At 53.2% G+C, this 272735-nt stretch overlaps 15 protein-coding genes, 1 long non-coding RNA gene and 1 other non-coding gene across 32 annotated transcripts in view; 6 read left to right on the top strand and 11 right to left on the bottom strand.

Moving 5' to 3' along the window:
* The window catches only part of UBXN10 (UBX domain protein 10), a 3463-nt gene extending 2314 nt beyond the window's left edge, over window positions 1–1149 (top strand). The window contains exon 3 of the mRNA XM_088147665.1: window positions 1–1149. This exon is cut by the window's left edge and continues 875 nt beyond it. Within this exon, the coding sequence (XP_088003791.1) occupies window positions 1–52 (52 nt within the window). The 3' untranslated portion in view covers window positions 53–1149.
* A 1100-nt stretch (window positions 1150–2249) lies between these two features.
* Window positions 2250–16679, bottom strand: LOC103058442 (ATP-dependent RNA helicase DDX19B). Its single transcript, XM_088147654.1, has 12 exons — window positions 16519–16679; window positions 12209–12257; window positions 11446–11499; window positions 10212–10347; window positions 9302–9394; window positions 8891–8993; window positions 8478–8592; window positions 8051–8228; window positions 6574–6811; window positions 5815–5977; window positions 5030–5221; window positions 2250–4344 (listed from the first exon to the last, which is right to left on the bottom strand). The coding sequence occupies exons 1-12, from the start codon at window positions 16576–16578 to the stop codon at window positions 4283–4285; spliced, it is 1443 nt and encodes a 480-aa protein (XP_088003780.1). The 5' UTR covers window positions 16579–16679; the 3' UTR covers window positions 2250–4282.
* LOC112540070 (small nucleolar RNA SNORA57) lies at window positions 10657–10796 on the bottom strand. The gene has a single exon (XR_003084132.1). It is a non-coding gene; the product is annotated as a small nucleolar RNA SNORA57 (small nucleolar RNA).
* Window positions 16680–29911: 13232 nt separating the features above from the next.
* VWA5B1 (von Willebrand factor A domain containing 5B1) lies at window positions 29912–65738 on the top strand. Of its 2 annotated transcripts, XM_088147649.1 has the most exons (21): window positions 29912–30582; window positions 30912–31058; window positions 31393–31615; window positions 32259–32404; window positions 34852–34983; window positions 35352–35476; window positions 37659–37835; window positions 40096–40206; window positions 40638–40840; window positions 42333–42447; window positions 46007–46192; window positions 46791–46977; window positions 48113–48306; window positions 52183–52405; window positions 52901–53227; window positions 53790–53927; window positions 54925–55044; window positions 55785–55859; window positions 56371–56431; window positions 57385–57508; window positions 58288–65738. In XM_088147649.1, the coding sequence occupies exons 1-21, from the start codon at window positions 30444–30446 to the stop codon at window positions 58972–58974; spliced, it is 3840 nt and encodes a 1279-aa protein (XP_088003775.1). In that variant the 5' UTR covers window positions 29912–30443; the 3' UTR covers window positions 58975–65738. The 2 variants fall into 2 exon arrangements, with proteins under 2 accessions (XP_088003775.1, XP_088003774.1); XM_088147648.1 differs by having other exon boundaries at window positions 30478–31058.
* Window positions 65739–76103: 10365 nt separating this feature from the next.
* Window positions 76104–78706, bottom strand: CAMK2N1 (calcium/calmodulin dependent protein kinase II inhibitor 1). The gene is made up of 2 exons (XM_088147674.1): window positions 78379–78706; window positions 76104–76511 (listed from the first exon to the last, which is right to left on the bottom strand). The coding sequence occupies exons 1-2, from the start codon at window positions 78563–78565 to the stop codon at window positions 76441–76443; spliced, it is 258 nt and encodes an 85-aa protein (XP_088003800.1). The 5' UTR covers window positions 78566–78706; the 3' UTR covers window positions 76104–76440.
* Window positions 78707–83955: 5249 nt separating this feature from the next.
* On the bottom strand, window positions 83956–89814 carry MUL1 (mitochondrial E3 ubiquitin protein ligase 1). 3 transcript variants are annotated; one of them, XM_025163330.2, is made up of 5 exons: window positions 89747–89814; window positions 88514–88657; window positions 87812–87899; window positions 87337–87457; window positions 83956–86150 (listed from the first exon to the last, which is right to left on the bottom strand). In XM_025163330.2, exons 2-5 carry the CDS (start codon window positions 88631–88633, stop codon window positions 85454–85456), a joined length of 1026 nt encoding a protein of 341 aa, XP_025019098.1. In that variant the 5' UTR covers window positions 88634–88657; window positions 89747–89814; the 3' UTR covers window positions 83956–85453. The 3 variants fall into 3 exon arrangements, with proteins under 3 accessions (XP_025019098.1, XP_088003790.1, XP_088003789.1); XM_088147664.1 differs by lacking the exon at window positions 89747–89814 and adding an exon at window positions 89535–89740; XM_088147663.1 differs by lacking the exon at window positions 89747–89814 and adding an exon at window positions 89431–89540.
* Window positions 89815–91056: 1242 nt separating this feature from the next.
* LOC103062442 (basic phospholipase A2 PLA-B-like) lies at window positions 91057–93611 on the bottom strand. Of its 2 annotated transcripts, XM_007423130.4 has the most exons (4): window positions 93012–93611; window positions 92370–92514; window positions 91499–91605; window positions 91057–91366 (listed from the first exon to the last, which is right to left on the bottom strand). In XM_007423130.4, exons 1-4 carry the CDS (start codon window positions 93049–93051, stop codon window positions 91200–91202), a joined length of 459 nt encoding a protein of 152 aa, XP_007423192.2. In that variant the 5' UTR covers window positions 93052–93611; the 3' UTR covers window positions 91057–91199. The 2 variants fall into 2 exon arrangements, with proteins under 2 accessions (XP_007423192.2, XP_088003799.1); XM_088147673.1 differs by having other exon boundaries at window positions 91057–91605.
* Window positions 93612–96355: 2744 nt separating this feature from the next.
* On the top strand, window positions 96356–106345 carry LOC103057257 (uncharacterized). The gene is made up of 6 exons (XM_025163329.2): window positions 96356–96470; window positions 96787–96893; window positions 97619–97745; window positions 104189–104449; window positions 105095–105201; window positions 106170–106345. Exons 1-6 carry the CDS (start codon window positions 96367–96369, stop codon window positions 106343–106345), a joined length of 882 nt encoding a protein of 293 aa, XP_025019097.2. The 5' UTR covers window positions 96356–96366.
* On the bottom strand, window positions 106000–115366 carry OTUD3 (OTU deubiquitinase 3). The gene is made up of 8 exons (XM_007423107.4): window positions 115120–115366; window positions 113318–113466; window positions 112390–112502; window positions 111303–111425; window positions 110935–111066; window positions 110322–110418; window positions 109246–109415; window positions 106000–108504 (listed from the first exon to the last, which is right to left on the bottom strand). The coding sequence occupies exons 1-8, from the start codon at window positions 115314–115316 to the stop codon at window positions 108328–108330; spliced, it is 1158 nt and encodes a 385-aa protein (XP_007423169.2). The 5' UTR covers window positions 115317–115366; the 3' UTR covers window positions 106000–108327.
* Window positions 115358–117106, top strand: LOC148214831 (uncharacterized). Its single transcript, XR_015797391.1, has 3 exons — window positions 115358–115426; window positions 116318–116527; window positions 116662–117106. It is a non-coding gene; the product is annotated as an uncharacterized LOC148214831 (long non-coding RNA).
* Window positions 117107–125347: 8241 nt separating this feature from the next.
* Window positions 125348–132313, bottom strand: YBX1 (Y-box binding protein 1). 2 transcript variants are annotated; one of them, XM_088147661.1, is made up of 8 exons: window positions 131915–132313; window positions 130525–130588; window positions 129125–129158; window positions 127639–127728; window positions 127190–127492; window positions 126872–126954; window positions 126506–126789; window positions 125348–125722 (listed from the first exon to the last, which is right to left on the bottom strand). In XM_088147661.1, the coding sequence occupies exons 1-7, from the start codon at window positions 132153–132155 to the stop codon at window positions 126537–126539; spliced, it is 1068 nt and encodes a 355-aa protein (XP_088003787.1). In that variant the 5' UTR covers window positions 132156–132313; the 3' UTR covers window positions 125348–125722; window positions 126506–126536. The 2 variants fall into 2 exon arrangements, with proteins under 2 accessions (XP_088003787.1, XP_088003788.1); XM_088147662.1 differs by having other exon boundaries at window positions 126506–126771; window positions 131915–132310.
* A 1243-nt stretch (window positions 132314–133556) lies between these two features.
* PPIH (peptidylprolyl isomerase H) lies at window positions 133557–142134 on the bottom strand. Of its 2 annotated transcripts, XM_088147671.1 has the most exons (10): window positions 141900–142134; window positions 141742–141806; window positions 140967–140990; window positions 140606–140650; window positions 139383–139425; window positions 137593–137685; window positions 136284–136371; window positions 135065–135105; window positions 134122–134204; window positions 133557–133655 (listed from the first exon to the last, which is right to left on the bottom strand). In XM_088147671.1, exons 1-9 carry the CDS (start codon window positions 141963–141965, stop codon window positions 134136–134138), a joined length of 534 nt encoding a protein of 177 aa, XP_088003797.1. In that variant the 5' UTR covers window positions 141966–142134; the 3' UTR covers window positions 133557–133655; window positions 134122–134135. The 2 variants fall into 2 exon arrangements, with proteins under 2 accessions (XP_088003797.1, XP_088003796.1); XM_088147670.1 differs by lacking the exons at window positions 141742–141806; window positions 141900–142134 and adding an exon at window positions 141256–141658.
* A 1193-nt stretch (window positions 142135–143327) lies between these two features.
* CCDC30 (coiled-coil domain containing 30) lies at window positions 143328–169086 on the bottom strand. Of its 5 annotated transcripts, XM_088147641.1 has the most exons (24): window positions 168406–169086; window positions 167154–167312; window positions 162081–162201; window positions 160539–160729; window positions 159916–160005; window positions 158645–158789; window positions 157649–157780; window positions 156995–157155; window positions 156183–156271; window positions 155476–155626; window positions 153868–154005; window positions 152830–152999; window positions 151400–151607; window positions 151144–151317; window positions 149957–150166; window positions 149360–149517; window positions 148736–148901; window positions 147728–147849; window positions 146791–146932; window positions 146305–146441; window positions 145904–146018; window positions 145381–145448; window positions 143838–143956; window positions 143559–143702 (listed from the first exon to the last, which is right to left on the bottom strand). In XM_088147641.1, the coding sequence occupies exons 1-24, from the start codon at window positions 168511–168513 to the stop codon at window positions 143692–143694; spliced, it is 3285 nt and encodes a 1094-aa protein (XP_088003767.1). In that variant the 5' UTR covers window positions 168514–169086; the 3' UTR covers window positions 143559–143691. The 5 variants fall into 5 exon arrangements, 4 of the variants coding, with proteins under 4 accessions (XP_088003765.1, XP_088003766.1, XP_088003769.1 ...); XM_088147639.1 differs by lacking the exon at window positions 143838–143956 and having other exon boundaries at window positions 143328–143702; XM_088147640.1 differs by lacking the exon at window positions 143838–143956 and having other exon boundaries at window positions 143328–143702; window positions 167154–167309.
* A 1055-nt stretch (window positions 169087–170141) lies between these two features.
* Window positions 170142–173016, bottom strand: PPCS (phosphopantothenoylcysteine synthetase). 3 transcript variants are annotated; one of them, XM_088147645.1, is made up of 3 exons: window positions 172477–173016; window positions 171667–171770; window positions 170142–170817 (listed from the first exon to the last, which is right to left on the bottom strand). In XM_088147645.1, exons 1-3 carry the CDS (start codon window positions 172949–172951, stop codon window positions 170500–170502), a joined length of 897 nt encoding a protein of 298 aa, XP_088003771.1. In that variant the 5' UTR covers window positions 172952–173016; the 3' UTR covers window positions 170142–170499. The 3 variants fall into 3 exon arrangements, with proteins under 3 accessions (XP_088003771.1, XP_088003772.1, XP_088003773.1); XM_088147646.1 differs by having other exon boundaries at window positions 172835–173012; XM_088147647.1 differs by having other exon boundaries at window positions 172047–172619.
* A 32-nt stretch (window positions 173017–173048) lies between these two features.
* Window positions 173049–182167, top strand: ZMYND12 (zinc finger MYND-type containing 12). The gene is made up of 8 exons (XM_007440972.4): window positions 173049–173320; window positions 174064–174205; window positions 175784–175955; window positions 176300–176469; window positions 177181–177306; window positions 177971–178091; window positions 178776–178921; window positions 179942–182167. The coding sequence occupies exons 1-8, from the start codon at window positions 173205–173207 to the stop codon at window positions 180059–180061; spliced, it is 1113 nt and encodes a 370-aa protein (XP_007441034.2). The 5' UTR covers window positions 173049–173204; the 3' UTR covers window positions 180062–182167.
* On the bottom strand, window positions 181926–206840 carry SLC2A1 (solute carrier family 2 member 1). Its single transcript, XM_088147644.1, has 10 exons — window positions 206616–206840; window positions 192611–192703; window positions 189803–189963; window positions 189143–189383; window positions 188324–188486; window positions 186883–187070; window positions 186564–186668; window positions 185882–185983; window positions 185231–185434; window positions 181926–184349 (listed from the first exon to the last, which is right to left on the bottom strand). Exons 1-10 carry the CDS (start codon window positions 206631–206633, stop codon window positions 184152–184154), a joined length of 1473 nt encoding a protein of 490 aa, XP_088003770.1. The 5' UTR covers window positions 206634–206840; the 3' UTR covers window positions 181926–184151.
* A 28007-nt stretch (window positions 206841–234847) lies between these two features.
* Window positions 234848–271750, top strand: PHC2 (polyhomeotic homolog 2). Of its 4 annotated transcripts, none has more exons than XM_088147636.1 (15): window positions 234848–234969; window positions 243623–243821; window positions 249301–249459; window positions 250575–250652; window positions 250764–250934; window positions 251723–251806; window positions 252531–252846; window positions 253276–253655; window positions 254862–254994; window positions 267169–267371; window positions 267670–267793; window positions 268252–268366; window positions 268668–268809; window positions 269588–269879; window positions 270467–271750. In XM_088147636.1, the coding sequence occupies exons 2-15, from the start codon at window positions 243672–243674 to the stop codon at window positions 270619–270621; spliced, it is 2502 nt and encodes an 833-aa protein (XP_088003762.1). In that variant the 5' UTR covers window positions 234848–234969; window positions 243623–243671; the 3' UTR covers window positions 270622–271750. The 4 variants fall into 4 exon arrangements, with proteins under 4 accessions (XP_088003762.1, XP_088003763.1, XP_088003761.1 ...); XM_088147637.1 differs by having other exon boundaries at window positions 251657–251806; window positions 252531–252726; XM_088147635.1 differs by having other exon boundaries at window positions 251657–251806.
* The last annotated feature ends 985 nt before the right edge of the window (window positions 271751–272735 follow it).

Raw genomic sequence — 272735 nt, 5'->3', positions numbered from 1 at the left:
CCACAAGTCGGTGCTGTGCATCCTGCTGGAAGAGCAGGAGGGGGAGCTGTAAGCAGCTGGCGCGCTTGTGCCTTGCATTAAACCCCACTGGAAGAAAACGCACCCCCAGCGTCCGCTCCTTTAGACCCAGCCGCTCGCTCGCCCAGGTCGCCGGGCACGTCCCAAAGGGATGCCCAGTGCTGCTTCACTCTCGAGCACTGCACTTCCCTTTCATGGGCTCCCCCATCTCCGTTCCAACTGGTCCACAGGCAGGGGTTTCATTTTCAAGAGTTTGCTTTGCACTGCATTTTTTTTTCTTTTTGATTTCTTTTTGGCCTGATCCAATTCGGTTTGAATCTAGAAGAGCGGTAAGGAAGCCAAGTCAGAATAAGCATAGGGCTACCAGGAACTCTCCGCGCTGTGCCTTTTGTTCTGAATTCTCTCACTTACACGGCTTTGGTTCAACAAGGAACGTGCAGATATTCCATGATGATTTTTTTCGGGGGCGGGGGAGCAAAAGCTTCCGCACAGGATACAAAGACCGTTTTTGGCTTTGATGGAAGGCCGGGGCCCCGATGCTTTATTTCAAGGCTTCTGCTCCATTCTGTGGTGGCGGTGGTGGTAAAGACCTTTGGACTCGCTCAGCCTCCCAAGGTCTGTTCCTGCATTTTTAATCAAATGTTTCTTTTACAAGATTATGGCACAAATTAAGTCTGGAAGGATCCTCCCCAAATGGGTTTTCCCTCCAGTGTACATTTGAAATTCAGTGTTGTTTTTGGCAATAGGTTCAGAGCCCTTCGACCTTTGGATTGCAGAAACGCATTCACGGCAAGGGTGTGTTGGCATTTGGCATCCTGGTCTCGCTTGAGTTCTGCCTGGACAGGTGGCTTTTCCTGAAGGGTTGCTGGCGTGCTTTCAAGAACAAATCAACCTGTTTCGATTAAGAGTGGCCTGTTTGTGTTATCAAAATGCCATGTGTTTTTTTTCCCTTAAACTGTATTTGAATGTTAAAAAAAAATCTTTCTCTGTCCACAGGCAGAGTTTGAAGTCTCAGTATTCTGCACAAAGAGATATGCTAAAAGAGTGGACAGCTTGCCAAAACAGTCTGTCTTCTGAGTCTTGATTTCTTTACTTAGTGCAAACAGGCGAAAGGAAGAGAATTTCCCAGGGTGTGGAAGCTTCAGCTGTTGCCGCGTCCGGCTATCTATCCAGCTGAGCCAGTCCCTCCAGGGGCTCAATTCAGCGGGGTGCTTCCTTGCTCCCGCTGCAGTGACCACCCTTTGGGCTCTCTTCAGACCACCAGTGTGCTGCAGCCAAGAGCTGCCCCAGGCCTGTCGACCGCAGGGCCTGCTTTCTCCGCCTAGGCCCACGGAGGGGGTGGGGCACCTAAGCTGAGAAGATCCATGCCGAGAAGGGGGAAGCTTGTCTTGGCCTTCAGGCTGTTGGGGGAATGAGACTTGGTGAGGCCTGCCCAATTGGCATGGTGTATTATCGGACCATAGAATGCTCAGTCCACGTGACCTGGGGGGCACTGAGTTGGGGAAGGCCCCATTCATTCCTTTTATGGGGGAAAAAAGAGGCGGGGGGAGATGGTGTTCTCACGTGACCAGATGCTGGATTTGTATGTCTTCAATGCTCTGGCACAGGCTGTAAGAAGCAATTTTAAAATCCAAGGCCTGCGTCCACATGGATTTATTAGGGAAAAGGGGTGGGTGGATGTGTGGACTGATTACTGTGGGGGTGGGGGAATAATGGCTTTTTTGCACTTAGCTAGAGGACTTGTTCATTGTAATACCCAATAAAGATATGCATAGATACATATGCACACTAAAAACACCAGCAGACACACTTAACCCTAAATATTTGGGCCACAGCTTGGCTGTGTGGTTTCAGTCACCCTCCCGGCTGGTGGAACGCGAGCTGCCTTGCAGGCCCTGGGGGGGGGGGGGGTCCCTCAGCAGCTCAGCTCACCATGCCCAGCTAGAGCCCCCAGGGACCACCAAGACTCCTCCCCAAACTGGCAGAAAGGGCAAATGAACCCGTTGGGGGATAGTATCGGCTATATTTATTTTAATGCAATGAACGTGCAAACGCCATGAAAACCAACTTAGTTTAGTCTTAGGGCAGGCTGGCCCCTCACCTGAAAATGCTGGGTGCCCTCCTCAATTTAAAAATCCCTTCTCGCTTGGCAGTGAGGCAGGACGCAGCGGCCACCAGGAAGAGCTAGCGGTGGTGGTGGTGGTGGGGAATCGCACGGAAATCAGCCGAGGTCAGTGTTGTGTGGTCTTTATTCTAACTGCAGAGTTACATCAGAAAGCAGCCTGGCTGCTTGTGCAATCGCTCAGTGCATCTGGCTCACGTGGTCACGCAGCGTGGCCAGAGCTGATTGAAAACTCCCTGCCATGCACAGCTCACCTCTGCCTGTCATTTCCTGTGGAATAAAAATAGGTATGCCCCAGCATACAAAATCTGTGGATAGCTATTTTTTTTAAACCTGCCCAACCCACCCCCCACAAACCCCTAAAGCTGTTTGCAGAAACCAAGAAGAGGCTGTGCACAAACATCCTAAAAATTTAGGTACACTTCTAAAACGAGCAGGGTGCGTATAATATTTTTCATTTCACTGTGAAAAGAATCCCCATTTCAGTCACTGAAAGGAACAGTTAACAGCCCGCGTTTCCTTTAAAAAGCAGGGATAAAAACTCAGGATTCACAATCGATCGGTTTAGAAAAGATTCCTGTATCGAGGAGGAGGCCAGGAGCTAATCCTGCCTCCCTGAAGCGTGAATAAAAATACTTTAATTCTACCGTGCCACAGAGAGAGAGAGAGAAGAACCAGGTCAGACCCTTGCTGCATGTCCAACCACGCTACGGCAGAATTGGAGAAGCCAAACTGAACCAAGAGAAGACCCGGCTGCTTCCAGCACCAGCTGAGCCTCCTCAGCCGGAGAGGCGCACACACACCCCTCCCATCTCCAACTGAACGTTATTTGGGCACGCCGCAACAGCAGGCGTGATCTCTCCACCCCCGCAAAGCCAAGTCCAAGCACTACACATTTCGTAGTGGCCAGCAGCACCCCCCCCAATCCAAAAACAAACCCGCAGCCTGATGCACCACCAGCGGAGGCCATGCAAATACTAGCGCTCGGGGAGGGGGGATGTGCAATTCCCAGCGTTGCTCCGTTAAAACTTGGCACTCTCGTTATGACACAAGGCCGATGCTCCACAGCCCTCCGAGACACACCTGCTCAGAGGTGAACATAAAAGTCCACCCTCCCGTCCGGTGCAACCCACAGGACCTCCTCTTACAGGCCCAAAGATGAGGCCGGTTTTACGCAAAGCCTGTGGAGATTCAGCTCAGCGAGGGAAGGGATATCTGCCCGCCCCAAAGCTCTCTCAGCTAAAAATATTTCTCACACCGGGCCATTCCCACCAGCTTCCATCTCCTTCCACTAATTGTGGACTTCCATTTTGTTGGCCCTCCATCTTTTTTTTGACCTGAGCTGAGAGGGGTCCCCCAACCTTTGTATTCACATCCACTCTCTTCTTCACCTAGCAGTATCTGCTCTGCGGGGGCAAGTAAGGCCCTGTGAACCTGCCAAGGCTTTGGCTTCCCTCCCCCCGCCCCAAAGCAGCGACGGTCTCAGGACCCCCACGTAGGACTGCAGTTCCCCAAAGTTCCTTGGGGAGGAGAAAAAGGATAAGAATGAGAAGACAGTAGATCATGCCATCAACCGGGGAAAAAAAATAGCATCACCAACCTAGAGAAAAGCGGGGCAATTTTTCTCGAGAAAATGGAGATCTTAGCCCACTTCACACAACCCAGCATGGAGCTAGCCTGAACGCCTGCCCTCTTCAAAGTTCAAAACGAAAATCATAAGCTATAGATATTTGTTCCATTTTCCATATATACTGCTTGGGTACATTTTAGTACTTTCTCCACAAAACAGGCATTACGAATCCTTCCTAATTATTGGCTATGTTTTTTTGGCATCATTTTCAGAATTTAAGAGGTTCCCCACTATTAAGGCTAAACTAAAAGAAAAAGTTAAAAGTTACTGTAAACATTTCTTCTTAAACGTGTCTTCTTTCTCCAGTTTGCACTACTATTTAAAATCAAGTCCAGCCACATTGTTGTTGGTTTAAGATGATGAGGTAATTTCCACAGCGTTTGTGATCTCGGAGGACACACCCCTTTGCACATGGCTGGCGAGGAGAGGTGCCCGATTGGGATGGCAAATTGATTGTGGTAGGGAGAGCCACAGGGAGAAAGGCGGGCACACCCACCCCCTCGGCTGCCCCTTCAGTTAGCAATCTTCTCAATTTCGTCCAAATCGTCTGTATCCAGTTTATGAATCTTCTTGTCTGCACAGACAAAAGAAGCAAAAAAGCAGCATTATCAGAAAAGATTTAGCAGTCTGTTCAAACAGGAAACAGCTGTTCTCCAGCAACACATGGCCCAAATAACACATTTAAGTTTCTGAAAACTCAAAAGCACAGCTGAAAGGCCCTGAGTTGCTTATGACCCTTAAAAGCCCCTGAATCTCTCTTAAAGCTAAATTACAAATTCTAACATGTAACCAGAGGGGAAGTTTTTTAAACAAACAGAGTAGTAATATTAACTGGTGTTTTTTGGGGGGTGGGGTGCCTTTGAATCAGTTCTGGTGCCCGGCCATTGTCTTGGCCACTTGGCCACGCAGGGTTTGTCCTGGCTTCCTCCTTCCTGGGGGTGAGAGAGGGGGACTGGCCCAAGGTCACCCAGCTGGCTTTGTGCCCAGGGCAGGATTAGAACACACCATCGTCTGGGACTTTTAACCACCACACCAAACTGGCTCTCAATATTAACTATAGTGAACTTCAATTAACTTTCAACTGAAATCAAAGTAGGGTGTTGGCCCCTCCCCCCACATCCCACTGGAAGGCCAAGCACAGTCCTACACTAAAAAACACCCCAAAAGAGCAACCAGACTTCCACATCCTTGTTTACATGAGTGGCACAACCTCCAAGCCAAAGATGGGACCGGGCACCAAAGCAGCTGCGGGCACTTACTGAAATGTTCCTGGATCCGGTTGAGGATGTTCATGCTGTGCTTGCTGTCCACCATGTTAATGGCGAGCCCCCGCTTGCCAAAACGCCCCGTACGGCCAATGCGGTGGAGGTATGTCTCGTTGTCGGGGTTCCCATCTTTATCCACAGGAAGATCAAAGTTTATGACCACAGAGACTTGCTCCACGTCTATCCCTGGGGAGGAAATTATCCATGATCGAAACCAGTCACATCATCATCGTCATCATCTGTTAAACTTGTATGCCACCGACTCTGGGTGGCTCACAACAATGGAAGAAATTACAAAAAAATCAATAAAACACAAACAGTTACTTTCTGGCCCAGCTTCTCCTAACGCATCTGTTGCAAGAACTGCACAGGGCCTGTTTCCCATTCCCAAAATCCAGAAGTCAGGGACTAAAAGGGGAGCCACGCTGCTCACAAAGGTCTGCACTGAAATGTTTTTGGCATCACGGGGCAGGCCACGCACATCCTCTGCGTAAAGGGAAACGTGTAGATGTGGGCTGAGAGAGAGAAGGAAACGTCCAGCGAGGAAAATACTGTTTTCCACATAGACTGAATTTCAAGGGACGCCTACCAGCCTTCCCCCACAATGGGAAGATGCGTGGACTTCAACTCCCAGAGTTCCCCAGCCAGCAGAGCCCCTGCAGAGAATTCTGCGAGTTGATGTCCACCCACCTGGAGGGCGCCCACCCTCCCCCTTTTCCAAGAAAGTGGGAGGAGCACAAGGACAGGGCGGAGCATCGCAGCTGGCCTCCTGGGCTCACCTCGGGCACAAACGTTGGTTGTCACCAAGACCTTCTCCTTGCCCTCCCGGAAGCGCTCGATCACAGCCGCCCGCTGCTCCACCATCATCTCCCCGCTCAGGAGCGCCACCTGGTGGCCTTCTTTGGAAAGTTCCCCCGCCAGCCAGCCAGCCGTCTTGCGGGTCTGCGGAACAGAAGGGTCAGAAACGAAGGGCTCGGAATAGAGACCAGCAAAAACAGGGGGCTATGCAAACTGACAGACCCCAGAAGGGGGAGATGGAAAACCATTTCCACAGCGCTGAGCAGAAAACTGCAAGCACACAGGGGTAATTGAAGGACACAGCAGGTATTTCACCTTTACTGAATTCCCCTCTACGCTAAAAACAGGGGTCCTCAAGCTAGACGCAAAACCATTTGAGACACGGTTTATGAGATGCGCTAAACACGGCTCATCGTGCTGCAATGCTTGTATCACACTTGGTGCCCCTGGGAAGCCAAGGGTGAGGGCGCAACCCCATACTATTCCCAGTAACCAGCACGGAGAAGCATAAAGCCGCAAGATTTTGCGATTTTGCTGATAAAGAATTGTGAAAATTCACGGAGAAGGGTAGCCGATTCTCTCTCCCCCACCACCACGCCCCAAATCCTTTCAGCTATGAAGTGGTGCTGCTTCATTCAGCGAAGAGGGTGCAGGGGGTGGGGGGAGACAGAGGCGACAGGAATGGTGGAACCGAGCTGAACGCCCCCCACATCAGGCGTCCAAGGCCCCCCAGCACTCACGTGGCAGAAGATCATGGCCTGGGCGATGGTGATGGCGCCGTAGATGTTGCAGAGGGCGTGGAACTTCTCCTCTCGGCTGCTGCAGAGGACGTAGTACTGCTTGATGGTGTCCAGCGTCTCTTCCTCCCGCTTCAGCTTGATGATGTTGGGGTCAGGAACGACTTTCTGGGCAAACTTCCACACCGAGTCCTCAAAGGTGGCCGAGAAGAGCAACATCTGGCAGTCGCGGGGAAGCATCCTGAACATTGGGGGAAGAAACAGCCAGACTTGAATCCGCAGCCCTACGGCTCGCGTGCAAATCTTAAAGGCGGCAGTTTTCTGCCCCCGCACGCCTTGCTCCAGCTCGGTAGCATCAAGTATACGGACATACTTGCCCCCAACACGGAGGATCTGTAACCTTGCCCCGCACAAGGCAGCCTGGCCCTCAGCAATCATCCCATTGTTGGAGTCTCCAGATCTTTCCCCTCCCTGCCCCAGTCACCTGTCCCAAAACAGGTTGGACTCCTCACTTTTAGAAATTAAACAGGAAGCAGGCATGCAGTAAACGAACCTGGCAGCTTCTAGCATCACCTGCCTTTACCTCCAGGTCTCATTTGGACCTTTAACAGCAGCATTTGCAGGAGGCAGAATTAGGCCACCTGCGTGACAAAGCCAAGCTAAGCTGGCATGGCAATGGCCTCCCTGCAGCGTCCCAGGGCACCACCTTGTGAACCCATCTTCTGGCGAGCCTGATTTGGCCACGCCCAACAAGGCAGCCATTTTGTGGCAGAGCCCACCACTCCTTCTCAAAGCTCCAAGCACACCCATGGGCCCCAAACTTTTCTCGGTCACTTCTGCGTTTGCTGCCAACCGGGTAACTCTGACCTTGACCACAGACGAGGACCTGTCTTCCCTTCTGTCACTTCATCGACTCCACAAACCGAGGACACCCCACGGGCTCCATGGAAAAGCCTCTATCATGCCACCCCTCCTGAGACGCCCGCTCAGCTCCCACCACACTTCCAGAGCCTCCTCTGATGGCCCCAGAGCAGGACTAGCATCTGAAGGGGAGTGCAACGGCTGCTCCACTCGAGAATTTTGCTGGGCTTGTTCCTGGCCAACTGACTTCCTTTCTGTGAAGGGCCAGTGTTATCCTGGTCCTGCTTTGTTCCGCAGGCCCAAATCACCTAACATAATTTCTCGGCTTCAAAAAACAAAATGTTCAAACTGGAAAAAAGAAGATCAAAGACCAACATGTGACATGTGGGTCTGAAAAAAGACATTAACACAATGAAAGCTTATTTTAAAGGAGATGGTGAAGGAATCGGACAGAAAGGACTTAGAAACTTGCACGCGTTCATCCACCTTTCTGCTGGGGAAAAACCAAGTCAGAAAATGTTTTCTTTCTGTTGAAAACTGTGACCACTGAACGGGCAGCTCCAAGCCATGCTGGGAAATCTGGCCTGCCCCCACCGCAGCCACCAGGGCTCGCCCTCACCTCTGGATGCGGATGCTCTGGTCCTGGTGCCCCTGGGTGGCGATCATGACGTCGGCCTCATCCAAAACAAAGACCCGGATCTTCTTGGGGTCGATGAACTTCAGCTTCGAACACCAGTCCAGAACGGTGCCTGGCGTGCCGATGACGATCTGTTCGGCGATCTTCTGGCCACGCTCCACTGTTGAGGAGCAGGGAAAGAGACCGGCTGGGAGCTTGCAAAGGGGCCCGCCGGTCCCCCAGCCACAGACGCCTCCTGACTCCCGCCCAGGTTTCAGACCAGGCTGCCTTTAAAACACTCCGGACTTTTGCGCCTGAAGAACCCAACTCCTCACAGAACTTTGAGAGGCTGCCCAGCGCAGCTCTGCCCCATTCTCGTGAGATGTCAGGGGAGGGGTCCTCAAGGGACAGAATCAGGGGCGAGACTCACGTTTGTTGCCTCGAACGGCATAGGCCAGCTTCAGCGCTGGGTAGAACCGGCCCATCTGCTCTATGACCTTCCCGGTCTGGAGGGCCAACTCGTACGTGGGGGAAAGGCAGAGGCACTGGAGGAGGAAAGGGCAGAAGAGTCAGGGCGCAGGGCCCAGAAAGTCTTCCCGATGCCTCTCTTTTAGGTTGGCAGCTGGCACGTTCCCACTCCCCTTCTTCCCCAAACCCCCTCCTCTTCCCAGCAGTCTGAACCAGGCCAGGTTCCGAGCCTCCGGGAGGAAGGCCAAGGGCTGCCAATCCCTGCCCCGCCTGGGATGGAGCAAACGAGCCCCGGCAATCCTCCGACCACATCGCCCCTCGCAGTACGGGCTCCTCCGCCCCCTTCCCCTAACCAGGACTTGCACCTGCAGCTACCTGGGGATGCCTGTGGTCAGGCTGCACTCGGCTGAGCATGGCTAGGACGAAAGCTGCCGTCTTCCCGGTGCCGGACTGGGACTGCGCGATCAGATTCTGCGGACTGGAGACCCGTTGCCGTAAGTGGGGGGGAGGGCCCCACGAGGCTCAGAGGGAACGGCCGCCCCTCGGGGGGACCGCCTCCGAGTCTCCCGCCAGCAGACAATTCGAGGGTAACAGCTGGGACGCTCTGGCCCAGCACAACCCGCGCTTCCAGCAAGGGGTTGCTGGGACACCCCCTCAGGCTGCTTGGAGGACTCCACCATCAAACCTTCAGCCCTCCCCAAGCCCGAACTGTTTACAATTGCAAAAGAGCTCGCTCGCTTGCCCTCTCCATCCAGACCCTGCGAGGGCCTGCTGGCCAATACGTACGGCTCTGCGAGCATCATGGGCAGGGCGTTCTCCTGGATCTTGGAGGGCCTGTTGAAGCCCATGGCGTACACCCCCTGGAGCAGCTGGGGCTTCCTGGCGGGGGGGAACAAAGCGGAGTTACTGAAGAAAGTCGTGGGTTCAGAACAGTTGATATTAAAACAAAGAGGGCTTTTAGAAGGCTTACTATTTCCAGCTACTTGTTCTTGTGGGTTTATGTTGCATTTAGGGCCACTAGTTTGGCTGTGCCTGACCTTCGGTGTCCCTGCCCTATTTTCGATATTGCGTTTACATTATAATGCTTGGAAACCGATTTGCCTCCTGTTCAGATTTCCCAAGCAGTCCAGGAAGAGATGAATTCCGCAGATCGGAAAAGCGCTGAGGCTGGATCAGGCCGAGGGCCTCACCTGGTTCGGGGTGACCAGTCAGATGCACCCAGGAAGCAAACCAAGACGGGAGGACGACCATCTTCTCCCACGGCTACTCCCTAGTCGCTGCCCTCTGGTTGCAGCCAGCTTTTTGAACCAACAGCAACACATCTTTCCTCCAAAGCACATAGAAATGGGGACCCCCTTTGAGCTTCACAACAGCCCTTGGAGGTCAGCCGGGTTGAGATTGTGCCTGAAGCAGAAGCCAGCGGAAGTTGCTGAATTTCTACAGCCAATCCGGGGGTTATGCCCAGCCAGCATGGCACAGTTGGTGAAGGTGTTGGACCGGGACCCAGGAAACCCAAGGTCATGTCCGCACACCACCAGGAAGACTTTGGGCCAGCCCCTCTCTCCCAGGATCGTTTGGGAGGGGTAAAACGGAGACCCACTCCAGGCAGGGCATGCATGCCACAAAAGGTCACCCCTTCGAGATATCCCCCCCTCGCAGAGCGCTCTGCCCCCGAAAGCCAAGCCGGGGCACTTACAGGCGCAGCTCTTCAAAAGACTTCACCGAGTAGAGCGGCGACGTCGGGTCCCTCTGCAGAACCTCCACCTGGTTTGTGTTGTCCACCAAATTGCTGCGGATCAGCTTGTTCAGCAGTGACTGGGCGGCGCGATCCTCTGCGGCCAAATTGGAGAAGGGAAGAGGAGGACAACAAAGAATAAACACCCCTTGTTTTTTTTTAAGCCTCGATCCCCTGCCAGAACACACCTGCCAATCTGGACGGGAGGGGCATTCTCTAAGGGCCGTGGCTGCTTTTGCCAAGGGGCCCTCTGAGTGTTAAAAGCAGGCCGCAAAGCCGCCCACAAGGAGGGGGACTCTTCCCCAGTCCGAAAATGACCACCTCTCTGCCATCCCTGCACCACATATGACCCCCCCTCCCATTTCCTAGAGAGCCTTTGGCTGAGGAGAGGAGGTGGGGGTCCTCCTCATGTCCCAGCGCTTGAGGATAGAACCAGCAGATGGCAAACAGCTGGCACCGAAGACAGAACGCTGAGCGGGCTTTGCTTTACCTCCGGACATTACAGAGCTGTGCACTTCGCCGCCCAGGCCTGCCAAGAAAAGGAGGGTCCCAGGCCAGCCTGCACCCCTGAAGGAGCGTTTCATTCCCAGCAGAAACTCCTCTTCTGGTTCCAATTATGCCACGCATAATGACGGTGTGTTCCACCACCTCAGATCAATGCCCCCAAACCTCCCAGGGCTGAATCCCGCAACTAGCATGGCCTTGGCTGGGTGGGAATTATGGGAGCTTAAATCCAACACATTTGTGGAGCTTCAGATTGAAGAGGGCTGGCCTAACTAGATAAGAAGCCAAGGTTCCGTGGCTAGGCTTTCAGTGACCAGACCACGAGTAACTTTGGCCAGACCACGAGTAAAGTTTAATTGGTTTGCTGATCTTTCGCCAATTGTTTATAATATATTGCTGTCTGAAGTCTCTGACTTGTTTTAAAAGGCTTCCATTATTCACTGCACCGTGTGGGTGGACCGTCTGCTTCCCCAACCTCTCTTCCCACCCCAGCTGACTTCTGCCTTCTTCCAGAGCAGCCCTGTGCTGCAGCGGCCTGCGCAGTGCTTGTCTTCTGAACACGCCCAGAAGCTTAGTTGCAGCCCAGAGCCATTCTTAGAGATGAAGAAGAGGCTGGAGGCCAGAGCCTGGGGCCTCCCTGCGCAGCAAAGCCAGTTTCTCGATTTCCCCAACAAATTAAAATTGGGTGTACCTTTTTCGTCCTCTTCCGCCTTCTCTGCATTGTCCCCTGCCTTGACAACGGCACCTGGGTTAGGAACAAACCATCACTGTAGCACTGTTGCGACGGGCGGGCCAAGAAAGCTATTCTGTTCTGTTACAGCAGCAGCAGCAGCAGCCGGGAGTGGAGGGTGGGGGGAACACTCTTGTGGGAAATTTCAGAGGGAGATGGAGGCCACTTAGCCAAATTCAGGCCAAGGGAGCAGCTTTTCCAGACACACATCCCACTTCAGCAAGCAGAGGAATCCCACTTCTATAGCAGAGGGGCAGTTACAGCTGCCACTGGGGATGAACTCGCATGCCTTCCCTTCAATGCTTGAGCACCAAGGAGAAACTGCGCTGAGTGGAAGAGCCTCCCCATGGAGGCCGCAAGTTCTCCAACTAAAGAATAGGCTGGACAATCACCTCTCATGGAGGGCTTGAGGGATTCCCCACCGCCAGCAGGACCACGATTCTTATCTACATTTGCCGGTGAAGCTTGTAGATCTATTACTGCCAAGTGAGGCTCTGACTGACCCGACCTTACACCTAAAATATATTCTTAGTGCTTTGAAGCCACCACAGCCTTTGGCTCCGTTTCAGCAGGCTGGTCTCCTCGATATGAGGATGTAAATTTAGTTGTAAAAGCAGGGAGAATAAGATTGTCTTTGTGTGTGGGCAAGAACAAAGAGCGGGAAAAAGGTATCTGTGACAGCTGCGGGAAACGGATCAGCCTCAGAAACCGTGGCTACACCCACCGTTGGTGTCTGGCTTGAGGTTCTCCTCTTTCAGGTGCAGGTTGCTCAGCTAAAAGGAAAAAAGGGAGAAATGAACACATGAGAACTACAGCTTCTTCCTCAGCATCCATGCTCCCTAAAGGAAAGGATCAGGCACCTGTAACGGACATCATGAAATACTTCAAGGTTACCACTCTTTCCCCTCACTTTTCTGGACCCACAAGACGCCTTTGAAAGGTTGTTTCCAAGAAACCTTGCCGGGGGTCGCTCCAAGAGACCCTAGCCCGGTGTTCAAAGGGCAGGAGGGGACAGGTGGCCCTATGCAGCCTCTGCCCCATGGTGTGAGAAATAAAGAGGGACTCTGCCAAGGACCCAGGCGGGCAGGTACGCTTTTACACACTCTTGTGGCAGACCATAAAAAGGGACTGGAATGCAGTTGGTCTCCTGCCTGCACAGGTCTTAGGAAGGAAGTTTTAAAAAGTTTTAACCCAGCCAAGAAACAGGAGCCACCCAAAAGAATGGAATGTTATATGTTCCTTGGGGGAAAAAATGAAAGAGAAAAAACACGAAGCTTGGGGAAGTGAAGGCAGGTTATCTATTCATTTATTTATGCATTTTCTATAGCCGCCCATCTCAGTCCAAGTGACTCTGGGTGGCACTCAATTTCAATAATTAAAACCATTAAAACCATTACAAATTATGCTCCTTATACCTGCCTGCTGCCAAGTTTTATTATTAGTTCCACTTGATTTCTCGGGGTTTTAATTGCTGGTCAGTGACCAAAATGCCAAGGTTTTAAAAATGCCCTTTTTGAAAAAAGCAAAAACACTTTAATATGCTAATTATGCAGTGGCTGAAAATGCCCATCCTGGGCTGGAGGCGGGGAGGAGGCTGTGGAAGATACCTGCGCCCTTCAAAGGATGTTTTTGTTTCTGGAATTCTCAGCCAAGGTGATCTTTCAGCAGGAGCCACAGAATAAGATTCTGAGCACAAACTGAGGCTTTTGAGTTGGCTCAGACATGGCACTGAGTCAGAAGCCAGACAATTCCCTCTCCCTGGCTGAAGAGTCTGGCCTCCACGGACCTTCAGGGGCTTCTGCAGAAATCCAGCAAGACGATCACCAAAGACAGAGAGGATTTCACCCTCAGCACATAGTTTAGGATACAAAATCCAAATTCTCAAGCCTCTGGCATTGTTGTAGTTCTTCAAAGGATTTTAACCCCCTGTGAGCAACTGAAGGGTAACCGATCAGCTGATCACCAGTCACTTCTGCTGGTCATGACGGCCATTTGGGACTCCCAGATCAGAGGCACAACTGTACCTCTGCAGCTGGGGAACACATGCAGGAGGGGCAGCTGCTTGGCTGCTGTGAAAACAAGTTTATGGCCCCGGAAGCTCTTTGGTCTCGTTCAGGAGGTTACTTAAATATTAATACTAATTGCAGAGAGTAAGGAAGATGACCCTGATGGAGAAAATGACGAGGAGAAAAGCATAGCTTAAGTCCAAAACCCACAGAAAGTATGAGGAAGTGGTTCAGACAGACACCTCCCTGATTTACTGGAATATAAGACGGCAGCAAGCACAGCACAACCAGACTTGCAAGATTTGGTTATTCAAGCCACTCTCAATAAAAGTAGTCCTAGACTTTCTCAAGCTTTCAGACGTTCAAGAACCAACAAACTTTGCAACTCTTTTATCAATGCCATAAATAAGTCAGCATTATTCCCCTTTGCAGGCAGAGGGACCGAGGCTGGGAAAGAATACCATTTTACCATTCAGAAGATGTCTATTGATGTAGCCCAATTCTTCCTGCCAGAAACCCCTTAAACTCAACCCCAGCAGCAGCTGGAGTCTTACTTATCCAGGCAGGCAAGTAAGATTACCAGAACCCAAAATCTAGCATGTACCCCAAACGAGGATCCATACATGCTGCCCTTCTAACAAACTGGAACTGAAACCAGAGTTTCTCCTTGGCTTATCAACCCTGACTTGGTCAGGAGCAACAAGGCACACAGCCCAGCTCGGACAGTGCGAAATTGTGCGTTACTTCACCTGTTCCTACCAGTGTGGACCGCGTGCAGTTGCACCCGAGTTGAGCCTTGTAGGTCAAAATCGTAACTGGGGACTGATTTTCAGCTCTTTTCGGGGCCCTCTTCCTCCACCCTTTTGCTTGCTGCCAGAGAAAGTCACCTGGATGCCACGAACCCCAAACCCGGCAACCCACCTGGGAGGCGGGCTTCCTCCGTCTTAAAGGAGTCCCCGTTGCTGCTTTCCAGGACACCCCAACTGAGGGCAGCACAGACGGTTCCCTACAAAACCATAAAGCCTGCAAACATGCCAGCAGCGCACCTGCTGGATTGTTCAACCAAAGCGTTTGGGCCACAGTCCACTTTGCGGTTAGCAAGCAACGGTGCGAACTTCACATTGCACTAAGCCACAACAACATCTGATTTTGGCCCAGTGTGCCACGTGAACCTGGTTAACGGCCTGCAGTCAACAAGACTGCGACTCAGTGCCAGACGCAAAGGCTTCAGAGAAACCTCCTTCTTCCCATTATTAGACTCATCCATTTGGGGGATGATGGGAACTGTAGTCCCACATACTTGGACCTTCCCAGATCAAGGGAGGTGAGCCAGGCTAGCTGAGGACCATGAGAGTTGAAATCTTGCATCCAGAGAGTACTGCTGAGATTCCTGTTGACGGAGCTGGGGACCCAGAGCCCAAGCTGTGACTCAGCCATGGTCTTCCTTGGGCGACCTCAAACACGCTGCTCCCTCGGTCAGGCCCACTCTGTTGGGCTGTGGTGCAGATAAATGGGAGCACAAGTTCAGGAAGAAGACAGCAGGTGCCCCTTAACTCCTTTGGCTCAGAGGGGAGTTATATATTAATATAGTCCAGCTCCTCAACTGCTACCCCATGCCATACCCCACGTATATGCCCCACACTATACCCCACATATAAAGGGCTGGCCTAGAAGTAGGAAGACCTTGGTTCTCATCCTGCCTTAGTCCCAGAAGCTGGCTGGGAGACTCTGGGCCAATGCCCCTCTACCATAGCTGGGAAGTCCAAAAACCATCCATTTACCAAGCCACACCAAACTGGCGTGGTTGATTACACCCATAACCCTGAATGAAAAAGCCTTCATCTCACAGGATGAGAAGAAACAGGAGGAGGAGGAGCAGCAGCAGCAGCAGCAAACATGACATTTATAGACACAAGCACATAGATACAACCACCTCTCTTTCAACCCACCACATCCATCCATCCACATGCCTAATTATACGCAATAGAAATTGCCTCCAGAAACCCCACATTGCACATACAGACAGAGGAAAGGAGGACATCCATCACCTTAATTGTACAGCTGAAAAAAACCATCACGGATACAGAAACAACCTCCCCACGTAAGCGTAAGACACAGCCACACACATAACCTTGAACATAATTTATATATTGTAGTGTGTATTATTACATTCTCTGTGTCTCTCTCTCTACATATATATATATATATGTAAATTTTATTTATATATATATATATATATAGAGAGAGAGAGAGAGAGAGAGAGTGAGTGTTTATAGAGTGCACTCTATATGTGTATAAACAGGGTTTATATTGAGCAGTGTTACTGAGCAGTGTTTCTCAACCATGGGAACTTTAAGAGGTGTGGACTTCAACTCCCAGAATTCTGGCTCGCTGGGGAATTCTGGGAGTTGAAGTCCACACCTCTTAAAGTTTCCAAGGTTGAGAAACACTGATATACAGATTATGTATTCTCTCTCTATATACACGCACATATACATACATACATACATATGCGTGCATATGTATCAACAAGAGTTTTATAAAGAGATTCTCTCTCTCTCTATATATGTATAAGTTTATATATAGATATTACATTTTCTCTCTATATATGGGTATAAACAGAGTTTATATAGAATATATATATATATATATATATATACACATACATACATACATACACACACACACACACACACACAGACGCTCTATATTAATATAAACCACAGAACAGAGCTATACCCACACAACATAAAACCACGCAGATAAAGCCACCTGCCTAAGTCGTGCCCAGAGACAAGGAACACGCCGCCCACAAACTCAGGGCTCCAGGCCACAAGTTCACACAGCCACACGGGTGTGCTCGCGTGTTTTCACGGCTGTTTTCAGCCCGGGCTGCCTTCGCTTTCCAGGCTTCCCCGGTTTCGAGGCAGCGCGCTATTTCGCAAGCCGCCCAGAGTCCGCGGGCGTGGGTGGCCCCCCGGGCCCTTCCCACGCGCGAACCCGCCCGCCCGCCCGCCGCGCCCCTTACCGACGCCGTGGCGGCCGCCTCCTGCTCGTCCACCGCCAGCGCCCACGAGTCGGTCGCCATCTTCGCCCCGGCGAAGGCGGCGGCGGCGGCGTCGAGGAGACTGAGGGCCCGCTCGCCTCACGCTACAGCCCTCAGGAGGCCGCCGGCTCTGCGCAGGCGCGGGAGGAAGGGGCGGGGCGGGGCGCGCCGCGTGCGCCTCGGAAAGGCTTCCGGGCGGGGCGCGGCGGCGGCGCGGCGGCCGTTCCGGAGACGCCTAGCCCCGTCCCCTTTTCTTTTCGAACGTTCCGCGGGCGGGGGAGCGCGCGCGGCCTTTGCGAAGTTACATGCGATGCAACCGGGGCTCTGCGCTGTTGCATTTTTTTCCCGTGCTGCCCCGGGAGGGAGGGTGGCCGGCCTCGAAGGGCGCCCCTCTTTTCCCTGTGGTGCCGCCCGCCCCCCGTTGCGATGCCCAGCCTGGAGGTCTGCAGCTCCGTCCGCCTGCAATGCAACCTTGCTGGCTGCAACTCCCCCCCCCATATTGGCTGAGCACCCCGGGGGGCATCTGTTGGGGCCAAGACGAGGTGGTCTGGCACACAGGGCCCCCCGTGGGAACGCCCGAGCGGCGGGAAGGCTGGCATTGCTCGGCGTCGTTGCCGTGGGGGCTCCGGGGCCTGCTTCGGCGCGGGGGCGCCTTGCGCCAGACCCTGCGTGGAAAATCGCGGCTCGGGCCTCGGCATCAGGGAGACCCCCGCCTCTTTCCCCGGGGCCGTCAGCTGCAGGGACGGCCCTGCGGTGACGTGCTGAGCCATGGCTTGCTGAGGGAGGGGCTACTGAGGTGGGCGGGGTCCTAAAATAGGCCCCTTGGGTCCTGCCCCCTTCCCTGGGTGCCACCGGGCCGGAGGCCTCTCCTAGGCAGGATCTCGCCTTTCCTACTGTGGCTCCTGCTCGCTGGCCAGCTCCTTCTGGCATTCGTGTCTCCCTGGCACCTCCCTTGGCACTCGCCCAGCCACCAGCCCCCATCGCCCTCGCCCACCCCCCTTCTCGCAGGCCGACCCCTTGTGCCAAGATGAACTTTGGGGTCCTGCCGTCTCGTCGCTTTCCCAGGGTGGCATCCCGTCGTGGCCTTTGCCATGGCAACGGGCCACCTGCCGAGCCGGTGTGGGTGACGAGCCATGCACGGGCACCCGAGAAGTGGCTTCACAGGAAAGGGAAAGATGGAGAACCGCCGAGATGCACCTCCTGGAGGGTGTGTGATTTTAGCTCCATTGTGGGGAAATGCGCTGCCTTTCCCACAACCACCGTCCATTCACACAGTTTCCTGCGTTGGTTCGATTCCTCCAGCCATAAGTCAGCCGCTTGGATTGTGTTCACACGGCCCACTAAGCGGGTCAAACGGTTCGAGGGCTTTATGGGCCGATATCTTGCCCAAACCCAGCCCGGGGCTTGGAGTGAGGGGTGAAGCAGGCACCATAATATGGGCACTGGACGTCACACGGGCTGTGTCCTGTTAACCAGGATTTGGGCTTCAGAGTCACGCCAACCCAGCCGCTGAGAAACCCACCCAAACTCTGCGTCTGCCTCACCAGGAGCTAGGCTGTGGCCTGATAAGTGGAATAAGCCACAATGAGGTGGGGTGTGCATAAACCGTGGCTTATAACCAAAAAGAGGGTGGTGATGGGGGTTCATATGGCACCAGCAAGCATTGGGGCGTTCTGTGCTCACAAGGCCCTAGAGAAAGACCGAGCAGTGGGGCAGTGAGGGCAGAGGGGCTGGAGAAACTTTATCACCTCCTTCCCTTCTGTCTTTCACTCAAGCTGCACTCCCAAAAGTCTGGATTTACACAAACCTTTGGGGTTTCTCTTCAGGGTAAAATGCCAATCCTTGCTTGGCGGGCACTGCAACTCCTTCCTGCTGGGTGTGGTTATTCCCCAGAGCTCACCCTTCTCCTTTTTTCCTAGTGTTTAAATATCGGAGGGGTCTTCCTCTTGGGCATTCAGCTGCCACGTTCCTTCTGCCTGGAGGAAGACGGACGGACGGTTGGAAAAATAGATCGGGTGATAAGAATTCCTTGCTATATTTCCAATCAAGGAACAAGCACGTCGACAGTCTTCACGGAACACCCTTAGCCTGATTTATAATGTTGTTTACGCTTTGGTCTTAACGCATTGTGGCAGGCTTATCCGTCAAAATCCAGAGGCCTCGGCTTACAGCTCAGTGTGTTATGTGAAGGCAGCCAACTCTGGTTTATCTGACAAGCCATCGTTAAGTCAACTATGTCTTCGTGAACAGGGGGGACCCAGCCAGTGGCTAGTTTAAGCAGCTTTAGTTAAGCTGGGTTACCTATGTACCTAACACCTGAACTACAGATATTTAATCAAGTTTGGTCATTAGTGAACTTGGATGAGCTAAACTTTGATTTCCTCAGTTATCAGAAGAGAGAATTGCTGAAGTTATCCCACCTTGTTGGCCTCCAGGAATCGAGATGAGAGGCTAGAGAGGCCTCAAAATGGGTCTCTTCCAGTCACACCATCTCGTTTGCCTTCCCTTCCGGAGCCTACAGGGTCTCTGTCCCTTATTGGACTACTAGAGCTTTATTTAAAAAAAATTTTTTTAATGTAGTTTTGGTAAATTGCAAACATGGATAAAATGACCACTCCCCACTGGACCCTAGATTAGTGTTCCTCAACCTTGGCAACTTTAAGATGTGTGGACTTCAACTCCCAGAATTCCCCAGCTCCCCAGAATTCTGGGAGTTGAAGTCCATACATCTTAAAGTTGCCAAGGTTGAGAAGCACGACCCTAGAGAAAAGAATAAGAAACTAAAATATGATTTACAAAGTATAGTCATTAACAGAAATACATGGAAGGGGGAAGCCATGTTCAGAGTTTGGTATAAACCCATTGTTTCTATGCTGCTTGAAGAATTAAATGAATGTTTATATTCTATTAAATGAATGTTGTCCAAGGGATATCAAACGGTATCCGATACGGCCAACGCACAGTTCACCCTCCTCCTCCTCCTAATAGGTGAGACCCCAGGCTCCAGCCTCCCCAGCCCCCATGGCAAATTGTCAGCAGGAACTAGAATCTACGGTGGGTTGGGGATGATGGGAACGCGAATCCAGCCTCAGGAGGGAGGTGGAATGAGAACGTGGGAAGAAGCCAGACACCGAAGTCGGAGCTCATTTTTCCTTGGAAGTGTCTTCTTGGGGTGGGGGGAAACAAATCAACGTACAAGCATGATCTCATTGAATGAGAACCTGGGCTGCGCGCCAAGGACATCTCTGTTCTGTCCAATTTGATGTCTCTGTTCTCCTCTTGTCGTCCTTCAGGCGCAAGGATGACCCTTCTTGTCTCAGGAACCCTTCCAGCCGGCGGCGACGGGAAGCAGGGAGGGCTCCAGCCAGAGACGACTCCAAGGGGGGGAACTTGCCCCTCTTGAACGGGGTGGCGGCGCATCTGCTGAAAGGTTGGACGTTAAAGTGGAGGGAAGAGGAGGGTGCCTTAAATGAGCGGAAAGCTACTTTTTAAAAACGGCGAACGTTACCAGTGCAGATGAAATGAGAGCATGGTCTGTTGGGAACAGGGAGAACCGAGCGCTGGAGGCAGCCGAAGCCCACATATCTTAAAGTTGCCAAGGGTGAGAAACGCTGCTCTAACGCACGCTCTGCGATGCCTGTTTCTCGACCTGGCCCACCTCAAAGGGCTGACAGGTACACTTGAAAAGTCTCAGTGGCTTCTGCAAGAAAAGGGCCCAAGGAGAGGAATGGGAATCGAGCAGAGCTTGCTTCACTCGTCACGGGAAGGCAGGGCGGTTAAACCTCAGTTTACCGAATGACCCAAACTGCACAATATACCGAATCAGATTAGCTGCCAACTGGGTACGGCTGTATTTCTGCAACGGACAAACTTGGGTTCGTTTTAACCTTTTAAATGGTTAAATGGGAGGTGCGATGGAATGGAATTATGAAGGCCAAGCTCAAGGAGATAAGCATTTTCTTAGCTCACCAGAACTGCTTGGGAGGAACAAGAGGATGAGACTGGCACCTCCCTGAGGAAGTCACACTGTTGTGGCTGGATGACTTTGGGAGCTGGGGTTTTAGTCTGGGAAGATTCTTGCTAGAGGTTGTAACTAATAAACATAGCTGGACTGAATTTGCATGGTCTCTTGGAGTTCCTTGGGCTAGGCCTGACAGGAGGTGATGAATTTGAAATATAAATTAAATAAATAAATAGCTGTTTATTATTTACTCCTTGATCTATTGACTGATCACGTAGAATCCAATGGGGCAATTTTTGTGGAAGTGTGGTCAACTTCCATCCACTCTTTGTATGCGGAGGGGGAGGCTGGGAGCAGCCTGGGCTGTCAAGGGCAGTCCGGTGATGAACGCCTTCCCCAAATGCCCATTTCCCAGAAGGCAAAGCAGAGGGACCTTTGTGGGATTCGAAGGCAGAGCTGCAAAGGAATGCCAGCTGACCCATTCTCCTGGGCTTCGCGGCACGCTGGCTTCCTACCAAACGCATATTTATTGAAATAATTTTTTGGAAATGAGGTGGGCGGGGGAGCCTGGTGGACCCCCTAAGAAGGTGGTGCCAAAGCTGGGAGTGTGCCATGTCCTTGAATGCCAACCTCTGCTCCCTGGCAAAACAGCCGTTCCCCAGCAGGGCACCACTCCCCAAATACACTGAAATACAATTCCCATCATCCATGGCCGGTGTCATCTGACATGCCTGCAGAGCATCAGGTGGGACTCCACCATCCTGAATGCCCCCGGCCAGCCAGGAGGCGTACAGGTTTGAAAGCTGGCACCAGAAGACTCAGGGAACCGGCGCGCAGGGGAGGGCCAGTTGCTCCCGGGCCAGGGGAAAAAAGGCACTCTCGCTCTTGCGCTGAAGGGCCAGCTTTGGCCACAAGTGCAGGGTGGGGTGAGGGAGATGCTCTTCATAGCCGTCACTGAATAGGAACGTCGCCTGCCAACCCCAGAGCATCCGCTCCCTGCTAAAAGCGCAGTTCCTACGCCTGGCTGAACCTGCTCCAAACCCTGCGAGGCGCCCTCTCCCAGTAGCCCGGCTTCCCTGCGCTTCCGAAGCTCTTCCAGGAGGTTGTTAAAAGCTGCTAAAAACGGTCCAAGGAACCGCCCGAGATCAGAAAGGCAGGAGGGCCCCCTCGCGTCTCTCGGGTGGACCCCTGCAGTCCCTGCACGGGCCCTTCTCCCCAGGCAGAATTTGGAAGCCCTTAAAAAGGCGCTCGGCCCGTCCCCGAGATTCTCCTCCTGGCTCCTGTCGGGTCCTTCTCAGCTGGGGCCCCGCCGAGGGGGGGTGCGCCTCTCGGGGGGGGCACCTGTTCTCCCCTTCGCCTGCCTTCCGCTCCGGCGGCCTGCTTCTCCCGCTCTTCCGGGGGGGCGTTTTGCTCCTCAGAACCGGTTTCCATCCTACCGAGGTTGTTCTGAACGGCCCCGCTCCTGCCGCCCAAGCATTCTTCGCGGAGCCCCGCCACAGTCCGGCCTGCGCCCCCCAAGGAAATTCCGGGACCTGCCGGGGAAGTGTGCCCAGAGTGCGCGCCCAAAGCGGCTTCCTTCCACCTGTTGGCCCTCAAGATGGAGGAGGGGAGGGGGAGGAGGAGGAGGCGGGCGCGCCTGTCCCTCCTGGTCGCGAATTGCGGAGACGGGGGGGGGGGAGTTCGCTGGAGCAGGAGGGGGGCGGGGGCCGGGGCTCTCTCCTGGCCACGGTCCGGCTTGCCCTCGCCTGTCGCGTCTGGCTGCGCGTGTGCGCGTCTTTCCTGACGGCTGCCCAGCGCCGCTCCAGAGAGCCGGCGGAGGCTCTGCAGGCAGGTGAAGGCGCGCCGCCCCCCTGCCCGGCCAGACCCGCCGCCTGCCAGGTCGCCCGCAGCTGGAGCAGCCGACGGGGCCGCGGGCGCCTCTCCGGGCGAGCCCCCGCGACCGAGCCAGGGCCAGCGGAGTGGGCGGCGAGGCCGCCACCTGTTGCCTCCGCTCTCCCCCCGCCAGGTGCCCTCCTGGAGCCGGCGGGGGCGGCCATTCTTCCGGCGGGCAGCCTTTCTGGACGGCCGCGCCGAGCCGCCGACCGGCCCCTCCAGCCTCGCGCCGCGAGCAGCTCCCTCCTGGCCAGGTAAGAGGAGCCCCGAGGCGGCTGAGCCGTCGCGACTTTGGCTCTCGATCTGCTTTTTCTGCCCTGCCTGCCCCCCGTCTCCGTGCCTGGACTTTCCCCTGCCAAACAAAAGTGCCGGATTTGTTTTTACGCCTCGCGCGGAGTCTGGGACGAGTCAGTGAGTCGGGGGGGGGGGGGGGGGGGCGGTATCCTGATGCTGTGAAACGCCGCCAAGTAATGCACGCTCGGCCTCGATTTAAAAGGCAGAGAGAGATCGACCTCCCCCCCCCCCCCCGTTTAGCTCCAGGTCTGCTGCTGCTTTCAGACACAACACCCCCTGCCCCCCCCCCCCAGCTCTGCATGGGTAGGGGAGACGGGTTGCGTTTGCAAGCAATAGCGGCAGACTTGGAGCAAAGAGACCGGTTCGAATTCAGCTTTCAAATTCGGTCAGATTCAGCTTTTTTCGGACGGCTGGCGGGGTGGGGGGGAGACAAGGGCTGCAGCAGGGAGGCTGTGAGGGACCTAAGGTGGTGCCCCCTTCCTCACCCCTGCCGAGAAACATCGGGGGCTTGGGCTGAACCTGGCCGCGGGCCCCCTTTTTGTCGAGCCAAAGATCCCGTGAACCCGGGGGAGCCGTCAGCTGGGCGGGCGAGGCAGGGCCGAGATCTCCCCCAACCCCGCCGCCAAGAGGGCTGCTCCCGCCATCAGCCCTTTCGTCGCTTGCGCTTATTTTCCCGGCCAGCTAAAATCACCCGAAGCCCGCAAGCTCAAAGTTGCGCGGGAGCCGAGGGGCGCTGCCTTCACACGTTTCCACCGGCGTTGCCTGCCCCGACCTGTTCAAGATTCCTTGGGCCGCCTCCGGGGTCCCTTGGCTGGGGGCTTCTGCGGCCAGATGGACGCTGCAGGCTTGCAAGCAGCCAGGACGGCGCCAGCAGCTTCTTCTGAAAGCAACTCTCTGCACCTTTCCATCGGGCTCGGGGCTCCTGCCATAAGCCCACCCTGCCGAGGCACAAAAGCTGACCCCCCTCGGTTCGGATTGGGGCTTGAAGCTGCAGAAGTGAGCCAATTCGCCCTTGCCACAGAGAAAGCAACGCCTGTGTAGAGCCTTCGGTGCGCCTGGCACAAGGGCCAGATCCCCCTCTTTCCTCCTCTTGCGGGGATCTCAGTTGCGCAGCTCTCATCTCGCTAGGCAGGGCACACTCACACCACTTCAGACACCATTAGTGCATGGCAGTCACCAGCATCTTCTGGAAAGCCCCAGTGCCATTGAATGGCAATGGCAACCTTGCATTTCCCTGTATCTTTGTGTTAGCCTGATGTGAGACGGGCTCCGAGTCTGTCCCTCTTGGCACAGGGGACAGAGAACTTTTGAAGACCCTCTGTATTTGCTGCTCCTCTGAAGGCGTGAACTGCTTTTGGGGAGCAGGAGAGAGGGGAAGGCAGGCTGTGATATAATCAGTATATTCTCTGCAGGGGAGTCTGGAAGAGGCAGGATAAAAAAAATTTGTGATACTGCAGCCAACCTTCCAGTTTGGAGCCCCAGGTTTGAAGGAAGCCCAGGGCTGGGTCACCATTCTCCCTTTCCAAGTCTCTTTTTAAAGCCCTGTGGGATTCGTTGATCAGAAAGGCCCCAAATCCCCACTGACACTCTTGACCCTGGCTGGGGATGCTGGAGGCTGTAGTCCATGGCAGCAGGTTGAACAAGGCAGCCCCAGAGAGGTTCTGTCCGGGTTCCAGGTGACCAAGGTTGGGCGAGGGTTAGGTTTGGTGGCAACCTGTCCTTTTCCAGAAATGATAATAGATTTGCAGAGCTTTCCAGGGGAATTACGCCCTGGTCCTCTTTACTACTTCTGAGAGCCAAAAGGTCTAACGTCCCAAAATAGGGGATGGGGCCAGAGCGAAAAGCTAGATTTGATTTGTTTCCATTTGGATTTACGTTTAATTAATGCAGAGGGTTGGACAAGATGGTTTTTGTGATTCTTCTCAAGCCCGCAATTCGAGGATACCATGAGATATCTTGAGGTGATTCAGTTTCCACTGTGTGCTTAATAGTTTCCTCTTGTCACATTCAACACTGCAAGTTCATAGCAACTTTTAGAAGGCCGTAGCAACTTCCACACTGCCACAGCCACGTGACCTTGGGGCTCCCGCGGTGACCCTGTTTTCGGGTATAGCCCTCGGTGTGCTTTCAGGAAGCCAAGTGCATCCTTTGGGCTGGAAAACACACCCCGCCTTTGGCAGTGTATACAGTATTTAAAAAGGTTTCACCCCCTTTTCAGCCCGGGAAGAGTGGTTTAGAAGTAATAGTAAAAAAGAGAGTCTTTGTTCACAAGTTTGCAATCTCAAAGAGATAACACCAAAGGAAAGGGGGTCAGGGAGGGAAGAAGAAAAAAACAAGCTCAGATACTTGTTTTTTATGTTAAATATACTGTAGTGGGATTCATGGAGGGGGCTGATGAAGGTGCTTTTTATGGGTGCAGCCTGGAGCAGCCTGGGGAGCAGGGGGGGACAGTTGGTGGAGTCTGATGCTTTGAAAATGTGCCATGTTGTGCATGTTGTTCTTCAGTTTCATTTGTTAACTGTATTTTATCCCTGTGAGTTTTACCGACCTATCTACTTAAATACATACACTTTACGTTTGCAGTATGGTGGGCATCACCTCCAAACACAGCTCATGAAAAATTAATTGCTCAGAAGCCCCGTCTGTTGCTGGGCAGGCCCTCGTGGATGGGGAAACCACCCCAAAACAAGTCCTCGTGGCTGACCCCTGGGCACCTCCAGGACCCCCGTCGGCAGTCAAAGGGGGTCTGTGTGCATGTCCCAAATTCAGCAGGGCTACCAACCATGGCTTGAGAGGAGCCACAGGGCGCACACCTTCTTCTCCCCCAGTCGCAAGTCATAAATGCATGAATGCTGGATCCACAAATCCCCCCAGGCCTCAGGCACCCCTTCTCCCCCAGGGACTTGGCAGATAATATTCTCCACTTAGATAAAGACCTCGTTCTTTATGTGCAATTATACACTTTCATAGCCAGACTCTATTGTCTGTATAAACTGAATTGTGCCTTTGCTCCTGGAAAGATCAGTGGGATATATTTTTTTTTAATGTTGCAAGGGTTGTAGATACTCTTGATTGCCCCATCTTGCCAAGATGACAGATCGTGGCTGTGTTGCACGAAGGCATAAAGGGTGTGTGTGTGTGTGTGGGGGGGAAAGGTGATGCTGGGGGGGGAGGTTCTAGCTTTACATGTTGTGTAAACAAAACCATCGTGATTTAGGGCTGGGTTCAAGGCATGAATCCAAATGCAAGCATCCTCAGATTGCCTGGCCTCATGAAAGGAAGCCCAAGGACTTTTGGGGTCCTTGGCTGGGAAGTTTTTCCAAACTGCCCTCGCGCATCATTCTGCAACCCGCACCCTGAGACAATAGCAAACGGGCTGCAACGCTCTTCTCCTGGCCATATCTGCTCAAGACTCCAAGTGAACGAGTTTTAAGCTATAGAGAACAACTGTAAAAAAGTAGGACGAATAAAGGCAACAGTCCTGTCAGTGCCTCTCCCTGTTTGCCCAGCCAAGAAGCAAAACCCAGACAGAGGCGTGATGTTGGCGTGATGGGGGTCTCATTGCCCCAGCATCTGCTGGAGCCAAATTCTGCTCAGTGTGGTCTTGAGTCACAGGTGATGGCTTCTGCTATATTCTCTAGCCCGTTTTTCTCTCTCCAAACATGCACACCTTCATTCTTCACCTTGTTTTTTTAAAAATAAACACCACCAAGGGGACCAGAAGGGGAAGATGCAGAGTCCTCCTTTGCCCAGATGCTTTGTGCTTTCTTTAGTCAGTTTCACAACCCACCCAGCTAGTCAGTTTCCTAACTTCTCTAGTCAGTTTCACCACGCAGATTGCAAACTCTCTGGCTTGAAAGAGGGTGATCCTTCCCCATGCATGGTTCCAGTAAAAGTTCTGGACTTTAAACCATTTTATCTTTGGCAGAGCACAAAGACCCATCGGAAAACAGGACAGGGAGAACAACAGTTTTGGAAAGAAAGCCGCGCCAGCAGTTCTGGATGAAGCACTAAGTGACTTTTTCTACAAGCGGAGCATTGTTGACGGAACATAGCATCTTCATAGATAGTTCTCTCAAACTTGAATATGACAACTTTGGCCCTTGCATTCGTTATGGAAATAACATTTTAGGGCCTTATGGAAATGCTTTATTTGCTAAGTCCTGCCCACCTTATTTTATTTACTAATTTGTCTCATATACTCCCATCTTGCCTCATGTTCCCATATATTCTCTCTCTCTCTCTCTTCATTCTCATATACTCCCCCCTTGCCTCATTCAAAGTTTTCTTCATTCCAGTCTTCAGCCAAAAGGATCTTCCAGGCTAATTTACTAATATTGGGGATGACATGACTTCCTTTTAACATGTTTGGGTACTTGTCACTGAAAGAAAACATAATTTTGAGCTCAACCACATGCTCTTTCCAGAATGCAAAACAGTGTTGTCTGAATCAAACTTCGTTGTTTCAAAATGGAGCGTGAGGATTCCTGCTAAGGCTGGGGAGACTCGACTCGGCTTCTCATTCTGAGATAAATCGTGCCGGTAAACGATCCGTTAAGACCCACCAAAAGAAAACACAGGATGTTTTTTTCCAGAATAGCCCCTTCCTGGATATTTTTCTTCCTCACCAGCTTTCAGTCAAACTCACTGTTGTTGCCGCGTAAAATCCTGACCCTGTAATTCTGTAGTTAATCAAATCTTGCAGCTTCCTTTGAGCAGAATTAATGAGTCAAATTATATGCACTCAGCAAGCGTGATTAGGCCGGCTGATTATTGTGTGATGGGCATCAGCTCCTTCCAGCGTTAACCAACAAGGTAAGGACTTATCTGCGAAGACGGGTGGTCATCTGTGAGTGCCTGCTGCGAAGAACGGATACCAAGAGACCAGCCGTCTCCGACCAAAGACATCTCCGCTGCGGACATCCAGTTGCCTCCAGCAAGCTATGTTTGGAATTGCTCTTCAATTTATTAAATTCAAGCCAACCTTTCTGGAGGTAGACAATCCCTGAAAGGGGAGGCTCTTTTAGCCACACTTTCAACCAGTGGACACAGTTGGCAGATCCTCCCTCGGTCTTAAACTGTTCCAAATTAAATGATCACTGCTCCACTTCCCCATTTTGCAGAGAGGGAAGAAAGAAAAAGAAAGAAAGAAAGAAAGAAAGAAAGAAAGAAAGAAAGAAAGAAAGAAAGAAAGAAAGAAAAGAAAGAGGGAGGGAGGGAGGGAGGGAGGGAGGAAGGAAGGAAGGAAGGAAGGAAGGAAGGAAGGAAGGAAGGAAGGAAGGAAGGAAGGAAGGAGCACAACCCTCACCTGTTTCTCTACCCCAAACATTGAGGGCAGCCCCAAGGGTCACCCCAAGAGAGAGGGGTGCAGAAAAAGCCCAATTTGAAGTGCCCCCAGCTTGCAGCTGGTGCTCCAGGGCGTTTCAAGCTCGGAAGGGTTTGAATTCAAGACTTTGCACACCTGGAGAAGCTCATCAGGGAGGAATCCTTTTTTTCCACATCATTTAATTTGGTTTAAACTTGAGCAGGATGTAATTCATTAAATACAGTTGATATTTCCTCTGGTGAGGAGCTAAGCAGGGCCAGGCCTGGGTAGCATTTGGAGAGGAGACCACAAGGTAATCCCAGGGTTGTGGACTGGACTGGGAAGCTGAGGAGGCAGGCTGGGGGACGTCAACACCTCCCCATGGCTGCCGAAGGAAGTGGCACAGTTGCGTCCAGGTTAACCTGAAGACAAGCTTTTTTTAAGGCGGCGATTCCCCATTTTCCTGCTCTGTCTGCTGAACATTAAGGTGACGTCTCTGAGCCTTTGTCTTTGAGGGGGGCGCCAGGCTTGGCACCTCTGCCTTCAGATGGCGAGAGGGCAGCCCAGAGGGGAACATTCAGAGATCAGGCCCTAGAAAACAAGAGGAGAGGACTAAGACCGGTTCACTGGGAGGAGGATTCTGCTTGGCATACCACGGAAGGGTGTGCGAAGCTCCCACCGCCTTCGCATCATCTCTCCCTTCCTTCGTGCTGACGCAGTACCTGTCTACGACCCCCCCCCAGACTAAACCCTTGATTGATTATCCTGCGAGAGACACGCTGCTCTGCAATGAATCACTTCTCCTCGCCAAGAGGAAATCGAACCACGAAGAGAGTTGGACGAGCCCCTCGGCGCATCCGTCGAGAGCTGCCCTCGACCGACAACAGGGCCGACAGTTACCCATCGGGAGCTTCATGCGTTCCCTCTTCGGTTTAGTTCTCAGGAGCATAAATGCAGCTTGTTCCCGAGAGTTCAAGGCAGGTAATGTAAGAATCTGCCTTCTGCCGGCCAGCCCCACCACATCGGTGGCTGGATCTAGCGCAGCCTCCCTTTTGCGGCCCCCAAGAGTCACGTTGCGAAGCTGCAGCAGCAAATGACCCCCAAACCGTGGCCTAAGTTCCCATCATCTGGGGGCTGGGGAGGACGAACGGAACACCCATAATAACCCAGACAAGGTTGGGATCTGGGGTGCGCTGCCTAGGAGGGTAGGGCTCTCGGCCCCGCCTGAGGAGTCGTAGCTATCCGATGTTTTCGATGGGGGTCTTTTGCACCACAGCCCCCAGGTGCCGTTCAAGAATCTGGGTCTTTGCATGCCAAACAAATGTGCTGTTATGCTCCAAAGAGCCTTTGAAATTAGCATCAGTGGTGAAAGCATCGGGGGGGTTTTTCCGGCCAGTTCTCATTTACTTTGATGAAAGAGATATTGCTTTTGCAATTAATTGATTCCAGAGGAGGAGAGAATCCCAGAGGAAGCCCTCTGTGGCGTGGGGCAGGTGTGCACTTCCTCACAATAAAGTTAACCAGTTCTGTTAGAGGCTGACCAGGTACCTTCGTACAACATGGCTGGTTTGGTTCGTTTTAACCGTGGGCAGCTGTGGGCGGTGTGTTTTGCCATGTTGTTCAAACCCATTCTGTTGGCTTAGCTGAAGATTCCGTGCATTGTGTGCATAATCCAGAAGAGGAAATATTTGCGACACAAAGCCAGCCTTTTACATGCATGTTCATCCGTGACAGATTATTGAATCGGCCTTATGTATACAGTCGTGCCATACTGTACGTTTCCTTATGTTGAGAAGTGTTTGCTTAATCTCAGAAGAGAAAACATGGAGATTTAAACAGATGGTGCGGTAGAAGCAGACCACATTTCTAAACGGTCCTTCAAAGGACAGAATTTTGCTCAAATACTGGGAAAGGTAAATTCTTCAGAGCAATGCACAACAGCATCTTTCCGTCCTCATGCGGACGAAGGCGCTGGGAGAGGTGCGAATGCCCTCCCTTTCGCCAGACGGTTGGTTCTCCCTCCTGGGGTCTGTAGCCCCTTGGCCTCCCCTGCTGTCATCTGCTCCCTAGAGAAAAGCAGGGGATGGAAAGAGATGCCCAACCTATCGGTAAAAGGCCCTCTTTCCCAGTGACAAAGCCAGATCGAAAACACCCCTGGGGAGATCTCCCAAACAAATTCTCAAACTCTTGAGAGAAACAGAAGCCCTTTCTGGTGGGGGAGGACATTTTAAGAGAAATTGCACGGGGGGCTTAACTGCTGGGAATCGCCTGGACCTCAAATGTGAAGCAGCCTCGGGTCTTCGACCACCGACTTCTCCTGTTGCCACGAACCAACCCTAAGGGGGCCTGCTGTACCAACGCTAGCGGCCATCTTAGGGCAGACGTGATGCTTCTGTTTCAGAGGAGAGCAGCTGAGCCCCGGGACAAGCCTTCCGCCTCCATTCCTGGGGAACCTTTTCTGAGACGACCCCCAAAATGCCTGGGCTGATCAACCGGACCACCAGCGCCATCCTCCCTCTGGCTGCCTCCGAAGTCACCTCGTGCGTCAGTGGCTACGCCTTTGGCATGACCGCCTGCCTCTCCTACAGCAACACCGAGACCTATCCTTTTGAAGGTGCGTGCGGTCGCCTCTCTCTGAGTTTCGTTCCTCCTTTTTTCCAGAACTACAAGGGGATGAGAAGGGGAGGCAAAGTATCCCTAGTTCAGAAGAGTTATCTGGAGGGTTCCAACGCGGTACCCCCTGTGCCTCCATTTTTTACCTGGGGTTGCCGCAGCAGGTGGGCAGAGAGCCCCTGGGAATGGGAATGGGTCAAGGGATCAGGCTGGGTTTCTTCGTTCCGGGCTTGGAACTGTTGTTTTTCTCTCCCTTTGGGAGATTTTATTCCAGCCACAGGCAGGTTTCATCCTTGCTGACCACACTGAAATGTTGTGTTCCTTTCCCAGGCCTCTTTGTCTACCCGTTGGATGAATACACAACTGTGGTGGGCTTTGAAGCCGTGATTTCCGAGCGGGTGGTAACGGTGCAAATCAAAGACAAGGCGAGAATCGAGGACTGCAGCTCCGGCAACGGAAGGCCTCTGGATGAAGACGGTGAGGGAGATCTGGGCAGGGGTGTGTGCGCAAAATGGCAATAATGCCCACTGCTCTGGTTGGGTGGAGAAGATTAAATAAGTAGGTGTAATCCTCCTTAACTTCCTGCTCTGTTGGATTTCAATTCCCGTAGTTCTCAGATACTGTCTGTACAAGCTCTGATGTGCAACGTGTCTTGAAGCTGCAAGGGTGGGGAAGATGGGAGGTAGTAAAATAAAAAGGTTCCCTTAGAAAGGAAGATCTCTGCTCCTCCTTAAAAGCCTTCAGCAAAGTGCTGACAAGCTGATCGGGGCTCGCTAAGTAGACATGAGTAATCTGAGCTTCCTTTTAACAGGACAAGTTGTTCTGGATGAAGACCTGGAGCGGATTGTCTTTGTGGCCAACGTGGGCATTGTTCCTCCTCAAGTAAACGTGTCCATCTGCATCAGCACTTCTTCTGAGCTGCAGACCCTCCCTAGCGGTGCTGTCAGGGTCCTCCTTCCGGCTGTCTGTGTCCCCAGAGTTCCCCAGAAAGCAACCGATGGGACCACCAGCTTCTCTGGACACCACCTTCCATTGTAAGAAGCCAATGGGAGGAATATCTTCTACTAGAGTTTGCTTTCCTGTTGCAAAAAGGATAGGCATGAGTCACTGATTTTAGTCTCTTGGGTTAAAGGATGAAAAGACATTGACAAAATCCAAGACAAAAGTAATTTTTAGGCCAGGTATACGATCGCAATTGCAGATGCCCTTTTCCTAGAAGAATCTAATAATGCACGAAGTAAGACACTGCAGGAAAATAATCTTTGATCGGCATCAACTCATCGAAACCACTTTGGGGGAGGTGTTTCATAATGGGGAAGGCGCACATTAAATAAAAAAGACGGTGAAACCCAAAATCCCTGGCTTTTGTTAGTAGAAATAAAGCAGACCAGGGAAGTTCTTAATGCGTCAGTAGCAGAGTAGAAAACAATGCCAAGTAATTCAGGACGCCAACATTTAAGGAAGAGCATCTTGGGAGTGTGCTAATGGTGGAAAGGTTGGGTTCAGAGCTTTAGCTAGGTTCATCCTTGCTCAAAAGCATGCTTGATCGTGGCTCATTGAATGAACCAGAGCTAGTCGGCTTCACATGCTGCATGAACGGCTTAGTGGGATAGTACAAGGTCTACCCAACCTTCGCCAAGCTAAGTGGCATCTTCTGACCAACGGTCTTCTCCTTAGCAGGGACAGGCACTACTGTGGCCCGGTTTCTCCAGAACAAGCAGGGAAATTTTGCCTGGCTCATCTTCTGGAAACGGAGACAACCAACCCTGTGGAGTACGAATTCAGCTTCTCCTTGGAGATCAGAGGGCCGTGCTTACTGGCAGGTGAGCTGGGATGTCAAAGGGACGACGTTAGCCAAGGAGGTGGTGATACGAGGCAGCCCTTGGAGGGAAAACATCTACTGGGGACCCAGATTTTGACCCATCCCAATACCACTTTCCCCACCCCATCACATTACTGTGTGGAGCAGATCCAATCCTAGGCACAGGATTATCTCAAAAGCTTTCTCTATTTCAGCAGACTTTTTAAGGGGGTGGGGGTTCTATATGTAGCTGCTACTACAAAGAGTGAAATTTGCCCATCAATCACAAACTATCCAGAAGTCTATTGGGGATTCAGATCTGCAGAAACTGAGATACCCAAAAGCTCAGGATAAGCCTGCAGCCCCACAGCTGTGCCTTAGTCCTGTGGGATTCTGAGGTTCTGAGCAGGTCTTGGTGTTATCAGCAAGCAAAAACACGGCTCTGGGTCAGTTATTCATGCTGGCCAGCTGACCACCGAAAGGCCTCCCTTAAGAACATGAGAGCATAAGCCATGCCCTGCCGGATTGGACCCCTGGCCCATCTCGCCCAGCAGTCTGTTCTCCCTGTGGTCAACCAACTGCCTGAGGAAGCCCACTAGCATCCCAGCAGATGGCCTTCCGAGGCAGCTGCACGGCCATCAAGGCAAAGATCTACAGATCCCCAACAGGTGCTGAAGGGCTCCTGGGAGCTCTCCAAGGTGCTGATGTTGCCAGACCCCATAGAGGTGCGAGTGGGTCTGTTTTCCTCTCTCTGCAAGTCACTCAGTTGAGTTGGCTTCCTCACAGCCAGGCTAGGAGTCCAATAGATCATGGCTCTGGCTTCTTTTGGGCAGTGATTGATTGCCAACCAATCCTAAACCAAAATACACTTTCTAATTTCTTCTAAGCCTTCTTTCCTGGCAAAAGAGGCTTCTGTTTTCCAACTTATTCTCAGCTAAGTGGCAGAGGGGTGACTTCTGGGTGGGGCTCTCTTCCATTGCCCATCCCTCTGTGGCAGTGTTTCTCAACCTTGGCCACGTGAAGATTGCTGGCTGGGGAATTGCTGGCTTCCCCATTGCTGGCTGGGGAATTCTGGGAGTTGAAGTCCACACATCTTCACGTGGCCAAGGTTGAGAAACATTACTCTGTGCCCAAGTTCCCCATCTGAAGACACCCCAAGGGGGCAATGCCCCTCTGCCCATGCTCCCTGAGCATTGAATGGAAGGGCGGGAAGCCAGAAGGCTGAAGATCCCAGGAAAGAGGAAGGTACAATAAAAATGCCCTAAAGAGCTGAGAAAGGATTGTAATCCAGGAAATCTGAGTGAACAGTGAGGCAAAATGAGGTGTGAAGATGTGTCCTACTCTTGGCAGCTGAGTCACAATGGTTCAGACCCAGGAAGAGGCAGAACTGGATCAGAATTTAATTTGAAAACTTCCCCTCCCATCTCAAAGGTTGAGCAAGGAAACGAGGGCATGCGCATGCTTAAAAACCATGCAACCCCACGAATCGAAATAATCAGAACAAATGTAATTAAACGTACTGCTGAAGCATCGTGAAGAGATGCTGTGTGATATTCACTGCTAATCCTCCAGAGAAGTTTTCAGACTTCTCCCTCAAGGGCAAAAAGGAGACGCTTCCATTAATTTGCAAAATATAGGCAGGAGTTGCCTCATCGGATGTCCCCACGTGTGGACAGAAGCATTTTCACTAAATATACTCAGCGAAGACTGATTAATCAAGGGAAAATCATATAAAGTGCTTGTCATTCACAAAAAATAGAGTGTTTTTTTTAACATTATAATTTCACCAGGGAATAAAAAAATAAGCCTATTTTTGAATATGAAATTGGGAGGGTGGAAGGGACCACATCAAATCAAATCTTTATGATGGTCATAGACCAGCAAATGGGACCTCAAAGATCATCTAGCCCAACTCTCTCAGCGTGCAGGAAAGCTAATTCAACCATCCTTAAGACTGAACGTTTTGCCTTATCTTAAAAAAACCCTCCAGATATGGAGAACTCACCACCTTCATAGAGAGCCTGTTTCGCGGTTGGATAGATCTTATTCCAGGAAGTTTTTCTTTATATTTCTAATTTCTAACATACACTCATTTCTAACATCACTGTTGCCCTTAGCAAATAGATTTCACCAAAAAAAACCCCAAACCCTCGATATTTTAACAGCTGGATCATCATGATGCTAGCAAAGAGGATAAGTTAGCTCAGGACCATTTCTCTCCCGGGTGAGTATCAGGACGGAATACAAAAATGGGTGGGAATGACGAGAAGATGGCCCTCATGGTGCAGCCCCTTCAGGAAAGGAGTCAGTTGCCTCAGAAACTGGACTCCAGTTAGGAGGTTTTGAAATGGAGGCCGGGTGGTCACCTGGAGGGATTGGACAGCGACAAAGCTACTTCCCCAGCAGTGGGCCAATCTAGATGACCTTTGAGGTCCTCCCGCCCTATTTTCCCCCGGCTTCCCAAAACAGGAGTGGAAAGCCCGACGCACGAGATCCGAGCGGACGCTGACCCTTCGGCCAGGTCGGCCAAGAGCATCACCATCACGCTGGCCAACAAACACACCTTTGACCGTCCGGTGGAGATCTTGATCCACCCGAGTGGTAGGTGGGGAAATGTCTTCTGTCCTTAGCTTGGCGGTGGGGGGATTTTCCCTTGTTGGGGAAGGGCAGAAACGTGGCGTGTTTCAACTCTGGACCAGCAGCTCTTTCCATCTCCTGAATGCCATCTCTGGCAAATCCCTGTTCCCGTTTCTGGTGTGTGTGTGTGTGTGTGTGTGTTACTGGGTTTGTTGCAAATTGCAACACTCAAAACTAGAGCTGAAATCGCTGGGAGTCTCTCCTCCTTCCCCTCGCTCATTCTAAAATGGATGAAGCTTTCTCCTTCAACTGGCGGGTCCAACGTGTCGTCTTCCAGGATGGTCTGTATGCAATTACTCTGGACCATGTTGTCATTTTCCCCTGTTTTCCAGAACCTCACATGCCACACGTCCTGGTGGAAGAAGGAGACATGTCTCCCGTGGAGTATCAGCAGCACCTGAAGGGTCGAAACGACTTCATCAAAGGGACGAAGAAGGATCCCAGTGCAGAGAAAAAGGTGGGCGGGGGGTGCACTGAAGATTGGAGCATCGGGGCTGGAGATGCAAAGCCCCCCATTCTTTTTCCTTCGCGGCCCACCTCTGATGCTGCCAGAAATCCCCAGCTCCGGAACTCCTGTTTAAAAGGGGATTCTCAAACTGGTGCCCATTCAGACATGCATCTTGAACACCAAGGCCTGTGCCTGTAGCTTTGTTCCTTTCTCCTCCCGTCCTGCCAGTGGAAGCAGCCAACCCCTGCCCCCCCGTCCCCGCAGAACGCACTGCTTAAAATCAGGATTGTCCCAACATCCATATCAGGCAGACCAACAACGTCCCGCAACATCACGGAAATGGGCGGGTGGCGTGATTTCCAGCACCGAATTCGGGTCCACGAGCGCCGTAGAGGCTGATTTTCATTTTTATCTTTGCTTTAGATCTATTCAGTCTGGGAATGTCAGTAGGAGATGGTAATTAATTCCTTCTCTTTGGCGTGTTGTGCAAACGCTCATTTAATGCGGAGGATTGCGTGGGTCAGACATCCGCAGGAACTGGTGGGCAGCTAATCAGTTTTTATTAGTTTTATCCGATAATTGGGTAACAGGCGGGGAAGAGGAAAAAATGAAGACCCTGCGAAGGTTTGTCTCGGTAGAAGTCACATGGGGCCTCTCCAGACAATTAAACAAAAACCCACATTAGTCTTTGCCAAACAATTCAGCTGGGATTAGATGTAGCAATTTGGGGACGCAAGGAAGGTGTTCTTCCCCCGAGCAAAGACTTCTGGCACCAGACTGACCTCCCTTCCAGATGGGTGGAGAGGCTAAAGCACCGGAAAAAAATCTTTCGTGCATCATCTGGGGATGAGTAAATAAGTATTTGTAAGACATCTTCTGAAAGGCAACGTCTCATCAACATTTCTCCGCCCCGAAGTGTAACAATAAAAAAGCCCAACTGTTTTTGTCAGAGTGTCCAAGCGAGGACAAAGAGGAGAAGAAGCCACAGCAGAATAAACAAGCCAATGCTTAGGGAAAATGTCCTAGGAGGCAGAACCTCCCTCCAGCCGAAACTGGTTTGGGGGAGTGACGTGGGCACAGCCGGGCAGCGTTCTTGGCCCACCCAGGGAATCCGGTTCCACGGGCTAAAAAGGCCTTCAAAAATAACCGGGTCTCTACCACTTCTGGCAAGGCGAAGATCCTGCAGAAAGGCATTCCTGGGGTCCGAGGCCACAGGTAGAAAGTCTGCGGGGAATCTGTAGCCCATCAACCACATGGAGAGTTCTCCAGACTCCTTCTGGGCTGTACCCGATTCCCCAGACCCTCCCCACTGGGCTCAAGGTTTCTTAAACTTCTCAAGGTCAGGGTGAAACCCCAAATAATAATAATAATAATAATAATAATAATAATAATAATTATTATTATTATTATTATTATTATTATTATTTTAAGAAAATCAGATATGCCCATTAGACTGGAGCCCACTGGAGTTGGGCGGCCAATACATTTAAATAAACAAGCAAACACTGTTGCTTTAAAAGAGAGTGGAAAAAATAAAAGGAATATTGAAATGAAGCATGTTTAAGTAACACTCTTGTTTACATCTTTCCCCTTGCTTTTAATATATCAATTATAAATCTTAATGGGACGCATGAACTTGCATCTGTGGGTGGATTTCATCCCTGTCTGCGGTGAAATTTGCCCGAGAAACTCTTACGGTCACAGTAACGTTTGGCTTATAATGACATTTGGTTTGCAAATCCTGGCTATGCTTAGAGGAGGGTGCTGCTCTGCCAGTTGTGCGTAAGTCTTCTGCCAGGATTTATTTAGGCAGGTTCACATGGAGGGAGTGGGAAAGATCTATTCTGCTACTCCTTTCCTCTTTGTCATGAGACTCTCCTCTTCCCCCCAAATCCACGGTTTTGGTTTCCTTATCTCAGTCTACGTGCTTGATTTCTAGTTTGGAAATGTTACTTTCCTGTTGGTCTTTGTATCCAATCTGTCTGCAGTTCTTCAACTCTGCACAGCCCTTCCGTTTCACTCCCCTCCCGTTCTCTTGTCCGCCTGTCTGTCTTTGTCCAACCTTCTGCCAGAAAGTCATAGCCTTCCAGGGAAACTTCCCCCATTAGTTTCTCAGCTCCAGATGTGTAGGTTGCCAGGGAAGGCGAAGAAGGCTGCAAAGATGCATTTTAATTCTCCTTGGTCATTTCAGACAGAAATAATCAGGAAGAGGCTTCACAAGGATATTCCTCACCACCCGGTGATCATGCTAAACTTCTGCCCAGATCTGAAAAGGGTTCAGCCCAACCTCAGGAAGACCCACGGAGAATTCATATTTCTTGTGGACCGCAGCGGAAGTATGAGTGGCATAAACATCACTCGGGTCAAGGTAGGATGGCTGAGGTCTTGGTTCAAGGGGAGGGTTGCAAAGAATTGGGTTGGGGCCAGAGGAAGAGAGAGGGCTCTGGGTTCCCATCCCTGATCCAGGGTTCCAGTGGATGACGGAGCACGTCTACAACACGTCTTCCTAAGAACGTCCAGGGGTGTCATGCAAACACGATACCCTTTAGATGCAGGATTATTCCCTAGATCCGTGTTTCTCAACCTTGGGAACTTTTACGATGTGTGGACTTCAGCTCCCAGCATTCCCCAGCCAGCACGAGAGTTGAAGCCCACATATCGTCAAGGTGCCAAGTTTGAAAAACACTGCTCTGCACTGTTGACGGGTAGCGATGGACAGTTAAGATGGATCTACTTGGCTGAATGAGGAAGCGTGGGAAACTTAAGCCACCCCTAAGCTCTATCTATCTATCTATCTATCTATCTATCTATCTATCTATCTATCTATCTATCTATCTATCTATCTATCTATCTAAGCCAAATCTATGCTGTTGAAAAAAAAGGTAAACGAGCAACAACTGCAGCTGAAAGACTGGGGGGGGAGTAACAGTTAAGGAAGCCTGTTTGGCCCAGCGGAGTGATGCATGACATCTGCGTGTGCTGCTGAACGGAGAGTCAGACGCACACACTGTTTGGGGTATGCTGATTGCACCATGGGGATAGGAGACAAGAAAGGCAGAAACTGCAAACCATCGAAATGTGCATGATTTCATTTCGTGCCTGGAGCGCACAGCACCCGACGGTGCCCAGCATAAGTATTGTCAGGGAGAAACAGAAAGATTTGGCGTCTCTTCCCTGGCAGGTCTGCCTTCCACGCGCTTGGAAGCAGCCTGCGCCAAAGCCTTGCGGCATTTTGCTAATTTCTCAAGAGGTGACTCACCGTTCATTAATCCCGCTCTTGCAACGCAGGGAGGTAGCCTGGGTGCCAAAGGCCTCCTGCGCTTTCCCCCAAGAGATGCTCTCCGTCACCCCGACAAGGGGGCAACGTGCCACTTGGCACGCTCCCCCGGCTGCGAATTTTCCTTGAGAGCACTTCCACCATGGACGGAAGGGCTCAAGCCAAGGGTTGGCAGAGTTCTGGCTGAGCCCCCTGGGGGTTTCCCCGATGGAGGCCGCGCCAAAGCAGGTGGAAAACCGCCCTGCAATTTCTGGGAAGAGCGTAAAAGCACTGAAGCTTTGCACGCCAAGTATTTTTGGACTCCAGGCGGGTGCTAGAAGCCTAAAGTGGGGGGGGGGGTTCATTTATCTCCTGGACGTTTGGCTTTCCCGTGAAATCAAACTTCTTCCAGCCAGCCGCCTCTAGTTCTGCCTGCCCTACTAATACAGACTTGAAAAGCAAAGAAACGTCGCCTGAAACCCCCAGAGAGCGGGCGGGAATAAAGACTTCCCATCTCGTAAATCTCAGCAGTTGTCCCACTCCTGGGGGCCTCTCCTCCTTCCCTGGCCCCAAAGGGGGTCCCCAAATGAAGCCTTCTTCATCTGGCCCCATGGTGCACAGTCCCGAGAGCCTTCCCTGAGCCACAAGCTGGTTCATGTGTCCCTCTCTCTTCCCAAGTAGAATCAAGCAGCCGGAAGGGCTAATTATTTTCACATAAACAAGTTTAGACCTGAGCGAGCCAAATCATGCTGGGGCCCACGAGGCAGTTCTTCCTTCTCTGCTGTCAGCAGCAATTCTCTGAAGGAAATCAGAAAAGGTGACGTTTCTCACATCTTGAAGGGAGAAAAAAGACATGAATGCGTCTGCGCCGGGGAAAAGATGCCTTTGTAGCTGTGCAAATTGGGGGCGACGAATCACCTTGTCTGGGTTTAATTTTCAGTCTGCCAATCTCTCCGCATTTCCTGGAGGAGCTGGAAGCGGCATAAAATTGACCTTTTGGGGGGAGAGAGAAATAACTGGGGAGATGGAGTAAGGAGGAGTAAGTCTTCTGGCTTCCATTTGGCCCAGAAAACGCGTCTTTGCAACGTGGTCCAAGTTGGTTAATGGCCCTTTTCTCTCTGGGGACAGTTCTGGACTGGGGGGGCAGAACTTGGCAATTCTTTAGCAAGTCTGGGAGGATGGAAAGAGAGTTAGCAGATGGGTTTCTGAGCGTACACAGAGGGCATTTCCACTCTCTTCTTCGCAAATGTTCCCTGCTGGAACTGGACACGTCTGGGGCTCTATTCCCCACTCGAGGAATGGGAGCATGAAAGCCTCGGGTCCCCCATGTGCTGGTTAGGACGCCTGAATTGTGTCCCTCCTGCTTCTACAGGAAGCGCTGCTGGTCATTCTCAAGAGTCTCGGGCCGGTTTGTCTCTTCAACATCGTTGGCTTTGGGTCCACGTTCAAGGCCATATTTCCTGCCAGCCAGACCTACTCAGAGGTAAGGAAAGGCGGTTTGGACTCCATCCAGGAAACGTGTCTCATGACACCTGTGCGGACGCCATGCACTGAAAACCGAGGGGCTGCAACCACACCGTTGTTAGCTGGCTGGTTAACTGAGGTGGGAAGGGAGGTCTCTGCGTTAGTTCCTGCTTCAGCGTCCTGGACCAACCTGAAAACGGGTTAATTCAGGGCCCAGACCGCGTGTGGACAGAGCCGCAGCCAATAGGCGAGAGCTAATTTCGGGGATGACCCCACTTCCCTTCTCCTGAGGAGGGACAAGACTCTAGTCTAGCCTCCCCTACCTATGGGTGTCTCGATCCTGTCCCCCCCTGCGTTCACGTCAGTCGGTGATTTTGCCCAGATTTAAAGCGGGTGGCAAAATGCGCCTTGGGCTGTGTGTCCAGAGCCCCTTCTCCACTTCTTCTCCAGGAGAATCTGGCCATGGCCTGCGAGAGCGTCAAGAAGATCCGGGCCGACATGGGGGGCACCAACCTCCTGTCGCCTCTGAAATGGATCATCCGGCAGCCGATTCACCGCGGGCATCCCCGCCTGCTTTTCCTGCTGACCGACGGGGCTGTCAGCAACACCGGCAAAGTCCTAGAGCTCCTACGAAACCACGCCTTCTCCACCAGGTAGGCGAGGGGGTGCCCAGGCCACACGGCTTGCAGACCTAGCAGTTGAGGGCAGCCCTGCCTTGGGCACGCAGCCATCTGGGGGACTCGGGCCAGCCCTTCTCCCGCAGCCCTTGGAAGGGGGCGGCCAGGGCAAACCCCTCCCGAAAATGCTGCCAAGGGAAGCGCAGGGATTCAGGGTTGACTGGGTAGACCGCAAAGGCCACACGGCGCCTGGGCCCTCGTGAAAATGAAAGCCACGCCAGAAAGAGTTCGTGGGCTAAACTGGGAAGCTGAAAAGTCCTCTCGGAGGAAGGCAAAATCTGCCCGGACCCGTCCACAAAATCACCAGCCGCCAAGCCAAACTTGAGGGAGATTTTGATCTTTATGGTTTTCTTAGCGGACCATTTTTCAGGGGAGTCGGTGGTCAAAAAAGTCAAGATGGCCTTTCTTTCTTTTTTTTACATGTTGCATGGCCAACTCAGGTGAATAAGGAGCAGAGCTTCAGTCACAGAGTCACAGCTGCCATCTAAATAATAATAATAAGGATTTATTAAATTTATATGCCACCCGACTCCCAGCAACCCTGGGCCTTCTTGATTTTTTTGACCCCAAGGCACCCCTGCCACTCTATTCTCAACTTATGTGATTTACGTAGTATGCTGCAGCTAATTAAACTACACAAACTATTAATTTATTTGAAATATTGATGTAAAATACTGCTTCAAAATGCTGTAAGGCTCACAGTTCAAGCTAGCCGTGTTTCTCCCCAAGAAACTCCATTCCATTCCTTCCCGACCCTAGTCTTTTTAAACCCATTTCCCCCCCCTTTTTTTAGTTATATTTCTCTAAACGTTCATATCTTCTGAATGCTGCGGAGAGCTCCCTTGAATGTGCGTTGAGGTGGTGGATTTTGGTGGAAGTGCAAAACACCCCGAAACCCATCAAAATTATTTAAAACCCCACCCCAGGCTTGCCAAACTAGCAAGAAACTCTGATCTATTGCCTTCCACATCCTGCCTTCCCTCCAGCAGCTCCAAGTAGCAAACACGTCGCATTTCCCCACCTGCACCACAACCCTTAGGAGGCTGGGCAAAGCTTCGTAGCCACTTGGCTTGGCCTCCCTTCTCTGGCTTTTGAAGGGGGGCTGGGAACAGCTTTGTTCAGGCTCCAGATTTTAGGCAGTTCTGCACTGGGCCCCTCCCTGGTCTCCTGGGGCGAGCCATCCCGGAGGCCAGGCTCCAGTGCCCTCGCCAAAGCCCAGAGAGCTGCCCGCTTGTAATTGGGCAGGAGAGAGGAAGAAGCACGAAGGCGAAGGGAACGAGCTTTGATTTAGAGTTGCCAGATAGCCAAGCCTCGCTTCTGGTGCGGACGCTCGGGTCCTCCTGTTCAGCCTGCGCGCAAAGCTTGCAGAAAGACGAGGCTGGGGCCCACCGCTGCCTCCGTTGACTCTTGGGGGGCGGTGGGGTTCTTCCTCCTTGCCCACCCGGTCCCTCTGCTCTTGCTGCTGCAGGTGCTTCACTTTCGGCATCGGTCAGAACGCCTGCCGGAGGCTGCTGAAGGGCCTGGCCGCCGTATCCAAAGGAAGTGCCGAGTTCCTGGCGGAGGGGGAGCGGGCACAGCCAAAGGTAGAGCCGCTCGGACTGCTGCAGCTGATGCCGTGCAGAAAAATCCCTCTGCCTTTTAAAAATCACTCCCCTTCCATCTACTTTCTTTTTAAAGGAATGGGTTTCTGTTTTCCCCCCAAAGAGGAAGATTAATCGGAGGCGGTTCTCATCAAAAGGGAACCGGGGTCTGGTGCAACCCTCGGTTACAAAGGGGCTGAGCGGGCCGGCAAGCGTTCTGTCTTTCAGTGGCACCGTCTCCTCTCCGGGAGCTGGTGGCTGCTCTGGCTTCTCCTCTTCCAATCGTGCCATCCAGTTTTGTTGCCCAATTTCACTGCATCTTCCTCTTTCCACTAAATCCCAAGAGAAAACTAGGAAGGAAGGAAGGAAGGAAGGAAGGAAGGAAGGAAGGAAGGAAGGAAGGAAGGAAGGAAGGAAGGGAGGAAGGGAGGGAGGGAGGGAGGGAGGGGAGGGGAGGGGAGGGGAGGGGAGGGGAAGGGAAGGGAAGGGAAGGGAAGGGAAGGGAAGGGAAGGGAAGGGAAGGGAAGGGAAGGGAAGGGAAGGGAAGGGAAGGGAAGGGAAGGGAAGGGAAGGGAAGGGAAGGATCTGTCTTTACCCTTCCCCAACCCACAATATTTTCTCCTACGTTTGTGGGAGACAGAAAACTTCCAAGAACCTGAAATTTTGGTTCTAGAGATTGGTCTGAAAGATCTGTGTCTAATCAGACATCTAGGGTTAGAGAAGGTCAAATCTGCTGGAGAGATCAGCCTGGGCGCTTCTCTCTTGAATTTATGCAACGGTCTCATTTCTGGCATGGAAGGATCTGAACGGAGGCAGGCCTGTGCTTAAAGGATGGCGGTCCATTCAGCCACAACGTTTGTGCGAGAAGAAACCTCCAATCTAGCCCAGGTCCCACTGCCACGTTCCCTGGAGTGAGACGCTGAGCCACGGAGAAAATAAACGCTCGTGGCTGTCGCAGTCTGAAATTAAGGCTGTCTTGGGGCTCCCCAATCTCTTGGACTGCAGGCAACTCACCGCTGCCCGTGACAGCACGAGAGGAACGGCGACTGCCCCTGACGGACCACCATCTGTGGTTTGGCAAGTCACGCTAATGCAGTGTTAGTGGGGGAACCCCAGAAGGAAAAAAAATATTCTAGGACATGAAAATGTTCCCTGATAAGAGGGGAGACTAGAATCTGCCTCTCCTTAGTCTACTTGCTGTTCAGCTCTGCCTCCCCAAGGTTATTTACAATTTCTCCCTGGCTCAGTTGCTTCCTGCGACCCCAGCAAGGAAAACAGAGCTCCTTCTCTTCCCCCACGAACATCTTTGGAGACACGGTGAGACTTCTGCCCGATGCAGTGTGGCTTTACCGTTTGTCTTCACTCCAAGCCATCTAATGGCCCCCCTCCCCAAATTTGCGAGCCCCCGTTCCTCCACGCCCACGCAGCGAGTGGGCTCAGTGTGGCGGAGGAAGAGCACGCGAGCAAAACACAGAGCAGAGCCACGCTCTTGATCCGCTGGGGGCAGATCGGTGGACGCGTCTCTGCGGGAAGCTGCGCCCTTGCCGAACTCAGCGATGTGCCGCGGGGTGTGAGGAAGCGTTCGGAGCAGCTGCAGGCCGATGCAAGCCGTCAACCCTTGGGTGCAGCAGCTCCTTCAGTTTCCCAAACAAAACGGGGAAGGGTTGTGGATGGGGCCCAGAAGCAAAGCCCACCGCCTTAGTTTGCCTCGCAAGGTCACAGCTTAGCAGCTTGAGATGCCAAATGTATGGAGGGCTCTTGGGGGGGAATTAGCATTTTTGGTTAACAACCTGTCAGCGCCCCCAAACAATTACAGACAAGGCTGAACTTGGAACATGAAAGCTTATTTTGTCGTGGGAACGCAGCCGCCAGGTCTCCCATTTTCATTTATTCCTTTACTTTGCTAGAGCTTGCCTTACCTAGATGGGTTCAAGGCAGCTAACCAAGAATTTTTCCTCCTATTTATCCTCACAACAAGAACCCTGTGAGGTAGGTTGGGCTAAGAAAGGAGAATGGGCTTAAACTCAAGTTCCTGTGGTTACCCTGCAGTAGATTACTTTGATCCATCAATGTTAGCTTAATAACCTTGTCTGAATAAAATGTACTTGTCTAACTATGGGAAGAACATCAAAGATGGAACCAGCTTAGCCTCCCAGGGTCTCTCTCTCGCTACACGCCCCGAGCGTCCGCATTTTCCATCTCCCCTTCCTTGAGCCCAGGCAGAAAAGACTCCAGTCTGCACCAAGGAGCCGTTCTTATCAGCAAAAGGAGGCGGTGGGAGAAAAAAGGACCCCCCCAATGATATATGATTCACGCTCAGCTCCTGAATCTGCGAGATAAAAGATTGCAGCCACGGAGTGGGAGGTGGCATCGACTGACCCCTTGGTACGACTGAAGGTCACAAAATGTCAGCTCCTTGCGCAGAACGTGTTTGGAAACACCGTTCGCTGTGGAGGGGTAAAAATTTACAGCTGAAAGGCTGCAGCCGCTCAGAACAGCAGCCTCAGAGCAGGAAGGAAAGGCGAGATTAGAAAATGTCTCTTTTTGAGCTGAGCCCGTGTTTGGGGACCTGCCACAAAGCTGTCAGACTTCAGAAACGTCTAAAGGCATTTCCTTGTCCCTCAGGTTTTGTGGGTCAGAACTAAAGATGAATAACTTCTGTCCCTTGCTCCCATTTTTAAAACCCTTCTCCTCCAGAATTTTGCAAATTGGGAAAATTTTCCAAGCAAGTCCTAAAATTAACACATTCCGAGCCTTGCATTCACTGGGTGTAGAGAGGATCTTGGAGAAAACAGGCCGGAAACGTTACTAAAACATGAGCTTAGCCCGGGAAAACAGGGAAGCGTGAGAAAGAAACTCAAGACTGCCCCACTTTGATTCTCTTTAAGAGGGAGGGAATGAGAAACACAGTCACGGTTTCAAGACTGTAGCCTCTATCAAGAAAGTAGAAGTCTAGTATTTTTTGTGGGGTCTGGCCTGGCCTATGTCATTGTAGTGGGAAGAAGGAACGACCCTGCGGGACAGGATGAAGAGCCGCTACCAACGCAAGGGTCAGATAAAAGAAACCAGAGCTGTGACCTGAGAAAACATCTCAGACAAGCCCCTCCTAGTTCTCATGAAGATAATAAAGCGGGGGGGGGGTGCATTCAGACTTGCAAAACTCTGTCACTATAGCTTTATAATAAAAGTAATATAGGCCTGCGTGACTTTGGTTTCCCAGGGTTGTCTGCCTTGAAGGGCTGACCTCATAGGGTTGGTACCACCACAGGAACTTTAGCTCAGTCCAGATCCTTTGGACCACCAGTATTTCTAGGCAGGTTCACACAACGCGTGTCCCTCTTCACATCCCTCAACTGTAATGCAGATTTCCCCGTGTATGACCTTCCAGAAGGGTGGCCCCCAGATGGGTTTCACTTTCCAAACAAGCCCTCAGCGCCCTCCCAGGCTTTGCAGGATTCCAGCCTGGATTGAGGGGTTACTGTCATCAAGACTCAGCATTTAGGGGCACCAATCTAGAGGGCCACTATCTGCTCTGAGCAATTCTTTTTCCTCCGGGTTTTAGATGATCAAGTCTCTGAAGAAGGCAATGGCGCCAGTGGTGAGCGATGTCTCTGTGGATTGGGTGTTTCCGGAAACCACGGAAGTCTTAATTTCGCCTGTCAACGCCAGCTGCCTTTTTCCAGGAGACCGTCTGGTGGCGTACAGCATTGTGTGCGATACGTCCCTGTATATTTCTAATCCCAGGCTGGTGAGTGGCCCCGACCAAGGACTTCTGCTTCTTCAGGTCCTTCGTTGACGTAGCTGAAGCTTGAGAGGATTAAGGTTCAGGTCCATGGGAGGGTCCTTTGATGTGCTACGCATGAACGAAGCTGCGCTGAGCATTAATTAACTCATTATTTGTTTACACAGATCCCATCCCCATTTTCTCTCTTCATCAACACCAGCTTGATATTTTCTCTGGGGTTCTTGGTGGGGGCTGTTTGAACTTTGATCTACTTGCACAAACCCTAATATTCAAGCCAACACATCTTTGATATAAGATCATTGACCAATAAAGAACCAGCGCAGGTCTTCAGACCAGATATCTGGAAGAGAAGACGTCAAATGCTTGGGTTTTCCCATGGGCAGCTATCCACCGCCAAGTGGTAGAGTAGACAATTCTGGTCTCGATTGGCTGAGGTTTATCAACAGTCCTTGACGTAGGAACGTCAAGAGTTGTCTTACCATGGTTTCCACTTAGTCAGCTGGTGGGCAAAACTTCCCAAAGTGTCAGAGAGCTGGCGCTCTACCACTGAACCACCGGCCTGGAAATCACGAATGCGTGCCAACTGACCCTCTCTCCCCAGGACAAGAGACGCCGCTACAGCATGCTGCATTCCCAAGAGTCGGGAAGTTCTGTTTTCTTCCATTCACAAGAAGAAGGAGGAGGTGGAGGAGGGCTGGAGAACTGGGAGGCTTCCAAGGATCCCGAAAGTGGATTTCCTTCAGAGAGGATCAGCGGAGAGATGGGAAGCGAATCTGACATGGATTCAGGTGGGTTTGGTCTAGTTCGGCTCTGATCTGCTAGGAATAAGGATTGCCGATATTGCTACCAATTTATTCCATTGCTTTGCCCTGAAATTTTCAGTAAACTTTGAATTTAATTGAAAGATAAGAACGTGGATAATTTGCCCCACCTTTCAAGTCCCTCAACTCTATTCCTACTCTACTTGCATCATTTACGAAACTCTTAAACTTTCTACATGTTCTTCAAACATTATGGAATAAGTCCATCTCTGTGCACACTTACATACATACATACATACATATATATATCCAAATATGTATATGTATAGAGAGACAGACAGACAGACAAGAGAGCAAAAAGAAATTGGGAGACAACCAGTTTCCCAGTTCATAGAAATATATCATCTGATCAAAAACATCTGCCTGGCAAGGTGGCCTTCTCACGTCATCAACACATATTCACCCAACTCTGCAGCTCCTCTAGCAGCCTAAAAAAAATTACGTATTTCCAAATTACTTCAGTGTGTACTAAAATACATATCCATATGTGAAGGAAGTGTTTCAACGCGAGCTATCTCTTGGAAGAGGTGTTTACCTGTATTCTTGCTCTCAAGAAAGCGTGGATCTGAATGGCCATGTTTCTTTGGGTACCTTTGGGTACCTCGAAATGTCTGGAGAACTGCATTGTGGCATTCGGAAATGTCCAGATATGGCGAAAGATGTCCTGTCCACGGCCAGATTGAGGTGGACTGAATACCCAAAATACAATTCTGCTTGGGGTTTTGAACAAGACGGCCCCATTTGTATCCATATTTGCTACAGGCAGGCTTCGTCAATGCCCCAGTTTGCTCTAAAATATTGAGAAATGGGCTGAGCGTGCTGAAGCACCAGGACGCTTGTCGTGTTCCGTACAGATAAAATCCTACACTAAAAAACAGGGCGGAGAAAGGAAAGGAAGAACGTTGGTATAAACATAAAGAATACAGATTTCATTCTCTTTGCATGATAGACCTCCTACTCTTCGAGGACTTCCCAAATCCAATGGGTTTTCCCGCCCAGGGTTAGCAGGCCTCTCCTAATGCTTAAACCGAACCCTGGTTTGGTCAGTTCCTTGATGTTTTGTAGTTTGGTCATGTAAACTGGGGCCTTGTGTTTTTCTCAGGCACAGACCCCGTAACTACATCTCAGCGAAGGGCCTACAGCACCAATCAGATTGCCGACCGCGAGTTGCCCCAGAAGCTTCCGACGGCCAGCGACTCCAGCTCCGCCTTGGTGCAGAATCCTCTCCGGAAGGTCCACCTGCAAGATCTCAGCCAGATTAACTCAGACACGCAGCCCTGGCAGGTTGAGCTTCAGGTCAGGATCCCTGTTGCTTCGGTTAAAGGCTTAGAAATGGTTGCCGAGGGCAATGTCGTCCCACTTGCAGGATGCTGCTATCCCCACAACCACCCTGTGAGAGAGCTGGGCCTGGCTTAAAGCCCCCCGAGCTTCCTAGTTTGTGAGAAATTTGATCTTGGTAAAAGATATTTCACGTCCCTGGACGTTTCTTCCCGTGGACAAGTGAATGTTGGTGCAGCTCTCCTGCAGGAGGGAGGCGTTCCCACACTGATTTAGTAACAAGGTGGCTGTAGGCTTTGCCTATGGATGCGGTCAGACATTCATCCCAGTCTCCTCGGCTTTCCTTTCCCACGTGGGAAAAGAGCCTCAGGGAATTTCTCAGGGGTGGCAGAACCTGGAAGGCTGCCGACAGACAGCAAGAGATGCAGCAGAAAACAGGAAGCCCCTCCGCGCCCCTTCCAGCAACTTGCTAAGTTCACAAGCACCCGCAAAGGGAAATGCAGGAGAACAGAGTTCTCCAGCAAAATTGGGCAGAAAAAGAGAAGCTCTCTTTTGCAAAGGAAGAAGGCTTCTGTTTCTGGGCGGCATTAGGTCTGCTGGCATGAGAGGGATCAATGTTATCTCTCAGGGTTGGCAGACAGTCCGCCCCCCCCCCCCGCCCCTTTGCAAATCCAGCTGCCTCCTGCTTGTTCGAGAGAGCAGGACCGGAGCAAAGAGAGGAAAAGGTTTCTATAGCAACCTGAGGTGGAGTTCACTTGGTTTTGTGCAAAAGCCTTTAAACAAATATATAAAGCCGTGGAGCTTCATCAGGGAGAGACTGGCAGGAGAAAGCAAAGATTCAATGGCTTCAGGTTAATGATGGTTAGATCCATCCTGGCCTCTCCAAAGGTTGGCTCCCTGGCCTCTGATTTGGGGTTATCATCTCACTAAATGACTACCCTTCCTATCCCTAGGCTTACGCTTGTTTGGGCTGCCAGTTACACGCACACACAGACACCCTCGAGGTATTTAGGGCAGCTGTAAATCCCTAACTATAGCAGCACAAAGCCCACTCCCAACGTACGGCTTCCCGCAAAGAAAACCCAGGCACAAGAGGTGACTTTTTTTGAACCGCCCAGAGAGCGGTTCGGAAGCGCCAGAAGAGCCCGTCTCCATCCGGGGTTCCCGGTAGCCCCACGGAGAGAAGAAAAGGGGGTGCGCATTGCTACCCCTGGCCCCTCGCTCGCAGCCCAACCAGACGCATTTGCAGAAGTGCAGCTCCCTTTGGGGCTCTTCCCGTCCTCGTTGCAGGCCGTGGCCTCCCCTCCGCCTGGTCCTCCTCAGCTGGGCTCCCTTCAGGGAACGCAGGCTGAGAATCCGCCAGGTCAAGCTCTTCGGCTTCTGCCCCTCAGGACTCAGAATGATCCCCGACAAGGTTTAGGCTTAGGTAGAAGTTTAGGGTTATTTCGCTTGTTCTTCAGTCAGAAACCCCTCCTCCTCAAGGGCAGCCTATAAGGTGGGTCACCAGGCATTTCCTCAGTCAATTCAATGGGTTTGCTCAAGGAGTTTGGAACGATGGAGTCTGCATAACGTTGCCAGCAAATTAAAAAAGGAAGATTGAAGGGGCAACCTAGGACATCGTACTGGTTAGGAGACGCTTCCATTAGCTGTTAAGATGGGTTTGCAGAATTCCCGATGGGATCTTCCTCACGGTTGAAACTCCCCAGATTTTTAGGGGCCTTTCAAGGCACGTCCCTTGCCATAAACCCACCAACTCCAAAAGAGCATAAAACGTTCTGCCAACTGAGGACATTCCCAGCCGGTCAGTGAAGGTCATTGTAGACGGAGAGCCGTGGCGTCTAAAACCAGTTTCTGTGCCCTTTGGCTCTTCACCAGTGTGAAGGACGTGTTGTGCTGTTTTGCGTTAATGTCAAGCTTTCCCTCCAGCGTTCAGGCAGTGCGCAACTGGTCCTTTGCCCCACCCTCTGCAAAACTCATCGCTTGGGACTGCAGCAAGGGAGGACCTATCTGGAGGGGAACTTACGTCCTCGGGAACCAACAGCCCTGAACAAACCTCAGTTTGCTTTCCAAAGCTGGCTTGTTTTTCCAGCCTTCCCCCTTGTGCTGATGCATACCTGCATGGCACTTCTTTAAAAAAATGGTTTGTTCTCTTAGCTGCTTCCCCAGAAGGTCCACACCTTGCAACCTGCTTGCCCCCCACCCCAGCACAGCCCTGCCTTGATAAAACCAACCTTCCTCCGGCTTGCAAGATGTTGCTCCCATGCTGCCCCCACCTAGGAACGAAACAGCCTCAAGTGCCCACCAAATGCCAGAGAAACTGTCTTGTCATGCCATCTTCCACCATGGCTTCAAGACAAGTCCAATCTGCCATGCTTTGCCACGCACGGTCTGCCGTTGGAAGACCGGAAAGACCAGGTTAGGGACGGATCATTAAGGAGAAAACCTGTCTGTGCGGTTGCTAAGAGCCGACACTGACTCAATGGCACATAGTCAATCAATCAATGCGCTGCCTGAGAAGTCATGCCCGCTGCTCTGCTGCAGGGCGAGCAGAGCTGTGCTTCGGGTGTCTGCGCCCCCGTGGTCACGATCCAGCCTCCCTGCCCAGCGGTTTCTCCCCTTCCCATCCGCACCTCCTTTCCTGAGCTCTTTTCAGACCCACCTCCTCCCCTCCTGGCTTCCCCCCAGGAGAGGCGAGCCAGACAGAGCTCCTCTATTTCATTTGCAGCAGAAGAGGGGACGTGCAATGGAGGGTCTTCTGGAGAGACCCCGAGGGCCCTCTTTCCCCACCAGGCTGCGCAAGCCTGTCCCTAAATGGAGAGCGATGGACGTGGGGATGAAGGCAAGCCGCATAACCTCGGTGACATCTCTTCTCCCATGTACGGGTGTTGGAAAACACATGTACGACAACGCCAAGGAGTGTCACCGGGTTCTGCTTCTGGTTACCAGGCAACTGGGTCCAGGAATCTCCCATTTCCCTTCGCTCTGTAATTAAAACAGCCGCCTGAGTGGAATTCTTGCTCCTTTGCTTTTGCGTCTGGCTTCCACAAAGGTGACGGGAGGCTTCCTCTCAGCCGCTTGCGTCAATCCGCTTTTCACGTTTCGCCTCCTGAGAAGCAGAGTCAGGGTCTGCAAAAGCTGGCTGTGAGTTCCCGGCCTGGGCAGAGGCGAGCAACGCCATCACAAATCCGTAGAGTTCGGAGGTGATGCAAAAGTAGTTCTTCCGATGTAAGACGATCGGCGACTGGCATTCCAGCCCATAGCAAACGTCAAGATGGTTTTTTTCTCTTTGCGGGGCCTGGACTAGTAACGGCAAGAAGCAAAACTTGGTTTGGTTCTATGCCCCCAGATTCTTCCGGTGCAGTTTTTAACCGATGCCCATCCTTCCTTGGGCGCATTAATGAAACGTCCCATCCCAACTGCAGCCTTGCGATGCTTGTACATATTATTGTGTCGGCATCTCTTTTCCACGTACATGACATTTGCACTTGAGTAAAGCGCTGCGCAAAGCTAAGCCTGGCATTGCATTTGTTGGGTGGGTTGGTATTAGTTTATCGATGCAGCCGTTTGCCTGAGTAGTAGGAAGAGAAATGAACGGGCAAGTGAAATAAGGAAACCTGAAGTCCCATCTCCAACTCTTTTTTCCGTCTTTTTGAAAAACGTCTTTGCATTCGGAAACATGGAAGACTGCTGTTTGCCAACAGTTCTAGGCTCTGGGGGGAAAAAGTCTGATTTTGCAAGGCCACTTTCTGTTGCACGTATTTTCACTGCGGTATCCCAGGAACACGTTTGCCAAGCCACTTTCTTATTTCCCTTGGCTGTGTGTGCACGTGTGTGTGTGAGGGGCAGTGCAGCCCTTTGCATCTTCTCCCCCACTGAATGTCTCCATCTGATCAGCCTTTCTCAGCCAGCCCCGTCGCTGCCAGGAAGATCCGAGGAGTCGGCGCGCGGCGACCATCCCTGCTCCAGGAGAGCCACCTCGCTCTGTACCCCAACCTGGATTCGCTGCAGCTGCACCGAGGCCCCATGCAAACGGCAACGGGGACAGGATCGGGGCCCCAAGAAATGAACTCCGTGCCGGGATACACGTTTTCGGACAGCCGAAGCCCTGGGGAACTGGGTAAGCTGCATGATGGCCAGCGAGGACTCTTCTGGAGTCCTTGGTGCTCTCTGAGCTTGGCTGTTTGCTTGCAGACGTTTCATTACCCGCCTAGGGAACGAGCTTAATGACTCTCCTGTTGGGTGGCTTGGGGAGTGTACACATTCACACACACACAAAAGTACAGAGAACCGAGCGCTTTGCAAAGCGAGCATCCAACACGTTGGGTTATTCTTGGCGTTGCACACAAAAACCCTGCAGGTTTCCTACGAGTTGTCATTCCACTTGGCAGAAGAAAAATGGCTCCCAAACTTCTTGCAGAGAGGAGAGGAGAACTGGGGGGAATTTGTGCAGGTGGCGCAGTGGAGTCGCCTGAGGCTGGTTTAGGGAATTTCTTCTCCTTGGAGGGTTCTCCAGGGTGGGGCAAGTTCCCCCTGGCCAGAAAGCACGGTAGATGGACCCACGTGGCTTATGGGCTCCCACCACGGATCATCGTCTATCTGACTTTTCTTGCAGAATCGGCCCAACATCCTTCCTTCAACTTTGAAACCGAGACCACGTCCGACTGGGAACTGCACGACCCAGAAACAGGCTCATCGGGCGGTGGCGACAGCTGGAGGGGGTCTCCAAGGTTGCTCTGCAAGGCTGTGGTGAAGGGGTTACAGAACAACGAACCGGTCAAGTGGGAGATAACCTTTGACCTCGGGCCTGTCTTCCGAAGCAGAGAAGACAAGGGCGAGGAGGAGGAAGATGTTTGGAACGAGACCTTCCATCACCTGGCTGCCAAGTCCATCATCCAGGACTTCGAGCAGCTCGCCGAAAAGGAGTTCGAAATTGAGCACGGTGATCAAATGCCCGCTGTCTTGGGCACCCTTGAATACGTTCTGGTCCTGTTTAGCTGGCCCCAACGCTCGATAGCTGGTTTTTAAGCTGTTTCTTTCTCTCGGGAAACCTTTTCTCAGAGCATCACCACCTGGGCTTTCCGAGCATTGAGTTGGAATTTCCCGAAATACATTTTTCCGACAGAATCATTTAGGGTTATTTTTCCCAGCAAAAGGCGGCTTGCTTTCTCTCCCGATAGTCTCCCATACGGAACAGGACTGACGGGGGCCTCCAAGGGCTGCAGGGTGAACTCCACGTGGCTCTAGATTTCAGGCGCGTAGGTTTAATGCAGGCGCAGCGGGGCAGGACGCCCCGGTCCGTAAGTGGCTCTGGGGGCCCCAAGTTCCCCAGCTGCGACTGAGCTCGCTGAAACGTCTGATCAAAACCCACGTTTCCCACAAGCTCCCTGTTGTCTCCGAAACCTTTCAGAGCAGCAGCAGTGGTGGGAGAGAGAAAGGCGTGCGGAGGCCCCGTAGCAACTCGCTCATTTGCAACTCACCTGCTGTTTCTGGTCCTCCGACAGGGTCCGGGCGGCGCTACCAAGCAAATGCCGTGCACACCAGCAAGTCTTGCAACGTGATCAGCAAATACACAGCGTTTCTGCCTGTGGACCTCAGCAGTAACAGCTACTTGCCAACCGTCGTGAAATATCCCAGTACAGGTGAGGCTCGTGGCTCTTGTGAAGATGTTGTGCTGGCGACAAATACCCAGAGCAGTGTTTGTCAGCCTTGGCCGCTTTAAGAGGGGCAGATGCTGGCTGGGGAATTCTGGGAGTTGAAGATGCTGGCTGGGGAATTCTGGGAGCCGAGGTCCAGCGGCCAAGGTTGAGAAACACTGACCTAGAGCATTTGAAGCACATGTGAACATCAGCCTTTAGATCTGGGCGGAGCCAGGAGTGGAGGTGTGGCCAAACCAGGAAGTGGGAGTGTCTAGTTGGGAAGGATATTCGTTGATTTCAGTTCCTTATTTTTGCAAATCTATCAATGTTGCTTTCTCATTTATTTATTGTTTCATTGAATTCATCTCAGCCCTGTGCTAACCCGAGATGGCTTTAAAAAAAGCTCCGCATTATAGTTCTTATGAATTTCTGCCTGTGTTTTACTTTCTTGGCAAACATACATGTTTGCATAAACATTTGCCTTTTGTGAGTATCTCGTATTACGATGTACTATTGAACTTTTTTTTTTAGGCATGTCTTTGTTGTGCAAGTTTCAGAGAAGTAGGGATTTTGGAAGTCAACCGAGTTACAAAACACAAAATTCAGCCAGCCTCCACCTTCTTCCCCATCTGTAATATCGAGGGCAAACACAGGAGTCCATCCTCAGCAATGGTCTCAACACGATTATATTTAACTTTCCCAAAATGTTTGTGCGTAGGCTTCAATCTTGTGTACAATGCTTTAAAAACCAACACATTTGGGAAGGAATGAACTTTTGCAGACTTTCAGACACAACAGGCATTTCCTGCAGCTGCTGAAAAGCACTTAGGTCTCTTGTGGCTCTTGATGGAGGCAGTCAAGACCCAATTCTTTTCTTGTGCTGGGCTGGTGCACCATGAAGCTTTCCCGCGTTTATTGGTTCAGACGCTTTCCTCTAAGTCCGCTGTGCCCTTGGTCCTTTGGGCCCTTCTAAGATGGAGTTTCCCCCTCTTTTGCTGAGGTCTGCTGACAAAATCGTCCAGCCAACGGAGTTCAGGGTCCGAGGGCAGACGGCATCGAGGACTGTCGGCCAGCCCGGGGCGGATTCAGAACGGAGCAGAGGGTGGGCCGCACGGCGCAAGTAAGATCGTATCCTGGGCTCTTTTTCGTGCCGCCCGTGAATCCTTCTGTCCTGTATTCTCCCCAGATGTTGGGGTTCAGGAGCACGTGGGAGGGTTCCAGTGGAAAGGGGCTAATTCTGCGTGGCTCTCAGGTTAACTTCAGAGGGAAGGACAAAGGGAAGGATGCATCAAGGAAGGAAGGAGGCTCGGTCCTGATTTATTCTGGATACGACTCCGTGGTCCTAAAAAAGCTGGGCACAAACAGCCTTTGGGTCACCTTGTCCTTAAACAGATGCAGAAACGCCACACGGGCCATGAAAATTCATCAGCGTTCCTATTTCTCCTTTATTATTTTGAAGGGGAATGGATTTAGTGCGGCAAAACTCTGCTTGGTGCCAAATCCAGTAATCGGTGCTTCGTTTTTCTCCTACTTTTCATCGAGTTCTCCAGAAAAACGAAACCCTGGTGAATCATCCACTCTTTACGTGCCTCAGTTTTCTTCCTGATATAAATCAGTTGAAGAAAGGGATTTGCAGGGAAGTTAGTTTAAGGGGCCCAAAATCAGGACGGGCCTGATGGCGCCGTTTCCAGCTGACCAATTTCATTCAGAGGTATCAGCTTCTGCTCACCAAAGTTTATGGCTTTTGACAAAACTCGCTGGTCAGAAACCACCAGCCCTCATCTGAGTTTGGGCCACTTAATGTCTGTGGAGGGGACAGTTGTTGCTAGAGACTTCATTTATTGCTTTCCCCCCCTCCAGATGCAGAAGAGAGTGCTTTGTCCCCAAGTAGCACACCTTCTTCCTCAGGGGGAGACCACTACAGTTTCCCAGACGGTAAGAGAAAAAGCATTTGCCTTATTCCATCGGCCTCTTCAGGGTTATCTTCTCGGATTGGCAGCTGCTCTGTGTGACGGGGTGGGAAACCTTTGGCCCTCCGGCCCTTGGCCCCATTTGAAAAGCCAACAAATGATGCAAAACTTTGACAAGAAATAGAAAAGGAGGAAAACCAAGGGGTGTCCTAGAATGAATTGTGTGCCATAAAGCTGGGAGCAACTCTAAGTGACCACATAGACGTTCTTCAGGATGATCAGTCCCCAACCAAACGTGGCTATGAAATTTGGTGGAGCTTTAGAGCAACTCGGTTAGAGTGTTCAAGGACTTCCCCCTCCCCTTTTTACAGGTAGGGAAACTGAGGGTGACAGAGAGGATACAGGCTTTACGGCTGCTAAGGAGTGTCAGAGAGGCGGTGACATTCAAACCAGGGACTTCACAATCTAGTGGGTCTAACTGATAACCTACATCAACCTTAAGTTCTGATGCCACTGTTCATTTCCTGTCTTTTCAGTGTCACTACGTAGCCCATCAATTTCCTCTCAAAAATCCATCGAGAACTTCTTCGGCGCAAGGTAACGTTTGCTTTCTGTCACCCACTCTCTGAATGTGGTTGCTCCTGACTCACCATTTGCAAACTGTATATAACAACGGAGGAAAACACACAAAGGAAGCTTTTGGAAATTGGTTGGAGATTCTTCTTAAAATTCGATATGACACATTAGTAGATTCCTAGTAATGAATAGCGTTCAACACCCTCTACAAATCTTCTAGAGATTACATTTCCCATGCTCTGATGAAATAAAACCTGAACTGTTCTGCATGTTCCGTGATAGCCAACCACAGGAACTTAAGCCAAGCTTTCTGCTCCCCCTTGTTTTTAATTTCAGGACCACTAAGTTGGGTGGGGAGTTCATTCATGCTGGATGCTACCAACCACCCAACCTACAGAAAATTTGCCCAGTGGAATGTTTTTGACATGATTAGCAATGTTCTATCATTTGCTGTGGGGTTTTTTTTAATTATGATTAAATTAAAAATTACTTATTTGGCCAATTTTTCTGCAGGTTGGGTGATCGGTAGCTTCTATCCCAAATATGTTAGCAGCCTGGGATGAAAAAAAAGGGAGCAAGGAGTCCTATCCTTCCTTAGGGCAGAACATTCAAAACTTGGTTTTGCTTTGTTAGAATGTGGGACGTTTTGACAGAATTCTCTGTTTTGTTTAGAGCTCGGCACAACTTCTTTTCATTTTATGCCTCTGCAAAATATTTTCTTGATATTTCATCACTCTAAACAGGCTGCCCAAGATACACTCTGGATGGTCAATATCCTTCTAGGTAGTTGGGTTAGATTTTGAACTGCTCCCAAACCTAACAAAACCAGAAGAGAACACTTGGGAAAAATAATTTCTCAGAAAGACATTTGCACGGGTTGGTCTTTGTGTGTATTTGGCAAAGGGAAATACATCAGGGGAATGGAGCTGGCCGTGTGATTGCTTCTCTTCTACTTTGGTTTCTTCTTGATCCAGGTTGACATTTAACAAAACAAGATTGCTCACCAAGGCTGCCCGAGGCTTCATGGGAAAATTTCCTGCCAAGAGCCATGAGCTCAGTTCGGAAAATGACAATGAAAATGTCGATTATCTGCCGCTCGTAAGCATCGCCTTTGCTACGCTCGGTGGGGCTCTCCGAGAAATTCAATTTTGGGGAGCTTGAAAGAGAAGATCCTTTCCCCAAACTCTCCCCATCTAAACAGGAAGGAGGGGAGAAATTTGCACGCAGACTTACTTCTGTTGCATTCCCAGGACCAATGTCTGAACCAAAATAGGCTAAAAATGAGGTTCGGATTTGACAGAGCGGTTCACACCTTAATGCATGCAAAAATGCCTTGCAGATGGACCACTTCACTGCTCAAGGTTATCCAAAGGCTCATGCCCGACGCGGGGCTGTCTGCTTTTAGTCCAAATCCAGTCTGAAGTGCGCAGGAGCCTAGCACTCTGTCAGGTCTCTGTTTGGGGGCTGGAGACGGGACGAAGAGCAACCTTGCCTTTGCCTTCCTGTTCCAGGTGTTGTGGGCTGGCCTTTGACCCTAGGACAGTCCTTTTGGAAGAGGGCCTCCAAAGATAGCTTATCCGTGTCCTAAGGGAAGGTCAGAAGATTCTGAGACTCCTGCTGGAAGTGGGGACAGCACTAGAGCAGCAGACAAATGCTTGGAGATCCTACCCAAGGTTCTTCTAGCTGGGCTTGCTTGCTGAGGAGAACTTGGCTACCAGTGTTGAGCTGGACATGAGGGTCCTCTTTCTCAGCTTTCTTCTGCCCTGTGCTTTGCAGCCAACTGGGGGGGGAAATCTGTTGAGAAGTTCTTAAAATCTAAGAGATGAAATAAGACGAAAAGTTTTCACTGTGGTCCTCCCCTCCACCTTTCTCCTCAGGTGTCTCTCCAGCTGGCCTGTGGCTCCTTCCCCTTAAACCAGGCCTTTTGCGAGGCCATCAACATCCCCCTGGAGAAGCTCAGGTGGACTTCACCGTTTGCTTGCCACCGCACAGACCTCAGCCCCTCAGCTGGCTCCAGGAAGCTGGAAGGCTCAGGACCAGCCAAGAGCACAGGGGGTGCCGGGCCACCAGGCGATGTCCCAGGGAGAAATCTCCACGAAGAGGCTGGCCCGCCTGCACGTTCTTCTGGGGGCACAGCAGAAAGCTCCTTCCAAGCCCCAAAGGCTGAGAGCAGCCTGTCCCCTCCCTCGATCACCATCCAGAGCTTCTCGACCCCAGAGAGCGCCCCATCACCACCGGACAGCGGCAGGGGCTCGGAGACCGAGACTTCTGAACTCCAGGCTTGGCTCTTCGACATGGAACTCCAGCAGCAAACTGAGCCGGAGGGCATGCTCTGGGCCACCGCTGTGGCCCTGGCTTGGCTGGAGCACAGCTCAGCCTCCTATTTCATTGAATGGGAGCTGGTGGCGGCCAAGGCCAGCCGGTGGCTCAGTGAGCAAGACATCCCGGAAGGGCGAAACCTGCCCGCGCTCAAGACGGCTGCTCAGCAGCTTTTTGTCCTGCTCCGGCACTGGAACGAAAACCTGCAGTTCAACTTGCTGTGTTACAACCCCAATGATGTCTAGGGACAGGGGAAGTGGGTGAACAGAGGTAGGAAGGCATTAGGCTGGTCTAGACCCCAGCTCCATCCAACTGAAGCCAGGTTTGTGGCCTTCCGGTGGATGCCAGGAGCGCCTCTGGACCACCGTGGACCGCAGCTCCCGTCTTCTTCCAGCCGCGTTGCATGGAGCTGGCGTCTGAGCCATCCAGAGGTCACTGGCCGTGGGGAGGTTGGGACAGCTTCCCTAAGAGGGATCCACGATGCCTTTGGTGGCCCGGCCTCATCCCCCCCCCCGCCCTTTCTCTTGTTCTGTTATTCAGGTATGAATATTATGCATCCTTTTCTATTGTGCTTCTGAGCATGTAAAGCATTTGGCCGTCGTCGTCCTCTAAATTAGCCCCGTGGCGGTGATTGTGGTTGTGCTTGCTCCATCGGGAAGGGAGATGGTCAGGAAAGTGTCCAGTCCACCACACTGGGCCTCCCCCCAGGCTGGATTTCAGAGTTTCAGGCAGGAGTTTTTCCAAAGGCAGCTGGAGATGCTGGTGGTGGCGGCCCTGTAGGAGCTGCTCCGTTGGTTGACTGACACAGACGGACCAAGACACCCCAGATTTCAGAGAGGGTTGTTCTCTAGCCCTTAAGGTGATGAGGGTTGAACCCACAAGGGCAAAAGGGACCCTCAGCCCCTGAGCTATGGCTGTACGGCTGTTTCCAGTGAAGATAGGAAGTTGTCCTCCTACTGTGAGTGTGTCCGTTGAGCCAGCTGGGGACCCTTGGGGAGAAGGGGAAAAAGCCTTTCCTGACTTCCTGGGAGTCAACTTCAGCTGTCCTCAGTGGCAAGAAGAGCTGACCCCCAACTATATCCCCCACCCAATACAGGAAGATGTCTCTGTTGAGTTGGGACTCTCTTCAGAAGAGAGAGCCCGTTCCGGGAATATCTGGGGCCATTGCTCCAATCCATGCCATAACGCTGGATGCTAGGAAGGAAGATGATCGGTGGGGTTGGCCAACAGAGGGCAGCTGAGTCGGGAGGCCCCAAAATGGCATGGAGAGGTGTGGAAACCCCAGGCGGATCGTGCAGAGCTCGGCGAAGCCCCTGCAGACTTTGGGCCAGCCCTCTGGGATGGTCTTGGCCAGGCGAAGAGAAGGCTTGAGTTGGGTGTAATCGGACCCCGGAAGCATCTCCAGAGCCTCAAGTGATCCATCTGGCCCCTCTCATACACAATCACACGGGGTGTCTGTGTGTCTGTGCCTGTGTGTGCCACGTTTGTCAGTGTCCAGTGCACGTCGGTAACATGCAGGAGGAGAGCTGCGAAGAGCAAAGGAAGGAATTACGTGCCCCCTGAGAAACGTTGCCAAGATTTCCAAGGCTCACGATCTCAAGCTACCTCCAAACCAAACCTGGACTGCCAACCACCCAGGGAGCTGCTCCGCTCAACCCAGTTGCCCGAGATGGCCCGGCGGCCATCAGTGGCTCGTCCACCTGCCTTGCCGCCGGAGGCGTGTTCGAGTCCCCCCGCCTTCCATGCACGGATCCCGCCATGAGCAGAGACTTGCTAATTGCTTCCCGGAGCATCTCGCTCACAGGGGTCCTCTCCCGTCCCTGCTGAGGGCGCAGGCATAACGACCCAGACCCTGAAGCGCCAACAGGGATGCGGAGCAATCTAGGCCTCCCTGCTGCTTCAGGCTGAGCTGAAAAGCATCCTCCTTGCACGTGGTTTCCAGCCACAACGCGCTTCGCTGGGTCAGTGGTCTAAGCTGTGTTGATTTGTGCGGCTTTCCCTTCGCTCACCATCGCGCCCCCCGACTTTCACCCAGAGCCAAGCTGGTTATTTCTCCATCAATGGGGACCTGCCCATCCCGGTTTCAAATTTAAGAAGTGGGAATTGGGTTTTAGATTTCCTAAGCGTTGGGACTGTTTGCTTCCCAACTGAAATGTTGCTTACAAGAAAAGGAATCTTAATTACTTAAGATTCTTCATTACTTCATTACTTAAGATCAGCTTGTCAAATTCAACATTATTACGGGGAACATCCAAGGCTCTTTTTCTCTCTCTCTCTCTTCCGCAAGAATTTAAAAAAAAAAAAACCCTAGAAAGTGCTGGAGAAATTTCTCCATCCATGGTTGGATCTCTAGCTTCAGTTGTGCACGGGTGGGCATTGGAGAAAAGGCAACATACGATGCGAAGAAGGGGCTTGTCCCTGGGTAGGTCTAACCAAAGTTAGCAGCCTGGATTCTCTTCAACTTCATTTTTTCATTTGCCAGTTTCTTACGTTAATATTTTTCATTTGTGACCGCTTCAGTGACTCAATAAACCAACAACTGTCGGGGAAAAAAAGTGTGTACAAGTGTGTGTGTGTGTTGATTTAAGCCCCCAAACACCCCCAAGAGAAATCTGAAAGACATTCTCAACTACTCCAAAGGAGAAAAACGGAGCCTCTTTTGCTGGGTGAGAACTATACTGGGTGTTCACCTCTATTGGTATATTGGGTAGATTGTGGGGGAACGGCTAAGAGGCCAGTGGGCGAGGGACGGGAAAGCGCGCCAGCCTTCGGTTTTCTTCCATTGATGGAGAAAAGGAGGGTTAGCAGCTCGGTCGAGCCCCCCCCCTGCAAGGTGCTCCTGCCATTGGACTGGCTGCTAAGCAAAAGGAGAGGGGGCTCCATGAAATAGCCCGAACCTTTGGAGGGCTGACACCCTTGAGAAATTCTCCCACTGCCCGTTTGTGCTGCAGTTCCTGCTTGTGAATAATTATCTCAGTCGCCTGGCAGGGTGTTGCAATTCTCCTTCCCTGTTTGCTCACGCCCATATCGGAGCCGTTTGTCTTTCTGCCCCCTCGGCAGGCCTTTGGGCCTTTTTTTTTCACCCCACAAGGCAAGAGGGTGAGAACGCATTGGCTGGGGCGCCCGAGCCCTGCCTGGGCTCTGCCGCCGGCGGGTCTCTCTGCATCGCGGGCGAAGCCGCCAGGAGGCACTCCTGGGCCCCGGCTGGTTCCCTGGGAATGGTGCCTACCCTTCGGTTGCTCAGGCAACAACCAGGATGGAACGGGGCAGCTCTGCGCTGAACCAATGATGCTCTACACTTACTGCCCCCCCCCTTGATCCACAACCAACCCGACGCGAATTGCAAAAGGAAAAAGAGAGAGAGAACATGCAGCTGTTTGGTGAAACGTGCGCTCTTTGCAGTGAATTTCTAGAGTGAACCTTAGAAATAACCTGGACTGGAACTTGAGTCGTTTGCAAAAAATGAGAAATCGAGAGAAAGGGAAATGGAGAGCTTTGCCAAAACGAGGAAGGGGGAGAAGTGGACACGTGGAGGGCTTTTCCAGACTGAGATGAAACAAAAGGGGCAGATTTGTCCTTCCCAAATGTAGAACGAGAATGGTGCCCCCCCCAAAACCTTCTGAAACTCTCACATCCCAGTAATCTGGGTGCAGCACAATCGCTTTTGGAGCTGTTTCTGAGCACGGATCGGACGGTATTAGGAAGTTGGCGTTGATCGGTCTCTTGAAACCCTCCGCCCTGTTTGTGGAGAGAGGGGAATCTTGCTGGCAAGATTCTTGTTTCTCCAGCAGCAGGAGAAATTCTCCCCACCGTTCCCTGGGGTGGGCTGACCCATCAGCTGCGGCTGTTAGCAGAGCTTTTTCTCCCCTTGATAAGGAATATTTCCCCCTCCTCCGGCAGCCCGACCACCATTGCGCACTTTCCCAAGCGGCTTCGGGAGGCTTCGCCACCTTCTAACCGCCCTTGGCGGGGTGTGTGTGTGTGGGGTGTGTAGGAATCTAATGAGAGCTGATTTCTCTCAGGTTTTGGGGGGGGAAGCGCTGGGATACTAATATAATTGCACGGAAGATTGCGAAGAGAGAATGGAAACGCAGCAGCTTCTGCAGGAGAGATGACGTTGAGTCTCCCCACTTCTCTCAGGGCTTAATTTTGCCTTGCCAAATTTGCACACCGCTGATATTTGCTCATTTGTCACACGTAGAGCGTCCTTTCCCGAGAGCTAAACAAACTCCACATCAAAACCCTTGCAGCAATCGGGGGCTCCCTCGGGAATGAGAGCCCAGCCCGCTGGCACGAAGCCAAAGCTTTGGGGTGCCCGGAGCAGGACCGGACCCTCGCCAGTTCAGAAGCCCCTTGCCCGCCGCCCGCTGGGAGAGGAGCAGGAGGAGGGGGCGGCTGTGGGGTGTCCTGAGGCTGCTCCGAAGGGGGCCAGAGGAGGCAGGAGGCAGCCGGACTGAGTCCCTGCACAGGCGAGGCGACGGGGCCGTCCGTCCCGACGGGGCCAATTAAAAAGGAAGTTTCTTGTTCCGAACATTGCTGTGTTTGTTTCCATGCCTTTCCCTGGTGCCCCATGCCAGCGCTGGAAGCCGAATCAGAGGCCTTGGGAAGAGGCCCAGGGGCTTTTGGGGCCAGGTGCAGACTCGAGGGCCACGGTGTTCTCGGGAAGCATCAGGGAGGTCTTGAAAGGGGAAGGCTAGCTGGGGGTCCAGTTCTTAGCGCTGAGGACTAGGAACATACAGAGCCGCTGGATACAAAGTCAGGCCACTGACCTTTTGAGCTCCGTCGGCCGCACTGATGGATTTGGGTGAGGTTTCTGTCCATGAACGCCATGGAGAAGAAGGCCCCTGGGTGCAAAATATTCCTGAACGGAGCAAGGGGTTGCACTAGGTGGTCTCCAGGACCATTCCCGACTTCGGGATTCTAATCCGGAACTTCCTGCAGAGGCTCCACCACTGAACGATGGCTCTTTCCATCGCAGACGTGAGCCGAAGTCTCTGAGTATCACAGATGAGGGACAGCATGGATCATTCCAGGTTCAGCACCAGGGTCTTCCCAAGATGGGGTGTGGGTGTGCAAGGGGGCCTTCTGAATGCCAAGCGGTGCCCCTGACTGAGCTGACGAGGAGAGGAACCGTCTTCTTTCGGCTCAGGGAGGGGGAACCGCTGGCCCCCAGACGTCCCTCTGCCCAGACGACAACAGGAAGTGGAAATGCGGAGCATCCATTCTGAGTCTCCATCCTATTACGTCCATTAACCAGCTGCAGCCAGCTGTTCTGGCCTGAGATGCATTAGCAGGAGATGCTGGGATGAGCAGAGAAGGACAGGACGTCCTGCTTATGTTAATTCCTTTTCTATCAAGCGCAGGCATCTTCCATCTGGCCCCAAGGATGCTCCAGGTCTTGGGCAGGGGCAGCTGGTGACAAAGCCAATCTTTCTTTGATTCTCCCAATTTTAGTTGGGTGAAACGGAGAAGGATACCAAGAGCTGCTGTATCAGCTGAGCGTTTTCCTGGGGAAAATACTCAGATCTGCTTGCCTAATTTTTATTTGTTTGCCTGGCAAAACAAAGACTCAGAGGGAGCAGAAGCCCTCTCTTTCCAGTCCTCAAAGCCAGCTGGAAAAACCAGCAATACGCTGGACAGAAGCTCCAAAATGCCAGGAAAGATTTAGGCAAACTCTCATCTACCACTTCCCTAGCAAAAACCCCCTTTCCCCAACCATGAGAGCTAGAAACTTGGGTAATTCTTGGATGAGCCTTTCTCGTATCTCAGCAATGGATTCGAGGAAACATCGCCCAAAGGCTCACCGAGCTAACGGTGTGCCTCGCGGCATCGGCCACCTTCGAGTCGGGCGCGAGTTGGCATTCCTTACCGATGTTAGAGAACATTCAGAGATGATGATCAGGATCCAGTTACCGAATGCAACTATTCTACGCCCCCCACTTCTGCTCCTGATCACCCGATCATGAAATCAGATGATGATCCGATCGTTAACGTTGCCATTTAGATGCACGAGCGCTTTGTCACAGGCATATGAACGGGGGAGGCGGGGGTTCAGCAACACCCAGCAGAAGCGGTGCCCAAATGCAGGGGTGGGGGAGGCTGCAGATGGTGAGTGGGCCGGGCAGTGGGTAACCGTGGCACGGGTGTGCGTTAAGGGAAAAAAAAGAGCGGAGGGAGAAACACTGAAGCTCAGAGAAAGAAAATAAGAAATCACAACATCAGAGCCAAGGGGGTAGAAGATCAGGACCCTGGTGTTGCTGGCCTCTGCACGGGAGCACAAACACACTCCTAACTGTGGGTCAAGAAACTTTCAACTTATTCTGTTGCCGAGAAAACCACAGGGCTGGGTCCCTCTCGTCAGGCAGAGCTCAGCTCAAATGGAAAGAAAGAACCTGAAAGGTTGGAGCCAAAGTTACTCTCAGCCTCAGATCAATTGCTAAGAAAAGCACAACGAAGCAAGGAGGGAGAGCGTAACGCTTCCCCTTTCATTTTGAAAATAAAACTCCCAGGCTAAAACTCCCGTCCTCCATTCGGGGAGAAGACGGCCATCCCAAACACGATTTCTGCCCGCGATGCTGGCTCCCGGCTCATGGGAAGCCCAAAGCCCCTCCTGCCGCAGCTGCTGGCGGGAGGGAAAATAAATTATGCAGCGAGTCACCAGCCGCCTTTGAGGCAAAATCAAGATTAATGCTGCCGGAGAGAAGCGAAGACCAGGTGGAGAGGTGGGATTAAATGACCATTAATAAACGGGGCTCGTCTGCGTGATTCTTGGACGAGCCTTTTTCGTATCTCGGCAATGGATTCGAGGAAGAATGCCAGAGGCTCACCGAGCTAATGGTGTGCATCGCGTCATCAGCCGCCTTTGAGTCAGGTCCGGCTTCCTTGGGGTCTGTCAGCCTTCCCTGGTGGACCAGACAGGAACCATGACCAGAGGAGCTAATTCTACATTATTGTAGGGCTACATTAACAGAATCTTGCAAGTCTGAAAGCACAAATCTCCCACCATCTCTTTTACAGCCCGAGAAGTTAGGGAGGGTCCTTTCTGAGTTTCTTTCTCTCCACTCCTTATGCAGCTGCGGGCTATGCCCCCTCTTATCTGACCATTCCCTAGGCAGCATCTCTTTGCCCCATCTCTCAGGTCTTTCTCACATACCATTACAGGGTCTTTGTGGATCTGCAACATCTGGAAGTGCTTGCCATCCTCTTCTTCTGGTTTCCAGCCACAGCCCTGGGATCTCCTGTTTGTCTCCCCTCCAGGACCCTGCTTATCTTCTGAAGATTGGCCAAGAGGGGTTGGGTGCTGCCAACTAGCTGGGCAAAAACACAAGGAAGGTTGATGCTTTTTCACTTCCCAAGTCCAGGCGGTCTTAATCTTAGCCAGACACTTCATCACTTCATAGCACAGTAACCATGGCTCAGCTAACCACAATTAAGCAGCCATTAGCTGGCTTCACACAGCCCACTTTTTTTCTTCCAGAAATGCCTGAAAAATACTGAGTGAAAAATAGCAGCTTCTTTCCTTAGTCCCTCCAAATGCCAGCAAACCTCCAACACAAGAGTTAGTGAGAGTGGAACTTGAATTAAAAGGGCTTAACATTGGGGGGAAAAATGGCATTTTTACTTCCAGCATCTAAAAACAACCACTTCCAGACACACAAAGCAGGATATTTCCCTCTGATCCAGCTGAACAGTCACCTAATCTTCTCCTTCCCTGTTCACTGCTGATCGAGATATTTATGCATAAACATAAATTTATTTATGCCTAAAACAGCACAAGAAGCTGTTTCTTGCAACTGTGGAGCAGCATCAACACAAAGACGGATCCCGAATAGGAAGCATCGGTGGCAAAAGGTTGGAGGCAAAAAACCCAAACTGCATAAATTCTAAACCAACCACAATTTCTGTTTGAACTTTTCTGAGCTCAACTGCAACACGATACAAACGAATCAAGGTCATTTAGGCAGATATATATATATTTTTTAATCCAAGCAAATGGGCCTTCCTGCATGTTGATACAACACCCCGCCACGAGTGATGCCAACAATGCCATCGAGATGTTTTGGCTCCAATGCTTCACCTTCATTTAATTATGGAGCTGGAAGGGGCCACGAGGATCATCTAGTTCAGCCCGCTGCAGCCCGCAGGAAACCAGTTAGACGTGGAGCAGAGAAATTACAGGGACTGGACAATGTAGAGGTCTTTCCAAAAAGGCAACCCGGGAGACTGGGAATGCTTTGGAGGAGGGAAATTTCAAAAAGTTACGTCGGCAGAGCAGAAATAATCTTATTGATCCACGGACCATTTATTTGTACAAGATGCTTTTTTTCCCCAACAGGTAGCCAAAAGGACGTTCATTCACGCATAAAAATTTACTTTCCTCCCTTAGCATTTCCTACCACAGTCTCTCCCCTCTGCAGGATGCCACTTGTACGTACTTCTTTCAATAATGTCTTTTTCACCCACGGCCCCTTTCTCTCAACTCCGCGCTTTGCCACGCTTCCAGATTTATGGAGGCTCTTCTGCGCGGTAATTATTGTCAGCGCTGTTAGAGTCCCTCGGTTAATCTTTTTTTAACTTTCCATCTGCCTTGGCCTTTCAATCAATTTAATGAAGGTGTACAAGCCACCATCCAACTTTGCCTAACAAGACTGTGACTTAAAACAAATGCGTCTTAGGAGGGAAGCTGTCTACCGAGGGCGATTCTAGGCGTTACGGAACGTAAAGTAGAAATGAAAAGAAATTTGGACGTGAAAGCGGGCGCAGACTGAACGTGTGCAAGTGATCTGCGAATGAGCCGAAGGGAGTTCAAGAAAAGCCGCCCTAACCTGTACGTAATTGGAAAGAAATTAACGTAGGCACAAGAACTCTTCTAAAAAAAACAATTTTACCAAATTAATTCAGTCTTCCTACCACCATTATCACCTTGGCATATTATTTAACCTGCCTGTTGGGGGGGTATTGTTTTCCAAATGTTCAGCTAGAACTGTGACAGCACATTAAGCCATAAGAAGCTTTATTCATCTGAACGTCACATGTTGTGTGAATGCAGGAGAGTTTGGTGAACCCCGATTTAGAACCACCCATGCCTTGTGAATCCAGCTTCGAGGTATATTCAGCATGCTAACGCCAAGCCAGCCAACGATGTGATCATGCAAAAGGTTGAGCGAACATGGTGGTGTGTGTAAACCAAGGTTTGCGGTTGAGCGTGTTGTGTGAACCCCTTCAGAGGCGGCTGAATTCAGGGAACGATGCTTAAGCGCGCCCCAGCTTAGAGTCCTCCTACAGCAGTGTTGTCCAAACTTGGCCACTTTAAGATGAGTGGACTTCAACTCCCAGAATTCCCCAGCCAGCTGGCTGGGGAATTCTGGGAGTTGAAGTCCACTCATCTTAAAGTGGCCAAGTTTGGACAACACTGTCCTACAGGGACACAACCCTCGATCTGGACTGCAGAGATTTTATGCTGGGGATGGATCTGGGTGATCGGGCCCGGATTTCCACTCTGTCTCTTTCTGAGGCTCTTTCAGGGCTTGTCCTTTCCCGCTTGGGAGCCGCTGTGACCCGCACAACTCGTACAGAGGAGAGGACTCCTCCTTGGGCCCCTTACGCAGGGGAGACCCTTCCCCAATTGTGCACTTTTCTTCTAAGAAGAGGAAGCCGGAGGCAAGACCAACCCGAGCATGGAGGGAAGACCAGCCTCTCCGAAGCCCTACAGCTCCTCCCTGGCGCCCAACACATCCCTCTTTCGGCAGGCTAGCTTGGTGTGAGAGTTGACACGCGGGTTGAGAACACGGCCCTTCAGCCACGTATGCCCCTGGACCTACCTTTATGTGTTCAGGCGTGTCCTTCGCCCCGCAGATTTGGCTGGATGAACATGGCCATCGGAGGTGCTCGGCTAACTTCTTTGGGCCCCTAATTCCCCCCTCCTCTTTTTTAAAGTCTGACTCTGAGGTGGGCGACGCTCCATGAAATGAAGAGGCTGCCATTGTGGGAACCGGCCTGCAAAGCTGCTTGTTTTACTCTTTGTAACCTCTCCACCGCCTCAGAGGGCGGTTGTAAAGCAGTGAGAATAGACACAGGACCATTTCCGACACTAGAAATGGGGTGGTATGCAATGGAATCCGGCCCGCAGCCCAGTTTGGGGTCTCTCCCTTTTTTAAAAACATTGAACGTGCAACAACTGTGGGAGAAGACGGATGTTGTCATCGCAGGATACGACCTGCCAAGCTGCAGGGGTGGCCGAAATTAAAGGAGCTTTGCCCCGAGGTCCCTTGTGGCAAGACTTTGCAAACAATACGTCCCTCTTCCCCCTCCCTCCATTCTTCCCCTTGATTTCACAACTCAACTATTCCACAGGAAAATGCTGACGTAGTTTAGCACGCTGGGCAGGCGAGGAGGGAACTGCATATGAAAATATATGAATATTTATGCATACATTTCAGGCTTCGCTACATTCGAGAGAGAAAGGCGCTTGGAGACAGGAGTTGTGAATAATTAACCTGTTTCTCTTTGTTCTGTGCATACACGTGCATGCGTAGAAGTTATGTAGAAGCCCAAACTGTTCGAGGAACATGCTTAAGAAACCCCTTTTTGCAAGACAACACACTGACCTGGTTCCTCCTCGTGTGGGTAACTCCCCGGCTCCTTACGGTAGCTGTCGCAAGCCATGCTCGTGCACTGGGTGGAACGCGTGAGGTCTGGCGTGGAGCAAGCTGTGGTCACGAGTGGTGGGCGCAGTGGCAGAGCGGGTCTCCCCGAGGGCCTTTCGATCTGGCCAAGAGAGATGGTGGGGAAAGAGAAGACGGAAACAGTCAACAGCTGGAAGGGGTCTGTGGCAGCTCATCTCTGAAACAGCTGCTCGGCCCAGGTGCGGAGAGGCCGGGGAGAAGCGTTTCATCCGCCTTAATGAACTCACTACACGCGAGGCTGAGAAACCCCCCGTCCAGTTGCCAAGAGGCTGCGTTTAAAGCCGACTAGCGTGAAAGGTACCTTACCACATCTGTGCCATTCTTGCTTCTTCCTGGCTCTTGCCCAGCTGCAGGGAGGTTGGCCGCTGACCCCCTTCCCTGTTCAGTGCAATTTCATCCCCCAGAGCGGGGAGAGGGAGATCTCCAGTCTCTGTTTAAAGTCCCTCTGCTAAGGGGCTGGTCCCGAGGGTCCAGCTGCTGAACTAATTGCAGCTGTTTTACACCAAGCTTCCTCGCCTGTGCTTGTTCCTGGAGCAGCTGGGAAGAATCAGGGCTGAGGCAAGGGGAGAGGAATTTTTGGGCTGAAAAGCACGCTCAGGCCCTAGTTTTAAAGTTATCATTCTTACCTAGCATAGAGGGGAAATGCGATCAGGGCTGTGTCGGCACCACACGTAAACCAGTTAAAATCCTAGCAGGTGCGCTTACACAGCGGCATACGACGCAAGGCTAATTTTAACCTTGTTGCTTCGGTGGCTTGCGATTTAGGACGTGAAGAATCCAATCTGTGGTTTTGTGCTGCTTTCCCCCCACGTGGGCGTCTCTTTCTCCTCACCAACCCTCACTCCAAAAAGGCAAAACAAAATCCCCGAGCACCCTAATTTTGACGAGGTTCTACACGGGGCTGCGTCAAGAGGCGTTCTGCGGAGGGTTTGGCTAACAGACAGGAGATGCCCACGCCACGTGGCGGTAAAACACTCCACAGGAAAAGTCTCAAGGCACTTAAAAAAACGAGGCATTAAGATGATGATGATGATGATGATGATGATGATGATGATTTTGCAGTGGCTTTTAAAAGTTGTTAAATATTGGCAAGGAAGAGGTGGGGGGAGAAAAGAGTTGTGGGCAGAATTTCAGTGAACTACTCAGAATTAAGACCCCATGAAATTGCCTTCAGACCTTTGAATGCTGGCCTGTGACCGTAATAAAGATGTGGTTTGATTTGATTCAGACCTTGGACCCATCTCACCAAGGGCCAGAAGCGCTTTTCCCACCCAACCTGGAAGGTGGCAAGGATGAAACCTTGAACCTTATTTATCTGGGGAACTTTGCAAAGCTTTCGGTAGCCATTCCATGCCCAGATCCTCTGCGGATTTTTGAATTGGCCCTCAAGGATGTACGGCCCTGGTTTGAAACGCTTCGCACCGGAGGATGCAGCAGTTGCGCCGAAGAGCTGGTCCGCGAGGAGCGACGGCGATCTAATTTCCTAAATTCTGCTTCTTTCCCCAAGTTCCCATCACACACAGAGATGCCCATGTTTCCATGGCAACCTGCAAGGGCCCTTGTGTCTAAGAAGTTAATCCAAGTTATTTCTGTGTTGCGGGCGGGAGGTGTTGAGCTGCGCAGAAAGTTCACCGCTTTTCTCAGACTCTTAAGAAGCCGCAACTCCAACATTGGCTCGGCGCTCGAAAAAGGCTTTGGTGGTGGGGCCTGTTGCAAATTTGGACCAGTTATGTTCTTTCCCTGCCTCTTCTCAATCCATGTTGTAGTCTCAAGGCAGGAATTGCTAAACCCATGGCAGCACGAGGTGCGTTGAGAAGAACCCCCAGCCCCAGAGGGGCAAAACAGGGGACACCAGGAGGACAGGACGAGGCACCCCTTCCTCCATTCTCAGAAATCTCAGGGGGTGGGTGCCAAAAGGATGGTAGCCAAAGGAGACCCTCTGAAACCAGAAGGAAAGATCAGCATGTTCAGAGTGTGCAAAATCCTGAGCAGGAACTTCCAAGAGAAGCATCCTTTTTAAAATATTTCATTCCAAATTCCACTTTTGGAATCCAGCGCTCATAGATGGATGGCCACCAAGCACGTGTCACTTTTGGGCCCATCACATTGCCCCTTGGAGACCACTTCTAGGAAGTTCTTCCTGGGAGACATTTCTAGGAAGTCTTCCTTGGAGACCACTTCTAGGAGCCAAAGAGGAAGTTCTTCCTCCCTTTGGGCCTTCCAACGTGGAGTGGGGAGATGGTAACACTGAGCACCCCTTTCTGTTTCTTTTCCCCACTTCCTGCCAGACAGGTGGCCTCCATTTCCTCCCAAATTGCGGATGGAGAAGTCAGATGGAGGATTGCTACAAATTTCTCTGGGGAAAGGAGAAGTCCTGTGGCTATTTCTTAAGGGCAAGATCCCGACCCCAGTGGGAACAGGAGCAGTGCTACTGAAACCCTCCCCAGGAGAAGAACCTGCAAGTTCTCCCTGCTGGGGTTAATGGAGACCAGCGAGGTTCCTTGGCCAGAGACCTGTACAATGAAAGGACATTCACACACGCTTGGCCACCCCACTGCTAAGGCAATTCAAGAGCCCCTCTTTTCAGCTTAGCAAAACTCTACGAAACACTCTTTGCCTCTGAAACATTTCCAGAGCACTTGCTTCTTCATCAAACAGCTTGAGAACTGTCAGGCAAAAACAGAGGATAATTTTTCGGTCTGGCACTTGCGTTAGAGACAGAAATCTTCTCTGCCTTTACAGGGGTCTTTACAGGGCTTACAGAGGTGGGGTGGCGTTAAGTTGACCCACTGGGTGAGCTAGGGGCCTCCAAATGGGTCTTCCCCACCAGGAACCGGGGGTCAAGCACCCAGCAATAGAGGTCCTCTTGGGGAGCTGAGCCCCAGCCTCACTGAGCGCACCTCAGGGGCTTTTCGTCTCTCAAACCCCATCTCTTACTGCTGCTGATGATGCTTCAAGGCTTGGGGCCGCTGGATGGAGCTGAGGCAACAATGGAAAACTGCCCCAAATCATGAATGGCTGCAAACTTGCAAAGGGAGGAAAGGGAAACGGAGCAAAACAGAACTTCGGCAGACCCGCACCGATATTCTGCACGAGAACCTTCCTTGCCTACCAGCCGCCCATCAGAACAGCCAAGCCCTGGGTTTGGGGGATGCGGTTGCTATAGAAACTGAACATCTTCTGAACAGCTTCGACTGAGGCTCCAGGACCACAGTGCAGCTTCTTTCTCTCTCTTCTCCCGGCGGGGAAATCTCCTGCGGTTTCAATAGTCTGCTTCTCTGCACGTTGTAAGGAGATCTTAGCTATCTTCTGTTCTTCCCAAGCAGAAGGTAATTTAGGAGACAAAAGGAGGTGTTGATAAAGAAACTGCCTTCCCAAAGCAGTGCTGACATTCATGAAGGGGTCCCCCGCAGCCGCCAGACCTTGAAAACTGATCAGGAGCCTTCGTGGAGAGGGTGGGGAAAGGGAGGGTCAGTGCAAAGGTGGTCCAGCTTGTTCTTACAACATTGAGCTTGAGAAGATCTGGGAATGACCCACAGAAATGGGCTGCAGGGCTCTGGGTCCGCTGACATCATGAAACTTATTCCTTTGCTCCTTGTGGGCGGTTGGTTTTGTTGCTCTCGTGTTGAGTCTAAGTTTCCAGACCAATCGAGAAGGAAATCAGCATTTGACGCTTTTGAATTTCATCAGCTACCGTTGGAGGAACGTTAAGGACAATCAGAGAAAAGGCTCTACAGGGATCAGAAGCACCAAACTCCCTGACAAACTGTATGTAAGGAGCAATACTAATCAGGTCTTTTGCCCAGCATCACAAAAGGCTTCCAGACAGGAAAGCCAGTCCAATCGGATCTAATAATCTTCCGACCAAGTCTCCAAAGAGAACCTTCTCACATCCCTCAGTCCAAGCTGCGGTGTTAAAATGTAAAACCATGTTTTAAAAAATGGTTTGTACTGCTGAAGATAAATTCCCCTTTGCTGTAGGCAGGTCAGGCCAATCTGGGAGCACTTGGAAGGTCAAGGCAGGGATGCTGAAAGTCCACGTCAGAGGACTGAGCCCGACAGATAAAAGAGACGGAGGAAGGTGGGCACGCATCCTTTGCCATGCCAGTCTGGAAATTCAGAAGGGGGGCTCCAAAGTGAAGGAGCCCCACATCTTTCAAATCATGGAGAAAGGTTGGGGGGGAGAGAAACTTTGATCACATCCCTAGTGCTGCGTCAAGGGAGACACCCAAACCTGCCATTAATTATGGCAAGGAAGCTGGCCTGGATGACTCCATCATTTATTCATTAAAAACTTTTCAGCGGCTCGTTCGTAAGACATGGATCACCAACCCTCTGACTGCTGCGCTGTTTCCTCCCCAGTTGCTTCCTTATTTCTCCACCGGCCTCTGAAGCGACCTAAAGCCTCCTTCTCATTTGCCTGGCTGATGGGTGGAGAAGACTTCTATTATTCATGCTGGGTCGAGCAATCTGAGACGCTGGGGACAAAAGGCCTCTCCAGTCTGGACAGAGACGTGCTCTGGCTTGCGAGTGGCACTCCGGGGCTGTGTGCAGGGAGGGCAGGGCGGGTCCAGGCCTTCGCCCAAAGACGCAGGAGGACGTCCTGCTGCGAGACGGGCTGGAAAAAGCCCTCTGGTCTCTTCCCGCCTGAGACAGCGAGGAGCGTGCATCGGAAAGCAAAGAAAGGGGGGAAAGGGGGTGCTGAGAGAGGAGGCTCCACCCTCTGCATCCATCGTGCCCACCGTGCAGCCTCCCCCCCCACAAAGACCACTCTGGATAAAATAAGCCAATTGTGCCTTTGATGGACACGTCCGTGAGAAGGATTCAGTGAAGACTGCACATTTGGGGCCCGATGCCCCCAAGCTGCAGAGTAGTTACCATCTCCATGTTGCACTGATACCCCAACCTTTCCTCAAGAGAGACAGACCCGGGGAGAGGGGCCTCTCTTAATTAAAATAATTAACCCCCTGTGAGGTAGGCTGGGCTCAAAGTCATACCACCCTCCGTGCCAGGGAGGTGGTCAAAGTGGTGATTTTCAGCAATGCCCTTTCCCCCTCCTTAAAGAAAGCAGAACACTAAAGGGGCAGTTTATTAACTTGTTTTCTGTAAATTTCACTCCCGGAACCCTTAAAAATATATTTTAAGGAACGGAGAATCCCACCTCCGTCCCTTTTGTGTGCAATCCTCAGGGGTCAGAAAAGCAGATGAACAGAAATGTGGCCAGTCTCAACAGTATCAGCCAACTCTCAATCAAAAGTTACTCACAGAGAAGTTTACATGCAATCAAAAGAGAAGCGTAGGTGCAATTCCGCTTCCAGGTGACCAGAAGTGGGTGTGTTTTGGGTGGGGGGAGCGTGCCTGGAAACCAGTTTGCAGCTATGAGCTCTTGGCTGCAAACTCAGAAGAAGATTATCCACAAGCCAGAACTGACCAGTGATGCTTCTGGCCTGTGGACCAGGTATGGCCCACAGGTTCCCCTCTGGCTAACCAGCTGTGCCCTGTCCCCTCCACAGCTGGCTGGGAGGAGAGTCCAAGGCTGTTGGTCCTAAGAAAGCACAGATGTTTTTTGGTGGACCAAGCCAGGGAGCGCTTGGCTTCCAGCAAAGGCAGACGATTTAGAAATACAGTGATTAACCTGGAAGGTGGGGAGCGCCACATTTTGGCCCAGGCATGAAAAGATCAGACAGAGACAGATGCTCTCTGTGGGCCAGAGCAACTCCTTGCTGCCCAGGTAAGGCTAAACAGAGGCTTGGTGTGAGAGAAACCACAGGTGAGAAACCACAGATTAAGTCATAATAATTTATTATCCATTGCAGAAACAGTCTTGTGCAACATACACAAAGTGTGTAGGAAAGGAAGCAAATAGCCTTTTAGGACATCATTCCAGAATGCAGGCAAAGAGAACGATATAACTAGATTGAAAGCAAGACAGCCCTTTTTGTCTTCTTCGTATGTCATGCAATTTTTTTTAAAAAGGATCAGTCAGTAAAAAGGAGAACTAACCCAGAGCAAACCAAAGGCGAGGGTCAGCCCCAAGAGAGAGTTCTTTATGTACAGATAAACCAGGCAGACAGAAGATCCTTAGAGAGGCAAGAGTTACTTAGGGACAAAAAAGGAACTTCACATAGACCCCAAACCACTACAGAGGAAACGGAAAAAGTAAAAACGCTTTTTGCATTTTCAAAAATATTTGGCACTCATCTTACAGGATTACATGTTCGGGGTGCGTGTGCGCGTTTGTTTATTTAATTACACAGTAACAAAGAGAATCAACTTTACAGTATGTTTAAAAAGCAGAGATTGGTCCGTTACAGGCTTTCGCTCGCTAGGGAACATTAAAAAAAAAAGCATTGCATTTACTTAAAAAAAAAGGTTTCTTCCCATTTCCCTTATAAAATTACACTTCTCTCTTTGCCCCTGAGTGACTGAGCATCGCTGCAAAAATTAAATACCGGCATTACGGTGCAGTTTTTGGGAAATAAGGATAACGATAAGAAATCCTTCCTCATTCAATCTTTCCTTTAAAAAAGTTCTTTAAGTTCCACTGAGATTTCAAAAGGTAACTGGAACCAAATACAATGTGTGTGTGTGTAATTACAAACCATCCTTTTGTCACTCTTTTCTCTTCCCCAAATCCAAGAATACAGGTATTTTTTAAAATAGAAAATGCAGACCACGTTACTCATGGAATATTTTTGGCTAGGTTTAATCAGGTAAACAATCATGATTAAAAGTTAATTGAGTCCCTCTCTGCCCCCCCCCCCAATTATTTCTGTTTTCAGGGGACTTTTTGAAAATTGTACTTTCTGGAGGGCGCAGGAATAAAAGACTTCAACTTCTGCTTCAGAGGCTCCGCCGTTACTCTGTGCCTTTTCCCCCCATAATTCTTCCTTTCTTCTTCTTCTTCTCCTTCTCCTTTTTTTTTTTTTTTAAATGAATGGTTTTGCCTCTTCCTGTGCGGAAAGGTAAATTATTTTGGTGCCTCCCTTTTTTTAACTCAGTGTCTCTGGGGGAAACTTTTCTCTTTTAGACCCCTGGAGGTGGCTTTTCTGAAATGCTTTTCAGTACATCGTCAATTCGGTCATCCTCGATGACAACTGGAAGCAGGAGAAAAAGAAAAGGAGAAAGGGGGATGAATAAACCCCCCAGTTAGTCCACACATCCTACAGTTGCCAAGGTCGAGAAACGCTGCCTGAGGCCACCTCAGGTTCTCGTGGGCCTCTGGCCTTTATGGCCACCAACACACCATTCCCCTGGCCCTTTTGGGATACTCCATCATCGCTACGATTGTTACCTTCACCCAGTTCACTGCTCAGACTAAGGAAACAGCCCGTAGCTCAACAGGACGGGTTGGTCCACACAAGGCTGAGACACAAATATCCGCCGCTGAGGCTGGCCTGACGTATTGTGGGAATCTAGCTAAAGAGGGTCTTCTCTATAAGTCAGAAACTCTTTGTAGCCCAGAAGGGGTGATGCTCTTTAAATGCATACCAGCGTTGCAGAAGGTTTACACACACACAGACACGCCTTGCACACAACACCATTCCTGTTTCTCAGGAAACATCGGTTTCGGTATAAAACCAGGTGAGTTTGGAGGTTTGGTGCTATTTCGAGAAGCTACGCGATGGCACTGCCGAGAATTCGATGCATCGCATCACATTCCTAAACTGGTGTTTTCAAGGTCACAAAAAATGAACACGCACACACACAAGCAGGATCACAAAACTGACCAAATGGCAGCAGAAGAGTTTTCTAACAAGAAGAAGGACGTCTTTTTTAGCCTTTAATTAAAGGCAGGATCTGTATAAAGGGATTAAAAAAAAAGGCCAGACGCGCACATACAGGTGGGCGCACACGCTTTGGTTGATGTTCCCTAAAACGAAATTCAATCCCAAAGGCTGCCATTGCTTTCAAAGCTGGCCTCGGCCCTTCTGATCCAGACACCTCCGAACGGCTTTCTCTGCAGCTTTCTCTGCAGACACCCGATGGCCGTGAACAGGGAGCGCGACCGGCAGAGGAGCAGCCAACGCACCCTGGCGTGCATTCCCACGTCCCCCCCACACGCTGGCCTCCAAAGTTTGGGATCTCGCCTGCCACAGCTGGTGGAGAGATGGGTGCCACCCTATGGCCTTGGCTGAGAAGGACCATAGCGGGCATCCTGGCTCCTTCTACCCCCTGCCCGCCTTTGGAGATTGCCTTCCCCGGGAGGAACGGAGGGGGGGCTCTTCCCCAGCAGCCATCAGACTCCTCCAGGGGCTCCAAGTTGAACTCCCCCCATGACCGACTCTGCTCACGCAGCAAAACAAAGCCGACTGCAGCTTGCAAAGGGGCAGAACCCGCCCTTTAGGCACGGGGGGGGGGGGGTGCCCAGCAACCCTCTCCTTCAAGGGCTTGTGCACCCTACAGGGGCTGCAGGTGGCATTGCTCTAGGGTGGACAAGGGAGGGCAGAAGGCCTCCCCGTGCGTGGGCACCCAGACCTGCATGCACACCTGGAGGGGCAGCCGAGGCCCTCTTCTCCCCTCGGGTACCTCTGGCCCCCTTCTCACACCCCCGTCAAGAGGGCTGTCTTGTCCCCAAGACTCCGGCACGCCGCCTGGAGGCCAAGAGAGGAGACTGCGTGTGCGCAGACTACAACTCCGCTCATCCCCACCCCGGAGAAGGCCGGGGATGATGACCTTTGCGCTTGCTGGACGCCGTGGGGTGGGAAGGCGCCGGGGCGGCGACAGGCTGCCTCAGTGCAGGGCGCTTCCAATTTGGAGCGGGGGGGGGGCAATTCGGGTCAGCAGCCCGCGCAAGCGGGACCCGCACCCAGCTCCGGAGAAAGCCAACTTCAGGACCGCAGTCCGGGCCAGGGCGACTTTCTTCTCCCTTAACGTCCCGGCCCTTCCAACAAAGTTGCAGCCGGGCGGGGGGGGGGGCGGGGGCTCGGCGATTTCTCCCCGCGGCCCGCCCGCCCCGCTTACCGCACTTGCTCCGGCCAATCTGGGCCAGCTTGGGGGCGCGCTTGCCGGGCCCCCCGCCGGCGGCGCCGAAGTGGCTGGTGTCCTGCAGGCGGCAGGTGAAGGCGAGCTGCGCGCCCTCGGCCGCGTCCCCCCCGACGCCGTAGGGGCCCCGCTGCAGCTCCTCGCCGCGGGGCAGCACCGCCGACATCGTCGCGCGCCGGCCGGGCAGCCGCCGGGCTGGGCGGGGAGCGGGGTCGGGCGCCGGCAGCCGGCTCCGGGGACGCGCCGGGCGAGGGCACCGGGCGGCAGAGCGGAGCCGGGAGCCGAGCGGGAGGAGCCGAGCGCGGGCGGGCGGGCGGGCGAGCCAGGGGCGCTCCCAGCTGAGCGACGTCCGCTCGCCTCGCCTCGCCTCGCCTCGCCTCGCCTCCCCGCCCGCCCCAGCAGGCGGGCGGGCGGGCGGGCGGGTCTGGGGGGAAGGCGAGGCGGGCCGGGCCGGGCCGGGCCGGGCCCCCGGGAGCCTCGCCGCGTCAGCCGAAGCGCGGCCCCCGCAGGGACCTCTTCTCCCACCCGTCGGGTTGGGCGAAAGCCCCCGCAAGCAACGCGACGGTCGGCTTCGCGTTAACCGCAGCAGCGACGCGCTTCCTTCTGGGGCTCCCTCCGAAAGCGCCGATCAAGCAGCTTTCACGGCGCGAAGACCGGGCTTGGCTGCCCGCGCCGGGGACCCGCCCGCCCGCCCCCCCCCCGCGGCCCTCCTGGCGTCCAGAAAACTACTGTACTTTCTCCCCCCCTTAAAAAAAAACTTTAATTTCCAGGTTGCCACACACTCCCGCCCTTTCGGCCCCACTTTCCGGGGCGGCTTGCAATAAAGGAAGCAAAAGGCAGAGAGACGGGAGGGGGTTGGAACGCCTTCCCTGAGCTTTCTGTGATCTGCACGGGGGCTGCAGAGCAACACAAGTACTTAAACCCCCCAAACCGACAGCCGGATCCTGAACCCTATCGGGTGGGTAGGCCAGCAAGGTGAGTTATGGGACTGATTAGTCTGCCACACTTTGGCCAACTAGACAGGAAATGAAAGTGAAATGACCCTGACGTGTCTCCAAATGCTGCAATTGGTGGCACGATCCACAGTGCAGGTGTAACGACTCAAAACAAGATTATTCAGCAAAAAATGGAAAATACTCAAGACGTAGGGAGAAGCATCTTAAAAACAGGAAGTTACAGCATTTGATGGAAGGGAGGCAAAGAGGAGATCACAATCGATGCCTAGTGGTGGCCTTTGCCAGCCCGGCCTCAACTAATCTCACTGGCTGGGTTTGTACCCTGGTGTGTAAAAGATGCTTCAGAGTTTGTTTATTCAACAAACCATCTTTAAACAACCTTGGCTTAGCGTGAAATCTGAATCCACTGATGAGGTTAATGCAATACATTCAGCCATTATGAACATTATGAACATCATTAACTTAGCTTGTTGTGTGAACCAGCCATGACAGTTTGTAAGTGAACCTACTTTCTCTTTCTCTGTTTCTTTCAGACTAACCTACTTTACAGCTTGTTATGAAGACGAAAGTGCGCAGGTATTGGGGCTTTCTTCAAGAAAAGGCAGAATCACCCTTTTTTAATAGTACATTCCCATGTGCAAATCCAGCTGTGATTCAGTCCAAGTACCTCAGAAACACATCTGCTGCTCCTTCTGGCCTTCCAGCCAGAAATGTGATTTTTAGAAAGCCAAAATGCTGCCTTTACATATGAGCACAGGAAGGAAGGGAGGGAGGGAGGGAGGGAGGGAGAACAAGTCTGGAGATATTTTTCTTTGACCTGCAGGAGCAGGCTGTGATGAAATACACTCCAATCATCCCCCAACACCTGTGTGTGCGCACGCACGTGGATGCATTTTGTGTGGCCCTTGGCAGGTGGAGTCATGCCCATCTGGCACAGGCCACTCCCAGAACTTTTCCAGCTGTGCATAGCCCCGAGGCAGCTTTGCCCTCCAAGAGAGCAGGAAGAACAGACCTTCCCGGGCGGTTTGGAGGTGCAACTATTTTCGCTGACTGACGCAGAGGAAGAACCTGCTCCCCGCTCGGCCTGGGGGGGCGAATCTGCCACTTTTGCTCTTTCCAATGCCAGCATTCCTTCAGAAGAAGCAGAAGGTGCTGTTTTCCACTCCCAGCTGTGCCGGCTGAATTCTTTGCTGCAGCTGGACGGGCCCCCGCTCGAGGCGAGGCGCACCAGACGCCGAAGAGGAAGCAGCACAGCCACCCTCCTTGGCTCCCGACCGGGGATTCAGAGCCCTTGGCTTGGATGCACCGGCTTCCTCTCTCCCATTTTGGTTCTGGAAGTCTTGCATTTTCCCCATCTGGTTCAGGAGAAGCGGGGAACTCCTTACAACCGAACAAGAGAACGGAGCACAATTCTCGGCAACCCCTATTCTCGGGGCAGTTGCCCCCGTCCTTGTGGCAGGCGCAGGGAGGGTATCCTTAATCCCAGGAGAGCGGTTTGGCTGCTCTGCCCCCATCTGAACCTCCAAAATCGAGGACATTCCTGCAGGTTCTGGGAGGCTAGCCAAGGATGGCGTCAGCCGCATGAGGGAAACAGGTACAACCCCCCCAGAACAAACAAGCCGCTTTTCCTGGCTTCCTTCCAACAATGGGGTGCTTTCTTGCTACGAAGATGGGCCCAAAGTCTGACTTGAGCACCTTTGGAAGGAGCCGTACGTCAAGAATGGCTTGTTCAACCGGTTTTAGCTGGCCAAACCTCCCCGCGCCCGTTGCTCACGGAGTAGCAGACGCTTTGCAGGCAGAGGCCTCGGGACCAATTCAGAGGATGGCCGGGGAAGGGGCGAATCGGGGAGGAGGGTGCCATAGTGGATCCAGGGGGGTTACCTAAATCAGATCAAGTGGGGAACCAGCCTAGCTGCCGTGAAAGAGCATGGATCTTAGGAATGAGGAAGGAATGAGTGAGCCCTTAAAGCGGGTGGGGGTGGGAGGTCTCCCAGAAAAGATTTCGCAGTCCTGAGAAAGACGACAGTATGAGAAAGAAACTCAGAACGACCCTGCCTTGATTCTGTTTGGCCTAAGGCAGGGCAGAGAGAAACTCCGACAGGCTTTCAGGCTTCGGATCATTCTGCCCTCCAACAGCAGAGAGCATTCCTGGAACCCCAGCGGGGTCTGTTCCTTGACGTGGCCTACCTCAAAGGGCTGGCAGCTGCACGTGAGAGCTGTGGGACGCGGGGATAAGAGGTCGGCTTCTTCTGTGTGAGAAGGAAAGCGAGATTAATGGGCATCTGCCCTCCACTCCTGTTGCCTGGAGGGACTCAGTTCTAGGGCTCTTATAGGAGCAGGAAAGAATATTAGATGTTTCTTCAGATCGGGGGCACACTCAAAAGCCCTGAGTGCCTTTTTTTGGTTTTGTTTTGCAAAATTAAGAGTCTCAGTTTCCTCCAAGGGAAAACAGTTCGGCCTCCGGGGCATCAGATGGGCTCTTTCTCACATTTTTTTTCCAGCTGTGCATCATCGTTTAAAAAAAAGAGAAGCGTCAGCTGGACCTTTGCATCACATTCCAAGCACGTCTCCACGAAAAGCCCACCTGAAAATAAAAGCAGTTTAAGTTTTCAACTCCGGCCCTAAGAATCCCTTGCAAGACTCGACCTGAATCACTTACTGCTTGATTTTTAAAACCTGTGAATCTCTGTGAACAAGCAAGCAAGCAAGCAAGCAAGCAAGCAAGCAGAAATGAGGATGAGAAAGACAACAGATGTAGACAGATGCAGAAATGTCACGGAACAAACGTGAAGTGTTTGGTTAACAAAAGTCGACAGGATGCTAACCAAGCAGTGCCTGGTTGTAGAGTCAGGCAGACTTGGCCCGGATTCATCTAGCCTTGACGGTGATCTCCTGCCAACATTTCCCAAGAGAAACTAAAAGATTTTTAGGAAAGGAGTCCTGCTCCATTTGAATTCAGCAAAGAGTCGACATAGGAATGCTCAGCGAATCCAACCTTGATAGTTATTTGGACCAAGCTATTGATTGGAATTGAACAGGTTTTGGAGCACCCCAACTATTACCCTCAACTTTTGGGGTTCAGAAGGTTCAGGATAGAACAAACCCCCTTTTAGAAAAAAGAGGCCACTAGTGGGATTTTGCGGGAAAATATTTTTAAATTCCATTTAGATTGAATACATATCTAAATGTGACTCTTTGTGTAGCTTTTTAAAAAGTGCGGTTCCACGCAAGAAAGAGGATGCAAGAGACCTAATGCGCCCAATCGATGGGAGCCACACAGAGCTTGAAAAAAATCCCTCCCTCCCACTACGCAAAAGGGGCTTTGGGTCTTCTTTGCGTGGGAACTGAAGGAAAAGCCTTGTATGTGTTGAATGCAATCTGTGCGCGAAGGGAGGGGGGAGTGGAAGGTTTTTTGGCCAGCATAATTTTCAAGCTCCACGTATTAATGGTGACCGCCCGAAGCAGCCCTAGGTGGGCGGACAGGCGATGCAAACGCCATTGTTTCCCCCTTAATTTAGTTGGATGTTCTCTCCCATCTCCACATATTAGAAACAATTAACCAAGTCAAAAGCTGCTTCTGTGGAGCAAGGAAACTCTGGGGAAATGAGGGAGGAGAATTTGGCGCAAGATGGTGACACAACAGGCTTACGTTATGAAACAGTACATCACGTGGAGACACCACGACCCTGGGCGAAGCTTTATATTTCTCATTACGTAGATAACCAACATGTTTAGGACACTTCAAAACCAGCCAAGAGCAACATTTTTTTCCCTTCTGCCCACCAGCAACCAGTGAGAACAGCCAAAGGCCCTTCTGTATCTGCCACGTTCCCCATCCCACAGCTCAGCGTGCTGCACGAACCCAACTGTAGCACCGTTGCAGGCAGTGGGGAGAGGAGGCCCCGGAACGAAAAAGGCTGAAGCGCATTTGCAGAAACGGCGCCAAGCTGGGCTTTTTAGAGCAGGGTAGAAAGGGAGAAAAGTTGGGGATTTTATCCAAATGATAACATTTATCCATTTCCAAGACATTTTGGCTCGGTCTTTCTACGCACCATCTGCCCTAACGGCAGCCTTTGGTCTCCTGATCTGCCACGGATGGCCACACCAGGGATCGATTGGGGCCATCTGCAAAGCACGGCCTTCTGTCACAGCCCCGAGGGCTCTTTCGAATGGCTAGGCTTTCCACGGCTGGTATCGAGAAGCCTCCCCCTGGCTTTAAAAACGGAGCCTGACCACAACAGTGTAGGGAATATTATGAGAGTCAGCCAGGAATACAAAACTAGACACGCACCTACCCCACACCCCCACACCATGCAGCGGGTTTTGCAGGTAGGTTTTCTCCAGCCACGTTGGGACTTTTTACCATTCTGGCCCAACACGGTGGGAGGAGACTGAATTGGCAGAGCCGGTTCTAAGAGGCTAGCACATATCTAGACCCAGGGACCCCCGAATCCATGCTTCCCTGCTGGTCGGCTGCTCCCCTCTGGCGCTGGAGGCAGGTGCTTTCTCCGCTTCCATTTGCAACCGAGAGAGGGTGGAGCGTGGGTGCCCCGAGGAAACCCGCTTACTTGAAACAGATGCCATGCTGCTATGGGAGTGGCGGGCACAGAAATAGCTTCTTGCTGTGCCCGGCTGGCCGGCTGCATCGCTTTGCTCTGCTAGGCAAATGAGGCACCTGTCTGTGGAGAGGAACAGCAGAGCAGACCACGAGAACCAGACTGCCACCTAACGGTCCCCAGAAAAGACAAGACGTGAGCTTCCCCATCTCTGCTGATCAATGCCAAGTTTCCCAAAAAGCAGAGAATCTCAGCCACAGACTCCATTCTTACGCACGTGACAACCTGCTCTTTCAAAACTGCAACCAAATTAGGGTTTTTAGTAGGAGAAAAGGGTTAAATATTGAGGAGGGGGGACCTGCATTCACAGTTCACATCATTTCGGTTGACACCCTCCAATCAAACATTGCCTAGCTATAGGGGGCAATGACTGTTTTTGAATAATGATGTATAGCATAATTTTCTGCCTTCTGTAAATGAAACCTAGAGATACCTCTGCAGACCCACCTGGAGGGCCCTTTTACGTTCATGTTATCAGCTCTCCCCTAGCAAGTTCCTGCTGTTTGCCCAGCAGGTCATCCTCCTCCTCTTGGCACAGACCCCGTCACAGAAGAGGCCCAGGTTCAAACCCACCACTTCTCAAACATTGAGACCGATCTGAAGGGGACTGCCTAGGGTGTTTATGCTTCGGAACCCCAAAGGTTCCCTTCAAAACCCTCCATGGTGTCTTGCTGGGGGGGGTGAAGTCCCATTCACATCCCCAGGAATTATCTGCTTTCTCATCATTTTAAGGCCAGAATAATGGGGACAGTAGGCCAATCCCTAAAATGAGAGTTTTGAAAGCACCAAGACAGAGTCTGGCTCATTTTATATAACTTTTTTGCACCCTGCAGCCCAAATCCGAGTGTGGGGTGCCTGACCATCCCACAATTCCCAACCGCAGCAACGGTTCGTCCTCTTTAAACACTCAGAACATTGGCCCCCATCTCTTCGCCAAGCCACGTAAAAGCCTTTGCACGCAAGAAAAAAAAAGCTGCATTTGAAACACGTGCAATGCAAACTCTTTTATTCTAGGAACTGGGTCAGGAGTCCCGCAGCAGAGAACTGGGACTAAAAAAAAAACATGTTCAGCGTCAAACGCACAAAGTGTTAATAAATCGAGGGAGAGTGAACTCCTCACTGCTCTAGAAACATGATCCTGGGGAATTCTCCAACAGGAAACATCCAACGGTGAATTAGCCTCTCACTCACTCTCTCTCTCTCTCACACACATACACACACACACACACACAGAGTGCAATTACCCATGAGAAGAACCTTCATTCTGGCATTTTATCAAAGCCACAGCCAGCAGTTCAATTTCAAAGTCACAGCTGAGGATACCTCTGAGCAACACTGTTTGGCTTTGTCTATTTGTGCAAAGAGCTACAGTTCTGCCCCCATCCCCCCACCCAAACCCACTCCCCATTTAACGCAGCAATGCTCAAAAAGTTCGTTCCTAAGGCGGGCCTGGAAGCAGCCGGAGAGAAAGGGCATCGTCCTTCAGCTGTTGTACAGAGGCACGACCCTGGCAATCAGCTGCCTGCAAATAGGGCAGCGGGGGGGCCTCGGGAGGGCCTCGTAGCACTTGCTGCACGAACACACGTGCCCGCACTCGAGAAAAACACAGGACCGGCTGTTGCTCAGGCAGATGACGCACGTGCTGGCCACGTCCCCGCCCGCGGCGATGCTCTCCTGCATCTGGCGCAGGCGCCGCTTTTCCCGGCGCCACCTGTACTGTTTGTGCAAAATGAAGGCGAGGAGGGCACAGCTGGCCAGCCCGCAAAGGGCCGTCAAGACCTTCCAGAGCCGGACGCTGGATTCCTGCCGCTGGAGCAGCGAGTCGAAACCCAGGCTGCTGAGGTAGTAGTGCATGCCCTGCTTGGGCGGCTGCAGCTTGATGGTGCTGCTGTCGAGGACCAGCTCCCCGACCCCAGTGAGCACCGCCCCGACCTTCAGCATCTCCTCCGTCTCCTTGATGCCTTTGGGCCGCTCTCCACTGATGTAGTGGCCAATCACGTCGGTGAAGGACTGCACGGAGGGGTGGAATTTCTCATAGACGGTCTCCAGGCTGAGCTCAGCAGCATCCAGAGGCTTTAATACCCTCACCGCAACGTCGGGCCCTCCCCCTCTCTCCTGGGGCACCAGATCAAAAGTGACCGTGTTTGTCCTCTGGTGGATGATCTTTTCGTAGTCATTCCTGGGGAAATTTCGTCCAGGGACAGAATCAAAAACACTGTGCTTTAGTGGCAGCCATCTCTGTGCAAACAGAGCCTCTTTTTCTCTTTCCTTCCCTTTCTCCTTTTATGTTGTACTCTACTATAAACACGCAGTGGCAAACTGAGTGCCCTTAAGAAAAGTCCTCTAGAAACCTCGCTGTTGGACTACAGCTCCCATCATCCCTGAACGTCTGGAGCTGATTGCTTAAGGTAGGGATGTCATCCGAAGTGGGAAAGACACTTCAGATCTGCAGTTTTCATTCAGCAGCCCCCCAAAGGAGCTGGGCCTTTTCCCAGTCTCACATCATAGCCTGGCACTGGATCCCAAGTCTCAGATCTGAACGCCGCACACCATGAGGGAAAAGCAAAACCAAGGAATGCTGTGCAACCCAAAGGCCAGACAGCTATTTAAGACCGACAAAATTTACTGTGGCAGACGTTATTGTGATCTGAAATCTATTTCATTAGGTATTAACAACACACAGGCATAATAGAAACATTCAGAATGCAGTCGAACACCAATAAATTAAAAAACAAGCTATGGACAACATGAAATGTATACTAATTCAGATCAGAAAACTGATAAAAAGAGAAACACTGAGATATTTCAGTACCTAACTTAGACCACAACACTTAGAATTTAAGCAAGGAATGCTAAGCTGAACATTGTGATCATTTACATATAGTGCCTTTATAAAGAAATTTCCTCTGAATATTTTTATAGTTCTTACGACCATAAATAAATTAACCTCTGATAAATCATAAAAATGATAGATTGGTCCATGGCTCCCACAGCACCTGCAAATAACATCTGTGAACCTCCAAAACTTTCTCTCAAAAATAAAACAACTGAATTTCACAAAATCTTGGCGTTCTCATGTGGTACCTTACAAGATTTCAGGCTACAATGCAAAATTACACTGTTGTGGTTCTCACCCAACGTTGCATAGAAATTAGAATACATTAAAAGTGAACTTTTGTTTAATGCAGAATACATTAAAACTGAACTAAACTACACGCTTGAAAATGCTGCCAATCGTGGATCTGGACCAAAAGGCAAGACTAACCAATGTTTATGAGAAATAAAACCATTCCCCCAGTTTGCCCAGAGAAGTCACTCACTCGCCCTCTGTTCCCAATTCCAAAATGAGGTGCGGAAGGACTTACCAGAGGTGGGTGGTTCGGTTCCACACCATCTTGTGCTCCTGAAGGGTCAGCCTCTGAACCACCCCCTTGCAGCTCTCCACAAACTGGCTGTTGAGCGTTTCCTTAACGGAGCGCACGACACCTTGTCAGACAAGAAAGGCGGGGCAGTGATCAGTAACTGACCAATAACTGAAAGAGCAAGTTATCCATGTACAGAAGCAAACAATGATCGATGGATTGCAGATCATGTGCGGACCAACGTCCAGAATTCTCAGGCTGGGGGACACGGCTAAGATGACTGAGAGTTGCAGCCCCCCGCATCTGGAGGAGGGGGCCCAGGATGGGGAATGACCAGCACCCTCCACGATGGTCAAGCACTTGCAGACGCATTTTGTGAATGCTTAACAGTGGCGTCCCTCATGAAAGATGGGGCAGGCTCTGAAGGCGGAAACGCATATCGACCCATGGCAACCCCCAGGGGGTCACTCATGCCTACCTTCTATCACCGCGTAGGGGACGCATTTCCCTGGTGCTTCCATGAGAATGTTCTTCAAATCCTGGTCTAGGGTGACTTTTTTAGCACCCTGGGGAAGCAAGGGGAAAAACTCACTTCGTAAGAGCACTTTTGAATCACTAGCAAGGAGATTAGCTAGGTTTTCAAACATCCCCCAAACATACACTTCTCTGGCAAATTGCGAGGCAGAATAAAACATGAAAATCGGCCAAAGAATGCTAATGACTAGCAAAGATAATCAACTGCAGAGGATATGTACAAATAAATCCCCACCACCGAGAAGGCCCCCTCTTTACAGCCATCCACCTAAGTGCATTTGGCAAGACAACTTCTGAGCATGAACAAAATATTCAGAGTGGGCCTCCTTTACAGCCCGGCCCCCCAGGCACCACAGATACAAATGAATGCTGGCACAGATTGTGCTTTGCCGAGCACCTTTTCTGGGTTAGTCTCCATGTGTTTTAAACCATTTCCGCAACTGACTTCCTTCCTTTTCTTTCGGGTGACTTCACATTTTGGAGATTCCCAATGTAAACCAAAGGCTCTACTACCTATAAATCCCATTTCAAACCACTTCTGTAGCTGCTCCGGAAAGTTGGAGCCAAGAAGCAGGGCAGATATTACAAAAATAAACGCACGGATCTCAAAAGCTGTCTTTAACCCAGGGTCTAAACAGCGACTAACCTTCAGACCATCAACAACTTTCGACTTATGTCTATAAACGGCATAGAGAATTGCGGTAACAGCCGAACTGGTTGCCAGAAGGATAACTTGGCCGGTGGAGGGGTGACTGGTGGAATCCATGGCGACAGCTCAAGGATAGCTTCCCTGCAATAGGAAAAGAGAAGGGTTAATTCGGCTTTCCTTGTTCGTCGGCACTGCCTCATCCTATCCATCCTCCGTCATTAGCCAGGATGCAATCAACGTGCGAGCAATCTCACCACTACCGGCAATTCTGAGATATTTCTGGAATGGTCAGAAGGGGATGTGGTGAGCCCCAGAGGCCCTCTGCTCACACCAGCTGCCGACCTCCCTCTCTTCCGCCTCTCAGGGGCTCGTGCTCCCCAGCCTCTCCCAGCCAGGCCTCTGAGCGCTTTGCAGAAAGAGCCCACCCAAACTGGCCTGGCCAGTTTTTTAGCATATTTTAATTAACTAATTAATATTTATCTATTTTAATTGACGTCCATTCGCCCAGAGCTGACTCTGCCCGAGACGCGGCGGAGCCTCTGAGGAAGCGGAACCAGGGCTTTTGGGGAGGGCGCGGCGGGGGGGGGCCCTAGGGCAGCTCCCCAAGCCTTTCGGCCTCCCGCAAGGCCCCAGGGCCGTGGGCGATGGGAACTATAGTCCCGCCTCCCCCTCAGAGTCGTTCCAAAGGGCCGCATTGGTGTGCCTGGCCAGGATGAATCCCCCCCAGGCCCCCCATTTTCCCCCTGCCCTCCCCAGCTGGGCGATTTGCGTTGGTTAAAGAGGGTGCCTGGGCTAAAAAGAGCATTTAAAAAAAAAACAAAGCCCAACCCGCTTTATTTATCTATTTGCAAGGCCAGCCCAAGCCATGGGCCTCTGGGTGGCCTCAAGGCCCCCGAAGGAGCAGCAAAACCCACCCAGTAGCAGTAGGAAGCACAGAAGGCGGGCGGAGGGTGTAAAATGGCGACCAGCCCCTCGCTGCGACCGAAGCAAGACGGGCTTTCTGGGACCCCCAACCCACCAGTTGCCCCCAGTGCGGGCCCGGAAGGGATCCGGGCCGCGCTGGGCGCCTCCTCCGCCGCAAGGCCCCGCCGGCCCATTCCCGCTCCGGCGGCGAGGAGTCCCACAGGCCCCGGGCCCGCCAGTTTCGGGGCGGCCGAGAACAGGCCCGAGGGAGCCGTCCCGTCTCCATAGCAACGTGCGGGAAAACGGGAGCCGCGCGCAGCCCCCCACCTGCGTCCGCGCTCTCCGCCAGGCCCCTTCCGGGAAGCAGCACCGCCCTTCGCCCTCGTCGACGTTTAATGATGTGATTGAGCCGCGCGAAGGGTTCTTGCCATAGAGAAGGCGGACGAGGGGCCAGAGGGACCCGGAAGTGGGACGTCTGGCCGCCCTCGTGGCGCCGCTGTGGGCCCGCAGACTTTGGAAACTTTAGAGGTGACGCCACTGTCTTTGGAGAAAGAACTTCCGGGCTCCTCGGAAGCCCTTTTCTGCCGCCGACCGGGTAACGCTGGCCTACCTCGCAAGGCTGCTTGAGCTCCTGCTCTTCCGACGCTTCTGATGGGAACGTGGGAGCACGGGGGTAACCGGCAGGGGGTTCCTCCCACCTACTTTCTCCTCCTCCTTTGCATTGCAAGCCGAAGGTGGCAATGGGTCTCTTGCCTCCCCTGGCCGACCTTGCAGGGCTGGTGTTCTTTTTCGCTCTCACTCTCAGTGGCACTGGCGAACCCCAAATCTCCCTTTTTATGCACGGTGAGATCTGAGTCGGGGGGTAAACAAAGGGCCACTTCCTGCCTTCCTCTCACTGCCCCCAAATGACCCACAAGCCATGCAGGTGTTTCGCACCCAGACCCTCCACCAGCAGAAAGCTCCCCTGAGCTTAAAGGCACTTGCTTGTGAGTGCATGAGGACAGCAGCCTCCCCAATCTGGTACCCTCCAGGTGCGGGGGACTCCACTTCCCACCATCCCCAGCTGATGCCATGATGGTGAGGGGGCTATGGGTGTTGAAGCCTAGCCCCTGCAGGGCAGCTGCTGAGGAGGACAGCGATTCTGGAGCGCTGCAGGGAAGCCCCACGGAATTCAACGGGGGGGGGGGGGGAATTCATTAGCGCTGGGATGGGACACCACCAGGAAATCCCGGGGCTGTGAGTTGGAAAAAACATCCTGCAAAGGGGCAAACTTTTTCCAGGCTCTTTCCAAGAGAATCGCATGAAAGTGTCACTGAGCTCAATTCGAAGGGAACCTGGAGATTCCTCCTCCTCCTCCTCCTCCTCCTCCTCCTCCTCCTCCTCTCTATTCTTCTGAGAAGGCCGTAGGGATGTAGATTTGGGCCCCACAACCACCGCATTGCTCATTCCCAGCTTCTTCTCGAATGATGGCAGTCCGGGGGGGGGCATTTGAATAAGCAGCTTTTCTCTCCTCCCACCCATCACGCGCTTAGGGCAGAAGGATCCCTGATCATACCTGCTTCCCACGCTTTAACCGAAAGACAAACAGAGAGCAACGCAAAAGATAAATAATAGTTTATTATACACGCGCACACAACACACCGGCTTCCAATCCTGGACGGAGGCCTGGAGAAACCGAAACACAGGCCTCTATCTACCACCCCCAAATGTCAAGGCTCTCGGGGGGTGGCACGTTGGCCAGTCTGAACGCCGCTCATGGCAGCCGTGGATCAAGCCCCGCTCAGAACAGGGGGCGAGGAAAACATTTGCGGGTCGGCTCTTTGCACAAAACGGCGGGGTAATGGCGGAGCTTGTGGCTGTAGGTCGCAGCTTCCCTTCGGAAGCACAGGCTGGCGTGCTTGTCACACTCACATGCCAGGGTGGCACAGGCCGACCTGTTCCTGTACTCTGCGGGCCAGAGAAGAGAGTGTCTGGGCACCCCTGAGCCCAAGGCGAGCGCGACCCGCCTCAGACCCTTCCCCTCAGATCTGTCTGGCCCCGTGCGAATGCGGCGACCTGGGAACCCCCCCCCAAACTCACTGCAGAGCACGTTGTTGTTGATGATCAGGTATCTGTAGTGCTCGATGAACGGGTGGCACCCTTGCCGGTGCAAGCCTTCGTAGCAGCAGTCGTGCTTATAGCAACACCTTGGGGCAAAAGTCAGAGTTGGAGAGAAGAAGAAGAAAAAAGCAGGAATAGTTCTCTTCTCTCCCTGCATGGAAACGCCTTCAAAGCCCTCTTCCTTCCCTGTGGGAATTGCATGGGAACCTTTTAAACCCGGAAGGCGTTACTGAAGACGCTCCTGTAGGTTAATACCCTTATTACCAGCAGTGCCTTGGAAGATAGTATTATTTAGGTAGGAATGCGGTTTTTATTGTATTTTAATTGCATTTTAATTCTTTAGAAAGAAACTCCCTCCCTGGGCGGTGAAAACCGTCCCCGTGAATTTTAGCCTCCCAAATCACCCTGGCACTTTTCTAGCCCGTTTCTCTCAAGACCATGAAAAGCAACGCGATGGCCGAGCAGGAGAATCCTCACGGAAACCGTGAGGGATTCGCACGCTTGCCCTGAGAAACAGGCGAGCGTCTGCCAACGTTGCCGAGAAAGCGATGCGTGGGGAAGGACTCTGCCCACCTCTCTGGGCGCCAGGGAGGCTGCAGAATGAGGAAGGGGCGGGAACCCCCCCGGGTGGCACTTTTGGTCTCCTGGTGACAATGAAGGAAACTGAGTCAAAAGGTCTCCTGTGGGCGAAAGAGGCAGAAAAACAGAAGCCCTTTCTCCGGAGACACCGGGGAGACAGATTGGGGCAGGTTTTAGAGGGGTTCACGGGGTGCATTATCTGGAAACCAGGCTCAGGAGAAGCCGGGGCACTTGGTGGCCGTGGGGGGCTGTGCTAGGAAGCCACACTCACATGTCCGTGTTGTCCCTCGGCTTCCCTCGGCCCCCCTTGCCGCAGAAGCACCCGTAGCCGTTGAAGTGGATGAGGGCGTTTTTCTGCGTCACCCTCTGGATCATGAGCTTAAAATTCAGGAGGCTGCCGGCGGTGAAGGCAAGCGCTGGAAAGGGAAGGGACGGAAGGAGCCGCTCGCATGGCCCAGCTCAGGAGGACGACGGGAGGAGCAGCCCCATCCCACACCCAACCTCAAGAGGGGGTCTTTTGCACCCGCGCCCCTCCGGCTTCCGAGTTGGCTAAGGAGGCCTGGATGGGGCTCCCTTGGTTGAGGCTTTGGCGCTCCGCCCATCTGGACCGGTGTTTCTCAACCTTGGGAACCTGAAGATGGGCCGGCTTCAACTCCCAGAACTCCCCAGCCAGCACGGGGAATTCTGGGAGTTGAAATCCGCCCATCTTCAAGGTCCCAAGGCTGAGAAACGCTGCTCTGGCCAAATCCAGAAAACAGGTGAATTCAGCCACGGAGAAGGAAGTGAAAGGGCAAAAGTTCAAGAATGAAAGAAAAGGCCTGGATGGGCCAAAGAAAAGCAGATCCTCCTCCTCCTTCTTTTCAGCAGGAGGTGTCAGGGAGGAAGGGAGACCCCAGAACCGGTCAGTGCTTACCGCTCGCCCCCAGGACCACGGCCACGTGAGACAGCCTCATCTCCGGGAGCCCTGGGGAGCAGAAGGGGAAGGTCTGGCGGTCAAGGAGGGCGGAAAGCCGGACGCTGGCAGCCCTTCGAAATCCTCATCCCGGTCCTCCACCAGAGGAATTGGGGGAGCATGGCCCCCCATTTCCCCACGAGAAGGAGAGGTGCCCCAGTGGTTTCTCCAGGACCGGAGTCCGCTGGAGCAGCAAGACGGGGAAAGAAACTCTTGCAGGGATCCTGCAGCTGCCCCCCCATGCATTGGAAAGTGCCTTGTCCCGGGAAAGGCGGGGGCCGGTCCTCGGTGGTCATCTCCCAGCTGTCTCCTCTGCTGCGCAGAGCCCCATCGGAGACCCCAGCAAGGCCCGAAGGCGCAGGGTGGGTTGCCCGGGAGGGAGGCTGAGCAATTCTCCACCGCTGGACGGAACCGCTCCAGGTTCCTTCCGGAAGGCCACGGGATTGTGACGCGCGGAGCCTTGGAACACTTGTGGGGAGAAAGAAGGGGAAGGGGAGACCTCAACGGCCAGCGTTCCTTGGAGGGGTTCTCCTGGCCCTGCTCCAGAGGAAACGGCCAGCGTGGAAGAGATGATGATGGCCTTGGAGAGAACGGATGGGGGGGGAGGGGGGAGGCTCACCGACCTCGCAGGGTTCTTGTGAAGCGGAGCCAAGCTGACGAATGGAGACCGTGGGCAACGCCCTGGGGCTTCCTTGCCAGCAAACGTGTTGCGCAATTCTCCTTTAGTCACCTCCAGAGGCCTTCTCAGCTTAGTGGAAATGCAGCCCCCTCCGGCTGAAACTCTGCGGGGAAATGCCCACGCTCCTCAGGGCAAGAGTTCCCCCTGCTGCTTCCTGTTGGGGTTTCAAAGAGGCACCCAGAGACTGAAACCGAAATCACGATGCCGGGAACGCCAGACAAGCAGAACTTGGGTTTCTGGATCCCCGAAGGGGTGGGGACGCCTCCGGAGTCCCCTATAAACCCGTCCAGGGAGACCCGCTGGCCTTCTGCCGCCGGGGGCCCTTTCTGTGGCACGGCAGGGAGAGGTGAGGCTGGGGACGGAGGCAGGGAGGGACCCCAGCACCCCGTGGCTGCTTCCCAGAAGCGCCTCCCGATCGTCCTCCTCCGGTGAGGCTGGCCTGAATTAAACGCACCGAGCAAACGTGTAAAGTGCAAGGTTTCTGTCTGTGCGCAGAACGAGGCTTCTCCTGTCTCTTCTGGCCTCACACGTGCTGGAAAAAAGAAGCCGAGGGTCCTTGGCTCAGATTTATTATGGGATGTGGTTTGGGGGGGTCCATGGATCGTTGTTGTCTCAAGCAAAGTGCTAGCAGATGCGCTCGCGCCTCGCCCGTAGAAAAGGAAAAGCCGGGAGGAACAATTCCCGAGGACGTTTCCAGTATGAAGCTTTGCAGCAACCCAAACCTGATTTGGGGCTCAACACTCCAACCTGGAGGAGAGTCTTAGAAAATAAAGGGAAGGAGCGAAGAAAATGTCCTTTTGCGGCCCCGTCTCTCAGGCCCGGCAGGGCATCTTCTGGGAAGCAGGTGGGGCTGCGAGAATCTTCCCCCCGTTGCAAAACGCAATCTGGGGCTTGAAGTCCTCTGAGCCCGGCTGCTTCCTTGCAAACCTTTCCCTGAAACTGAAGATGTTACCTAGCCGGGTAATGAAACGTTCGCAAGGAAACAGCCAGGCTCAGGGGACTCCAGGGACTCCACAGCTCAGCCCTGAGCGACGCAAATTCGCCTCTCTTGAATTCCTTTCCCAGGCTCTGAATGCTGAAGATGACTCCCTGCACCCTGCTGCTGTTCCTGTTTATTTGTGGTAAGGGCAAAAGAGATGTTTTTCTTTGCTGCCCCGCAGCTGCCCCGTTCAAACCCTTGGGGGGTGGCTCTCGGCTTTATCTTCCAGCAGGCTTCAGGCAGTGCCCTTCCGGGCAGCCCCAGAGCCCCCCTAAGGTGGCTCATTAACAATTCGCAAGTGATGTTTCCAGAAAGGGAAGGAGGAATGCCCGTCTTGCCCCAAACCCCGTCTAATGCTGGCTTCCAGGGTTTAGGCACCTGGGAGATGTTGGCAGTCTGGTTCTCTGCCTGGCCGTTCGAAGCGAAGCCTCGCAGGTGCTGGAGACAGGAGATCATGTGGCTGCGAGGAAGAGCAGGGATCCAGCCCCAGAAGAGACGCCCAGCTTAGAGGGGGCTCGGGGGGGGGACCGCAAAGGAGACACGGGACTCTGAGGACATGGCCTGTGAGGACAGGCTGGAGGAGCCTGGGATGGTCAGTCTGGAGAAAAGAAGATTTAGGGGAGACACGAGGGCCCCGTTCAAGGACATAAAGGGAAGCTCCAGGGAAGAGGGTCAAGAGCGCTTTTTTCACCGCCAGAGACCCGAGGGGCAGAAACAAGGGGTGCAAATGGCAGCTACCGAGGGTTGGCTTAAATACCAGGAGCAATTCTTGAGGGCGAGGTGAGTCCAGCAGCGGGAGAGTCTCCCTACGGGGTGGCGGGTTCTCCCTCTCTGGAGGTCTGGAGAAGAGCCGGACGGCCCTCGCACACAGGGTTGCGCTGCCTTTCCTGCACCCTGCCGAGGGCTGGCCTAGACGGCCCCTGTGCCCCCTTTCCACCCCCCCCCCCAGTTCTACGATTTGATGGCTCAGTAGGGCCCCGTCAGAAGACGGATCTTGCAGGCATCCAATGGAATTTGCCCATCCGGGCCACCGTTGATTTTAACTATGGTTTGCGGGTTAAGCCGTGGCCGGCAAGATTCGTATGGCCCGTTAGAGCGTGAACCGGGGTTTGTGGCTGGACTGCATAACACCCTAAGCCTGACTTACAAACCACGCGCCGTGGCTGGGGTGGGCCTCGGGGTGGGCCTCGGGACGGGCGTTAACATTCAGGACCACGGACAGGGGCTGCAGTGCCACAGACGCAGCCGGCCCCGAAGCGCCCCCGCCCTCCCCGCCCCAGAGCTTTGGGACTGCCACTCCCAAGGCCCGGGCAGTGTGGGCGGGAATTCCTGGACTTGTAGTCCGAAGGGTCCGGAGATAGGGAGCGATCCCTCCGTGCATTCGCTTGGCACGACGTCGGTCCTCGGCTCCTTATACGACGTATAGGACATGAGCGATAAACTCAGTTTCAACACAGCCACGGTTTAAAGACTAAGACTAAGCCACGGAATCCGGGCTCGCACACCTTGCTGAGCCGTAAGACCGGGCCCGAGGAACCCGCAAGACCCACTTTTGGGTGCTTGAACTCGGACGTTCGCGACCCCCGAGATTTCACGCAGCTGCCCCGCCGTTTTCCAGAGTGACCGTGATCCGTGGAAACTCGCTGCAACTTCAGGGCATGATCACTGACGTGACCGGGAAGAAAGCCGTCCCGTCTTATTCCTCCTACGGGTGTTACTGCGGAGTAGGGGGCAAAGGGAGGCCCAAGGACGCAACCGACAGGTACGTGCGTGAACTCTTGCTGGCGCCGTGACGGGACGCACCTCGCCGCCTCCCGGAACCCGAGATCCGTCCCCAAAACGCCTGTCCGGCTCCCTGTCAAGCTGCGGGCCTCCAGATGTGCGGGGACTCGACTCCCAGAATTCCCTGGGCCAGGCGTCGGACTTCCGCCGGGCTGCGCTGAACTCCGGCCTTCCCGGGGGATTTCAGCCCTTTCCCAGAATGCTCTGGACTCTCCCCGTGGCTGCTCGCTGCGAAGCGCGGAACGGCAGCGGCCGAAAGAGACGCCCGGGGGTCACCCCCTCTGCTTGCTCCCCAGGTGCTGCCGGGCGCACGACTGCTGCTACGACCGGCTAGAGGCCCGGGGGTGCCGCCCCAGGACCACCACCTACAGCCACAGCTATGCCCGGGGGGACGTCCAGTGCGGTGAGTTGGCCGAGGCAGGCTGGACTCGTAAGCTGGACGTCCAGAGGCTGCGATGGCGCGCGCAGACATGGCTGTCCCCAGCCGGATCTGCCCGCCGGGCTGCTGAGCGAACCGCTTCCTGGTCGGTTCCAGCGGGCAGGGTTTGTGCACGGCGTAGAATTACGGGCAGGGTCCGCGCAGCCCCCGAAGCCACCCCCAGAAGTCAGGCAGGCCAAATCTAAGCAGGGTGGACGCAGCCCCTGGGTGGGATCCAAACGGGAGCCATTTCCAAAGCAGCGTGTCTCAAGCTCATCTCCGTTAAGGTGGGTGGACTTCCCCCATGCTGGCTGGGGGATTCTGGGAGTTGTAGTCCACCCGCCTTAAAGGAGGTGAGGTTGAGAAACCCTGCGCTCTGCTTGGGCTGCCAAGGTGTGGACGGTGGTGCCATCGAGTGGCCGCTCCGAGCAGGGCTCCGGGAATTCACCTTCTCGCACCTCGAAACAAGCCCCAAACTTTGCCTGCCGTTTTATCCCATTCCCACAGCCCCCCCTCCGGCACCCCCTTTCAGCCCCGTCCTCACATGTCTCCTCCTGCCCTCCCGAACAGGAGCCCCCTTCGTTCGCCCCCATCTTCAAACGACCGGAGACTGAGTTGCTGCCACCGGGGCCAGAGGGGGCGGTGGCGAGGCATGGCCGTGGGGGGCGTGGAGCCCGAACAGTCCTGCCCCCCGTGGCTCTGCCCTATAGCACGGGAACTGGGACCTGGAGACCGAGGCTCCCTCCCCGGTCGCCTCGGGCGCTGTCGGAGTCTGCAAAGCTCCGTCCCGATCCCAGTAAATCCCCTGGAGACCGGTTTGTTCCAGTCACGATCTCTGTATGGAGACACGCACACAGCGCTCCCTAAACTGCTGGAACTGACCTCCGCATGGCCAGAGGCTTCCCTCTTAACCGCCCGTCCTGCTGGTTTCCCGCTTGATCCCTTTTGCGCCCTTTCGCCAACCTCCTGGCCGTCTCATCTGACCTTGCTCGCACCTCAGAGCTTGATAATGGCCGTCTGGCTCTTGCTGTTCGTCCCGCGCTCCCCTCCCTTGCTTCACGGCAGGAACGAGCCAGCAATCTATGTAACCTAACATTCCTGCAAACTACCATCTCATTTAAAGCTATACTGAACAAACATTCGATAGATATATATTTCTAACAACTCTCCCCTTTGGCCTCTTGACGATTGATTGATTGATCGATTGTGAGGGTCCTGACAGGTGCTCACGCAAGATCCTGGGCCGATCCTTCCCTTGGGTCAGCCTACCTCGCTGCGTTGTTGTGGCGCAGCCCTAATTAGGGGAGGCCATCTTTTGCTGCGGTGCACCCGGCTCTCAAATGATCTTGCTTTGCCAAGCAGAGCTCAGCAGGCATTCGAGCAAATGCCCCCTTCCAGCACCCGGCTCACCTCTTGCAACGTCCCCCCCCGCCCCATGTGGAGCAAGAAGCACGGAAGGGGAGTTCTCCCCTGGGTTTCTGGGGTTGCGTCCCTACAACCAACCAACTTTGGTCTGCTGGGGGCTTTGTTGCGGGTCAGCTGATGAGTGGCGCGAAGCCCCGCGTCATCGACGGCCGAGCCTCCTCCCTTCCAGCCGCTCGGCCTGCCTTTCACTCTTGAGGGGCTGCGACACCCCAGAGCTGAAGGGGCGAGATTGGCGGGGTGGCTGGGGAGGGAACGGCCGCCCCAAAGAGGGCCCTTCCTCAGTCCCAAGCCTGGGCACCTTTTTGGGTTCTCTGAGAACCCAAAAGGACGGGCCACCTTTGGGGGTTTCCAGATCTTTTCCTCAGGCAGGACGTTATGAAAGGCAGGGGTGGGAAGAAGCAGGGGACGAACCCGGCTGCTTTAAGGCATGCCTCTCAAGACGAGGCCTGGCTCTTAAGCCCTCCTTTTACCCAGGCCTGGTCAACCCAGATGAACAGGAGGCCGCGTGGCTGGGCTCCCCAATGGCAGTTCCCTGAGCCCCGTGCACCGTCTTCAAGAGGTGCAGAGGCAGCGTCTGGGCCCCAGACCCTCCCCAGCCCTAACCCCAACCCAGGTCCCATCAGGGGAGGCGTCGCTGGCATCAGCGGGCTCCCCACCCTCGGGGCCGCGGGGGACGACCCGCGGCAACAGACCGCCCCTGCGTTAAATCTGGCTCCAGAGACCTCCGGCACCCGGACGGCCCAGAGGGGCTGGCGAGGGGCCTCCTTCCCACGGGGAGAAGAACCTCCCGGCCCTCCCTCTTCCTTGCACAATGCAGTGACAAAAATTTTCCACTCTCCGAGCAAAGTTACCGCACAGGTTATGAAAGATGCCCGGCGGGGCCGCTGGCCTTTCCCGCACGCCAAGCCACACATGAAGGCGGAGGAAGGCGAGGATTAGGTTTCTGCTTCAGGAAGCGGACAGAGGTGCCAGGAGAGGTTTTTTGAGGTGGCTCTCCAGTGGAGAAGCCGCTCGGGCCACCTGCCCCCTCCCCTCCCCTCCCGCCCCCTCTCCTGCCCATAAAATGGGCCAGGGGGCCACATCTGCAAGGGCAGAGAAGGACCTTGGAGGAAGGCACCAGAGTCCGAGCGCCGATCCAAGGCTGCCGGGTGTGAGTATCGGATCTCAGCCATTGTCCCCTGCAGGTTGACCCAAACTGCACACAAAAATGTGTAGCGTGGGGAAAAAGATGTTCTGGGGCAGTTTAAAGAAGGGGGGAAACCCTTCTCTACTGAGGAAAGAACGAGCCAAAAGTTTGCACTGAAAATTGAGAAACAGAAGCTGAAATTGCCCTCCTTTGCAGACCCAGATATGCCTATTTTTTAATCTGAGTCACACAACGGGAAGAGAGCAGTGCTCAGCTTTCCTTGCGGGAGGGAGAAACCGCAGCCATTCCACCAACTGAAGCAAGTTTTTACGCAGCTGGCGTAAATCTTTCCATTTTCCGAAGTTAACCGTGCCCTGGAGAGCACCTCCAGCGGCGGAAGGCCACTGAAAGTGGCTGGAAATCAGCCGCTGCAGTGATGCTGACGGCGCTCGGGCACGGGGAGTCCCGCAGCGCAGGCGGGGCGGCCAGAGACCCAAAGGGTGCCGCCGAGGCTCCCCTTCCTCCTCGCAGGGCTTCTGCCAAGGCAGGACGTGACTGCCTGGAGGTCGGCCACGGCAAACACGAGCCGGTTTCCGTAAGGCCGGGGTGGCGTCAGCTCCATGGCGCACCGAGTCTTCTTTGGGAGCAACAGGGAGAACGAACTCCGGCGTTGATGCCTCTCCACGACAAAGGCAGGAATCCACCTTAATGGGTGTCAAGTGTTTCGTCGCACCCAGTTTAAAACACCCACCCACACACAAAACAGCGACTTCTCAAGCATCAGGCTGGGGCTGGTTTGGATTTGAGTTTTGTTACTTTCCTCTACACGCCCCCCCCTTTTCTTTTCTTTCCCCTGGAGGAGAAGGAAAAAGGATCCTCTGGTGATCCGCACCTCTCCTCGGTTCAGGACTGTAACGGGGAGGTAAAATGACCCCTTGGGTGAAAATTGGTCTGTTTTGGAGCCAACCACCCCATGAGGTGACTCACTCGGGGGGGGGGACGGGAGGGGGCCGTGACCCACCTTGAGCAAAGAGGCACCCGTTTGTGCCGTCTGGGACGCGGGTCGGAATTATTTTCTATTTATTGCGTTTATTAAATTGAATATACCCACCCCCTCCGGGGGGCTTACAAAACGCAACCCTAGATTAAAGCGATGAGAAGCCTCAGCCAAACGAAACAAGGTAATCTGGACTAAAAACCACCTTCCAAACCAAGGGGGAAAAGGGAAGTCGGGACCCAGAGCTGGCTTCGCCCGCCAGGTTCTCGCTTGCAGAGGGCCAAATCGGCTCACTCACTCCCTCGCAAGCCAACCTCCTCCTTGACGAGGCGGTGGGTTTTTAATGCTTCCTTCGTGGGTGACCCGAGTCACCTCCGCTTCGCAAGCCCGCGAGAACTCTTGAGTGGTTTTGATTCCGGCTCTCCGTCTTTGGACAGTTCCCCATCTAGAAACGTCTAGGCCAGAGGTTTACACCCTACCCTGCGAGGCAGGTCTCTGCCGGGTTCCCCCCTCGGGGTCCCGGCCTCTCTCCATTCCCCATGGCAAGGAGGACTTCAACCAGGGGAAGATCTCTTGAAGACGTTCCCTTCCGCAAAGCCGGCTAAGGCTAAAGGCAAAGCGTGTTTCGCAGGGGCGGGAGGAAGACCCCGCCGGCCAGAGCCCAGGGAGGCGAGGGGTTGGTGCCCTTCCATGCGCCGGGAGCACAAGAAGGGCTGACTCATGGGGTGGTGAGACGTGCGTCAGAACCACCACTATGACACATCGCAGACCTCCCTTGCTGGAGGCTCCTTAGTTTATAGTACTGTGATTTTACAACTGTCCCTGGCCTTTTTATTGTTTTTATTCCATGCTTACACCATGCTTCATTAAAGGCACACAATAACCACATTCACGACTAATTGCCGCTGCTCCCACCGCCGCCGGCATAACACACACCGGGAGAGTTCTTTGGGTTTTGCTTCACATCGCTGCTTAAAACAGCTTTCGAGGGCGTGGAGATGCGATGCCTCCACGTGGGGCTCGTGATCTCGTTTCTGGCTCAGTTGGGGAGGCGGACGGCTTTTTGTGGTTTTCTTAAGGCAAAACATGTGAGTTAAGCGTGGCGGAGGAACTGGCCCCTCTTTTGCCCTTCTTTTTCACAGGCGGGCAGTGCCATCTTGAGGGCCCTGCAAAAAATGAAACTGGATCTAGAAGCGGCCCATCTTTGTAAAGCCCACAACCACCCCACGATCATTTTTTAAAAAGAACGTAAAGCACTCCGCGCTACGCTTCGTTACAGGGGCTCAATAAATACACGCACTACGAATTTCCGCACTACGGGCATATCAGAAGCCTTGAAGGTGAAGGGCAGCAAGGATGTGAGACAAACCAAGGGGCAAGTTCACGCTCAGTGGCTGCCAAGATTTTCATGCCCTTCAGCATGTGCCCGGAGAAGTCTGGTTTGATGACCTCAAGTGCTACTCAGCCTTTAGGTCAGACGTGGCCACTGGCTGGAGCAACGGGCGAGTTTTCCCAGTTCCACAAGATCTGGGTTTTGCTGTTGGCTTGAGAGTCATGATGATCCTCAGAAGGAAGGAACAAGCTGCTTCTCGCCGTGGCGCTCTTGCTTCTTCCTTTTAAGTATTGCAAACTCTCTCACCGTTGTTCCACTCTCTTTTCGGTGGGTGGGTTTGGACGCTGGATACTATCCAAGTCCCTAAAAGTATTTAGGTCTTTAGGCACTCTCTGCGATCAAGGGGAGGACTTAGGAAGCGGTGCTGGCCACTGAGAAGAAGGGAGGACCATTTCCACACTGGAGATCTCCGGCGTCTTATGGTGTCCTCCAACCATCATTGTGCCAAAAACACAACCGCGGTTGGGCAATGCTAGGAAGATGCTCGAAGACCTTAGTGGCAGAAATCGCCTGAAGTGTGAGGCAGCTGCTAATGCAGTTCTGGAGTACATCAGAAGAAACGTCGCGTCAGACACGCAGCGCCCTTATTTCCCTGTCCCCTGCGCCGGGGAGACCACACCCTGTGGGATCCTGGGCAGCCCATTTCCAGAGGAAGATTGCCAGGTTAATAGAGATTCAGAAGAAGGCAACAGAGATGATTCAGAGACTCGAGGAAATGATCTATGGACCATTTGGTTGGAGAAACGGGGGACATTGAAAGGGAATTAAAGAAGATTCAGGGAAACACGATGGCTGTGTTCAGGTACATAAAAGAACCCTACAGCCAAGATGGTCAGGACTAAAATAAGGAAGAATGTACTGACGGTAAGATCTGAACAACGGCGGAACAGGCTAGCTATGGAAGTTGTGGGTTCTCCATCTCTGAAGATTTTTTTTTAAAAAGGCTGGACGACCCCCCTCTCACGGAGCGTTTGATTGATTTTCCTGCCCGTTGGACAAGATGATCCTTGTGGTCCTCTCCAACCAGGTTTTGCTGGGCTGCGTAACATGCTAGTAAGCCTCACCATCGAACCACACCATGACCGCTGAACAGATTGCGCGGACTTTTGTCTTTGGGAATGGATCTTGGCATTCAGGACCAAGGACAGAGGCAGGTCATCTTGGGGTTCCTTCTAACTCCACGGTCCATGACACTCTACGTCCACCACAAACAGAATGGAAAAAGCTCGTCTTCTAGCGTGACCTTCTCTGGGATGTTGGCCTGGAGGCTTTCTGGTTTCAGTGTGCGTAAGTTTGCAGCCCTGGAGCTTCACTGAAGGCCTGGGGAGAAGGTGGGACTGGTTGACCATCTTGGCTTGAAACACACCCTTTGAAAACACTTTGGTCATACTCGTAAGCGGCGCTCGATGGGCTGTGCCTTCTTCCCTTCCTTTATTAGAGGCTGTCAGAACCCTTTCTGCTCCGACAGGAGGTTGAAGCTTTCTAGGCGTGACCACAAAGAAAACAGCTCTTGGTTGACTTGTGAGGCTCATGGCATTCGCGCCCTTCTCCTCCTTCCACACTGAGTGCAGAGCACCTCAAGCTGGTTTGGACCGCGTCTCTATCATCCTGTGAGTGTACAGGCACTGGCTTATCTGCTGGCCTACTGGGAACTGGAGTTAATCAACTGGGACGGGGGCTGGACTAGAAGACCTCCAAGTCCCTCCCAACCCAAGGACTCTGTGGTTCCGGGGCGCCCTGCCTGGCGTGCTGCCTCTTCCAGGAATCAAGACGACAAGATGGTGTGTCTGCTTGGCAGCGGCAGCCCTGTGCTTCTCCTCTGCGGTAGGTCCCTGCCTTAAGGATGGCAAAGAGGGAAGGGGCGAACAGCCCCCTGGAAGCAAAGGGCGAGGCAGGATCCAGTAGCTGCAAGGAAGGAATTGCTCTGTTTTCCAGAGCAACTGGTTGTGAACTAGGTTGGGGAATATTATTAGGGACAAACCCAAAGAACTTGGGGTTTGCAGAGTTGCACAGCTCAGCCTCGAGAGTGGCACAATCCTGTTCCAGTCAAACCGGCACTTTAAAGACCACAGTTATTTCAGGAATGCACGGGGAGGGGGGGGGAGGAAGTGTCCCGTCTGTGAAATGGCCCCAAATTTGTTGGGGCCAAAAATGTCAGAGAATTTTCTGGAAACACACTGCGCTCCAACTGCAGAGCAGTGGGATAAAAGGGAATTCCTGGGGTGAAATGGACAAGAGAGCAAATGCCCTAGCAGGCAGGCACAGGTTTCGAAAAGTTCTTGATGGGTCAGAAAAGCAAACCCAAAGCCAGAGAAAGGGACGTGAAATCCTCCATTCAGGAAAGAGAAAGCAGTGCCCAGGGAGGGGGTGGTGGTGACTTGCCTTATAAAGGGTGTCCTGGAAGTGCCCGGGATGGCAATCCGGGCGGGTATTGCTAAGATCTCGACCTTGCTTTCAGTCCTTGTCTTCGCAAGTGCCAATTTGATCCAGTTTGGGAAGATAATCCAACACTTAACAGGAAGGCCCCCGCTGATTTACAATGGGTACGGCTGCTACTGCGGACTAGGAGGCTCCAAGCAGCCGATGGACGCCACGGACTGGTAAGGGGGGCTCGGGGGTGTCCTGGGGGTCCAAGGCAAATGGGCGTGTTTGGGCCTGAAGAGCTTCTCCTGAGCCTCGTCCCAAGACAGGCCGGCCCACCGCAGAGCACCCTTTCTCAGGAGGCCGAGGGCAAGACCGCCCCCCTCCTACGTGCCAGGCAGCTGCCCTCTCCGCTCACCTCCTCGATCGCTTCTGGCCAGGTGGGCATCTTCTCGAACTGCGCTCCATCAGCTGGACTTCCACAGAGCGCGCCGGAGGCACGAGGGGTGGCGGGGAACAGACAGGCACGCAAGAGATGGGAATACAGAATGCACGGCAAGGGTTTCGTCTTGCGCCGCAGCGGGCTCGCTGGCCATCCAAGGGTTTAATGAAAGAATCTCCACCCCCCAACACAGAAAAACAGGCGAGGCAGCCCAGAAACCAGAAGACTCCTTAGAAGGTGACCTTGGATAAATGGTTACCTGCGGGAGCCACAAAGGAACCCAGTATCTATTCACTATCAGAGTGCTTTGTAAATATTGAGTTAGGCATTCCCCCAACCGCCACTGTCAGCCAGGAGCCACAACTGATACGCGGCCGTGTCTCAGCGGATCTGGATTCCAGCGTCCGAGGCGCACAATCGCCCCTCTGTCCTTCGCTTCCAGGTGCTGCCGGGCCCACGACTGCTGCTACCAGGCCGTGAAGCAGCGCCACTGCAAGCCCAAAACGGAGAAGTATTCGTACTCCGTCGAGAAGAGCACCGTCGTCTGTGGTATGTCAGAATGTAAACCGTGCTGGCGCAGGCTTGGCTTGCGCTCTGGGCAACAGGCGAACCCGGGCACCGTGGAACTGCACGGCGTTTCCTCACCCGAGCGCTGAAGGATCCCCAAAACCCCCCGTGAAAAGCCAGGCTGGGTGGGGGACGCTGGGGTTTGAAGTCCAGGTGGCTGCATCGGAGAACGGGGGTGGGCGGGTGGGAAGGGGCCACAGGACCACCTTTGCAACATGCAGAACGGTGCCCGCGTTCAAAAGTACTCCTAGGTGGCCCAGCATGAGGGGTGAGGCAGGGAGCCGGAATTCTGCAGTCAAAACAAACCCTGGAATAGCGCACCGTCTGACCCCAGGCCGCGCCTGGAGAAATCTTTAGCTCCAGCCAAGCCAGCAGAGGATTTTCACCAGGCCAGAGAAACGTGGATCAAAACCTGTGAAATAAGCCCAATTTGCATAATTTCAGCAAGGGGCAGACCACCCCTTTGGCTAGGCGCGGAGGAAACGCCGTTAAGCATCACCACTGTCCTGCTCAGCCTGGGCAACTTCTCTTCACAGGGAAAAGAGGCGCCGACAGTTTGCAAAAACCTTCGGGAGCCGTGTCAATGGGTGGAGCAGGCATTCCCCGCCCCCTCCCCAAAGGGAATCCCCGGAAGAAAAATGTTATATTCACCCCAAAGCAATGCAAACAGAACTACATTCTATGTTCGTTGCATCCTGTTTCCTAAAACCTTTTGAAATTAAGAGCATTTCCTCCCATAATTTCCTTTGGATTGGGCATTTCTGCAAGGGGGGGGCTCCTATTGTAGAGCTGCCTTCCCAAATTCAGGGGAGGGCATGGTCCAGAGGAGACGGGCTTCCCGTGCGCAGATCTGGGAGGGACACACTTGGGCGGGTGCAGAGCCAGTGCAAGACCCCCTTCCGCGCAGGGGAGACCCACACCACCTCTCCTCTTGGCTTTCTGCCCTCCAGGTGGGAAGACCGACTGCCAGAGGCAGACTTGCGAGTGTGACAAAGCCGCGGCCCTCTGCTTCCGCAGTGCCCCTTTTCACCGCAGACTCGTCAGCTACCCAAATGTCTTGTGCAGAGGCCGCACCCCGCCCTGCCAGGATCTCCACCAAAGCTGCACTCCTCCGTCCGCTTCCTGATTCCACCCCTTCTGATTTCGTGGTCCCAGCTGGCCACGGTGTTCCACCAAAATCGCCCCATCCCTGTATTCTCTGAGCCTCAGAACCGTGCCTTCCTGCGCAATAAAGGACGCTCTCCAAGCCTTCTCTTCTTTTTATAATGTCTGTATAGATATGTCCTTGTGGAGTTGCGTAGCCTCCGGGAGGCTGGGAACGCAAAGCACCGTCTGCCCCTTGCACAGGGGTGAGGAAAGCTCTTCGCCCTGGCCCTCTCCTCGACTGCCAGGGGACGAAGGGTGTTCCTCAGAGGAGAGCTGGCATAGCACAGGATTGGCCCTGGAGTGGCCAGCCAGATGCCCCCGAATCAGCACACGGATGCCCACGTCCCCCAGCCGAGGTACACTGTTCCTGAACATGGAAGGTCAGCCCCGGAAGGATAGCAACCAAGCCAGGGACAGAATTCTGGCCGGAATAGGTGGGGTTGGCCAGAGTTTTTTATAAGCTTTGCGCAAACTAACGCAGGCCATTTGCGCTCTGAGCAATCCTAACTCAGCGCCTGTCCTCCTCACCCCTAGCTGCCCATCTCCTCAAATTACCAAGTCAGGCAAATGGGGCCTGTTCTAGAAAACCTCAAATTAGTTTTGTCCTGAACCCACCCTGGGGCTCCAGGCTCCATCAGATGGTCTGACCTCCTGTAAAGGAACAGGGACCTGACCTGGGGGGTGACCCCGCCACGTCTTCAGTTAGGCTCCTCGGCCTCGCCAGAATGATTTTAAGGTCTCCTTTGAGGGTGCCAAGGGAGAAGAGGGGCAGGGGGAGGACAGCCATAGAAATGGCTTAAATAAATCAACCAATCCTCTTCACATCCCATTCCCCAACTTGGCACCCTCCAGATGTGCTATGAGGGGGACCTCCAGGGTTCCTAGCCAGGAGGGGCCCTGATACATTTCTGCAGCTCAACCCACCCGCAAAGAGCACCTATTTTCCATACGTGCTTTTTTCCCACAGCAATCAGTTAAATCTGTTTTTGGGGTAGCGCACCCCAAGGATGCTGACTTCTTCCAAACTCGTCAGAGAATGAGGCATTTTCACCCAGAGTCGTCCCACACCAGCCCAAACTTGCCTTTCTAACCCATCAGTGAAGGCATGTGAGATCCAAATGGGCACTTCATGATGCCTCCCATTTACGCATGTTTTTAAACAGCTGTTTTTTGGAAAAAGTCAGAGATAAGAAATGTAAAAAAGTTTCTTCGGAGGAAAGATGGGTTTTTAAGGGAAAATTGCAACCTGGGGTTTCTTCAACACCGTCAAAACTACATATCGAACATAAAGACGAAGCCTGAGATCCTGCGGGAGCTTTGCAGAAAAGCTGTCCACGGTTTGAGATCCTCACGGTACAGAAAAGTCCCTTCTGCCTCTCTTGGGCGGGGGGCGGGGGGCAGGGGGCCTGTATCTCTGAAAAAAACCCCTCCCCCAAACATTACTTCTTCCCCCAAACAGGTTTCCCGAAGTCCCCGCATTGCTCTGCCAAGCCAGCCTTCCCCAAGAGACCCCCCTCGTGCAAAGTCTTATCCACCTCCACCCACCAACCGAGAGAACTGAGGCAAATCAGAAGGTCCCGTTTCCCAGCTGGTCCAGGGCTGCCCCTCTGCCCTCCACCCGTCCCCACCAGCCCCCTTAAGCTTCAAGGCAAGAGCCACCCCAGTCTTGTGTTTAGCCCCACGGCAAGTGAGGAAAAGATGCAGCCGTCCCCCAAAGAGCAACTATCCGGCCAGCGATCCTCCCTAGGTTGATGGAAGAAAGGAACCTGGCAGGAATGAGAGGAGGGGGGTTCGAGCAGCCCCGAAACAAGGGACGGGGAAGGCCCCCACTGGCCCTCCTTCCTGGGCTTCCCAGAGGGCCAACTGCTCATCCTGCCTCCGCTGGCACCCATAAGGTGCGTTGGGGCTCGCCCCATCCTCCCTTCTCAAGGAGGCAACCGCCGTCCAGAAGTGAGCGCAAAGTCAGATGCTGAGGGCCGCAAAGGTCTTCACCAGGGTGACCGGGGAGTCAGACTCTGTCGCGATTTTGTTATTGTCCGAGGGGCCGCCCTGGCTGGCCAGGACTCTCTGCCGGTGCCTGTCCTCCTGGCGCCGCTTCTTCTCCAACCGTTGCAGCTCCTTCCTCTGCTTGTTGGAGGCCTGCCGGAGGAGAGGGTGGTAATGCGGGGGAAGCGGATGGGGGGACCCAGAGCAGCGTCCGCCCCGGGCCTGGCGCCTCCCAGAGGTGCCAGACTACAGCTCCCATCATCTGAAGCTAGCTTTTGGGGAGCAGATGCACAGCAGCTCCTCCCAGAGACCTGGGGATCACGTGCTGGGATGTCGGGAGTGGCCCCTGGGGGAAGGCTGGGACAAAGCACGTGGCTCACCGCACACGGTGCCTGCCTGTCTCTGACAGGGTTTGTGTTTTAAGAGGGATGACGCAGCGGCTCTTCTCCGTGTGAATCGGCGTGCCAAAAAGATACAAGGAAGGCCTTGTCACGGAAGACGGGCGGATGACGCCTCAGCAACTGGGGGCGTCAGCAGGATGGGACGGGGATGAAACAACAGACGAGCAAGCCACAGCGCGGACTCGTGCCAGAAGCAGCAGGCGGGGGCGAAGGGGGAAGGCGAACAGACGGCAAAGGCCCCCAGATGCGGAGGAGGGGAGAGGGGAGCCTCTGAGGCCTGCCCAGAGGGGCAAAACGCCAAAGCAACCGCCCTGGGCGGCAGGAGGGGCGGAAGAAGCCGACCTCAGCAGGATGCTTTCAGAGGGAGCAAAGCCTTGCGGAGGAGAAACGAGAAGAAAACCGAAGACAGGGAGCCGAGATGCTGCGGCATCTGGGCCCAGGGCTGGGGCTGGCGACGAAGAGGGCGGGAGCTCCGTTCCCCACTTTTAGGTACCTTTGGAGCCGGCTTTCTGCCCAGGCGGTTTCTTTCCACGGGACTCCCCCGGGGCTTATTATTGTTCTCTATTTCCTGGCGACCGAAGACCCTGGCTCCGCTTCCGTTCTCGTCCCATGGGGCCGGCCTGGGCTGCGGCTTCGGCCTGTTGGCCACGGCTTCCTCCGCATCTAGGGAAAGAAGGGCCAGTCCTCAGCCACCCGCGCCTGCTCCCAGCCTTGCCTCTGGGCACCGGCCGTCCAACGAGCCCACGCGGGAGGCGGGAAGGAGCAGGCTGGAGGCCAGGGAAGCTGGCAGCCCCGCGATGGGGGACCGGGGAGCCCGACGTTTCAGCGCATTTGCAGAAGCATCTGAAATTGAGGCAGAGGTGCCTGACGCCGTGTCCTGAATCAGCCGGGGAATCTGGCTGCGAAAAGAGCTGCCTTTGAACAGAATCGCCAAGCCAAGCCGCGCGTTTAGCCTGCCTCCTCCCTCGCCCCGTTCCAGGGGGAACATTTCTACTCTTAAGAGTCGTGTTGGCAGAGAACGGTGGCATTTTTGTCCTTGTGTGTGAAATGTATGCTTTTGCCATGAGCGTGTTTTTCTTTGGCTCTTCTTGGGGTCAGCTTAGTGGGAGCTTTTCTGGAGGAAGCGCTGGCCAAAAAATTAACAAATCCTTACGTTTGGATTAAGGACGCTAAAATAAATTGTGCGGAAGATGCTGCAAAGCCTTCCTTCTCACTGACTCGTGCCCCATTGAAAACACACACAGACACACGCACGTGTTCTTCAGCTGAACTGATGTTGCTTGCTTCTGGTGTCAGTAAGAATACTTTGCAACTTTGCCCACAGGCGTAAGTCTTTGTAACAGAGCTTTCCCTGATCAATTACTCTGCCTGTACAAAAGTTTTCCTGGGTAGAGTACCTCAGCTCAAATGTTCAAAATCTCTCGATTCCTCCTCCTGGATTTATGAATGTACACCCTCAAGCTGTTTTTCCTCCTTCTTTCTCTACCACATTACATTTATTATTCTTATCTCTGCTGCCGAGGTGGAAGGAAGGAAGGAAGGAAGGACGGACGGATGGACGGTACTTACGGAGCTTTTCCAACTCTTTCATCTGAAAAACGGCAAAGATGGTTGACTCGATGTTGTAATCCTCTGATTCAAGGACCTGGGCAATTAAATCAGCGTCCTGAGAAGGGAAATAAAACAGATGTGTTGAATAGATTTTGGGTGTCTGTGTTGGCATGGCAAACCTCCAGCCCCCCTGCTCTTCCAGTAATCTCTGCAACCTCCCTAGAGGGGAGGCTTGCCTTAATCTGCTCCCCACTCCCCATTTCCCCAAATCCTTCAAGGCAACCAAGGAAGAGGGAAATGGGCCCCGGTGGGCTGCACGCAGTCTCGAGCTTCGTCTCCCTCCGAGGCAAACGTGCTGGGACTGTGAAGCCCAGAATCCCAGCCAGCAGAGGGAGCCAGGCTGGGGAAGAACGGGCCGGGGCGCTTCTGATCGCATAAAGAGCCTCAGCAGAGGGTGGTTGTGCAACCGTGGCATCTGTTGGACCAGGAGCACGAAGGCCCAGCTTCTGCCTCAGCCAGGGAACAGCACGGGGGGTCTTTGGGCTGGTCTTCTCGACCACAGACCAAACAGAAGCATTTGATGGGGAGGGTGGGGGTGCAACTCCCAAGCAGCGGGACGGAAAAGCCTCACCAAGCATCCGGTGGCGTTGCGAACTTTCTGGACGGCGTCCTCAACTTCATCTGGTGTCTGCTCTTCGGGCTGCTGCCTCTCCCCCTTCACCTGGAGGGCCTCTTTGTTCCTCGTTTCATTCTGGCACAACATCTGGGCAAGACAAAGGGGTGTGTGCGGGGGGGGGACTCAGAGACGAGCTCCACTGGCTTGGGTGAGGGAGGCTGCCAAGAAGAGCATCCTGGTTTCCCTTCCTCTCCCTGGAAGGGAAGCTCACGGCGCCACCCCGTCTTTGGGGAGAAGCACGAACCCACCCGTGGTTTATGGCTCGGCCCAAGGCACGTCTGCAGGGGCTTTTGGCAACCCCGAAGGCCACAAGCCGAACCAACCTCTGTCTGCAGCCAAGCGGGAGCCGCTGAGTTATCGCTGAGCTTTCGGATGCTGTCGTAGTGCTCGCCATACCGATACGCAATGTGCAGCTCTCGGGCGTTGCTCTTGTCCGTTCCGTGGATCTGAGGAAGGGAGAGGAGGCTTGAGAAGGACCCAGAACTATGAGAGCGCCGAGCACTGAGGAGGAGCTGGGCATCAGCCGAGGCCCCTTGAGTCATCGGTAACCAACGTCTACCCAAAACTCAAGTTTAAGGAGGTCTCTCCTTCCCAAGAGCCGCAGCGGAGTGCAAAAACGGACTCTATCGATATGCTGCCATTCACGAGCTGACAGGCCGTAAGGAAGGGTTTCAAGCCAGCCAAACCAAAATTCAAAATAAAACGGCGAAACCAATTCATGCAACCCTGATGAGGAAATGGAAAATCAACAGAGAACAGTAGCAGTAACTGGAAGGTAAAAAGTTGCCCAAAGCACATTAAAGAGAGGGGAGAGAGGGAGGAAGTTAGTTTGCAAATTGCCAGAAGGGGAAGAATAAATAGTCCACGGATGGCCCTTTTCAGGGTCAGGAAACGTCAGCTCCCAAAGGAGCCTTCTTTCACACAGAGGCCAAGCTGGCTCCCAGATGGGATATACGTTGAGATTTGGGGGGCATCTCCAGAGAGGCCGTAAGAGGGGCAAACAACACATCCATGCCATTAGAACAGCAATGCAGAATCTTGGCCCTGTTTGGCCTGGGAACTGGGTCCCAGGGGCCCCACTCCAACAAGGAAGCAGGGCTAGGATGCTGATGTGGATACGACCAGCTCAAAACCAACTGGATTTAATTCAGTTTAAGTTCAGACAATGCCTCCCACACATTTAACATTTTCTTCTCTCTGTCCCGTTAAATGCGATCGCCTGAGAGCAACTTCCAAAGGTTCCCACATCTCTTAAGAGGACTCCAGCCCCCTGCTCGCCTCCGAGCCTTCCCTGAACTGGGAGGGGTCTCCTGCAGGGAGCCACAAGACAGGCCTGCGCTGAGGGCAAACCGGTCACTCCTCGGCGGGCAGGCGCCCCCTTCTCACTCATTTCTTGATTGGGAGATTCACCTGCCAGAGGGGGGCATTGAGCTGGTGAATGATGATGTTCACTTGGTTGTTCCTCGCAAAAGCCACAATGGCGTCGTTGCCAACAAAAGTCCCGGGCTGGGCCAAATTGGCAACTGGAAAAGATAAAAAGAAAGGAAAAGGGACATTCAAGGTTGAGAGTACAAACACGGGAAAAAGTGCCCCACGGGGGAAAAATGGCCCCTGGAACAACCCAGCCACCGGGAGAAGAGAGAAGCCCCCCTTAAGGCCCCCCAACTCCTCAAGAGTTCTCTGGAAATAAAGCTAAGGGGGATCCTGAGGATTCAGACCCTGCGCGTGACGGGAACAAAACCCGGATCGTGCCGGCAGCGTCCTTTTCAGCTCTGCAGGCCAGAGGAGGAAAAAGTATGTTTTGATAAACTAAGGGCTCTCCTGGGCTGATTGCTTTGGAGACCCCTCCTTCTGCACTGCTCAATTAAGCCATTATTGCTACTTCAACCACAGTTATAACTGAAAGTGTTAAAGGAACCCAGAGGTTGCAGAAAAGGCCAAAATGGCCCTGAGAGAAAGCCTTCCTCTGCCCCGGCTTAGTCATTAAAGTGCTGACAATGTAAAAACAAAACTAAAGAAAAAACCCCTTTACTGACAATACGATAACCCTTTATGGGCATATTAAATCATATTAACATTCAATCCTGCTTAACACAAAGACTGCAGATGAACTATGCGGGACAGACTTGCACAAGGTGACTGACGGTTCAAAAACCACCACCAAAATTTCAGTCTTACAGCTCTTGCACAGCAAGAAGGAGTTTCAGGCCTGCTGAGCAGCGGATCCCTCGCTGGTCAGTTCTGGGCAAGGAGAGCTTCTGAGCCCCCTCAGACCCAGGGCAACCCGGGCGTCACTTGCGGGCACCCGCAGGCCCACGCTGGCGTCGGGGGAACTCACTGTGCTTCTCGAAAGGGACGTCGTCCTCCACGAAAGGCTCAAAGTCCCCCCGCTGTTTGATCATGTAAGCAACGGTTTCCTGTCGGTATTTGAGGTGGTTCCGCGAGTGCCCCTCGAGCTGGTCCCCGAGAGCCCTGAACAAGCAGTTCCTGGGAGAAAAAAAAAGCAGGGAAATTGGAAAACGGGCCCAAAAGGGCAATAAGGATGGATTAGACTCAGCCTGGCCCAACCGTGGCACCGACGGACCTCATCTCTTCAAAGGCTTTCTCGGCTCAAGCACGCTTGCTTTTATTTTATTAAATTTATGGGCTGCCCAATGCCCAACGACTCTGGGCGGCTCTCAAGTAAAAACGTGAGAATCGCAGAACTCTGTTTTCTCTGCCCTGTTGCCGCAAGAGCCCCGCTTCCTTTTTAACTGAACCTGGGAAAAACACAATCCAAATCGCCACATTTCAGTTCTTCCAGGGGTTTCGTGAGGGTCAGAGTTATGAAAGAGCGAAACCACCAGCCTGGGAGTTGGGAGAACTCCCTCGGTGGAGGACCTGAGAAGGCGGCATCGTCAGGGATGGCGAACACGCTAAGGCTCTTTGCAGCTCGCCCTGTGAAAACGCAATGGGACGAACCGACGCCTCCCTTCACCCCGCACGTACGGGAGCCCGGCCGGACTCCGCGCTTTCGGACGTGAGGCTTTAATCCTCAACGTGGAATGCCGTTAAAGGGGAGCGCCTCCGGGTAGCTCTCCCGCACAGACCACGGCTTACAGCAGTGCTCCCCAAACCTGGGGAAATGACCCCAAATGGGGTAAAAGCGGTTCTTTGGGTAACAACACATGAACCCACAACCCATCACAGCAGGGACATTTAAACTGGCGTAAGTAGCAGGGCCTTTCTGATAAGCAGTTTTGGGTAATGGAGTTTGGGAAGCGCTGGGTGGGTTCACACCACGCCTCAGCCGAGGTTTTTATCTTAGTGGTCGAGACGAGGATGCTCCCGTGCGCTCGTGCCTCTGCCCATGTGGGGATGGCTCCGTAGAGTCCTTGGGCCATGCGGGGCTCCCTTTACAGGGGGGCCAGGAGGACCCTCCGGAAGACCTTTCCGGGCAGAGAAAACACCTGTTCGTCGCCCCCCCTCCAAGAGAGCCAGGATCTCCTCCGGGTTGCCCAGCTTTACGCCTGTCCGTGCTGCTCCTTTTACTTGCGGTTGAGGAGCCCGGCTCGTTGACGTGCTGAGTAAGTAAGTTTTTATGTTACTTTATTTTATTATTTTACGTTACTTTATTCTAACGTTATTGTACTTTCATATTCTTATTTCTCGTCCTATATCTCGTGTTTATGCCTATCTTGATGTGTACCTGTATTTACATTCACTCACTTTTCAGGCTTCCTGTCGTGTTTTCTGCCATGTGGCAGCAGCGAAGGCGCTGGACTGGATCAGCCCTCTTCGCCTTCCCCCCAAATAGGAGGGCTGACGTCCCGAAGAGGGGCTAAAACCGGGTCCAAGCCATAAGCACAACGGGGAGGACAAGGCTCTAGTCCTCAGCGAGGGCGGGCCAGCACAGAGTCGGTGGGAGGAGGCTACAAAAGGGGGCGTGGCCTAAACTCGAAGGGAAACCCACGTTCGCCCTCGCTGGTGACTCTGGGACACACCCCACCTCGCAGGGTTGTTGTGCGGGGCTACAGGAGGGAAGCCCCCCGCCCTCAACCAGGCAGGTCGCCAGCAATGAGGCCGAAAGCGCGCCACGTGGCCGCCGCCCACCCCGCCCCTGTGGACGGGGCCTGCAGGGAGGGGCGTGGCTTGGCTCACCCGTCGCCCGGCACCTCGCGCAGGCGCAGTCCGAGCCCTCGCAGCTGCTCGGCCAGGCCGCCGCCGTCGTCTTCCCCTTCGGCCTGGGCCCGGTTCCGCCTCTCGCGGGCCAGCGCCCTCCGCGCCGCCCGCTCGTCTCGCTTCCGCTCCGCCTCCGCCTTCCCGGGCCGCGCCCGCGCCGCCTGCTTGCGGGACATCGCCGCCGCCGCCCCAGTCGGTGCGGCCCTCGCGACTGCGCCTGCGCCGCCCTGCGACGGAAGTGGCGGTCGGGGCGGAAGTGGGGGCATAGAGAGGAGGCGCCAGAGCGGTAGGATCAGGCGGGAAGGGAAGTGGGAGCCCACGTGGAGGGGGACGGGAGTCGCACCTGCTTTGATGCTCTCGTGTTTATTCTCAGAAACAAGGGTATAATTAAGGTTTTCTCCCTTTTTTTTTTCTTTACTGGAAATCCACGCACAGACCCACCAGAGTACTTTTGCACAAGATTAGCAGTTGATTTATTGTTCTGACCACAGGTCATCACCAATATTAACAGTTCACCATGATTTCTTTTTTCAGCCACTGCCACTATGCTAAAGCCAAACAGATCGGAGGGTGGGTTAGGACAGCATTTCTCAACCATGGCAACTTGAAGAGGTGTGGACTCCAGTTCCCAGAATTCCCCAGCCAGCATGGCTGGCTGGGGAATTCTGGGAGCTGGAGTCCACACCTCTTCAAGTTGCCATGGTTGAGGAACACTGGGTTAAGTGATGCCAGACACCCACTTGACTCTTATTAAGCCAGAATGGAATTGGCTGGTTTGTAGTCTGGTGTCTTGGAGGACCCCCTTCCATCGTGGTTCTTCAGCACATTTTATTTATTTGTTTGTTTGCTCAATTTATGTACCATCTCACTTTTACATAACTCCAGGCGGCGTCCGATAAAACAAATAAAAACACGGAACACATAATCTAAAACAAAAATAAAAACACATAGCAGCCGGGGACGATCTAATCCGTCCTCCATGCAACCAGGAGACGGGCTCATGCAACCAGGCTCGAGCCCGGGGCCAGGTTTTCAAGGCCTTAGGAAAGGCCAACGGGGACAACCGTTTTGTCTGGGAAATTTAAACGGCTGCCCACCGGACGTGTGAACTCTGGGCGGCTAAGGGCAAATAGCAAAGCCTCCATAAATCCGACAGGAAATAGCACTTTCATTGTAGCCGCCTTTAAGGGCTTTTCTTCACGGAGAACCACATTGAGCTTTCCACGGTAGAAGTATAAAATCAATTCCACGTGAATAAAGGAATCCGAAGTGGAGGACGAGGCATGAACCAAGCTGCAAGCTCTCGCGCCGTTGTGTAACATGAGCCGACCTGAAATCGGATCAGCCTCGGTGTCTTCGGATCACGTCTCTGCCCTTCTTCACCCCGGTAGGTTGCCCAACCTCATAAATCGCCCGTTGCTAAGGGGAATATTATGCTGTTCCCAAAGTGGGAGGAACGGGCGCTCAATTCATTTATCATCCTGACCTCTGCCCATTATTTATGGCCTTGTTTTTTATTAGCCCTCCGAGGACACAAAGCGTTTGCCTGCACCTGTTCCTTTCCGGGGAAGTTGCCCTCCTAACGCCACAGAGGATGGAGGGTTCGCAGCAGCTGAATTAAAGCAGTTTCAGGAGGAACGCGGCTGTTCCTCTGCCACCAGCCTCTCCAGGTCTCTCCTCTCAGATCCGCAGCCTGGTCCTCTCCAGAGCAACTTTCTGCTATAGGCTGTAGGTGCGCTTTATCTTTGAAGAGTTCTCGGGAACTCCAGTTGGTCCCCGTTGCAGCTTCTAGGAGCCCGCTTTCTTTCCAAGCAGAATTCAAGCTGCTGCTGTTAACCCCGGGAGGTTAACCACTGCCCATATGAAAAGGGGGCAGATCAGAAACAAATGAAAAAAATTGGGTGTGAACATCCAAGGGACTTTGTTTTGCAGATTTCTCCTTCCAAGGTTGGAGAGAGGACTTTGATCCCGGAGGGGAAACTGGGACATCAGGAACCCCTCCCATCCCTGTCTGAGCCCATCAGGAGCCCCCCCCCCCCACTCTGGAAATGGTTCTGCAAGACATCCTGGGCTTGGACCAATGTCCAAGTTGTCCCCAACCAGCAAATAAGACCCTCTATTTTTATGGACTTAACTAGGTCTGGCCTAATTCAGCCTGACTGCCCTTGTCTATCAAGTCTCTTAGATCAGCCTAGGGTTGAGCCTCTGCGTCTTCATTGTTTTCTCCAATTCTTCAGCGCAGCCTCTTCCACCCCATTTTTCTTGAAGAGAATGTGCATCTCAATGCAATCTTTTAATGATGATTTGCATACCTACTTGTTTTAGTTTCCAGGAGAAACAACCCATTTCAGTGGCTGGGCACACACCTCGTATGAGCCAAAAGCAGACCCCGTGAGGGCTTTTCAGGATGCGTGAATACCCTCCATCTTCATGGTGACATCCTTGGGCATCCTTGAACAGGTGGATCTTTGGAGATATCTGAAGCCCCTTCCCCTCCACAGCTCAGCTCTTCCCCTAGAGCTTTCCTGTTTGAAATAAAACTCCCACTGTGAATCAACCCAATGATCAACATACCTCAGCAGGCTGTAGATTTTCAAGTGTGACACACACTTTTGGGTCAAATCTGCATTTAGGTAGGTCCTGCTTCTAATCTTTTTTTAAACGTCTGTTGAAAAGATAAGCTGCATGCTGTACTAATGCTTAAATCATGCACTCAAGAGTAGCTATCAGACCAACTTCTAATCTGGCCTGACGGTGGACCTCTAAGAACTCAACATCTGTTTTCTACCACCATATAAGCCAAGCTCAAAGCTGGCTTGGCATACAAAACACATCCTCTACTTTGACCTTGGCCTTCCAGCTCGCGTACCTGCACAGATCTTTGGATGACTGCAGTGAAATCCCTCGGGGTTGAGATCAACCGCAGCATCATTGCCAACACGAAGAAAACTTGGAAGGAAATGAAGTTCTGAGCGAGATGATTATTTGCCGGTCCTGAATTCAGATACGTCCCCAACTCCCTTACGCATCCCTGCTTCTTTTCCTAGACTGTTTTGGATGGGACCTGGCTGGAGGACGTTAGAGTTCTAGGGGAAAAACCCAGTAGCAATCCGATCACACCACCTTTGTGGGTTGAGGGCCACCACTTTGCCTGGGGGGAGGGAGAGGCAATCCAAAAAGCAGACGTGAGGACACAGAAACAAACGAGGACAATCCAGCAGAAGATGGTTCGCAGGATTTTTCTCCATGGATTTAATTACGGTTTGGAGGCAGTTCCTGGAGAGCTCTGGAGGTCTGCGTTCTAAGAACTGGGGGGGGGGGGGGGAATGCATCTTCCTGGAGCAGGGTTGCTTGTTTGTCAGGCTTCACACACTCCCCCCCCCATAGGAATGACAAAGGTTCACAAGAAAGCCAAGATTATAGAGAAGTCTGTTTACTAAGGAAAGTAAGAAGCCATCATCAAACAATTTCAGCCACCGCTGATTAAAACACAAGCACTAAATAAATGACATTCTTTGCCTTCTGTTTTTGTTGACAGGCTACTTGCCCCCCCCTTTGGAGTAGGCTGGCAGATCGCCATTTTTTTTTAACCCTCCGATTTGCCATCCTGTTGTTGTTCCCTGGTTGCGCGGCTGCCGGTTCTCACAAGGCTACCCTGTCAGCTGCATTGGGACGCCACGTCTCCGAAGGGCCAGCCAACATGGTCAAAGGAGGAGTGCACTCCCAACCCATCTGGAGGGCACCAGGTTGGGAAGGGCAACGTCCTGACAGCATCTGTTAGCAGCAGCAGCAGCAGCAGCAGCAGCAGCGCTTTCAGAGCGTGTTCACCATGACACCTTTTTTAAAAAAATTAAATGATAATTTTCCACCAGCTCCTAAATGTTTGGGATTCCATGATTTAGATGCACCCAAGAACAACAGCTGGGGCACCTTTTGCACTCCCAGAACGGCAGTAGGGAGAAGCTTGGCTGCTCCTGTATAGCTCAAGAACAACCCCTGCTGAATTGCTAACGTGAGACGGAAGGGAAGATGTAGCAGTTCTCCCTCCCGCCCATCCACTCCCCCATCCCAAAAGTCCTGAGAAATAAGATGTTTGGAATCTAGAAATACCCTGCGGTCTCATCCAGAGGCAAAACTGTAGGGAGCCAAAACTTCCATTGACAAGAACCAGCTTAATTGGCAGAGGTGATGCGACTTCATCTTGTTCTCCTGGACTCTGGGCCTGAAACATTGGGGCCGCTGCATCTCCAGTTGGGGCTCCAGCAAAGGACCCCCACCACAGCCAGCCCCCAGAGGGCAGCGATGCACAGAACCCACTTCAGGAGGCCGGGGTACAAGAAAAGGACGGTGACAGTAACCAGCAGCGTTAGCAGCGTCACAAGGAAGAGGAGTCTCTTGGCAGCCATTCTGTTGCCGCTGTGGTCTTCTGAATCACTATGACCGGTGTCAGGAACGTTGCAGGGTGGCTGTTCCCCGCTTTGAGCCTCTGAAGGGAAAGACCTCTCCCCATTTTGGCCTCTGGAAAGGGCCTCCTCTTCATTGGGGAGATGGCAAATCACTCCTCCTAGGACGGAGGTGGCCTTCCGGCAGAGGGGACAAACAATGGTCCACGCTTGGCCGTCGTTCCACAGAAGCAGCTTGAGGCAGATGGCGCAGAAGACGTGCTGGCAAGCCAGCCGTTTGGGCAACCGGGCGAGACCGTATGGATTGCAGCAGATCAGACAGTCGGTATCACCAGTGCGGCTTTGGGAGGGACAACCAAAGTCCGTTTTCTCGGCTGAGCTGTTGAAGGTATCTGGGGATCTCGGTAGGGAAAACGGTGGCGGACAGGAGAATGAAGTTCCTGCATCTGTTGCCGATAGCTGTGAGAGTCCTGGAAGCGGCGACTCCACGGGACACGTTGAATGCTCCCCTCCTGAGCTGTGGCTCTCGCATCTTGCACCGCCCAGGTTTCCCCCCTGCTTTTTCAAGACCTCCGTTTTGTCTGTTTCCATGGCTGCTCCTTGGGGGGGTGCCACAGGTCAGTCCTAACAGTAGCAGCTGCAGTTTCTAGAGCTCCTTTATTACTTTATGGTGGTGCTTGTTGGTTATCAGAGGCTGGCATTCATCCATTGTACGCCAGGAAAAGGGCAGCCGCGTTAATGAGTAACTGCAGCCGTGCAGATTCGTACGGGCAATTCTGCAGCGATCAACCATTTACAGTATTTACTTCAAGCACTTTTATGCCACTTTAACCATTTCGTTCAATCCGGCATCAGCCGCCATCCCATTCTGTTTAAGGATAATCTTTTCTAAAAATGAAAACTTTTTACAGTACTTACCTAATTTAACCTTTCCCGAAACTAGCAAGGGTGGGACCAGGGGACAATTCTGGAACTTCGCCAGAGCGGGGGTGCTACTGTTTTTTGCACCCTTCTAGATCAACTCACAAAAGCAGCAGGGGAAGGGTCTAGAGAGGAGCTCAGTTTAATGAATGTTAAATTAAATCAGTGGAAGAATGGCAGGCTCAAGTCAACTTTGGCTGATCTGGCCTTCCAGAGGTGAGGGCCATAAGATGCCCAGAATCCTGGCCAAGTTGAAGAAGGGGAGGGCTCAGTTTCAGAGAACATAGAAATGTGGAGGAATGTAGATCTCAACTACTTAAGAATAGGGTGGTGTGCTGTACACTGAAAAGAGCACTCCCTGTTGAGTTTCAAGGGGTGCAGACTCCAGCAAAGACTTGTTGGAAGACCATACCAGCCCTGGGACATGCAGTTGCTCCTCCGCTCGTCTTTTCAAGGTGTGCATCAAAAGGGAAAATCAGGATGGCATGATCGAGTCTGACTTCCATATCCCTGGTTCTGAGCAACACTTCATTTTAGGGCAGTCAGGGTGAGGTCCCAAGCAGCGAGGCCTCTCTGGGGGCAATGGTTCCCATGATGTTCCCTCAAAAACCCCTGCACAGAGGCTCCTTCTCTAGCGGAAATATTTTATTTGGGGCCACGCTCTGGATGGATTACTACCACATGGACCAACAAGTGTTGGACTCTTCAATGGACTTGTGACTGGTAGCCATTGCCTGGCTCAGACAATTTGCCCCATTGTTCTTCAATTCGCCAGGGGTAATCTCTAAACCAGTTGGAGTATCACGCCTTTTCTTTCCTTCGATTACAACCACCATCTCAGTGGCTCAAGGTTGTGGCGGGGCCTTTCCCCATCAGCTGTAAGCTAGCAGGGGTACTTAGAAACACGGGTTGTTTAATGCTCCGTCTTGAAGAGGGTGGAGAAAAGCCACGAACAAGGCATCCAAGAGGCGAGTGGTAGCGATGCGAGACCTTGGTTACCCAAGTACCGAAATGGTAGCTGCGTCTTCAGGCACAGAACAGAAAGGAACCCCCTTCAGAGGGTAGTAGAAAGGTTTACGCTTCTGGTGCGGCTTCAACACAGAATCCCTCAAGGATCTTCTGCCACCCAGTGACAATCTTGGCATGACTAAACTTGAAAGAGCATGGACAGTATGGCATAGTAAGGAGTCATGACCACCGCCAGCCTCCAAGGAATTCAGGACCAGATTTTCAAGAAGTGTTTTTAATATGAATCTTTGGCATTCTTAGTTACAACAGATGAACCTTCTAGTGAAGTCTCCCTTGGCTCCTCTGATCTCATGGACAACGTCCATAGTCCTTTTGGCAGCAGGACTGAAGTAGCTGGACTGCTGTCTTCTTCCCAGATTAACCATCATCCCTGGCATTTCCTGGTTGTTTCCCATTCAGGTGTGAACCAAGCCTGACCTGAAAAGCTTTTGACCCCTGACAAAGCCACCGGGTTTGTATCAGGCAGGTCTTTAAAACACATCTTGTAGAACTCTGGGCTGCAGAACTAATTTAAAGCAAGTTAAAGGCTGGGAAGCAATTAATGCTTTAACTGGGAGAAGTCAAAGACTTGAAATGATGGCAAGACTGAATTTGTTTAATAAACCTACATGCATTCAAAGGGTTAATTCTAATTGGATCCAAATTTACAGATGATGGAAAAAGCTCTTGGAACATGTCCAGTACAATCAAGCCTAAAGTTCTGATTAAGTTGTATGAAGGCGAGGAATAAAAAGTTGAAATCACCGTTGTACTTTCTTGCATTTCTTTAATGACTATTTTCAAATTTAACATGAAAATGGGCTCAACCCTTTTTTACAAACAAAACACATTCAGATTGATCTACTGCTGCAGTCTGCCCTAAGGTACCTGAATGGGATTGGTTTTCAAGGGGAGAGAATCAAAATCCAGCTTTTAATGGCACCTGGGGCAGCGGCCAGGTAGAACATTCCTTCTTCCTGCTTTGGAAAGAGTCTTGAGGCTCTGTTGACCAAGTTCTCAAACGAGCACATCGATCTCCGAGTACCCTTTCAAATGGCAAGCAAACTATTTGTCTCACACTTTTCTTGAGTTGGATGGGTCGGTTAAATCCATCTGGCTCCTTCAACCTGTCCTCCTGTGCCCTTCAGCCTAGGCATCCTCCTGCCCAGGGCATCATTCCAAGCCCATCAACATGATCTCCTAAAAATGCATGTGGCCTTCTGGCCAGCGACCTATAACCACCAAATATGGCTGTAATATAGACACGGCTCCGTTTCATTCTGCTGAGTCATATTCCATTTCTTAACCGAAACAACTCGGTAAAGATCTTGGGAGGGTTTAGAGATCGAAATGCTTTCAAACCCAAGATGCAGTTTTTCAACTTCAAAACTTTAAACCCGTCTTCTGCAGCCCAGTGCTCTATCAAAGTGCTGATGGACCGGGACTTCTGAAGTTGCTGTCCCCGCTTCTCTGGAGACCATGTGGGAGAAAGCAGATTTTCTGTTCCTTTTATTTATATAGAAACTAATCATTTGGGTTTCTTGCAGGATGATCACATGGGGAATTTTATGGTATTCACTCAACACTTTCATGTGGAAATCATAGAAAAGTCAAATTTAAAAAAGCATCTTGTGGATCATCCACCTGTTGCTCAACGAAAAATGCAACACAACTTCCTGTTTCTCGGCTGCTTGGTTCTGCTCATTACTCCCAGGCTCACGAAGCTGACCTCCCCCTAAGGCCACCTGCCCCATGGATGACCACCTTCTATTTAGTGACGGCCTTGGTTCTGCTCTGCCATCTGAAACAACCAGACTGCATTTGGCAATCTGTACCGCAGCCTTTCAGGTATCTCAAGGCCACTATCGTATTGCCCTTTAATCCTCCAGGATAGTCGGCTCTTTCAGCAGCTCCTGGTAGGCTTCCAGACGTGTCCTCCTCCTCTTTGGGACATACTCTGGCTTGTCAAGTGTCCATCTTTATTACTTGTTACCTAAACAGAGCGTTTCTATGATTCCACACTGAGAACCGGAATCTATTTTATCCTCCTGCTATTCCTCCAAGAGAGTTAATGCCAAGTAAATAAATCCTTCAAGTACCCTTAGCAAATATAATACCAGTAATAACAGCAGCACGCATGAGATTTGGCCAGACCCTGATCCCAAAAGGGCTGGCTCAGACAGCCTGGAAAACATGCAAAGATAAAGAGAGGCTTCTCCAGTGTAGCCTGAAAATCAGTCTGAATGTCCCCAAACTGTTCCAAAAAACTGGAGACATGTTTTTTGCAGGCTTTTCCCCAAGATCTTCACATAAAGAAAACATTAAGATGGGAAGCATCAGAGCTATTTGTGGTTATCAAATGACAAAAAGCATGTTATGCATTTTGTATGTTCCAAGTCTGGTACTAGCTGAAAAGGTCTATTTTCTTGAGTTTCAGACCGGTAGCTCGTTTCTAGTCACAGTGAATGACTTAAGCAAGACTCTCCAGTCACCTGCTTTGAGACGAGGCCGCCAAAATAACGCGTCACAGAACTGTTCAGGGCTCAATACTGTTTTCTTCTAGGAACAGGAAAGATGAGCACTTAACTTTTTGGCTGCCTGCGTGGTAGATGCTATTGTTCTTGCTACACCATTTGGTTCCTTTCCTCTACTGGGGGGCCTTCCAGTTTCCATTGAACTCAGCTTCCTAGTCCTTGTGCTCACTTTTGTGAAGTGACACAATTCTTGACTAAACACCTCTTTGTGAGGTAGGCAGTTTCCACCTCTCTATCGAGTTTGGTTATTCCTTTTCTACAACGCCTACTGAATATATAGTGGGAAAAGCAAAATCAATCCCCCCCCCACCTCTATTCCCAATCTGTGAACCTCTTTCCAGATATAATGAAACTGCTCAGGTTTCTCAGTATCATCTCCAAACTTAAGCAAACCCATTCTAGGCAGATATTCTAAATACTTCTATTTGAATATCAGTTATATCTCAATCATATGATCCAAGCTACAAATATATCTAAAACTTCAAACCTAAAACCTTTGAATTACCTAAACATGGCAATTTGCACTGATGAATTGGGGAATTCTTACTTCTAACCCTCCTTTGTAATCCTAAAGCCTTCTGCTGGAAACACAGTGCTCCTAGCCAAGAGTATTAAACACCCGGTTAAATGCAACAAAACCTGTCTACAAGCCACCAAGCACAAACGTTGCAAACACAATCTTATATTTGCTGACAGGAGGGTGTGTCCTCTGCATCCCCCAAGCCATTCTTGCAGTCCCCAGAGCCATTCCTGATCTATGGCTCAAAATGGCTAATACTGTTTCCTGCCGTTCTAAGGTGGGAAATACTAAAAATCTCTAGTTCAAGCCCTAAAATATATCGAACCACAAAATACTATTAAACATGCCTAAATTTGCCCTTCCCCAAATAAGAACACCTGGATACACAGAATCTGGCGGTTGAGAATGGTCCAGATGAAAGAGTAACTTCTGCAACAACCTGGAATCCCACAAGAGTTAAGGACAGCAGACAGACACGGAGACCCTTGTCCTCTGCTATCTGGTCTTTCCTTGTGGGGGTGAATCTGGGACATCAGGCTGATTTTCAAATCACCATGAACAAATTCACCCTGGGAAGGCCATCTCCCTACCCCAAAATTCAGTTGTCAAGTCCTGATGCATGCAAGTCAATTTCTTGTATAACCTTCTGGTTCAGCTCCAGGGATTCCCCAACTCATCCCCCTTTAATAGTCCAGAAATTTATTGGATTAGTATCTCCTCAACGCTTTCTGTCCAAAGGTTAATTTCAACACTGACCGCAATGAACACAACTTACTGCCGATGGCCAGTACAATCAGAATCATAGCCAGACCACACCAAGCAATTCTTAAGACCTTTATTAAGAGATGCTTGCAGTTTGACGTGAAAAAATCAGGTGTATATTTCATACAAATTAAAAATGAGGTTCTTAAAAATCCCAACTTGACCAGATATGAAACAATTTAAAAACCTTTAAAGGTGTATTGAGAAAAAACAGGCCTTTAAAAAACATGTTTGTCGCTCCCAAAAGGAGGAGGCTGCTTTAGGTAAAAATAATAAAAATCCACGCTGCATAGATAATGCAGAGAGTTCGAGTTATCTGGTCAACAGCAAAAAGCAAGCACTTAAGGTCTTCAGTTCCAATTCTTCTGTTCATTTCTTATTGCTGGAATTTCATATTCTGTTTATTTCATATTCTCTCTTCTTTGATGACTAAACTGAAAATAGAAAAAAAGCCACAAATAACATTACCTTGCCCCCACCCCATAAAATAAATGGGGGATGCTGATTCAAGTTCTCTGTGCACAGCGAAAGCCATTAAACACAGAGTTGGCAGATGCACACGTCGTCCTAAGCAGGCAAACAAAACACGTGCCGTGACAGGCAGCCCTGCTTTGTCCCTTCCGTTTGTATCTTCCAGTAAGGCCTGGAGCTCCCGTCTCTCCTCTGAGAACGGGGCCAGAGAGCCAGATCACGGCACTTCTACATTCACCACAGCAGAAATCAACAGCGGGGCTCACAGGGAAAAAGCATTCTTCCAGTAGGAAAGAATGGCTACAGATACGTTGCTGGGTGTGCATGATGTCCAAACAAATGAAACATATTCTGCATCAACAGGATGGCCTACTTTATGGAATATACCATTTCCCAAATATCAAGCTCGCTTTAGTCTAAAGCGTGCTGTAAACCAAATCACACTGCACTACGTCTCTGAAAAACCAAACTCTCCATGACTTAAACCACCTTCCCCAACCCGGTATCGTCCACAAGTGTAGGGTCTGTATTATCTGTACCCTCTGAAGAGCACCAGGTTAAAGAAGGCTGGCTTAATATTCAGGTATTTCAGTATACCTGAATACTCCAGCCACTCAAGCTCAAGGTGGGGGTTCTTTAAAGCTTCCGGCCACCGGCCCCATGAGGCTGAGCTCGCGATTGCAGTATCTGCAATCGAGGCAGCATGGCTGTGATTTGGCAGATGCCGGTTCCTAGGGCAAACTCACCCGGATGATGGTAGAGATGGTAAGCCGGCATTTACTCAGCCCCGCCCTGCTCGGCCTCGGGAGCGGACGTGTTCTCAGCTGATGGTTCGGCTGCCTTGGTCTCTTTGCCATCTTGTGGTTTAGGGTTTTCTGGGCGTCTGCGTCGGTAGTTGAAGTTACGACGGTACCGACGCTGAGGTGGCTGCTGGCCCTGGACCTCATCTGCTTGGTTCTCTTTGTCTTCTTCATTGCCTTCCTCCCTGGGCTGTCGTTGACGAGGAGGACCCCTGAAAAACCCAGCAAGGCTTGAAACATTTCACCTCGGCTTTTAGGGCGAGAAACCCTTGCAGCGTCCCAGGGCGGGAAGCACGGCCTGCTGGAGCTCACCTGCGATAGCGCGGTCTGTAACCCCGATACAGGTTCTGTCTGACAGGCCTGCCTTGCTCTCCTGCACCCTGGTTGTCGGCGCTCTGCAAGACCGAAGAGGGATGGGCTGAAGCCTGCCCGCCAACCGCCCCCCGGAGGCATCTTCTGCATAACCTCCCCAGGACAGAGGGCAACAGCATATGCACAAGAACCCCAGCATGCATTCCCACGCAACCCTGCCTTAGATTTCTACATGCCCAAGAACGTTTTAATTTCACAGCATCCCCCTCCCCGCAAACCAACAAAGAGCAAGCAATCTTTATAATCAGTAAGAGTTACCTCCACTAGATCTCCTTGCACAGGAGCATTGGAATACTGCGGTCGCCGGCCGTAGGGCCGACGCATGTAGTAAGGGGGGTACCGCCTCCTGCGGTAGGGGCGGCGCTGTTGGGACTGCCCTTCTGGCAAGTTCTCTGACCCCTCATTCTTTTCCCCACTCTCACTATTTTGGTAATTTTGCTGGTAGTTGCGCGGAGGACCTCTACGTCGAGGATATCGTCTGTACTGGTTACGGTCTGCTGCGTATTTACTGCCTTGCACTGGAACGCCGCCAGGACCTGTAACGTTGGCTGCCTCTGCTCCCTAAACGAAAAGCCCCCCGTGGGAAGAAGCATCAGCTGTCTCCGCACAAAGGCACCCCAGCGTCCCTCTGAGGAAAGGGGGCTGCAACCCAGAGGGCAAGGTGCAAAGACACGCCCCCGCTGGCGAACCCTGGCTCACCCACCCACCTTTTCTCCTTCAACCACATCAAACTCCACAGTTTCTCCATCTCCTACACTGCGAAGGTATTTCCTGGGGTTATTCTTCTTTATAGCAGTCTGAAGAGGAAACATGGAAGACGTTAACCCAAGCGGCTAGGATATACCGAGGAAGAGTTTTCTGCATCTGAAATACACTCACAAAAAGCTACGCCTGAGAAGAGGGTGGGGTGGAGGCAAGCATGGCCTGTGAGCTGACTGAAAGATCAAGAAGAAATACATGACAGAGACAGACAAGACCAGGAATGTGATCGACTACTAGGCTTTCAAGGATACAGAAACTGGGGGCTATTCTTATGTTTCCTCTCACAAATCTGTATCGTTTGTTCAGAAATACATACTAGAATGTCATTAATTTCTTTCTAACTGACCGACCCCTGAAGCCAATCTCTCCCCACCCCCACTTGTGTTCTCAATGTCAACATTATCACAACTCCAGGGCCTCGTTCCTCAGCGTGATAAATGTTCACCTACATGGAGCCCAAACAAGAAAGCAGCAGTCAGTTCAGAGAAAATATAGTTACTCAAGAGTGAGAAATGGATGGAAACGTGTTTCAGCTAGGGGGACCTTCATGAACCCAACAAGTAAGAATTACGCATGCCCTGATAGCAGAGTTGATCTGAACATAAAGAAAAGGCTAAGTAAAACTCAACAAAAATCTCTACAGTATTTCTGTATCAGCAGCTTTACAGTCAGGAATGCTCTTCCAGGCTCCACAGTAGTATATCCAGTTATCTTAAATGTTTTTAGTGTTTTGGTTACACTTTTGAGTACCTCTTTACTGCTGTGAAGGCTGATTATATTCTGCTGGCTACACTGCTGTAGGACTAGCACTGCTGTTACTTCAAAGGGACACCAATTCACAAAAATGACAGACAGGAAAAAGTAGAAGCCAGAAAAGATCCTTATGCCACAACAGTATGAAGCCCCCCGCAAGGAATGAATGTAAGAACAGATTATAAAAAACAAAACAAAAACAAAGAAAAGGACTTTTTGAAGTTTGCCAGAAAATCTAATTCGAGACAAACCAGGCCGTGACGCAGAAAGTCTGTTCTCAGGGACAAAAGCACATGGAAGCCTGAAGGTGGCAGGGCCAGGACAGAGACCAACAAGCTCACAGGTGGTTACAGGAAGCAGAGTCCACTTGGCAAAGTCCACGGTAGAAAAATAATATTGAGGAAACAACCACATTTAAGAAATAAGTAGCTGGAAAGAAATGTGCTGTTCTGCTGGACATGTGTAGGCTCTCAGAATTGTATTTTGGCCATCCTGCACTAACTGAGATCTCCCATTAAAAAAATCACTGTTTAAAAAAACCAAAACTCCTCTTGTTCTGAGCTAACACTGATTTTCTCCCACAATTCACTTATGTTCTTCCATCTCTTCTAGTAAGGCACAAATGCTATTGTTTCCTCAAAAACTAGCAAATCTGGCTGCATAAACAAATAATCTCACCTGGTGGACAAACACATCTTCCTTGGTGTCATTCCTGCAAAACAATTCAGAATTCAATTCAGAAAGCATGACACAAAGAATCAACATTCCCTGGCAAGGAGTGGTACTAAATCTGGATCGAGGCCAATCAAACGTTGGGCCCTGCCAAGGAGAAAGATCACTCCCCAGTCTACACCCATGACTTTCTTGTGCTAAAAATACAGGAGGAGACTATTACCTTGAAGTTTCAGATTTCTTCTTTGCAAACTCTTGCAATTCTGACTACTATTAACAAACAGCTAAAGCTGAAAGGTAGTTCAAGCACATTTTGGGATATGTGACAGCTCTTTTCTGCAGAAGCATTTTCACAAATATTTGATACAAAGCAACTCGTAGGAATGCAAAGGCCAACAAAGAAAACGTGTGTATATGTGGGTACACACGTGCATACATACACGTGTACAATCTTAACTTTCTGAAGATAATTTCTACTTTCAGGTTGTTGTTGATGTAGAAAAAATAAACGCAATTGGGATTTCTGTGCCTGAAAAGTGCCAAATATACTCACTAGCCTGGCCCAGCCCAGATTAATTACACCACTTGGCATAAGAGAGAGGCCAACAGCTGCAACCAGGTACGAAACACAGAGCTTTCCATAAAAGCGCCGCTGCGTTTTGCCACATCATGCAGCTGCACGTGGGATCCGCTACAGATGGGACACATTATTTAAGCCTCTTGCCCAAGGACAAGGATTTTGCATAGAGAATGGCAGGTCACAGGATGTTCCGGCCACCCAAGGCAAGGGAGTTTCGGTACCTTCAGACACATAGCACAGTATTAAGAGAATTAGAGAAATAAGGGGGAATGCCCAGAGACTTGACTGAATTGAAAAAATCTTATTCTTCAGAACATTTGTTGGGCATTATTTATAAGTGCTGGTGAAGTATGACTCAGAATCCAAACAGGCCAAGGAGTGTACGATTAAGTGGATGCAAACGTGGATGCAGTAACAGAGATAGCACAGTGGGGATTTCAACAGAAGACTGAATTAATTCAGTACCCTTAGCTTTATGTGTGATAACTGCTGCAAGCACATCCTCTGCTTACTGGAAATGTCACCTGATCCCTTCAATGGGAGAATGGCTAACTAGTCTGAACCATAAGAATGGGAGTGCACACAGGCCTCTAGATGGGCCTTCCCAGGCCAGGTGCTATGCGGACGCTCCAATCCCTCACACCTCATCTGGTTGGGCGGGGGGAACTAACAGCCTAACACATCTGGTGTGGTCCATATTGGCGAAGGTGAGCCTAATGTCTGGTCTTGCCCTCAAGAGAAGACAGTTACAAAGTGAAAGTAATGAACGTCACTCACTCCCCTCAGTTAAAACACACACACACACACACACCCCAACCCGGGTCACCTGTTGATGAAGCCATAGCCGTTCCTTACGTTGAACCATTTCACTGTCCCCAAAACCTTCGTTGCTACAAGAGAAAAGGTACAAGACAAGTAGAAACCAACACAGGCTCAAGACCTCCGTCCTCCTTTACGAATGAGCTTTCGCTTAAAAGCCCCACGCCAGGACGCGCGTTTATCGCTCAGCCTCGGCCGCAGAGCCTTTTCCACCGTAGATAAGCGACCCGTCTCCCTACTGGCGGGCCACGCGTCCGAGGGAGCGAGCGAGTCTTCCGCCGTCGTCAGAAAGCCCCGACAAAGCCCTCTCCGCACTGGCAAGGATTCAGAGCAGAGAGAACGACAGGGCGCGTGGAAAGCCGCAGGCAGGGCGAGCAGCGAGCGGGCCCCCGACGCGCTGCCCTTCGCTCCTGCGCGGAACCGCCGCACCGCCCAAGGTCCCACTTCAACCGACCCGCGAACGGAACGCCGCCCGCACACCGAACCGCAGCGCGTTCTTCCCTCGCAGCCTAACGGTGCCGCCAAACTATCCAGTCCGGGCGGCGCCCCTCGGCCCTCCCTCCGCCCGGTCCTGCCCAAGCGGAGCCAGGGCCGGCCGCGCAGCCCGCCTTCCCCGCCCGGGAGGGATGGAGGGCGGCGGGCCGGCCAGCCCCCCCCGCAGCCGGCTCTCGCGCGGCCATCTGCTCGCAGAGTCCGGCCGCTGACGCCTCTCCCGCCCGCCCGCAGGACCGCCGCGGCGGAGCCCCCGGCGGGCCCCAGCGCGCATGTCAGCGGACAGACAAAGGAGGGACGGGGGCAGCCGCCGCTCCCGTCGGCCGGGGCGCGGAAGCGAAAGACAGACGGCGGGGCAGGGTCCAAGCGGGCCGGAAGGGGCCTCGGCCGGTCGCGCCCCTGCCCGGCTCCCCGGCCGAAGGGCCCGCCCCCCCCGAGCAGATCACGCCGAGCGAGGCCGGCCCAGCCCCGCGGGGACTCCCGCGCACGCGCAGAGGCGCACACAAAGGTTCCGCGCGCGGCGGACATCTTGGGCCACCGCCTCGGCCCCGCCCCCTCCCACGCGCTTCTCCTCCCCCCAACGCCACTCCGCGCGCTCCGTCCAGCGCAGGCGCGCTGACGGGAAAGAGACGAGCGAGCGAAAGAGCGCGAATCGCCTCAACCGCCGCAGCGCGCGCCGGACCCGCGGGGGGAGGAAGGGAGGGTAGGAGCAAAGGCTCCCCGCGTCCGGCCAATCAGGGAAGCGAGGGAGGGGGCGAGGAGGCGAGCGCGAGGGGCGCCGCGGCCAATCAGCGAGCGGGGCGCTGGGACGTGCGTGAAGTGTGGGGGGGAGAAGGGCGGGGGAGCTAAAACGGCACGCGCCGCCCGCAGGCCCGCCCCCACGCGCGCTCCGCTTTCTCCCTCACCGATGACCTTCTTGTCCCCGCCGGCGGGGGGCGCCGCCAAGCCCAGGCCGCCGTTGGTTCCGTTGCCGCCGCCGCCGCCGCCTCCGCTGCTGCTCCCGCCGCCGTTGCTGGGCTTGGCATCCGGGACGGCGGGCGATGGGGCCGTGGGCGTCGCCAGGGGGGCGGCCGCCGCGGGGGCGGCCGCCGGGGCCGACAGAGTGGCGGCGGAGGGGGGCGCCTGGGTCTCGGCCTCGCTGCTCATGGCGTCGCTGACTGTCGATGGACGGTGGTGGTGACTGGCTTTCGCAGCAGCAGCGCCGCCTCCCGCGCGGTGTTGATGGTGACTCGGGGGCCGGCCGTGGGCGGGGGGGGCTGCTCCCTTGCTCCGGGCTCGCTGGGCTCCGCTCTCCGCTCCCGATACCGATCGAACTGGCCACAATGGCGGCGCGCACTCACTAGCCACCCCTCAAGCGCCGCCCCCTGCTTGGCGCTCATTGGCTCGGGCGCGCTGCCTGTCAGCCGCTGCGCAGTCTCATTGGGCCGCGGAGGCTGCCCGAGGAGATCGCTGGCACGTCTTTGGGTCCGTCCGTCCGTCCGTCAGAACCTTCGCTCCGCTATTGGCTGGCTGCCTCGACATGCCCCTCCCCCGGAGAGCGGGCGTGCACCTTTATGCTCGCTTGCCCCCTTGCGAGGCTCCTGATTGGCCCGGAGCCCGACCTCCCCGCCCCCGGGGAGAAGCGCAGGCAGGAAATGCCCTTTCCCGGGCTGGCCCCGGCCGCGGCGCACGTGGCCGCGGAGCTGCTCGGGGCAGCCCGTCCACCCTGCGGCGGTCCCGCGACCTCTCCTTCGCCCGGCGGTTTCCCTGGGGGCACGTCGCCGGAGCCCTCCCGCGGCCCGGCGCCCTCGAGGGGCTGCGGCCCCTGTCGTCCCCAGCCGGCGCTCCCGAGCCCGGCTGCGGGGAAGGCCGATCGGCCCTTCGCCTCCCCCCTTCCCGAGCCAGCCGGGCCGCTCCGGGTAAGGAGCGAGCGGCGGCGTTGTCACCCTAACTCCGGACGCGACTGCTCTGCCCGGCCCCTGGAGCCTCTCCCCGCGGGGAGATGGACGCTCCCCGGTTCTGCCGCTGAAAGCTCGCGCCGACAGCCCTCGGCCGCGTCCCGCTGGTCGATTCCCGGAAGGAAAGCCGGCCGGGCGCCGCGACCCCCGGCGGGCTCCTGGGCCGGCAGGGAGCTTTCCCGAGCGGGCAGGCGCTCGGCCAGGCTCCCCGATTGTTCGGGACATTGCTGCCCCGGTAGATCTGGATGCGGGACGCTGGCGGTGGGCAAATCCGCCGGAAGCCTCTCCCGGGAGTCCCCGGATCGCGGTCCTGAACCCGCGGAGGCTGCCTGCTGGAGGGCGGGGAAGAGCCGCGCCCGCCCCGCAGCCGTCGGTCGGGAACGCTGCCCTCAGCTCAGCCTGGAGGATCTCCGGCTGGCCCCTCTTGAGGAGCAGGGGAGGGAGGGGCAGCAAGCGCCAGCGGGGAAGAGGCCGAGCCGTTCGAGCAGGTCCCGAGTTGCGCCCCCGCCCCGCCATATGCGCGATCCCCACGCCCCGTGGTGGGTGGGCTCCGTGCCCGGAGAGACCGTCCCGGCCCGCCCCCGAGGCACGCTGGCGGAGAGACAGGCGCTTCAAGAAATCTTTTTATTTACAGGGGCAGAAACATGGAATGTGGGAGGGAGGAGGAGCAGTCAGGAAATGGTTGGGATCCGGGATGAAGAGAGTGAACCTGGAATCAGGAAGAGGCCGACAGTTAGACCCTGGTCCCAGCGCTGGATTTTCCCAAGTCCGAAGAGGACTTTTGCAGCATCTGGGGCAGGGCCTGCCTTGGTGGCTTCACCCCACTCAGCGCTGCAGATGAGGAGGGTCCCAGGGCAGGGCAGGGCAGGGCAGGGCAGCACCATCCCCGTTTCCTGGCCTCCGGAGAGGGAGACTCTGCGCCAAGCTGGACACGGAGGACACCTGCGCGCTTCGCTCTGTGAGCATGCTTCGGTGCTTGAGCTGTCTTTCAGCAGCTCCCTGGCTCTGAGAGGGCCTCCCCATCCTCCAAGCGTGCCTGCAGTTTTCACCCACCCTCGTCTGCCGAGCAGACACAGAGACCCTCCCCTCCCTTCTTGCCCATGGAGCCCCTCTTCTCCCTCTCCCCTCCCCTCCCAGAAAGCAGCTTTGGCTGCCCAAACTGAAGCAGCACCTACCTGGGGCTCCCCGGCTACATCTCTCCACACTGGGCAATCACCACTGGCAGCTTGGGCTTGTTATTCGGCCCGGTGGGCACGTTCTGCAAGAAGCACAAAGCAGGTGAGCAGCTGTCTGGAGAGGAAAAAGAGGTGCTGCAACTCGGCCCAGAGAACCTGAACGCAGATCCTGGGACAAGCAGATTCAGCTTGGAGTGGCATACACTGTAACCATGTTTAAACTGGGTTTGCCAATTGCTCGGCTCTGCATTCTGCAGAGTCAAAGCCCAGGGCTGGACTCACTCAACACTAACCCCAAGGAGCCTTAGTTCAGTGACTCCAGAACACAACCTGGAGAAGAGTCTTTCTTCCAAAAGAGGACTCAGGAACTGGTGCCCTCCAGCTGCTGCCCCTATTACAACCCCCTGCCTGGAACATCTGGAGAGCACCAGGATGCTGAGTTCCTAAGATCTGAAGTTCCAGACTCACACCATGGAGAAGACCAGAGATCTTTGGAGACCCAGTAAGGTTTCGTCTGAGAACGATGGGAAGACGATTCTTCGGTGGAGACCCCCAAACCCAAGGCATTGGCTAGGGCTTGGACTGAGCCTGCGGCCAGGGTAAAGATGATCTCTCGCAGCCTTGCTGCGCAATCGTCACTTCCATTTGGGTTCTCTCACTTTCTCTGGCTGGGTTACACAGCAGGACCAGGAACAAGCAGAAAGACTGAGAGGTTATGCCTCTTGGGGACAGAGACGTGGGAATCGCCAGTGGTTCTCTGCCACCTGCGGCTGCCCCTTCTAAGCTGACTCGGCACGATTTTAATCCTAGCCTCAGGCTAAAAAATGAAATGAAAACAAATCTTCCTTTAGAAAACAAAACCGCCTAATTCTGCGTTGGTTCTTGGATTGTGCAATTTCATCCCAAAGCCAGAGATAAACGTGAGGGGGCAGCTGCGACTTACTTCGATTTTTCTCATGACTAGCAGTCCGTCGATTATTTTACCTGCCAGGTTAAAAGAAAGAACAGAATAGCCTCAGTGTTTCAAGCAAAAATTCATTAGCCAAAGAAGAGCAATGCTAGTGTGCTTTTTAATTTTTGAAGGGGGAAACGGGAAGGAGGGTAGGGGGCTAGGGTTTAACTGCCCAGAGAGTCCCAAAGCTGAAGTTCCGGGAGAGAACCCTGCTCCAAAGACGGCCATCAGCAGAGTCCCAGCGCGAGGGGAAAACTCAGGGAAAACACGCAAAATGAAGCGTATGAGCCCATCTGTGTTTCAGGTTGCCAAGCGCCGAACAAATGTTACCCAAATTAATCTACCAGCTTGTCTCTGACGAAAGGAGACGAGGGCAGATGAGAGACTGCGGCAGAACCTTCAAAGGAAACGGGGGGGGGGTTTACAGCCCCTTCATTTATTTATAAGTCACATTTATAGGCAGCTGAAGTGATGCACAACCAGTCGCAGAGCAATGCAGAGGTGAAAGCAGGTGATAATCCGGGGACTGATATCACCGACACCTTCAGAAGCTCCCGTCAAGGCCCCTACCTTTCCTAACCTATTCCTGGGGAGAGACCAGGCGCTCAGGGCCTGTTGAAAAGACGGCGGGGTTGGGGTAACTCAAACCTCTAAGGGGATCTCCTTCCATTCTGGGGATTGCCAAGAGCAAAGAGGGGCTGCCCCCCAGCAGGCCGTGTGACTATCCATCTGAAAGGCGGGAGCTTCCAGGTGATCACCTCTCAGCCCCGCCAGCCCCGGTGCCCACTGAAAAGGAGCCCACAGAAAGGTCTCCCTCTCCTTGCAGCAAGCGAGCTGCGATCTGTTCCTATCGGAGACCAAGGGATCTCCTGCTGCTCAGTAAAGAATGAAGTTCTGGATCCCCTTTTGGCCAACAGGAACGGAATCTCCTTCAGTTGAAAGATCCCAAAGCCACCCGTTGTGAGGGGTTGTGGTCCCAAGGCTGCCGGTGGGCAGCCCAGGACAGGATCCAGAGATGGGAGGAAGGGGCAAAACGTTTCAGGGAGCAGAGAAACCAGGATCCGAGCAGACCCTCCCGTGGCGGTGCTGGAGATGTGCCGTGAATTCTGGCCAAGGGGGATGGCCCGGGCCTGAACGCCCCAGCCGGGGGAAGTGGGGCGTGTGAGGACCCCGGGGGTGCCTGGCCTCCACCCAGCCAGCAGTGACTCACCAAAAACCACATGCTTCCCATCAAGCCAGTCGCACTTGGAGCACGTGATGAAGAACTGGCAGCCGTTGGTGCTGGGACCACTGTTGGCCTGGGGGAAAAGCCCAACACGCATCAGGCGAACGAGGGCAAAGGAGGAGAACGGCCTCCCTGCTCAGCGGTCAACTCCGCCCCCGAACAGATGAAACGCCGCCCTCCCCGCTTGGGGGAGACAGTTTAAAGTTGCTTCGTTTTAGGGACATCCCATTCAAAACTTTTGGGGGGGTGTCATGGGGTGGAAAGGGGGGCGGTGTTTTGGCTGGTCCCATTAGGGCGGCCTGATCCAGGCCCACCCACCCAAGCCCGGCACCTGGCCACTGCTTGTCTGCCGAAGCTGAGCAGCGCTGCGGCTCCTATAAATAGCACCGCTGGGCAGCCTGATCAAGGCTGTTACTGGGGCAGAGGGGCTGGGGGTTAACCCTTTCCTCTCGTGCCACCAGCCCAATGAAAAGCCCTTTTCAAGCTCAGGGGTTCACCTCCAGCACAGGGAGGAGGAGCCCTTTGGGGCTGACCACGAGCACAGGAGGAAGGTTAAGGTCCCCGCCCCTCCTGCTGCCTCCAGGAGCTCGGGGGGCTGAGCGGGGCCCACTAACCTGGGCCGCCCAGAGTCTACGTGGCAGGCCAGAGAGGGGGGTCTTGAAGGGGCTCCGTGGCAGCAGACTCCTCTGCAGAGGACAGCAACATGGCAGGAAGGGGTCAGGCCCACAGGAGGGGAGGGCAGGGGAGGAGGGAGTTCCTCCTCAGTGGGCCCTTGCCATTCAGTCAGTTGCATGCACAGAGGGAGGGCACCCGCAGGAGGAGCAAGTGCCGCTGGCTGGGGGCTACATGGAAGAAGAAGGGAAGTGACCAGGTCAGGAACGGCCCCAGCAGCTGCGCCCAGATGGCATGCTAACCTTAGCTCCGATTAACCCTCGCTCAGGGCTTTCACGAGACTGAGCGTCTTTGTGAATCTAGCCCCTTTGGTGAATTTGTGGTTCAGCGTATTATGCCATGCAAAAAGGGGGTGAACGAGCTCCCGAATTAAGGAGGCAGGGTGAACCCCACCAGCCAGGGGATGGGCGTCCCTTAAAATCCAGCCCTATCCACTTCTCGCCTTGGCAGCCAGGTGGAGAAACCATACCCCGCCAGGAGGACAACAGGGAACGTGCAAATGGCTCACAGCCACCCAAGAACAATTGCCCGCCCCCCCGTCTACAAAATCCTGCACTTGGGCTGTTTGCACGAGTTCTTGAAGGGATGCACGAGGACGGCTCAGATTCTACTTCCAATTTACCATGGAGAGCAAGCCAGGCGCAGAGTGTTTCAGTTTAAAGTTCTCATCGGCAAAGGGCCCCCGATAGATGCTGGCCACTCCAGTACCATCTCCCTGTTGAGAGAGAAGAGCAAGGGATCTCCACGGCTCCAGGGCCATAGGAGCAGCGGAAGGAAGGAGGGGAGAGGAAGAGGAAGGGAAGGGAAGAAGGAGAAAGAGAAAGGGAAGGGAAGGAAGGAGGCAGGCAGGCCCCATGAACGATGGGGGAGTTCCCTTGGAAAAAAATATGTAAAACTGCTTCTCTGAATTGAGCCTGCTATAAAATAGTTAAGACAAACTTTTTAAAAACAGACATTCTAACAGTGCACAGCTCACTCACACACACACACACCCCTCCACAATCACTCCTTCCTTATTACTTTAATAAGCTGCGTTAGAAATTAGCCCACTGAAGGACTTTTTCTTCCTGGAAGCCTTTGAGAGTGAGCCCCACCATCTTGCCAGCACAGCATCGGAGCTAACGAGTTCAATTTGCAACCATCTTAGTTTCTGCAACGTTGATGTTAAGTGGCAGGAACAAAAAGGAGAAGTTCAGAACATCCACTTCCTTCCAACAAATATTTAGCACGGTTTCTACGGAACTTCTGTTTTCCCCAGAAATTTAGCTGGGGTTTGTGAATGAGGATACCAGCAATGGAAGTCCAGCTCCTTCGTGGGGCAACTTCCACTCTTATCTGCAGCTCCAAGGGAGCTGGGGGGGGCTTTCTCCCAGGACAAAATAACAGCCCAAGGCTGGCTGCTCGTTCTCAGAGGTGCTCAAGAATTCTCTTTCAGGGACAAGATGAAGACTGCGGGAGATCTGAAGGCCGTTGCCAGAACAAAAAAACATTTTCTAATTGTCCATAAAAAGGAGAGTTATTCCATCAGCGAGCAGAACTTGAAATTTGGATTGCCTGGACACTGAAATTGATGTTTAAGGCAAAAACAAAGCAAGCTCTGGAAACCAGTTATATGTTTCTTCCCAGTTTGAGGTTCTCCTTCCAAACTGGGGGGCAGCTGGAAGAAGCAGGACTACCTTCTAGCATACATGAATACTTCCTGGTGTGCTCTTAATTCCCACCCCACGCTCAAACAATTACTGAATTAACCCAATTTCTGAGCTAAGACTATACAATAAATGAACCAAACAGGCCGGATTTGCACCCCCACCCAAGTTCATCAGGATTAAAACTGTCATCAGCATTTAACTGTCTTGATGAAGAGTGTTGTGTGAACTGGCTACTAATGTAAATACACACGGTTGCAGCCCCACAGTTCTGTGGTGGATCTAAGGAACGTAAAGCAGTCTCTGCCTGCCAGATGATCGTGCAGGGGAGCCACATCCTGTTGTTCTGTGTCCCGTTACTCAGAAGATGCAGAATGGGCAATATGAGTCATCCTTCCATGCCTTGTGTTCTGGGCTCTTTAGGCTTCCAAAAGAAAGTCCCGTTTCTTTCAGAAGCATAAAAAAAATATTGGGGGAAAAGTAGACCAGCTCCCCACCCCAACCCCCCAGCCAACACAATTTGATTATGGTCACTGCCCAAACTTCAAGGTGGGGGGAGCTTTACAAAATTTTCTGAACCCTCCATTCAGGATCTTTTGTTTCGGGTGGGTGGAAGATGCTGTAGTCCGTTTGGTAAATTCATGTATGGACGTGTGTGTGTACACGTACACAAAATAAGGGACTGGCAAGAATTACAAACGCCAATTTCAAAGGCAAAGCACCCATTTTCCGCTTGTTAAAAGCAGCAAAAGAGCTTTGTACCTACGTTTACAAAATCACCTCCTTGGATCATGAAATCCTTTATAACCCTTGAAAAGAAAAAGAGAAAAGATATTATCAGGCAGACATATCAAAAAGCTACTCTTAAACACCAGCCTGGGAAGTTCACAAATGGGTTGGAAAAACCCAGAACAGGAGTTCATTTCCACTTAAGCAAAGGCCCAGGGTTTCTTTCATCCCCAAACCAACCACCCAGGGGTGTCAGCGGCAATGTAAAATAGCTTCAAAACTGGATTTTGTTTTCCACATCAGTTGGCAGAATCCTCAACAATTCTGAGAAAACCTTCCCAGCTTTGCTTACAGCAACAGTTCCTAGATTCAGGCAGCCCCAAACTACATACATTTGATGACATGGGCTAAGGTAAGTGAAAGCAGCTTATTGATAACCTGGTTAGCCTTTAAGGTGCCAATAAACTGCTTTTAGCTGCACAAGACTAACGTAGCTAGCTACCCCTTGGGAGGTTTTAGGTGGGACTCTCTGCCCCAGGAGGTGGTGCTGGCTTGAAAAAGCAAGTCTGGATAAATGCAGGGACAAGAGACTCCCCAAGGACTGCTTGTTTCTGAATCCCCTGCTGTTGGGGCACAATCAGGATATGCTACTGCCTTCCTGTCTTCCCAGGGACATCTGGCATTACGGCCACGGAGAGAAGCAAATTTGGGCTTTAGAGGACACCTTCCGGGTTTGATTCATCGGCAGTGACCTAGCGGGCTTCTTGCATTTTTAATGTGCTGGGCGAAGGATTAGAAAACCATAAAGTTGGAAGGGCACGCAAGGACCAGTCCCTCCATCACACAGCAATGAGCAGGAAAGCCAGTTAGATCATTAACAGTCCAGCGGGAAGACTGAATTCATTCCCCTCCTCCCTAAAATAGGTCTCTTTTCAGATCCCTGGAGATCCCCGTGCTCAGAAGCCCCAACCGGCTGGGTAATTCTGGGAGCTGTAGTTCCAATCCCACCCAAGAGAGCACAACAGTCCTCTGCTGAACGCTTATTTATATATTTGATTCAGAGGCCACCCAACTCAGTAGGTCTCTGGGCAGTTTACAGCTTTAAAAAGTAATGAAACTCATCTGAACCTCCCTCTCCAAACGTTGTTGGACTCCAGCGCGCCATCAGCCCAGCTGCCGTGGCCTGGAGGGACAGGAGCTGTAGTCCAAGCACCCCCAGCAGTGAAAAAAGTGGCCTTCCCAGCTTCCACGCCAACATACCTGTGGAAGGTGCTGCCTTTGTACCCGATAGGAACGCCATCTTTCCTGGAAGACAAGGAAGCAGACGCTTAGAAACTGGAGCTGCCATGACATCCGCACCTCCAAGAGGCCTTGAACGAATAGGATTTCTCCGGGTCCAAAGAGACCACACCGCCCTTCGCAGGCTGCCCCTCCTCGCTGTCTTGTTCTGAAGCCAGAGAGACGAGTCACCCCTTCGAGCTCTCTGGAAGTGGCCGATTCCCTCAGCGGGGAGCGTGGCCCCAGGAGGAGGAACCGGAGCCGTGCTGCGAGTCTCTCCGTCCGCTTCCAGCTCATTCAAACGACTTTTGCTTTTGGTGAAAGATCCACAGGACCGGCCTACCTGAATTCGCCCGTGCAGAACTGCCTGGAAGAAAGAAAGGAGAGAAAGAAAGGGCGGAGCGTTGACCTCGCACCCAGGGAGGAGCCGCCCGTTCGCAGCGAGGGTTCGGCGGCGTTCAGCGAAGAGGGCGCCTCGATCGGCGGCCGTGTCTCGGGGGCGCCGGGCGAGAGGGGAAGAGGACGACGCCTCCCTCGCCCGCCCGCCCAGGTCCGGCCCCACGACCAGGCCGCGTCTCTGCACGCGAAGGCCGGGCTGGCGCGCTCCCCGCCCTCCGTCCCGCGTCGCCCACCTGGGAAAGACGCGGGGGGACCCCACGCCTTCGGGGCGGAAAGGGGGATTTCGCCGCGGAGGGAAAGGGCGACGCTCCGAAGACAAGCGGGGGGGGGGGCGCCGGGGTCCCCAGGAGCAGATGCTCGACGAACGGGGCCTGGCAGGACGCGCCGGCCGGGCCTGGCCTGGGCCCGCCCGCCCCCAGGGCTGAGCGGGGTCCCGGGGCCCTCCGGCCGGGCAGAGCGCGGGAGAACCGCAGCTGCCCCGGCCTTCCGGGGCCCCCGCCAGCCCCGAGGATCTCAGGGCGCCCCTTCGGCTGAGCTCGGGGGAAGGGCCTGGACTCGTCCGCCCAAGCGAGCGCTGCTTCCCGGCACCCATCATTCCCAGTCGGCTGGGGAAGGCGGGGAGCGGCGCTCTGGGCTGCGCCTCTCGGTGGCGCGCGCCCCGTTCGGCAGGTGGCCGCTCTGGCCGCTCGTCTCCACGGCCCTCGCTCCCGGAGGCTCACCTGAAGTTCTCCGCGGTCTTGGGCACCACGTCGGCGAAGAGCTCCACCTTCATGCGGCCGACCTCCTGGGCACGACAGAGGCGTCAGAGCCGCAAGCCGGGCCCCGCTCCTCCCCTCCCGTCCCCCTCCCGTCCCTGCTCCCTCTGACCGGGGCCTACCTGGCCGCCGATGGTGACATCGAAGAACACCACGGGGTTGTTGGGGTTGGAAGCTAGCACCGCCATGGCGACCACCTCTGACCCGGAAGAGGAAAGGCAGACCCGGGCCTAGGGCAGCTCGGCGTGAAACGCTTCCACTTCCGGTCGCGTCGAGCGTCAGAATGAAATCATTAAGCGGGGCCGACGCGTCCTTGCGTTCCAACTCCGTCGCCGTTTTATCGAATTTTCAAATATTTGCCCCCCCAAAAAACGTTGGAACGGTTTCCAACGGAGGAATTTCACCATGGATGTGGCAGCGGCCAGAGCGACCCGCTCCAATCCAACCCCGGTGGCGTTCGGCTTCCACCGGAAATTCCCGCCTCTTCCTCTTCTCCGATCCATTGGAACGCCACCCTGGTCGCTCGAGACCCCGAAGTGCCCCTTCATTCGCGCGCGTGCGCGGCTCCTGCATTGCGCGGCGTGTCCGTTAGCAGCCTGAAGTCAATGCACCTGGCTCTTCGGCTGGGCCTCACGGGCTTTATGCAGAATATTTCCTTTGGCAAATGTGCAGAATTTATTTTGCAAATATATAAAAAAAAGGGTACGGCCACAATCTCCCAGTAAGGAACACGTTCTAAACCTCACTCAAGAACAGAGGGTTTCTGAACATGTGCAGAACCTTACCCCAGCTTTCTTCCAGATACTCCAGGACCTACATATAAAAGTGCAACGCTCGCTAACACACGCTTCCTCACTCAGAATGTGAGAAACTTTCGCCAGAGTCCCCCACTCGCTAACGGTAAAAAGTGGGCAGTGCGCCTAAAACGGCCAAACTTTCCAGCACTAGGATTCCTGCTTCTCAGCTCAGAAAAAAAGCTCATCTGCTAAACGCACCTCAGTATTCTTGAGTTTTTGGTGTTTTCCAACTGCCGAAACAGTCCTATGCAGGCCGATGCATCTGCGGGAATGGCACGCAGACTTGGGCCCTTCTAGAAGAAGGTCCGTCTCTTCTGCTAGCCAATGCCGAGAGGTCCAGTGTGGCTCAGAGGTTCCTGCCAAAATAGCGGGGATCACGTATGAAGTCCCGGCTTGGCGCAATGTGTGAATCCAGCCACTGTGTCCGGCAAGGCAGGAGTGTGTCCAACCATGTTTAAAACTCTGTTGTGGAATCCCAGACACGCTCTTGCGGAGCGACGCTGTCGGACTCTGCTTTGCTGAAGCAAAGATAAAGATCTGAGGTTTGGGATGACAAGTGGGGCCCCACAGAACGATGCAGCCCCCCTTCCCCCCTCCCTCCCTCTTTCTATGTCTCCTTCCTTCCTTCCTTCCTTCCTTCCTTCCTTCCTTCCTTCCTTCCTTCCTTCCTTCCTTCCTTCCATCCATCCATCCATCCATCCATCCTTCATTCGGGGGCACTCCGGGACACAAACTAAACTCTCAGGGCCACAGTTGTACAAAGAAATAATTATTGTTTAAAAAGAACATTTGACATGTTTTTTCCCCCTTTTTTTAACAAAACATCTCCGAAGGCAGTCTGGCATATGGGGAAAAAACCCAGCCGCAGACAGGAAGACGCTTCCAGGCATTTTGTGCTGTTCATCCTTCTCCGGGGCCCTTCAGACCCGATCGCAGCAGATGGGGCCCCCGGCCTCATCCTCGCGGAGGTCGGCCGGCTTTCTCGGGACGGCAACGTTTAAATAGCTGACCTCAGACGTTTGGCAGGAGAGAGGGGAACGCAGGGCCCTTTGCGTGGGCTCGGAAGGCTGCCTGTCCTCGATGGCCCGGCAAAGGCTGCGGGAGTCCAAAAGCCTGGTCACCGAGAAGCTGAAAGGAAAAGGACCGGCTTCAGCTCTCTGGCTCCCGGCTCGGCTCCCTCGCCCCGGAGCAACAGGTCATCACGGCTTCAGAAGTGACAGAAACACTCCAAACACGGGGGAAACGGTTTACTGGAGTACGCACAGAATCCACCTCTGAGCTCACACCTAGCTCGAAAGTCTGGGATTCGGGGCAGCTCGGAGAGACTGTGGATTGGAAGCTGAGCGAGGGGAAGAGGGCAGCCGACGTTCTTCCTGGATGAGCTACGGGACAGCAAACCGATTACGAGAAACCCACATCTCCCCGCGGTGGTGTTTATACAGCCTTGCAGGGTTTTATAAAACTTTCTAAACGGGCATTATTTTAAAAAGATGATGACCCTTCTGCCCAGGGCGTGTTTATTTTCTCCTGGGAACAGAAAGCAGCACCCAGGAGGATTTCACTTCCTTTCACAAGCACCTTGTGAGGCAGGATGAGCAAAGAACGTGAGCAACTAGGCCGGCTTGCAGAGTATCTCCCAACAGCCCTGTTAGGCAGTCAGAATCTGTATTCCCCCCAGACACACCAATTCTACAGACATTACACCGTGACTGAGACTGTGGTTTGCAGCAAGGCATGGCTGAGCTGAGGTCTGGGTGTGTATTTGGGGTCTGCCCCTCCTTCCCCCTTGGGGCTACCCCACAGGGGAGGGGGGACTTCAGAGCCAGGCACCCCCTTCGGCTTGCGGAGCTTCCTGGGCTGGGTGGCCCTGAAATCCAGCGTGGTTGGGTGGACTGAGCTCGACTTTTGCCTCCCAGACCTGCTCTCCTACCGCTTTCCTTCGAGGCAAACAGCCTCTGAATAAATAACAGCTTCTCCCAATAAAGAAATGTGCCCAGCTCGTCCCGGATTTGGCTTCCTGTGGCGCTCAGAGTGAGGTCTCCCAGGAGCCCACCAAGCAGGGCTGGAAAGCAGCAGCCCATCCTGGTAACTGGTCTTCCAAGGCAGACAGCTCCCAAACACGACAGCTCTGCTTAGCTTCCGGGGCCTCCTTGGAAAGTGGTCTTCTGTCCCAGCAGGGCTTTGGGTGGCCCCTGATCCGAGTGCCCTAATATGCTTTGCATGGAGCTTTCCAGAGGCAGCACCCAGACTGAAGCAGGATTTCAGAAGGGCGTCGCACCCCACAGAGAGACCTACCGGCTGCCCACGTCTGCCAGGCACGCTTTCAGGTGCTGGCTGTGGCCTGGAGGGCCCCCGAGGGCCCAGGCTACCTGCAGTGACCTTCAGGCCAGCAGGAGAGATGCTCTGCTTCCCGAGGTCTGTGTCTCGGGCACCCAGGGGAGGCACACGCCCCCCAGCCCCGCTCTCTGCTTTCAGAACAGAGCCAGGGTCTCCTCTTCTGCCCAGTCGCCAGAGGCAACTTCCGTAGGGATTCAAACTCCGTGCATCAGATTTTAGGGGTCTTTTATTTCTATTGTTCGCTGCCTTCAGCGGCCCAAAGGCAGAATAACGAGACCGAAACAAGAAGAGCTGGTGTACCTCAAGAGAGCTCGAAAACGCCAGGGAGAAACTGGGGGGCTCTGGGCAGGCCACGGAGGGGCCACGAGGCGACCCTGGCTGGGATGGGGAAGGGAGCGCCCAGTGTCCACGCCACGCCTGCTCTGGCTGGCCCTCCCTGCTTCACAGACACAACTCCTTGGCGCGATACCTGAAGCTGGGGAAGGGTAGCAGCTTCCTCTGCAGCGGGTTCTCGGGGAAGCCGATGCTCCTCAGCTCCTGGGGAAAGAAAAAGCAGCCTGTTCAAAATGAGGCTTAAAAAACAAACAACCCCCCCTGCCGAAGGATGGACTCTCAAAGCAAGACCACCCTGGAAGGAAGCAGCTGAGGTGGGGGAAGGGGCGCAAAGGCCAGATCCAGCCTCAAGACGGTCTGGCTCTTCCAGCCCCTTGAACAGCTTTGGCATCTAGTCTTGGGATTTCCTAGCAGCCCCCCATCCAAGGACTAGCCAAGCCTGGCCCTGCTTAGCCTTGGGGACCGGCTCACACCGGCCAGTGCTGCCAACCTGTCGCCTGTTCCAAGGAGCCGCCCCACCAAGCACAACTGTGGGCCTGGAGGGGGACGGGGGTTCTGGGCCGAAATCCAGCAGGGGCTTGGCCGAAAAGGGGGCTTGACCGCCTTCCCTCGAAGAAGGAGAGGGGTCACGAGGCGGGATCCGGGCCCGGTCTCCGTACCTCCAAGCTGTGGACGTGGATGGTCCGCAGGGCCCGTTCCAGGACTCCGACCTGCAGGCTCAGCTGGAGAGTCCGGTCCTGGAGCTGCTTGTTTTCCCCCTCCAGAAGCTGGACTCTGGGAAAGCGAGGGAAAGAGCCAAGGCTTGCGGGGGCTCGGAGTGGGCAGCGAAGACCCCTCCTCCCAACTCAGGGCCAAGCACCCTTCCTCTCACCCTCGGCCCGCAAAGCGGAGGCTGCCCGTCCCTCGATCCCCCGGAGGAAGAGGGGGGCCGCTTGGACCCTTTAGACAACGAACACGGCTGGCCGCACAAAGGCAGCGGAGGGAGTGAATACGCGGTGGTGGGTCGGCTGTGGGCTCGAGGGGCTACTGCGAACGCTCATGGCCCCAGAGCTGCTCTCACCGGCTCTGAATCGTGCAGAGAATCTGGCTGTTGCTCTCCTTGGCCTCTTCGAGGCTGTGGAGTTGCTGCAGGATCTTCCGCTTTTCTCGGAACAAGCCCTCGTTCTCGCTGGTCACCCGCCTGATCAGCATTTGGTCCTGGGTACAACGTCCAGCGTCTGTGTGTTTCTCCCCTCCCCAGAGCACAGCCAGCACCCCCCGCCAGTCAGCCCACCCACTGGGGCTTCTGTGCTCAACAGGCCACCCTACAGAGGGGGGCCCTTTGGGGCCTCCAGCATGCCCCTGGGCTGCTCTTCAGGCACCCAACTTACCCAGGAGCCTTTTCAGGAGCCCCACATCAGCAATCCGGGGGACCCACGTGGTCCAGAGATTGCCTGGCTCTGCCCTAAACCATGGTTCACCCACACCCGATCAGGCTTCACCCCACAAGGGCGCCCTGCCCCCGGAGTGCCCTGTGCCAGGGTGGCAGGACTACCCTGAGCTCTACCTTTTCTGCCTGGCTCTTTGAGAGCTGGATCTCGCTCTCCAGGAGCCGGATCTGCCCCTCGCGCTGCTTCACCTCGCAGAGCAGCGTATCCTTTGTGTGCCGCAGCCTGGCTTTGTGGCGCAGGCGCCGCTCGTTGTGTTTCCTGGGGAGGCGAAGCGGCATCTTCAGGGACCCTGGGGGCCTGCCAGCTGGGCAAGCAGACAAGTGGCGGGCAAGGGTGGGGGGCACCGTGGGGGAGCAGGACCTCTCACACAGCCCTTGCAGAGCTGAACAAAGAAACCCCCAAAGTTGTCTGTTACGTCTGCCCCCCAGCCCGTTAGGCGTGTCCTTGCCCACTTCTCCTGCACCCACAACAGCAAGACAGATGGGGGGGCTCTGAATCACCCCTTCTTCATAGGCTTTGCTTTAGCCAAGACCTCCAAGAAAGTATCAGCCACTCTAAATCTCGCTTTCCAGCGTGCCCAGTGGGGTTCTTCCGCCTTCAGCTTCTACTTATTTCAAGAAGCCCTGGTTTGCAAGGACCCTCTGCTCCAAGGGGCCTCCCCAGATGGGACCCTTGGGGGTCATCACGCCCTACTGCTTGAAAGTTTGCCCGTCTCTTTGAATTGCCACACCCTCCTCTCTGCCTGAGTAGGGAGCGTCGTGGGGCAAAAACAGACCTTCATCACCTGCGGCTGTGCAACCCTCATGGCCGAAGAGAGGAATGATTCAGTTGGCACATTTCGAAAAGCTAAAGACCCTGCTGGTGATTCCACAGACACGTCCCGAGACTCTTCTCAAGCCACCCATCTGGGACATTCCCAGCAGTCTCCCATCCAGGTCCCCACCCAGGCCCCCCCTGCTTAGCTTTCCCGAGATCAACCCAGGGCAGCTGCTTGAACTGGGGTCAAACAGCGCCCGGCTCCTGCCTTGGGAGCCGAGGGGCGCCGGGAGTCACCTGAGCGAGACGTCCACCTGCTTCAGGACCTGCCTCTGCTCGTCACAGAGGGACTCCTTCTCCTGCTGCAAAGCCGAGAGCTGCTCGGAGAGCTCCTGGCTGTGGGTCTGGTAGTGCAGGTGCTGAAAGAGAGATGGGAGGGCTCACCCATGCCTTCCGGCCCAGCTGGAGGGAGCAAAGCTCTACTGGCCACCACAGCGCCCGGAGAAGGCTGGTCGTGGCCGGTCATCGGCTCAAAGCTCTGGGCTGGCTTGGCCTGGCAGAGCCTGGAGGCAGCCCCGGACACCAGCTCCTGTCAGGGGCTCCACAAGCCAAGGGCCGAAGGAACCGGATCGTTTCCGACCCACCTTTCGCCCCCCCCGCCCCCACTAAAGGAGCAGATGGGATGTCATGGAGACCCCCGTCTCAGTCACAGGCCAGCTTCTGACAGATGACGTCCGTCTGGCCATCGGAATTATTCTAAAGAATTGTTTGGAAATCTGAACTTTTTTTCTTTAATTGTAACAATGAATGCATCGAGCAAACATGTTAGTTATTATTAACAGATAACAACATTAAATAGTTCTGGCATTTGCTGGGTTCCTTTATAAAAACACGTGATGCTTCTTTCTCCAGGACCCGAAAGCAAAATAGTTTTTTGCCAAGTCAGAGAAGAAGGGGACATTTCCCCACTTTGTGCTAATAAACTACATTTCCCCCCACCCCAATTTTATTTTATGTATTGTATTTCTATATTCTTAACACCGTAAGTCACCTAGAGTCTGGGAGGGAGGATTCTGTTTCTCTCCTTTTATGTAGATTAATCAGGACAGCTCTGCCAAGGCCCACCTCAGTCCAGTCAATCATTCTGGGATGTTTCTTCTGGAGTAGGGTACTCCTTCGGAGGCCAGTCAGCCCCCGTGTTGCAGAGAGCAGGGAGGCTGGCGGCCCCCTGCCCACATCCACTCCTCGCGCCGGCCCAGCCTCGCTTCTCCACCTGCGAGGCGGGGAGAGGGCTGCGTCGCTCACCTCCTTCGACAGGGTCCTCCTCTCCTCTTCCAGAACGCGCAGGTGGGCCTCCTGCTGCTGGCACTGGGTCTGCCGCTCAGCCAAGGCCTGGAGCAGCTGGGCCTCCTTCTCCCGCAGGTGCCTCAGCTGCTGCTGCTGCTCTTCCTTCTGCTGCTCCAACAGCTTCCTGGCAGGGGCACCGGGGCCGTGAGCAGAGCGGCTGCCCGGCCGGCTCTGGGGTCCCACCAGCTCCAGGGAGGGCACGTGGCCACCGCTGGGCCCAGCCCCACCGGCTCCCTCCTGCTGCCCTCAGCATCCGGGATGCTTCGATTGCCTGGGGAGTCGCTTCCCCATTTAAAACGGGGAAACCGGCACGGCCAAGAGGGGGCGAGGGGAAGCGACCTGCCCCTCTTCACCCAGTTCCAGCGATCGGGGCCATGGCGCTTCTTTCTTCCGCGTCCCCCGGGTCTCTGTCCTCCCCCCTTAAGGCCCTCCGGATGGGCTGATGGCCTTCATCTCCCATTGCTCGCAAGAGGATGCAGAAGTTGCAGCGCTGCGTCTTTTGTGAGAGGCAACAAAATTCTTTCCCCAAACCACTCCCAAAGGCAAAAAGAGGGCAAGACCCCAGCCAGGGACTGCTCCTACCGCTTCCTCTGCTCCTCTTGGAGATACCAGCAGGCTTCTGCCTCCTTCTCTCTGGCCTCCCTCATCTCCTCTTCCAGCCGCTTCCTCCCCACGGCCTGGGGGTCCAGGAGCTGCCCCTGCTGGCGAGCCTCCTTCAGCATCTGCTCCAGCTCCAGGACCTGGAAGGATCAAGCGGCAGAGCTGCAGTTCTGGGCAGCAGAAGCACTTGGTAGCGGGAAGGCTGCCCCAGAGATAGGGACGGACTCTTGAGCAGGACACAGTCCTTTAGAAATGAGAAACATAGCTATCGTGCAGAGGAACTGGCAATTCAAAGAGGAATGGATTAACCAAAGGGCAGGTTATCAACGAATCCCTCCTCTGCAATAACTCGGAAGCTGCAAGGCGGACTCCCAGCAGAGCACGGGCTGCCCCATGCTTGCCCTCTAAGCCCCAGCTTTCGTGGGAAATGCCTCCCCTCAGGTGGAAAGAGAGAAGAAGCCAACCAGGGTGGATTCGCAGCAACCGGGCAACTGCAGAGAGTTCGCAGGGTTGCCACCCCGGACTGACGTTTAAAAGCCCAGGGCAAAGAGGCGCCCGCGTGGCATGGGAGCCACCCACCCTTTGCTCGGCCTCGGCCACTCGCTCGCTCTCCTGGGCAAGTTGCTCCCGCAGACGGCCCTGCTGCTTGACGGACTGGGACTGCTGGAGCAGCTGCAGCTCGAGCTCCTTGACCCGCTGGTGGCAGAGCTCCCCCTGCGAGGCCAGAGCGGCACACGCCTTGGAGGACTCCAGGAGCTTCACCTGCACTTGCCTCAGCTCGGCCTGGACCTAAAGAGAAACGGGTTTCTGTTGGGTTGGGGGGCCAGACCCTCGGGGGATCTCCCGTCTCCGCCGCCCCCCCAGGAAAGGCAGCTGGATTGTACGTCAGGGCCCTGAAACACGGTAAGACGGACTGTGGAACAAGAGGGGCACGCAACCCTTGCCAGGCTGGCAGGGGAACCCTGCAGAGTCAGGACAGCGTGGGCAGGCTGAAGTCAAGCACAGGCTGCACAACTCTGCAGATCCACTAGAGGGCAGCAACCCTGACTCCCCTCCGCCCTCTCCTGGTCCAGGAGAGCATGGCGGGCCCCACGCCTATGGAGGCAGAGTCACCATCAGCTGAGAGGGGAGGGGGTTCCAGGGCTGCCCAGCCCAAGTCAGCAGGGGGAGGGTAAACAGATTGCCTGCCCGCCCCCCTTAGCCTACCTGGTGGCCTACCTTCTTGCCTAGGTCACTGTTTCTCCCAACCCTGAGGGCGCCTCTGACCTGGGCCAGGTTTCCCATCTGCCCCACTGCAAAGCTGGACTGACGCTCAGTCTGCAAAGGCAGGCCAAGACCAGGCCACCCACCCCTTTGTTGGGGCTTTGAATCTGCCTCCCAGCATCAGGAACCAGGTATCTGGTCCCTCCAAAGAGCCGGGATCTCAACTTTAGGCCTCAACCCAAACATTTAAGCTTCCCGCAAGCCGCTGTCAGTTGCCCTGAGCCTCCACTGACTGGGACCGCATGCGACAGAGGGAACCTATGGGGCACATTCAGCCACTGGCATTTCTCTAGCAACAGGGTCCGCCGCACTGGCCAATGGCTATCTTTGCAAAACTTGCTAAGCTCAAGTTAAACCACACCCGGGGGGATTCGCACGCCACAAGAACCCTGCCCACCAAAGGACATGGTGGCCACACTCAGCTGCTCTGCTCTGATGAAACAGCAGCAGAACCCTGACGTAAAATGCCCTCCCCGTGTGCTCCCAGGTGCCCCCCGACGCACCTTGATGTTTTCCTGCTGCAGCTGTAAGTTCTGCCTCTTCAGCTCCAAGGCCTTCTCCTGCTCCAGCCTCAGCTGCTTCTCGGCAGAGCCGCAGGAGCCGTGGACCCTCCGGGGGTCCCACCGCAGCCGCTGCAGCTCTCCTTGCTGCTGCAGGAGCCCTTCATGGGGGGGGGGCTGTGTGCAGAGGGGAGGCTGTAAGAAAAGCCACGCCCCCCTGTCCCAAGCTCCTTTCCGGCGACACAGCACTCCCCTTTACCTGCTCCGTGTCACCCCAGCCACTTCCCAGGGAGACCCGCAGTTTGCAGGGCGGAGTCGGCCCAAAGCCGGTTGCGGGTTTGTCTCGGTGGGCGCACAGCTGATGCTGCAAAGTGAGAATGTCTTTCAGGAGCTGAGCCTCCTCTTCCTGCCTGCCCTGGGCCTGCTTCTCTGTTTCTCCCATCTTGCTGGTTTCTAACAACTGAATGCTGGATGTCAAAGGATGGGGGGGGGGGAGAAAGACAGAGAAGGGGGGCGTCATGCAAGGAAGCGGATCCCAGGAGCCCTTTCCTGTCAGCCTGCGTATGGCCAGAGGGAGCCTCGCCTCGCAGCTACTAAACTGCAAAGGCTGCCAGCCAGGTTCCCGGCCGACTGGCCAGGTTTGCACAATGCGCTAAGGTGGGTTAACAGCTGCAGACGATGACGCTGCCTGGGAATTCTGGGAGCCGTAGCCCCACCAGACCCCGGAAAGCGACAAACACAGAGGGATGTTTTAAATCACTCCTTCTCCTTAGTGGCAGGAGAGACTTTCAAGAGAGAAAGAGAAGAGGGGAAATGTTAGCCCCCGAACCCAGGCTTTCCCCGACAGCAAGTTGTGGGGCGTTCCTCCCCCCTGAGCCCCTGAAGCCACAGGACAAAGCCGTGCCTCAATCCTGGTTCCGGGGCCTGTTTTGGGAGGGCAAGGGAAGAGCGGTGTCTGCGGCAGCCCTGCTGTTGGGGGCCCAGTGGCAGCTCCCAGGCCCCATTGGGCCAGACACGATGTCAGGGGATGATGTCAGAATGGGACAGTGCCAGCACACCCTCCCCACCTCCTCCAGCCCAGGCCTAAAGCCAAGGAACAAACTGGAAGGAGGATTTGCTCCAGACGCCCTGGAGTCTCAGAAAGTGGGCAGAGGGGCCCTGTTCCTCCTCTCCCAGAGGATTCTGCCAGAAACCCCCAGCCCTGCTCTCCCAGCCCCACCAACAGCCAAGACTGAATCGCTCTGGAGAAGCAGAATGATTCTTTCCCTTTACTGAGAGATCAGCAGCCACCCCCTTGTGCTTCCTGAACTCTCCAGTTCTTTTGCCTTCTCCCTCCAATTCCCCTTTTCCTTGCATCCCATCTTTTTCAGACTGAGCGCACAGGCCTTGGATATTACTCTGACATCTGGGAGCCTTTTCAGGGACAGAGCAGGGGAAAAAGAGTTGTGATAAAACTTCCACTTTTATTGCCTGGAACAAACAAGGGTAAGACTCGGTGTATAAATCAAATTTAACGTTTATGCTTGTGCAAATACACTGTGCCATCTGAAAGAGGAACACGATGTAGGAAGTAATTTCCTTTTGACTTAGCTGAACCTCTTCCCAGTTCAGTACCAGGCAGGCCAGTTTCTTTTAAAGTATTTTAATGTTCCAATCTAAAAACATCCAAAGGTAGAGGGTTCAAATTACCATGTTTGCTCTCGGTCTCCGCCCCGGGTCACGGTCTGATCTTCGCAAACCTGCACTGTTGCTGGAAGTTCAGGGCACGACAACCTGCTTGCCAAAAACCTTTCCCGTTTCTTCCTTTCTCCCATAATACGCTGGTTCAGGCGTTCGCATTCGTGGGACAGCTCTAATACCTGCAGATTTAGGGGAGCAAACCTATGGCGGTGTTGATTTGAATTATATTGCCTGGGTTCGTGTCTGCAAAAGAAGCACGTTTATTGCTGCCTCGGTGCAGGGACCCACCCTGGACTGAAGGTACGCATGTAAATAAGGGCCCGGGGAAATTTATCCCCATGATAAATATGGCCCTTCTCCCTTATTTCGTCCTGACCAGTGTTAGACAACATGCCACAGGGCTTCAGCTCAAGAGAAATACACTGATTTATGTTTTGTAAAAAGGACAGTATTTCCCAAGTTTAGAAAACTGGGAATGGTTGTTTCGAGCTCAGAACAAGATGGGGTGTTTTATGCGATGCTGGCTGGGGAATTCTGGGAGTTGAAGTCCACCCATCTTCAAGGGCCCAAGATTGAGAAACACTGTGCTACGGTGTTCTGAGAATTGTACTGTAAGGCGACACAATGGAAGCTAAAAACAAGCTTCTCGCTCCTTTGTTTTTCATGCCACGCAAAAGTCTTCATCTACAGAAAAATTAACTGGGGGGAATGGTTTACAGTTTTTCAGTTGTAAAACCCTCAGAGCAAACAATACAGCGTTCCAAAATAAGCACCATTTTTGTACTTATCTGCATCGTATTTTAAGAAAATCATCCTTTTGATCAGTATTTTGGTAGAATTTGGTGGCAGGTAGCACTGAGTGTGGACTACCGCACTACCTACTTTTGAGTTTGCGTTGTCTTCTCTGGAAGAGCCTTTTGAGTTTTGTTCCATCAGAACGCAGGACAGACAGACTATTCTGAGGGGGCTGGTTTGCTCTGAGCTCAGGACAAAACTTTGTTCCGCGCACATCCCCACCCCGCTGGCATTAATTACTGCAGGGCTCACCTTGGTTTCAAGCAGTGCGTTCTTTTGCAGTAGTTTCTTGTGAGTCAGGTGCAGAAAACCACTCTCCTCTGCTGCTCCCTGAAACCCCTGGAGCTCGCCATAGAGATGAAGAAGTTCCGACTTGTAGTTGCGCAGCTCCTGGTTAAACAGACAAGAAAACTGGCGAGGGACCGATCAAATCAGAACTGGGAACCTAGGGAAGACATTCATCTGAACCCAACCAGGATTAATGAGGAACAGGCAAACCTAGGATTGCACTGTAAATGTTGTGTGTCCTTGAGACATCTCCTTGGAGGCACCTATTGTTTTTCTGGATTCTATTGTGCTTCAGGGCCTGGATCAGAGCACGATGGCTGGAAAGGATCCAGTCCTTTTTGCATCTCCAGACTCTTCCTGGTCTACAGACCTTGCAGTTCTAACCCTGACTCTGCCTTCTGAGGTTAAGAAAACCACCCCAAGGAGCAAAGAGCAAAACCAGACCAGGAAGACTGCGAGGCCCGGCCACCCACACTTCCAGACAGAGAGTCCTAGGAAACGTGGCAAGACTTCCTGCCAGGTTGCACCTAATTCTTAGAAGTGTCCACGGACAGAATCTGGGTTTTTTTAGGCCTCGTTTCAAAGCTGCTTTCCTCTGATGCTATTTTCCAGCACTGCTTTCTATGCTGGAGCTGTCAGCATCACAAAGACTTGCCTCTCCAAAACACTTGGGAGGCCGTCCAGTGCCCGCCGTGGGGCTCCAGGGTCACCTGCCTCATCCCCAATCCGAGGCACACAGACCCCCACGGGACACTCTTCCTTGCCTCTTGTCAACCCACTGTTTCTTTCATTGTTTCTTCCTCACGCATGGTAGATTTAATCCCCTGGACTTTGCACAACGCCGACTCTAAAGGGGAGATTTTGATCGGGAGGGGGTCTATAGGTGCACCAATTTTATTCTTAAATGGCAGCTATGGAAATAAGTCTGTGAGACGCTGTTTCCCACAAAGTCCTTCCAGCATTGCCATCTCCTCCCCGCCCCACCTCCTCTAAGGTGGCATAAGACTGCAAGATTTGCACGCAAAACGGACTGATTTCAGACCCCAACAGTTTCCCCTTGGCTAGTGAAGACCAACTACTACTTAGGAGACCCACAAAGCCTGTGACAGACTTCCAGGGGAGAACCGCAAACACTGTCGAAGCCAGAACTGGGAGCCCAGCACTGAACGGGTCCCGTGAACGTCCATCTTTCTCTTATCAAAAATTTGCCACAAACCAAAACTGCAAACTGGAAGGGATTTCTCCTCCCAGAAGAACACATTCTACACTAGAGTTTTAAAAAGAAAAACACAAAAAACCCCAAAAGCCAGATCAGGGAAATATGCGTTTTTAAAAAAAGGTATGCCAGGAATTTCTGTTATGAATAGAAATATTGCACAGGAGACTCCACCTTAAGGGGAAAGAAAGACCCATGTTTGTTGCACCATATGCCAGGGCTGCCTCCTCTCCGAATCTGGAAAAGGTCTGCATGGCGGGCTGACCTGACCCAGCTTGCAGTGGGGTGAGCCGGGCTGGGGTGCGGCACGGGAAGGGAGAAGTGAATGGGAGGCGGATCCTGGCCACCCAATTTACCTCCTCCTGCAGCTCCCCCACCTCCCTGCCTGCCTGCCGACGCTCGTCCTGGGTCTCTCTTAGCGGGGGCTCCTCCTGCCCCTCCAAGGCCTGATGCTCGGGCAGCAGCTGGAACCTCTGTTCTTCCACGTCCTCCACGCCTTGGCAACACCTAGAACAAAGCAGGAGGCTCCCAGCAGAGGGAGAGCGAGGAGCCGCTGAAGAGGCCCACCGCGGCAGCCCTTGGCCAATCGCCATCTCTCAGCTTCTCCTCCCATTAAAACCAGCATTGATGGCAGAAGTGATATTCTGTCCTCAAAACGCTTTGTTTTCACCTTGGCCCTTGATTCCTCACGGTGGCATCCTCTGCCTAAGTACATATTTGTGTACTGACACACCCCTAGCAGCAGAACAGGAAGTTTGGCCTATCACAGCGCACAGAAAACCTGCCCTCCTGGCTTTCTGAATCTCTCTTGGCCTTGGAGCTCCCGGCCCTGTCCCTTTGGCGTGAGAGGCAGAGGCTCCCCTACAACCCTCCGGTCTCAACCCTGGCACACCAGGTCTTCTACTGACCTGAGGAAGCGGGTTGTGGGAATCCAGCCGCCGTGAGGGCCTGCAGGAACTGTGATCGCAGGAGAGATGATGCCTCACAGGAGGAGGAAGAGGATTTGCAAGAGATCAAGGCGGGAGGAGAGCTGGCTCCATCTCGGAACACCGAGGCGGTTTACCTTTTATGAAGGGTCTGGCGCTCTGCAGGATCCGGGGGGGCTTCCTCCCACACGGCTCCTTCTGCCTCCACAACTCTCCCCTTTCCATCCTGTGATTGAGGAATATCTGAGAACACAGGAGCTCTGGCACCTCAACTCAAACCATCAGTCCATCTAACAGCACTGCCGATACCGGCCAACCTGGTGCCCCCACCTCCCCCCGGTATGTCGGACAACAACTCCCACAGCTGCCAGCCGCAGAACGTTGTAGTCCAACATATTTGATACGTGGAGCTAGGGAAAGACGGTCAAAGATTCTCTATAGCAGTGTTTCTCACCCTTGGCCACTTTAACATATGTGGACTTCAACTCCCAGGATTCCCCAGCCAACCTTGCTGGCTGGGGAAGCCTGGGAGTTGAAGTCCACATATCTTAACGTGGCCATGGGTGAGAAACACTGCTCTACAGCATTACAGAGCGGAGTCCTTCTCATCCCGCCCCTCCAGGAGACCCAGTTCAGTCCATGATGGGTAGGACTGCAATGAGATCAGCCCCGTGCACTGGAGGGGCTGGCCTGCCCATTGCTCCGTGTGTCGCTTTAGCCGCCTTCCTAACCTGGAGGCAATGGATGTGTGGTTTGTCTAGCCAAGGCTCACCCTATATCCTAAAGGCCTGTCTGGGATCCCCCAAAATGCCTATTGTGTCAACCAACCCAGTGGTTTCCTCAAAGGGTTGCTGGGAGGATGCAAATGGAAGGAGTCCACTGGGAATGCTCTGAGCCTCCCAGGGGAAAAAAAAGAGGGGGGGGAGAGAGGGACAGAGATGTTACATACATGTCCAAAGCAGCCTCCGAAGTCTTCGGCTGCATCTGTGCTGGGTAACGAGTCACAGGTTTTTCTCTCCGCATCCGGAAGGCAAAGCCTATCAGTCAGCAGCAGGATTTCTCTCTCCAACGGGAGCTTCTGCTCTCTGGCCTTCCACAGCCCAGACGCAGCTAAAAGGAATCGCAAAGTTGCTTGGGGAGGCTTGGCTTAGCCTGTTGCAATGGCTCATCTCCGCTGTGGGAGTGAAGTCAACCTTTAACGCTTAGAGGAGGGGCATAAAAGGTGGCTGGGCCGGGGGCGTCCTGACATTTTCCTCTTCCTTTTTGGCAGGGGGGCCTCCCTCAGTGCATTAAGCCTTAGCAAAGCCTGGAAGAACCAGTTCTTTTTTTTCAAATCCCCATCAACACCCCCCTCTCCAAAATCATGAAATAACATAGCTCTTCCTTGGCAGTTTTCCAGCCTTTTGTTTGGGAAAGGCCGGTGGCCCAAATTCCAGAAAAAACCACAGCCCTCAATCCAAAGTAGGTAGATTTGCTGAAACATTTCACGACAGAGCCCTTCTTAGTTCTGAACAGCAAATTGGGGAGGGGGGGATAGAGAAACTGGGAGGGCAAGCCCCTCCGGGGGTGGGGGTGGATTTCCTAGAAGCACGTCTCCGCTTACTGCTGGAATCAGGATCCGGGGCCAAAACGGGCTGTTCTCTGGCGTCTGAACATTCAGTGAACTGTTCAATAGGCCCCTCAGTCCTGTCCTTCTCCTTCTCCTTCTCTTCCTTGCAGATCTCAGGTCCTGGTCCTGACCGAAGAGATTTTTTTAAAAACGCAGTTGGAGAATGGCATATGAATTACATGGGAAAGGTTACTGCCACCCTGAAATCATCGCAGTATTTTCACAGAAATGAGTAGTAATAAAAATATACATACATACATACATACATACATACATACATACATACATATATATATATATATAGAGAGAGAGAGAGAGGTAGGTAGGTAGGTAGGTAGGTAGGTAGGTAGGTAGGAGTAGTGGTGCCCTACATCTTTCTTCTTAAGGCCTTGTAGGCTCCCGAGGGGTTGGGCCTACAATTCCCAGAATTCCCATGAGAGTGGGGGAATTCTGGGCATTACAGCCCCAATACACCTAAAAGCCGCCCAGAGTCCCCTATTGTGGGGGAGATGGGTGGGGGAGAAATCCAATCAATCAATCAATCAATCAATCAGCAAGCAAGCAAGCCAAACTAGGGTGAATTACCCCTGCCTTGGGTCACTCAAGGGATCGTGAGAATTTATCACAGACCACCACCACCGAATTTCTATTGGGCCAAACACACAACGTTCGGCCGCCATCTTAGTCTAACCCTCTCAAGCGATGAAGATCCTAATGAACCCCATACAGGTTCTTTCACGGACGTCCTGCTTTCCTGCTCATTTGCCAGAACTGCCCCATGCTGTATACGCTCCCTGCCTCTTTCTGGGGTTGGCCTGGTATGTTTTTCAGCAGCGCAAACTTTGTGGCTGGAATCGCACAGCTTGCATGGCGTGGTTTCTGCAGGGCGTGTCTGCCAGGAGTGTGCAGCGCACTGAATCACAATCTCACACCCCAGCTGCGTATTTTAACGTTCTAGAGAGGGAAAAAGGAATCGAGCCGAAGACCTACCGATCGAGCCGCTCAGCTTCCCTTGCTCTCCCTTCATCACGTCCAGCTCCTCGTTCGATGCCAGGATCCGGCCTGGGGCTTCATCCAAACCTCGCTCAGCAATGTCACAGATGGCGTTCCCTCCTGCCAGCTCTTCAGAGGGAGACTACAAGACAAACCACGTCTCTCAGCGAGAGTTGGAGAAAGGATACCTCTGGATAAGCGCAGGGGCTTATAAAATCCTGCTTTTTCCTAGTCACAACTGAGAGGTTTTCATTATGCACTGGGAAAACCAGACTGGAAGCGGGCAAGCTCACACAAGCAACTCCTCCAGAGATGCAACAGGCAGCCTCTTTCATCACACACTATTCTGCTGCAAAGGCTGCACCAGTGCCAACCCTTCTAGGTAGGCCAGGTCAGGAAAAAGGGCAAGGATTGCTTTACTGTTGTAGGTATCGCAGTGTTTCTCAACTTCATCAAAAGTAAGATGTGTGGACTCCAATTCCCAGAATTCCCCAGCCAGCATGCTGGCTGGGGAATTCTGGGAGTTGAAGTCCACACATCTTAAAGTTGCTGAGGTTGAGAAAAACTGGGTTAGAGTAACACAAGCTTGAAAGCCTGCAGGTTTCTCTGTGCCCCCTCTTATACCCAGCAGACTCAAGGTGGGATTATCTGGAGTTTCTTTCTCAGGCCCTCTTCTTGCCCAGGACAGAGTTCTCTCTTGAATTGTCCCTGCAAACCTTCTTCAAGGTTATCTCCGCATTCCCCGACACTCAGGAATGACCCATGAAACCTTAGCATAGGTAGAGACGTTGCACGATTGTCTCTGAGTGAGGAAGGGAGCAAAAAAAAGGCCAGAGCGGTGACTCGTGCAGAGATTATTAGCAACTCCGCCAGCTTTCTTAGAGCCTGAAGAGCTACAGGCAACAGAGTGAGAGGCAACAGACCAAGAACTTCAGGGAAAATTAACAGGAATTACCAAGATCATTTGGATATTATGTTTTGCCCCCACTCCCCAAATATTTGGGTTGCCTCCTGTCAGCCTCTCCTAAGACAAAGAATCTCATAAAAATGAGGGTCTTTGTTCAGTTCTCAGGGAAGAATGCAACTCTGAAGGACAACTGAGGAACATCTCAGATAAATACGCTCTTTGTTGGAGTTGCAACTGTCTTCCAACGCAATTTTTTTTCTTTAATTATCTGTTAAAAAATATATCACAACTCCAGCCTGCTCTCTACCCTCAGACCGGATCAATATCTTTTCCTTTCTTATTTTCCTCAGTGTCTTTTTACTTTATTCATTGTCGCTTGGACACGCTGCACGGACTGTTGCTGCTCGCGAAGCTCCTCATCTAACCTCTGATGGAACTGATTCAATTCATCCTTGAGCAAAAAAAAGAGAAAGAGAGAGGGGAAAAAAAAAAGATTTCAGTCTGGCTTCAAATGCAACCTTATTCTGACTTTAGGTGGCTGTTGTTCTCTTGGTTTTGTGACGTGCTGCTTCTGTTATTGTTTCAGAAACATAACAGCACAAAACAACGGAAACCGCTCTGCCCGGGGAGCTTCTGCTATGGGGCATTCTGGAAGGGCCACAGATCACCGCCAGGCAAAAGGCTTCAAAAGGCCCGCTCTTGGACTTTGTCCGGGGTGGAAGACGAACGGAGATGGGCCGCGTCTCAACAATCTTCCTGCTGCTAGAAACCCCCTGCCCCTTTTTTTCCCTTCCGCCTGTTTCACACGCCTCAGGCTCCCCTGAATGAAAAGCAGGAGATAAATCTATTTCATGAACTGAATAGGTTGCCTTTCTGACAAAGCCAGCATTGGGGAAACCCCATCTCTGCCTTCTCAGCTGCCCTGGGGCTCTGGGTTTTGAAGGTTTCCCTCCTCCGCCCCCCGGAGCAGAAAGGACCGTGTACTTGTAGGGAAGCCACGCAGGCCCTTCCCAGGCAGTGGGAGGCTCCCAGCTCCTGCTCCAGCGCCTCAATCTTCTCCAGCAGAGAGCTTCTTTCCACCAACAAATAGGCAACCTGTTCACCGGGGCTGCTGTGCACTATGCTGAGCAAGCCTTCCTGCTCCAGCAGGTCTTCCACCTCCTTATGCTGGGATTCTGGGGAGGAACACAACGCAGACCCCTCCCTCAGCACAGGGTGGGCTGGCTGTGGCCCGTTGCTCCCCAAGACCTGGAGAGATGTCCCCCAGGGTTCAGCACAGCGTACAACCCGTCCTTAACATACAGCCCCCACCCCCTTCCCTGGGCTTTAGACTCTCCCAGAAAGTCAAGACACCTGAGGCAGGAGGGGCCTCTCTTCTTATGGAGAGCCCTGCCTGGAATTCAAGGCACTTGGTTCAGGGAATGGCTGGCCTGAACGTTACAAAGGGCTCCCCACGCCCTCAGGTTTGCTTGTGCTCAGCTCCCTGGGGAACTGAGCCTCTCCCTGCTTTGTGGACTTGCGCACGATGCTCCTGGGGCCCTTTGCCACCACACCACAATAATGCAGGGCAAAAGGTGTTGGACTAGACGTGGAGAGGCCTTTGTTCATGTCTGCCCCCCGCCCAGCCCCAGAGGCCTCAGCCCAGCCTACCTCACAGGGTTGATGTGTGCCGGGGGGAGAAATCAGAGGAGGGAGAACTATGTACAAGCAGTCCCTGGGTTAAGAACGAGTTCCGTTCCTAACTCTGTCTTTAACTCAAATTTGTATGTAATTCAGAACTGGTACTTACGAACAGACTGCCCGTTACTAAAAATGGTGGGCAGCGCTCTCCCTTCTCGAGCCGGTGAACCGCTGAAGCCGCACGATGTTTTCACGAACCGCTGAAAGTCACTGAAAAACGTGCAACTTCAGCGGTTCATGACGGCTTGTCGGCTCGAGGAAGGACAATGCCATTTGACATTGTTAGTAATAAGCAGCCCGTTCGTATCTAGAGGTTGTCCTTAAGTCAGATGTTCTTAGACCAGGGACTGCCTGCCTCCGCCCGAGCTTCTAAAGGAAAGGCAGGCTAGAATTCCAACAAACAGAAATAAGAAGGCTTCGCCTCTCGACTGAGCGCTATTTTGAAGTCCAAACAGAGAAAAAGGTTGAACTGCCTGTTCACCCTGGCCAGCACTCCCTCCACTTCAGTCTCTCGGTTTGACAGGCTACCGATTCAACTCTTGCTCAAGTTGTCAACTTCAGACCTCGATGTGATGGGCTGGCAGAGAAAGCGGCGGGGGGGGGAGAGAGGGGCCCCTCTAGGAAAGGAGGCTGCAGCCAGCCACAAGGGGAAACGCGCACTGTGACATCACCACGCAAGCTCTGCCTTTTGTTCTCGCGTCACCCTGCTGCCTGCGAGAACGGGAGGGTTAGAGCTGGCGTTGCAGCAGTATGACACACGATTCATTGCTTGCCCCCCATGGAGGCCCGACCTCTCTAGCGAGGAAACTCCCCTCCACTCTGGAAAACGAAGCCAAGGGCAGGTACCGTGCTCGAGCTGCAGCTGGCTGAATTCCATCCTCAGCTGCTCGTTTTCCCTCTCATATTCAGCCGCCAGAGCATCCCGCGCCTCCGTCAAGGTGCGGACGTGATCGACGTAATTCTCCACCTGAAAGGAGAGGAACAGTCTGGACCCAGAACGCCCAAACTAGAGGGACGCCATTTCACCTGTAGCTGAGCAACGACCCAGGCCGTGCAGCCCCCAGCATCCTCGCAACTGGAGAGGTTAGGGAGCACCCCAGAAGCCACCCTAGCTGGCCAATCGTGCCGATTATGAGCCGGTGGGTGGCCTGGACTGCACCCGAGGGCTGCCTCTCCCTGGTCGAAAAGGATACACCAGGCGCTGCTCTGAGCTACAGCTGATTTAACCATGTTTGGTTGAAAAAGCACAACTGACCGGATTCCCACAACCCAGAGTGTCACCACGGCTGCGTTTCCACAATGTGCTCACTGCAAACCGAGCATGTTTTGTCTTGGCATAACGAGAAACCTAATCTTGAAAGCTTACGCATTTTATTATTTTTATTTATTAAATTTATATGCCGCCCATCTCCCCCAGAGAGAAAGAAGATAGTAAAACGGGTTAGTTGGAAAAGGGGCTCCAGATGCCTTCGGGTTTTGAGCTATCCGAGACACAGCTCTCCTCCTGCAACACCCAGAAAGCTTCTGTGGCTGAAGGTGGACTTTGACCTGAGTTTCCCCAGACCTGGTCCAGCAACCCTGCATGCTCTCATTCTTGGAGGGGGGCAGGCTCTTGACTACCTGCGCATATGCCCTCCCCCCGCAACTCACTCTCCACTAGCATAACAGCTTTATTATCATTCCTTATTTTCACACGGCATCGTGTAAAATTTCAGCCGCGGCCATAGAGGTTAGAAACTTTGCAAGAGAGAAAGCCAAACCTTCGAGTGTCACCAGAGGGCACCAGGGCTCTGCGCAACTCCCCGGCAAGGCTCCCTCTGCCAGAAAACATCCTTTTGGTTTCCCCAGCCTGCTGCAGCCATCCACTGTTCAGAAATCTCCAAAACCAGAAAATCCAAGCCAAGTTCCTCCCCAGGGCACAACGGATCACTGGTTGGAAGACTTCCGGGGTACCTACAACACAACTGCTCAAGGGTCCAAGAGCTGGGATCTGGTTTATTTTCAAACACGGCGGGGACAGATTCCGAAGAAATGGAATTTAACTGAGCTTGTGTTCCAGACGAGGAAACTTTAGGATAATTCTGCACAGCATATATACCTGAAGATTTTTTACGCCTGCATTATGCACTAACGCTACATTAGTCCATACAGTGCAGTTCATTTCAACCAGTGTATCAATAGTAATTTTTGATGATTTAATGTACATTCACACGCTTACGTTTTACAAGGGGGGGTGTTCTCTCCTGAAAGGTGGTTCAAAAACATTCTAATAAATATCCAAATCTGTAAAGGAATTTAGAGCTGACCTTGCAGAAGGTACAAAAGAACTGTTGAGAAAAGAGTACACAGTGCAGAGATTGAAGCAAATGTGAGGGGGGAAAAATAAAGCAAAATAACCTGGCCTTGGTTGTGTCTACTGTAAGAAGGGACAGAGAGAAACTGGGCCAGGCCTTCGAGATCTTGCTGTTCCATCCTACAGCAATACAGCAGCATTCCTGGAGCCCCTGTAGGGTCCTTTTCTTGACCTGGCCTACCTTGAAGGGCTGATGGACCCCTGGGGATTTTTTGCCTCCTGCAAACAGCTCTTCCAATGCCACAGAGAAGGATTGGAGGGCTGGGGGCCAGCGGCCTTCAAGGCAAAGGAAGCCACTCTGCCATTCTGACTGCCCTTTGCAACGATGAATTTCCTGCTGACCTTCACGAACAGCTTCTCTAGAACAATCTGAAAACCCCAAAACACAGACGAACCCCAGCACCCTGCTCTCTCTCTCTCTCATTTGCACACACACACCACTGCCCCATCAGAAGAGAGTCCCATCTACATGCTTTTTACAGCTCTTGGCTGAACTCCCACATGATACTAAACCAGATTAAAAAAAAAATCTATGATACACGAAACATTGCAGTGGGCTGAGTTCACTCTTCAGGCCACAGTCCATGCATGTCAACCCACAGTGGCTGAATTCTCACCCAATGCGGTGCCACAACCAAATAAAACAAGATGCCTCAGCACAGGGCTTTTCAACCTCAGCAACTTTTTAAGATGGGGAATTCTGGGAGTTGATGCCCACACCTCTTCAACTTGCTAAGGTTGCAAAGCCCTGTCTTGGCACAAACTAGGCTGCAAGCTGGGATTTCTGGGAGCTGAAGTCCACCTGTCTTAAAGTGGCCCAGGTTGAGAAACGCTGCTCCAGACTGTCTCCTGAGCAGTGATGGTGCTTTGAAGAGTTACCGCCTACTTCAGGGCCTTAGTTGTGGAAGGGGTGCCTCTGCAGATTTCGGCCTCTGGACCACAAGGGCTTGTGCCAGGCGGAGATGGGGGCACAAGCTGCCTGCTCCTTCCAAACTTCACATGCTCAAATGCAAACAAATTTGCAACCAGCCAGCAGACAGACAGAGGCTACTGCTGTTGTTACACTATGAACGTCTAGGAGTTAGCCAGTGGAGCAGACCGCCAACCCATACATTCAGTTTTGATCTTTTTCCCCTTCGATTGGCAGAAGTCAAAGAACAAACGAAACGCGCCCAGATATCCTCCTTGTGCATATTTGCTTCAAAGCAGAACGGAGCTCACTGACGTAGCCTGCCCTTCCTCTCCGCAGGAGAAAAAGGAGTCTTTACAAATTGGAGTGTGGGCAGCGGTGGGTAGCTGAGCCACACGGCAAGGGCGAGTTTTCCCCTGTCAAGATGACGACAGTTGGGAAAGGAAATGGATCATCTGCTGAGAAGGGAAAGCTATCCTTGGCGTAGCCTACAAGGAGCCTGTGGCTCCCATTGTCTTCATTCACCGCTTTGAAGGCTGCGGGGGAAAAAACTCACCCAGACTTCTTCCTCCCACCAGATCAGACAGGCCCAAGAACTCAGGAAGCGCTCCTGTGCGAAGGCCGTTTTTGTCAAGGGAGTTTGCGCCGGAAAGTTCCCTGCGGGCATCTGACATCGTACAAAGACCCAGGACCCCAAGATTCCAGGAAACCCAGAAATCCTGGAAGAATGGGTTCTCTCAACTCCAAGAAAAGCAGGAAATGAAATGGATCAAAAAGACACGGCCATGTTTGCGTAGGTCTCTGGAGAGGCTTAAAGGACAACAGGAGACAAGTTAGAGGCTGAACTAGGGCATCTGCATTAGAAATTTCCCAAGTTTCCAACAGCTGGCACAACATGCCCGGAACCTAAGAAGCGATGCATAGCTGAAACCCTTCCCAGCATCTCCAAGAAGAAACATGCTTTGGTGGCGGCACAGCGAAGAGAAACAGCTACCGCTGCAGCTGACGGCTCAGCCACCAGCAGACACCATGCAGCGCTTTAAAGAAAGAGAGGGCTCTTTCATAGCACCTTGCCATAATTCCAGCCCTTTTTCCCCATGGTGCTGCCTTCTCCCTAGAGAACAACCCAGGATGCTTGCATGCACCTCTGTCTGCTTTGCAGGTACGTCTGCTCTACAACGTCCAAAACGGCAACCCCACTGAAGAGCACTGCTCGACCTCTGGCCAACACCCGCATCCATTTCATTGAAAACAGGCCCCGTGCACTCCCCAGGTTAACGAACCCATGAGGAAGGTAATCGTATTACCTGCAATTATTTAATTACATTTAACTGAAATTCAATCCAACTTAAGTTTGTCTTGGCCTTGCCTTCTTTATCCTGGCCACAGAGTAGGCCTGGAGAAAGAGACTAAGCTGAGAGAAGTAATATTCCCAAGGAGAGATCAGGAAAAAGAAGTTGAACTCTCACTCCAGTTAAACTTTAGTGTGACTTGAAATAATGACAGGTAGTCCTCACTTAGCAACTGCCTCATACAGTGACCGTTCGCAATTACGACAGTGATGAAAAAGTAACTTAGTGACCAATCCTCACATTTATGACCTTTGCAGGTCTGTAAAGCAAAGGAAAGCTGAAGTCAGATCATAAGCACAGCGGCAGTTTCATTTATCAACCGCTTCGCTTAATGACCAAGCTGCTGGTCCCAATTGTGGTTGCTAAACAAGGACTATAACTTTTCCAGTCCCTAGGAAAATGTCTGACACAACTCCGTATCAATCCCTGCCTGGATCCCACATCTTGTGGTTTCCTTTGCTTTTCACTTGGCATGTCATTACAGACTTGGAGAGATCACAGAGCTATCTAGTCCAACCTTCTAATCCATTAGGGCATCTGACAGTCCTAAGGTCTATCCAGCCTCTGTTTGAAGACCTGGTTTATATCAACCAAGCAAACCGTGGTCTATTGCTGAGAGTGATGTAACTTGTTCAAGAAACCATGATTAAACCATGTGCTTTAGTACAGTGCGTATCTCCAAAACATGGGCACTGAAAGATCCATCATTAGCCAAAACATGATCCACAAGGACCTGGCCAGCTTGTTATATAAGATTGGTATATCAGTATAAAACTCCTGTCCTCTATGGACAACTTGATGTTTATAGGTCCCATGGGTACTGAAATATATTTGGAAATGGGGTGAGAAGAGGCTAAAGTGAGAGTAAGCAATGTGAAAAATAGCACTGTTTACACACCGTGCAACACAAATTGCTTGCAGGGGGAGGAGCAAGGCAGTGGGGCTTCTAGTACAGCCCCCCCAAACAGCCCTCAGGGTTCAGCAAATTGTGGCCCTCTCCTACGTATCAAAAAACTATAATTAAGGCTGTCCCCGCAAGAGATAAACAGGAGATTCCCCACGGAATTCAAGCCGCCTTGCGTAAGAGCAGTGCGAAGTATACCTACAGTTGGACGTTACCCAATTCATGAACGGCACCCATTTTGGAAGTTCATTTGGGCATTTCCCCAAGTTTCCACCCGTGCCTGGAAACCGGGGCTGCCCCCCAGGCTGAGGGCAGCCTAAATCGTTCCGGGGGTCCCGTTGGTGCAACTCAAGATCATCTTTTCCCTCCAGTGCCCGACGCCTGAAAGCAGGGCTCCCACCTCTCTCATCTCTTCCGCCAGCTGCCGCCAGAGCTTCTCCAACTCCCCAGAGGCGAAACGCAGCTCCTCCTGGCCACGCAGGAACCAATGCCATGTGTGGGCAAGCTGGGTCTCTGGGGGGGCAGCAGTGTCCCCTCCTCCTTCGGCTTCCCCCGGCTGCTGGAGGAGAGAAAAGCATCAGCGATCCAAGTTGGTGCCCGCTGCAAGGAAGCCATCAGGGCTGAACAGCTAGCTGGGCCCCGAGTGTTGACATAACACGGTTTATGGCGTAGGCAAACCATGGTTTGAACCCACCCTGGCTTAGCACGCCGGAAGCTAGATCTTCTCTGCTCTCCAGCCAGGGTTTGTTCCAGTTCTTGTCGCTCTTCTTGGAATTACTCTTTTTTGCTTTGGTTTTATGCTGGATTGTTGGCTGAGTTTGGTTTCGGTTTTTAAAACCCTGTTGGCTGCCCAGAGTCGCCTTGGCAGGACGGGCAGCTACAGAAATCGAATAAAAGGAGGTAATGGGCAAATCGATCCACATTGCCCAGCCGTCACTGCCAACGGCTGGGGAGGATGGAAGGTGCAGTCCAATTCATTGAGAAGTCCATCCATCTATGTATTCATCCATTCACGTGTATACATATATGTATGTATGTATGTGTATATATGTATATGACACACACGCAAACCTATATATACACAGAAACGTATGCGTGTGTGTGTATATATATATATACACACACACACACATATATATATACACACACACATTTGTATATATATAGGTGTGTTTGTGTGTGTACATATATATATGTATACGTATACACACACACACAGAGATTTTTATTTTATTTATTTATCCTGTTTGTATGCCTCCCAACTCCCAAATCTTTGCTTTTTCGTTTCTTCTCTTTTTCCTTTAGCTATTTTCCCCCATTTTCTGCGCATGTCAAAACACACACACACACGTTCCCCAAATATATTTTTTTAAAAAACTGCTCTTTGTATTTCGTGTTTTAAGCTTCGCTAGCCGCCCAGAGTCGCCATTGCAAAGGGGGCGGCCATATAGCCAGAATATAATAAACAAATAAGCAACTGTTTCTAGCCGTGTTTTGAAAAACGCGGGTGAGTCCATTCTTTAAGCGCGCCGCCCTGAGTGGAGCCTCCCCGTACAGGCCCTGTCTACTCTGGCGGGCCAACTAAGAGGTCCCCGCCCAAAGCGCCCGCGTTGGGACCCCAGGAGGAGCCTCCCCGGGAAGGAGCAGTCTACCTCTCCAGCGCCCTCCGCTACTAGGCCTCCCGCTCCGCTCCGCGGACCGCAACCCGGCCTGCCGCCGCCCTTCCCGGCCCCCGCGTGCACCGGCGGGCCTCCCTCCATGCGGGAACGACGACGCCACCCCGGCCGGGCGGGGACGCAGCCCGAGGCAAGGCCGCGAAACCATGGCAACGCAGCCCGGGCGCGCGGAGACCCTCCCGGGTGCCCCGGCAACGGGCCACGCCCCTTTAAAGAACCCGCCTCCCATTCCTCCCGACTTCCAGCCAGCCAGCCCACAGCTGCTCACTTAAGCCAACCGCGCTTTGCCGGAAGCAGGAGGATGGGCTTCCCCGCAGCAAGGAGGGGTTGCCCTCAAATGGGCACGGGGCCCACCCTGCCTGGAAACGGATCGAGAGGAGGAACCCAAAGCCTTGAAACCTGGTTTATAAATGCAGCGCAGGATGGTTAAAAGTATTGACGGCTGAACCCCACCCAGGTGAAATCTGTCCCTTTGCAGTGGCAACCTGCAGCAGGGCTCCATTCCTGTGCAATCCCTCCAAAGATGCAAACCGGGTTTCAGGGTCCAGCACCCCAGGGATTCCCCACAGAAAAGCACCAAAGACAAGCCCAGTGGGGAGCTGGTGGGCTTGGAGTTGACCAGAATGAATGGCTTCATGGCACGCGCCAAGCTAACGGTCTGCTTTAACCATGCTCTACAAAGCAAGCCACCATAACGTGGTATGCATGTACGGCTAAACCAAAAACCCATTTATGAACCGAGCACTGCTCTGCACGTGCTAGACCAAAAAAGACACAGAGGACGAGCCAGAACAGTGCATACAATTTTTTTGCAGAGCAGCGTTTCAGAGTTCTGTTTTTCTTGTTTATAATTCGGAAGCCCTGACCCCGGCCGTTTTCATGCCCTTCCTCAAGCATCCGATTCCTTTTCCAGGTGAACTTTAAAGCACAATGAAACAACCTTTGCGGCTATACAGTTTGCAAAGACAGGGCAAGCGATTCTGCAGCTGGGTTCTTGTAACTGATAAACCAAAACTTGGCTCGCTTATGTGGGGCTTCAGATGTCACGAAAGCAGAGCCGGGGGGTTGGCAAGCCATCTTAAGCAATGCATTGCTGAGCGGGTTGGGTGAACGCTGTATACAATTCCCATGTCCTAAGGCAGTGTTGTCCAAACTTGGTCACTTTAAGATGAGTGGACTTCAACTCCCAGAATTCCCCAGCCAACATGGCTGGCTGGGGAATTCTGGGAGTTGAAGTCCACTCATCTTAAAGTGGCCAAGTTTGGACAACACTGTCCTAAGGCATCTAGGTGATGGAAGATTTTAGGCATCTATGAAGCTATGCAGTCAGACTCAGCTACAAACCGCTCCCAACCCATCTTTTGCAAACCAGTGAGCCAATCTCAAGTATGGCATCAGACTGGTTTCTTAGGAGAGTGGATTACCAGGTCAAACATAACATTTGACTTTTTTCTGGCTGGACAGCAGGGAAACACGTTCAAGGTCCACAGAAAGGCCAGATGGACACATTCCAGAAGAAAAAGAGAACATTGGAACATTACTGGACAGTGGAGTTTGGTAGCAAACTCCAACAGATCCTAGTTACTCCACCCGTTAATGCTTTCATGATGCCCGAGGTCAAGTCAACAAGCTGCGTACTCCATCTCACTGGCCCAGAAACTATATTATTGTGTGCAAACTGGCTTATTTCAAGAAGGAATGAGATTCGGGAATTGACGAGAACGTTTTTAAATTATCCTGAATTTTTTTCCAAGGCAGCAGAGAGTCAGAGAGAGAGACTGCTGTCTGCCTGTTCACCAAGACAAACAACTGTGATTGCACCCACCAGAACATTCCGCCTTGGAATGTTCCTGTTATTTAAATGTTTCCACAAATGAGCAGCAAACAAGTCTGAAGATGTGCAAAGGAATCACCAAGCTGTGTCAAATTACACCCCTTTGACCCCAGTCAAGGGAGCTCTGTTAAATTGATAACAGAAGCCTTCCAGTTTCACCACCACCACCACCAGCTCCTAGCTGTTCTTAAATTTGGATCTGAGAACTCAGAGAAGTCACTTTTATCCACTGGGGGTTATTTTTCCATAAAAGCCCTGTGCTGAGATTCTAGGTGGCTGACAATCTTTTCCTCAATCTCCATGCCTTGGGCGATTTCATCCTCCGAAAGCAACAACGGGGTTTCCAAATCCTTCGTGACCACGATCACGGAGGTTCTTCGCGAGTCCAGGGTGTTGGCAATTACCACCTGGTGGTGATATTTCTCCAGAGCTTGCCTTGCTTTCTCGACCAGGATCGAAGCATCGGTTTCCAACTTGAAGGAAATCACAAATGCTTCTGGCGCCCATTCCTTAACCAGAGGAGCGAGCATTTTGGGTACCATCTTCATGGTTATCTGCAACAAGGGAAGCACAGAGAATTTAGCAAAAGACACATTTTCAACCCAGAGAAGGAACAACAGTGATCTTTCTCTTCCTTCCACTTTCTTGAAATGCCACCGCCCAATTCGTTTCCTTCTTTAGCCCAACATTAAACTGCTGTCCTCCAGTAGGATAGCTAATAATTCCAAGAGTCGTAATTGTCAGCTGCGTGCACGGAAACAGTAACCTATTTTACGGTGTTCACACAAACAAGCCTCTCGCTTGGCTCTTTGCCTTAACACTATTTTTGGAAAAGGTTTTCTGCTTAGCAGCTTCCACAAGGTGAGCCAGAAAACCACAGTCACTCTTTCACACACTACACAGCATGGGCCAAAATGTTCTGCAACATTTTTCAAAGCTGGATATAGGCGGAAATCCCCTGACAGTGCTGGCTGTCCAACTTCTCCCTTTCTTGCTTCTCAGAAGTAAAATGTATCTCTGTCTTATAGCAGGACCATGACTTCTGCAAGATGACAGCTCTCTACAGCACGCCTGCATCCCATAAAAAAAAATGGCTGAGCAGAAAGGCCAGCAGGCATCCAGGGGAGGGTCTGAGGGCACTGACCCCTACAGCAGGCCATGGAAAGTCCCTCCTCAAAAGGCACTGGGGGGTGTCCTCAGCCTTCCCTGGAGTTTCCCAGAAACATCATTTTCAGGGCTGAGCCTCAGAGCAAAGAAACGCTGCGTGGTGCAGCCTGGTGCCACCTGTTTTGGCCCCTCTTCCTGCTCTCTCGGCCTACGCCTTCCTCCTCCCAATATTCTCCCGCTTCTCTGTTTCAAAGCGGCCACCCTCCTGAAGGACATCCCACACCATCTCCCCTTACCTGGAGGGGCCCATCAGATGACTGGATTTTATGTTCAGGCATCTCTGAAGGGGGGATGTAGAAATCCGACACAGCAGCCGCCAAGTAGAACATGGCGCTGGAACCTGAGGGGGGTCGAGAGTGAAAAAGGTGGGGATTGGAGCAAGGACATCCAGCCGTTCCCTCCCTCCAAAATAAAGCTATAAAGGCAAAGCTGCCTTGCCTTCTGGCAATTCTAAACCTTAATAACAGCTTATTGAATTTATATGCCGCCCAACTCCCAGTGACACTTTCATCCTTCTACCAGCCTTGGGCTGTGACTATCCAAGCCGCTATTATTTTTAGATTTCTATCCCTCCTTTTTTGATATCTATCAATCAATCACAAGCTGGCAAACATACCTAATACTCCTTCCTCCTCCTCTTTTCCCCATCACAACAACCCTGTGATGTGGGTTGGGCGGAGAGGGAGGGGCTGGCCAAGCTGGCCTTTCTACCTAAGGGAGGCCTCGAACTCCCAGGCTCTTGGTTTCTAGGCCAGCACCTTCACCAACTACAGTAACATACTGTATTTGCACTTATGTTTGCATGTACTGCCCTGGCCTGTGATTGCACGTACTGCTTGCCTACAATGGATTGTCTGTGTTTGCATGCGCTCTCTGTAAGTACTGTGCTGGCCTGTGTTTGCATGTACTGTTTGCATGTAATGGACTGGCCTGTGTTTGCATGTACTCTCTGCCTGTACTGCGCTGGCCTGCCTTGCACGCCCTCCGCCCTCCCCGACACCCGAGCCGCCTCGCCCGGCTCAGAGGAAGCGCCCGGGCGGCCTCACCGAGCGGGGCCAGGGCGCGGGCGGCGGCGCGCAGCAGGGCCAGGTACTCGGCCAGCCCGGCGAACTCGAGGGCCAGGAAGGCGCCCTCGTCCCGGGCGCGCTCGTAGGCGACCAGCGCGGGCAGCAGGGCGGGCAGCGCCTCGGCGGCCACGCGCACGGCCCCGTCGCGCACGCGCAGCAGGTCCAGCAGCGCCGGGCCGGGCGGCGGCAGGGCGCGCGCCCAGGGGAAGGCGGAGCGCGCGCGGTGCAGGAAGCAGACGGCGTAGCCGGCGCGCGCCAGCCGCTCGGCCGAGGCCGCCCCGCGCCGCCCGCTGCTGAAGTTCTCCAGGAAGCGCACGGCGCGCGCCTCCAGCGGCACCTGCGTCCCTCCCGACGTCACCAGCGCCACGCGACGCCCGCGCGCCCGCTGCGCCTCCGCCCAGGCCCGCACGCGGCGCTCGGCCTCGGCCGCCGCCGGCGACTCCCGCTCCGCCATCACTATCGCTATCGCTCCCGCCGCCGCGCGCTCCCGGAAGCCCCGCCTCCCCCGACGCGCCACGTCCGGCCCCGCCCAGAACGCCTTTCCGGCGGCCGGAAGTGGCGCGTGGGGGCGGGTCCCTCCGCTCGGCGGCCTCGCTCGCCTTCCTGCCGAGCGCTGCGGGCATCATGGCCGACGCCGGAAGGCCCGCCTCCTCCGCGCCCGCCGTAGCAACCGCGCCCTAGCAACCGCGGAGAGGAGCGCGGCGGCGATGCAGACCGACTGGCTGGTGCCGCTGGCGCAGCCCCGCGGGCTGAAGCGGCGCTGCGAGCTCTGCCTCGGCCCCGCCACGGTCCGATGCGCCGCTTGCGGGGTCACGTACTACTGGTGAGTGGCCCGCAGGCGGGCGTTCGTCCGGTGAAGAGCCGCCGGGCTGAAAGCCTGGATTGCTGTTGCCATAGCTACGCCTCTCAGCCGTCGCAACTGCATGTTTGCAATTTAATTATGCCTAATAATATGGAGAGAGAGAGACGCCCAGCTATGCATGTTGATCTATGCATATTCATTTGTTGCCTAATGTGGCTTGCAACCATGAACGTATTTTTTTCTCCACATAGGCAAAGTTTCTTTTCTGGGACGCCACATTCAGTGCCTAAAATCGTCCAGGTTCACTTTTACAAATTACGCCTAACAATTACCTCTATATCTACAGCGCAGCGAGGGAGCTCTGTCCGTCTCTGTGTGCATAGTAATTCTCCGCCTAATATGGCTTGCAACCCACTAACAAACCTATTTTTTCTCCATCTAAGCCCCGGTTCCTTCCTTGGAATGCCACGTTCAGTGCACATCTAGATTTACCTCAGGAAAAGTGTGCCTAACAACCTGTGCAGAGACAGAGGCGCAGATGGATGTGTTTAGATGTGCATTTTGGCTTTATTGCCAAATAATAATGATAATTGTAATGGGGGGGCACCTGACAGGCTGCCCTGAGCCTGCTTTCCCCCTTCCCCTTGGCTGAGGGCTTTGGCCCTTAAGATTAATTTCCCCCTCAAAGACGAAGAGGAATTTAAATGAATCCGAAGAGGTGGAAGGAGGCCCGGCTGACGGGGAGTTTCTTTGCCTTTTGCCAGCGACGTGGACCACCAGCACGCCGACTGGGTCAGCATCCATGAGAAGATATGCCAGCTGCTCATCCCGCTGCGGACGGCGCCCCCCTTCTACAACTCCGACAAGGAGAGGAAGCTCGGGCAGGAGCAGAAGCGGAGCCGAGAGGTAGTCCGGGAGCTGGCGAGCTGGTCCAGAGGGGCAGACCAGCCCTTTTCCACTGCAGCGCAATCTCTCCCAGCACTGAAGCGCCCTTCTTCCCACAAGCACAGAGCGAGGCTTCCCCACGCTCTGTCCGTCGCCCTTGCTGGGGGCTGGATTGCTTTCGAATTTTACTCTTCCTTACTGAGGCCCCAGTCGCGTCGGTCTGAGTCGGTCGCCCATCTAACTTTCCCCCATCAAATAAATAGCCAGCCTGATGAAAGCCTTTTTCCCTTCTCTTAAGATGGGCGAGAAAGCAGCAGAGACATTTGCTGAGGTCTCTTGCTCTATTTCCTAACTTTTCTGTATTTACCATCCCTCTTAATGAGCTTCTATAGGTCTGGTTCTTCAGTTGTTTGACCCAGTGAACCCTTTTTCTGGTCTTGAATGATGTCATTCCCCCCACAAAACAAAAACAGACTGTTGCCTTACACGAGGGTCTCGGCTGTGGACAGTCCCAGACTATACCCTCGACTCACAAACAAGCCATTACAGATTGCTCCATTATCCCCAAGATATGCCCAAATGATCCCCAGCTGAAGAACCATTGCTACAGATTTTGTGCTAATTTTTACCACGCAGAGCCCCATTCGCTTGAGCAAAAGAAACAGAGAATTTTACCGAACTCTCTCCTTAAGACTATTTCTTATTTCTTCTATATTTATGATCCTCATTGATGTGTTTCTATAGATTTTATGCTAAGCTTTATACTGCGAACCCCCACTCACTCGAGGTACATAGGAATTATTATAATTTTATTTATTTATTTATCAAATTTCTCCCCTGCCCATCTCCCCCCAATGGGGAACTCTGGGTGGTGCACACAAAACATTAAAACCATAAATACATATAAATAAATAAAACATAAAAATTTTAAAACATTACTAAAAAGAAGAAGGAGAGACCAAGAGGATGAAAAATCTGAGGCTGAAGGCACAAGGCCTCTATGCGGCTAGCCATCCCCATGCTTGAGGTATTCCCACCCCACCCCAGGCCAGGTGGCAGAACCAGGTCTTCAAAGCCTTACGGAAGGCCAGGAGTGAGGGGGCCAATCGCACCTCCGGGGGCAGAATGTTCCAAAGAGCGGGGGCCACCACAGAGAAGGCCCGCCTTCTGGACCCCGCTAGATGGAATTCTTTTACTGAGGGGGTCCGAAGCATGCCCTCTCTGTGCGATCGAGTGGGACGGGTTGAAGACATAGGGGAGAGGCGGTCCCTTAGGTAACCTGGTCCCATGCCATGTAGGGCTTTAAAGGAGATAACCAACACCTTGAATTGGACCTGGAAGCAAAGTGGCACCCAGTGCAGCTCGCAGAGCAACGGCGTTACATGGGCCCTTCTTGGGGCTCCAAAAATAGCCCTTGCGGCTGCATTCTGGACCATAATGCTGTTCCTGTGAGGGCAAGAAATGCATTTCACGTGTTTAGAGCCAAACTCTCTCTGATTTATCAAATAGAGATCAGTTATATCAAATACCACATCTAGTCCTCAAAACCTACTGGAGGGGAAAAACCCCATCAGCTAACCCATCATTATTCTTCCACAGATATTCCTGGCTGGAATGACGTATGATACGGCCCAGAATTTTTTGTTCGAAGGCAACCACGAAGATGCCATCCCGGCCGCCTTGCATTCTCTGAAATTCAGCATCAGTATCCACGGCCCCAATTCGGTGGAACTGGTCCCTGCATATCTTGTTTTAGCCGAGACCAGCTTGGGTAAGCTTGCTCGGAGCACTGTTGAAGCAGCTGCAGGCTGCCTTCTAAACAGGGAGAGGGGCCAGTAATGTCATTCTTGTCAGCCTTCACGAGTCTTTGTTTCAGTGGAAAATGGACTAGAACTCAGTTTAATAAGGAGACCTCTCATTCAAGCTAGAAGTCACTTCCCTGTTGTTTTCTGAACTCGGGGCTGAGTGCCGTTCCCAAAGTAGTCAATTGTTTCTCTGTGTGTGTGTGAAGTCTTTGCTGCTCAGGCATTCCGTCTCTGATTCCTGAGGAACCACACGCTGGTTTCCTCTTACTTGCATAATGCGGCTGGGTTTGCTGGTTTTCCTTCCTGCCAGGCCTCGGGCACCTCTCGCAAGGTGAAGAATATCTCTCCCAAGCCCACTGGATTGTTTTGAAGAATGCCCACTGTAGCCGTGACGTTCAGGCCAAGCTGCATCGGAACCTGGGGCTCCTTCATGCCGCGAAAGGGAACTTGGATGACTCTTTGTACCACCTGGCCAACGATGTAAGGTTCGGCTCTGCGCCTGGGGTGGGCCAAACTCTCCCTAACACAGTGTTGTCCAAACTTGGCCACTTTAAGATGAGTGGACTTCAACTCCCAGAATTCCCCAGCCACCCATGCTGGCTGGGGAATTCTGGGAATTGAGGTCCACTCATCTTAAAGTGGCCAAGTTTGGACAGCACTGCCCTAGCGTAATCGCTGCAGTCCTCCTCCCTTTCTCCATGATGGGCGGCAGAGGCAGTTCAGAAGGAGCAGGCAGGATGAGTCACAGCCGGAGCAGGGGGGAGCAGAAAAGGCAGATTTGTTTTATTAAAAGCAGATTCAGAGGGACAGTAAACATTCACTGTTATGAAAATCCTTCCGTGCTTGCAAGGGCTGGGCCGCGTCCTGAATCAACCTTGGTGTGGGTTTGCATAACATGGGCAGGGTATCAAGGCCTGCATTCCCAACATCAGAACTTGATTTGGGTTAAGTCCATGGACTGTAAGCAACCTGGGAACACCTGGATGAAACCAATCCCGAACAGACCAGTTGGTGCTAAGCCCAATGTAAGGACTCTCCCTAGAACATGACCCAAGATCTTGGAAGTTACCTGCAGATGACTTGGCCAAATACTTTCTGCATCCTCCCCGGTTCCCCCCACCCCTTTCCATTGGTTTTCAGAACGGTGGCCGTGTCTGCCTCTGTCAGTTACACCGACGGATTTGATCGCAGGTATATTTTGCGTGCTGTGCTTTTGGGACGACCAACCACGTGGCTGTCGCAGGAGGCTACTTCCACATGGCCACTGTTTTCTTCCGCCAGAATAGGATGGATGTCGCTGATTCCTTGTATTCTGAGGTCAGTAGACCCCGACCAGGCTGGGATTTTAGGTGCCGATGAGAATTAGTTCTCACACAGTCAGTAAAAAACAAGATATGAACAAATCTGCCCACTTCAGTCATGAAGGGTACATGGAAACACGCCATCTGGCTCAGAAAGGGGGACAGATGACCAGGACGGGCAGGAACGCAAAACGCAAGAAGGCTTTTCTTGTTCCTGTGAATCAGACTGGTGCTTGAATCCCTGCAGTTGCTGAAATCCTTCTGGTTATGGCTTCCTAGCTTTTTTCAGTCCATATATCTTATTCCAAGTGCTTGGATTTTCTTCTGAAGTTATCTAAGTGGCTCCCATCTTGCCTGAAGGATGACACCCGGCTTCAGTAAGGAAAGCAGCAATGACCTGGTAGTCCCTAGATGCATCCCCCAGAATTCCCACACAAAAGGCTGGGAATTTATTGCTTCATTTAGCAGCATACCTGTGTGCTGCTCACTCCCTTAACGGCTCAGAGCAGCTCACAGACAAAAGCAAACACATGTGGAGGACATGTGATCAAACACACGTGGAAGACGTCAGGTTGGAGAAGGCTGACACAGCAGCGTTAGGCTCTTGCCACCACCAACCCCAATTAAATTAAAATAACCGTCATTGTTGTTATTTGAGCTTCCAAGTCTTTCCTCCCCAGGTGGTCAATATCTGGTATGATCACTTCAACCACTTGATTGACATCCAGTACCAAAAACTCATAACTCCCGCAGAAATTGACCTGCTGTCTGAAGAAGGAGGGACAGAGGAAGATATCCTGGGTAAGGATGGATCCCTTGAGGCGAACTTCCCAGAGCCAGCCCTCCCCAGACAGGTCAGGATCCCCATCTGGTACACAACCTGTTGAGCAGACTGCGCTCCATATTTATTTGAAGCGTTTGCACCCTGCTCTTAGACATGATCACAGGGAAAAGAGAGCCCCTGCCTTTCCCCTAAAAAGACATAACACAGAAAGAAAGGGTGTTGGGGAGGGCAAACCAATGCAAGGTAAGCAATTCTGGCCAGCTGTAATGGAAGAGGGCTGCTCTGCACTGAAGGTTGGTTGCAAAGAAATAGGAACGCCTGCAGCAGATCCAATGAGATGTCTTTCTGTCCTCTCCGTTGCAAAGATTCAACATGGGTTGTTATCATTGACAGTAGCCCCCTGACATTTAGGATTAGCACTGTCTCCTGTGTGAGAGGAAAAATGGGAAGGCCTCTTCTAAGATGGCCTCTGGGACCCAGGAATGCCTCTTCTAAAAGCAAAGAATCTTACCTCTTTGGGTTTATTCTTATCTAGATTTATCTTGCATTCCCAAAGTGACTAGACTGAGGTCGCCCTTAACGTGGATTGCCTCTAATTATTCATATCATTTTTTGTTGCCTCTTTCTCACAACATTGCCAGGAGACTCTTGTAAGTCCCCCACAACTATTTCCATCACTGGCCTCTCCCTTCCTCTTCCAGATGAAAAGCAACAGGCCGAAGCAACACAGATGCTGAACCCCATCTTGGAATTCCGAGAACAGTCTCCCAAGCCACGGCTGGAGAAGATGGCCAAATTGTTCCACACGTTGGCCATGTTTTATTACTTGATCCACGATCTGCCAAAGGCAAGTTAAAAAACACGGTTTCTGTAGAGGGCATAGGGAATGGCCTGGAAGGACAGGAGGAAGAGCCGCTGCCAAGGCAACGGTCGGCTAAGGGGCTCGAGCCCAGGCCGAGAGAATAATGTGAATAAACATCTCAGATAAGCCCCTCCCTAGTTCACGGGAAGATAAAGTGAGGGCGGGGGAAGAACATTCTGATTTGCAAGATTCTGTTGCTAGAGCTTTACAATAAAAATAGTCCTGACCTATACGGCATTGGTTTCTTAGTCTGGGCTATGCTGTAGGGTTGAGGGTTCCTGAGTTAACACAGACAACCTAGGAAGCTGCCACAGCAGATCCGAGACAGAGGTCCTTTCTGTTGCCCCCCCCCAGGCCTGAAGCAAGGTCCCTCCTTTTCTCCTGGGCCGCCTCCACTGTGTCCTCCTGCTTCCCTGTCACAGGCTGCACCGTTGGTGTGGTGACAGTCCAGCCAAGCTCCAGACCGGCCCATGCTTTTCTCACTGCCGGGAGAAGAGAGGTGTGCCGGATTCAGCCCCGCCTATCCTTTCCCTGAGCGGAGCTCATCCATAGAGAGCAGTTCAGTTTAGGCAGCTGTGCTCTTGGAGCAACAGGGAAAATAAAGAATGCATTTTGAGGGTCACCTCTTCTTCACAACGTTTGCTGTGTTAGAATGACCCCACTTAGGAGAAATGCTCTGGGACAGAAGCTCAACACTGCTTGCGGGTATTTTGCAAACACTTAACTTTCCCGAGGGCCTGGAAGGCTGGACTCTGAGTATTTCACGCTGAAGCGTTTTGTTGCTGTTTGTAGTTGCGTTGTTTTAAAGAAGCCAAGCCAGATCCTCCCATATTCTCCACGGTGTGAGGAATGAAGTGTCTAACACCCCAGAACGGGCCTGACACCAATCAAGCTTTTATAATAACATCTTGATTCTGTTTCGCCCTTTTTCTCTCCCCCCGCCCTTCTGCAAAAGACTTAACTCTATTTACCCTGGCCTTTCTCTTCTGGTGTGCCTCATTTCAGGCTGACGAATTTGTGATGAAAGTTCTGCAAGCAACAGAGCATCTGCCTGAACACGAACCAAACGACTCTCTTTACCACTTGGTGAAACTAATCAAATCCAAACCAGCCTATGCGAAATAGAGGGGCTGTTTTCAAGGGAAGATGGAAGCTCATCCTCTGTGTGTCTTTTTGCCGTACGTCTTGCCCGTTTTAACAAAACAAGTCTGTCTTACATCTTGGTGGAATCACTAAAGGCCAGAAAGGTCTCCCACCAAACCTTGCACCCCCTCAAAAGGAGACAAAACCCAGGTCACCACATGCGTGTCGCAGGTGGCGGAGCGGGTATGTCCCAGGGGGTGGTCAGAGGGCTAGCTGCTTGGTTCACCCATCTTGTTTGGCTATAGTTAATTGAAGGACTCCTGGCTGTGTTCACCCAACACAGTAAATCTTAAACCATGGTTTCCCTGGCTGAACACCAGGGTGCCTCAGGAAGCACTCAGCTTTCAAAGCAGAAGGAGTAATGTTCTGCTTTATTCGGCTCGGGCCAGGCCCCTCCTGGACTCCTGTGTTCATTCCTCGGTATCCTACTTCGAGGGTGCTCGAAGGAAACTGGAACCGAGAAGGGCAACAAAGAGGATCAGGGTCAGAAACTAAGCCTGTGAAGGAGGATGGAAGGAGCTGGAAATGTATGGCCTTGGGAAGAGAAGAATAGGGGATGTGGAAGCAATTTCTGGAGAGGGTCCCGTAGAAGAAGATGGTTTGCTGTTGTCCCAGAGAGCAGGTCGTGATATATTTGGTCTGAGATCAGGACTCCTAAATGAGAGCAATCGAAGGGGTGGACGCATCCGCGAGGCGTTTTACGCTGGGTGGCGGCTGTGTGTGGAAAGCTGGGCCATACAAATTCAGTAGCCAAAGACCTCGGTTTAATGGATTGTTTGGCTGCAGGGGACGTCTGTTACTCCTAATAGTCCATTAAATCTGAGCTCATATCGCTCACATCATTTTAAACTGACACAAATGTAAATTGCGCCCCGGGCGTTTAAACACTGGTACTTGATGGGCCAGATGGGCGTACACGTGATTTCTGATCCTGCTGATCATGAGAAGTGTGTTATCTTGAGGCTCCGTGTGCTGGATATGTGGTGTGTCTTTCCATCTCCAGTGGACTGAGCCCCAGCTGAGAAATTTGGGAGGGGGTTGCAGGAAGGGATCATGTGCCCCCCACCCCCAAGAGCCAAGTCACAGTCTCTCACTGGGCAGCCCACCCCCCCACTAGCAATCATCCTGCAGCTTAAAAGGAAGTTTAGAAAACCAGCAACATCTAGAAGACTCAGGGAAGAATTCTTCCCCAGCATCACCATCATTGGAGTCCTCCTTCCCCGAGTCTCCTAGAAGTTGCTGGCTTTCTAAACTTCCTTTTAAGCCACAGGACAGCTGCTCCTTTGTGTCTGCTGAGGGCTCCCCTGCTCCGTTTGTCGTGCTCTTGAGGACTTTCTTCACCTCTCCCCAAACATCCCGAAGGACTCTCCGGTGGCCAAGACAGCAGCCTCCCCTCAGGGCAGGGGTGTGGCCTTCAGTTCCCAGAACCCTCCCCAGGAGCCTTTGCTGGCCGGGGTAGTCTGGGAGTTGAAGGCTTTGCATCTGCTAGGTGCCCAGACTGGGGAGGGAAAAGCAGATTTAAAAGGACGAGCTGAGAATTTTTGGAAAATGTCACAGCAACGAGGGGAGTCAAGGTTGACAAGCCTTTGGCTATTTCAGCGATTCCCTCCCCTCCTCAACTTTTTCCTTCCTTCCTTCCTTTCCTTCCGGTGGAAAATCCTCTGCCCAAACCAAAGCGATATTGCAGAACACAGTCAATCCTAGGATTTATTTTATTTATTTGACCCATACAAACTTCTCCTTTCTGTGTTTTCTTCCCCCTCCTCCCGTTGGCGCTTCAGAAAGGAGCTCACCCTTGACATCACACAGTACACAGCAAACACAAAGTTAACATTTTAAAAAAAAATCCTAAAAACGTAATTCTTTTATTCAAGTGCGGTTGTGTGTATGCCTTCAGTTTACAAACAGACAAATAAATAAAATATATATATTATTAAATAGGTGCGTTTAATTGTTTTGCTTCAGGATTGGGGGTTTTTTTTGTTTTTGTTTTTTTGTTTTTTGCAAACCTGTCGAGAACTTCTACCAAACACAACGAGGAAGGGCTTTTTAACCAGGTTGGCTGAATAGACTAAAGAAAATCTAAAATATCAGTGCAACAGGTTCTGCTACAGTGCAGGTGAGATAATCTATATAAAAAAATAAGTTCATCATAGTCAAATACAGATATTACAATTGCTAGAGAAACTAGAACTATCCAAGAATATTTGCATGAACTTGTCTATTGGAAACAATGCCATAACTTAGTGCACTGTTAACATGAAACAAGAACAAAAAATACATACATATTAATATAAATATTTTCCAGTCTAGACCTAGAAAGCAGGAAAAAGGGTGCAGCCATTCTCGCTTTTGGGGCAGGGGGTGGAGTGTGGAGCGAGTCTGGGTCGTCAAGGATAAGGAGATTGCCAGAAGCCACCCCTCCCCAAAGACACAATAGAACTGTGTCTTCCTGAGTTCTTTTTTGGGGGGGGTGAGGAGGTTGGTGGGCGCTGGAAAAAAGCCTTGTTAGGTGAGATTTGGGGAGGGGGCCGTGCCTGCCCCAGTGTATAACTTCTGGAGTTGCTTGTGTTGGCTTTCAAAAAGAATTAAGTCAGTTCCCAGGGCAAGAGATCTGCAGCTCCGCGCTCTTCAGGGGCAACCCAGTCGGGACCGTCTCCTGCCAAGGCTGGGGAAACATTCTTTTTGGAATGCAGGACCGCACGCCTGGGACCCTGTGCAATCCGAAGCGGGACCAGCCCCACTCCGGGCAGGAGTCTGAGTGGAAGCATTCCTCAACAGGAGCCGTTGGCCCTCTTCTCTCTATCGCTTCCACCCCATCCAGGGGGGACTGACAGCAGGGAAGACGGCTTTGGGCCACAGCCTGACCCGGCCACTTAAAGCAGGGGTGGACGAGGGGTGACGCTCTAAAGTGAGGGATGTCAGGGACTCTGGTCCTCACAACAACCAGGGGAGTCACAAGGCACCCATTGCTGTCAAGCTTTTGAAACTGGGCCTGGGGGCAGCCGTAGCACCCTCTGCCTTCAGCAATTTGGAAGTGGTCTCATCAGAGAAATGTCAAGACCTGCCCCCCGCTGGGCCAGAGAAAGCAATTGCCCACCCACATAGCTAACAGCCTACAATTTTGTGGGAATGGAAACTACAGCCCCAAGACTGTGTGAGGGCCTCCGTTCTGCCAGAGGTCCAATGTGGTAGAACGTCTTTCCTTCCCAAACCGTCTCAGTTCTTTCAACTGTTCCCTTGGATCACCAAGCCCATGTTTCCCAGGGATCCCCTTGCTCTGGAGAATGAGCAGGAGGGGCTCAGAGAAGACTCTCGCACTGAAGGAAGTGGCGGGTGGTAAGGGGCTTACCCTCGGCGACCAGGTTTTCATGAACAAGAACTTCTGTCCTGCCAAAAGAGAGGCCTCTGCTGGCCTTTAGAAAATACCATTGTAAGGTGGGGAGAAGACCCAAGGGTTTTTCCCACAGGCGGTTTAAAAATCTTGTTTTTGTGATGCACTTGCCCCCACACACCCACATTTAAAAATACCACACCGTTCCTTTGAGAACGTGACTGCAACTCATCAAAGGAAATCCCTGCCTTTGCTTAGTTCTTCCCCCCAACTCTTAAACACTGGCCTTGAAAACCACATAATTGCCCCTTCAAATCCAATTGTTCTGCTTTAAATTCCCCCCCTACCCGTATTTAGCTGGCGTCTAATGATTTTAAATGTTTGCCTCCAGCAGCGCAGGGTTTTTGGGGAAGGGGAGATTTCTGCTTTTTCTCCTTTATAAAACAAAGAGGAAAAAAATAGAGGAAGGGTGAAGAAGTGCTATCTTCTCAAGGACAAGACTCGTCCATGAAGAATAACCATTGCTTCTGAATGTTGACAACGTTGAAATTCTGGACTTGAAACCAGCTAACTGTTCCTAAGGAGCTAAGAGTTGGGTTCGTCATCCAGAAACCAGGCTCTGGAGCTGGAATTGGGACCCAAATATCTTCTTCACCTCAGACCTGGCTTTGTAACAAGCATATGGAGGACAGGCAGGAAAGGAGTGACGCAAAGGAGAACCCTGCCTACCTCCATAGCTTAGACTTGGGAGTCAGCACCCAAGCTGTGGAACTCGTCTGGTGTCTTGTCACTATGAGCAGTCCCCCCTTGGCGGAACTCAGAGGCAATCTCGTCAAAGGTTCGGCCCTTTGTCTCGGGCACCTTGAAGTAGGTGAAGACAAAGAAGAGGATAAGCAGGATAGTGAAGATGATGAAGACGTAGGCACCACAAAGGTCCTGTAAGGAAAGAGGAAGGGACATCATTGCTCTGCTCAGAGTAGCCTTACCAGTCAGATGGGTGTTGACTAAGGATGACTCAATCCACCACTGCCAAGCCAAGGGGATTAGACAGACAACCTTCTCTGAGAGCTAAGGAGGTGGCATGTTGGCGGTAGAACATCTCTTTCAAACAAGAAGTCCCAGGTTCCTTGATATTCCCCATTAAAAAAAGTGGCCATCTTTCCAGGAGAGCTTTTTAAGGCGCCCAACCTCATATCTCCGCTAGCTTCTGGAGTCCCTATTTTGAAAGAGGTGAAAACTTAATTTGCAGAATTTCCTAAATATCCTGGCTTTGTAGGGAGTATAGAAATAACTATTTTGATACTTCCAGTCACTTGGGAAGAGTCAAGAGTCTCATTGCAACAACTTAACACTCACATGGGGAGGCTCACTTGGGGTGAGAAGGCACCCCCCCAATGTTAGACCCTCACTTCATTAGACCCCACCCTCATCCCTTATATTCTCTGTCCTTCTGTGATCAGTTTTCTGCCTCCCAACAGGCTTCTCCCAAATCAGCATCAGCAGCCACTGAGTTCCTCAAGAGAGTAGAGGTGGCAGTTGGGTAGCTAGAGTGACTTTCAGAGTAAACAAAAGTAGCTGGTCTATCCAGCCATCTTGGTTGCTCTAGTTCGGTCAAGAAGGATGGGATTGTAATGTGGAGGGAACAAGTAAAATTGAGAAGATCCCAAGCCCGTTTAAGTGCTGGTGTGCTTCTAAAAAGCACCAGCACCATCTCAAAACTTCTGCTTCTTAGTTGCTTTGCACAGATCGACCCCTGGAAACTGATTTCATGTATGAGGTCCATCATTCCTCATCTCACCTTGGAGCTCCACACTTACCGCCACATACTGAAAGCCCATCCCTACAATGAAGTTGGAGGTCCAATTGGAGAGCCCCGCAACGGCGATGGCGGCAGGTCGTGGGCCTTGGCTGAACAACTCTGCCACAATGAACCAGGGAATGGGTCCCGGGCCGATTTCGAAAAACGCCACAAAGCCAAAGATGGCGACAATGCTGAGATAGGACATCCATGGCACTTGATTCTAGCGCAGGAAGAAAAATGGAATCAGGACAGCCCACCTTTCACTGGAGTTCCCATTAATTTGGTAGCATTTTCAAGCTTATTTTTCTCTCACCCCCACCCCAAGAATTGCACTAACTTCTTCGCTTCTCTTTCTTTTCCAAAAGAGAATTCTTTTTTTCCTAGAATCATAGTAATATGATTGAATATGAATGTTTGGAGAAAAATCAGCAGAATATTCAATCCAACACCTTCAATACAGCCTACTGTTGAGGAGAACACCCTGAATTTCCAGGTGTGCTGGACTATACTTCCCATAATTTCCCCCCAGCACATGGGAAGCATAAACTATACCGAGAACAGGACTTATGAAATCGTTAGGCTGTCAGTGAAAAAGACAGGGGTCCCCTTCACTCCTCATTTATGGCCATCCCATGTGACCTTTGATGGACCGGGGTTTGTCACTCACCAGTAGTGCCAGGGCAATAGTCATGAGAACCGCACATATGGCCATTCCCAAAAGTCCAACGAGGTGTAGCGTCCTTCGACCAGCCCGCTCCACCACAAACAACTTCAGAGAGGGAACAGTGGAAATACAGATTCATCAGCATAGAAACCATGGAAGTTCCTCCTCAAAATAATCAAGCTTTGGGGACACCATGCAGAGGAGTTACAGGTTGTGACTCCGGATGAGTCCTTGACCTTGCCACAATGTCAATCAGAATCAGCTGCCACTTCCTCCTTGCCAGCAGGAGGATGGGCCGAGGCAGGAGGAAGTGGCAGTTGATTCCGACTGACATTTATCCATATGCAAAATTTAATCCCACGGGACTAGAACCCCTCTGCAGCACATCTGGACAATAGCTGAACCATGTCTCCCATTTTGGTTCTGAAGACTGCTGCACCCCCTGCTCCCAATGCCGTGCATTTTAATTTTTATTTATTTATTTTTCAAATATCTATACATGCCACCCATCTCACTATACGAGTGACTCTGCGTGCCTTTGAACTACAGGCACCCCCAAGAGAGAGGCTCCCCGCGGCCGCCTAGGAACCACATTGTGATACCTATTGCTGTAGCCCCTTCCTCCTGCTTCCAAGCCCTTCCCTGCCGTTTCCCCGGCAAGAAAGCACATCAGGCCTTCACTCACCGAAACAATGGTGAAGGCTGTGTTGACAACCCCAGCCCCAATAGTGGCGTAGACAGGCTGCTGCACTCCGGCTCTTTCAAAGATGTCTGTTGAGTAGTAGAACACCTTGGGGAAGGGAGAGAAGAAGGACAGCGTCAACACAGTTGAGCCCTAAGAGCACTTAGTAGCATCGCTGGGGCATTGGTAGAGAAATAAAGGGCTTCCGATCCTATCTAGATGTAACGAGGAATGCATTGTCCTACTAAATGGGGTCGGTAGGACTGCGAAACCAACACAACACAAACGTTCCACCTCAGTTTCTCGCCAACCCCATATTTACCGCGTTGATCCCCGAGAGTTGTTGGGAGAGTTGCAATACGATGGCAATCAAGAGGGGTTGGCGGTACAGAGAAGAGCGGAAGAGCTCCAAGATGGTGACTTTCTTCTCCTGCAACATTTGCCGGCTCTCCTCTTTCATCTCCTGAAGGTCCCTGCTGACATCGGTTGTTCCTCGGAGCTTCTTTAGGACTGGAGAGAAAAAGGATAGTCACAACTCGCAACTCACCAGTTGGGCTCCTGGTCCTCAGAACCTGGCTCTCCATGGGAAGGGGCCTTTGGGAAGTGGTGTGGAGAGTAAGGAAGATGGCCTTGATGGAGCTGTTGTCTAGGCAAAGGGGGCTGAAGCACTTTTTGAGCCCAGAACAGCCAGATAACATTTGGAAGTGGTTCAGACAGATACTTCCCTAACTCAATGGAGTATAAGAACGGGGAGAAGGTTCAGTACAATCAGACCTCCAAGATTTGGCTATTGTAGCTAATCTCAATTGAAGCACTTTTAGCTTTCTTGTGGAGTTGATTTTCTGCTCTGGCCTACCTGGTGGGGTTCACAAGTTCCCTCAACCATGCTCCATCTCAACACTGTGTCTTTCTCTCCTGAGACAAGTCCTGTTTCCAGATGTTCAGAGGGCTGCACTAAGGCTCCCTCTCAATAAGCCAGCTGGCTCGTACTTTTGCTACCCCTGACATTCTTGGAGTGGTTTCTAAAATACTTCCTGGAAAAAAAAAACCCTACGAAGCATGAACGGGGTGGGGGAAAACTGCCTCTGTTTCTGACTCTGCTTCATATGGACCTGAGAAGACCCCAAGCAGCACTTGCTAATCAATTCAGACAAACACACCAGGTACCATTCTCTGCTTTGCGGTTATTTTAAGGGACGGGAGGTTGGCCAATAAAGAAAATGCCAGTGATTGAATAGGCTCCCTTGAATTCAGTGGGACTTCCTTCGGAGCAGGCTTACATCAGAGCGTGCTAGCCTTAAATGAAGGCTTGCTGATCAGATCATGAGCCAGTTTGGCCTGTTAGCCCAAATCAGGAGCCCTGAAGAAGCTGGAGCTGGATTTGATTTTTGTAAGCAAAGAGAGAGGTCTACCATGGAGAAACGAAAGCCCTGGCATGTTGTAGCTAGGAGTTACACAACACGGAGCATGTGGGCACCAGTATCCCAGCATCTTTCTCTCATTTTTTCCCCCAACTATTCTTTTTTTTCTAAAAAAACTAAGAAATAGGAAGCTGGCATGGTGCAAAACATCTGTAGTCACTTGGCTGTGCCCTCTGTTTGGTGAATGGACAAGTCTCCCAGCGCTGTCCTTCCAAGGCTGCCCTCACGCCCTCAATCTTCCTCATGTGCCCCCAGCCCAGAGCAGGGTGACTGGCGCTGCTGTAGCTGCCCAGACATCCGACTGACTCAACCTACGCATCACGACCAGCAGCTGCAACTTACCACTCTTGGCTTTGTTCTCCTCATTGCGGTTAATGAGAAGGAAGCGGGGGCTTTCAGGAGCAAAAGGCAACAGGATGCATTGAATCAAGGAGGGGATAAAGGTGAACCCCAGCAGAAGGGGCCAGAGGCTTTCGGTCCCCATGATCAGATCGATGCCAAAGATCTGTGAAAAAGGCACAGCGAATAGTTGGAAAGGTGAGAATCCAAGTCTTGAGAGGTCCCTGAACCCCAAACAAATCTGAATTTGTCTGTCAAAAGTCAGGAGGAATCTGGTAGCACCTTTTCCGACCAACACATTTTACTAAAAGGCATCAGTTTTCTTGAGCTTCTTGCTCACTTTGTCAGATGCGTGGTTAGACTGATCTATGGTTTAAATTGGGATGGCGAGGGATGACCCTCTGGACTTTACGTAAGATGTCCCCTCCTGATGTTTGGCTACCGTAGGTCAATGCGGCTCTCCTCCCACACTGTATTTTGTGTGTGTGCTTGCTTGTGCAAAAAGACAAAAGAGCCCCTCCCTGGATTCCTCCAGATAAGGCCCTGGAGCAGGGCTGGTGCGTATCTGGGGGGCTAAGAGTGATGGGCAAAACGTTTCAGACTTGAAATATTGCAAGCCTGTCTCGTAGTTGGAATAACTTTGGAATTTGAAATGCAGCGGGCTTTTGGTGTGTGAGCACGATCCACCTTTGAACCATGACTCTTTCAATCTGCCACAAGCCCTTTTCACCTCTCAGATCTTCAGTCAAGATCTGCAGGAGACCCCACACGGCACCCCCCGTGGCCCTTCTGGGTGCATCTCCTCCCCCAAGAATCTCTCACCTGTGCGATCAGGATCCCCACGACGACCCCAAGCTGATGCAGCGTCCCTAAGGCCCCCCTAAGCGCCGTGGGGGACACTTCGCCCACGTACATGGGCACGAAGCCCGTGCTGAGGCCAGAGTAGATGCCCACGATGAAGCGGCCGATGATCAACATCTCAAAAGAACCTGCCAACTTGGAGAAGCCCATGAGGATGGCAGCAAGAAAAGCTAGGGAGTTGGACATCAACATGGAGTTCCGGCTGGGAAGAGGAAGAGGAACGACGGCGGTTGTCAGCCAGGATCAGGGGAAAGGAGCCAGAAGGCTGACCCCCAACCCCCTTCCAGATATTGCCAGCTTTCTTTGCCAACAGCAGAGCAGCTGCTTTGCAGAGGGCTGGTAAACAGCCTCCCCCGCCCTGTTTACCTGTCCCAGATGTCTGTCGCTTCTTCCCAGCAGATTTGGGGGGCTCTCTAAATACCACCCTGAGCCCTCCCCCCACATACAAGGACACCATCCCCCTCAGCAGCTCCACTTTGCCACTCAAAATGCTTTCCAAAGTGTTGTTCTGCTTCTCCCCTCCTCTCTTTGCCCCCCACACAAATTTGTGTTTCGGTTGGCTCCAGAAAAGAGAGAAAAGAGAGATGGGTGGAAGATCTTCTAGGAGAACCTTTGACTCACCGTCCAAAGCGGTTGACAAACAGCCCAACTGAGAACGACCCGAGCATCCCACCGACCGAGAAAATGGACACAGAGAGAGACCAGAGTGTGGTGAGCATGCCCTGGGTGATATACTTCTCATATCGGTTGACCCATGTTTGGTTGTAAAATTCTTCTATCACCTGCAAAGAGGAGAAGAAGGAATCCAATGGACTGAAAGAGAAGGTTTCCACCCCATACAATATGCTTCCACCAGTCAGATCTCCTTATGGGGGACTCTGCTGGCACACAACCAGGCCAAAGATGGCCTCCGAGGATCTCCTTCCCCAGAAGCTGCCTGATGTCCCAGGATACTGGAAGCCTCCTGAGATCACTGGTCCTTTCCATTGGTATGGTTGGAGCCCATAATGGTTATGAACCTTAGACACTCTCACTCTTCATGATTAGCTTAGTCATGACGCTGAGCCACAAAGAAGACATGCTAGGGTAACTGTTGAGTGATTCAGCCTAGGTAATTCATTTATGGCTTAGGGTGTTGTGCAATGGCCCCCAACCTTGGTCTGAGTCAAGCAGGCTCAGGTAAGTGTGCCCCATGAATATAGTCAGTGAGAAGAACACAGGGAGAAGTTGGTCTTGCATGCAGAAGATTGTAGCTCTGTCTTCCAGCAGGGCTGGAAGATCTCAGCCTTGAAACCCAGGACAGTCTACGCTTCCAACACAAGGACCACAAAAATCCAGATTAACACTAGGTTGCAGCAAAGTGGCACAGAAAACTCTGGGCTGTCCTCTCACAGTCATCCCGCATCGCTTTGATATCAAGGTGTTGTTTGTGCTCTTATGAAATCATTGGCTTGTTCAGAACAAAATAAAATGGGCTGGAAGCTTAGATGAGGTTCCAGCTTTTGGAGCCAACATCAACAAGGGCAGGGAGTAGAAACTCCAATTTCAAAACACTCCAGAGCTCCCGTGGTCAGACCCTGTCAGCAACATGAGGCGAAGTGGGCCAAGCATCCACCTTGCCCGCTGACCCATTGCTCATCCTGGGCCAAGGATCTCTTGGAACTGGTGGCCATTGATGTCCTTTTTCCACCAGAGGGTAGCAGTCTTCCAACTGGCCTGCGAGGGACGGGCACTGGGCTGAGCAGGTTACAGTGACCTAGGAGGAAATAAGACCGCAAGCCCAGCGAACAGCTTCTGGAAGGTCTGATATCTTGCTGAGTCACAATGGATGTGCTGAAATGGGAGGAAAGGTGAGGTGGCCATCTCCTAAGCAGCACCATCTAAATTCTTCTCCTTCTCCTGCTCTTTCTCCACCACTCCTTCTCCTTCTCCTCCTTGACCACTCCTTCTCCTTCTCCATCTTCTCCTCAGGGAAGGAGGCCCATACAGGCTGTTGTTCTAGGCTCACCTCTCTTTGTGCTGCTTTCTTTTCCAGCAGGGTGTCCTTTTGGGTGTGGGTGTGGGTGTGTAAATACACCAGAGAGGAGGGGTGATGAGGATAATGGTGAAAGCAGGATTCCAAGAATACTTTGTGGGTGGTCAAGGGGAGCTCACATGTCCTCTTCCGAACAAGCAAAGCACACCGTTCTTTGGTGCTCCTTCAGGGACTTAAATCACACGGTTAGGTCCAATCCTGCCCTACTTAATGGTGCTTTCCTTTAAAGATGCGAGAACACAATGCTACGTGTACCTGAGTCTTTGGAAAGGAAAAAAGAATAACTCCGCCATTAATGGAACAAAGAGTTCCAGGCGCTTTAAAGACTCAAAAATAGCTCACCGCTTCCTAGAGAAACCGTGGTTTGTTGAATTAGCTGGGAAGACACAACAAGCCAAAGCAAACCAAGCCTGTATTGGGGTTGAACGCAGCGCGAGAACTCAGCCTGCGCCCCTTCCAGCCCTCCCAAGATTTGGACGCGGGGCCGAATTCCCAGCCCCACATCTCCCAACTCAGGAAGCCTTCAGAGATGTCAAGGCAAAACAAAGATGACCCACATCTTCTCATTAGCCCTGGGGCGGGGGGCGGAGGGGAGGAGGCCTGTTTTTGGTTCTCGTTCATATCTTAAGCGCCCAGCGCCCAGATTAGAGAGCTATTCCAAGGTCTCTCCTGAGCTCCCGGCGCCCGAATATCGCTCCTATGCACGGCAGGCTTGCAAGGAACCCTGACGAGATGATGCAACGAAAACAATGAACTTCAGCCTTCTAGTCCTGGCTGCAGGCCAAACCGAGTTCTGATTAGATGGGTGGAGAAGCAAGTTCACATTCTTTGCTCTGGGGCTCTATTGTTTTGGACAATCGGGGAGCTCAGAGGTGCCTCTCAGGGTAGAAGAGCAAGCGGTTGAACCAGTGGCCTATTTATTCCACCAGAGAAGCTGTCACTGTTTTTTTCTTCCTTGTGGTTTCATCCCTCTCTTTCCTGGGCTTCCAGCTACGCTTCGCCTCCGAGCCAAATCAACGGGCCTTTCGGCTGCGAGGGTCGGGTTGAGAAAGGCTCCTTTTTAACGCGCCCCTTTATTTTTATATTTGTTCCCCCGCTCTCCTCCAGCAGTTCAAGGTCTAGGGTTGGCTGATTCAAACAAGCCACGGTCATAAAGCAGGGTTTAGAAACCCCCAGGCTGGGTTGGCCCAAGCGCTTCAGCTAAGTTGCAGCTGGCTACTCTGTGGGTCAACAGAGCACACCTTGTTTTATGAGTCCTGCATTTCCTGATCTGGCGCTCTCTCAGCGCCTGCTGTCAGCTGGGAGGAAGTGGGTTGTGAAGCCTAAAGGCAGTGTGATTGTGTGTCCTTGTTTTGTGTATCCAAGCAGCAGGGCCCTGAGGCCGTGGCTCTTACCCTCTGTGGCGCGTTGATTACTCCAGTGTTGTACCCAAACTGCAAAGACCCCAAAACGGCACCTCCAACGGCCAGCATCAACTGGGCGGTCATCTGTTGCAAAGGGGGGACGGGGAGAGAAGTGGAAGAAAGAGAAGACAAGGTGGAGGTCATTCAACTGGGAAAACCCAAGCAAGGAACACAGACAGGCCAACACAGCTGGCACCCGCCGGGATATGTCATCGAGCGCTGATGCTAACACTGTGCCTATGAATATGTCTCCAACGTGGTTTGGTTAAGTCAAATCACAAAGGAGGGAGTCAGGAAGATGACCTTGATGGAGATACGTAGGAGACACTGGCTAGGCAAAGGGGGATGAAATGTTTTTAAGTCCAGAACTGCAAGATAACCTTCGAAGGTGGATCAGGTAGACACTCCCTAATCCACATGGGTATAAGGAGGGGAGGAGGCGCAGCACAGTCAGACTTGCAAGATTCGGTTATGATATTCGGTTTTGGCCTTCCTGGTCTGGTCTACCATGGGGGACTAACAGCGCCTGATCAGAAACCCAGGGAGGGAGGCAGGCTCCCCCCTCATTGAAACTTTGATCCAGATAACACCTTCCGCTAAACTGGCTCATCCGATCGAGTAGAGCAGCTTCCTCCCCAAGGTCCAAACCAAGCGCGATTGTTGCTGCAGTGCTCAGAAGCCCACTAGAGGAAATCTACCCTGCCCTGGCTCTGCTTTCCATAATTTAGGATTTGCTTTCTGCAGGGCAAAGAAAGAAGGGATGGCTTTTTAAAAAAATCAAGCTGCAATCCCTGAACATCAGCCAGTTTGCCCAAGAGAAAGCCAGCTTACGGTGCAAGCTGGCGATCGGCACCCTTTTTAGCCGACCTCCCTGTGTCTCAACCTTCTGCCTAACCGGGGTAACAATCGAGGGCTTGTTTGGGCTGTCAGTTACGAGAGGGGGGCTGAAATCCCGGGAGCTCCGCCTCGGTGGCTCCGCTCCAGTAATCCGGGGATCCAATTTTCGCCAGCTGACCTAAGCGGCTTTGGAAGAGTCTCACGGATAAAAACCACGCTCCCGTTCTCACGCTCTGTGCATTGTTTTGGTCTCTCCGTGGCAGCTGGGCGCAAGGGGTATCGTTCGACTGAAGGAGGCAGAGCCAGCAACCTCGTGAATCAGATTTCAGGCAAGCCGCCTGGTCTTAGCCGGGGGGCGGGGGGAGCTGCTTGGCCGTTCTCTGCATCCTGCTGACGTGCAGGAGCTGAGTTTGGGGCCAGGGATGGGATGGGATGGGATGGGATGGGATGGGATGGGACGGGGGAAAACAGGGAGGGATGAGGCTGAGGTCCCCCCTCCAAAGCCAGGCCAAGAAAGCGTGGAGAAACACATCTGCGGTGTTATTTTCTTTCCAGAAGGATTAAGCAGAATTGTTTCTCCGAGTCCCAAGCAACAGCCGGTCACTCGGGGCCCTGCGTGGCTGAATCACTGAAGAGGCCGCCTAGCCCAGCAAAGACACGTTGGAGCTGGACAGAAGCACCGAGGCTGAAGAACGCAGTAACTCTTGCCCAGGCTGAATGCAACAGGACCCAGTTCTCCCACCCATTAAGCCGGCATGCACCTGTCTCCAGCGTACACTGGGCTGCACAGACCCAGCCACCATGGTTTACTCCACAGGGTGATCTTGGCCAGCTGGGGCTCCGCATGGTTAAGCAAACCAAGGTCATAACCCACCCACTCTAACCCAGAGCTACTGACAGTTGTGGTGCGCCAGCTTGCCAAAGGCAGCATCTTCAATTTAACACATGCTTAAACCAACTACAGGTCGCCCCTGTTTAGTGACCACAAGTCAACTTGGTCGTTAAGCGAAGTGGCTAAGTGAAACCGCAACTGTGCCGACAATCTGACTTCAGCTTTCCCTCACTTTACGGACCTGTGAAGGTCACAAATGCAAGGATGAGTCGCAAAGTTACTTTTTCATCACGGTCGCTGTACAAGGCAGTGGCTAAGCGAGGACTACCTGTATGTGAACGATAAACCTAGCATTTGACCTGGCCAACACAATGCACTTGGCCCTGATATGGTTTACTATGGGAACCACAAAGGTTTGTTCAATAACCTTGGTTTAAACAAGCATTGGTTCACGGTGGAGGGGCGTACCTGGCTGCAAGCCTCTATCAAGAAGCTCAGGGTTCAGACCCCCAAAGGGCCAAAGTTCCATGTGACCTGGACTGGCCATTAAAGCTGCGGATCTTTAATGGTTTCCCATCCATCCAGGGGTCTCGTGCGAAGCCCTCCTAGACAGACATGAACCGGTTGGTTCACACGGCCAGACCCCAGCGTGCCCTCAGCCAACCCAGGGCACCGGCTCGCCCCAGATGGCTGCCCTCGCCCTCACCCTGCCCGAGTATGTGAGAAATGAGTCCCCCAGGGAGGGGAGAGGCTGGAATCGGGTCACTGGCGCAGCCTCTGGCCAAGGTGTGCCCTTGGCACAGCTGGGCTCTCCCTCACCTCCCAACGGGAGCCTGGGGGGCGTTCAGACCCTGGCAGGGCTTCACAGAGAGGCACCTGCCCTGAAGGCGGAGGGCTCGGGTGGCGCATTTTTGGTCAAACTTGAAAACAGAGAGAGAGAGACAGACCTATGTTTCTAAAAAACACACTGCCCACGGAGAGGTTTTGTCAAAACAAGGAAACGCAGGGGTCTGAACAGCAGGGCCACAGTTTCGGAGATGCTCCACCCTTCCCCAAGGATCGGGGAAGCAAGAAATCACTTCTGGTTCGTCTCTTGCATGAGCCCAGCTGACCGTGGTTTATTCAGCCAACTGGGGTTTAGTCGAGCCAGTCCAGCCCCCCGGTACCCAAAACTGGTGCAGGAGATTCCCCCGGTTCAGATTCCCAGGCCCTCCTGGCGCTCACGGGCTGGCACTGGGCCTGCTGTCAACTGCCCAGGCTGCGTCCTTCCAGCGTTGTGGCGAGGGTAAAAAGTGGAAGGAGATCGTGGATAGAAAGGGACCCCATCACATGAGAGGAAAGGATACCCCGGATCCGCCAGAGCCCCAATCTAACTAGCCAGTTGTTTCTTAAAAAATTACTTTTAGTTCAGATTTATTTATTTCAAACATGTGTATAGCCGCCCATCGCAAAACCCCAACTCTGGGCAGCTTACCACCCAACAATAAAAGCGATATATGCAGCTAAAACAAAACCAGAAAAATGGCCCTTCTGTCATGACTTCAGGATCCTGTAAAGAAACACCAGGAATAATATTCCCGGGGCCTTGCTTCAGCCCTATTCTGAAACTTTTGCGTTCCTGCTTTGGGGGCATTCAACCCATCTCTCGCCGCTTGGCCAGAATGAGGAATCTTGACTCTGTTTGTATTTTGTGTTTCCCTGCCTGGTGAAAGTCCCCGGAAGCCTGCAAAGAAGCAACCTTTGTTGTTGTTTTGCCACTGATACACTGTTCCCAAAGGCGTGATTGTGGTTGCGACATCAAAGAGACACATGCCTTTCCAGCGTCACCTTTGTCCACTCACCCCCTTACAGATAAAGCAGGTGCCAAGCCTGAAATCGCACCATGGGGCAAAGACCATGCTGAGTGGCTCCACCTGGACGGGTCCACCAAACTTCTAATGTTGGGTTAGGCCCAGGGCCGGGTGAGGAGCCCTGCCGGTTTCCGACGGCTAACACAGAACCGTTCCTTAGATGGATCTTCCTTAGCCCCATCCCTTCCCAACAAACACATTCCAGATGCTAGAAGACGTCACCATAACATCTGGGCCTGTCAAGGGCAATTGAATGCCACCCATTGACCCGGTCCTTCGCAGAGCACCAAGCAGGAGCACGCAGCACATGAAGCCGAACGACCGTGATTCACAAGCCAACTTGGAGATTACGGCTGAGCACGTCGGTGCATTTCCCCAAAAGTGGGCGATTGTGTGCATTCAAAGCGGGTGAACATCAGTCCACAGATGTTCACTATAGCTCGCTCCATTCTGAGTTTGTAACTCATCCTCAACTCAGCTTTGGGGACTTCAGCATCACTTTGACTTTTCCTTGTTCACCTTCACTTTTAATTTAATTTTTTTTTTTTGCAACCATTCCTAGATGTCAAGGTGTCACCACCCATCATATTATGTATATTTACAAGGTAATTTCTAAAAAAAATAAATAAATCCCACAATGTGTAGGAACAGGTGCTGTTCCTACAGTTATCCCACTTTGCAACACCTGCCGTGACTTGGTTCCACCACGCCGGAAGTCAAACCACCAGCGTGCCCTTGGCGCCAGCAGCAGTGGGGAACAACAGCCATCATGGGCCTTTAAAATGTTCACTTTCCCAGAACTATAACAAAACCAGCAAGCACATTTGTTCAGTTTCTGCAAAAAAGAAAAAAAAAACCCAAAACCATTCCCTTCCTCCCAGACGTCAGCGTGCAAAAGTGAATTTTCAGAATTGCAAAAAATAAGGCTGTCACGCTGCCTTTGCAAAACAGCCTTCTCCCCCCGCCCCCCTTCCTCAAAAAGGCAAAAGGAAGGAGAGAGGGCCATGCTATGCTCTGTGTTTGATTTAATGCACAAACAAATAAACTGGGATGTTTTAAGTGGAAATTATCATGACTGCCAGTCTAAGGCACCCACCTGAGTCCCAGCCGTCCAGCTTTGGGTGGGACCAAAATGAAAGGGAACAGTTTGGAATGAGCTACACAGAAATTTGGGAGCCGGATTACAGGGAGGGAAGAGATTATGTTGTGGGCAAGAGGCAGACCCAAGATTTAGTGTGGGGCACAGCCCCCCATCTGCGCACAGTTGCATAATGACCACAACCACATGTCCAAAGCCCTGCCAAAGACCTAAGATGACGCAGCATGGTTCCGCCAGACAAAATTTATGATGGTGGGTTAACGCTTCAGGGCAAGGGAGAAGGCTGAGTTTCGGAAACTGGGTGGGTCCCGATTAAAATCTAGGAGCAGATTCACCGGCCCTTGACAAACCATGATTAAGCAGCCCCGTGTCCCCAGGAAACTTACAAGAAGTTGAATTTACTAAACAGGCCTATTTTGAGATCGGTCGTGAATCCGACAAATTGCTGGCTTATGAATCACAAGAAGAACGAGGGAGAGGAATCGTTTCTTTGGCCTCAAATGAATTCTTGCCGGTTTGACTCCGTGACCATTATATTCCTGCCTGTCTGTCGTGAGAGAGAGATTTCTTTATTGCCTTAGGTGAAGAAACTCCGCAGTTTGCATGGATTTCACAGCACGACGGGCAGGGCTTCTCAACAAACAAGTTCACCCACTCTCTGTTTTGCGCTGGGAAATTTCTGCCCCAGAGAAATCACCCCCCTTGCTGCACCCAGCCCAACAGCGGATCCGTTCGTTGCCTGTTATTTCTTCCTCCAGGGAATCATAGCGGAGGGGTCTCAAAGATCATCTAGCCCTCCTCAGAGAGGAAATCCAGAAATCTCAGTCTATACTTGGAAAGCTCTCGCGTGGGGGGCAGCTTCCCCCACTCCAAAGTCATTGGCTGTGTTCCTGATCTGCCTTTAGCGCAAAAGGTTTCACTCCACGTTCAGCGGAAACCTCTACATCTCACGCTCCACAGAGGACAATCCCCTCCTTTCCCCCCTCCCTGTCCCCCTCCCCAATTTCCTTTGGAGGCCCCTCGCCGTCTTCCTTGGCCTCCTTCAGACCTGCTCCCGTGACTACCTTCCCTTTCAACCTGCCACCCAGAACAGGCCCGGGCAGAGCCACGCAAACGCCTTCACACCATTGCAACACAAAGTTTTGCAACTTCCCCGCTACTCTCCCCCCGTCCCCCGCCCACAACGCTTGCAGAGCAAAAATGCCGCCAGACTATACGACCATTTATTCAGAGCTGGTTTGCCCAGAAAATATCCCCACCCTGCAAGAAGTTTCCTAGCGCTCCTTTTTAACCTGCAAACATAAGCCGCTTACAAATTAACCCCTTCGGTGTCCCCCAGTCTCCTGAGTCGGAAATCAACTCCGGCTCTGGGCTTCGCAGGTTGTACAAATGTTTTGCTTTTAAAATTGATTTATGACTAAGGTTTCTGTGCCGTTCCTTTTGTGCAGGGAAAATGGCACCATCCGCCGGGGGTAGGGGAGACCCCTGCCCCCAATAGCCCTCTTTGGACACTCCCCAGAAACCCAGTGGGGAGGGTGGCAGTCTGGACGCGCAAGGACTGTGTCACCAAAGCACGGGAGCTGTGCAAACACAGCTCAGGTGCCTGACGTCAATGACCACTGAAAACACCCTTTCACGTAAAATGATGCTGCAGACCGGGGCGGGGGCAGAATGGAGACCAAAAGGTTCCCAAAGATTTCAGGGTGGGGTTCCCCGGCGATGCAAATTTTCAGACCAGGGATTTCAGGGCGGGGGGTCTGCTGATCCTCTTCTTCACCCCAGGGCCAGCCAGCCTGCCTGCCTGCCTGCCTGCCTGCCTGCCTGCCTGCCTGCATTTATTTATTTATTTATTTATTTATTTATTTACTGGTGCCTTGAAGTCAGTCGTGATGCCTGGCGACCGCCTGGGCTAGTCCCTGTGGTTTTCTTGGCAAGGCTTTTCGGAAGCGCTTCGCCTTTGCCTCCTCCTTCCTAGGGCTGAGAGAGAGGGACTGGCTCAAGGTCACCCAGCTGGCTCCGTGCTCAAGGAAGGACTCAAATTCGCAGCCTCCCAACTTCTATCCCGGTGCCTTAACCACGACACCACATTGTCTCTCTCTCTCTCTTGGGACCTTTCTGCGTCTCTCCAAAAATGTGGAGGCGCCCTGTTTGGGGAAAGAGGCTTCCTTCAAGCACCCCGCTGGCAAACCGACGTGAGCTGGAGGGAGATGCCCTCCCCATGCCCACGCAGAGGGCCCAGGAGGCTAAGAAAGAAGATTATAAAATGGCCAGGTTTGCTCCCTCCCTCCCTGCAATTAAACCTCTCCTCCCCCAACCACGTAGCGCATCCCATGCAGCCGAATTTGGCACCACAGGCCGTAATCTTGCAAGTCAGCCTCTGGCGAGGTTTCTGCGCTAGCTACCCTCTTCCCTGGCACGGATTGGACTCCTCTCCCCACCGTCCACAAACCTCAAATTTCAGGCGGGTGGGAGGCTTGTCCCTGCACCAATGAGTGGGCGACGCTGCGCACGAGGCACATTACGTCCTCTTTTGGCCTAAAGCCATTGGATTTCTGTCCGCCAGCAGACAACCGGGGAGGGACTCGCCTTGCATGATGCAGACATTCGAGACATGAAAACGGCAACGTCCCAGGAGAAGAAGGCTGCCATTTTAATGAGCCAAACGGTCAGCGGGGGCCTCCTGGAGTCCGGGGGCGTCTCATCCGGTCACAACCCAGAACGGATTCTGCCAGTTGCCCCCTTCCCAAATGCACCATTTGGCGTTCAGTAAATGGTTAAGGGAAGGGGAGGTTTTACCCCGCTGTTTCTCAACCTCAGCAACTTTAAGATGTGCAGACTTCAACTCCCAGAATCCCCCAGCTCCCCAGAATTCTGGGAGTTGAAGTCCACACACCTTAAAGTTGCTGGGATGGAGAAACACTGTTTTACACACAAAGAGGTACAATGTCCCCAAGCAGCTATAAAAATACCCGGCAGCGCAAAGCATCTTTACGCCAGTTTTTGAGCTACACAGAATTCTTCCGGGGGCCCCGTTCCGGCACAATCTCTCAGTTAGGGGACTCCTAAGAGATGTTTTGGCTTCACCTCCCAGTTATTATCCAAAAGTCAAAGTTTCTGGACGATCCCTCGGAACGCAGCATCCTCTATCCAACCAGCCAAACCCCCTCCCCACTCCCGCAACCATGCTGGACGTGCTAGCTGGGAACAATGGGAATTGAAGTACAACACGCCAAGGAGACGGCTCGACCCGTTTTCCAGGCAGGAAAGAGGAAAGACAAATTCATGAGGCTCCCTTGCTCTTCTCCACGCTGTTTGCTCAAAATAAATAAATAAATAATGAAAATAAACATGTCCACAGAGTGACGTGTTTCTGTCGGCAACATTTCAGATTGCTGCTCCACCCAGGAATAATAATAAATTACTTAATTGCCCTGAATTGATCCAACACATCCCCGGTGAACCCTTTCTCTCTTTTTTTTAAACAGTTTTTATTAAAAGGTTTTACACAGATAATACATTCAGAGAAAGAAGAAGAAAATATATAGTAAAATAAATGTGAAAAAAGAAAAGAACAGAGAAGATGAATATATATACACACACACATATATAAAAATAAATTAAAAAAATAAAGAAGGGGCTTTTGACCTTCCTCTCAGCGATTTTATACCATTCTAAACCTTTCTCTCTAAGATTTCATCATCATTCTCTTCTTGCTATAGCCTATTCTTCCTCATCTCCAAAACACAAAATCATTTTCTCTCCTACGCAGAAAGCCCGTAAGGCGTTTCCAGTTGTTGATGAATGTCAATAATGGCCTTTCTCTAATCAAAGAAGTCAGTTTGGCCATCTCGGCAATTTCACCCGCCATGCCTCCACGGTGGGTAACGCCGAACCTTTCCACCTTTGGGCACATAATAATCCCGCTGCAGTAATCATATATCGAAATAGCCTTCCGTGGCTCTTTCCTAACTATTTATCCATCCGTCCTAAAAGGAAAAGCACCGGCTTTCCCTTTCTCTGACGGACTCGCCCACAGCTGCTCCAGGCCGGTCAGCTTCTCTTCTCTTCCCTTCCCTCCTCCTCTCCTCCCCGTTTTTTAAAGCCTCCAGGGAGGCTTTATTAGGGATATTAGGCAGCCTGCAAATTTGAAAAGTAACAAAATTAAAGCGTTGGCTGTATTCTGTACCACGTCCCATATAAGGCCAACGAGGCTGAACTTTACCGAAAGAGGCAACTTCCACACACCGCCGGAGGAGTCTGAGACCCGAATAAATGAGACTCTGCTGTGCTGAGCCACGTTACGGCTTGGCGCGTTACCCAAACGACAGCTCGGTCAGGTCGCTCGTCCGGGTGACGAGCTGGCAGAGGACAGAACCTCCACCTTCTGGGGCAGTATACCTCCAAAGGCCAGGCGTGGGAAGGAGAAAGAGTAAGGCGAAAGGGGGAAGGCGGCCCCAGGCCTGCTCTGAGGGGCTAAGGGTGATTCCTTTCTAAATATGCCTGCCTGGGCCCTAAGAGAGTCTCCGGAAGCCCGATCTCGGCTCGCCCTGCCAAGTGAGGCCCAAAGGGTTAGGGCATTGGGGGCAGAGGCTTTTTCGGGGTGGTTCCCCCTCTGCCAACCCTGAGATGCCCGATGTCCAGGCCGGGGGCCTTTCAGCACCACGGAGAGAGGATTTTAGAACAAAGCCGCTCTCAAAAAGTGGGCAACTTTTCTTTCTGCTGTACAGTAGTCCTTTTTCCTCTAAGACGGGCACGATTCTACATTATGCTGGTTGCGTCATTACTTTTATGGCTACCGTTGTTATTAGGGAGTCTGGGTTTCCCGCTTTCCTTCTGCACCCTCTCCGGGTCACGGGGAGTGTGAAAACATCAGAGACCGAATGAAATCACCCCGCGAGAAAAACACTCCAACGCCCAAGTTTCCCACCAAGGAACCGGGGCCATCCGTCAATGCCCCAAAGCAGCAAGGGGAACCAAAATGCTCGAATCCCCCTCCCGAACAGCTCCGGCGCTCCCATTCCATATAAATTTAATAATAAATAAATAAATAAAATTCCCAGACTGGAAAGGGGGGGGCACAAAGCAGCCAGAGCCAGCAAAGACATTGCAGAAGCCGTTTCTGAGTCAGCTTCTCCCTCTGACTCACAACCACATCATCTTCGGCGCAGAGTGTGGCTTGCCTGAGTAACGGCAGTGGGGCATTCGGGGCGGCCAGAGAGCCCAGTTAGGGTGGGCGGGGCCCAGGCTTGGCCACGAGGGCCTAGACGTGCCATGAAGGCCTCCTTTCACATGAATCTTAATTTGGTTACTTGGTTTTCCAGCCAGTTATAGCCGATCGGAACTAACCATGGCTTAGTTGGGCAGATTCCCCATCATCCACCCGACCTATTCTTTATCGCCTCTTAATGCCCTACAGAACAGCAACTCTCAGCCTTCTGGGCTTCCCCTCCCAGAATTCCCCATCCAGCATCTGCTGGGGATTCTGGGAGGGGAGGCCCACACATCTGGGGGAGCGCCCAGGATGGGGAAAGCCGTTGTAAAGAAAGCAGGCTTCTTAATCCGGATCGAGCCATGGTTTTCAGCAGAAGCCAATCAAACTTGGCCTGTTTTAATCTTTCATCAGTGGAGGTGGAGTTCAGTCCCAAAGTAGGACCCTGCTTGTTTTTCAAGAGATCGCAATTCACTGCTTTCCTAAGAGATGGATTGCAATAAAATAAAATAATTACGGCACGTTCTAGGGAAGTGTGCTTCCCTGACGGCTGCTGGATGAAAGCAAACCTTCATTAATATAATAACTAGGCCGTTCTATCCCTCTCTTTATTTGCTTCCAAAAATCGTCCCTGGAGCTGCATTGGGAGGTTGGCCATGTGCCCCGATGATTGGGGGCAGACATTTCCTGCGCATCGTGTCATCATGCTTTCTCTGAATCAAATTGGGGAGATAAAATTTAACACCCCCCCCCCCGCAGTCTCCGTTGGCCTCCAGGTGAAACCCTCATATCATGCATGAAGGAACAGATGCAAATTCCCCACATCTGGCACAATAATACACGGGAAGTCACTTGCCCCCCGCTGATATTCACGTCCCTCTTACGTGCCCCATTCACACAGCGTCTTTTAATTTAGGTTGGCGGGGTTGAGTCTTAGTCTGGGGCGCAAAGCCAGCGTGTTTACTCGGCTGAGGACTCCTCTGTTGTGTGAATCCAGGAAATGGGTTAATTTATTTGCTGGTCAGGGTGTAGCACAAAGGCAGCCCCCCCATATTGACTTGCCAATGGCTCCCATTGCCACTCCGACGGCCCTTCACACAAACATCCCCCCCCTTAGCAGCTTTGTTTAAAGTAACATTCAGAGAAGGGTGGTCTTGGCCCTGCTAAACTGTGCGGGCAGAAAGACTGATGGGTTTTGCCATTCAAAACAGAAGAGCCGCCGCTTGAAATGAAGCATTTACGAGCTGAAGGATGCTACCAGGGAGGAAAAGAGCCAGCCCACGGGGCCCCCCACTGCTGTCCAGCAGGCACAGGATCTGGGAAGCCCATGGCACAATAACATCCATTCATCAGTATTTATTATTGTCCTCTCTGCCAACAACGGCCCAGGACGACTCCCATGGCCTCGCGGGGCTTTGTCCAGCAGATCAAAGCTGGCCCTATTGTGTCTCGATCCTCTTTGAAGAAGGAGGTGGGAAAGGGGAAAAAAATTAAAAATATATCCCACTCGCTTTCTTCAAAACGTGTTGTTTTGCATCCGATTGGTTTCCTAGCTCTTTCAGAGGATGGAGCCAAGCGCCAAGTGGGGGGGGCTTTTTCCCAAAGCGGGCTCTCCATCCTCCCCCTGGAAAAAAAGCGCAGTGGCGTGCTCCCGACTGTCACGTCCCACAGCCCTGTTCCAAATCCAGACCTTACCCCCGATGCTGCCAAAATTCCAGCCCAGTTCTTCGTGCCACCCTGTCGCCCCTCCCTGTTGGAGGAGCTGGGTCTTGGCGGTCTGGGGAGAGGACCGTTGGCGCGCGCACCATTTTCATTAGAAAACGGGGGGGGGGGCAGAGCACAAAGGAGATGGAAGCAGATGCTCTCTGTCACAGACACCCGCCAAAGACATCCGCTGTGGGCTGGCTCATTGGCAGGCCCCCCTTCCGTCTCCCAGAGCGGCTGAGCCAAAGCAGAGGAGGCAAGTTCTCCAAGCCGAAGGAAGAACTTGAAACATCTGGATAAAATGTCCCCGATAAAATGCTAAGCACCCGGATTTGGAAATGGAAGGAAAATTGGCTTGAAGCTAAAGGAAACCAGAGCATTTCAAGACGGGCTGGCCCCCCGGCCGCACGCAGATGAAGCCCGGTTGCCGTCTGTAGCTCCAGGCCGTTTGCAAATTCGGAACAGAAGCAAAAGTCCCCATTTTATAAGATGGACCTCTTCCATCTTATAACCACCAGCTGAACTTGCAGAAGGGGCGATATTTAACTTTCTACAAAGCTGCAGCTTGGAGCACAGACCACAGGCTTGGGTTTGGAGGAGGCTGTCCTCCAGGGCCACTCAACCTTCAGGGTCCCACCATTTTTCTGCCGAATGCTGAATCAACGGTCATCCCTCCAACAATCGCCTCCCCCAGATAAATGTTTTCCAGAATTATTACTGAGGTAGATAAGGCCAGGCTTTGCAGCAATGCCCAACCACTTCCTCTGCAACCCGCACAGTTTGCTACAGTCGTAAAAAGCTCCTTTGATGAAAGGCTGGCTGCACTTGCTTTCAATAAATAAAAAAGGAATTAAAAAGACATAAATGCTCCCAAGCTTATCAACTTCTGAGGCACAGGGGGAGAAAACCCACTCTGCTCCCAGCTGGGGGGCAGAAAACATTTTTCCACAGCTGTCCAGTCAGCTATGCCTTGGAAACCTACTTCAGAGTAAGATGCTCCAAAGTCAGACAAACGGATCCTTGTGTGCAGGATCTCCTGCAAACAGGCAGAAGCGCATTCGAAAATTGCCTTTGGTTTGGAAAACATTGCTGCCCTTCGCTAATAGTGAAGGGGGTAGCGCTAGGTCATTTACTTGTGCTAAAGGACCCCACTTTTTCATCCTTCCCCTGCCATTTCAGGCTTTGCAATCTTAGCACAAAAGTAAAACAACATAAAAATAAATTCCCAGCAATTCTGGTTAAAAAAACCAAACCAAACCTCTGACTGCGCACAGTGGCGCAGCCTCCTATTTGGCCTAAACATCTCTGCCGATTTTCTTTTCTGGCCCTGACATGAAGCCCCTGAACTCAGAAAGAGATAAAACATGGCAGTAAAAAATTGTAAACTCAGCACCTATAAGAACAAGCACTCTCTGGCTAGGAAAAGAAACTCAAAAGGAGTCTGTGATAGCACCTTTTCAGACTGACCGGTTTCATTCAAAGGCACTGCTCCCCAAAATTGGGTGGCCCCAAAAGCTGTTTCCAGCCTTGGATTTTTGCCTGCTGTAGACTAACCCACCCCTCCTACAACCTTCGGCTAGCAGAAGTTAAAATCAAGCCCAAAGCATGGATACGCTGGGAGTCCTGCTGGGGTCCCCATCCCCTGCCAAGGTTGGTGGTCGTGGTGGGGGTCCTCTGAATCTGGCCCAGAACAGCGGCTATTTCCCCAGGGCCAGAGGCAAATAAACACGCGTCGCAACTTTAATCCTGGTTATTTTCCTGTGGCTGACCAGGGGCAAGCCGCCCCTTGCCCCCTCCCCAATAAGCCAGCGACCGAGCATCGGCCCGCGACTGCTTTCCCCAACTCCCGCTATTTTTACGGGGACGGGGACGGGGACGGGGGCGGCTCTTGCGCCCCGCCGCGGAAGGCTCGCGCAGCCGGCCGGCCGGCCGGCAGGGCCGAGAGCCGGGAGGGGGCGCGGGGAAGCGCTGCCTTCGGAAGCGGCAGCGGCGACTCCCGAGCAGCGCCGGCCCGCGGGCGCGCAGCTACCTTCCCATCCGCGTCGCAACCCGGATCTGACCCTGCGGCAAGCGGGGAGGGAGGGAGGGCGGCCGGGCGCCGGCGCGGAGGAGATGCCGGCGCTCGACTCCGTCTCCGGCCGCTGCTGCTCTCTGGCCCTCGGGACCGGGCTCCCCTGCCGGCCCCGCGCCCCGGGAAGCCGGCTCCGCCGTCGCCGACCCCCGCCTGGTCCAGGGTCCTGAAGGCGGGCGCGCGGTTCCCCCTCCGCGCTCCGAGCGAGCCCTCCCGGCCCGCCTCCCGCAGCGCCCCCAAGCCCCCCGCTGCCCCCCAGCCGCGCGCGGCGCCCGCAGACAAAAGAGCGCCCGGAGCGCCGCCGCCGCCGCCGCCGCCGCCGGCCCCCAAGCGCCGAAGCGGCCCCGCCTGGCCCCGCTCAGCCCGCCCCCCGCCCGCGCGCCCGCCGGCTCACCTTCCCTTCAGAGGCCATGGCGCTGCGCCGCTGCAGGTCGTCAACGCGGCGCCCGCTGCTGCTGCTGCTGCTGCTGCTGCTGCTGCTGCTGCGGTGGTGGTGGTCCTGCGCGGGGGGCGGGAAGCGCCTCTCGGGGGTTGGCGGCCGCGCGGGCTGTGGAGGCTCGGCTGCTCGGGCAGGGGCTGCGAGCGGCAAGGCCGGCGTCTGGGGCCGGGCGGCCGGCGGCGGCTTAAAAGGCAATTGGCCGGGCGTGGAGGTGTGGCGGGGGCGGGGGGAGGCCGGGCGCTTCCCGCTCGCTGGCTGGCTGGCTGGCTGCGGGGCCCGCCTGACGTCACGGGGCGGGGAGGGGGCGCTGTCCGTCGGAAGGCGCGCGTGATCCGGGCGCGGGTTCGCTCGCCCTGACTCGCCTGCCCCGTCTGAACGCCTTGCCTCGCCTTGCCTTGCCTCCGCCGGCACGCGGCCCTCCGCCAAAACAACGGCCCCGCAGGGTCGGCGCGGGGCGGGCTTAAATCCGGATCGCCCCGTCCTCTCGTAACCCCTTGGCCTCCAGCGCAGATCTTGGGAGAGACGCGCGTCTGGGCGCCCTCATTCGCGTGCCCGATCTTCGCTCTTCCTTTCCTTGAACCTTCGCGGGAGACGGGCCTCCTCGGTCCCCGTCAGATGGGTGCACACCTGACAGGTGCACCCTAAGAGGTGTGTGCCTCCTACAGAGCCCTGTTTCTCAACCTCAGCCACTTGAAGAGGCGCCGGCTTCAATTCCCAGAATTCCCCAGCCAGCATGCTGGCTGGGGAATTCTGGGACTTGAAGCCGGCGCCTCTTCAAGTGGCTGAGGTTGAGAAACCCTGTTATCCACACACATGATGCAGTAACTGGGGATTGTTTCAGGTAACTCCCGGACAGCTGTGTTTTGCAAGAGAATCGAGCCCCTGTCTGGGATCCTTCGCTGCCTCTTTAAAGCCTCCTCGTTTTAGGCTGCTCAAGGGGGGTTTATTTAAAAAAGAAGTCCTTTTAAAGCACTAGAGCCCGTAAAGGAGGGGGAGGATGGGACTCCGTAAATATTCCCCCGAGAGGCCGCTGGGAGATTGAATTACGTTGCCAGGCTCTGGGAAACAAAGCAGATCGCCCAGAGCTTTGGGGCTGGACCGCATACCTAAAACCCACGCAGAGGTCCAACGGAGCTCAGCCCGGAGAAGCGTTATGAAAGCGCCGCTGGATCCCATTTTGACGGGTCTCTGAACGGCCAGCCCCGTCCCAGGTCCCCGGATGGGGGACCCAGCCCCCCTCCCTCGGAGCCGGCCCACGGGACCCCCCCCCCGCCCTTCCAGGTGGCCCGCGAGGGTTTCCCTTTCCTTCCCCTTTGCACGTAGGAGGTGCTTGCCTTCATTGTTGCTGCCCCCCGAAAAGCTTCCTGAAGGGGGGCACGGGAGTTGTAAAGCACTCCTTGCTTGGGGGGTGAGGGATTTTCATGCTTGTCAGCAATTGCCCCAGCTTCGAGGGGTGTGAAACCTGCAACGCTTCGGCTTCTGGGAGGTGCAGTCGGAGATGTGCTCCCAACTCCCCCCAACTTCTCTCCTTCCCATTAGCCCTTTCATTCCTGGCTTGCTTTCAGACCCCGCCCTCGCCCCCGCCCTCTTTTTGAAACCAGCTTCTTCCCAGGGGGAGGAGAGCAAGAGGGAGCCCCCCTTCCCCACCTCCTCGTGCACTGCTGTATTTGCCCTGCTCCAAAATGCTCTGGGTGGGGAAACTTTACTTCAGTCGTTCCTCCCCAGGGCTGAGGCCTGAAGATGCCAAAATGGGGCGGGGGGGGGGTGGAGAAGCCAGCCCAGAGAAGCCGAGGCAGACCCTCCCTATCCCAGCTGCCCTGCAAGAGAAGGGTTGGGCTGCAGAGAGGATGTGTTTGGGGCCGAGCACAGGAGGGGGGAACGTATTCCTCCAGGAGAAGGACTCGAGACATACATTTGTTCAACCCACCCTCGTTTGCTGAACAAGCCAGGAACAAGCTAGTCTTACAGAGCCGTAGCTAATGTCTGCCTTGTCCCCTTCCTCTAAATCCCCCCCCCATTTCTGAATTTCCGCCCGTTCCCTTCCCTTCCGTTCACAAAAAGGTGGTCTCCACATTATGACAAGCTATAGTTAACCATGGTTTCCTGCACCAGATGCAACTGGCTGGGAGTTCACGCCGCTTGCTGCTCCAGAGTGAGGCTCCGTACACGCGACTGCAAGCCATCGAGTCATGGCACCAGGGGTGGTGAATTGAAAAAAAAAAAAAAATAAAACAGTCCCTACTTCTGGATGGGTCTCTGCCCTTTGCAGTAAGCCGAGGCCCAAATAAGCCGACGGTCGAGATTCACACAGAGTCCCACGAGTGCCAACCAGGCCACAGGCCACCGCTTTTAAAATCTTGGTTGAACGTTAAACTTGGCTTAACGAAGCAGCGGCTGATGCAGAGACGGACCGGGATCACCTGCATGCCCCCCTGCCCCCCCCCGTCTCAGCATCAGCCGTGCAGACAGAAAGGAGGCTCAGCCAAGCCTCCCCGGGGGGGGGGGGCGTTCAGAAAGCAGGTGCGCATAGCTGGAGTCTGCTTGGAAGCCCTTTTTCTGTGACTAATAATAACCAGGAATGCAAATTGCCCTGATGAATAATCATATGAACACTGAAGTCTTGGCAGGCCGCGAGGGGGGAGAGTCCCTCCAAAGTTACCCCCCCCCCCCGTTGCCATTTCCTTCTCCTCCCGGGCACCTCCTCCGTTGCAGCCTTGGCGTTCGGGCCCCGTTGAGAAGCAATCGATCCTTCTGGTTCTGGTTTTCTTTCTGACTTTCCAATCTAGCACTCTGTGGCTTTCCGTTCAAGTCTGACCCTGCTTCACAATTATCCTCCAATAATGCGGAAAAGCAAGCCTGTTTGACGCTTGATGGTTTTATGTATGATTATATTTATAGCATGTCTCTTTAAAGCTTTCACTTGAGCACTCGTGATGGCAAAGAAAAGATGCCCTTTTTGGATCCCCCACCACCACCAAAGCCCAGAGTTACTACTAACTCCCAGGACCAAGTGGGAAAATTCAGTTCTCAAAGAAACAAGGGGGCCAAAAATGATATCATACAGAAAGTAAGTATCAGGATGAATATGAACCCTGCCTCTAACCATTTTTACGCCCTTTCAGTCTCATTTCTAACCGTTTTTCCTCTCCTTTTTTGCAAGGCGTTGTTATCGTTCTATGACTGGGCATCTTCCTGGCAGGGGGGAAAATTTGCAGGGTAAAAAATAAACTCTGATTAATATTGCAAGCAGCGGGGTGGGGATTAAACCCTGACAGTAAGCCAGAGGTACATTTCACTTCTGTATGCTAATTATGAAAGAAGACCTAATTTTTAAGGGAACTCTCTTTTTCTCTCTTTCTGTTTGAAAAGAGAAATAAAACTGCAGACGTGTCTTGGTGCAATATATGAACACAACCAATTGCATTGTACTCAATAAAAAAGTGTAATGCATTGAAGCCATGGTTAAATCTCTCCGGCAATAATAAAAAAATAAGCCCATTTTGATTCTAACGTCTGATTATTATCATCATCATCATCATCATCATCATCATCATCATCATCATCATCATCATCTTTACCAGCACAGATAAATCCACTGTCATCTGAAGCAGCAAGGGATCAGTTACCTAATTTTTTTTAGAAGGGTCAAGACAAGAGTTTCTAATTTTTCGTTGTGTGGTCATCCTCTTTTCTACCTGCCTACCCAACTCGGTGGGTTTTCTGGGAGTCACATGGCAGCTGAACAAAATCAAAGGGGACGTGATAGTTTGCGGAGACTTTCAGTCCCTGCAGCAATGCACGCTTTCAAAATTCAGCTGAAAACGGAAGGAAATGAATCACAAACCTTGATCGTACTAATAAATGAATCTGCTAGGTGATCACAGCGACACCTTCCACCACCTGGCTTGAACGAGTGGCAAGCCGAACCAAAGGGCAAAATTACATCAGCGCAGGAGCAACAAAGCCCTCTGAACTGGCAGAGAGGGGACCCTCTTTTGCAGAAAGGGAAAGAACTGGAAAATGGGGAGAGGGCGTGTTTTGGAAGAGGGCGCGACTGACCTGTCCAGCTGCAACACTTTCAGACTCTTTTTACCACTGCAACTGTTCTTTTTTACAAGGGGTGGCCTCTGTAAGGGGGCTTCGCACCTGGGTGGGGAGACAGGAACCCCACCCTCGTGCTGTTCTCCAAACCGCAGAAGAGACTCAACCCAAGTCACGCGAGGAAGGAATAAGGCTTTATTACAGTCTTGGGGCCAAAGCAATAGGAGCACATAAACAGAAGCGCTTTTAAAGCTCAGGAGTAGGCGTCACCCGCGGTGGCTGAGGGCCAGCGAGGTTTCCGCATTGCCCCTTGCGTGCCACTAACCGAAAATTTAAACGTTGTACTCTGCAGGAGGAGGCTAAAACAGCTGATCGCTGGGAGAACTGTACAGAACCAGCCGTCTGCAAATTTTCAAGACATGACCTCGAGGAGGAAGGGAACACAATCTAGGTCACTTACATGCCGGCTGTGATTAGATACCTGCGGCCTAACTAAGTCCTTATGCTCAGATAAGGGGAAAGAGAAACAGAGTCCAACATCTAGGGTCACAGAGGCCATCTGTATTTGGGGCATGGGTTGGCAAGATAAGGAGTAACCCAAAGGGTCTCCCCATAGAATCATAGAGTGGGAAGGGAACTAAGAGGTCATCAAGACAGCCCCCTGCACATCGCAGGATTCACTACACCGCCCCGGTAGACGGCTAACCGTCCTCTGCTTGAAAGCCTCCAGTGAAGGGGAAGAAACCCCTTCGGGGGGTAACCTATTCCACGGATTGACAGCTGTTCCTGCCCAAAAGTTCTTCCTCATGTTGAATCTGTATCTACATCCTTGAAACTTCATCCCATTCATTCTGTTCTTCCCCTCCGGAGCAAAGTCCAAACCCTCTACAATGTGATAGCCTGACAACTATAGGTAGTCCTCACTTAACAACCATTCGTTTAGTGACTGTTCAGAGTTATAATGGTGCTGAACAAAGGGACTTACAACCAGTCCTCGCACTTACAACCATCGCAGCACCCCCCTGAGGTCACGTGATCACAATCTGGGCACTTGGCAACCAGCTTGCACTTATGATGGTTGTAGCATCCCAGGGTCACATGATCACCATTTGCAACCTTCCCAGCTGGATTCCAGCAAGCAAAATCAGTGGGGAACCGTGTGATTTTCTTAACGACCGCAGCAATTCGGTTAATGACTGCTGCAAAAAAGGTTGTAAAATCAGGCATGACTCACTTAACAATCACCCCGCTTAACAACGAATGTTCTGGTCCCTATTGTGGTCATTAAACGAGGACTGTCCGTATCACGCCCCCTCTCAACTGTCTCTTCTGCAAGCCAAATGTTCCAAAGACTTTTAACTGTTCCTTGTAGGACCTGAGTTAGCCAAGACATCAAGATGCTGACCCTGAACAGCCACCTTTCTGCAAAATGTTCAAAACAATGCTAAACAGCTGATCCTGGAACAGCCTTCAGGGCTGACTGGGGATTTCAGCCTCAGTCAGCCCGTCTCAGAATGGCAGTCACAAAGCCATTTTCCTGGATCAATATCTATTCCAATAATCCCTTAATGCAGCCCTTTGTTGTTGGACGGGAAGTTGGTAAAAAGCATTTTCCCACCCCAGAGAAAGGCATCTCAAGTCATTTATGAATAATAAATAATATTCTATCGTGCACCTGCATTTTTAAACCAAAAGATGATTTGGCCTTGCTGAAAACATCATGGGAAAGGTAGTTTTTTTCCCTCCCCCCTCCTTCTCGCCCAGGTAAAACAACAGCCTTTGAGGGACGTTTAAAAAGCAAACCGAGTTTGAACAAGCGTCGCGGTCAGGAGGCCTCTGTGTCAGCTGCTTTGAGGAAAGAAATGGGCGGAAAAGCAAAGAGGAGGATGTGTCACCTTGCTGGATTCCAGCTCCAGCAAGTCTGCGGGGCGTGGACATCACGTGGCCAGCAAAAGATGAAGCTCATGGGGAATTTGTGGAGATTAAAAAGCTGATTTCCTTTTAGGGAAGTCCGTGTTTTCAGTAGGCAAAGGCTGTCAGCCCTTGAGGGAGGCGCGGTGCAGAAAAAGTGATCGTGCAAGGAACCCCCCAGGCAGTTGATTTCGAAACTCCTTTCCGAGGAGAAGAGAATTTTGGTCCAAGTTTCACACACCGCGATGCCCTTTTCGCCTCACTTCCAAACAGACGGGGGGCTGGATGGGAGGATCCCACCTTTTCTGGGGCAGCCTAATTCTTCTGGTCCACACCCTCCTTTCCCTACACCATCATTTCTCAACCTTGGCAACTTTAAGATGGGTGGACTTCAGCTCCCAGAATTCCCCAGCCAGCCATGGCTGGCTGGGGAATTCTGGGAGCTGAAGTCCACCCATCTTAAAGTTGCCAAGGTTGAGAAACACTGCCCTACAGTAATCAATCACTGAAAAAGATCCCCGAGAGACACGTGGAAGTAATTTCCTAGTCCCCTGGGAATATGAAAAAGAAAAAAAATATTTTTTTTGCTGGGGGAGTACCCAATGGAAAAATTGCAGGGCGGGTCCACTCTTTTTCTCACTGCATCGCAGACACAGAAGGGGACCTTGACGCCATCTTGTCCAGCCTCCTTCTCGGTACCAGAATCCAAATTACAGAAGCTGCTCTGATCAACGGGTGGTCCCCGGGTCTCCTGTTGAACAGCTCTGACCCCGAGGAACTTTTTCCTAATGCCGAGCCAGAATCTGCCTTCCTGCAAATCTGTTATTCCGTGTTCTGCGCTCCGGAGCGAGAAGCAGGAGGTCTTCATCGCCTTCCGGCCTTCGTTCCCATCCCCTGGTCTTCTCGGTGACCTTCTCTGAACCTTCCCAGCTTCTCCCAATTCTTTTCAAGTTTGGGGCCACCAAGATGGGCAAAGCATTTGAGATGGGCTCTGACCAAGAGAGCGGAACGGGAGCTGCATTTCCGCGGCGAGCACTCGGGTTAGGCACCCGTACGTTGCTAAAATGCCCTCTTGGGCAGTTGGCAAGGAGATACTTCATGTGTGCAACCATTGGTGTGTTGGGTGCGAGGCGGGCCTTGCAGTCATACCCTGGTTCTCCCTGCAAACATCACTTGAGCAATATCAATGGGGTGTAATGGAGGCCCTTCAGTTTGCCTAACTTTCCTGCACTTTGATTTGGCGTGTTGGGAAGAATCGTTTGTCGTGTCTTGCAATGAGTTCCCACTGCAAAGTCCATCTGTGGATCTCTTCCTGAAAAAAACAGGACTGAACAAAATCAGTTAAACCTTGTAGCTAAATCCTATTCCAAGAATTTGGGGATTGTGTAACCGAGAGACATCAAGCAAGTGAGTTTTATATGACAACTCACTCAACGGTCGTTCAAGGTTTTCATTGCTGATTCTTTTTTTCCTTAATTAAGCCCCAAACATGCAAAGAGTCTAAATTCTGTCAGGGCAGGAATCAGCTCCAGGCAACATGAGCAAACTTTAAGTCTACCTTGGCAGCCACTGAGCCTTCCTGGGAAAGATATTCTGGAAATGGCCGCAAGAGTTTTAACATTGTCCATTGTCTCCTCTGTGGTTCCGTGTGTCCTGTGAATACAGGTAAAGGTGGCTCATTCAGTCAATCAAAGTTATGCAAACCAACATTCCCAGTTTAGGGGAGGACCTGGAAAACACTGACAAGGGTGTCTGGTGAGTTGGTTCTGAGATTTCAGCAGAAGTTGCTTGGTGACATAAATGTATAGCTAGGCGTGTTTGTTTGGCTTGTGAAAAACAAACTGAGATTCTCCTGCCAGCCAAGGTACGGTCTGTCCTGCTTCGGGAAATACTGTATGGAATCAGACTGTCCAACAGACTTTTTTCTCAGGAGAAAGTTCAAGCAACGCTTAACTAGGCCAAAGTTAGCAGCTCTGGGTTGTCCCTACAGACAAAAACATCCTCCTTGCTGATGCAAGGGTCTGTTCATAGATCAGCGTGACTCAACTCATTTCTCCGTCATGGGATTAGACTCAGCATCATGTGAACGAAGGTGGAGCCTGGGAGGCCAGGTGTGCAAGGAGAAGCTGCCAGAAACGTAACAACCCCTGGGGTCATTTCTAAAGATGGGCAGGTACGCTAAGGCCACCTGGGGGAAAACCGGCTGTCCTCCATCCCCCTTGGGCTGCGAGGATTTTGCCCTGATGGGCAGATTCACACGCTTCTTACAGCCCCAAATGATGGATTGAGGGGGGCTGGCATTTTGGCCCGATATGTCCATCGAGTCGGTGTCGCCTCTCGGACACATTTTCTCCATCAATCTGTCCCCAACCTGGTCCTTCAGGTCTTCTAACAGTGCCTCTATCGCCACTGTGAGTCCTTCACCCCACTGCTGGTTGTCTTCTTCTCTTTCTTCCCATTGATTGATTGATTATGTGCTATCAAGTCTGTGCAACTCTTAGTGACTGCATAGAAAGACCTTCTCTACAATGATCTGTCCCCAAACTAATCCTACAACAGTGCCCCCATCACTACTGTAACTGAGTCCATCCTTTTTGCTGCTGGTCGTCCTCTTCTTCTCTTTCCTTCCACTTTCCCAGCATCAGAGCCTTCTCCAGAGAGCTGGGTCTTCACATCACGTGTCCAAAGTAGAATCGTTTGAGCGTGGTCATTGGTGCCTCGAGTGAGAAGTCTGGGCTGATTTGTTCAAAGATCCATCAGTTTGTTTTCTTGGCTGTCCGTGATCTTCTCAGGCGTCTTCTCCAACACCAAAGTTCAGAAGCGTCAATATTCTTCCTATCCTTCCTATATATAGACATGTTCACTGCTATTTACATTTGGCCCTAAGACCCCCAGATTACAAGACCAACCAAGTCTGGTGACTTTGCTCAGGCAGCCCCCTTGCCCCGCAGCACCCAGGTAGGACCTAAAAGAAAATGCGCCCCTCTCCCCTCCGGATCAGGAAGGATTAGCCTTAAACTCTGCTGTGGGGATCCCCTGGCATTTATCTAAAGATATTAGATATTGTCCTTTGAAACAAACAAGATTTCCCTGGGGTGGGGGGTGGATGAAACCCATGTTCTTCAGAAAGTATACGCTAGAAAAACAGCAGCGCCGAATGAATCTTACAGGGCCAGGAGGCTTAAGAAGAAGACATAAGGGACGCACGAAACAAGAAATTAAACACGCCGTTAATCGGATTAGAAGGAAGGATGAAGACGCTGCCCAGGCCTGCAGCTAATTCCAACCCTTTCTTTTCATCACTGCAAACATCTGTTTAGTTCTGTGGCCCCACCATTTCCACCCATTGAAGCTGCAGACGCTCGGAGAGCTCGGGACCAGCGGAGAGGGGCCTTGCTGATCTCCGGCATAACGATGCAAAAAGCCGAATTCCAGAGAAGCCCATCCGTTATTCCAAAAATAGCTCGAGGCACTCAGGCCTAGAAAAAACACCCCAGCCAAAACAGGAGAAAACATGTCTGTGCAAATCTGCACCGGGATTTGCTGCGGAAAGGCACGCCAGCTGCGGGCTCCAGAGCCGTGCCAACGCTTCCCCACGCTGGCAATCCCCGCCCCACGCCTTCAGAAACGTGGGCCAAGACACCAGGGCTCCTTCAGCTACGTTTGAAAAATCTGACGTCGGGACGGCTTAGCGCTCCTGAGGTTGCCGATTTCCGGTCTGCGGGGCAAGAAGTCGATCCCCATTTTTGGGAGAAAGTTTCAGCTGATCCGCAACAGCTGTACTTTGTCTTTCGGGGAAAAAGGATTTAAGGGGATGGTGTTCGTGCAGTTGTCAGACTAATATGACTGCTCTGGATTAAGCACCATTGGAAGTGTTGTCAGGGTTGCCTTTAAGGTTGGTGGGACCCCAAACCTCTCTCTTCGTCCTCTTCCTCCAGACCTTTCCATTTTATGCTTTTTCTCAGGGTGCCTCTTATCCCTAGAAGGGCCCTCCGGTTCCCCCTTCTTCTCCTCAAAGGATGCCCTCTCTCTCCCTCGCTGCTCCTTATTCCTGCAATCCTTCCCTGACTTATGTCAGCTCCCCTAGGTAGACCAGACCAGGAAATCAACTCCACAGGGACATACAGCTATATAGGTAGTCCTTGACTTACGACCATTTGTTTAATGACCGTTCAAAGTTACGACAGCACTGAAAAAAGTGACTTACAACCAGTCCTTGCACTTACGACTGTTGCAGCATCCCAGGGTCACGTGATTGCCATTTGTGACTTTCCTAGGGAGCTTCCAATGAGCAAAGTTAATGGGAGAAGCTGGATTTGCTTAACAACTGTGTGATTCACTTAACGACCACAGCAAAAAAAGGCCGTAAAATCAGGCATGACTTACTTAACAACCATATCGCTTAGCGACAGAAGTTCCAGTCCCATTTGTGGTCGCAAGTTGAGGATTACCTGTATTTTACTGAGACTGGCTATAATAACAGAATCTTGCAAGCCTGATTGTGCTGTATGTCCTCCTCCTCCTCGTAATTCAGTGAATTAGGGAGGTGTCTGATCTTCTTCTGGATATTATCTGCCTGTTGTGGGCTTCAAATATGTGTTATCCCTTGTTGCCCTGCAACGGAGCTTGCCTGTCTCCATCCAGGTCATCTTCTTTACTTTTTACGCTCCCCCACATCTCTGCCCCTGCAAAAAAACCGTGCACGAGCTCCCTCTTGTCCTAATGCCCACCGCCCCTTTCTCAACTCGATCCGCATCCAGCTTGCTCCCGAAATGGTGTTTTGTCCCCTTGTGCAGAAGGGTTGCAACTCCACCTACAAACAACCCCATCCTCCACCCTAGGAAGGTCAGTCAGCCCCACTCCTTGGGCGACCTGGACACCTCCCTCATCTGCCGTTTCCACGCCGATGGACCAGGACCTCATCCGCTGGCCTTAGCAACCAGACCAAGCCTGTCGTGGCTCTGTTTCATCTGCCTCAGAGCTTCTCTGTATCTCCTGCCCGGTGCTACGAACCCCCGTTGACCGTCAGATCTTTGAACGAGGGAGCCACAGAAGCACCACGGCATCCAGCGCTAGAGCTGGGAGGGGCCCCTCAGGCCGCCCAATCTGCCCCCTGCCCCAGGCAGGGACCCGAATTAAAAGTCCCCAACAGGCCAGCGACTGTTCAGACTCCGCCTGAACGCCCGCTGCAAAGGGGAACAGGGGAGACCACCCAAAGGGGGGGAAACTCGGGCTTCGCTGGAGAGAAAGCAAAGCTCTGGTGGTCCTGCCGGGTTTCTGCTCCTGAGTCAGGAGAAGGAGAACGAGGCCCAGAGCATGACTCAACGCCCTCTTAAAATAGAGCCCTTAATGAAGTTGCTGCGAAAGGAGATTCCGCCCAAACAGAGTATTATGGGCTTGCAGAATCAGGATCCATCAACAAACCACAACGTGACAGAGATCCAAGAATAGCATCCAACCGTTTCCGAGAAAGTCACCGTATCGATCGGTGGCTATTGACCAGGGAGGGGGCAGGAAACGCCTTCTGCTGGTCTGCGAGCGCTGCACGCAAAGCCCCTGGTCTCACTTTCAGCGGAATTTCACCAGAACGTAGCCACTGCGTGACGCCGTGGCATTTGTGAACTGACCGACTTTGTCATTCAGACTGCAAACGACAACTGAAGGGACCCTGTTGAGAACTGCATCTAGCTGTAAAAATAAGGTATACGAAAATCCATTATCAGGTGGGGGAGTAATAGGTTTATTTGTCCACATGTATAAACGGAAAGATTTATCCACGTGGACAAATAAACAAATAGAGCAAAAAAGAATCAGACGGAAGCCAACCGTAACAGACTTGCAAACATAAGAAGCAACGAGGAGCTGAATTAATGACTTGCCCATCCCTATTTTAAATTAATCTCCCTAGAGCCTTCATGTTCAGAGGCAGTCTATCTATGAATAACCTAATCTGGGGGCACCCGTTACGAAAAGGCTGCTGTCTGCGATCCACCCCCCACCCCCCGGCTTAACCGGGAGGCCTGAGTGGTTAAGCCCTTGGACTAGGAACAGGGAGACCCTGGTTGAAAGCCAGGTTCAGCTACAGAAGCTCCCTGAGCGACTTTGAGCCTGTCCAGCCTACCTCACAGGACTGTTGTGGTGCAGAGGAGATTGGGGGAGGGAAAATGGGATGGAAGTGCGATGAATGTGACTCAACCAGGGTGCGCAGGGCGCCAGACACCTAAACACCCAGGTGAGTCTTCTGTCAGCAGCTGTCCCCACTGAAACCAAGCATCCCACTCTTTGCCTGCCTTGGGGGGGTAGGGGGGTGGACGGGTTTTCCAGTCCCTCCCCCCCATTGCAACGATTACCCTACCCCTGAACGACGACCTGCATCCAGACCGGACTGTGCATTTTGTTGTCTCATTTTCGGTTCCGTTTCCAAGCTGTAGCCAGACGGTTATAACTCTGAGTCTTCCTTCCGCCCCCATGCCCAAAACAGTCATGTATAATTCAGGTGCCACAAAAGGTATTGAACCGGCCAAATGGCCTTTATGGCCACGGTTCCAAGCCCTCTTACCTCCTGGGAGCACCAACTCCTGGCCGGGTCCAGACTTTTACCTCCCTTCTGCCGGTCTCAGTTGCCGAAAGCGACCCAGGCGCCACGGAGAAGGGGAGGTCACCGCTTGGAACCAAGACACGCCGTGCTGAGTCGGTTTGCTTTGCGGTAGCGGGTAATCCTATCTGGGGGAAGAATGTTTGGTTTGAATCATGTGGCTGGAGTTACAAACGTCCCTGTCATGTTTGCTACGCGGGGGAGAAGTTTAAATAAAACTCGGGTTGTGTCTGTGTTTGGGTTTTTTTTTTCCACGTTCAGGCACATTGTCATGGTCCTTGGCCTGGCAAATCACAAGCTCGCACATGATGCCCTCCAGAGGGATCCAGGTTGCTCGGTTGTAAAGGAAAGGACGCCGGTCAACGCGGTGGCTAAGAATTCATTTCTTGCTCGACCGGTTCCCAGCACTAAAAGGGTCTGTGGCAGACCGGCGTGTCCGTTCCTCCTCCTGCGTCAGGGATCGGCAGGCAGAGTCTGAAACCTTGCAGGTCGGCTGACTCGGCACCTGGCTTAAAGACAGGGCGAGCGAGCGTCTAGGTTTGTCCCAGAACGGTCCCTTCTCTCTTCAATCCATTTCACTTAATGGATGCTCTCGGGGAAGAGAGTTTGCTCCGGACCAAGGGCATTTGGCTGCTCTCAGGAGCAGACACGGGACGGTCACTCCGTTCTTGCTAATTTTAGCACAGCCTCAACCGAGGTCCTGTTGGCATGAAACTCTCTTGCTGGCAAGGGTGGGGGGACTCCTGATATTTCCAAAGGTCTCTCCTGTCCAGTTTCAGAACTTGGAGTCATCCCTTTCTTAAGAATCTGTCAAGCAAGATGGGCCTTTCCATTTTAAATCGACATGGAGAGAAGACCATCGTCCGCAGTAAACACGTGCAGTATCTCCTTGGCCTAGATTACCTGGGCAATAAAACCCTCTTGACTGACTTACTTCAGTGCCATGCTGGGTGAAGGACAGAGGAGGGATGGGTACAGAGAGCTGGTACGGGGACAGGGGTGGGGGTTAAGTTGATTTTCAAAGGAGGTCAGAACAGAGAACGCTCAAAGTCCCAAGGACACCTCCCTTGGAACTTCTCACGACTTTTGTCCCACAAGTTGGATTTATGTTGTGATACCTTGGTTATTTATCTCAAACAGGACGCTCATCCGATGTCCCAGGAAGATATCCGCCAGCATCCACTTTATTTCCAATCATTATTTTTGGCCTTGAGACGCTCTTGGACAATAAAACCAGCCGAGGGCTGCAGACCAAGGTTGGCTTTGCCAAGAGCAATTTCAGCCCTGTGCTTCCTGGTAAACAATAATAAGAGATGAAGATGATGACGATAGGAAGAGGACAGGTCTTCAATGTCTGCCCTGCCTCCACAGCAATTAATTAGCGAGTAGGCAACGTCCCCTCCACGGAAGACAATTTGTGGAAGTGCCCACAATGTCAGCATGATGGCTAACTCTTACCCCGATGGTTGGAGGGAGTGCAGTCTGGGTCCTGGGCCCCAGGAGAACCATTTTACCCTGTTCCTGGTGGATAGGCACGCATTTAAATCAGAGCCAGATTTATGTTATAAATCTGATTATAACATAAGATCCAAAAGCAGCAGCATGCAACTTTTGTGTTGTTGGGAGAGCAGCACTGGGGTTTGGAGCAGCCTGGCAGAAGAGCATCTCTCTGGGGTTGGAGGTGAGCCCCACCAGGTAGACCAGACCAAGAATCAGCTCCAGAGGAAGGCTAAGACGACTTTGATTGAGAGTGGCTACGATAGCTAACTTTGCAAGTCCGATTGTGCTGTGCTTCCCCCTCTTCTTATACTCATGTGAATTAGAGAGGTGTCTATCTGAGCTCCTTCCACCCGCTTCCTTGTTTTGGACTTAAGCCATGGGTTTCCTTGCTTTGGTTATGGATCTGGCCTATCTCCATCAAGGTCATCTTCCTTACTCTCCAGATCAGGACGGATCATAGGTTGTTCCTCTGAACGGCATTTAATGCAACTCAGATAATGGCTGGCCACACTTTCCGTGGGGTTTCCACCTTCTGTGGTTGGCCGGGAGCCATTTCTGGGCAACGTTGGGGTCTCACACACAATCAGTGTGGGGCCTCATGGGGACAAGCGGCGCCCCAAGAAGAAGAGATTCCCAAGAAGTTGACTTCATGGCAGACCTTGGAGCAACCTTCTGGAGATCCACCCCAACCTCTTTGGAAAATGCCCAGCCAGGGGTGACAGGCTTTGCTCTGTTTACATTTTACATTTTACTCTGTTTACATTTACTATGATTCAGTCACCAGCATGGACCACGGAGCGGGAAAAGGAGCAGTGAAGATTGAGCCGGGGGACCAGTGGAGACGGAGGACCTTCTGGCGCACAAATGTTGGGATTCCAGCCCCGAGGGAGGACAGCTTCAACCAGCGCTCCCGTTTGAGAAACACGCTTCAAAGAACAAACACGCCCACCCACACAAACACACACAGACTTGTAGCCCTGTTGGATTTTCTCCTCTGGCTGCAATCAGGTCGGTCACTTGAGTCTTAGCATTCCCGGGAAAGGTCAGCGTTCACGCGCAAAACCCCGCATGACAACCGGCCGGCAGCCAAGCGGCTGATGGGGTGGGGGGGGCGGGATTTCTTCAAAGCTCTGCCAGCAGCAGGAGGGGAAACCAGGCCCATGAGATGAAGCTGGAGCGGGCTCCAGCTTGGATTTCGGCAGAGCTGCCTCCTTTGGGGTCACGCATCTTCCCCTGCTCCGCAGCCTCACTTTCCCCCGTCGGAGGGGGCCCGGGACTGAATGGCAGGGGTGGGAAGCCGGCTGGTGGGAGGGCAGTGCCAGGAAAGGCTGAGCATTCGCACACATCCCCGAGCCACCTTGCCACTCCATCAGTGTGAGAACACCACCCTTCCCTTGAAAGAAAGTTCAAAGGGAAATTCTCTTTCATCTTCCCGGATGAGAACCGGGAAGAGAAGACACAGGAGAAATTCTCCTAATTTGTGGTTTCTTCCTCAGACCGGCAAGCCACTTTGGCATCTGGCAGCTGCATCTCCGTGGCCCCGGGCTTGTGGGCTCCCTATCCCACGCCTTCGCCCAGGATGGTGCAACAGCCGCAGATCTGCCCAGGTTTGCCCAAGCCTTGCTAGACGTTGCATCATCCGTCACTTGGCACAAACGTGGCAGGGAGGGGAAGATGGTTAAACATTAGCAGGGCAGATGCATTTTCTCAAGAACTACCGATCCCAGAGTTCCTTGTGGACAGGTAGGAGGGAGGGGCATCTGGTGGGCGGGTCAAAACATCCCCGACCAGTTCAGGTGGTACAAAGTGCCAAGGAGAGCCTCTGTTCGCACCACCTGTTCAACTTGGCTAGGTGGGCCAGCTGTGGGGAAGGGGGTTAAATGCCAGCCAGAAAAGTGGGTCTATTTAGGAGGGAATCACTGTTGGAAACCCATTCTCCCCCTGCCCCGTTCTGTTTTTTAACGATGCTTGGGGTCAGGCTACTTCCGACACCCCGAAGGGAAAAAGAGATTGGCTTCAACCAGGGAGAGTCAAGGTCCAGATTTTCCCACCGTGGAGGAGCGGGTTGTGAAAATGTCAGAATCCGCAGAAATGGCCAAAGGGACCTGTTTGGTCAGAGGAAAAAGCCACAAAAACTTTTCTGAAAGGCTGGGAACCTGACGTGGGCTTTTCGCTCCAAAGAGAAAGAAATGAATGGGTCTGAAGATTAAGAAAGACGTGGATTAAATGAGGGTTTGAAGGGACTTGTGTAACGTTTAGGAGGGAGGAGGGAAAATAAGATTGCAATTGTCTCTTGAGAAGAAGGTCGGAAGTCATTCATATATTCCTTAACTTTAGGGTTTTTTTTCTCTTTTTTAATGTCTTGCTTTTCTTTCTTTCTCTCTTTCTCTCTTTCTCTCTTTCTCTCTTTCTCTCTTTCTCTCTTTCTTTCTTTCTTTTTCTTTCTTTCTTTCTTTCTTTCTTTCTTTCTTTCTTTCTTTCTTTCTTTCTTTCTTTCTTTCTTTCTTTCTTTCTCTCTCTCTCTTTCTTTCTTTTCCTTCCTTCCTTCGTTCCTTCGTTCCTTCGTTCCTTCCTTCCTTCCTTCCTTCCTTCCTTCCTTCCTTCCTTCCTTCCTTCCTTCCTTCCTTCCTTCCTTCCTTCCTTCTTCTCTCTTTCTCTCTCTTTCTTTCTTCCTTTCCTTTTTTTCTTTCGATTGGTCTTTTATTCTATGAAAAAAAATCTTAATAAATATAAGTAAGTAAGTAAATAACAGAGAGCGTCAAGGCACAAATTGATGACAGAGGGATGAATGGCTGCTTGGTCCCCTGGATGCTACAAGACCCAGGTCACTTGGGGACGGGGTTCAGAGGCTACCATGGTTTGAACCCTCACACGTTCAGAGTGTGGATTAAATTTGTGTCCGTGCTTCGCCTCCTGCCTGCCTGCCGCCCCGTGTTGCTCCGAAGCCCAAGAGTCAACGGAAGGGCCCTACTCGAGTGATTGGAGTGTGCCCCTCTCGGCTTTCGCCGCCCGGATCCCAGAATAGCTGCCTCCCCAGATAACGCCTTCGCGCTGGACAGCCTCACCTCTGGGCTGCGAAAGAGGGTGGCCTTCGCTTCGGGCAGGAGCTCCCGCACAGACTGGTGCCAGGGCTTTCCCCTCACTCTGGGCACTGAAAGCGGGCCTCAGCTGGTGCTCTGCTTCCTTAGGGTTTTGAATGGGCAGCACTGCATAAAATCACGATGCCAGCCCGGATCGGTCTTCTCATCTCACCTCTGTAACCAAGAGTCATAATGCTGGGTAGATACGCCACATGTTCTGAGGATTGGCCTAAACATCTCTACTTTTCTTTTTCTCCTTGATCTCCTTCTCCTTCTCCTGCTTCTCCTTCCTCCTCCTCCCCTTCTCCTTCCTCCTCCCCTTCTCCTTCCTCCCCTTCTCCTTCTCCTCTTCCTCCTCCTCCCCTTCTCCTTCTTCTCCTTCCTCCTCTTCTCCTTCCTTCTCCTCCCCCTCCCCTTGTGCCAGTATGAAGCCCGCTCCCCCAGAAAGCGCTTTGCAGGGCCACCCTTGTTCCACGGAGGTGGCCTCTCTCTCCCCCCCCTCACATGCCCTGAAAGGGGTCCCATCGCCTCTAAGAATAAGCCTGACATTTCCGCTTCCAAGGGGGGCACTTGAGAGGCCCGGGGCCTCTTGGACCAAGTGGCTGAAGGAGGGGGGAGGCTTCAAAGAAAAGTCTCTGGGCTGGCTGCCAAGAGTAAGAAGAACAATAACCTAAGTGGGTGTGGGGGTGGGTGGGTGGGGGATAAGCTGGGGAAGGACAGGAGAGCCACCTGATTCTCGGAAAATGTTCTCCTTGGGGTCTCCTCCTCCTGGGTGCCAACTTCTGCGAGTTTCTTGGTTTTTGAAATGTGGGGGCCAACTTCTGCAGGTCCAGTTTGGGGATAGATATCCTTAGTGGTGACCCTCCCCTGCATGAGATTGCCGCCTGCTGTGCTGGCCTCTCTCTCGAGCATCCCCCCTGCCCCCAATTTGGACAGAGGCCCAGACGATGCCCCCCACATCCGTTCTGCTTAGCATTAACCCCTTGCGGGGATTGCGTAATACCCGGCAGCTGAAGGTAACTAAGTGGCCTGGATTTGCCCAAGAAAGGAGGTCAGAAAAGGTCCACGCATGTTGACAAGGAGCCAGAGTTAGCACGGGGAGTTAACTCTAGCTGACTTGGGCAAGGGTTGTGTGAACCCAACCCGGGAAGAGTCTCTCCCTCACCGCGGTGGAGATCTGAACCAAGTTCTCTCTCACTGTAACATCTGCTGATTGAAGGTCTCCCCTCTCATCCTTCCTTCTCCTGGTGTCCTCTAGAACAGGGTCCTCAACCTTGGTAACTTGAAGACGGGTGGACTTCAACTCCCAGAATTCTTGCTGGCTGGGGAATTCTGGGAGTTGAAGTCCACCCATCTTAAAGTTGCCAAGGTTGAGGAACCCTGCTCTAGAAGGCTTCTCCCAGTGATGGACCTGAGTGACCGGATACTGGACAAATGTCGTAACCGGAAGAGCAGCAATAGTGGATTCGGTGACCCCAAAAGGCGGTGGACGCCCCTTCCCTGGTTCTGCCCACTCTCTGTCCAGCAGGCTACCATTTGTCTTCCTGTCTTGAGCAGGGGTGGACTAGATGGCCTCGTGGGAAGAAAGCAACAGCCATTCACTTCTGTATTATTCCTAAGGAAAGCATGGAGGCTCCCTGAAGTCACTGGGGTGTGTGTGTGTGACTTAGTGGAGACTCAGGTCAAATCCGGGGGGGTTGACAATATAAATGGGAAGGGTCAGGAAGGCAAAATAAAACATATATAATAATAATAATAATAATAGTTGTTGTTATTATTATTATTATTATTATTATTATTATTATTATTATTATATTATGTGGATTAATTAAGTGGATACATGACTCTGGGCAGCTAACAATATAAAAAACAGTATATATATATATAACTTTTAAACAATTAACATTTATTTGTTTACTTGCTTGTTCATTATTAAATTGATATGCCTTTTATTTATTTCCTTTCTGTAAGTCACCATTTCCACCCTGCCCTGCTTCTTGGGAGTCAAGACCGTTCCCGTAGCAGAACGAGGACACCGAAGCGTACAATTACAAAGGCACCCCGGTCCCATCATCCACCCCCAAGGCCCGCCGGAACAGGATGGTGTCCGCAGCTTCACAAAACCGCGAGCCAGGCAACGGGTTCCCGTGAAGGAACTCCCAACTCTGTTCACGTCCCTTTGTCGGGATCTGGGGCAGATTCCTCTCCGTGCCCAATTCTGCCGGAGTTCTCCTGAGCAAGAACGGAGAACGGCCTTACGAGAATCCCGGCTGCGGGACCGTCTCCCACGTGGGCCCAACGCCACTCCGTGCCCCTTTCCTTCATGCCCGACATCCTTCTTGGCAGAGCGTGAAGCCCTTCTGCCCCTGGGTTTCTGACCTTTCCCGCTTTTAACGTTCGGCGGGTTCTGCCCCATAGGTAGGTCTAGGCTGGGCACCACAAGGCATTACGCAAGACTCGTGTCCCAACACCCCAGGCGCGGATTCACACAGCCAAGGTGGAGGCCAGGGACTCAGCAAAGGAGGAAGTCTTCAGGGGGCAGAAAAACATGACCTCAGAAAGGACCTCAAGTTGGCTCCTGGGCGGACGAGCCGCGGGGCACCCTGGCACCATTCCTCCACGTCTTTGTTGGCGCTCGGTGGCGGTGGAGGCCTGTTCGGCGTCCACAATGGACTGGAAACCTTTGTTCCCCACCCGTCCCTTCAAGTCTGCGAACGCAGCGTTCCTGTCTGACCCGGCTTTCTCCCCAACCTTCAGATGTTTCTTCGACGGGTGGCCGGATGTCCGCAGGTCCCTTCCCCGGCTCCTCTTCCTCCTCTGGAAAGCTGGGTCCAATCGAGGTTAGCAGCGAGTTCCTGAGCTGGATTTTGGCACATCTGGGCAGACCCTGAATTCCCGGTGTGAACAGAGGCAGAGCCTTTCCAAAATAAACCAGCCCGGCGGCAGGAAATTCTGGGGCTGAATTCCAGGACCCCCGCCGGCGAGGGAGGGGAAGGGGAAAAAACAACATGCCGCCTTTGATGGAGGGATGTGATGTCTCCTGTGACTTAAACCGAGGCACAGTTTCAATGGCCTTTTGAAATCTGACGTTCGAGAAATTGGGAGGGTGATGTTTCTAGATGTTCCCAAGCGGAGGAGAAGGTGGAAGGGGTCGGAGATGGCCTTGGAATAAATGCATGGCGGCCGTGAAAACAGCACCTAAGCCCGGGAAGACAGGAAGGGGTGAGGAAGAAACTCAAGGCTGCCTTTCCTTGATGGTCTTCGATGTACAGGAAGAGCGGGAGAGAGAAACACACTCAGTCTTTCGGGTGTTTCTTGCTATACCCTATAATAGTGTTTCTCAACCTTGGGAACTTTAAGATGGGTGGACAGCATGGCTGGCTGAGGTATTCTGGGAGTTGAAGTCCACCCATCTTAAAGTTCCCAAGGTTGAACAAGACTGTACTAAAGTCTGCATCTAAAAGGAGATCATGCAGACTTTTTGACCCCATGGATGACTCTAGGGATAGAAGCGTGGGAAACCAGCAAGGGAGAGGCTTATAAAAACCAGAGCACTCATCCACCCATCGGCCAGAAGACGTTCTTCACAATTCTCCTTTTGAAATACACCTAAACAAATTCTCTTTCACCAAACGGAGTGGGGAAAAAAAAAGGTGTGTGGGGGAAAACCTCAGAGTTTCTCCGCCTGGCACAAGTTCAGGCGAGGCCTAATTTCATTAGGACACTCAGCCGCCCTCTGCAGACACTGGATGCTTTCAAGCCCCTGAATTAGTCACACATGGTTTGCAATGTGCTCAGGCACGCTTGCACGCTTTCACTAGCGATGCCTCGGCTTCGACTCTTTGGACGTTTTACCGAAAATAGGCCTGGCTGCCCTTTTTTCTAAGGGAGAATGAGTTAAGCTCACCTTGGAAGAGATTTCGGCTCTCCGTCAAGCTGAGTAGCTTCTGGTTATGGCCCCTTTGGGGGAAAGAGACGCTGGCCAGAGTGAGCCACCCCGAATAATATGTGGATATTGCAGCCATGCGTTGCCCAGGGGGCTGCCCTGGGAGACAGCCCCTCGGTCCAAAAGCGCTCTTAGGATTGGAACATCTTTGCTGGCCACCTGTCCGCTTCGGGGCCCTGCTCTTAAACGTCTGGGGAGACGGAGATTAAGAAGGGTCGTCGTGCACGTGTGCGCCCACTCGATCCAAGCCATGGGTGGGAGAAAAGCCCCCTTCCCACTCGGCCCCTCCTTCCAGAAGGGCTCCTGCCATCCTCCCACCTCCCGGGCTGGGGACCAGGGCCAGTCGGGGGCTGGAAGTGCACTCCGGGGATCTGGGGAGGGGTTTGAAGGGGCCAGCAGGTCTTAATCCCTGCAGAGCTTTAATGGCCCGCTTTCCAGGGCTGGGTTTTGGAGTTGAAAGAAAGGTAAAAAAAAATCATGGGGGCAAATGCCTCTGATACACCAGATTTTGGGAAGGGTGGAGAGGTCACATTTAGCCTGTGGATCAGTTTTTCATGCCCAGTTCCAGAATGCAGGTAGCCGCTGCCACCTCCTCCTTCTCTCCTTCTCCTCCTCTTCTCCTCCTCTTCCTCCTTCTCTTCTTCCCTTCCCTTCCCCTTTTTTCCTTTCCTTTCCTTTCCTTTCCTTTCCTTTCCTTTCCTTTCCTTTCCTTTCCTTTCCTTTCCTTTCCTTTCCTTTCCTTTCCTTTCCTTTCCTTCCCTTCCCTTCCCTTCCCTTCCCTTCCCTTCCCTTCCCTTCCCTTCCCTTCCCTTCCCTTCCCTTCCCTTCCCTTCCCTTCCCTTCCCCATCATCCTGTCCTTTAAACCCTCGTGACTGCCTTCTAGAAAACTTTTGCGAACAAGCTACCTCGCCAAAAGAATGACACACATCCTGCAACCTCTATTGGATGACTTATCTATAACTCAGAGGGCAACTATTGCTCACAGCAGACGGCCAAGAATTCGGCTAGGGTGGAGCCCAACGACTCCAAATAAAGATTTTCACCTGGCCTGCTCCCCCCTCCCCTCCACAGGTGAAATTCTTGCTAACCCCCGAGAACTGCATACTTTGAACAAACCAACCCTCGACCTTATTTTACCCTTCTTCTTCAGTCGGATAGAAAGGAAACATTTTTTTTTCTCCTGCGGGGAGAAAATTTAAGTGGCATTCTTTAGTGGGTTATTTTGTGCTTCGCTCAATATAAATGTGGTGGCTGATCTGCCTGTACCTCTTTACCTGTTCAGCTCTACCTGCCTACAGGTTTCCAAATATTGGGTTGAAACTGGGGGACTTTGGCCAGGGGACGTTTTGCGATCCTCCAGGATGAGGGCAAAGCAATGGAGAGATGGTTGACCAAGAGCACCAGAAAATGGCACAATCGAGGGTCAGAAGCGCCCCAAAAAACAAGCCCCGAAGGAGCTAAATAGACACCCCCTTTACAGGACTGCTGGGAAAGATTTCTCGGCCCGTGTTTTCATAGAGAAGGGGAGGGATTCGGCCAGCGCTGTGGAATAAAAAAAGCGGAAAAAAATTAGACAAAAGAGAGGAACTGTTTGGAAATCCACTGACGATGCAAAACGATGCTGCCCGGAGGCAGGGGAATTTTGCATGCCTGGCGTCTGGACCAGGAAGAGCAGGGCCGTTTCCATTGTCGGAGGCCTTCCGAAGCACGCGGAGCGATGCTTCCACACAAAGAGGCCCTTTTCGACGCAAAGCTCTCGTGAGAGGCGTGGGGGGCCCAGCTCCCGCTCCGAATGCACCCCCCCTCCTAATGCGTTAGCCGCATCGTGGCGAACCGCTAAGAGATGGCAGCTGGATGCTGGGCAAAGCCGCTGGGCAAAGCCACTCGGCCCATCCATTCCTTGTGCCGTGAGCCTCAGCTTTTCTCCGTGCGAGGACACGCAGCCGGCAGCTCCCGGCTTGGAGCTCTGCCTCTACCACTCGGGGCTTCCCTCCACCCCACACGCAGCTGCCCCAAATTCTTCCCGAATCAATGCGACCCACGTGCTTCTATGCGCCTACCCGCGAACAACATCAATGGCTGTATTAACTAACCATCTTGGTCCAGCTGGAAAGCTTAGGGCTGGCTAGAGAGCGGTTGCCTGCGTCCCCCCCTCTCCCCGCCTCCCCGCCTCCCCACCCCAGATTCTCATTCAGATGGGGGAGAGGACCTTTGCTTAAAGGAGAAGCGAATTTCATCCAAAGGTTCCCCTTCCTGTTCTTTCTTGCTCCTTAATTACTTGGGAATTAGCACATTCTTGGCACGGGGGCACTAATCCCCAGAGCATGGTGGAGGGAAGGCCCCCGCAGCTTTTGACCCTTTCTGCGGGCGCAGCGGGCAGCTACTCACCCCAAAGACCATGCTGAAAAGACATGGCACCGGAAAGTCAGGGCACCCAAGCCTCACCTGTTGAATTGTGTGCCTGTTCAGCAGCTCTCCAGGGAGCAGGAGGCTTGCCAGCCAGTCCTGGTAACCATTGGCAGATCTGGCAGGCCTGTTGGCTGACTCCAGCGCCACTCCTACCCCGCCCCAGCCGCTGCAACTGGGCATTTCTAGCAGCTTGGATGTTAAAGATCTGCTCTTCTTCAGAAAGAGGTCCAGCTTATGGCAGGAGAGCAGCGTGAGTTGGCTTTTTCCGGTCAGTTGGCAACCACCCTGCTGAAGAAGGTGAGCGGGATATGCCAACAGCAGCAGGGCATCCATTCCAATTTTGAAGTTGCACGGGGTCTATCCGTGTCTCCTGTCTTGCCTTCACTTTTACACACACACACACACACAAAATATGCATCTCTCCCTCTCTTGCACAAGAGCGAGGCAAAGAAAAAAAGCTGGCAACCCCTAGCTGACCCTAGCTGCAAAAATTCCAGGGCCTCTTAGCAGAGACCTTCTTCCCAGGCAATCCTGCAACCATCATCCTCATTAACTCTTATTAGCGTGAGGCCTGTCTCTTGCCTCTCCGCAAACGGCCAGTTGGCTCACGGACGGAGGGGCCCTCTTGGCCCGTTGCACCAGGTGTCTTCAGACCTCCCCCCCCGACGTGCCGCCAACTCCGCTGAGACGGAATGATTTAATAGGAAATTGGGGGATGAGCAGGGTGGCACCCTCCGATGCACACTGCCTGCCGGGCTGTGCGAGAGGGCCCAAGACAGCAATGCCCTCAATCTGCCCCCACCCCTTTGGCACCGGCCCTGCAGGCCAGAGTCACTCAGGGTGGGGCCAGGACAAAATCTAAACTTGATTTCATTTCTCTAGTCCTTAGAGGAACGCATCCCTTCCCTATCCTGGTCGGAGTCTGGTTTCCCATCTTGTTAAGGTTTGGTGTAAGCATGAGAGGGTTTAGCCACGTTCACCTTGAAAAGATGAGCAGTGCTGGGCTTGGTTAGATCTTGGACAGGCGATCTCCAGGACATCCTGGGGCTGAGGGTCAGTCAGAGAGGTTAAAAAGAAGTCCCCAGAGGAAATACAGGTAGTCCTCATTTAAGGACCACAATCATGACTGGAAAATTCATTGTTAAGCGAGTCACGCCCGATTTTACCACCTTTTTTCAGCAGTCGTTAAGTGAATCACCATGGCCATTAAGCGAATCACGCAGTCGTTAAGTGGATTGCACGGTTCCCCATTAATTTTGCTTGCCGGAAGCCACCTGGGAAGGTCGCAAATGGCGATCACCCTGATCCAGGATGCTGCAACCGTCATAAATGTGAGGACCAGTTGTAAATCCCTTTGTTCAGCACCACTGTAACTTCAAACAGTCACTAAACAAATGGTTGTTAAGTGAGGACTACCTGTAGGTAAAGAACACGTCTGTGAAATCACCAGGGGTCCCATCTGGGTCAAAGAAGACTTGATTCCCATGACCAGGGCAATTGTTTCCAAGATGCCTCTGCATCAAACTGGGTTATCTGGGGCGGAGAAGCCCCCAAACAGGAATCAGCACCTGAGAAGACTTTTTCCCTCCCTCTCCTCTCTGCTGGGAAGGGGATGACAGGAGCTGATATTTAACGATTTGCGAAAAAGTGCCTTGCAGGAGGCAGGTGAGGCTCTGAGAAATCAGCATTTACCCGGCTACTAAAGTACTTTAGCGCCCCCTGGTGGTAATCCCTTGGGAGCGTTTTTTTTCCTAGGGCATTTGACCCAAAAAGTGCCAAATTACTGTGCCTCCGGGATCTTTGCACGCCCCGCTCCCTCCCAGAACAGAGAACACCCAGGCCTTTGTACGCTAAAGGCAGATTAAAAGCACGAAAGAACGCGACTCCTTCAAAAACTCTTCCTGCTTCAGATCAAGCCCTTCGAAAGCAACACTTTGCCATCCGGGGGGTGGCGTGCCTTCGCTCGTTCCCACGTAGCGGCTGTGGGCGGCACGGGGGTCTCACCCCACCGTTCTCTTTGGACCTCCCGGGCAGGGCGGGTGGGCTGAGAGAATCAAATGGGAAGCCGGAAGCGCGCCCGTCCCTTCATATCTCCTGGGGGAAGCCTGGAACCTCGCCCGTCCCTGCCCTAGGAAAGAAGAGGGCCGGCCGTGGGGCAGGAGCTAAATTCAGCCTGGCCATCAGAGGGGTTAAAAGGCGCGAAAAGATAATTTATTACACGAACGGCCACTGCTTTTCTGAGGACAGGGCATTCATTTAGGACCCGTTCTCTCCTCCCCCCTCGTGGTCATCTTGGCACCCAAAGCCTGCAGGATGGGACCGTTCGGGGGCTGGCGCCTTAACCTTCCAGCTGTGTCGGACCACAGTCCCCATCCTCCTCAGGTGGCCCTGCCTGTGAGGGTGGGAGCTTCAGTCTGGCCCATCCGGAGAGACAGACGACTGTGTTGCAAGGTTCCATTCTGCCATCCAGTTAATCTCTAAGGGGGTTTCCTCCCCTCTTTCTCATTCTCACCCCCAAACTGTCTGGCGCCCCTTTTGGAGAGCCCAAGGGCTCTGCAGACACCCGCCAGGCTGCGGCTGCCGTCAATCGCGACCCTTTGCTCCCCTTCCACATTATTTATGACCCCCTCCCCATTTCTTCCAAGGGATTTGCACACGTATTTGCACACACGTCCTCTTTCGCTAGCTCCCTTTTGCAAGCCTCGTGGGGGAGAGACCCCCCATTTCTCCCGGCCCTCGTTCTCCTCTTTTCATCAGGGTGGGGTGCAGGAGTGGCTCCCCTTCTGAATATCTCTGCCAGCCCCCCTTTCTCCACCCTGACCCCCGCTGCCAGGGGGGCAGCCATCCGAGTCAAGCCTCCAAAGGGAGCCTGAACGTGCTACGAGCGAGTTTTAGTTTCGTGCAGGCTGGAAAAGGGTTGAATTCCCAAAGATGAACTGATATCAGAAGCTCTGTGCTGCATGATAAATAGAATAAATAAATAGAAGTTCACGGGCTGTGCTTAGCTGGCATTGTGATTTGAATCCATCTCCAATCTGAAAGGAAGTATGGGAAACAGTTAGAGCTGGGGTCGGCAACTTTAAGGCCGTGTGCAAAACCTGTCCCAAGCTACCGAGTTCTCTGCTACACCTAACCTTTGCAAAAAACTTTACACCCTTGGGGGGGAAATCCTTTAAAGGAAGGAAGCATTAAATCTTATTTCTTTGCAGCAGTACCTTTGTGAATCGGTATTTTATGACTGTACCCCGGTGCGTGCACTATTGTGCTTTCAAAATTCCCACCGTCTCTCCCCGTTTTACCCATAATTGGCATCTATTTGTTGTTTAAAGCCACGGATTGGCTGCAGAAGGAGGGCAGCAGCAGGTCTGCGCTCACGCAGCGCATTTAACCAGGTGGGCTAGTGGCCGAGGTTAAACGTGGCCGGGGTTAATCACGGCTTGCTTTGGAGAGGGATAAATTGGGTGGTGGCTGCGTTCTTGGCCCAATTTGTCGTGCGAAGGGAGAACGCGAGTGGGAGTCAGGGGTCCGGTGCAGTGGGCTGTGGGAATGTGCCAAGAGAAGTGAGGCCACCCACCCCTTCCAAGAGGTTAGCCCAGACCCCCGAGAGACCCTTCCGAGGACCATCTTCCGGCAAGATCTCCTCCTGCGACGGGCTGCAGGTCAGTGGCCAGAAGCCTCCTCTGAAGGCTGCAAAGTTACGGGAGAGCTGCCCCCAAGAACAGGCGGTCACCCCCAGAGGGTGTTGGGCACTGCCCACAATCATACCCCACCCTAAGCAGGGGCTTAAACCCTGGCTTGGTTTCTTTGGGGCTTAGGGGGGCTGCTGAGGCGGCCCGGTTCAGTGTCAGCGGCCGAACCTTCTCCCTAAACCCACCCAAAGGAGCCAAGCGGCTGCCTTTGCCCCTCGGGCGCTACCAAGCAACCGACATCACGCCCTGGTTGGTTCTTCTGCAGCCTGGGTCAATTCGGGAGGGCGCCTAGGAAGCCAGCCTCGTCCCCGGAACAGGCTCCCCCCCAGATCCGCAGGTCCGACCCTCCCGGCTCTTCCCGCAGGCCTGGCCAGGACGGGAGGGCAACTGGCCATCTGCGCTGGGGAGGATGGGGGAGATGGTGCCCGGGTGTTCCCTTGCGGCTGGTCCTTTGCATGCCTGCCCGGTTGACCGGAGGGTTCCTTCTCATAATCGGGCGGCCCTATCACTGGGTGGAATGAATCGATGAATACGCGCCCCCCCCCGCCCAGCCTCGTCTACTTTACAGGGTTGTTGTTCGGTGCCGCAAGGCGGGCCGTTCCCGTTCTCTCGGCCATCCCGCTCGCTGGAGCTTTGGGGGGCGCCGAGGGGCAGCCCAGCCGGACCCCCGTGCTGGGTGCCCGCTCAGCGGAGGAGCCCCCAACGCCCGCCCCGCCGCGGATTTGCGTGCTGGAGGCATTTGCGTGCCGTTCTGCGCGCCCCCCCGCTTTTTTGGCTTTGACTCTCCACCAAGAGGGGGAGCGCAAGAGGATGCGACGCCGAAGGGGAGGGCTCCCCCTTTTCCAGTTGCCATGGCAACCGCCTGGGTCATGCCTGGCATTTTCTCTCCTCCTCTTCCCCCCCCCCCGGTGAGTCCCAGGGAGAAGGGGGGAGGCGGGACGCCGAGCCCAGGCAGCCCCCGCGCTGCCATTGGCGGGGGCGGGCACGTGACGCCCGCTGGAATGAACCCCTGGCATTGCTCCGCTCTGCGGCGCGCGCTGGTCGGGCTGCTCGGCGTCCGGCTGCGCGGCTTCGCTGGCTGCCCCCGGGGCTGTGCGCGGGCGCGCGGGGGGGGCTGCGCGGGCACGCGGAGGGCAGGTAAGCCCCGGCGCGCGGGGGGGGCGAGGCTGTCATCCTCTCTTTCGCAGGCGGGGGGGCGGGACTGTCTGCCTCCCGCCCTCCCTCCGGTGCTGCTTCCCCGGGCCTGGCACTGCCAAGTCGGGAGGCGGGGATGTCACTGGCAAAGACGTCCCGGGCACATTCCCCGCCGCCCGCCCGCCCGCCCGCCAGATGCGCCCGACCACGACTCCCACCAGCCGCGCGGGCGAGTCCGGGCGCATCTGGCGGGCCGCCCGCTGCGGGAGAAGAAGGGCAGAGGCTGGCCGGGTGGGTGCCTGCCGGCCGGCCGGCTGGCCAACCAGCCAATGGGAGACCTGGGCTCCCATCAGCCCCAGCCCGTCTGGGGCAAGGGATTGTGGGAGCGGTGGTCCGGACAGCTGCGAGGGTCCCCGCTGCTGGCTTCTGCCCCGGAGGCGGGCGTTGCAGGGCTCGCCCGGCGGTGCCAGGGCTGGGGGCGCCGCCGGAGGCGCCGCCTGGTTCTTTGGGGCGCAAGGCGCAGGGTCGCTGGGCTCGCCTCCCCCCCCGCCCCGCTGGAGCCGGAGGGACGCGGGACCACGCCGGGTTTTCCCTTGTGGGGTGAGGATGATGGGAATTGTGGTCCAGAAGGTTGGCAAGAGCCAGGCAAAGGTCTCTGGGCAGCTGATGAGCAAGGCGGGAGGAAAGAAACGGTTCTCCTCCGTGGCTTCTCTGCAGAGGAAGGTTGCTCTTGAATGGGGAGGCTCTACTGGTCATAGCAATCGGTCGAAGATGGTGGTTGGGGGGTGAGTGGCTTGTCCAAGAAGCTGCCCCTGCCCCCAAACAGACTTCCACTTGCTTTTGCTACCTGACAACTAGCATTCAGGGGTAGACAGTGACTGATCCTGGAGGGTTTATCCTGCCTTCCTAACTGACACATCTGCGGGTCTACTCCGCTCCCTCCAGCTCAGCAAGCCATCTCCTGGGCGAGAACCTGGACCCTCTTTTCAGAACTGGGGGGTCTCCCAAGGCGACCCAACTACAATGCCCAGAGTTCCCAGCGGCTCCTCCAAGGCCCCCCTCCTAGGTGTCCCTCTGATACCTTTCCTGAACTGCAGGGGCCGCCTCCACGTCTTGTGGCGGAGAGTCCCACCCCTGAATTAGCCACAGACGGACGCGGATCCCTTTCTGTTCTTGGCGAGAGGCCGCCATGGCTGCCTTCCTCTTCAGAAACCCACGTGTATGCGTGTGTGTCTGCGTGTGTCTGGTGACTAACCGGAACCGAGAGTGTGCCCTCGCTTGTGCGCGCCTGTATTCGTATCAGCGTTTCAGAATGAGGCCACCAGGCACCAACGGATTGGAAAGCCCCTGTTTCAAAGCTCTCGGGCGGTGCTGGGCCAGCTGCTCACTCTTAGCCCCACTGTCCCTGTCTACACTGCAGGGAGGAGGGAAATCCTGACTTCTCTTGCAAGGCTCCGACAAGCATCCGAGCCACCCTTTCCAGCCAGGGGCCATCCCGAGGGGCTGGGACTGCATCTCCCAGGATTCCTAGCCAGCTGGGGGATGCTGGGAGTTGCAGGCACCTGTCGGCGGGAAACCAGGAGCACCAGACAGATTTGTTTTAAAGAAAATGCAGAGAACAAGGAAACCCAGAACAAAAATAAAAATAAACAAAGAACGAAACCAGAATTTGCACCTGCATCACCTTGGCAGGAATACGAAGATTTTTCAGGCCCGTAGACAAAAGTCAAACAACTGTATACAGGCAGTTCCTGGGTTAAGAACAAGTTCCATTCCTAAGTCTGTTTTTAATTTGAATTTGTATGTAAGTTGGAACTCGTACGTACGAACGGACCACCTATTACTAAAAATGGCGGACAGCGTTGACTTTGCTTGGGGGAAGCCAGCAGGGAAGGTCACAAGTGTCGATCACATGACCACGGGAGGCTGCTACCATCATGGTTGCAAGCCGGCTGTCAAGCACCTGAATCGCTGACATGTCCCCCGTGGGAACGCTGTAACGGTCGCAACTTTGAGGACCCGTCATAAGTCCCCCTCGTTCAGCACCACCATAACTTCGAACATTCGCTGAACAAGCGGTCATTCAATGAGGACTACAGAACCTGTATAGAGAGAGAAAAGCTGATCCTTACCTGGTCACCTGTAGCAAGAAGAAGTAAGATACAAATAGTCCTCATTTAGTGACCACAACTGGGACTGGCAACTTGATTATTAAGTGATGCGGTAGTTAAGTGAAACCGCGACTGCGCTGATAATCTAACTTCAGCTTTCTTTTGTTTTATAGACCTGCAGAGGTCATAAATGTGAGGATTGGTCGCAAAGGTCCTTTTTCATCACCATTGGTTGCAGTTGCAAATGGTTGCTAAGCGAGGCAATTGCTAAATGAGGATAAGCAACCAGGGAAAGAAAACTTACAAGTTTTTTGTTTCCCTTCCTGCTTTAAAGCACTAATATTTAACTTTGGGCAGTGTGGGCGGGCTTATTTTGCGTAGAGGAGCAACGTGGGAGGCGAGAGAACCCGACATCCAGATCCCACGTTTGATCGCAAGACAGCCTGGGCAAATTACGGCTGGTGGTTCTCCTGGCCAAGCCTACCTTGCAGGATCGTTGTGAGGGCTGAAGCTGGGAGACGCTGCGTGTCCTGGGGAGGAGGAATGGAGTCAGGCTCTCCCGTTTCCTCCTGCGCACGTTCTTATTCCTAAAAGCTGCACCGTCCCTTTGGGAAACAAGCCCTCGAAATGGAGATGAGATTCGGAAGGGGGGGAGAATTTTTAATTTTTGCCTGATGCTTTTTTCCTCCCTGACAGCTCCCCCCACCCCCATATGGGAGGCTAATTATCTTGCACCAAGGGACGGCCACAAAGAACGTGGTGGCGCCTGGAAGGCCGGCGCACTGATGCCGGCACCGGCCTTGGGGGATTGCGGGAAGAGCGGATCCGCGCATCGCGGTGCCCTTATAAATGTTTGGGCCTCTTTGGGGGCCTCTTTGTCGCTGATGCTGGAGCTGAAAGCACAGGGGGCCACTCTGCCCGCTGTGCCCTTGGTGTGCCAGTCGCTATTCCTCCACCGGCCACCCTCCCCTCTGCTCAGCTTGACAAAAACGCATCGTTCAGGCGTGCGTTGGAAGGCGCGTCTCTTCCCAAACTCTCTGTCCGTCCGTCGGTCCCACACAGCTTTGCCCAGCCGGGCTCTGATGCCCACTCCAGACGCTCCCCACCAATCTGGCTGTTGGTTGGCGGGGCTGGAAATTTAGGAGCAGGAGCTCCAACTTGGAGCAAGCTGGGGGATTCTGGGAGTTGAAGGCCACCCATCTTAAAGTTGCCAAGGTTGAGAAACGTGGCTCTGACTCCTGGATCCTTAGTATCTCTTTTGTTATCTTCATGCCCGAGTCCCGGTGATGTTAGAAAGCAGCGATGTTGGACCCAGGGCACCCTCAGTGTTGGCATTCCCCAGCTTATCACGAACTGATCCAGGAAACTGGGCACTTCCACAGGCATCAGCGTCCTAACTTTGGACGTGAATGTTCAGGGCACGGAGGAGAAGGGTGGGAATCGGATACTCTGGGTGGGCCCCCAGTATCGGCTGGAGGGTGCACGTCTAGTGCTTGGGGGGCGGGGGGAGGGTTATTTTGTCCCCTCTCCCAGATTTTAATCTTATTCTAATGTGGGTCAGGGGAGAAACCTGGGGCAGCAGTGGTGTTCAGACAGGTTGACAAAGGTCATCATGCGCTAAGAGAGCGGTTGGCAGAACCAGCCTTTTGGCACAGCTTTTGAAGTCCAGCGAGAGTGGAAACCCTTGGCTTCCAGTTGACATGAAAAACCAAGGCGCTAGTCCTCATGGATGCTTGAGATGTTCAAGGGATAGCTGTTGGGGATGGCTGCGCATGGCAGGGCAGGGATGTTCGGCTCTCGGTCGAAACATGGTTCAGCTGGAGTGTGGCAGGACGGGGATGAAATACCCCCGTGAAGTCAATCAGGTTTGTAACGGTTGGGGTTGCCCACACCTGAGATGCGATTGGGACCTACTTCTGGTTGGAAAGCTGAGAACGGTGACTCGTGCAGAGGTGCGGTCGGCAGATTTCTCCCAAGACGCGCGGTTGCTGCAAAATGGTGCCTTATTTGCAATGCGGCTTGGCGGATTTGATCGCCTCAACCGAAGTGCGTCACGGTTAGCTTAGCAGCAGCCGAGCGAGCCAAAAAGCCTTTCGATACAATGTCTTTAACACAGTAACATATTTAATTATCAATAAGTGTTACTTTATTTCAACTTTAAAATAATAACCCCATTGAGAAAAACTAGGAGTGCAGGGGGACGGATAATGAACAGGTTGCTGTTAAGTGACTTGGTTCGGCCAGAATGTCCCCTTGCAATGTAATTTAGGAACTGGTGCTTACGTTTTCCTCCTCCCTCACCATCCCTTTTTCCTTTTGTATCGTGCCTTTCCGATCGTAAGCTTTCCCGGATTGGTCTTAATTTGCTTTATGCGACCTGCTCTATGTGGCTGAAGAGGACGGCTTTGGGGGGGGGGGGTTCTGTAAAAAAAATTGCCCTTTTATGTTCAGCAGCCTTTTATTCAGCATCTCCATGATCTGGGATGGAAGTAAACAAAGGCTGAAAAGCATCATCTGGCTCGGATTGTGGGGCTACGATAAATTTCCCTGATGTTTAATCGTCATTAAATTGCAACAGCAGCTGGGCCAAGCCTGGGTGGAAAGAAGGCTTGTACGATGAGATGCGCCGGGAGCTTTTTCCGGAAGATTTACAACTAGGGGCTCAAGACGAAGCGATTTGTGAAGGCAAAGAGCTTCATACCTGAAGCTGTGGGGAGAAACCCCCCCTAAAGTTGTCTTGCCTGCCTGCACTTTGGGGGGAAAGGGTAAATCGGGGGTAGGGGGTTAGGAAGCCATTAAAAATGGGGCCTGCCTTGCAGAAACTCAAAAAGCCGCAACCTTGTAAAGGTGCTGTCTGGCCTTCCCCCGGCGTAGCCTTTGAAACATGTGGAAATCTTGAGTATTCGGCTGTGGAAATGACTTTAAAGAAAGGAAAGTTTCTAGCCCTCGTGGGGCACTGCGTCTTTGGCGCTCCGCCCAGCAGGGAGCCTAACCGTGCTGGTTGGGAGTCCGTGGGATTTGCAGACTCTGGAAGGACGCCCTCGAAGGAGGCACCTCCACACCCTTGCTGTGAAAATGCCACGGCTGTGCCCCCAAAGCCGGAGGACTCAAGCCGGAATAAGGGTCTCGGGATGCAGGGTGTGAAATATGACACTGGCGGGGGGACTTGGCTTACTTACGGCTTACCTGCGGTGGTTAGCCATGATAGCTAAAGGAAAATCCAGGTTCCAGGATGGTGCACCTTGGCTTCTCCCTCGCCAATGCCAGGCTGCTCCTGCCCTGGCACAGCTGGTTCTTCTAGCAGCTCTTGTGCAAGAATGACTCCCCCCCCCCCCAATTTCTTTCAAACTATTCTCAGCTTGTAGGCTGGGGAAGATCTCAAACTTCACCCAGGAGAGGAAGCCATCAGTGGCATAAACGGATCCACACAACCTGGGTCCAAAGCTCTGCTTTTCACGAGAGGAAGGGCCTTCAGCCTCTGTGCCTGCCCCACTCCGGCCCAAGCTGGGCTCTTGAACTCAGGACCGCGCAGGGCGTTGCCTTCATTGGCCCCCTCTTCTTCCTCGCGTGCTAGGTCAGTGCACCCCAGTCCCTGTGGGAAGCTCTCGCTTTACCCGAGCTAACTCCGCGTTGGCACCGTTCGCGGATGGAAGCGCAGATTAATGCCGTAGGCCGGGCGTGTGCAGTGCTCAGGACGGGAAAGGACTTTGGAGGCTGCCCATCGCAGTTGGCACCCACAACTTCCTCCTGTCCTTACGGTGCACTTTTCTTTTTAAAAGGCGCCCTTCCGGGGTCTTCCCCACTCCGGTCGGTCGGTCCTGCGCCTCTCCACATCCCCAGCCTGAATTCTCCTCTGGGGGGGGGATTTGGGGAATCACCCAGTGGGAGACTTTTAGGGAAGAGAAGCCACATCCTTTGCAGAGAAGTATTGTTATTATTATTATGTTATGATGGAAAAGGACTCCTAAATTCAAATCAATTTATGTCTAATGCCTCCCCCCCCCCCGCTCTCTTTATCTTCCCTGAAATGGCTAATTTATATGCTAATGAACCGAGTGGAAATCAGCGAGTCCCGCAGATCAATACAGGAACGTTCGGTGGGGCAGAGTGACCAGTTAATGGAATTTTTTCCAGGCGACGCCAGCAATAAAAAACGAAACAATTAGGGGAGGATAAATGGGCTGGCGTGGGGGTGGGGTGGGGGGGCGGAGTGCTTCATATTCCAGGGGTATGAATTAATGCATGGACCCCTCCCCGCCCACAGCCTTCTCCTTCCTCCTTTTCCCTCCCTCCCGTGCTCTGCACTTTGCCCCTTTTCCTTGGGGGTGGGCTTCCTCCAGGCGTGCCCGGGGGGGCAGACAGCGGGGGGGATGAAATCTGTGTTTTGGCGGAGAGATCCTCGGCCCCAACTTTAGAAACTTTGCAGGCGATCCGGAGGCAGGACGCCCGTCTCTTGGTTGGCACTGATTGCTGCCAACGCGGGTGCCAAGTTCCGGGCCTCCGAGGTTCCGAAGTCATCTGCAAAGGTGCCGTTTTGGATGTGTGTTGGGTTCTCGGAGGGCGCCCAAGGCAAGAAGTTCTGGTGGGTGCCCTTTCCTCCTTTCCCCCAATTCTCCCTCGGGGTCTTCCTTGCGCTGGTGAATTCCCTGCATGAAATTCCCTGTCTGGGTTTCCCCCCCCCCGTCCCCGACAGAATGACGCTAGGCCGCTTGGCTGACCCTGTCTGATTAAAAAAAGGGGGGAGCAAAGACCCCTCCAAAACTATTTGCATGAAATATTGCAGGCAAAAACACGCCGCTTCCATTGGCCGTTGCTAGGAAATGCCATAATCATCAGGAAATTAAGTTCTTTATTTTCACCCACCCACCCACCCCGCCACCCCCCTTCCCCATCTTTCTTCCTAGCCCGCGAGCGTATCTTGCCGATGGTTGGGCTGAGAAAGGACAGAGAGGAACAAAGGCGGAGTGGTGGGATGAGCCCGTGAGACAGACCCCCCCCAAAAAAGGTGGCCGTGCAGCGCCTCTCCGGCCCCACCTCGGAGCATCCCTTGGGGGTCTCGCAGCCCCGGCCTTGGGAGGCTGCTGGAACCTCCCCCTTCAGCCGCACAGCAGGGATCCGATGTGGGGAACAGGGTGCTCTGGAGTCCCCTTGGGGGGGTGCAGGATTGAGGGGCACCGCCAGGGGGGATGAACAGGGACCTTGAACCTGCCCTCCGACTCGTACCCTGCAAATGCCGAGATCCCTGCAAATGCCAGGGTCGTGAAGGTAAGGGGCAAACAGGTGCCGGTGGGTTGGGGGTGTGAGACCACCGCCTGCTTGAGACCACCACCTGCTCTTCTGCAGTGTTTTCTTTATATGCTGGGGGGGGATCTAGGTTACAAGGGTGTAAACTCTGGACTTTCCTGGATATGTGGTGGAGTTGTTTTTTGCTTTACAGAAAATTAAATGGGGTTCGTTTATCTAATTGGGCAGGGCGAGTTTCTAGACCTCAGTGTTGGGAAAGCAGATGTTTTAGGCAACTGAAGAGGGCTTTGAAGGTCCGGGGGGGAGAGCTTCTAGGCAATGTTGTTAGGGTGGGCTAGGAGTGGGGAGACCCGGGTTGTAATCCTCCCTTTGGCACAGGTGGCGTTGGGCCGGTTCCTCCCTACCTCGCAGGGTCATTGTAGTGGGGAAAGATAGGTCTTGCACTGCGCTTAGATATAAACAAATAAAAACAGTAATACGGCCCCCTCATTTTTCCTTGTGGCGTTCTGGGAAGCGACAACTCCATTGTGGAGATTTGCAGGTTGTGATTCCCCCGATTGAGTTCATTTTTGTGGGCAAAACATCTCCTGGGGGGGAAGGATTCAAACCTGTGAACGCCGTGGGCATCAGGGAGGGCTTTCTTTCCCGCAGGATCTATGGGGTGGCTGCTAGACAGGCTGGGGAAAGTCACAGGGGGAGAGAGAAGAGAAGGGAAATAAAATTGTAATTGGGCTTGTGAACTCCCTGCCACCAGCCGAAGGAGATCTTAAAAGGTCTTGGGGGACCATTTCCCATACAAAATGTTGCACGCGACTCCCCAGATGAAGGTGGGGAGAGTGGGCTACAAGACCCCCATAGACTGTCAGGTTTTGCTGATCTTTGGGAGGAGATGACTGCAGCTCCCATCATCCCCTGCCCTGGGCCATTGCAGTTAGGGCCAAAACTATTAGCTTGTGGCCAGATGAAGGGGGACATCCAGTTGTTTTACTGGGGGGGGGGGAGATTTGAGCGTAGTGAAAAGTGGGAACTCTTCTGCAAACTCTTGGGAAAAGTACAGGTTATTCTGCTGCAAAAGCACGATCCGAGTTTGAGTGAACAAAAATGGCCTGGATGGCGTGGGATTACAACTCCCAGAGTTCCCAGCCACGCAAGATGCTGCGTTGGGTGGGTAGGGGGCAGCAGGAACCTTCCCCCCATCTGGATTTGGCGAGGGCTGGCCCGCCCGTCTCGAAGGCTGGCTTCTCTCACGGGTGCGCGGGATTTGAACTCAAGACCCGACCCTTCCCTCTCCTTTCCTGCAGGGTCTGCTTGGCCATTCTCACCCGGCGCCCGGCCTGCGGGCTATCCTGGATGGTGACCATGGAGAACGAGCCCCCGATCAGCAACACTGGGGCCACGGCCGCCACGGCCACCAGCAGCAGCAGCAGCAGCAGCAGTGGGCGCCAGGCGGGGCCCCAGATCTCCGTGTACAGCGGGATCCCCGACCGCCAGACGGTCCAGGTGAGGGGAAGGCGGCTGGGCCTGCGGGGGGGCGGGAGACCCTAGAAATGCCAGGTCATTCATTCTGAGGGAAGCGGGGGGCGTTTCTTGGCCTCTGGTGCCCCCCCAAGCAAGCTGGATTCATGTTTGGTGCGCTAGAGGGGGCCGAGAGGGAAGACAGGGTTGGCACGGCCGGGCAGAGGCTTCGTCAGGAGGGGGAAGAGCTGTTCCGCGGGGGAAGAGGCTGCCCCTGGTGGACTCTCATCCGCTGGAGGGATTTGAATGAAGGCTGGAGTGGTACAGTCCCACCCTGAGGGGTGGGTTTGGGCTACAAGATCTCCAGGCTCCCTTCCAGGGTCCTGCGGCAAAGTCCAGGAGGAGCTGAGCTGAGCTGGAATCGCTTGGTAAATATCGCCCCCTGGTGGCCCCGGGAAGCACTGGTGTTGTGCCATCGCAGCCTGGCACAGGTGGCACATCCAGGGCAAGTGAGCCATGCCAAAGTCATTAAATAACATTAATCAATTAAGAAGCTGCCCAAATGAGATGATGATTTGGTTGATGCCTCGTTTCAGTTCTCTCTTGACCTTATTACCTTCCTGCCAACCTTGAGACGAGTCTGTTGCTGTGCTCTGCATGAGTTCTCTTTCTGAACATTCCTCCCTATTAGGGTTAGGGTTAGCCTGACATGGAGTTCTTGGCATCCACATTCTGCTGTAACATTGCTGGTTTAATTTTGGCTTGGTGTTTTCTGCGAATAACGGGGTACGGAAACAACGATGAACGGTTGTAGTGTGCAAATCATGGTTTATGCCATGGCATTCTGGGTCTCTCAGTTCACTCTGGCTGATTTTCAAATCATGGTTACAATAAACCAGGTCTTGGCCTGGCCCATTAACCGGTTTGCGCATTAGGCTAAGTTCTGTTTGGTTTCGGCTTAGCGTGGGTTCGTCATTGTGACTGGTCCTGCAAACCATGATTAAACAAAGTGGCTTAGGATGATGTGTAGATTCACCCGATTTGGAAGGCCCGATAACTTTGTTGCACCTCTTGGCGGTCCCGGTCCCAGTGGTCTAATGGCCACCCAACGTTTCCGATTACCTACCTGAAGACTCCTTTACTGTCTCTCTGTATGAGTTGCTGATCTTAGACACGCCCACAGATTGAATGCGGATCTCTCCGTTTTGGAAAAAGGTGGTGGAATGAGGCCCATCAAGATTGTCAAAATCAAGGATACGTTCTGGTCCAAAGTCCAGCGCGTCTTCTGTGTCGGAGGAGAGAAGAGTCTCGCCATAGCTGTGGGTCCTCTGCAGGAGAACTGCCCATGTGGAAGGGGAGGCAGGATGGCTTCCGATGCCAGGCTCCCTGCCACCCTGCTTTTAATTAAACATAAGTAACTGAGAAATTGTTCTGGGACCGTCAAATACCATCTTCGTGGGTAGAAAAAGAGAGTTTTTCCGCGCGCCTGCTTTTCTTAAAAAAGGAAAAGCGTTCCTGGCTGACCCTGGTGGCCATTTTGTGAGAGTGCTTGAGAGAGTCGGAAACCCTGGCAAGCATTGGGATCTTAGTTTGTTCGGGGTCAGATCCAATTCCTGCGTTTGTTGCGGAAAGGTACGCCCGAAAAATCCGGTGCTCCCTTGGCCCTTCCTCATGGAAAGCTCATTCTGGGACAACCGGATTTTAAAAATAGCCAGCAAATCTGAGTTTCAAGGAACCTGGGCCTCTCCTAATGTCATTATTCTGATTTGCCTTTGAGCGCTGCCGGGCAGCGGATTAGCTCAAGATCAGCTCACTTGGTTCGGACGCTCTGTCGCTTCTGAAGTTGCAGATCTGTTAGAAGAACCGGAGAACTCCGTTTATGCTGTTTTTAGAAAAAGGGGTAAGAAATTGAATGAAACAAATGCGGATTCACGATACGACGGTTTCACACTTTTAGACGCCGACGGAAACGTTGAAGAAGGATGCGCTGCGTTGTAGGGCGGCCCAAATCCCCCCGGCCCCCAAAAGGTGTGAAAGTTTATTCCTCAGCCAACGTCGGAGAATCCGTTTTCCCCAACCTGTTGGACTACGACTGCCGTTATCCTCCAGCCGGTGTGGCTGAGGAACATGGGAGCGATGGGGCGTGCAGCCACGAGGGGGAAAACGGGTTGCAAGGAAGCACCGGGTGAAATTTGCAACCAGGGAGAAGCTCAGCCCCCTGCTCTTGTTCCGAGGGGCCTTTAGCGCCTCCCCCCGCCCCCCTGCCCACCCCCGAGGGTTAATCCTGCCGGGCGGTTTGCGGCCAGCGAATCCCCATCATTGTCCTGCACGGAGGGCCGCCGCGGAGCTGTGGCGAGGGACGAGAGCGTAGGTAGCCCGTTTTTTTATCCTGCAGCTTCTTCAGCCTTTGGCCAAGGAAACCCACCCTCTGTGTGTGGGGGGTCTCTCTAGGGGATAAAACCGCCGCGCGGGAACGGCATTGTCTCTTGGCGGTGTTTGTGAACCCCATTGTGTGGTGTTTTTCTTACTGGGGGACGCTGCCTGGGTTGCGCTCGTCCCCCTGGGTGGAAGGTCCTGGAATCTCCAGCGTCTGCGCGACGCTTTGCAGAGATTCCCCCCACCCCGGTTTGGGTTTAATGTGGCGCATGGCGGTTTGCTTTCAAGGTGGCCTTTTGTTGGGGAACGAGTCCCTCTCCCTCCCTTGCTGAACTCACCCACATTCTGGGCGTGCACAACACCTCAACTCACGAAACAGGCTGTGTTTGCCCTGCACGCTCGGCCACGTACACGTGCATGCACGCTCACACGCACATGCTTATGTGCACACAAGCCAAACCAAAGTTAATGCTAACCAGGCTTAGTGCGGGCTCAAAAGCAGCGCGTAGTCTTTCCCTGATCTGGCCACGTATCCCCCAAGCGTGGTTTCTAGCTGAGGAAGGTCTTGCGCGTGTATGTTGACAGCCGCTGGACGGTTCGTGACTGCGTCTCCAAGCTCCCTGCTTTTTCGGGGACGGGGACGGAAGACTCCCTGAAGTCACAACTCTGCAACTGGAGTTCTGGGAGTCGATGTTCAAGGAATCCCAAGAGTGCAATTTTGGGGAAGGCGAGCTGAATCCTCCTGTTACTTGGTCCCGCCGGGCTCCGAACGCCACACTGTCTGGAAGGGGGCATGGATCGTGGGACCGCCAGAGAAACTTTCCTCCACTTGGAATGAGCCATAGAGTGCCCCAATGGCTCCCTTGTAGCCATTAGTGGACTTTGAAATAGTGCAAATAAGCCTGGAAAAGGAGCAACACCTTGAGTCAGTGGAGGCTTCTGGTGGCCGGTAGTTCCAGGGGATCTCCAGATCACGGAGTGGCTTCATAAAGTTGGCAGGTGGGTTTGATCTCTGCGTTTTAATAGCTGGTGGCTGTAGGTTGGCTGAGTTTGTGGCATTTGCACCACACCCTTAGTGATGTAATTAGGTTGGTTCATGTTTTGGTGGATTGTGCAAATCCGGAAAATGCATGCGAGCGTGGCCACGGACGTAACTTGGACCAGAAACCCAAGTTCCAACAAGACACGTGGCCCTATGCAGCTTATAAGTTAGCTGCTCCTGCCTTTGGGGGTTTGCTCACCTGGAATGCTGGTTACAGTTCTAATGATACTTAGAATTATATTACTATAAGCAGCGCAGTTTTGCAAGTTGTTTATTCTGTGTGCGACCATGTGGGTTTTTTGGTTCCCCAAACCCTGCAAGCGTGATCTGTTTTGCCCAGGGAAAAAAAAGTAAAAAAAAACCACGAGGGTTTCTTACGACAAAGAGGCGGAAGGGAGGTTCAGTTGGAATCGGGGCCTGTCCCTGAAAAATTGTACGCCGCTCAGCGCAACGTGAGTGAAACGAAACGCACAATGTTCTTTAAGTAGCCTTGCCCGCTAGCTGAAGGGAGGCGCAAGGGAATGAACCAGATATATTTTTTTTGATCCCCTTGGCGCATGTGAGAACGTCGGCAGAGGGCGAAGATGATTGATGACCCCCTTTGATAGCTCCCAGGACGGCTTGGAAATTCCCTACAAGGTCAAAGAATTAAGACCCTTATTGAAGCTGGTTAACCTTTGATCTGACCCTCCTCCTCTCCCCCCCCTGCATTTTGGATGGGGGGGCGAGGAAGCTGTAAGAGGTTTAGATAGGAGCTCTTGCATGAACTCCCGTTTCTCCTGCAATGCCCTGGATTTTATCTGGGCTTGTCAGCGTGTTCCCAAAATGCACAAGGTTTCAAAAGATTTGTGGCCGAAAAGACAGAGAGAGGAGTGCTTGTGCTAATGCAAGGTTTGCCCCCCAAATCTTTACTTGGAGGGGCTGGGGAAAGAGGAAGGTAACCGTTGTTTACCATTTGCCGTTTGCAAACCGTTGTTTGCAACTGAATGGGTTGTCCGGGAGCCTTGTTTCGCAGACCCTGGTTTACACAGCTGTGGCCCAGCAGGAGTGCGTGAGATTAGGGTGGTGGACCAGTGTGGCTCAACCTCTCTGAGGCCACAGCTCCCCCAATCCAGGGTCTTTCAGATGCCTGGGACTTCATGTCCCGGGACCCCCAGCCACCAAATCATAAATGAACCGCGGGCAGGAGATGCAACATTTTCAGAACACCAACCAAAGTTCACATCAGCCAAGTTTAGCTTGTTGCATGAATCTGTCTCCTCGGTCTTTAGCTGAGCTGGCTAAGGATCTTGGGTGGTGTTGATCGATGTCAGCTGCACTCACAAACCCTGGTGATAGATAGATGCAAAATCATGGCGTCCTGGTTTATTTTATTTCATTTTATTTCATTGGCCACCCCAATCGCTGCCAACTCTGAACCGCTTCCAATTGTTCCTCTGTCACTTTGCCTCAGCAAAACAAAGTACAGGTAGTCCTCGCTTAGCAACCACTGACAACTCCGTCGCTAAGCACTGCGGTCACTAAGCGGAACATCACGTGACCGCGACAGACTTACAACATCACTTCCCATTCGGCCGTTACACGAGACCTCATGTGACCGCAACTTCTGATTTTGCTGCCGGCTTCTCCACTGACTCGCTTGATGCAAGCCAGTTGCAAAGCCCACCAATGGTGGTCGTGTGACCCTGGGGCGCTGCGATGGTCATAAATGCCTGATTGCAAAGTGCCCAAATGTTGATCATGTGACTGTGGGGCTGCTGTGTGGGTTGTACATGCTAGGACTGGTCATAAAGTTGCTTTTTCGGCACCGTCGTATCTTTGAATGGTCACTAAACGAGGCAGCCAACCCATCAGAACCATCAAGTCACCATATATGTCCCCTGGAATAGTTGCAATAGGTTTTAGGTAAGGCGTGCAAGCTGGGAATGGCATTTGGAATGGCAAGTTTGTGTTGCTTCCTTTCTTTTATACAAGCCCTTAGGAGAGGGTGGGAATGTCTGTGTTGGGGTCCAGCTCTTGCAAGTCCCTTCTCCTGTCTGGAGGGGCCTTCTAGCGGAGGTGGTCTTCTCTTCCTTGTCTTGCAAACCCACCTCCCCTTCTCGGCAGGTGATCCAGCAAGCTTTGCACCGGCAGCCGAACACAGCCGCCCAATACCTGCAGCAGATGTACGCCGCCCAGCAGCAGCATCTGATGCTCCAGACCGCCGCCCTCCAGCAGCAGCACCTGGGGAGCACCCAGCTCCAAAGCTTGGCTGCCATCCAGCAGGTCTGTGACTCCAGGGAGATGCTGCCGGGAGGCAGCGACCAGGCCTGTAGGGTGGCAGGAGAGTGGGGAGAAGTGGGTGCCTGCCAGAAAAGGTTTGGCTTTCTGTTGTGCCACCCTCTCGATGGCAAAGGAGGTGTTCATTTTCGACAGTCCTTTCAACCCTGTCGGGTAGACCAGCTTTTTTCAGAATTCCAGGTATGCTACTTTATTGTAGTAGGGTATCATAACAGAAGCTTGAGTTTCTCTCTACTCCATCTTATACCCAGCAAAATCAAGGAAGGCTTATCTTGAGTTTCTTTCCCACCCTCTCCTCTTTCTCAGGACGGTGTAACTGCTTCTCTTAATGGGGAAGATTCTTAATGGTTCCTTCATACTTTCCCCAAGATAGTCTCTAAATGCCTTTAGAAGCAGAATGCTTTGAGAAAAGATGATTTTTAGAGAGTCATTTGAAATAATCTCTACATCTCCTGTCTTTGGGGCAAAAAGAGAACAAAACTAATAATGTCATCTTGTCCGGATGAGCCCGTACAAGCACGGAATGACATCCTTGTGCAAAGGACGTGACTTGTGTAATTTGGGCCAGCTGCATGATGATGTCATTGTGGCTTGCATTGACTACAAGCTTTCAGCTTTCCCTCCATCAGTGCCCATGGGGGGGCAAGCAGGGGCAGGTGCTGAAAGCAAAGTTGAGCCCCCGTGATGCGCACCCTCACACTGCATGCCTGTACAAAAGGAGCAGACTTTGTGGTGCGACTTTGTGGTGCCAACGGAAGTGGAAAGTCTTGCAGACACTTTTGCTTCCCAACCTGGTTTTTACAGCTCAGGAAAATGCAGCGACACAGGTTGGCCCAAAAAAGGAAGAAAATTGGTTGCTAAACAGGGGCCAGGCCTATTACGTATAAAGAAGGTCAGAAAATAAAGCAGCCCGGGCCGCTTTGAGGGCGTCTCTGGCAGCCCTCGGCACCAGCAGACGACGTTAGAAGCAGAGAAAGGAGACTGTCTCCCTGCTAATGCGGAATATCCCCGTCTGCGATCAGGAGGAAGAGACGTCTCGGTGATGGAGAAGGGTCTCCTTTCCGACCTGTCTGGCAATAATTTCCTATTCCTGTTTCCAGGCAAGCTTGGCAGCCAATCGACAGGGCGTCTCCTCCAGTTCCAACGGGGCCGCCCAGACCCCCCCGCAGCAGCCCACGGTAAGGCCGGAGGGCTCTATGGGGCTGCCTCGGTTCTCTCTAGTGGGCGGGAGTCTCTTTCCAGAGTGGATCTGGGCTTCTCCTCACTCGTCCGCTCACCTCTTGCTCCAGATAAACTTGGCCGCCTCCCCAGCGGCAGCCCAGCTCATTAACCGGGCCCAGAGTGTGAATTCCGCAGCCGCCACTGCCTCGGGCATTGCCCAGCAAGCCGTCCTTTTGGGCAACACCAGCAACCCCACCCTGAGCGCCAGCCAGGCGCAAATGTATCTCCGTGCACAGATGGTAAGCGGTTGGGCCGTCGTGGTGCTTTGTCAGGGCCGCAGAGGTGGCGCTGGGGGGTTGCGGGGCCCCAGTTTGGCCAGAGGAGGGGACGGGCCCTGCCGTTGCAGGGGAAAGTCCAGCGTCTGCACCTGGGCCGGGCGCAAAACAGCGTCGCCTCTCCTAGCCTGCTCGTCCGCCTGTTGCAGACGAGCCTGTCGATTCTGCGGCTTCGACGCCGTGGGGAGAGGAACGGGATGGGGTGGGCATTGCTGGCCCACAGAGTCCTCCAAGCTGGTCAATCCGACCCCGCTGGTCCTGATTCGAGTGGACGAGACCAGTTCCTGATTCCTTCAGGCTGCTGAACATCCACCCCGTTTGGCCCGATTGCTTTTTCGCTCACAGCTTTGGACTTCTCCAGAGAGGGGAAGCGTTCTCACCGAGGACGGCTGCGGCCACTCCCCGTGGTGCTGCCAATGCTGCCCACGCCCTCCCCACACTTAAAAAATCCGTTCTCTGGCTTGCTTTCGGGGCAAGTTGGCCGCCTCTGAAATGAGGACGTGGGTAGCCTCCTCGTGTATCCGAGGGCAAAGTGCGTCCCCCTTCCCTGCCTGCTGCCTCTGCCTGCCAGGAGGTGTCCTGGGCCCCGGCTAGACTTTGCCCCGGCTCCTTCCTCTGCTGGGGTTGCTTGTCTGGGACCGGCAACGGGGTGATGTACAAGGGGACCCCTTTCCTGTGATTTTCAGGCCCAGCAGAGCAGTTTAATGCAAGTAGCTAGGAGCCTAGGGCGTGCTGTTCCTTTGTCCCCTCAGCTCATCTTCACGCCCACGGTCGCCGCGGTTCAGCCCGAGGGGGCCAGCAGCGTCATGCAGCCGCCCACCACCACCGCACCTCAGGTAAGGGGAGGGTGCGTTGGTGGGGGCCGGGGAACAGGGGCCAGGGCTGCCCTCCCCAGAGGAAACGAAAACCCGCGTAGGGAGGGCTCCTTACGACGTCACTGTAGATGTTTTCGCGGCAGCGCTGGCTTTTCCTAACGGTTAACTAAAATCCAGCCCATGATATCAGGCGCTGAAAGTGGCCCTTTTGTGGGCTTTCCACAGCACTGGACATGCGCTGTGCGCCTCTTGCATAGAAAAGTGCGTCCGACAACCCCCGGACTCCATGCCTTGTGGCTACGTCTCCTCCCTCCCAATTCAGATTCTGTAGCACGCGCAGTCTGTCCTCCTCTGAGGTTTGGGGCCACCTCTCTGCAGGGCCAACCGTTCTAGAGAGGTCTCTGGCTTGGAAAAGAAACCATCTGGACCAGGCACTCATGCAGAGGGGCAGCGGTTTCTAGGGACTCTGCCTTTTGCGGCTTCTGTTCTGTTTCTGCTGAAAAACAACGGGGAAATGCTTTCGGGGGGTGGAGGGGTGCAAGGGCGGGGGGCCTGCGGTCCTCTCCTCTGGATCCTGGTGTGGAGGCCTCCGAGCATCCAGGGAGGGGCCCGCAAAAGCTGCAGCTGAGGACCGGGATTGGTGGCAGCGAAGGACGGGGCTGCTGAGTTGTGGCCGCACCCAAAGCGAGCAGCAGAAGGCTTCTCCCAGCGCTCAGACCCTCCGGTCTTCCATCTTCTCCTGCAGGGGCAGAACTCGGCCCTCCGCGCTCAGCAGGCTGTGAGCAACTCCCCGGGCCAGCAGCCGCCCGCCTTGGCGATCAAACCTGCTCTGAATAACAGCAGCCACGTCCCCTCGTCCTCCTCCTCCACCTCGCCCGCTGCCCAGGCCAAGGGGGCCAAGGAAGGCCTGTCTGAGCTTCTCTCCGAGCACCTTAAGAAAGGTGAAGGGGGCGGGGGAGGCAGCAGCAGCAGCAATGGGACGGCTGCTGCCTTGGATGGACGAGGCGGCACCCTCAACCGGACGGGCCCCCCCCCTACCACTCATCCGCTGATTGCCCCGGGTGAGTGCTTCTGAAGGTGGCAGGGCCAGAGGAAAGGTGGGGCGGTGAAAGAAGCAGGCGAGGTGGTCCTGAGAGCCTGATGGCTGTGGGATTTTGATGGGGGCCCAAAGAATTACGATGCAACATCAGGAGGATAACGTTCCGCTTTCCCGGAGTGGGAGGTCGTGCCTTAGGGAACCCGTTAGAAGAGCCTGGAAGAAAACATTGGACACTGGGATGGATTCCCTATTGTAAACTTCAATTGCAATATTTTCTTCTTCCTCTTCGTCTCCATCCTCTTTTTTGTTCGCCTTCTCCCTCTTTTCGGTGAAGTAGACAAAATCATGCTTCTGCCTATAAGAATGTGCACCGAGGGATGCCGGCAGCACGCTTAGTTTCTCACGCAGTCCTGGTGGGAAGGTGATGAATTCTTCCGTTTGCTTCCTCTAGCCTATTCTCAAGTCCAGACCCAGCCGCTGATGCAGCAGCAGCAGCAGCAGGTGCAGACAAAGCCCCTTCAGCACCAGTTTGTCATCCAGCAGCAGCTTCAGCCCAGACCGCCCCACCTGCAAGGCTTCCCCACCCCGGCCCCCGGCCTCAGCGCCCCCTCAGCCCACCTGCCAGCCTGCCAGTCCCCCAGCCAGCACAAGCCGAATTCCAGCCAGACGTCTCAGCACCCGGCCCACCCTTCTGGCCCTCCTGCACTGGGGCTGCAGCGTGCAGAAGGTGGCCCTCCGGGACGCCCTGCAGGGTGCCCAAACCACGCGGCCCAGCACAAGTTTCAGCACACGTCAGCCGTCATTCTCCAGCTGCAGCCTCCGGTTGGGACGGTGAGTTTGTGCCGGGTGGAGGTGGCGAATGCCTTGGTGGGGTTTCTCCCCTTGAATTCCAGGGACTCTGGGCCACGTCTCGTCGGCCTTCCACCTGGAGTTTCCTTACTTAGAGTCCTAGAGTTGGGAGGGTTCCTTAAGGTCATCCAGTCCAACCCCTGCGCCACATTGGTCATTGGTTCCATGCCAACCTGTTCTTGCTGTGAGTTGGAATTGGCCTTCCTGTAACTTGTGAAAACTTTTCTCGGCGTTGAATCCAGCAGCCAGTTACGCGGGGAGCAGCCAAGACCGTCTCATTTCTGGTTTCAGCTACGAAGTCCAGACTGGAAGGTTGACAGGAATTCACACGCCCAAAAGGACAGTTGTAAACTGTCTTGAGCTAGTGCCAGAAAAAGTGTAAACAGCCCTGGTGCAAGACGGCCCTTCCCCCCCCCTTTTTTTTGCATAGGGTTCTCTGAAAGCCGGAGTTGATTGTGTGGGGAACAGCATCTTTTAGGGAAAGTTCCACATCCACCTTCCAATTTGCAAGAAAAATGAGTTGGGCCGGTTTTCCCCCCTTAGAAACTAGAAGGTGCATTTCTTTCTGGAGCTGGAAGGGAGCAGAAAACTCAATTCCTCTTGGATGTTCGACTTTTGGAGGGCAAAGATCCTCATTCGATCAATGAACATCTGCAAACCACCTGCCATCTATTGTGTGTGTGTGTGCACATGTGAATGTACCAGACAGGCAGTAAAAGCAATTAAAAAACACCTGTACAGACCACCCACCTCCCATCGTTACGATTTGTAAACCCAACTAACAGCTTCTTCTTTAACAAACCGTGAATACGGAAACTTGACTTATCTTTGGGTGTGGAATCTGTAACGCACAGAATTACGTGACAGATTCCACACTGGTGTGGACTGGTAACAATTCTGGAATTGCGAGCTGGCCTGGACCGGCAACATCTGGAGGAGGGCTGGGCCCCCCATTCCCTGGGGACTGGGCTTAATCTTGCAAACCTCACCGCCGCTCTGTAAGGTTGGTGGCCAGGATCCCATCTTGCAGATCCACAGATGCTGATGGATCAGTGTGATCCAAAATGCTCTGCAATTTGCATGGCTGGTTAATCTCCGCTTGCCGAAATGGGAAGATTTCTCTGCCTACGCTTGCGGTTTCGGGCCCTTTCTTCTGATGACTTTTTCGCTTCCTCCCTCTGCCCGCAGCTGCCCCTCAGCGTCCAAGAGGGTTCCCGGAAGGACACCGTCCCAGCCCTTCTCCCGCCCGAGGCAGCCTGCACACCCCCGTCAGCTCCTTCTAAGCCACCAGCTTCTGAGGGTACCGGCCCTCCACCCCATGGTAAGAGATGCCCAGGCGCTCTCTTCTTTTCCAGGAATCTGGGCACGCAGCGGGTCCCCTGGGGGAATCGGAGCTTCCGCTACTCAGTGGAACTTCCCCATTCAGAGCAGTCTACCTGCAGAAACCAGTGCCCTTGGCTCTGAGTAGGGAAGCACACTCCCCTAGCGCGTGGGGTCAGGAGAAAATGAGGTTAAAAATTAAAGGTTGGTAAATTAATACCATGCTGCTCATAGGCTTATGTTCTGTGCAGTTTCACCTTAAACATTCCAGTTGGGTTTTCTTACTTTCGCACAAAGCCCTGGGACAAATTTCCCACCATTCCCCTGCAAGAATCCCACGCTTGTGTTAATAGCTGTGGGAGAAATGGGGAGACTGGGAGGGACCCAGAGTTTGAGCCTGGCTGGATCAAATAGGTTCTTCTTGCATTTCGCCCTTGCTCCCCATTTCTCTCTTCGCATCCACAAGTTTCCTATACAACCCTTCACGCTTCGTTCTGCAAGATGCATTGAACCTGCTAAAGGCTGGTGTCTTGCCTCCTGGGAAAAAATAATATGAACAGGCCCAGGCTTGCCTCTTGCTAAAATAAAGAAAATGAAAGGGGAAGGTTCTTCAGGTTTAAAGGAAACGTTGAAATGTCAAACCCTGAAAATGAACATTTGAAGTGCTGAGGATTAGAAGGTTGCAAACGAAGCAAATGAATGTTGAATGAAAAGTGGGGGGCTGGAAACGGTCACAGAGGAGGGTCAAAGGAAGGTCCGTGGGCCAATTCTGCAGGAGAGTTTGGGGGGCGGGGGGCACACGGGGTTGTCTTCCCCCGGGGGCACTAAAACGCCCGTTGGCTCAAATGACGCGACGTCCTGTTTCGTATAAAACGCAGAGACTCGAACAGAGGCAGAATTTAGTCGTTTTTCCTAGCGTGCCATCCTGCAATTACCAGATCTAAAAATGCTTTCTTGGCCACCCAGCTCGTCTGGGTGTGTGCGCGTGCAGGTGCACGTGTAGGTGAGCGCCGAGCAGAACCATTGCCAAGGGGAAAGCCTGGCTCCTCTGCCTGGCCTGACGCTGCTCGGCAAGGCTTTTCCCCGTTTCGAAAAACAGGGAAAGAGCAACAGTTCTCAAGGCTGCTTGGCGTACACGGATGTGAATTTTCGGAAGGGTGTGCAAGGCGCAGAGACCCCGCTCGGATTTCTGCGTCCCTTTGTGAGGCACCCCGTCTCGAGCTGTGGGAGACACGTGCAGTTAATGTGCAAGACGTGCAAACAGAAGAAAGCCTTGCGCTCCATTATGTGCACAATTCGGGGCCAAAACCCACTGCCTTTTTCCCAGACGTCCCTCCGTTGGCGAAACTCCTCTCTCTTTTTTCCCCCTTCATTTCCAGAATTTCTCCAGTGGCTTTTTCTCCTTTCCATACTATTAGAACAGAAGTTGAGTGACAGATGAGCCCGCTCCAGTGCGTGAAAGGCAGGGTTATTACTGGGATGTGGAACTCACGGCCACAATGTGGCGAGGGCTGTTGGTTCCCGTGGCCTGGAAAGCGGGGAGGGATTTGCTGAGCACACCATGTGGGGTGGGGTGGGGGGCTGGTGCTGAGCGCAGCCTCCCTAGATTACACGCTTGTGTGTGATTGTGGTTCGGCAATTTGGTTTCATTTCTTTCTCCCCGTTGGGAAGGTTTATGTTTTTGACTGCTCAGAGGCCTAGATGATGGGTTGGGGGCTTATAAATCTCCCCAATAAATCAAGAAGTGAACAAAGATAGGGGCCACTAGCGCAAGGGGGTGTCTGTGAAGCAGCAGAAGGGGATTCCTGGAGGTGCTCTCCAAACATGGGGGTTCTCCTCTTGTAATTCTTTTTCCAGCTTCATTTCTCGCCCAGAAATGTTCTGCCAGCTGCGGGGGATTTCTCTCCCCGGTCCGTGGGGTGGGGAGCAGGCGAGCCACGGCTTTTTGTCTGCTCTCCAGACGTGGGGGGGTGGGCACTCTCCCAAAGACAAAAGGGCTGCCTTATCCGGTTCACCCCACAGCTGGATCTCTGACCCAGCTTCCAAAGCCCCTTCACTCAAGTTAAATGGAGCGAAACTTCGCCCCCCCTTGGGAGGGGTGAGGTCACATCTGCATCCGTCAGGGGGCTAGATAATCCCCCCCCAGGGCGGACAATGCTGCTTGTGGCCCTATGCCTTTGCCCGTTGATAATGCATGGGGGGGTCCTGCAGAGAAATGGGGAATTGAGGGGTGGGCCACACAGACACACACCTGCCTCCCCCTCCCCCGGCTCCCAGCAGCTGCCCTTCTCTCATGCAGACTCCCAGCTCTTCGCTCCCTAATCAGCTCCAGCTTGTTTTGGTCCGCAAAAGCATCTGCAAAAAAGATAAAAAGAGGATGCAGGGCCCAAATCCCCACTGCCAATGTATTTCTAAGAAATCAGGGTTTGGCACGACTGGAAATACGCTCGCTTTCAAATGCAGCCCTGTCCCCACCTGAATTTGCACCAGCAGCAACAGCCCTTGGAGGCCGCAAAACGAAAAATAGCCCTTGAATACAATTTCTCCCCAGCGCAATTCTTCCCCTACTAACTTTAGTTTCACAAGAGGTTTGTCCCCTTAATAATTTTAAACCATATTTTTTTTGCGGCTTGAATAATCCTCCCTCCCTTCTTGTTCTACCAGATGTCGGGTTAATTAGAACAAACCAACATTTTTGTTCTAGTGGGATTTCTCTCTCTCTCTCTCTCTTTTGTTAACCTGTCCAAATCTCCAAACTGGACATCTTCTAAACTCCACCCTCCACTCGAACTCCCATGGTGTCCAGCTGGCACAGATCCTGGGCATGCTGGCTGGGAATTATTGGCACTGTAGTCCGAAGGAGCTAAAAAGGTGCCCTGTCCCCTTGAAAAGAAAACTTGCTTTTACCAGGCGCCTCTGCCCAAGCCTTGGGGCGAGGACGCTCCTGTGCCAGTTTCCTTGGGGAGAAATGAGAGTCTCCAAAGTGACTTACACAGCGTAAGGACCTGCAGTACTCAGTCCCCAGTAAAAGGAGCTCCTCTTGAAACTCAGATAAGTCCAAAGAAAAATTCATTTACTGAGAAGTAATACCGCGCCTGCAAAGTGATTGCTGAAATTAAAAACCCCTCGTGTGCCAAACTCTGCTTAATGCCTTTTCCCCTACCACCCCCCTTGGGTTAATTGATTGCGAGGCTTCTGACACACAGAGAATTGTGTTTCCTTTGCCGTTTCAGTTGTGACTGCATCTAAGCTGACATCCCTCCCCAAATAGGTGTTCTTGCTTTTACTAAGTACAAACTTGATTCCTGGGAACTTCACAGACACATCCCAGCAATTTCCTTGGCAATTTCCTGTCTTCTTCCGGGTTAATGTTTTTGACTCCTTTTTGACTCCAGGGACCACGGAGGCTCAGCTTCTAATACTCCTTTAGCCCCGGAAGCTCCTGAGTGAGGCTGCCTCCCTGTGTCCAGGAACCCCAGGGGTTCAGTGGGGAAGATGCTGGCCCAGGCATGGGGAGATCCAGGCTCTGGGCCCCTTAGCGAAAGCTGAGCTCTACATCTCACAGCCAACAATCAAAAGTAGTGATTTCAGTGCGCATAAAAGTAAATTGAATTGAGTTTCTCCCTCCGTTCTGTTTCTGCCACGCAAAGATAGAAACCTCACCCCCGGGGAGAAATAGAAACTAAAATAACCCCCTGTCCAAACTGGAAAAAAAAAAAGGAAATAAAGTTGGGGAATGGAATAAACCGATGCATTGTTAGCGCTGCAATATTTCGTTTTCCTGCTCAGCCCAACCCTTTGTCCTGGCCCACTCGGGGGTGTGTGTGTGTGTTTGGGCAGCCCCCCGTGTTACTCTGAGGCAGAGGGTGACCTTTGGCTCCCCAAAGGAGAAAAAGAGTGGGCGTAAAACAAAGGGGAATCCCAGCCCGTTGCTGTGTTAGCTGGGAATGTTGGGTCTCGTAGTCCTGACGTGGGACGGGCATCCTCCGGCGGGCGGGGGCGGGAGGCGGCTCCGATGTTGAAGCCGCTTTGGAAAGTTTGGGGCTCTTGAAAGTGGCGCCTCCGTTTGGGGCTCTTTCATGCCACCCAGTTAACGCGTCCTTTGGGGGGGACGCCGGAGCCCCTCCGAATTTCTCTCGGCTTTCGACGCAGCGCAAAAACAAAAGGGGGGCGTGCGTGTGTGCGCGCGTGTGCGCGCGTGGCCAAGGACCGAGCATCTGCTCCGGGCGCGCGGGGCGGAACGTGATTGGCAGGCCTGATAGATCAGCCGAGCGGCCGGGACAAAGGCGGGCGGGCGGGCGGGCGGGCAGGCGGGCGCCGTCCCCGCGGAAATAAAACAAAACACAGCCGCCCCGAAGGCTGCGCCTCCAGCAGCCCAAGCCTGGCCGCGGCCGGGGCCCGGGAAGGGCGCGCTCCCTTGGGCTGAGCGGCGGGCGCCAGGCGAGCCGCGGAGGAAGCCTCCGGACAGGTGCGGGTGTTCCTGGCCTCGGCAGCGGGGGAGAGCCGCAGTCCGCGCTGCGGTGGAGCCTCCCCGCCCAGGGGCAGTCTAGCAGAGCGCCAGGCGGGCGGGGAGGGCGCCGGCCTGCCCGTCCCTTCCCGGGCCGCGGAGGTGCCCTGCCGGCCGCCGGGCCGGGCGCTCCGGCGCGGGCTGCAGGCGGCGCTGCGCTGCGCTGCGCTGCGCTCGGCCGGGCTTGGCGAGGCGAGGCGAGGCGAGGCGGCCCCGGGCGCGGCCAATGAGCGCCGGCGGGGCGGAGAGGAGGCGGCGGCCGCGGCCCTGCGCCTCCCCGCCCTGCCGCCGCCGCCGCCGCCGCCGCCGCTCCTCCTCCTCCTCCTCCCTCGCGCGGCGGGCGGCATTGTTCGCGCCCTCCGCCCCAGCCCGCGCCCGGTCCCGCGGGAGCCGCAGCGCCGGCCGGCCTTGGCGACCGACGCGCCCAGGGCGCACGGAGCGGGGCGGAGCGGCGCGCCCCGCGGCCCCGCGCCGCCTCTGGGCCGCTCCCGATGCTGCGTGGCGGGCGGGCGGCCGCCGCTCCTGCTGCTGCTGCTGCCGCCGCCGCTGCCCGGGCCCGCCGCGGCGCCCGGCCCTAGCGCGCCCGGCGCGGATGGCGCTCTGCCGGGGCGGCCGGGCGGCGGCGCGGCGGCGCGGGTGACTCAGGTGAGCGGCCGGTCGCGCGCGGGCTTTGTTCGCGGGGGCGCCGGGCGGGCGGACGGGTGGCCGGGGCGCGGGGGCGCTTCCTCGGCCTGGGCGCTCGGGAGCTCCGCCGGGCCCGCGCGGACCCCCCCGCGGCCGCCGCGCCTTCTCCTCTCCTCTCCTCTCCTCTCCCCCGGGAGGCCGAGCCGGTGGGCGCCGCAGCCTCCCGGGCCTCCCCCGGCGCTGGGGCTGCGCCCCGCGAAGCCTCGTCCCACCCGCCCGCGCTCCCACCGGGCACCGGGGACCGGGGACCGGCCACCTCCTCGGGGACTCCAGCGCCCGTGCTTCCAGCCGGCCGGGTCCGGGCCTTCTGGTCTGGAGTCCTCCCCGCCCGGAGGGCGCCCGGTTGCAAGACGAGCTCATTGGCGGTGCAGCGGGGGGGCGTCTTAGGAGCGAGTCCGGCCGTTGTATGTCGGGGCAAAGTTGAAGGAGGGCGCCTGGGAGTCGGTCCCTGCCGGGATTACAACTCCCATGACTGGTGAAACGGGCGTGATCTTGCGGGGGCAAGAGGGTGCCAGGGCGTGGACGTGATTTAAGATGGCTTCTCTGCTCACTGGCCCCCTTTCAGTTGGAGGCATGCTGCCCACCCCCCCAGGCTTTGGACTGCAGCCCCCATCGAGCCTTTCTCAAACGGTGCGGCTGGCACCTGACGGGCATTGTGTCCTGGGGCTGGAGACGTTGGGCGGTCGGGGGTGCTGGGCTGTCCGTAAATCTTTCCAGCAGAGATGATGCCGGGAACATTCACACAGCCCCCCCAGCCCTAACCGGGGTTATCAAAACACGGTGGTGTTGCCATTAGCGGTGGCGCTCAGACCAGTCTCGCAGGTGGCTTCTCTGATGGCTTTGTGGACCCAAAGGCGGGGCGCTTGCGAGGGTCTGGCCCACTCAGGACACAGTCCCATTTGAGCCCAACCTGTGGGCCGGCCCTTTGGGGTAGGCCAGGTTGGGATTCCAAGAACGCTGTTTATGGCTGGGGGGGCCTCATAACAATTGTGCCAGCCTGCTGGCGTTGCTCTCCCCTCCAGCGTTTCCCAACCCCGGCGACTTTAAGAAGTGTGGACTTCCACTCCCAGAATTCCCTAGCCAGCCCTGGAGAATTCTGGGAGTTGAACTCCAGGCATCTTCAACTTGGATGGTTGAGGAACACCGCTCTGCCCCGTTTGATGCCGAACAGAATCCAGGCGGGGCTGTTTCGAGTTTCTTTCTCGGACTTTTCCAGGACCCAGAGATAGTTTTGGACCTTCCCCCTTAACGGCCGCTTGCTTCTTCCCCGTCCCCACGGCTGGGCCTGTCGTCCCCCTGAGCCGGGGGGACCCAACCGCCGTGCAGCCCTCAGTGCGAGGCAGTCGGTGGCTCCGTGCTCTGTTTGGAGCAGAGGTCAGCCCCCTCGGCTCCAGACCCCCCCGCTCGGATTCCAGACTTCTTCCGTAAGGCCTCAGTGCGAGTCCTGGAGGGGCCATCTTTCCTTTCTCTGCAAGGTGCAAGGGCAAGGCTTCGGGAAGAGGGAAAACGGGGTGCTGGGGCAGAATGAGTGCCCCCCATCAGGCAGCCCTTCCCGAGTTACCCCTAAAGGAATGGGAAAATAAAATTGCCCTGACCCGCTTTAGGACTTTAGCGTCACCTCCTTATAAGCTAACTCAACTTAGCCCTGCAAGGAGGTGGGGGCAGCGGCTGGCTCAAAATCATCCATCAGGCTGATTTTTAGTTCCTGGGCGAACATCGGGAGCCTGCTGGCTGCATCACAGAGTGCGATCGATGAAACATTCCAGGCGTTTTCCGGGCATGAGGCGTGAGGACCTCCCTCTGCCGGAAGGAAGTCGGGTGCCCGAGAGGGTGGGAAGGACACAAAGGCTGTTTTTATGATCCTGTTTTTATGACTCTGCAAACGCTCCTTTCTCGCTTCCGTCGTGGTTCCCTTCCGTTCTTCCGCCTCGGCTGCTCTTGAAATCAATTTGCATTTTGCCTTTCGGCAGCAAGCAATAAAAAATTCAGCTGGAACGGAGTGGCGTTTGGCGGGCTTTGTAGGAAGAGTTGGTGGGCTGTGTCCGTTCGGGTTGCGGTGTGCCAGGGGGGGGCGGGCAGGGCTCTGCATGTTCTCCTAAGAGATTACGATGGGAGAATTGGTTAAACGTCCCCTGTAACGCGTTAGGGAAGTCAGCTTTCAAGGGCATGAATTCATCTTCCCCCTTTGCGTTTTGGGGTTGTGTCTCTGATAGGCCTTCGAATGCAGTGGGAGAATGGGGACTCCTGCAGAGATGCAGCAGGGGCCCTCTCCAGTTCTGTTGGGAGGGGCTGACGCCTGTTCTCCCGGTGGATGCACCACGTGCCCCCGCCCTGGGAGCTCCTGGGCGGGCGTGACGGGGCGATGGGTTTCTGTTGCTTTCAAAGCCTGTCCCCACCGATAGCTGGCATTTGCACTGTGAGGAGCCCACATGGCGATTCAGAAGGGCGGGCAGGGACTGGTCGGATTATGGCCATGGGGGGGGATTGTTCTCCGTCCTCATCTGGTGGGTTCAGGGCCTCGGTGGATGTCCACAGAGAGAGGAACACAGGGGGGGCATTTGCGCGTCTGTAAAAGGCCGATCCCCAAGTACCGACGCTTGCTCAGGCGTGAGAAAAGAAACCAAATGAATCCCAGACTCGCAGCTGGGTGGGCGGCGCCTTGTCGCTTTGTGCTGTGACTGGGTGGCGCCGGCTCCCACCCTCCCTGCCAGGGCTTCCGTGCCACTGCGTTCTTGCCCGCGCATGTGCGGTGATGCTGAGCATTCCCCTTCCGTCTGGGGAGCAGAAACACCTCTCCAAATGACAGCCGCTTCGGGGGGGGATTTTCCAGCCCCCCACTCGCTCTCGTGCCCCAGACTGCGGGGCGGAGCGCTCGGGACTGGCGCATGGGCCACCGGCTTGGAGAAACCCTGGCTCTGTGCCCGTGCCTGGTGGAGGGACTCTTGGTCCTCACCGTTGGCACGTCTCCTGCGACAGCTGCTGCCCCCGCCCCATTGCACGCTGTGCTGATGTGTTAGGCGCTCGGCTGGGGCTGTGGTGCTTCTTCCTGGGCGGGGCCCTTCCGGCTGCCCCCTGCCCCATTTCTTGGATTCTGCTAAACTGTCTTAAAATGGGAAACGTCGGTGGCCTCCTGGGCTTCCCATGCCCCCATGGCCCTCTTGCGCATGGTTGAAGAGGTGCCCCCTCTCCCCACCCTGAAAACAAGGAACTGTGCAAGCTGGGAATCGGAGTCGGTCCATTCGGGCTGGAGAACCACGGATAACCCTTCTAAACATGGTGGCTTGATTGGCGGGTAATAGAGGGAAAAGTAGAAGACCTTGCTGTTTGGTTCGTTTTCTGAGAATGGTGGCTTGTTAGCACCGCAAAGAAAAGTTGGGAGGTCCTGCAGGGTTAAGAGTTGTGGCTGGAAAAGAGTCTGGAGGTAGCCAGGGTCTGCTGATACCTTTTACCCTGGATAATGAACTAGGTTACCTTTTATCCTGGATAATCCAAGAACAGGAACAGACAGGGGTCAGCAGAACGACTTCAGGTGCATATTAGGAAACGGTTAGAAAGTGGGGGGCTCACGCAACCTGTTTAATTTGCTAGACATAGCTGCCTTTGTGTAATGGGCTAACCATGGTTAACCCAGCCGCTGATCCAAACCGTTGACCCCGGTTCTGCTGACCCGGCTTCGCACTTAACGCCCAGACTTTTGGGGCTAAGCGGAAGGTATGAACTCCGCCATTGTGGTTTGGAACTCCTGGCTTAACATGTGACAGCCCAGCTATTTCTGGTTTGTTGAACAAGACATGGTTCAACCCGTTGAGCATGGCGGGGGAATTTATCCACCAGCTGGTAGTGGCTCCCCAGAGTGTAAACCAGAATGTTTTCGGTCCTTTCTGGGCTCCTCTGAGTTTGAGGCTAATGTTGCTCCCTTTTTGCGGGGTAACAAAAAACATTCTGACTCTGGCTGATCTCTAAAAACCTTAGGTAAGATTTATGTCAGTTTCGCTTAATCTGGATTCTTGGAATAGCTCCTGTCGGAAAGCTTTGAGAAGCAGCAGCGTTCATGTGCTGTTAAGGAATAGTTTTCAAATGCCGTGTATTTCCAAGGGGCTACAGGATTCCCCTACCCACAACTGTTTTATTTACTGAGAGATATTCTGTGGTTTAGTGGGGATTTTGAACCTGGCTAGCTGCGAATTCTGGGAACTGCACCTAACGTTGAAAGGTACCTGTGATTGGAAAGTCTCCATTCACACACACACCTGCGTGTATCTTAGATATCCTTACTGGAAGGAGCTGAAATGTAATCTCTGGGGGACTAGGGTGAGCAAGGGGTTCTGGTTATCCATCTCGTTTCAGCCTTGGAAATGGGCGCTGGAATCAACTTTGTTTTAAGTGGTAACATGGCTTGGTTTTGGCTGATCAAATCAGCCATGGCTTATGATTCAGCGCAATGTTTTTCAAATGGGCCCCTTTAAGATGGGTGGACTTCAACTCCCAGAATTGTGGCTGGGGAATCCTGGGAATCGAAGTCCACCCATGCAGGCTGGGGAATTCTGGGAGTTGAAGTCCACCCATCTTAAACGTGGCCCAGTTTGGAAAACACGGGTTTAGCCCATTGTGCCTACTGCGACAATTTAGGCTCCTTCAACACGTAATGATTACACCAGCGGTAGTTGGTCATTAGATACGAACAGACCTGGGAGGTTTACTTTGGGGGTACAAAATAGATAATAATTGGGGACCCCGCTTAGTTTCTGCCTGAGTGGTAGATTTGGGCAAGTCTCCAGATTGTCAAGAGGAGGTGACTCGTGGAGTGTCGCTTGGGCAAGAGCAGAGACTCATGAAGTGGTGCAGCAGGCCCCCTCCTGCAGATGAGCGTTTGGGGATCCGTGAACCGTTCACCCTCCTTGGTTTTTTGGAGATGCACGCGGACTAAATCCTGGATGAGAGCCAATGAGAGTGGAGTGGCTTTGCGGCCGGGCGGCCTACCCGCGGCCGAGGGTTGGACGTTGTGGGCCCGCCGGAGGCGGTTGGACGTCCTTTGTTGCCCGGGCCCTTCCCGTCATGCCTCGCTGGGCCTCCTGGCTGCCGTTGTGCATGTTCCATGCGTTCCCCGCTGCAGCCGGGGAGGCTGGCGGAGAGGCGCGCGAGATGGGAGTGCCAGCTTCTCCGGGGCGTTGCGCAGGCGGGCGGGAGAGCGAGCTCTTGCTGGAGCCGCGTCACGCCACAGCGCGGGCCACAAGCCCTCTCGTGCGCGTGTCGCCAGGCGACCGGGCATGCCGAGGGCTTTGCGCGTCACCTGGAGCCCTTTTTTTGTCTGTTTTGTTTGCTTGGAGCGTCATCTCTGTTTTGACCTCCGGGGCGATCGAAACGTGCCCGGGCGATTCACTCTGCCATCTGCAGATAAAAGCAAAAATTGGCTTCCTTGCCTAATTTGCAAACCGCGCTCTCGCTTTGGGTACTTTTGCGCAGAAAATTGTGCGAAGGGTGGATTTGATTGTAATTCCTTTTTTTTTTTTTGGAGGACTTGGCCCAAACTTGTCTTGTTGGTCCTCCCATTTTACAAAAAGCACTTTCTGCACGAAGGCCCTGTTGCTGTTGTTATATTTTGCAAATCCAAAGAATTCTTCGTTCTTTGCGAATCGATCCAGGGTTACCTCTAGAGCCTTTGGGCAGTTTTCAGGTCCCGGATTATTTCCCCTCCCCAAATATAGTATTTGAAAAGAAGGAACATAATCGCAGAAGCTGCGCATAGATACGGGATGTCTTCCAAAGCTCTTTTCTGTGCTCCTTCGAACGTCTTCAGTTTGCTAGGAGGGCTTATTTCATTTATTATTCAGATATTATTGAATGCATTTTCTGCCTTTCTGTTTTTTGTAAACGGTTTACTGAATGCAACAGTCAGCACTTGGAGGAAGGAAACTCTGGCCACTCAGGCAGAAAAGCAACAGACCTGCTTTTCTGTGGTTTCTGCCTTACCACAGCCTCCTGAAGTTTCTAGTCCTCATTGCGTTTGGGTTTGTCAGGAAGCATCTTCTTGTATGGAGATAACCATCGTAATAATGTCCAAGAATCCGGGAATTTTCCATATTGGAAATTCCAATATATTCCAATTCCAGTTGTTACCCGACTACCAAAATTTACACACCGATCTTGAGGCGCTAGGAGGAGTGACCTATTTGCATCCCCTTCTTGCCGGTTTTGATTTGGGGCCAGGATGGAAAAGCAGTTTCAATTTGGCATTTGCCCTGAAATGCACCCCGGTTTTAGGATCAGTAAAAGCCTTGCTAGGATCTGATGGTTGCATAATTAGCTTTTTTCTCTTTTTGGGGGGTTATTTGCTGGGGGGAGACAGGGATACACGTGGTTTTGTGCCCTGGGAAACCTCAGTAGGCCCCAAAATAGTGAAGTCCCTGGAGCAGAGTTTTTCCCCCTCCTTTTGGTGGTCGGAATAGCTAACAAGTCCGCTTTGTAAGCAAAAGTGCTGAACAGCCGCGTGGAAACTCCTCTGAGCTGGCTCACGAGGACAGTTTCCAAATGGTTCCCCCCCCGGCCCCCCCATCGAGTCTCCCAAGCGGGGACTGGTCCAGCAAGAACCCTTTGGGTCACCGCAGCTTTCCCGGGGTCCGGGGCGCGAGACACCCCGGGCGGGCGGGTCCGGCTTTGTGCTTGGCGGCGTGACTTTAAAGTTCCCGGGCCCTTCGGGGTGGTGGGTTGGGGGCCGACTTGAGCGCGGGGGCTCCTTGGCGCCCCCGGGCGCTTCCCGGGGTCCTCGTGCAGCTCGGCCGCTGCTCTCCCCTGCCCGCTTCCCACCCGGGCGAGGGGCCGTCCAATGTGGGTCGAGGGGCCGTCCAACGTGGGTCGGACCCGTTGGCGGAGGGGGAGTCAGCTGTATGGTAATCAGGGGAGGGCGGGAGGGGCTGCGCCCGCCCGGGGCCTCTGCCTTTGTCTCCAGCCCTGCATCACGCCGCCCCTCCTCGCTCTCCCCGGCAGAGGCAGGCCCCGGCAGCGTTCGCACGCCCCCAGACCCCAGCAGCCCCGGAATGACATCGGGAAGCGGGAGTGCTGCCTCCACCGTTCCCAGCGCCGCGCCCCAGAACGGGGAGAACAAGCTGCCACAAGCGATTGTGAAGCCCCAGATCCTGACTCACCTGATCGAGGGGTTCGTGATCCAGGAAGGCGCCGAGCCGTTCCCGGTACGTCCGTCTCTCTCTCTCTCTCTCTCTCTCTCCCCCCCCCCGCCGGGAAGGGAGCTGGGTGCTGGAGGGGGCCTTGGAGGGCTGGTGGTGGGATTGAAGGGGGCTGCGGGTGGCCGCCTTCTGCGTCCGGGGGTGGACGGATGGACGGACGGCCAGGTTCTCCTTCACCTGCCCGGTGGCTGGTTGGGTGGGGGACGGGAAGTATTCCTCCTCTCCCCCGCCCCCAGTTCTTGCGGGGCTCCAAATCTCTCGGAAGGCGGCTCTCTAAACGCCCAACGTGCTCTTCCCCGGGCAGGTGGGTCGCTCCTCGCTGCTGGTGGGGAGCCTGAAGAAGTATGCTCAGGCGGTTCTCACAGAGAAGCCTCAGCTGCAAGACACCACCACCACCGACTCCGAGATGGAGGACCCTTACCTGCAAGGTCGGTCTGCCCCGGTGGCCTGGGAAAGGGAAGGGCGAGGGGGACTCTGGGCACGTGCAGAGTGCCTCTCGGCTGGGGCAGGGTCCGATGGCCCTTGAGGGCTTGGGGTCAGGCGGGAGAAGAAGCATCACTTTTCTACAAGAGTCTCGTTCCCCAGCTTCCCCTCCCCTATGTTTCCCCCCGGGCTGATAATTCCTTCAAAGATTTTTAAGTGTCTGTGGGTTGTGGGGTCAATGATAATTTTCCCAAGCCTTTTAAAATTTGGGGTGCAAGGGGGTTCCAGCCGTGGAGGTCCACTCTCGGTTCCTTTCTTTTCCCTCTCCTTGATCAAGACGTTTGTCCCAACCCCGAGGGATCTGTCGCCTGTAGAAAACAGGCCCGTTTGCCCAGCTGCCGTGGGGTTTTCCTTGGGTCCTGCCGGGCAGCCTTGACTGAAAAATTTTGCTCTCCCTCCCCAGAATCCAAAGACGAGGCGTCGCCCCCGAAGTTGAAATGCGAACTCTGCGGCCGGCTCGACTTTGCGTACAAGTTCAAGCGTTCCAAACGGTTCTGCTCGATGGCGTGTGCAAAGAGGTACCTCTGAACCCAAAACCTGACTGAGATTGGGCCCCGGAGCTCCCTCTGACTGTCCATAATGGCAGGGTAAACCCAAAAGTAGGCTTAATGCTTTGGAGTACAGCCTTCCTATCCTGGGTACTTCGCCAAGAACATTAGGCCATCCCCATGGAGCAAAGTTGGATCTTTCTGGCCAATGGTTGCTTGAGGACACCCAGATCTCCACGCTAAGCAGGATCAAACTTGGCTTGGATTTGCATGGGAGACTTGGTCTTCCTTCTCCACACCAGCGTATTCACCTCTCTGTCCCCTCCCCTAGGTATAACGTGGGTTGCACCAAGCGAGTAGGCCTTTTCCATCCAGACCGCAGCAAGCTTCAGAAACCGAGCACGCCTTCACACTGTCGACGCCGGCCCTGCAAGGGAGCCCTTCCATCGCTCAGTAAAGAAAGCAAGAAACCGGTGAGGCTGGTGGGAGAGGGGCAGGGGGGGTCTCATCAGTGCAAGGTACTCAGGCTTCAAGAACTGTTTTCACATTGTGGAGAAATTCAGGAGCAGTTTCTCTTCCTTCTCCTTCCTCTAAAATGTTGGGCAGTTGCAGGAAGATTATGGTGCCTTCCTGTTTGGATTTCTTCTCTTGCAACACTTGACCCTCAGTTCCCCCATCTGTAAAATGGGAATAATTTGCACCAACAAATTGGATGACATTGGTTTTTGGTGCTGAGGATGAAGCATCTCTCTCTGACGCAAGTTGCTTCAGAACAGTGTTATTCAACCTTGGCCACTTGAAGATGGGTGGACTTCAACTCCCAGAATTCCCCAGCCACCATTGCTGGCTAGGGAATTCTGGGAGTTGAAGTCCATCTTCAAATCGCCAAGGTTGAGAAATACTGACACAGAATCACACCCTGTGGATGTGTATAGTGATGGAGTAGGGAAATGATCAAGGAAGCAGATATAGGAGCACACGTGGTACATTGCTAAAAATAAAAAAAAGGGAGGTTCAATTCTGCATTTTTATCATTATGTATAATTTATATTGAATTAATGGAATGAATCCCAGAATTGTTCCAAGACAGCATAAAAGACTTTGAGGTCTGCCGTCGCTAGTTGCGGGTTTCCTGAGCTGGAGGGTCAGCAAGGCTCTAAGATCTCAGATAATCTGAGGGAGCAGTTGTGAGCTAGAATGGATAAGAGGGTGACTGTGCCAACCTGGTCTGTACCCTTTTTGGGCCCATAGGCACCAGCCTCCCTGCCCCCCAGTTCTGGTCCCATGGCGGTGCCCGGCTCGCTCCAGCTCAGCCATGGGCAAGAGGACTCCAGCCGTTGCTCGGACAACTCCAGCTACGAGGAGCCTCTGTCCCCCATCTCAGCCAGCTCGTCCGCCTCCCGTCGGCGCCAGGGCGAGCGAGACATGGAGCTACCCGATGTCCATGTGCGGGACCTGGTGGGGATGGAGCGCCACTTCCTGCCGAGCGAGCCCACCAAGTGGAACGTGGAGGACGTCTACGAATTCATCCACTCCTTGCCTGGTAAGAAACCTCTGCAAGGGCCCTGAAGAGCCCCCCGGGGGGCAGAACTTGGAGCCCTGTCTCCTTGGACCACTATTCACCTGTAGTGCCATGAGAAGGGTGGCCTCTAGCCTCAAGCATAAAGGGATTGAGAGAAGTTAAAGCAAGTGCCAGAAACTTAAAATAACCCCATCTCGATTTTGTTAGGTATAAGATGAAGTAGAGAGAAACTCTGGCAGGCTTCCAAGGTTCTGTTATGATACCCTACAACAGGGCTTCTCAACCTTATCAACTTTAAGATGTGTGACTTCAACTCCCAGAATTGCTGGCTGGGGAATTCTGGGAGTTGGAGTCCACACATCTTAAAGTTGCTGAGATTGAGAAACCCTGCCCTGTGGCAATAAAGTAGCATTCCTGGAATCTGCGTGGTGACTTTGCCTCCCTCAAAGGACTGACCTCAATCTGTCCCACTCTGGTCATCCTTAAATTCCTTTACATCCAGGAAGCTGCCCGTCCCCCAGGTTGGGCTGCTGGACGTCTTGGGGGTTGTCAGTTTGGTGTGTTGGAGAGTCTTTTGAGCTGATGGGGTCCGTTTCTCCACCCTGCAGGGTGCCAGGAGATCGCCGAGGAGTTCCGCACCCAAGAGATTGATGGCCAGGCGCTGCTGCTGCTGAAGGAGGACCATCTCATGAGCGCCATGAACATCAAGCTGGGCCCGGCGCTGAAGATCTATGCCCGCATCTGCATGTTGAAAGACTCCTAGGAGCTGGTGGCTGGTTCCAGGCCAAGGGTGGACGATCAGCTTGGGGAAGGGAGGGAGAGCTCAGGTGGACTTGGCCGTTGGGCCTGCACGCCCTCCTCTCACAGGTAACTTGAGCACAAAGAGCCCCCACTGATGGAGCCGGGGAGAAGAGGCAGACCCCCGTCTTGGCGGCCCGATGCCCCGAGGGCAGGGCCGTGGGGCCGTGTACATACGATGACGACGTAGTAATCTGTAGCTTCCCTTTGGACGACCCCACCCGCTCCTCTCCCTGCCAAAGGAGGGGACGTGGCGGGGAGGAAGGTGGTGCCCCTCGGGCAGAGGAGGAGGGAGGGTGCCCCCGGGCTCCCCTACGGCCCCAACCACCCCCCTACCCCCTTTGCGTTGGACAAAGCCTCTCGGGAACCTCAAAGCCAAACAGGACCGTTGCCTTAAACTTTTGCGTAGGTGTGTGTGTGCGTGATTGTGGTGCCACATAGTGCACTTCCCCATCTCTCTGCCCCCCCGCCCCCTGCAGCTCTTTTGGGCTCCGTGGGGCCAGCACTGGGCTTCCTAGGCAGAAACGGCACCTCGGCGGAAGGCCGGATGAGGGGCCCCCTGCAGCCTTGATGCCTTCCTTTCTTCCCCCCAACCATCCTTTTTTGTTCCCATTTTTGAAAATGGGGAGGGGCCAGGCTTGAGCCACAAGAATTGGTCGTCCTGGACTCGCCCCCCCTCTCCAAAAATCTCCTTGGGAGGTGCTGCCACGGACCTGAGACCAGTTCTCCGGGCTGCCTTAAAAAACGTTTTGCGTTTGTTGCAAGCACCCCCCCCCCATTTGGAAAAAAACAAAACAGAACAAAAAGTCCAGCAAGGCAGGGCAGGAGAGGCTGGTTTTCTCTCTGGAAGATGGGGCAGGTGTGTCGAGAGTGGGTGGGCTCGCCTAGGGCGATCAGGGACGGAACGGGAGGCGAGTTGGGAGCGCAGCTGAGCTGTTTTCCCCCGCGGTGGCTGTTGGCGATGCCTCCTTATTTTCCCTTGTGCTGGACACTCACGGCAGCCTTCAGGGCTGCGAGCAAAGGACCTTCTATTGTTTCTTCCACCACCTTGTTTTTAATAAACTCCTTTGGGAAAAAAAAAAAGTCTCTCTCGAACACGGTCTTCTGCTGCGCCTGGGAGGGCGAGAAATCTCGCTCTGGGCTTCCGGGAAACAGGGCGGGGAGGTGAAAAGACCTCGAGGTAGGATGGTGCTGCCGGAGTGGTCGAGAGAGTGGGTCGTTCTTGTGTTTTTCAGCTGGAAGATTTGGGTGTAGCTCTTAGGCGGTTTCCGGTCCTTGTTCCTTACAGAGCTTGACCTCACTCCGCTCTGGGGAAGGTGTGGAGGATCTTGGTGCCTGGAGATGGCGCTGGCTGCTGCTTCCACTGACCCCAGTCGGCAGCTCCCGGCGTTTGTGGATGATGGGAACTGACATCCGGGGTCTAGCAGGCCTCAGGTTCCTCCGCCCCACGCAGGTTTCGGATCAGCCTTCTCCCCTCGTGACTCTCTAGGGCAGCGTTTCTCAACCTCGGCGGCTTTAAGATGCGTGGACTTCGACTCCCAGAATTCCCCGGCTGGGGAATTCTGGGAGTCGAAGTCCACGCATCTTAAAGCCGCCGAGGTTGAGAAACACCGCTCTAGGGGAATCCCAACGGGAACTAACCGCCGTGTTAATTTTGATTGAATTTATAGCTTGCCTTGTTCTGGATGATGCTGGCCGGCTTTGCAAAATTCAGAACACCAATAAATAGAAAAACGCTCCGGCAATAAAAACAGTATCCATTCAGGGAAGGAAAAAACCCGTTAATCCAAGTCCTGCGGGAAAAGCCAGGTTTTTAAAGGCGGGCAAGGTGGGAACCATGCGGATCGCTGCGGGGCCATTGTTCCAATGGGGAGGCGCCACTGGGAATTGGGGTCCGAGCACACCTTTAGTGGTTGGGGGACAGGTGAATGGCTGCTGTTATTCCTGGCCATGTTATGTTTGCTTGGCGGTCGCGTCTGCAGATGAAGATCCACCGTTGGAGGTTCGAAACGGCCTATGGATTACAGGTAGTCTTCGCTTAACAACCATTCGTTTAGCAACTCTGCAAAGTTACGACGG

This window comes from Python bivittatus, unplaced genomic scaffold (assembly GCF_059951505.1).
Source record: "Python bivittatus isolate LINGU-HERP-01145 unplaced genomic scaffold, Pbiv_v1 ctg000510_np1212, whole genome shotgun sequence".
In the NCBI taxonomy this organism is placed as follows: domain Eukaryota; kingdom Metazoa; phylum Chordata; class Lepidosauria; order Squamata; family Pythonidae; genus Python; species Python bivittatus.
This window is presented reverse-complemented; position numbering and strand designations above follow the sequence as displayed.

What these genes read in the sequence shown, in the direction of transcription:
- LOC103058442 (XM_088147654.1), bottom strand. Translation starts at nt 16,578, where the DNA reads ATGGCGACCGACTCGTGGGCGCTGGCGGTGGACGAGCAGGAGGCGGCC. An exon ending in CCTCAAGCCAGACACCAACG is followed by an intron (nt 11,500 to 12,208) that starts GTGGGTGTAGCC and finishes TTCCTAACCCAG; the next exon opens with GTGCCGTTGTCAAGGCAGGG. An exon ending in CCCATGATGCTCGCAGAGCC is followed by an intron (nt 8,994 to 9,301) that starts GTACGTATTGGC and finishes ACGGGTCTCCAG; the next exon opens with TCCGCAGAATCTGATCGCGC.
- VWA5B1 (XM_088147648.1), top strand. Translation starts at nt 30,767, where the DNA reads ATGGGAATGGGTCAAGGGATCAGGCTGGGTTTCTTCGTTCCGGGCTTG. An exon ending in AAGGCCTCTGGATGAAGACG is followed by an intron (nt 31,059 to 31,392) that starts GTGAGGGAGATC and finishes TCCTTTTAACAG; the next exon opens with GACAAGTTGTTCTGGATGAA. An exon ending in GGAGTTCGAAATTGAGCACG is followed by an intron (nt 53,228 to 53,789) that starts GTGATCAAATGC and finishes GTCCTCCGACAG; the next exon opens with GGTCCGGGCGGCGCTACCAA.
- CAMK2N1 (XM_088147674.1), bottom strand. Translation starts at nt 78,565, where the DNA reads ATGTCGGCGGTGCTGCCCCGCGGCGAGGAGCTGCAGCGGGGCCCCTAC. An exon ending in GATTGGCCGGAGCAAGTGCG is followed by an intron (nt 76,512 to 78,378) that starts GTAAGCGGGGCG and finishes TCCTGCTTCCAG; the next exon opens with TTGTCATCGAGGATGACCGA.
- MUL1 (XM_025163330.2), bottom strand. Translation starts at nt 88,633, where the DNA reads ATGGATTCCACCAGTCACCCCTCCACCGGCCAAGTTATCCTTCTGGCA. An exon ending in CCCCTACGCGGTGATAGAAG is followed by an intron (nt 87,458 to 87,811) that starts GTAGGCATGAGT and finishes TTGTCTGACAAG; the next exon opens with GTGTCGTGCGCTCCGTTAAG. An exon ending in AACCGAACCACCCACCTCTG is followed by an intron (nt 86,151 to 87,336) that starts GTAAGTCCTTCC and finishes AAATTTCCCCAG; the next exon opens with GAATGACTACGAAAAGATCA.
- LOC103062442 (XM_088147673.1), bottom strand. Translation starts at nt 93,051, where the DNA reads ATGAGGCTGTCTCACGTGGCCGTGGTCCTGGGGGCGAGCG. An exon ending in CGTGGTCCTGGGGGCGAGCG is followed by an intron (nt 92,515 to 93,011) that starts GTAAGCACTGAC and finishes TTCCCTTTCCAG; the next exon opens with CGCTTGCCTTCACCGCCGGC. An exon ending in CCGAGGGACAACACGGACAT is followed by an intron (nt 91,606 to 92,369) that starts GTGAGTGTGGCT and finishes TTTTGCCCCAAG; the next exon opens with GTGTTGCTATAAGCACGACT.
- LOC103057257 (XM_025163329.2), top strand. Translation starts at nt 96,367, where the DNA reads ATGATCACTGACGTGACCGGGAAGAAAGCCGTCCCGTCTTATTCCTCC. An exon ending in CCCAAGGACGCAACCGACAG is followed by an intron (nt 96,471 to 96,786) that starts GTACGTGCGTGA and finishes CTTGCTCCCCAG; the next exon opens with GTGCTGCCGGGCGCACGACT. An exon ending in CCGATGGACGCCACGGACTG is followed by an intron (nt 104,450 to 105,094) that starts GTAAGGGGGGCT and finishes CTTCGCTTCCAG; the next exon opens with GTGCTGCCGGGCCCACGACT.
- OTUD3 (XM_007423107.4), bottom strand. Translation starts at nt 115,316, where the DNA reads ATGTCCCGCAAGCAGGCGGCGCGGGCGCGGCCCGGGAAGGCGGAGGCG. An exon ending in CCGCTTGGCTGCAGACAGAG is followed by an intron (nt 111,067 to 111,302) that starts GTTGGTTCGGCT and finishes TGTCTTGCCCAG; the next exon opens with ATGTTGTGCCAGAATGAAAC. An exon ending in GAAAGAGTTGGAAAAGCTCC is followed by an intron (nt 109,416 to 110,321) that starts GTAAGTACCGTC and finishes TTCTTTCCCTAG; the next exon opens with ATGCGGAGGAAGCCGTGGCC.
- YBX1 (XM_088147661.1), bottom strand. Translation starts at nt 132,155, where the DNA reads ATGAGCAGCGAGGCCGAGACCCAGGCGCCCCCCTCCGCCGCCACTCTG. An exon ending in GGCTATGGCTTCATCAACAG is followed by an intron (nt 129,159 to 130,524) that starts GTGACCCGGGTT and finishes ATTGTTTTGCAG; the next exon opens with GAATGACACCAAGGAAGATG. An exon ending in ATGTGGTTGAAGGAGAAAAG is followed by an intron (nt 127,493 to 127,638) that starts GTGGGTGGGTGA and finishes CTTTTCGTTTAG; the next exon opens with GGAGCAGAGGCAGCCAACGT.
- PPIH (XM_088147670.1), bottom strand. Translation starts at nt 141,617, where the DNA reads ATGATGGGTGCCGGGAAGCAGCGCTCGCTTGGGCGGACGAGTCCAGGC. An exon ending in TTCTGCACGGGCGAATTCAG is followed by an intron (nt 140,651 to 140,966) that starts GTAGGCCGGTCC and finishes CTTGTCTTCCAG; the next exon opens with GAAAGATGGCGTTCCTATCG. An exon ending in AAGGAGGTGATTTTGTAAAC is followed by an intron (nt 137,686 to 139,382) that starts GTAGGTACAAAG and finishes CTCTCTCAACAG; the next exon opens with GGAGATGGTACTGGAGTGGC.
- CCDC30 (XM_088147639.1), bottom strand. Translation starts at nt 168,513, where the DNA reads ATGGAGGGAGGCCCGCCGGTGCACGCGGGGGCCGGGAAGGGCGGCGGC. An exon ending in TGGGGGAGCTGCAGGAGGAG is followed by an intron (nt 154,006 to 155,475) that starts GTAAATTGGGTG and finishes CTGTTTAACCAG; the next exon opens with GAGCTGCGCAACTACAAGTC. An exon ending in CAAGAGGAGCAGAGGAAGCG is followed by an intron (nt 148,902 to 149,359) that starts GTAGGAGCAGTC and finishes TGCCCCTGCCAG; the next exon opens with GAAGCTGTTGGAGCAGCAGA.
- PPCS (XM_088147645.1), bottom strand. Translation starts at nt 172,951, where the DNA reads ATGGCGGAGCGGGAGTCGCCGGCGGCGGCCGAGGCCGAGCGCCGCGTG. An exon ending in CCGCGCCCTGGCCCCGCTCG is followed by an intron (nt 171,771 to 172,476) that starts GTGAGGCCGCCC and finishes GACCCCCCTCAG; the next exon opens with GTTCCAGCGCCATGTTCTAC. An exon ending in CATCTGATGGGCCCCTCCAG is followed by an intron (nt 170,818 to 171,666) that starts GTAAGGGGAGAT and finishes CCCTTGTTGCAG; the next exon opens with ATAACCATGAAGATGGTACC.
- ZMYND12 (XM_007440972.4), top strand. Translation starts at nt 173,205, where the DNA reads ATGCAGACCGACTGGCTGGTGCCGCTGGCGCAGCCCCGCGGGCTGAAG. An exon ending in TGCGGGGTCACGTACTACTG is followed by an intron (nt 173,321 to 174,063) that starts GTGAGTGGCCCG and finishes GCCTTTTGCCAG; the next exon opens with CGACGTGGACCACCAGCACG. An exon ending in AGCAGAAGCGGAGCCGAGAG is followed by an intron (nt 174,206 to 175,783) that starts GTAGTCCGGGAG and finishes ATTCTTCCACAG; the next exon opens with ATATTCCTGGCTGGAATGAC.
- SLC2A1 (XM_088147644.1), bottom strand. An exon ending in TAATCAACGCGCCACAGAGG is followed by an intron (nt 189,964 to 192,610) that starts GTAAGAGCCACG and finishes TCCTCTTTGCAG; the next exon opens with GTGATAGAAGAATTTTACAA. An exon ending in TGGGCTTTCAGTATGTGGCG is followed by an intron (nt 184,350 to 185,230) that starts GTAAGTGTGGAG and finishes CTTTCCTTACAG; the next exon opens with GACCTTTGTGGTGCCTACGT.
- PHC2 (XM_088147635.1), top strand. Translation starts at nt 243,672, where the DNA reads ATGGTGACCATGGAGAACGAGCCCCCGATCAGCAACACTGGGGCCACG. An exon ending in TACCGGCCCTCCACCCCATG is followed by an intron (nt 254,995 to 267,168) that starts GTAAGAGATGCC and finishes TCTCCCCGGCAG; the next exon opens with AGGCAGGCCCCGGCAGCGTT. An exon ending in GGAGGACCCTTACCTGCAAG is followed by an intron (nt 267,794 to 268,251) that starts GTCGGTCTGCCC and finishes CTCCCTCCCCAG; the next exon opens with AATCCAAAGACGAGGCGTCG.